A 257,591-nucleotide genomic window follows, 5' to 3' on the forward strand; every position below is an offset into this window, starting at 1 on the left:
CACCACCATCAACACCACCATCATCACCATCACCACCACCACCACCATCATCATCATCACCATCACCATCACCACCACCACCACCACCATCATCATCACCATCACCATCACCACCACCACCATCATCATCATCATCACCATCACCACCACCACCACCACCACCATCATCATCATCTTCTTCATCACCACCACCACCATCATCATCACCACCACCACTGCCATCATCATCATCACCATAACCACCACCACCACCACCACCACCACCATTATAACCACCACCACAACCATCATCATCATCATCATCACCATTACCATCACCACCACCACCACCACCATCATCATCACCATCACCACCATCATCATCATCTTCATCATCATCACCACCACCAATCATCATCACCAGGAAGTCTTCCTATATATCCTTTTCCATCTCTTTTTTAGCAGTTATTACACAGGCAAGGTTCTGGGAGGGAGGGGGTGATTCAAAGGATTGAGGGTGGTAAACTGTTGGGGTGTTTGCTTTGGGCATGTTGAGTTGGGTGGTAATGGTCTTGAGCTGGGCCAGGCCATTGCTGTGAGTGTCCAGGAGCTGGCCCTCCCCACAAATCGTACTTGGTCTAGAATAGCTGAAGCTGGGGTCAGGGAAGACATGTGGGGGAGACTCCCTTTAAGTTCTTTTGGAAACTCCAGCCTTCCTTCTTGTCCTGCCTGGCTTCTGAATAAATAGAAGGTCTGGCCTTTATTTTATGTAACCTGGAGAGTAAAATTAGAGTACCCTTTACCTGTGAGTACTGAGAGTGGGAAGGCTTGAGTTAACACCAAATTCTACCATTCCTAGTTACAGAACAGGGATTAGGTTCTTATCTTAAGATTAATTTATCAGAATGTCAGTTTCCTCATCTATAAGATGAGAATCATGACACCTACATTATTCGATGGTTGTGACAATCGGATGAGAGACTATGTATGAAGGCCCCGGTAGGCTGTAAAGCTGGGCAGGAAGGCACTAACTGAGATTCCACATGTCAGGCACTTGGCACGGTGCCTGGTGTGCAGATAGCACTCAACAAATGATGTGTGATAATGACGATGATGATGATAATTCTATCAATTCTCTTCATCCCTGTAAAGGGGTTACTGACACTCCCTTTCTTAGCTGCTTTGTTAGCAGTCTCGAAGCTATCTACATGCTCATTTTGTTTCTTCCTGGAGGAGGCAGTGAAAGAAAAGGGGCAAGAGGCCCAAAGCCTTCTGCAGGCAGACAGCTGACTCAGGGGGGCTTCCCCAAGGTCTCCTGGCCTCCTGGCTTCTCCTCCTGGAGCTCCTTCTTTGTGGCTTCCAGGGATATCTGACAGGGCTGGCTTCAGCCTAGAGCCTGGGCTAGTTTTGTTCTTTTTTCAAGTTTGGAGGCCAGGAGGGTGGGGGTCTCTCTGGCAGCTGAACTAAAAGCCCAAAACACCAGGGGAAACAAAAGGAGGTGGGGGGGAAAGGGAAGGAAAGCAAGCCGATAATTTCCTCGAAGGATAAACATCCGATTTTTTTCCCTCACCCAAAATAAACATGCTAGCCACAAGGAATTAAAAGCAGAAGAGAGGAGGATGTGTCTCGATTTGGGGCTGCTCTAGGAAGCTGACCTGCTATTTATGCTGGCCCTGGGCACCGACCGGAGCTGCCAATTACACTCTGGGCCCGGTCGGGTGGGTGCTGCGGGGAGAAGGGCCCAGAGAGAGGGAGGTTCACACACACTCAGAGAGTCCCTTCCAGGGCTGCCTTCCATGACGCTGCAAAGGGACACTTCCTTTTGCTTCTTCTTGTAGCTCTGCCGACAAGCCTGCCTGGTGGCGTAGAAGGGAGTAGGGAGTTCCTGCTGCCTGGGCTGGCGTCAAAGGCCCTTCTATAGCACAAGAGCTTGCTGTCCATCACCTGGGCAGGGAGCTGAATCTATCGGTATGGGGCAGTAGGGGGGTGGGTGCATCATCCAATCCCCTCCCATCACAAACTCCGTCTCCCACCTCCTGCTGTTCTTCAGATGCCTGTCACTAAAATCTTCCCACTAGTCAAGAGTGTGCTGGCCTGGGCTGAGGGGTTGGCACGCCTCTAGGAAGGCAATAACCCTGGGCCCAGGTGCAGCCTGCCCCTTTCATCTGGGGATCTCAGGCACTTTGCATGCATGAGTCACCCATCTTGCTGTATTCTAGCCAAGGAGGTGGGGAGTAATTAACTCTCGAGCAGAGGGGCTTGTTGAGGGAGTGGGGGTGGGGCTGAGGGGACTGGAGTTGAGGGCAGGGGAGTTTAGCCTATGAATGAGACCGTAGCAGAGAGGTGCCTCCAAGGGGGTTTTGGGTGGGAAAGCCAAGAGACCTTCAGAGAATGTCCAGGGGCAGTCAAGGCGCTGAAAATCCTTTCCTTGCAGACACCAAGGTGTTTCTTCACAGCTTTCTAAAAGCATAAATCAGATGATGCCCCTTCTCCCCTCCAGTCTACTTATCATTCCACGATTCCCCATCGTTTTCAGGGTATAGTCCAAAACGTGAACATGGCTGCAAGGCCTGGCTTGTTCTGGTCTTTGTCCATCTGTCCAGGTGGCCATGATTTTGGCCTTTCATTGCCCCCATCAGCCACGGGAGCTTGGAGGTGTCATTTCTCCTCTTTGTCCCCTGTCCCCACTCATCATTAACCCCTACCCCACTTCTCAGCCTTGAAGTTAAACATCATTTCCTCAGGAAGAAGAAGGCTTTTTTTTTTTTTTTTTTTGCGGTACGCGGGCCTCTCACTGTTGTGGCCTCTCCTGTGGCAGAGCACAGGCTCCGGACGCGCAGGCTCAGCGGCCATGGCTCACGGGCCCAGCCGCTCCGCGTCATGTGGGATCTTCCCGGACCTGGGCACGAAGCCGCGTCCCCTGCATCGGCAGGCGGACTCTCAACCACTGCGCCACCAGGGAAGCCCGGGCTTTTGTTTTTATTTTTTAAGTCAGCAGGCAGCTTTCTTTTATTTATTTTTATTTTTTATTTATTTATTTTTGGCTGCCTTGGGTCTTCGTTGTTGCGCCATGGGCTTTCTCTAGTTGTGGCGAGCGGGGGCCACTCCTTGTTGCAGTGTGCGGGCTTCTCATTGCTGTGGCTTCTCTTGTTGTGGAGCACGGGTTCTAGGCGCAGGGGCTTCAGTAGTTGTGGCTCCCGGGCTCTAGAGCACAGGCTCAGTAGTTGTGGTGCACGGGCTTAGTTGCTCTGCGGCGTGTGGGATCTTCCCAGACCAGGGCTCGAACACGTGTCCCTGTATTGGCAGGCAGATTCTTAACCCCTGCGCCACCAGGGAAGCCCAAGAAGAGGGCTTTTTGAGCCTTTACCACCCCCCACCCCCCATCACAAAGAGCGTCGCCTTTACACCTTATAACACTTGCCACATTTGCTGGAATTTGCTTGTGGTCATCTGATAAAGTTTGACCTCCCATAGTAGTCTGGAAGCTCCAAGAAGCAAGCCTCCTGTTGGGCCTGCCCTGGTCATACATGTAACCCCAGCACCTGGCAGGAGGTCAGGCACATACCAGGTGCTGACAATGTTTGTTAAATGAATGTCAGTGTTGGAAAGGACCATGGTGATAAACCACCCCCCACCCAGCCTCTTCTTCCTCCCTCAATTTCACAACTGAGGAAGCAGAATTTTAGAGAGGATAAGTGACTTGCTCAAGGTCACACGGTACCTCAGGGATCGTTCAGGGCTAGAGATTCCACCCCCCCCCCACCCGCCTGTCCATCCTTCCCACCCCACTTCTCCCCACCACCACTTGCATTTACAGGAATGCCCCAGGCCCCAGTGCTGGACATCAATTGATTTCCTCCTTTTGGTTTTAGAAGGAGGACAGGTTTGGAAACAGAACATCCAACCATTAAGCCCTGGATGATTTTTTTTTTTTTTTTTTTGGAAGAGAAAGTGTTCCATCCCCGGAGTGGGTTCCATACACAGACCATGGGTGGCGAGCACAGTGTACACACCTGCAACACGAAGCCTGAGGTCTGGTGGGCAGTTATCTCAGCTCAGGTTTGTTCTTGGGCTCACTGCTTCCTCCCGGAGCCTGGTGATTTAGCGTGTCCTGGTAATTTGGGGTCATGAACTGGATGCTGGCTTCAGGTTCGCCCAGGTGGAAGCGGCTCAGAAATCTGAAATCTGTCCATTTTCCAAGAAGCGGCTCAGAAATCTGTCCATTTTCCAAGAGGCTGGAAGGGCAAACAGACCACAGGGAAGTAGTGAGAGAGAACCGTGGACTTCAGAGCTGGAAGGGGCCTGAGAGGGAGGCCAGCTGTGGGGAGTGGAGAGAGCAGGAGGTGGCTGTGGCCATCGGTCTGAGGGCAGCAGATGCCTGGGGGAACCCTCTGGCTCCTGGCTGCAGGGGCAGCCTCTGGATGTTAGCAGCGTCTGGGAAGGACGCTTCCCAGAGGACAACGGGGATGGCCTTTGGTCGGTTTCTCCAGGCCTTTATTTGGCAGAACTCTGCCTTCTCACTCGTACGCAGAAAGGAAATGCCCAGACAGGTTGGCTGCCCACTTCCTCCACCCACCCCTCTTTTCCTGCAGGCTGTCCTGACTGAGGCCTGAATGCTTCTTTTCTTCATACCTGGTCAGCCCATGTGCCGGGGCTGAGCTCTGCAGAAGCATCTCTGCCGTTCTTCCAACCTCCTCCCCAGAAGCCCGGCCACCTCCCCCGGAGTCCCAGGAGACCTAGTGTGACAGGGTTCCTTCCCTGGCTCTGGCAGAGGTGAGAGGCAGCGCATATGGCCAGGCTTCTTCTCCCTGCCCTGAGGACCTGGATCCTGGAGGGGAGCGGGGTGTGGGCGAGACGTTCCTGGCCTGGACCCTGGGGAAGTCCAGTGGGTGCCCAGGCCAGAGGGGGCCTCCTCAGGGGGAGAGAATACAGGGGCATAGCGGGAGGTGCATCTTCTGGGACAAGTGTGAACAGGCCTAGCAGCAGGGCAAGGAGGGCGAGGCCCCAGGCACGGGGGAGAGGTTGAGGGAGGTGGTCAGAGGCATATTCCCATGCTCTTGTTTCCCAAACCCTGGGCCTCAGGCACCCTTGGTGGATGGTTGCCAGATAAAATACAGGTTGCCCAGTTCAACTTGAATTTCAGAGGAGCAACGAATACTCTGTTAGTGTAAGTATGTCCCCCATATTGCCTGGGCCATACTTATACTAGCAAATTGAATTGGGCAACATGTATTTATTTATTTATTTATTTATTTATTTATTTATTTATTTACCACCATCACTGCCCACCCCCTGGTTTTTTTCCCCTAAAATCTAGCAGCCTTCCCTGGCTGGAGGGAGTACTAGGGGTAGAGCCTGCCTGGAGCAGAGCTAGACAGGGGCTGATATAGCCTCAACTAATGGAGAACAGTAATCTCTAACACACGGAGAGCAGGAGGTAAGGGGCCGGCAGCCTAGATTCCTCCCTGAGCCGCCCCTTTACCCACCTGTGGTCCTTGGTCTGCACCCACCTCCATTCTTAGCAATGAAGAAGGCAAGTCCCCCCTACCTGCCACCCCCCCACACCCCCACTGTTTGCATTTCAGAGATGGTCTCAAGGAGAGGACAATTTTTAAACCAAAGAAACAAAACAATGATAATAATAATAATAATAGCAATAACACTGATATAGTGCTTCCTATGCCAGGCACAGTTCTAGGAACTCCACACATATTCACACAAGCCTCACGAGAGGAGACTATTTTTATTCCTAGTGCACAGATGGGATGGTGGTGCTGAGGGTGCCTGAGGCCCAGGGTTTTGGAAACACGACCAGGTCCTGGTGCAGAAGCTTCTCAGGGGCATGGATGGGGGAGAGGACCTCTATGGGTTCCCTCAGGTCTTATCTGGCTGTAATTGTGAATGTGATTGTGCATTAAAATTGGGCTTTTGAGGGCCTAGAAAATGGGTGCTTCAGGAGTTGTCTTGGGGGAAGGGCTGCATGGGATGGACTTCTGCTGGGCTGTAGGAGCCAATGCTGGGGATTTTCCACTAGGATGGGAGGGAGGGAGGGAGGGAGAAAAGAGGGAGCAGGTACTCTCCTGGCGGTGGCCTTTGCACTGAGGGCACCCAGGGGGCTGAAAAAGAATTGTAGTAACACGACCCTGGGAATGTGTGTGTGTGTGTGTGTATGTGTGTGCACACGTGTGTGCATGCTTTTATATGTGTGTGTGTGTGTGCCTGCATGCCAGAGAAAAGGTCATGGGTGAACTGGTGCATGGCAGGCACGGGGACAGGGGGGCCTTCCCCACGGAGCAGGGCAGGAAGGAACTGGGTGTCAGGGAGGGAATTGAAACTCATCACGAGATCAGAGCAAGTTGACAGAAAGAAATCCCCTGCACCCAGGGAGATCTTGCTCCCCTCTCCCAGCAGTCTGCTCTCTTGATTGAGCTAGGAGTGCCCTGGGGGCCTTGCAGCTCCTTTCGGGTCCCATTTCCAACAACGCTGGGGTTCTTGGGCTTCTTGGGCAGCTCCGCAAACCCGCCCCATCGCTCAGGAGAGGGGGCCCAAGTGCCGCCTGGCTGCTAGCCTCTGCGGCCTCCTCCCCTGGCTTGGCTGTGACTCCTTACACCTCCGTTTCCTGCCACAGAGGGCAAGAGGAACTGACCCTGTGCAAGTTCTAGAAGGAAGAGGGGTGAGTCAGGCCCTCAGGGCTGTGTGGGGAGAGATGAGGAGTTTGGAGGCTGTGGCTTCTGCGGTCACCGCTTTCTGTGGAAAGCCCCTTCCTGTATGGCACTGCTCTGTTCCCTGAGCTGCAGGGGGGCTGCTGCCATGCAGGAAGAGGGCGGCACTGCTGCCTGTGTTCGGGCCACTCCCCTTGTACCCTGGACCCACCCTGGATGGGCTCTTCCTGGGCTGAGGGCAGGGGTGGTGAGTACGCTTCAAAGGCTTCTGTGGCAGGAGGCCTCCGGCCACAGGGAGGAAGGAGGAGGGTGTCTCCTGAGCCAGTGGCTGGAACACAGAGACCTGGGCTTCTCAGGACGGGGTTGCCACATACGATGTGCAGGCGGGTCCCTGCACAACCCTAGGGGGTGCTGCTTCCATCCAGCTTTAAACCATACGCAGAGGCCGTTTGCTCACTTACTGGTCGGCACTGATGGGGAAGATGTTAGAGGTTAGAGATGTTCCAGACCTGGGCCCGGAGGTGGGGAGCAGGGAAAGTTAGGTCACCTCATCTAAAGCCGTGGGAAGGGGGTGTTCTGAGCCTGATCTCTACGAGACACTGGGAGGAGGTGAAAGACTCCTGTCATCAACAACTGGGAGAGGGCCTTCATAGAGACTCATCCTCTGAGTTTGAGTCCTGGGGACTGCAAAGCTGAAATGCTCGGGAATGGCCCTGGGGCAGCACCTGAAAGTTCATCTCTTCACCCCCAGCCTCCCAGATCTGTGGAGCTGGCTTACCACTGCTTGGGAGTGGCTCATCACATGGGCTGGACCACCCCCATCGGGCTTATCAGGGTTTAGAGGCATCCAAGAGACTGAGAAGGGGACGCTACACCCAGTCTAGCACCCCCCAGCCACCCCAGGATTCGGGAGAGCTGGGTAGACAGCACCTGGGCTAGAATTCAGAAGCTCTGAGCTGGAGGGAAATCTTGGACCCTGGGATCCAGGCCCCACAACACTGACAGCTGCTTCTGGGGTCTGCCAGGCGTGGGGGAGGGTGGCTTTATCCAGGCGCCACTCCTGCCCTCTACGAGTTTATAATATAGGACAATTAACAATGGACTAATAACAAGCTAGGCCTTTGCAGGGTGGCCTCAGCCAGCAGCACAGAGAGCAGCCCTGGCAGACAAGGTCCTATCCCAGCAGGGGTCCTGGAGTCTCTCCAGCAGGCCTGCTCTTTAGACCTCCAACAGCACAGGACAGCGTTCCCTTGTGTCCTTGCTCCCACCTGACCTGTCATCTGGTCCTCAGTGGGCCCTCTAGTGTCCCCCTCTGGCTGGGAGGGAGGCCCCCATTTGGGGGGCCCCCCTCAGCCTCTCCTGGGACTCACGGTGCCCGGCACCTGGCTTGGAGCTGCCCTGTCACCCCAGGCCGGGAGCTGCATCTAACTAACCAAGGCAGCCATGCTCTTGCCTGGCCTCTCCCTGCCCTCCCAAGTGCTTCCTGGCAGGGGACAGTGGCCCTGAAGAAGAGATAAAAATTGAACAGCAGCCTAATAAGCGTCCCACTGAGCGCCCGGCTCAGGTCTGTAATTTGTCTGGCTCTTCGCGGGGCCGGCTGCGGTGATGGGAGTACTGATGCCTTTCTGCCGAGATTAATGATGTCCTGGCGGTGGTGGGTGGGAGGCCCGAGCCTTTTATTTTTTGTGCCATTAAATGACATCCAGAGACTTCCACTCAGGAGCTGAAAAGCCCTCATTCCATCACATCCAGTTACTTCTGGAGAATATTTGCTGAGGGGCTGATCCTGCTGGCTTGAGAGGCTTGGGGCCGAGGGGACCACTTTGACTTTGGTGGGAGTGAGGGGGGTGATGCCAGGAGGATTTTCTGAGCTGGGGAGAGGTTACCCCCGGCTCCTCTGGAGAGGAGAACCCAGGAGAGCTGGAGAGCAGAAGTGCCATTCCTAACTATCCAGTAAGTGGATCCCCAGGCCTCCTCACTCCGCCCTGTGGCTGGGGGCAGGGGTGGGGAGGGGAGCGAGAAGAGTGGAGACTCAAAAACGGTCCATTTAGCCCCCAGTTATCAATTCCAGCATTTGGTGGTGGTGATGGCTGCCCGCAGTTGCGGGTGAAATTTGGGGATTATCTGTGGTTTCTCGATGATCTGTTCAATACAGCTTTGGGCAGTTGATGTTGGGCTCGACTGGGGCATGTTCTGGAAGAGGGCTGCCTGGGGCCTGTGGAGACGGCAGGCGGTTCCTAGCCACGGTGAGAGCTGCCCAGGATGGCCCCATCTGGGCCGCTGCCAGGCCCCCAGTCCTATCCGCTCTGCCAGGTGGGTGGGGCGCTTCGGAGGCAGAAGAGGGCTGCCTGACACAAGCCCACACGGTGACTCAGGGGCTGGGGCCCGGGGCTCCTGGGGCCTGGCCAGGTGAACCACCATGGGAGGTCATGGGGGGGCGGGAGAGGGGTTGTTTGGCAGTGGGCTGTGTGTGTTTGTGTCTGTGTGCGTTGTGTGTGTTTGGGTTGGGCTGGCCTCCAGGCAGGGCCCCCTTCCCTGCTGCCTGGCCTGCACTGTGTCTCCCCTCACTGCCACCAGGCCTGGTGGATTTCCTCCCAGCCTCGGGCCCTGCGCCTGATGCCTCCTACTGTTGACCCTGCTTGGAGCTCGGCTGCCTTCATGCCCTCGGCCCGTGCTTTCAAACATTTCCCCACGACGCCCCTTATCTCAGTCACCCACGGTGCCCCGCAGGCCTTTAGATGCCACAAGCAGGACTTCAACCCCACGGCGTGGCAAGTTGCCTGTCCCTCCTCTCGGACCCCTGTGGGTGGGTGGCTCGCCCAGAAGCTGTTCAGTTCAGCTGCCTGTGGTTCTGGGGAGCAGATTCTGGCTGCCTGGTCCAGAGCCCAGGGACCCTCCTCTGCCCATCCCCCATCCCATGCTGCAAGGAGCAGCCCCTCTGCAGGTCCCCGAGGCCAGCCTGGGGAGGCGAGACCGAGCCTGACGTGGCCTGTTAGCTCCCCTGGCTCTGTGGCACGATTCTCGGCTCACTCAGGGCCTTGGAGAGGCTTCTGGATTGAGCTGTGGCACGCAGGGGGATTCTCCTGGCTCACCCTTGAGGAGCGTGACGTGGGCTCGTGACACCCCTGGGCGAGGCGCTGAGGTGAGGCGTGGCACAGACCACAGCTCCCGGGACTTGTCGTCCCCATGCGGTGCTGGGCCACAGCCCTCCTCCAGCGGAGGGGCGTGTGGGTGCGTCGCCGAGGCCACCCAAGGCAGCGGGAAGGCTTTGCTGCCCCTCGGTCCCCACACCAGGGCCCAGAAATCTGGTGGTCGGGGTTGGGGGAGAGGGAACGTGGGTGAACGGCTGCAAAGAGCCTTGCCCCGGAAAGCAGAAGGAAGTGAACTTGCTATTAACTGCAGACCCTCGGTCAGCCAAGCCCCTCACTGTTCTGGGCTCCGCTCTCCTCCTTCACCCGGGGGAATGGCGGCCGCTATGCTGCCCACCCCACACGGTCGGGCAAGGGGCAGGTCCAGGAGGGGCAGGGCAGGCTGGCGGAGAGGCTGGGCGTGCGCGGCCCCACTGGCTCGGCGTTGGGACAGGGAGGGTGTGTACACCGAAATCGTCATTTGCGGGCACAGTGCTCACAGAAGCGGCTGCCTGTGCAGGTGTTAAAGGAACTTGACCGTGTGTTTGTGAACGTGGGGTGTGAGAATGTGCAGATCCGTGTGTGTGTTTGAATGGGCACACGTGGGTGTGTCCTCTATACAAACACACTCATTGATTCAAAGTCCACAGTGGGGGACTTCCCTGGTGGTCCAGTGGTAAAGAATCCGCCTTCTAGTGCAGGGGATGCGGGTTCGATCCCTGGTCAGGGAGCCCACGGGCCACAACTAGAGAGAAGCCCTCGCGCCGCAACGAAGAGCCTGTGTGCCGCGATGAGAGATTCCGCGTGCCACAACTAAGACTCGACACAGCCAAAAAAATAAAAGTAAATAAATGAATACTTAAAAACAACAGCAAAAAGAGACAGAGGTGAGCTCTTCCCTCAAGGAATCTGTCTAGTCTCATGGTGGAAGTGGGACCCAGGCAAGAGAAAAACGTAAAGAAATACAGAAGAGAGAAAAGCAGGTGAGTGACGGCGTACAACAGGGTGTTTTCTGCTGTTAAAGTCGTCCCTTGGCTTCATCCACACCGCACGTCTCTAGGCCTCTGGAGGCCTCCTGTCCTCTCGCTCTGGTCCATTGCTGCTGCAATCTCCAGCAGCTCTCCAGGGCACCCACCAAAGTCACACCTGTGCCGAGCTTCTGAGATCCTCCACAGCCTTCTCCCACTTGCTCCTTTCATAACCATCACAGGGGGCCTCCTTCTCATTTTTAAAAACAGTCTTTGCCTCTGTAGTTTCCCCAGCTCAGAGTTCCCTTTTCCCTTCACTCAAGAATTCAAATCTCTTCCTCCTCCAGGACCTGGCCTATGCCCGGCCTCCTCCAAGTAGCCTCGGGTTAATATGGATTTGTAGATCATCTAGATCCAACCCGTCATTTTCTAGATGAGGAAGCTGAGGCCCAGAGACATTAGCTGACTTGCTTAAAAGTCAAATCACTAGCTAGAGACTGGAAATCAACGTTTCCGCACCTTGCAGTAAAATACCTTTCACTCTTCCTGGCTGAAGAGGGTGTGTCATCCTGGAGGGAAAAGGATCCTGGGAAGGGACAGGACTGTCCCTAAGTCCACATGATCTCCAGTCGTCCGTACAGCCAGAAACACAGTTAAGTACTTAATTATATGCCGCTCTGCATCATTATTTGTTTCCGAAGGAGATTGTAAGCCCCTTGAAGGCAGGGAACTTTCCCTGTGCCCTGGATTGTGTTCTCTCCAAAGCCCTTAGTATGGGGCACATGGAAGGCGTCACGTGGTATGGCTGGAACCCCGGCCAGAGCTTTCATCGGCGAGAATAATTTTATCATCTCCATTTCTGGCAACAAACGAAACAGCATGGAAGCCAAAGGGACTCTGTCCAGGGGCAAGTCCGGTTCCTCAGTTTTCATGTAGATGGAAGGGGGGTGGCCATGGGAGTGCACGACAAACCATAGTTTGGGCGAAGATCCACAGGGACTAATAATGAGTTTCAGGCCTGATGGGTTTCCAGCTTCCCTGCCTGCTGCTGATATCACAGGAAAAGCACCCGTGGCTCGGGAGGACGAGCCATGGCAGGGGTGGAAAAGGTCTCTGGAGCACACACCCCTTTTCCTCCTCTGTCCCTTTCACTGCTCCTCCAGGCATCACCTAACGCTCCTTCCCCGTCCCCCCCGCCCCCTCGGAGAGCACTGGGTCCTGTGGAGGCGCCTTCAGGGGACTGTTGTGACCCTGACATTTAACGTGGTGCTCGGAGGTACTGCCCTAGTTTATGCGACTCCCACACGTGTGGGGAAGCATCGTGGGCTGAGGTGCTAGTTTCTAGCCGCCGGAGATCGCAGTGCTTGGACGGGTGGAAGAGGCTCCGTGATGAGAGGGGGACCCAGGGAATTGGAGAAATTGATCTTCGCCTGGGCAAGATACGTTTTTCTTTCCTTTCTCTCTTTGTATCCAGGCTTGAAAGGGTGTCTTTGGCAGAGGCATTTAAACAGATTTACAGATTGGCAAGGTGCTGGGGGCACCTGGGGAAAGGTTCACCAGTGGAAATGTTGCACCAACTCCGCTTCGAGGGCAGTCCACAGCCTCCTGTGACTGGTGGTCCCTGCTCAGCGCATCTGAAGGGCTCCACGCTCCCCTCCTCTCCTCTGGGGCCTGGGGCAGTAGGCTTGTAAAAGTACCTTCTCCGGCTTCCCAGTGGGTGGAGGTTGGTTAGGGTCCCTGGGTAAGAGGAAATGGCTGATGACACCCACCCACCCTCCTGTCAGCCTGGGGAGGTGCCCTGTGTGCTCCCCAGTTGGCATTTGTGCATTCCACATTCTCTTCCTTCCCTTGTCTGGGGGGAGGGAGGTGGGGTGGGTCATAGAGTGCACAGGGATTACTATATTTCCCACTTTCCTGGAGAGAAACCTAAGGCTCAGAGAGGGGGCATGGCCCACAGAGGGTCAGGTGAGTCACCGGTGGCATCAGCATTGCAGGAGCCAGGTGTCCCGGGCTCCCCAGCTCCCCAGCTCTGGTGGTAGGAGGACCAAGGCCAAGCAGCCTGGGTTAGCCATTGGGAAATTTTGGGAAATGGGTCCTCTGAAGAGTTCCAGGAGGGCTGTTCCGAGAAGCCAGTGGAGGCGGCATGGCCAGGGAAGTCTTCGCCCCACCACTGAGATGGCCCAGAGCAATTCACGACCAATGAAGACAGACCGGCAGGGTGGCATTCCACATGGCCCTCTTGCCCAGATCAGACTCAACTCTAGGGTACAATTACCTGCAGAAGTGGTGTGGGGTAGCTGCCTGCACATGCCATTTGAAACTACTGGGGGAGATGCTTCTCTCTTAGGCTCCAGTTACTCCCTTTGGGACTCTGCCTTATAGATCCACCCACCCCGCTAAAGCCACCATCTAGGACGATGGAACTTGCTTCTGGGAGGAGACCATATCTGGTGCCAACATCTCTTTGAAGACACTCATCCTGGTTTATTCTCAAGAAACACCACCCTTTGACTCCACCTCCAAGACTCATGGGTATGGTCAAGGTCCTGACTTCCCCATGAATGCATGAAGCATCCACTTCCACCCCAGAATTCATCCTGGCTTTGAAGGATGGGAAGGCCTTACCTCGAGTTTTGCTTTCTTTAGGAAGGAGAGAGATGGTCTTCCCTTCCTGAAGATAGACCAAGAACTGGTAGCGATGGAAGCCACTTTGTGCTGGTGGGGAAGGAGGCTGGTAGGCTGTGGGTAGAAAAACGAGAGAGGGTGGGCTCTACATCCCACAGTACCCAGGGGTTCCTGGCTATTCTGGGCAGGGGGAAAGAGAATCATTCTTGGTCCTTTTCATGGACCCCTCCTGGGGTCCCAGCTGGGGGCCCACCCACTGCAAACCATTAGGATTTATCTTTGGCAGGATCTCATCTTCAGCAGCTTCATTTAAGAAGCACATTATCTGGGGTGGCGAGAGGAGGAGGTGTGGACTGGTTGAAGGTCTGGGATGCTGGCTGGGCTCTTGGGCCTTTCTGGGCCAGTGGGTGTTGGCGTTGTCCTCTTTTTGCTTTAGTCTGTCCTGATGGATGTCCTGCCTCAAGAGAAACTCATCTTCCTCTACGAGTGTTTTTGGCAGGGGATTTTTATTTATTTTTTCAGCATTTCCTTATGAACTAAATCCCCAAAGAAGCCAATTTCTTGGCTGGATCCGGAGGATCTGGAAGTGGTTACGGGGGTGGGTGGGACTCGGTTCAAAGGTTTGATCATGGAAGCTGTAGGATCTGCGGGCTCGGGGCACCGGGAACCGACTCAGTCTCTTCCGGAGGAGAATACCTCTCTCCCTTCCTTTCGCTCTTTGTGCGGGAGGTACTCTTTTTCAGGGGAGAAGCGGGGTGGGGACATCTCTCATCCTTCCCCCAAGTCTATGCAGGGCCTTGGGGTTTTGCAGGCAGACTTTTGCGGGCCATTCCAGCTGGGCCTCCTTCCAAGAGTGTGGGCCTCTTCCTCCTCCCCTTTGCTCCCTTCATCACCCTTTCCAAGGAGCCAAGCATCTTCCTGGGGGTGGGTGGGGATGAAGTGTTTGCAAGGAGGATGCTGGGGGGAGGGAGTACTGGTACACTGTGGCCACCTCCCTCTCCTGATCGTGAGACAAGAGCCACTTGCTGCTCAAAGCTGTGGAAGCGTTCCTTGTGGTGCACTTCTGGTCACTGGGGCCTCTGGAGTGCCCACAGCCAGGGGAATTCCTGACTATTCATTTCTCCCTGGGTTTTTGCATTGCAGAGCAGATGTGTGTGTGTGTGCGTGTGTGTGTGTGCGTGCACGCCCGCAGAATGAGAACAGCACAGGGTGTGCCAGGAGCCATGTGAATTTGTGTGAATTGGGGTCTACGCTGGGGCGGGTGCAGGTGTTGGCGGAGCCGACGGGCATATGGGAGCTGAGGCTGTTTTGGAGGGTCTCTGTCAGCGTGTGTGTACATGTGGGTAAACTGATGCTTTTTTACAAATGCTGCCAACCAATGAGGGAACTCAGTGGTTCTATGCAGCTGAGAATTTATCCTCGGGGGAGATAGAGACGCAACCCCGTCTTACTAGGGCTTTCCTGAAGAGGTCTCCCTCCAAAAGTAGGGATGAGAGGTATGAGGAGAAAAGGAGGGGGTCACACTTGTTGAGCCACTTTTCAGGGCCAGGGCCTGGCTAAGTGCTTTCCCTGTGACATCTCCCTAATCTTCACCACAACTTGGTAAGGTGGGTGTCACGGCCATTTTCTGGACGAGGAAACTGAGACTCTGAGAGGTGAAGTCAGGCTGACGGTCAGTGGTGGAGCTGGGCTTTGAATCCAGGCCCATCCGGTGCCCGAGTCCGTGTTGCTTTACGGAACCATGATGCTCGGTCGGTTTTTCTTTCTTTCTTTTTTTTTTTTTTTAAATAAATTTTATTTATTTATTTATTTATTTTGGGCTGCATTGGGTCATTGCTGCTGCGCGTGGGCTTTCTCTAGTTGCGGCGAGGCGGGACTACTCTTCGTTGAGGTGCACGGGCTTCTCATTGCGATGGCTTCTCTTGTTGCGGAGCACAGGCTCTAGGCACATGGGCTTCAGTAGTTGTGGCTTGTGGGCTCAGTAGTTGTGGCTCACAGGCCCTAGAGCGCAGGCTCAGTAGTTGTGGCGCGCGGGCTTCATTGCCCCGCGACATGTGGGATCTTCCCGGACCAGGGCTCGAACCCGTGTCCCCTGCATTGGCAGGCGGATTCTTAACCACTGCGCCACCAGGGAAGCCCTCGGTTGGTTTTTCTTGCTCAACCCTTTGCCAGAGGCCAGCTCACCACCTGAACATCCCCTTCAAGTTGAGTGGAGGGCATGCCCTTGCTGGTGGGATCCCAGAGGGAGGGGGGGTGGGAAGCTGATGGTGAGAATGGGGAGGGGGAAGAGGAGGGCATCAGAGAAAAGGGGGCGTCCACGCAGCCCCCCGCAGCCACACGGTGGGACTGGGGCAGGGGAACCAGAGCTACCTGCTAATCCCATGAAGGGGCTGCGGTTCGAGTTCTGGGTTCTCTCCCAGCAGAGCCCTGCAGGTTACTGTGGGCTCTATCCCTTATTGGTTGTGTGACGTGGGGCAGGTGGTTCTGGGCCTCAGTTTCCTTCTCTTTAAAATGGAGATCTTGATGGCAGCGACCTTAAAAAGCAGTTGTGAAGATAAGATCAGAATGTCCAAGTGAAGTCTTAGATGAGCGCTTTGTACACTGTGAAGCGTCCACATACAGTCGGATTGCTGTGATTCTTGTGATCACCCTCGTTGCCCTGGCTGGGGGAAGGGGCGCTGGAGGGTCTCACTCACGTGATAACTCCTGGCCCCGAATCTTCCCTTTCTTCATGTCAGCGCCCTGAAAATAAGAGACAGGCACAGGCGAGGGTTACTCCCGGGGCAGCAAGGAGGCCATGCCGTCACACTTAGTCCAGGTGGGCTCTGCTGAGTTCTTTCTCTCGGAGGGAGTAGGATGGAAGAGGAGGAAGCTGTCTGGCTGTCCTGGGGGACGCTGCCAGAACGGGTCGTGGGGTCTGGAGTAGTGCCTTGGGGGTCTGGGGAGAGAGGACAGGTGCAAACATTGCTGAGGGTGGCCTGGTGGCGAGGGACGGACCCCTGATCTCTGGAAAGCCTGACAGGACCCTTCCAGAAGGGCTGCCCCACTCTCACCATCTGTGCCCCCAGGCTGGGCCCAGGACGCACCTCTGGGGCCTGCGGGGTCTGGTCAGATCTAGGGCGGGGGCTGACCAGCCTCACTGGTTGCCCGTCCTCTCGGGTTCTCTTTGGGGCCTTCAGAATACTCAGCCAACGGCTGCCTGCGCAGCCAGAAGGGCAAGGAAGGGCCGGAGGAGGCCAGACTGCCTGATTCTGAGGCAGCTACGCCCCCCAGCCTCGACCGGACTCAGCCCACCCCCCTGGGCCAGTGGGACAGCCTCAATTTCCCTCTTTCTCTCCCTCCCCCTTCCCTCCCTTCTCCCCTCCGCTCAGTGTCTGTGGGATCATGAGGTGATGGGGGGGGCAGGTGTTAATTACTGTTGGTGCAGGACCGGGAGAATGAAAGGCACTGGAGCTGGGGCCCTGGTTTTGCGCCACAGCTCAGAGCCCCGGGGCCACGCCAGGGAGTCCTGCGGCCCCTAGGTGTGGGGTTTTGTAGCCTTAATTTAAGATGGTGATTAGCGGGCTCTTGACCGACTGGGCCAGCACCCAACTGTGCCCTGGCCACCCTTCCACTGAGCCGTTCTGGTGCAGACCCTGCTCCTTCCCCTCGAGAGAGGTGCTCAGGGTGCAGATGGGGGGCGATGAGGATGGGGGAGCATGGGATTTCTTCTCAGTTCTCTCTGGAGATTCTCAGAGTCACCTGGCTGACCCAAACCCTGGTGTGGTTGACTTTGTACCAAATGCAAGCCCCTCCCCCCATTCCAGAGCCTCCCCCACCCAATCTCCCTTTTAGGCTGCAGCCTGCCCTCCGGCTCTTCTCACTTTGGGCCTTTTTTTGCCAGAACGTCCCTCTCCCCCAGGCTCCTCCGTGTCCATCTAGGTTACCTTGGGTCGGAAGGAGGGGCAGGAGACTGCAGAAGGATGGATGCCCCCCACTTTAAGCCCCGCTCCCTCTGTTTCCTTCACGTCCTGTGACATCCCTGCCCCTTCCCTCCCTCTGCGGAGGAGCCTGTCGGACGCAGCAGAGCGCGCTCTCCCTTCCCAGCACAGCCCCCTTCCCCTCAGTATCAGGCCGGTGGGTGTGGCCAGGGGGCACTGGGGTGCCAGGATGGGGCGGGGGGTGGGTACAGAGGCCCCTCCCCTGGATACCCTTCTCTCCCAGGAGAGGTGGGGAGGGCCCTAGGCCTCGCAGCCACTCTCCCCCAATAGGTCTCTGGCCACCCTAGCGAGACTGAGAGATGGGGGATGGGGGCTGAGGCCAGGGAAACCCAGCCCAGCCCAGCACGGCCTCCTCTGCGCTCCCAGCCTCCCCCTCATTCCTTTCCAAGTCCTGCCGGCCAGCAGTTTGTTTAAACAAAACAATAGCAACCTAAGCTGGCTGTTTCTTTTCAATTCCCCACAGGCTTGGGTCCCACCCAGAGTGATAAACAGGCCTCTCTCCTGGTGTGAGCTCAGCCCGGCGGGGGGGGGGGGGGGGGGCTGAGGGTGCGGATGGGCCCCCGGGGCCCCGTAAGGTCAGAGCAGTGTGGAAAGTCTGATGGGAGCCTTGGTCAGGGTGGGGAGGCTCTCCGTCCCTCCCTTTCACTCTGGGGAGTCTTTTCTCCCCGACTGGGGCCAGCTTGGCAAAGACACACGCAAACCCTTGGATTCGTCAGTAGAGCTGGCGGCCCTGCCTGCCCACCTTCCCCTGCCCGCTGCCCCTGAGCTCAGCTGAGGCAGCTGCCTCCGGGCCCCGACCAGAGGGCACTGATGGCCTTGAGAGCCTTTAGGGTCTCTCTGGAGCCTGTCCCATGGACAGGTGCTGGTCCTTGCTGGAAGGAAGAGCATGGAGGGAAGGCTCTGGGGAAGGACCAGGCCATAGAAGGGCCCCCTGAGTGTGGTCAGCACAGCTGGTACGTACTCGCGTTGGGCTGAATATTGGCGAAGCTCCTTCTGGGCCATAAATCTTCCCTCCTTGGTCTGTCCTTGGGGGCCTAAAATTTCTAGCACAGAATCAATACCTGGTGGGGGACTTAGGAAACTAAATCCAAAGAGTGAGAAAGTTGAGCCCCCAAAGTCAGACGACTTGTCCAGAGTGGGAGAATTCCAGAATGTTCCAGGAGGAGGGCGCCCCAGGCCCTTCGACCTTGGACCTGCAATGCTGACCTGTGCCTCTTCTAGGACATCATGACAATCCCATCCCTCCTCTAGGAGGCGTTTTGGGGAAGACCATTATTAGTGTACACAGATATTACCCAGAGGGCTGGGGCTGCTGTGAAAGTGGCCTACATTTCCCCTCATCCCATGTGAAAACGTGAGGTCTCCTAAAACATCTCCGTGGCTTGGAGTGTCACATGTAGCCTGAAGTCACCTTAGAAAACTGGAAACCTCTGGGGATGGGAGAGATTCAGGGGCATTTTGAAGGCAAGAGGGGGAAATCTCTCGTTCAGAGCACTTCCCAGGGAGACTGGGCTGCGGGAAGTGCCTGGAAGGCGGCGATGAGCCCAGCATTTGAGGACCAGACCCCATACCTGTCAAGTCTGAGCAGAGCAGAGCTTTAGCAGGAGAGCCTCAGGAGGGGAGGGGCTGCCTCGCCTCCACCCCCTCCCCAGCCCCCAGGTACAGCTCCTCTTGGGCCCCGGCACAGACAAAATTTCCTTTCCCTTACTATAGCTAAGACAGGTGGACATTTTCAAAAGGAACTTGACTAAATGCTGATTTAAAAAAGGAAATAATGACCGAAATGACAAACGGTATAAAAGTAGTTGGATTTCTAATCCTCAAGCCCACTGAGAAGCCCAGGATGGGTTTTTCAGGAATCAGGACAGAAGCACTGGAGGTGTTTGGTCAGTGTGCTTTGGGAGGATGTCCTGGGCCCTTCTAAGACACAGGGACTGGGTGGCCTTGGGAAGGCAACTCCTTTCCTTATCAGTATCCTCTGGAAACGGGGAGCCCGATACCCATCACCCTCTTAGCAAGGAGAGGCGAGGAAGGGGAAGAAAATTGCTCAGTCAGACCCTTAAATGCTCAGGATATAAGATAGTCTCTCTTGTTTCTTAGAAGTTGTTGCCAGATGTGTGCATGTGTGCGTACGTGTGTGCATCCATATGTGTACACGTGCATGTGTGTGTCCAGGGCTTCCTGGCATGGGAATTAGCACAAATTATTCTAATTGCGGAGAAGAATCTCAACTCTATGGACCCTTTGCAGGAACTTCCTGGTTTATAGAACATGAGATTTCTTTTCCAGCTCTCTCCCACCTCAAGAACCCATCGCTGACTTCCCTGGTGGTGCAGTGGTTAAGAATTTGCCTGCCAATTCAGGGGACACAGGTTTGAGCCCTGGTCCGGGAAGATCCCACGTTTCGCGGAGCAGCTAAGTCCGTGCACCACAGCTACTGAACCTGCGCTCCAGAGCCCGCGAGCCACAACTACTGAGTCCGTGTGCTCCAACTACCGAAGCCCATGCGCCTAGGGCCTGTGTTCTGCAGCAAGAGAGGCTACGGCAATGAGAAGCTCGTGCACCGCAAGGAAGAGTAGCCCCCGCTCACCGCAGCTAGAGAAAGCCTGCACGCAGCAACAAAGACGAACACAGCCAAAAATAAATAAACATAAAATAAATAAATTAATATATATTTTAAAAAGAACCCATTGCGTCTTGTTAAGCTAGTTTGGAACTGGCACATGAGATGCTTAAGAAAAGTTGAGGTTCAACAGAGAATCACAGCAACTCCATTCTTGGACCAGGGTGATGCAGACTGTCGCACCAGAGTTGTTCTGAGTGGCTTGTCTCAGAGCAAGTAAAGAGCACAGTGCTGGAAGCTGGGAGCTGCCCCCGCCATCCTCCATTTGTAATGAGCTTTTAGGGTTTATTCTCCAGGGCACTGTCCAACCAATGGATGTCACAGCAGCCCTTGCATGGGACGGGCAGAGATCAGTCTCCCCATTTGACTGGAGAGAAACCCAGAGAAGCTTCAGCTTCTCAAGGTCAGGGACTATATCCTCTCCATCTTTGTAGCCCTTAGGATGTTTTGCACATAGTAGGGGTAGTAGATGTTATCCATGCCCTGGCCCATCCCCTGGCTCGCCGGCTCCCCTTTCAATCTGCTTCTCCTGGTCCCAGGGCCAGCACTGGCCTCCCGAGCTCACTTCAACCTCTGTGCATTAGGGCTGGTGTGCTGGGGCGTTAATGTTCCCTGGCAACAGGGCTTCCCTGGTGGCGCAGTGGTTGAGAGTCCGCCTGCCAATGCAGGGGACACAGGTTCGAGCCCTGGTCTGGGAAGATCCCACATGCTGCGGAGCAACTAGGCCTGTGAGCCACAACTACTGAGCCTGCGCGTTTGGAGCCTGTGCTCCGCAACAAGAGAGGTCGCGATAGTGAGAGGCCCGTGCACCGCGATGAAGAGTGGTCCCTGCTTGCCACAACTAGAGAAAGCCCTCACACAGAAACGAAGACCCAACACAGCAAAAATAAATAAATAAAATTATTGTTCCCTGGCAACAGCTCTTAACCAATGGCTGATGGGAACTGGTGTGTTAAGTGCTCCAGGTACCCCCAGTGGAACTTGTTTGCTCATGAAGCTTGGGTGCCTTCCTTTTCCTGTCTTACCCACTGCCTTATTGGTGCTCTCTCGTGTCCCCTTCAAAATAAACTACTTGTACTGATATCCTTGTCTCAGGCTCTGCTTCTGGGGGACCCCAAGCTAAGACAGTAAGGGTCCAATAAACGTCTGTGGGTTGAATGGAGAGATGAGTGAAGGCTTTGTCCAAGGTGTCCTAGGTAGCTGACTCTTGGTCCTGGCCTCTTCTGATGAGACCTCACTGCTGCTGTCTGGACCTGGATTCTGCTGCTGTCCCGGGCCAGACCCTAGAGTTCCCTGACAGAATTGGTCCCTGATATATTAAGCCCTTGGAAAACCACAAACAGAGGAGCCAACTGGATGAAAGTCACCTCGATCTTTCATTTCTTGTCCCCTTGGGGACAGCCAGAGAGCTATGTTCTCTGAAAATGAAGGGTCCAGAGATGCCCTTTCCCCAGGCTGGGGAACCCCTTAGGTAAGGTTTGGATTGTGAGGTCTGGAGGGCGGGGAAGGGGCCTGGCTCAGCACTGGGCCTGGCTGGGCGGCTGGTCCAGTTTCCTTACTTCCCTTCAGTTACCTCCAGGCAACTGCCCGCCCACCTGGGCTTACGTGAAGGCCCCAGGAACTCGGGCTTGCCGACCCCTCGAGCAGAGGGTCAGCAGCACGTTTCCTTGAGCGCTAGGGAGATGATTTAATCTCTTTATCCACCTCTTTCCATCAGGGCAGGAGGATGTAATCACTTCTCCTGCCTGGCTTCAAACCTCAGTCAGAGTGGGAAGTTTTACTTTTTGATCTCTGGGTGGCTGGGGTGGGGGGGCATCGGGAGAGTCCTGAACTGGAAAGGTGAGACGCAGAAGGGTGTAGTGGAGACAAGGAAGAGAAGAGGGAGAAATGAGCAAAACAGCAAGCAAAACTTGGGGGAAAAATGGTAAAAAGGGAAAATAGGACAGAGTTCCAGGCTCTCTGACACTGGCACCAGACGAGAAAGCTCCCTGCTGTTTTACACAGCTGCCTGCAAGCTGCCAAGTGGCAAAGGATCTCGGAAAAGGCATAAGATTGGAAAGTGCTACCCAGCAATCTGTGGATTCTGCAATTCACAAGGGGTAAGTAAGTGGAAGGCACTGACAGCTCCTGGGCTCTGAGATCTCTAGGGGCTGCGGCTGCCGGGCCGCCTAACACCCACCTGTAGAGGACCCAGCCCCGGAGACTGTGCCTGCCCCAAGGGAAGGGCTGTGATCAATTAATCCTATGGCCTGCTTTTTTGCCCTGGGGCTGGGAAAACGGGGGCAGGGGGCGGCCACCAAGGCGGGTAGAGTGGAATCCATGGGAAGTGGTGAGAAGGAGGCACAGACATGAGCCCTTCTGGGATCCAAGTGCTTCCAGACTCCAGGGTGTAGGATGGCCAAATATTTTGTGCACCGGTTTCCCTCAAGAAGTGTCAACATCAAAGACCTGATAGTCTCCTCCTGGCACCTTCATGGGTGGTGGACTGCATGGCATTTTCTAAAGAGGGACTGTACCATCTTTAGAAAACGCCAATGGATGGCCAGCAGATTCTGGTATTTGGCACCAGTTGGCAACAGAACCCTTGGGTTTTGATTCCTAGTTTGGTTTCAGATCTGGAGTCAGTTACTTCCCTGGGTCTCCAGATGCCAAAATGAGTTGGGGTGAGGTGGGTGTTCCTGGTCTGCTTCTTGGCGTAAGTAGTTACCCAGATGGGAGGAGCTTCACCACTCTCCACAACACTGGGTGAAGAGGTAAGATTTCCCAAGGCCAGGGTCAAGGTTGCTTGTGGTCTAACAAGTACAGGTTGTCTAAGCCCTTTGTTCCAGGCCATATGGAGGTGCGAGTGGTTCCCAAATAAGCCACCGTGTCTTGCACCTGTGTGTATGTGACAGTATCTAGCATAGGGTTAGCCCCGAGGCATGATGGCTGGGGAGATGGGTAGATAAATGAATCAGTCAATGAGAACCCCTCTGAAATCGAAAATAAGAAATATGAATTAAGACACATTTTATGGTATTGAGGAACTCATGGTCTAGTGGGGCAGATACATCAATAAAGAAATAACTGTATTATAGGTCTAAATAATTGCAGTCTATAGGATATGTTGAAGGAGCAGAGAGGAAGGAAATTGTAATTGCTTGGGGGTAGTAATCAGGGAAAGCTACTGAAAGGAGGCTGTACTTGATCTGGGCTTTCAAGGGTATGTAAGAGTTTCCCAGTTTTCCAGTGGACAGGATAGGGAGGGGAGGGGCAGTTTATGTTGAGGAAACTGCATAAGCAATCTATAAATATGTCAACAAGGTGTGACAAGAACAGGTGGGTCTGGAAGAAGCTCAAGTTGAGGCTGGAAATGTAGGCTGGGGTTAGGCTTGAGTGGCAGGCAGTGCTTCTGATCTCTGAGAATTGCAGCCCTCAGCAAACCAAACTTTGGGCCCACAGACCCCAGGCAAAACTCCTTCTGTCTTCCAAATGCTCAGCAACTGCGTCCCAGGGGCATCATCAAAGGGGTTTGGTCAGCTGCCTCTCCGGTCAAGAACAAATCTGGGTGGGGTCAGGCTTTGGGACACTGCCCATATGTGGCAGGTCAGGGCTGGATGGAGCTGACCCCTGCGACCATGGCCTCACTCAGACCAGGTGCGCCTGGGACCCCCGAACCCCAATCCATCCCTTTTACAAACCGTAACTTTTTCAGTTTCAGATCATTAAAGGACAGCATGTTCATTGGAGAAAAAATTTAAAACACAGAAGAAAATAACTGGAAAGTAAAAGAATCTCCTGGATCTTTCTGCATAGAGATAGCTGCCCTGAGAACACCAGGGCTCCCTTCTTTGCATCTGGGTCCCAAAGCTTCTCGTCATGCAAGTGCCAGCTTTGAGCCCCTGGTGCCTTCTGGGGTCTGTGTTGGCCGGACTCTCATCTGCTTGGGGAAACGTGCCTTAGTTACTCTCGGTCTCTGAAGCTCAGAGACTGGGTTGGACCTCAGGAGATGGTGGACCCACCCCTCTTTGACCTTGGCCTGTCACAGGTCACACATTCTCAGGACATAGCATCTAGGTAGGGTTAGGAGGAGGGTGGGAAGGAAAAAAAGAATAAAGAACACAACGTATGGTCTTATTAAACCTGTCCCACTTAGAAATAGCCAAGAAATACTAAGATAGATTGAGAGCAAATATCATGAGGTGATAGCTAAATATAATTATTATGTATCAGTGTCAGCTTAGGCTAAAGACTGCCATTTCCAGACACACGCAACGAACGCCGAAGCTTTCAGGGCCAACAACAGGTTGCCGGAATGGCTCATTTATCTGGAATCATGCAGGGAATTGGGTATTTTTCATAAGAACATTTCCCCGATCTCTTGGATCTTATATTTTTAGCTCCCCAACTCCTTTCATCTTAACTATTTTGGATAGCGATCTTACTAAACCACTCGTTCTCATGTTCTTTAACACACACACGCACGCACATGCACGCGCACGCACGCACACGCACACACACGCGCACACACACACACACACACACGGATAATACCTTATGTAATTTTAAACACCATTGTGGCTGTCACAGTGAGTAGCCAGTTTTGCACCCTGCGACAGCACAAGACTGCAATGCTCAAAAACAAAGAGCCGGCCATTCAGCCTTCCGCCTGCTCAAACCTCCTCAGTGTCCAATAATTTAATATGGACGCCGTGGTCAGTACATAAAGAAAGGGGCACCACCTCTCGCGGGGCACCTACAACGTGGCAGGCATTCCGCCAGCATCTTTATGCAAGTTAGATCACTCCGGTCCCCGCCTGGCAGCCCATTTCCCGCTGAGGTGCCGTGACCCTCAGGAGACCCACCCCTGCCGCCAGCACCGCCATTGCGAGGAAGGAGACCCTCGGTCCTGCTGAGGGAGCCGAGCTTCGTGGTCTGGCTTCTGGCGCTGCAAGACCCAGGGAAATGTTGCCATCTGGTTAAAAGCAGCCCCACTGGATCAATGACTGAGCTGTTAACAGAGCCGTTCCAAAGGGCAACCTGGGCTTCAGTCCAATGTCATTACCAATTAGCTGCATGACTTTGAGAAAGACACTATTTCCCAGCGTCTCAGTTTCCATACCTGTAAAGTGGCTGTGATAATGATACCTGCCCTGGTTTCCTCACAGACTCGTGAAGATGAAATTAGGAAATGGGATAGTCTGAAGTCCCACGGTGCTATCTGAGGGTAAGGGTCATGGCGGTTCCCTTCCCCGGGCTCAGCGAGGAAGGAGAGGCGTGAGGCCACTGCTGCCCAGGCTAGGTGGGGACACTGCCCCCAGCCTCCGTCTGTCCGCCCTCAGAACCCATCCCGCGAACTGTGAAGGGCCCAGGAAGCCTCCTGGCAGGGTCAACCTCACGAGGCTAATGGCTGTGCCGTGGGCTGGGCAGTTACTCAGCTGTAAACGTGGGGCCCGTCCTGCTGGGCCTGAACTCACCCAGGGGGCGCAGAGCGCGTGGCACATAACGTTTATTAATATGCCTTGATGAGGGGCATTAGTATCTCCTAATGACACCGCCTGAGCCTGGCCTCCTTCCTTCTCTTGCTCCTCTCTCTCCCCCATCCCATGGAGACACACACCCACTCACAGACAGAGACGAGGGCCCGGGGGAGGGACAGGAGGCAGAGCTGTCCCAGGAGGCAGGGCTGGGATGGGAGTCGAGCCACAGGGGTCAGACAGAGGATCCAGGATGAGGGAGGAAGTAGGATGCTGTTGGCTCGGCTGTCAGATGGGAAACTGGCTAGAAAGGGCTTGGTGATGGGAGCAAGGGAGCAAAACAGTGGCAAGACCTTTCCAAAACTGGTGGAAGGGGCGGGAGCGGCGCGGGGTGGGGTGAGGCAGAAGCTGGAGCTGGGGAGGGGCTGAGCCCTGGATGGGAGCAGGAGGGAGAGAGACCAGAGGTCGGTGGGTCCCTCTAGGGCAGGGCAGGGCTGAGAAGGGGGGGAGGGGGGGGAGAGCCAGGGGAGGGGAAACGGTGAGTCACGCTCACTCAGGCTCACACGTGCTCACAGCCACACACATCCGCACACTCCCAGCAGCTCCCATGTATGCACACACGCTCACACACACAACGCGTGCACTCACGTGCACGCTCACAGATACATGATCACACACCCCTCAACTCACACGTGCCCTCACGTGCTCACATAGATACGTGTCCACAGCCACGCACACGCTCACGGACAGCCTCTACACGCTTGCACATGCTCACACAGTCACATACACACAACACACTTAGTCAGTGCACACTCACACACACCCCTCCACCTACACACATATGCACACATGCCCACACACACTCACACGCTCTTAGACATACACACTCACACATGTTCACATATACAAAGTCACACACACAGAGCCCTCCACCTCGCACACTGATGCAACGCACATATACACACAACACACTTACAGGCATGCTCACACACGTGCTCACATGTACACTCACAGCCACACACATGCTCAGACAACATGCACTCACATACACACACACATGCTCACGCTCTCACGCATATACACTTAACACGCGTCCACATACACTCACGTATGCATGCTTGCACAGGCACTCATACACACACGTGCTCACACGCACTCCCTCTCCCAGGCAGCCTTTCATTGGTGGGTATGTCAGGGGCGGGCGGAGCAGCCGGCTGCAGGGCACTGGGGAAGGGGGCGGAGCAAGGCTAAAGCTGGACCCTGGGATTAGGAGAAGCGGGTGTGGGAATCTCCAGGCAGAAGACCAGGACACAGAGATGACCGAGTAGGACTGAGGGCTGCGAGTGAGAACTGAGCTGTTCTCTGTCCACCCTCCGGAGTGTGAGCGCCAAAGGGGTGGAGAGGCAGGAAGGAAGGGGAGCCCTGGCAGGAGAGGAGGTCAGCTAGGAGTGGAGGCGCCTCTGTCCCTGGCCCCCGCCGCCCGCCCTCCTGCCTCTGCTGTGGTAGGACGCTGCAGGCTGACCTGCCCCCTCTCCCTAGGGCAGCAGAACAATTAGGAAACACTGCCCATTAATCCCCCAAACAAACAAGGCTTGAGAGACTGCAGCCCGGCCAGAGGGGAGGGAGCTGCAGGGCTTCCTCCTTAGGCCCACTCTTACCACCTTGCATCTCTCATCTCCAGCACCTAGTCTTTATGGCGCGGCTGCACCCCCAGAAGAGGCCAGGAGCAACTGGGGAGGACCAGTAAACTGGGAGGAGGTGATCTGCTGAGATCTTTGCTCCCCAACTCCAGCTGGACAGAGGGGGCCCAGCTGCCCCCTAGCCCCTCCCTGGCCTGGGGAGTAGTACCCCAGGGTTTGTGAGTGGTCAGGGAGTGCTGGCATCTGGAACAATCGCCGGGTGTACAAGTGAGAGCTACATGGGGGCTCCCCCAGGTTCACAGTGTAGGGACCACCTTCACCGACGGCCAAGGAGTCTTCTCAGGGTGCCTGGCTCAGCAGTCTCCTCTGGATCCTGGCCCTCCTGGTCCTTCCATCTCCTCTCTTTTTGCCTAAGACTCCTCCCACCCCTCCCGTACCATCCTGCCCTCTACTGCCCACCAGAATATGGCCAACTGTCTCTGGGCTACTCTGTCCTCCCCATGTACCATCTATGGGATGCTGGCTGTCCTAGAGAATCCAGGCCCTAGAGGCTGGCGGTTCCTCAGTCAGGCTCCTGGGCTCTGTTCTCTGCTTTCTCTCCCTCCTTTGCCCTATTTTTTTCTTCCATACTTGGCTCCAAGGCATAATCTGTACTTTGGGGCCTCTCCCTGCTTCCCCACCAAAAGGGCCCAGGCCTGGGGCTGCCTTGTGAAAAGGAATGAAGGAAGGGAGGAAAGAAGGAAGGAAGGAGTGAGGGACTTTCTGGAAGGAAGCTTGGGAATCAGGACTTTTGAGCAAGAAAAGATGCTGGCAGGTGTTGGAGGCTCCGTGAAACCCCGTGCTCCTTGGAAAGGGTGATAATAAGCGGAAACAATCTTAAGTCTCATTCAAATCACATCTTGCTCTTTACAGAGGGACTGACAGTGAACTTGGCCCCAGTCCTTGTGAATCAGAATCTTTCTTTTTTTTTTTTTATCGGTACGCGGGCCTCTCGCTGTTGTGGCCCCTCCCGTCGCGGAGCACAGGCTCCGGACGCGCAGGCTCAGCGGCCATGGCTCACGGGTCCAGCCGCTCCGCGGCACGTGGGATCCTCCCGGACCGGGGCACGAACCCACGTCCCCTGCATCGGCAGGCGGACTCTCAACCACTGTGCCACCAGGGAAGCCCAGAATCTTTCTTTTAACAAGAACTTGCGGTGATTCACATGCACCATAAAGTCTGAGAAGCACTGCGGCAGCATCCTGCTCTCAGTGCCCTGGGGTTTCTGGACTGGGCGGGGGACTCCTCATCAGAACTGTGGTGGCAGCAATGGCGGGAGCCACCTGAGCTCTGGTCCCTGACACTGTCCCATTTCAGGTCTCTCCCAGGCTCAGGAGCCCCCGTGGGACCACCCTTCCCTGGGCAGCACCTGGCTGACCTGTAGGTGCTGAGGTGGCCCCAGCTCTCAAGTCAGATTATTCAGACTGGTCGGGCTCCTGGGCGGTCGCAGGAGGTGGGGAGGGGTCGGGGCCCCGGCCGGGACCAGGAGACATGAGGCCTGGTGTGCACCCTTCTTCCCTGCACCCCTGCTTGGAGCCACGAAAAGCAGGCCCGGTCCATGAGTCTTGGTGGTGTCACTCACTTTTCTGAGCCTTTGAGTCTCTGGCCTTAGGCAAGGCAGCCCCTCCTGCTGGATGGAGGGGGACCCGTGTAACCACGTCTGGGTGCACTGTTCGCTGGATGCTCCAAGGGGTGTTGCATACACACCCACGGGTGCTTCCTTCCCCCCCATCATGCTCTCTACTCCCGACTCTATTTGAAGAGGGGGAATGTTTATTCCCCAGGTGTTGATTTATTTATTTATTATTATTTTTTGGCCGCTCCGTATGGCTTGTGGGGTCTTAGTTCCCCAAGCAGGGCTTGAACACCCCTGGACCTTGGCAGTGCACGGAGGGAGAGCATGGAGGAGTCCTGAGCACAGGAGCCCCGGGGTAGTCCCTCCCCAGGTGTTTAGAAATCTCTGGGGAAGGAGGAGGTAAGAGAGCCTTGCTCTTTCTTGCAGTCGGAGGACCGGAGGAGAGTGTGTGAGAGGCGCAGGTGGCAGGTCGGGGTCTGCTCTGGGGGGAGGGGGAGGGTCTGGTCCCAGCTGGAGGGCCGCAGTCCCGTGCCTCCCTCAGCTTTCTTTCTTCACAGATGCCCATGCAAACTTGCCATCTCCGACCAGCTGCCAGGCTGCCCTCATCTTCCTTGGCCACGCCATGGGTGGTGCGGTGGGCCTTCGTGCCCCTGCCTGCCTGTGTCAAGGCCAAGGGAACAGTGAACGTGGCCTGCTGGGGCCGGGCAGTTGTCAGCCAGGACCAGGGCTCACTCTCATTCTGTTGTATCACCTTTTACAGTGCCCGGCAGGCAGATGCCAATCTGGGGAGCTTGGCAATCACAGTGAAAAAGCAACAGAGACTGAGGTCGGTAAAATCCACTCCACCCTGACCTCACATCGGGTCCCATCCGTCTCTGGAATGCTTGGAAACTGACATAATCCCAGGGAGAGGAAAGGGGCATCTACGGCCCTCTCTGGCAAGGCCAAGTGAATTGGGTCACTATGCTGCACCTTCAGTGGGTGTCACCTGTTTAGGGCCACTCAGCTGAGCCCCAGAGGCCGATGGGGAGGTTTGTGCAGAGGACCCTGGCTGCCTCTGGAAGTGGCACCCACCCTCCTCCCCGACAGGTGGAGAGCTGGGCTCGGGGCAGTTGTGGTGCTTGGCTGTCGGCCCGATTGGGGTCATCATCGGTCTCAAAGTGTGTTGAAATGGGTCTTTGCACAACCTTGAGGAGGGCCCGGCAATTCCACGTGACAGTGCCCAGGGCTATGAGGAGATGGGAGGAAAGGGGACGAGATGACAGCAGAGAAAAAGCCCAAAGGGGGGTTAAGAGGCTTTCACAGCTGCTGACTCCTGAGGCTTCCGGGACTGGGGCTCAGCCTGCCTCCTTCCAGCCCTATCCCATGTGGCTGGACCTCAGAGGCCTTCCACCCTGGGAGTCTGGGGTTCTGGGATGCCAGGCCAATCCCTAGGCCATGCCACAGGGAGCCGAGACAAACTTCTCCCTGGAACTTTTCGCTGTGAGCAGTTAATCGCCCTGGCATCCGAGGCTGCAGTGCATGAGCAAGGGGCCTTTCATGAAAGCAAACGGCAGCTGATTAATCTGTCAGCTCCAGCCCCGCTCCTCTCTGTGGGGTCTGGCCACGCTCCATTCAGCCTCGATGGCCTGCAGCAGCGGGGTGGGCTCCAACCTATCACCACTGGCGCTTCCGGCCCTAATGGGGGAGAGGGTGAGCCCCCGCGCCTCCTCTGCCCTACTGAACCAGCCATCCTGTCCTGCGTGCGGGGCTGGCCCTGGAGGAGCAGGGTTGGCTGGATGCTGTCCCTGGGTGACGCCCTCAGGAAGGGGGCAGATAGCTGCTCAGTGGGATTTGTGTGAAGGGATAATATTTAGGAGGTAAGTGGGAGTGCGGTCTAGACAACGGGGATGGTTTTTCAGTTACTTGCAGACCTTGGCTTTGAGAAAGAGGTCAGGCCATCAGATCCTTCGTGCTGTGGGAGAAGGCAGAGAAGAATTGGGGCTAGGGGAAAGTCCCTCTTTCTACCCCAATTCACCCACCCTGGCTCCTGGCTAACGCCAACGTAGCCCACGCTGACTGAGTTCCTGCTAGGTGCCAAGTGCCGTGCCCGTGAGAGGGTGGCTTACAGGCTGGCGGGGACACGAGAGTAAAGAGGTAAATTACAGGTGAGATGAGTGCTAAGAGAGGATTTACAGAGGGCCTAGTCTGGGGCGGGGAGGGCTTCCTGGAAGAAGCACTAATCGGCTCTCCACCGGACGGTGGTGCTTGGCGGGGAAGGGGAAGCCCGTATTTCTTGACCCTAGCTGCCAGGCCAGGGCCCTTCCAGGGCCTCCTCATCCCCAAGAAGCCCCAGGCCCTTATCACCTACTCCTTGAGATGCTTGACCCTCCCCTTGGGCTGCTTGGCGGCTGGGGGAGGGAGGATTGAGGATGAAGGAGCAGGAAAGGCAGTGAGAGTCAGGCCGGGTGTGGAGGCAACTGACATTGTCCTGGGCAGGACCCTGTGCTGAAGGAGGCGGAACCAGAGATCCCTTTGGAGGAGAACCCCCTCCCCCCCCCCCGCCCCCAGGATCTACAGCAATAAAAAAGGGGCCCGAGTTCTCTTTCGCTGCAGCCTCTAATGACGGGGTTGTGGTATAATGAATATCTGTGTGCTCGTAAAACAGACTAATGACTGCCTGCATTTAATGGACCCCTTTTATCCTTACTCCTTTCCATACCAGAAGGGACCATCCTGGGGGCTGAGGTCTGGAGCCTCATGCTACTCACAGGCCCCCGCTGTTTGGGTTGAGGGCCCACTGGTTACTGAGCCTGAGGCCCCTCAAGGCTGCCTTTTCCCCCTCCCTCCCTTATCTGGTTGAAACCACCCGAGGAGTCTAGGGAGATGCTTGACGGTGACCAGCCTCAGGAAGTGGGCAGGGGATGGGGAGGGAGGAAGCGTATACACCCTGATTCTTATGGACAGTGTCAACACTTGTAATACGTGTCTGCAGAGAAAGGGCATCTAGCAGCCACTGACTGTACCACGCCCCCTTCCTCTGCCCCACACCGATACCAATAGGAGCTCACAAATCATCCCAGTGTCAACTCGTTCACTTGAGAAGAGCTAGACTCCAGGAGGGAGGGGCTTGCCCGCTGATTCACCAGCAACACCTGTGTTTTGCTTGGGAGGTCTCCCTGCTCCGGACTAGCCAAGCCTGACACTGTTTGGCTTCCTGGAGCTTGGTGAGATCACAGCCCTGGGTGTTGTGGCTGCAGGCTAGTGTGACCTGCCATGCAGGGAATTTTTTGTTTTTTTTCCACCCATACGCGGGCGTCTCACTGTTGCGGAGCACAGGCCCCGGACGCCGCAGGCTCAGCGGCCACGGCTCACGGGCCCGGCCGCTCCGCGGCACGTGGGATCCTCCCGGACCGGGGCACGAACCCGCGTCCCCTGCATCGGCAGGCGGACTCTCAACCACTGCGCCACCAGGGAAGCCCCAGGGAATATTTTAAAAGAGATACTTGCCCCTGTGTTCCCAGGATTAGCTCATTGAGAGACTCAAGTTGTTCTTTGAGTCCTGCCCCGACCCCATTTGATTGTAGAAAGCTGTCAGGGGAACATGAGTTCACTTGGGATAAAATGGGTAGTGGAAGTAAACAATCCAATACAGTTGTCATGGACAAGCTCCTGGTGGTGGCCAGGGGACCTTGGGTGGCTGGTAGCATCTGAGGCAGGTGGGATGTGCAGAACCAGAGTCCCCACACCCTGGAGGAGGGAGGACAGGCCAATTTTCTTTCCCTAGATTTCTGGGACTGCCTGACTGTGGTCTTTCGGTCAGAGACTGGAGAGGAGCCCCCGGCCATCATGACAAGGTCTGCCAGTGGCAAGAAACTCTGAGTCAGACTGCAGCCTCAGTGTTCCCATCTGGGCCCTGGCCCAGCCCTGCCTCCAGGCCATTTGCAGATAATTGGGGTCAGAGGAGGGCAGAGGATCCCAGGAATGTAGGTTCCTGGGCCCCTGACCAACCTCCCATTTTCGGTGCCCTCCCCTCGGAGACAGTCGCCCCCTGACAATGCAGGGCACAGAAAGCATCCCCCACCCCATACTTGGCCTCTCGGCAGGGGGCACAGTGGTAGGAAAGGCACCTTTAGAAAGGCTCAGAGAGCAAACAGGTGAGGTGAGTCACTTGGAGGTGCCGTGGTTATCAGGCAGTAAGAACCACTGTCCAGTACGCGTGTCGGCCGCTCTCCCCTCTTGAGGCCTATCGGGCACTTTCATGCCATGGTATCATTTAATTCTCCTTCCCAAGGACGCAGAGAGGACAAGGCTTAGCCTCCCCAATTTGCAGTTGGTGAACACAAGGTCCCAAGAGGTTAAGTGACTTGCTCGAGGGTATAGTCCCGATCGGCTGCAGATCTGGGAATGGAATCCAGGTGTCCTGGTCCATGATCTAAGCCTCCTGACTCATAATCCAAGGTTAGTTTGCCTGTATCTCATGACAAAGGGGGCTGTGTTCAGGAAAACAGTTCTAGAGGGAAGAGATGATTTCTTTCCCCTTTGCCGGAATTTCTTGGGTGACCCTGAATATGCTCAGATTGGGCTGAAGGGCCAGTCTAGATCTTTCCTAAATCTCTCCTGGGTCACGCCCAGGCCTGGGGGCAGGAAAGTTTTTGGACAGGAGCGGGCCACTTTTGCCGGTGTTCTCCTGACTTAGGGGACCCTGAGCGCCACTGTGAGGCCACTGAGAGGGGCCTGGGCTGTGATGAGTCAACAGTTCACTAGCCTTAGGTTCTGCAGAGGCGTCGGCAACCTGATGTGGAGGTGGGACCTGGAGGAATGAGGGGTGGCCAGGTGAACTGGGGAGGGCCTGGAGCCCTGTGGCTGGAGGATTTGCCAGGGCGATGCTGAGAGCTCTCCTGAGGCCCTTGGCTTGACTAATAAGAGTTGAGGTTCCCTGTGAGCTTGGCTCTGTAGTTTCTGCCTCAATGCCCTCCTCTGCTTCTCCTTATCTTTCCAGTCTAGTTCCCACTTCTTTTCCACTATGAAGCCTTCCTCAAGTGCTCTCTCCTAGTGCTTCCCCTCTGTAGTACAGAACCACCCCCCACCCCACCCCCCACCCCCGCCCCAGGCTAGACCCACAGCTGTTTGCTCTTCTGCATCTCCTCTGGCCCTGAGCTCTTCCAGAGCATCTTGTTTTGGTCCTCTGCTGCTCTGTCTCCTGCTCCTGTGGCAGAGGTACATACCTGGGCCTGGAGGGAAGGGACGGACACACACCCAGCGTGGGCCTGGTCCAGGCATTCCACACTCATCAGTGCACTTGATCATCCCAATGACCCTTCAAGGAAGGAAACTGAGGCTGGGGGAGAGCAGCCACTTGTTCAGGTCATTAGGTGGCAGAAGTGGGATTAAACCCAGATATTGCTGATTTCAGACGTGATTCTCTTCACCCAGTTCAATGCTGCCTCTCAAATGCTTGTTTAGAAGACTGTGGGAGAAAGTGACAAAATGGATTATATGTCTATGGGACTGAGTCAAGGTGCTGTCCCCTAGCTTGAAAAATGAACCCAACCTGTGGCAGAAGAAGCATTTATATTTCATTAGATTCAGTTCGCTTGTTTGCTTCCTTCTTTTTTCCCAGGAAACATTTTTGCTGCAGTGATCTGTGAAAGGGCCTCAGGGCCATCTCTGTTAGATGTGCCCCTCATCCCCTGCCAATGGAAGGAGCTGCGCCATATCTCTGTGAATCCAGGAGCCCAGGTGTGAAAGCCACCGTGGGGGATGGAGAGAGGCCTGGTCACAAGGGTTGATCCATTTGGGGACAGGTTGAGCTCTTCAGGTCTGGAAAACCACCAGATGCCGTATCTGTGGCCCCTGACCGTAGGGTCTGTGATTCTGTTCTCTGGCCTTTATGGAGCAGGGTGGGGGAGAGTGTCGGTCTCCCAGATTAGGAGTAGCTGGTCAGCTCTCGACTACAGGATTTCCCTTGCTTTCCTCCCCTTCTCTCTTATTGCAGCCTCTTCCTCCTCCGTTCTCTCTTCTCTCCAGTCTTTTCCTCTTCACCCCTCCCTTCTGCTCTCTTCTCCTCTTTCTCCTCCTCTACTTCCTACATGGACCTCAGCCTTCTATCAGGAAATCAATTTCTTCATATTGGCTCCCCTAGTCTACCTCCTCCTGATCAGCTATCCATCCAATACAACATCCTGTGATGATGGAAATGTTCTAGATCTGTGCTGTCTTATATAGTGGCTGCTAGCCACATGTGGCTATTGAACACTTCAGATGTGGCTCGTGCTGCTGAGGAACTGAATTTTTAAACATTAAAAAATTTTTTTGATTAATTTTTTTTTTTTTTTTTTTTTTTTTTTTTTGCGGTATGCGGGCCTCTCACTGCTGTGGCCTCTCCCGTTGCGGAGCACAGGCTCCGGACGCGCAGGCCCAGCGGCCATGGCTCACGGGCTTAGCTGCTCCGCGGCATGTGGGATCTTCCCGGACCAGGGCACGAACCCGTGTCTCCTGCATCGGCAGGCGGACTCTCAACCACTGCGCCACCAGGGAAGCCCCTTAATTTTAATTTTAATTGGCACATGCGGCCAGTAGCTACTGAGCTGGACATCAGAGCTCTAAATGATACGTAGTGCTGGACTCCCCTGGAGGTGCTCCTCCTTGTCCAGGTCCTGCCTCTCCCCCAAACCTCTGTGGGACCCAGCTTCCCTCCTGTGCTCAGCTTCCTGATCTGGGACCTGTGAGAGGCCACGGAGTTCTGGGCTTGGAGCTGGATGACCCTGGGCGTTGGAGCTGGGAGCCTCACTGGACTCTTCTGTCAAATAATGAAAATAATTTCTTGAGGAAGGTGCCCTAGCCTCAAGGTTTCCTTCCAACTCTTAGCTCAGTGCTTCTCTGGGCCGGAGCCTGCTATGATCAGATCTGGGCAAGTCAGTGTGAACGGCAGGGCAGGCTGTGTGTGTGTGTGTGAGAGTCACCTAGGCACGTATGTGTGCATGTATGCGCAAAGGTGTGTGTGTGTGGCGGAGGGTTGAGGAGCAGCAGTGAGAGCCTGGGGACCCTGCCTAACTGAACAGCCTGAGACTAGGAAAGGGGTTGAATGAAGGCTGCTTCGATGGGGAAGGTTGTGGTCTGACTCTACTTCTGCTGGGCATCTGCCCAACCCTTGGCCCGGACTGTTTCAATGATGCCCCAGACTTCCTCTTTTGCCATAAAAGTATCCCAGAAAGCCTTTCCGCAGAGGGCCCAGGGGTTTTCTCAGGGAATGTGTGAGTTTGTGAGCAGGACCCCCAGGCTGCGTGCGGTCTCCCACAGAGCCTGGCATCGGAGGGGATGTGTGTCCCAGCCTGGGGGGGTGGGGAGGGGAGGGGTTTCACCTGGACCCAGGGCCTGGCTTATGAAATGCTTAGACTCTTAGTCAATTCCAACAACTTGGATGGACGCACACACACACACACACACACACACACGTGCACACACTGCGTAGGGAGGTGTGGAAGGGAAATAAATTAGCCTTTGCTGCTTTGCCCTCCCTCCAAGCCTCTGCCACCGCAGATCTCCCCCACATTTGGAGATAAGGGGGGATCCCCCGAGAGAGGGTGTTCTTAGGCTTCTTGGGTGAGATTGAGGCTCCAAGCCTATGAGATAGGAGGGACCACTGAGAGGAGCCCTCTGGGGGCAGGGAGAGAAGCCCACCAGCCAGTAAGTGATGGAACATGGTCAGAGCGTGAAGAGAATGGGATGCCTTCTCTTCTGCCCCAGAAGGTGCCCAGGCCTCAGGGATCCTGGGTCACAGAACCCCCCTGGTGGAGAGTAGCATCAGGGCGCAACTGCATGCTAGACGCCTTGGGGGAGAGGGTACTGAAAGCTTGAGATCCTAATTTTCCAGCCTCCGGGTGCTTAGCGTCAAACCCTCAGCCTCCACCAGTGCCCCACCCCCTCTCCAACTGCACACAGATGGAGGGGGTGGCTGGGGGTGAGTGAAGATAGGGTGTGTGCGTGTGGATCAGAGGTAACTGGGCTTTTATCAGTCCCGAGTCGGGGAGGTGGGTGGGAACAGCATCAGGTAGTCCTGGAGTTCCCCACAAGCAAGGGCTTCCAGGGAAAAGAGCCCTTCCTGACTGGGAAGCCACGAGGCTCTGACTGCAGACCAGGCCTCTCTGTCTTGGCTGTACACGCAGGAGCCTTCAGAGCAAGTGAGCGACTTAGCAGCAGACCTGCCTGGAGGCAGGGAGTTGGACGAGACCACCCTTTGGGTCCCTTCGAGCTCTGGAATTCCACACAGGGGGCTCACCACACCCATGCCTCTTGGCTGTGTGGACCCACACTGGTCCACAGAGAGTCTGGGGCGGGGGGAGCCGCTGTTGGGAACTAGGGAGAGGACAGTCTGAGGTGTGGGTACAGAAAGGGGTGTCCCACAGAGCTCTGCTGGAGTCTCTGAATTTGCTCCAGTGCTTTCACTTCCCTGGAAGGAGAATGGGGATAGTTGAAAAGGTCTGAAAATTGCTTTTCGGTTACGCATGGTTTTGGCAGGAAAGCTGAGGGCTGTGTTCTTCCTTTATCACAGCTGGCAGCCCGGACTTCCCACAATGCAGTGAAAGGGGAGCCTGAGGTCTGGCTGGTTGGTACCTCCCTCACACGTCTCTTGGGTTTCTATGTAGCTCTTCTTGCTTTAGATCTGCGGGCAAGAGGTCCCTTCTCTGTCATGTCAGCCCTAGGAGCACAGATGCCTTCCCAGGTTCATGACCTCCACTGACCCTGCTTGAACTGAAAGCCACGCCTGCCCCAGCCCCTGCCTCTCCCCACCTCCTCCCTCCTTTGACAGGGGAGTCACCATCCAGGGCCTGGCCCCCAGACATAGCACATGGATCAACTCTCTGAGATGGTCGCCATTTGCCTGTCTGGCCATTGCCTTTCCTTCCCCTCGTTTGAGCAGATTCCCCGTGTAGGTGGGTCGCTGCCGACAGCTGTGGAAGCACAGATGAGCTGTGGATAATGAGATCTGAAGGGAGTTCAGAGACCCCTTAGCGAGGTCTACCCTCTACCTTTTACTGAGGAACCAATTCAGGGCCCCAGCATCCACAGGGCCACTTATAGGCAGCGTGGCTCTGGAACCCGGTTCTCCTGATTCCTGGTGTGAGATGCCTTATACCAAATTAAGTCCTTCATTTTCCCAGGGGCTTGGATGTGCGTGCAGATGGGATTTGGAAAAACTGACCCGGTCAGAATTTTCTCTTCTTCCAAGATCTAAGTGGATCATTCTGGGTACCTGGCTGGTGTTTAATAAATGCCTGTTGATTGACCCGTGTCTCCGGGTGAATCCTCTCTCCCCTTCTAGAGGAAGGAGGGGGCAGACCCTGTAGGAGCTTGATTTATCCCTTCCCTGCTCTCCTCTAGGTTTCCACTCCTGTCTGGCAGTTAGAAAAGAGGATGCCAGAGGACCCACACTCCCCCATCGCTAGGGGCACGATTTGCTGTCTCTTAGCTTCCTGCAACGCCAGGACCCGAGGCAAGGAGTCGGTCTAAGGAGGGCAGCCACCCTGACTGTTAGAGAAGTAAACAAGGTATAGGTATTGTACCGAGGGGAGAGGAGTTACCTCAAAAGTATCTCAGAAAAGAAGAAAGCCAAATTTTTATATGAGGTGCATGGACGGTGGGGGGGGGGGTTGAGGGGGGAGAGGGAGAAAAAAAAAAAAAGCCTGGGTAATTAAGTTAATAGGTTTCTTAAAGAATGTCCTTGTGAGTGATGTTCAACACATTCAAGTGTTGACAAGAAGGTATTTAACCTGACACCCACGCAGCGAGGCGGAAGCATGCCCTCGGCTCCGACACACCTTCTTTGTGTGAAACTTGTAGTAAAACTCAGTGCTGGGTTGTGAAATCTGTCCCAGGGAATCCGTGTTGCAGGGGGTCCAAGGTCAAGTCTCCTGCTTCTGGACAGAGTTGGGGTGGGTGAGGGTTGCTACCCTAAACCAAGGTGCCTAGATTAGGAGAGCAAAGGCTGGGGTCCTCAACTCAGAAGCCCACGGAAGCTGTTATTCTGGGGGTCTCGGAGGGCCCACAGGACTATTTTTGACTCTTGCAAGTGTCAAGAGTCTTGCAGGATGAAGCTCTGTCCCTTCCCTCCAAGATCCAGGTGCCTTGTGGACCTTGGGTCTGATACCCAGGAACATCTGTGCGGTCCTAGGGCTTCCCTAGCATGATGAACTAGTGGGATAATCTGGGTGAATTGGTGAATATGGATGTTCCTTTTCTCTTAAACCTGTAGTAGGGAGAGAGGCCCCAAATCACTGGGCTGGTGGAAAGAAGCCTTGCCTTGGAGGAGGAGGAGGGGGAAGGGGTGGCTGTGTGTGTGCGCGCGCGCGCGCGTGTGTGTGTATGCGTGTGTGTGTGTGTGTGTGCGTGTGTGTGTGTGTGTGTGTATTTAAAGAAAACTTTGGGTTGCTCTCGTTTGAAAGCGCAGGGGCATAAATTACCATTCCTAAAACAAAGGAGCTTCTCCTTTTGCCAAGCAGCCTGCCTCCAAGGCCCTGGACAAGGATGGGGCTCCCTGCCTGCTGAGGGCTTATCAGCCTGCCTTTCTGCCCAGCTGTCATCCAACCCTCTTGTCATCAGCCATCTCTCATCCACCTTCTCTTTCTGTTACATTAAGCTCAGACTTATCGGGTGATCAGAGTTTTCAGGCTGGGACCTGAATCTCAGGGTCTCCGCCATTGTTACGGTGGCCAGATTTGTAAAGTGGAAAAAATGGTGACATGAATGTCTTTGTGAAAGAAAATTGCTTTCTTAGACACCGAGCAAAACACTTTGAAAATAAAGTAACCTAACTCCACAGTTGTCTGGTCACCTTGAGGCCGCGTAAGTGAGCAATGTGCAAAACCTGAATCAATATCCATGGTTAATGGGTTTCCAGCCTGGCAGAAAGGCTAGCACTGCCCCTCACCTAAAGTCATATACAAAGGCTGTGTGTGTCTGTGGATGTGGTGGGAAGAGGGGGGCAAACTGGAATTTCCCCTCATTTAAAAATGGCGGTCAAGGAAGGCAATCCCTTCTCGCAACAAGAAAGCCTGGGTTAGCGCTTTGCTCTTGTTCTTGGCACCAGCCCTTGTTCTGGGGGCTCATTTCTGCTTGGAGAAACCGGTTCCCATCCAGGCAATCCCACTGTTCAGGAGATGTAGGATGCTGGGGTTTGTACACACTCCTAAGACATTTCCGTTTCTAGGAAAAGGGAACAATTTATCATCTTTCTCCCTAACTCCTAACGCATTAGGACACAGTATTTTAAAAAAAGGCTCTGGGTTGAGTAGGAGAGACCTGTTAATTTTACATCAAATTTCCCATTCCTCCAATACCCTCCCGTCCCCATTCTCCAACATGGAGACATATCACGGCGATGTCTCTCCTTTTTCTGATTGCCCAATTTGAGTTTCCTAAGAGCAAACTGAGAGGGTGAATCAGATTCCCTGCTTTCCTGTTTGACGCAGGCAGGTGGCCAGGGAGTAGCCCAGTAGAGCACACTCTTATTGAGCGCTTACCGTGTACAGAGCCAGGGCTGGGGGCTATGGGACTGTAGTTCCTGCCCTTAAAGAATTTTTCAGCTCACGGGAGGCGCAGAGCTGCCTGAATTATCCTTACTGTCCCAGAGAATGCACATGCCCTGCTCAGGGGCCAGGAGGGAACTGAGAGCGTCCCAGAAGCAGACAGGCTTCCAGAGAAGTCACTTCCTCGTGAGATTCCCCATTTCCTCCCACCTCCCAGCACTGAAACTGGGGGCACCGCGTGGACCTCGACAATGAGTCAACACGGCAAAGGCAGACTTTTAGCTGGGACCTCTTTTCACGTCAAACCTTTTTTGGAAAATAGTTTTTCCTTCCTTCGGAGACACCTGGCCAGAGCGAAGCAGACTCTTTAGTTGTGACCAAGTACTGAAATCAGATCAGTGCTATTGTAGTGTGTTTCATAAGGACAGACGCTGCTGGGAGAGCTAGAGAGCTGGGCAGCTCCCGTAGCTGCGCAGAGCCTGAGGTTGAACCCCGAGGCAGAGCCTTCCAGAGTGGTCACCTTGCCGCAGTCCTTCCCAGGCCACCATTCCTTGTGGAGGAGGGTGGTGGGTGGAAGCCAGGGCCCTGGGCTACTGGCTTTGGTGTGCTGGTGGGTGGGTGGGTGGGAGGGCTGAATACTGGCTTTTGGACCAGACTTCTCCACCCTTGCGTGGGAGGCGTGAGGGGCTAGAGCCGGGAGGCAGGAAGTGAGTGCAGATGGGCTGCCCAGGCAGCTGTGCGGGGGACAGAGCACATCTGTCCGGGTGAGTCTAGTAGGGCCCCTCCCCACAACCTCCATGCCAAGTCTACCCGTTCATCAATAGGGTGTGGGCTCAGTTTGGGTCCCAAATGGAGACAATGATGGGAAAAGAAAGTTTGAAGGCAGAAGCAGGGGCTAGGGGTTGCTGAGGGGGTATGTTCCCATGAGACAAAGAATGTCTGAACTCTGGGGAAGAGGAAGGGACAAAGGGCAAAGAGAAACCTAAAAGCAAACGGATCAGATTTCATCTGCCTAGGGTGGGCTTGTGGCTTCCAGGTGTCTCCTGAGTGCCCAGGGTCCAGCCTCTCGTCTGAGAAGCTGCCCAACTCCTCGCCTCTCCTGTGCTCCCCAAATGTCTTACATTGCAGCAATTAAAGTCTCCGAGGTAACTGCTCCTTCTTCTGTCTCACCTACTAGCCCGCGGGTGTACTAAGATCAGAGACCCTATCTTCTTCATCACTGAATCCTCACAGCGTAGACACTCTCTAGAAGTTTGCTAAGTGAGTGAGTGATTGCATGGCCTAAATCGACACAAGGTTTGCCATTTGATGCTTTAATTTTCTCTAATTGGCTGTAAATATAGCTGGGGAAGCTTTTCCCAAGTAGACACTCAAAGAGATCTTTGGGAGATAGAAACTGGATCCGAGTCTCATCAGGAATTTGCCTGCAGGCCTGAGGGTAGTTTACCTCTTTAAGCTCTTTTCTAGGGAGCTGAGCACGGGGGAAAGGCTCATTGTTCTAGAAACACACTGACTTGGCCTCACGGCCACTTGCATATATCCTCCTTGGGGCAGCTGCTTCCCCCTCTGTGCAGAGCTATTACCTGCCTGCTACAGAACCAGAGAGGCAGGAATTATGGATCACGTGGACCTCCACGAGTAGGGGAGGCTTATAGCTTCCCTGCATCCAGCCTCCATCACCCCTCTCTGCCCGGTTTTCACGGCGTAATAAAAGGAGATGGGAGGGGCTTCCCCGGTGGTCCAGTGGGTAAGACTCCACACTCCCAATGCAGGGGGCCTGGGTTGGATCCCTGGTCGGGGAACTCGATACCGCATGCATGCTGCAACTAAGAGTTCGCGTGCCGCAAGTATGAAGTCTGCACGCCGCAACTAAAAGATCCCGCCTGCCGCCACTAAGATCCGGCACAGCCAATAAATAAATAAATAAATAAATATTCAAAAAATAAATAAATGAGCTTTAAAAAAAAAGAGAGAGAGAAAGGAGATGGGAATTGGAGTTCCAGTTCTACTGTGTGGCCCCAGGTGAGTGATTTCTCCTCTCTGGGCCTCTGTGTTCTCATCTGAGCGATGAAGGCTGGACTAGGGAATCTCTGAGATCTCTACCAGTTCCTAATGTCACAAATCTGGTAGAATGATGAGCAGGGAATGTGGCCCTTGATATTATCCCTGTTCCCCAGAGCCTGGGCTGGGGACTTTCCCTTAACTTAGGCTTGGGAGGGGAAGGAAGGGCCCACAAAACTCCTGTTCCGCTCGTGGACGCCCGTGTTCACTCACTTGCTGCAAAGGTGACTCTTCCTGGATGAGTTAGTCAAGGGCTGCTTGAAGTCAGAAAGTCTGCGTGAATGACTCTTAAATGTTTCCCAAGCTTCCACTCCTGTTTTCTGTCACCTTGTGGGTGTAACAGAAGTGCCAATAGGGACAAAGGAAGGATGAAAGTCCCAAGGGCTTGGGTCCCAAATGGGACCCGTGGATTCTTCTCGATGTTATTTTTGACATTATGCACATCACCATCACTGTCACCCATTATTAAGACTGTTAAGCATTTATTGTTCTTCATTTAGCCAAGAGCAGTGGGTGAGTGAATCAGCAAGAAACGCCGGCCACAAGAAGCCTGCACCGCTTTGGGCATTTCTCAGGTCAAGGCTGGTTTCTCCAGCCCTTATGCAGGGATGAAATCTGACCCTCAGCAGGAAATGGGGCCCGTGGCTTTGAGTTCCTTTACATGAAAGTACTCTCCTTTCCGGAGGAAAGGTGTTATAATTCCAAGCTACTTTTGCGCTGTGTATCTGTTTCTTATTCACATTTGTAGCTCCTACAATGCCTTGAACAGGGCACGACCAAAGGTGCTTGCTAAATGCTTATTGAAAATAGTTAATTATAATGATGTCTTATAACAAATGAAGCAGGGGAAGTGGGCCTGGGAGTGCTCTGAAGTGCTTCTGAGCTGCCATGAGCTGAGAAACAGTTTAACTCCTCATCTGGGGCACCTTCCCTGTTAACGCTTAGAGCCTGGTACCCTCGGGTTGCAAGGCTAGCAAGGGATTGACTAGCAATGGATTGTTCGGGAGGCAGGGTGGCCAAGACTCAGACAGGAGGTGAACAGCTGGCGCCTCCTTCTGGCCCTGCCGGACTGGAGCGGGCCTGGGGAGGGCTGGTGCGGGAACCTCAGCCCCTCAGCTCCCAGAATGTCACCTCCCTCCCACCACCCCAGCCCCTTCACCCCGAGAGAGCCCAGCTCAGGAGAGCCAGTGGAGAGCAAGGGAGTCTGTTATGTAACTGATTTAACTCCTTGCCAAACTGGTGACTAATTCAGACCATCTCGGCCAGATTGGCTCGGCAGCTTTGGTGTGAGCTGCGGGAGGCCCGGCTGGTTCGTGGCTGGTTCTCACACCCTCTGCTGGAAGGATCTCTCAGCTCCCTTGCTGGCCTGGGCCACCACCAACCTCAACCACGGCTCCATCAGCACTCCTGCCTACCGGAGACCTTCTCCGTAGGCGTCCGATCCCCCAACATTGTGTCCCTCCCTGCCCTCCAAAAAGAGGCCAGGAAAACAGTTCATTTATGTCTGCCCCCAAGACAGTTCATTTATGCCTGGGGCTCATTGAGGCCCTTCATTTTGCACCTGGTGAGGGCGAAGGGTGCGGTGGCCTGCTGCCCTTGGCTGGCTGGCCGGCCGGCCGGAGGGTTTTGGCTGCTAAGGTTGGCACCGTTGGCTCCAGAACTCGGGGCCCCTCTCCACCACTGCTCAAGGGGAAAGGGCTCCAGGGAACATCTGGCCTCACCCAGTCCCGTGGCCTTGGACCCCTGGCTCTGCAGGTCACAGGCTGCCTGGGTGATGCCGGGAGATGCCCTGGCTCACTGCTTCGGTTCTCACTTTTCTTTTTTAAGAGGGGGTGCTTGGTAAGCCCAGCCCGTCCCTCCTGCAGAAGGCTGTCCTGAGGGGGAACGTGGAGGGAGGACATTTGTGCTTATTTGGAGAGAGTTCAGGGAAAAACACAAAGAGGTGTCCTGACAAGGCCCACGGTATTCTTAGACGTGAGTGCTGGTGATTCGTTTATTTAATCCTTAACCACACAGCCTTCTGTGGTTGGGATTATTCCCATTTTACAGGTGGGGAAACTGAGGCTGAAAGCAATTGGGTGGTTTGCCAAAGCTGGTAAGTGGCTGAGCTGGGCTTTGAACTCACTCCCCAGTGGCTTGGGAGCCTAAGCTGGTTCTGATACACTGCTTTCCCATGGCATTCCTGGGATGGGTTCCCGAGGCCGTTGAAAGACTTGTACATCTCAGCAGCTTCATGGCAACTGCCCAGCTAGACCCAGAAAATAATACTACCTTGTACTGCTGCTTCCTTCCGCCAAGCCCCACACAGACATGATCTCATTCACTTTCCCACAGTCCCATGTGGGCTAAGGAGGGGGTGGGGACTCCGTTTCCCAGGGAGGAGAGGGAGGCACAGAGAGGGACGCTGGCCCGTTCTAAGTCACAAAGCTGGCTGGCGGCAGAGCCAGCAGAAGTCAGGCATCCCTGCCCTTGAGGGCGGTTATTTAGCTTGATGAGTATGGGCTAGAATCACCCCCGAGATACAGCAAATTGGGGTGCTTTTCTTGAGGGCTGACTCAGTGGCTGAAACAACTCCAAGATAGCTGGGCTTGTGTTAAAAAAAGGAACTCTGAGATGCATATAAAGGCAATCTGTATGCCAAGAAAGAGGCGCTGGGACTCATGGTCACCACACTAGCTCCCCTCCTGGCCAGTCCCGGCACCATCTCTCTGCTTCGCTTCCCCAGATGCCCTGGGGCTCAGCCGCAGCCCTGGTGTGATGGAAGGAGCACGGGCTTTGAGGTCATGGAACCTGGAGAGGATATTCACTAGGGACCCATAAATCAGTCATTGCCCCTCTCAGCTTTTCCACTTTTCACTCAAAAAGTGAGGATATTAACTACATAAAATAGACATTGTGTGTGAAAAATTTCATCAGCTATAAAGCCTGCAGAGAGAGAGAAATTACTGGTGTTCCCTTCAGCCCGATCCCATCTCTGCTAAAGACCTTTTTAAAAATAGCTTTGAAGCTGCGGGTCACACAGCAGCATTGTCCTGGTCAAACGTCTGTCTTCCCTACTGTGGCTTTTCCACTTGGATCTCTGGTACCCAATGTCTGGTCCTGAATCAAATGTTCCCTGGGTGGCCCCATGGGCTCCAGGGCAGGGCTGGCAAACTTTTTGCAAAGGCCCACGTGGTAAATATTTGGGGCTTCCTGGGCCACAGGCGATTTTGGTCACATGTTCTTTGTTTCTTTCTTTCTTTTCTTATAACCCTTTAAACATGTAAGAAACATTCTTTGTTCACAGGTCTTACAAAAACAGGCCGAATTGGCCTGAGGGCTGTAGTTTGCTATGCCTGGCCTACTGTGAAACTGGGGGCCGGGGGAGTTTGGAAGTAGAAAAGGCCTAGACCCCCAGTTTTGCTGCTTGCCTGCCCGCGGGCCTTCGGATCACCCTTCAACCTCCCCGAGACTTCGTGAATTGTCTGCCTCATGGCTGCAATGGTCCCCACTTACTTCAGAGGGCTGCGATGAGGGCTCTCAACAGAAAGCGTCTACCCCGCAGCAGGTGCCTGAGAGATGCAGGGTGGTATCATTACTGCTCAACGAGTGAGGGACGGCCCACCCTGTCCTTGGTGTGATGGGGAGGACAGCACCCTCCCAGAGTCTGGGATATTCTACAAGGTGACCAACCAAGGCCCTGCTTGGAAGGCAGAGGCCCAGGGTTTCACGAGGAGAAACCTGGGGTTATGTCAAGGGGCTGGTTGTAGGGTTGGGACCTTGGTCCCACCACCAGCTTTGTCTTGGGCGGGAGGTGGCGTCTGGGAGTCTGTGGGGCTACAAGAGGCTCCACACAGACCCGGGGCCCAGGGGGACCCAGGGCTTTGCCGAGAGGACACCAGCGACTCCCTGGTCCTCTTGAGTCCTGGCTTGTTGTCAACTGAAAAACTAGAGAATGAAGCAGGTGTGAGAAAAGTGTGGATCAGAGCAAGCTCTTTTCATTGATAATAAGAGCCACCATGTACTAAGCACTTTTGCGTCCAGGTGCTGGGGGCTGTATGCCCATCCCCCCCGTCCCCCCAGCGAGCCCAGGGCAATGCTGGGGCGGGAAGTGGTGGGGGAAGTCTCACAGCTGCAGGGGCTGGAGCCGGGCGAGGTGAGGATGGTCCCGCTTTCTTTCTTTCTTAAAAATTATGTGGTAGTTATCTTTAGGTACAAAGTCTTTTCCAATCATGTCACTTAGAGATCATTTTATCCACTGCTCTTTTTGCTGCCAGTCTCTTGTCTCTCTCCTCAGCAATGGTAAGGTGGATACCCCTTCCACGAGGAAGAGAGATCCATGGTTTGTTGCCTTTGCCAGTAACGAAAATGTTGGAGAGCCGGGTGGCAAAGCTATTGCCGTTGGCATCTTTCACGTGAACTACATCAAAAGAACCAGGATGGGCTTCCCTGGTGGCGCAGTGGTTGGGAGTCCGCCTGCCGATGCAGGGGGCGCGGGTTCGTGCCCTGGTCCGGGAAGGTCCCACATGCCGCGGAGCGGCTGGGCCCCTGAGCCATGGCCACTGAGCCTGCGCGTCCGGAGCCTGTGCTCCGCAAAGGGAGAGGCCACAGCGGTGAGAGGCCCGCGTACGGCAAAAAAAAAAAAAAAAAAAAAAAAGAACCAGGATGTCTCTCCCGGTTAGTGATCACACCAATTCTTCCCAGGTTAGCACCTCCGGTCACTGTGCACAGGTTACCAGTGTCAAATTTGATGAAATCAGTAATCTTGCCAGTCTCCAAATCAGTTTGAATGGTCTCATTCACCTTGATGAGGGGATCATGGTAGTGGATGGTGAGAGCATCATGGGTCACCAGACGAGGGATTCCTTTTGTCCCCACAAAGATCTTTCTCACTTTGCACAGCTTATACTTGGCCTCCTCAGGTGTAATACGATGACCAGCAAAGTGACCCTTGGTGTCACAGATCAGACGAAAATTCTCTCCAGTCTTGTCAGTGCTGATGACATCCATAAAACCAGCAGGGTAGGTTATATCAGTGAGGACCTTGCCATCAATCTTAATGAAACGCTGCAGGCAGATCTTCTTTACTTCATCTCCTGTTAGGGCATAATTAAGTCTGTTCCTTGAGACATTCCCTCAGCTCGTGGGGGCCGGTAGATGGATGAGGAGCAGACACACCAGTCAGTTTATCCAGCATCCAATGCTTTGGAGCTGCTATGTGCTTCAGGTGCTTCTTGGGACCGCGAGCCATGGCTGCGCTAGGCACGAAAAGAGAGCGATTCTTCTTTTTGAGAAATACAGTGAAAAGGACTAGTTCCTCGGCTGCTGGAAAAACCCCATCATCGCCCAGCCGTGGAAGCTGGAGCACTCTCGTCTGTGTACTTGTGCCATCCCGTGACTGGTTCTGGAGGGTCACCTGTGACCAGCCTCCTGGGCTGGAACTCAGCAGTGTGACTCGGTGCACAGGGGGGCCATGTCTTCCTATCGCCAACACCCTGCTTATTTCTGTGCCCCTTTCCACCTATAATTCACTGTTCCTGTATCTAGAAAGCCATCCTGTTACTTCTTTACCTGGTAAACTTCTACGCAGTCCTTTAAAACATAGCTCAAATGTCACCTCCTCCAGGAAGCCTTCCAAGACTACCCAGGCACAGTTAGTATCTCCCTCTTCTGCCTTCAGGCACTTTGATTGTTATACTATTTGGGGGCGGGGGACGAACATTAATCGAGCACTTAGTACATCCTCCGCCTTATGCTAGGCACTTTACTGAATTATGCCATTTAACATTCAAAAACCCATGAAAGGGTCTTAGCCCCATTTTACAGATAAGGAAACCGAGGCTCAGAGCAGCTAAATAACCTGCCCAAGGTGAGGCTGGGATCTGAATCCAGGAAGTATGACCTCAGTGCCCTCCCTCCTAACCACTAAATGATATTGCCTCTCTGACACTAGTTATAATTACCCCAAACTGTGATAATAAGTTTATAGGTCTGTAAATGGCCCGTGAGCTGAGACCACGACTTACGCATCTTTGCTGCCCCAGAATGTAGCGCAGTGCAGTGCACACAGTAGGCGCTTAGTGGTTGTTCATGGAAAGAATGTTGAATACAGAACCTGTGGGGGTTGGGCCCACTAAAGGAAGGTGGGGTGCTGGGAGCGGGGAAAGGAAGACCAGTGGGGGACACAGCTGAGTGGGTGGGGCTTGCTTGACCCTGGCGGGGAGGAGGTTCCTGCTGCCAGCTGCCATGCGATTTTGGAATCACGAGCCTGGCAAGAACAACAGAATGATGTCCTGACACTGCTTAGTAAGCACCTTCAACATGCTAGGAAGTGCTTTGCACAAGGGCATTCTAAGTCCAGGATAAAGGACAGCTAGTTCAAATCCCTAGACAGCTCACAAAGGCAGTGCCTTTGCTGGATGCACTTTGGCAAAGGATCATCCTGAGGCTGGGAATGGACCCTGTACCTTCTGAACCTTGCCGGCCCTCTGAAAAGCCGGGCTGTTGAGGGAAGTTGCATGAATTCCCGTGTTGGGGAGTCCTGTTTTGTACCATGCAGCTCTGTTTATAGCGGACTGGCTGCCTGGAGGAGCAGAGCTTTCAGGTGAGCAAGGAGATGGGCATCAGGACACCTTCATCTCTTCCTGGCTCTCTCCACCCCCAGGAGGTGGGACTCAGCCGGGGCCCAAAGCCTGGAGCCTCCCAGAAAGCCAGGTGGGCCTGTGAGGTCATGCTTCCTGCCACACTTGCAGGTGGCCCTTTCCCGGGGTGCCAGCAGGTGTCAGGGGCAGGGGTGGTGTACGGGGGACCCCTTTAACATCCCCAGTCCCCTCTGGGGGCTGGAGGTGCCCCGTGAAGCCACTGGAAAGCTCTTTTCTTGCCCGGAAGAGGTCCAAAGCATGCGTGGTTGCTGACACGGGGGAGGGGGATGGGGGGAGGTGGGGAGAGCGAGAAGACCCCCCTGCAAGCCGCGTTCATACAAAATGCATTTCCCAACGTATCCCTCTGGCCTGTCGGAGCCCCTTCTGCTCGATGCTCTGTTTATACATGATAGACAACTAATTAACATCCAAACCTCCTGAAAGGTCTTTTCAGAGGTAATGTTCTGACAGATTATGTCAGCAAGGAGCACTGATTTGTCTAAGCATGGATCACATTGTTTCAGATTGAATGAGGTGAATATTAAACTGCTTTAAATGTACTCTTCATAAAGTACTAATTACACACTCCCAAGGGAGAACAGCCAAGGAATACTAAACAGTAGAGAAGTCAACAGAAGGTTCTTTTTATAGTATGTTGCTGGGCTCTGTGTTTTTCTGTCTCCTTCTTTCTCGCTCTCTCTCTTTTTTTTACAGTAAAATCACAGCACGCTAAAGAATACACATTTATAGCACAATGCTTCTCATCTAATTATACGGCAATCATTAGTTTTAAGCTGGATGCATTATATTTTCTTTGATATATTATGCCTGAGGCACAACTCTGCATTTATTGCTGCTACTGGCAGATTCCAGTCCCCCCAACCCCCTTTTCAAACCCCAATTCCTCTCTACCCCACGACCCTTTAACAAATTATTTAACCCTTACTGTTAGTTTGCTTATTGTCTCAAAGAATAATAATTGCAATTTAGATTGGCAAAAATGGGGGAAACGACATACCCTTGGTTAATTAATTAAGTAATTTGTTTTTAATTAATTAATTTATTTATTTAGGGCTGCGAGACGCTGCATGTGGGATCTTAGTTCCCCGACCAGGGATCGAACCCATGCCCCCAGCAGCGGAAGCACAGAGTTTTAACCACTGGACCACCAGGGAAGTCCCCCCTTTGTTACTTTAAAGTGGAAAAAATAGGAAAGGAAATCTTGTGTGTTTCTGGGAGCTGTGCAATTTTTTTATTAACCAGGTAATGTCCTGAATACACAGTCTCTGCTCCCTGACCCAGTGAAATTCCTTCATAACAAATCCTATAGGATCACACTGAACTCCCAGTGGCTGAGTTTCATTGTCCCTCAGGGAAAGAGATATTTATATGTATATAAATATACATCTCTAAAAGCAACAGAGGGGTGGAAAACCATGAGACAGGGAGCAGTCCAGCAAAAATGCAGGGTGGCCCTTCAAAATGCCTATCTGCAAATGTAGCCAGAATTCTGCTCCAACAGTTTTTCTGGATATTTCTGACATTGGGCCTTGCCCATTGTTGAGAAAAAGCAAGATTAATTTTGAGAGGTCCTGGGTGGTCAGGTTCTCAGTCCTGAAGTGAGAAAAAGGCCAAGTTCCATGGGGATGGATGGCCTGATATTGACCCGACTGGTTTCTTCTTAGTCAGTCCTCTAATCATTATGCCTCTAAAGATAAAAGTGACGGCAGGGTCTCAGCAAGGTAGAATCGCTTTTGTGTAAGGAGCAAAGTGGGATCTCCCCTGACACCAAATCAGAGAACTGTGGGATCCTGGACTTGAAGGGGTTAGAAATTTCCCATCTTTAACAGTGGAGGAACTTCAGAGAACAGAGCTGCCTGCAGTTCAAGCTGGAACCTGGGGTCCTGCCTCCCAAGCTACTACTCTTTCCACTTCAGATAGAGTAACTCCAAATAACTCTTCTCTCACAAAAATGACCCAGGGCAAAGGAATAAAATGACGGAGTGCTACAGACTGAACGTTTGTGTTCCCCTCAAATTCACATGTTGAAACCCTTATGGTATCAATGTGATGGTATTTGGAGGTGGGGCCTTTTGGGAAGTGATTAGGTCATGACGGTGGAGCCCTCCTGATGGGATTAGTGCCCTTATAAGAAGTGACCAGAGAGAGTTTGCTTCCTCTCTCTGCTCTCTTGGGGCCATGTGAGGATACAAGGTGGCTGTCCAGACATTGGAGCTGCCAGCACCTAGATCTTGGACTTCCCAGCCTCTAGAACTTGGAGAAATAAATGTTTGTTTTTTGAGCCACACAGCCTATGGCAGTTGTTATAACAATCCAAATGGACTGAGACACAGAATTCTCTTCTCTGAGAGCTGGAAGAAGTCTGGAAAGTCACCTAGTCCACCCTGCTGTTGCTGCTTGAATCCCCTTCGTGACATGGTCGTGACAACCATGACTTGTTCATTCTTGGCTCTGCCTCCTCTGGGGATGGAGGGTTGGCGACCTTCTCCCAGAGTGTCAGACCATCTCTGTGCAGCTCTCATGGTTAAGTAAGTGTTTAAGAGCAGTGCACGCTGGAGCGAGAGAGTCTGGGTTTAAATCCAGCACGGCCACGTCGCAGCTCTAGGACCTTGGATGGGGGACTTAACATTTCTTTGCCTCCATTTCCTCCTTCCTCTGTAAAATGGGAACAAGACGAGTGCCTGCTCTACAGGGTTTTGTGAGGATGGCAGGAGATGATACATGTCAAGCAGTGCCCAACCTACTAAACTAACCAAGCTTAGCTATTATTTTTGTTAAGAAGTTCATCTAGCTCCCTAGCATAACTGCCATGGTTGTAGCTCGGCCTGGGGCCCTACGGAACAAGATTAACTTTTCTCCTTGTGTGACTGTTTTCAACTATTTCATTCATTCAGTGCTCAGCTGTCACTGGATGACTCCTGCATGCCAGGTACTTAGTGCCAAGAGAAGAGAGAGATATGGAAAAGACTTGCTCCCTGATCTCATGTTTTTTTTTTTTTTTTTTTTTTTTTTTTACATTTGTTTTGGCTGCGTTGGGTCTTCATTGCTGCCCGCGGGCTTTCTCTAGTTGCGCGGAGCGGGGGCTACTCTTCATTGCGCCGCGCGAGCTTCTCATTGCGGTGGCTTCTCTTGTCGCGGAGCACAGATTCTAGGCTTGGGGGCTTCCGTAGTTGTGGCGCGCAGGCTCGGTAGTTGTGGTGCATGGGCTTCGTTGCTCCGCGGCATGTGGCATCTTCCCGGACCAGGGATTGAACCCGTGTCTCCTGCGTTGGCAGGTGGATTCTTAACCACTTAGCACCCAGGGAAGTCCGATCTCATGGATTTTAAACACCAGAAGAATTTACCATTTCTCTTCAGAGCTTCTCTTCCCCAGGGGACATGCTCTTTGGTTTCTTTTCTTGTTCCTCACTTAACTTTTTTCCAGTCCGTTTTCCTTATGTGAAATCATTGAAAGGAATACACCAGGGATGAAGGAAAAATGGTGGCAAATCTGAGCTTCAGTCCAGGGCACACCTTGTGTCCATCATCCAAACACAAGAGACTGGGATTCCATGGGTGGATGGGACCCAGCTATGCTCTGTTTCTTTTTTTTTTTAAAGCTCCTCATTCTTTTTTTTTTTTTTTTTTTTTTTTTTTTTTTGTGGTACGCGGGCCTTTCACTGTTGTGGCCTCTCCCGTTGCGGAGCGCAGGCTCCGGACGCGCAGGCTCAGCGGCCATGGCTCACGGGCCCAGCCGCTCCGCGGCATGTGGGATCTTCCCGGACCGGGGCATGAACCCGCGTCCCCTGCATCGGCAGGCGGATTCTCAACCACTGCGCCACCAGGGAAGCCCAAAGCTCCTCATTCTTAAATCCAATACGTGTGTGTACGTGTGGGCATGTGTGTGTGTATGTGTGCGTGCACGTGCAGCCCCCCCCAGATGCACGCCCACAGCCCCCGACCCTGGGTAAGCGGAGGAGGCTGCCTTCGTGTCTGTCCACTTTTAGGGACACGCTGTTTTCTCAGGGCTGACTCCCGCCTTCTCCTGGGACCCCTCCTCGAGCCCAGGGTATTCTCGGCTGAGGTATTCCCCGCTACATGAGGGTGCCAGCTGATGACACGTGAACCCTCCAGAAAGTTCGACATCATTGGTCAGTCCACCTGCCTACCCCGCACGCCCATCGCTCCCATCACTGATGCTGCCGAAGTTAGCACTATGGAAGATACGTGTGACGTTGTCGCTCGCCTGCTACAACCCGTCCCGCAAGACTCCCTGTCTACATCAGGACTCCATGCAAGTTCCCGGCCCGTGTGCACGCGAGCACTGGCGTGTCTAACCATCGCTCCGTGCCCGGCGCTGTGCTCGGGGCCTCGCAGCTGCCAGACCCGCAGCCAGGAGGGCTCCTTTCACAGCCCTTGCCCATCGTGGGCTTTGCACCTCGTCTTTTCTAAACCCTGAGGACACCACCATGTTTCATCCATTTTTATCCCACCGCCTAACACAGTGCTTGAGACCCAAGGGAGTGAATATATACTGGTGGAATTATGGCTGGTGCAGGTGCTATTTTTGAGGAAGCGCTCTTGCCTTATACCAACAGATACAGGCAGCCAGCTCCTGGGCCTAACCTGATGGACCCCTTCAATATACACTCTTCGTTTTGAAGCCCAGGCATCTCCCCTTTCCTAGAATTAGGCCTTCTTCACCCTCCCGCTGGGTCTCTGTGGCAGTGTACCTCATCTGGTGATGAGGATGTCCTCTTTAGGGTCAGGAAGACCTGGCCATACACCTCTGAGGGACCCAGAGGTAATAGGGGCAGATGCTGTGCGGAGGAGAAAAGCACCCAGAATATGCCAGGCATAGTGGTAGGTTCTAGCCTATAGAGTGACGCCCTGTAGAGATGTGATCTCTGCCTTTGTGGAGCTTGCAGCCTCGTGGCGATGCACTGGCTTTCTCATCTACAAATGGGGCCTCAGACTACCCACGCCACGGGGCTGCTGTATAGACTGAAACAGTGCATATAGGGTGCTCGGCAGGGAGTCAACACTCCGTGAAGTTTCCAAATGGGCCTTCTTCTGCACCCCAAGAGGGGCTTGAAGAAACTGGCCCTTCTGAGTCAGGAAGGCCTGTGCGCATCTCTGTAGGGATGTGACCTGGTGCCTGTGACACATCCCTTGGTGGTCACCAAGAATGGAGGAGGTGTCGGGGCCGATGGTGGCCAGACTGCCCCGATGGTGCACGTGCCGCTGGCTCTGGGGCGGCACCACTTGGGCGACTGTGAAATCCAATATGAAGGAACTCCCTGTTTCCTCTGGCACTTTGATTTATGGCCTGGGTGTCACCTTCCTCCTCTGCACAGCGTCTGGCCCTTCTCCTTTCTATGCCTTTCTCTCTCCTTGCTCACAAATACCTCGTACTTCCCACCTACCCAGTTGAGCTTTGGAGGAGACTAAACTGGCCTTGAATGATTGCTTCTGCAACCTAAGAGTTATGTGGCCTTAGGCTAGTTATTTAATCTCCTCGAGCCTCAGTTTTCTCATTTGTAAAATGGGGCTAAGAATACCATCCTCCCGACCTCATTGTGGGGATGGGGAGAGGAGGTGTGGGAAAGGTTCCCTCACAGCGCCAGGCGTGCCGCCAGCCCCCAGACGCGTGTCTTTCCAGTGCTACCATAAGTCACACTAAGGTAAGGTACTGTGGGTTTCATGGATTCCCTCTCCTCAGGAGTTCCTGCATTTTAAAAGAGGACACTGGCGCTGTCTGATACAGCACAATAAATTGATTGGGCGAAACTTCAGGAGAAGCAGTGGGGTAGGGGAAAGAGATATTTTGGGGGCAGGAAATGGCCTTCCTTTACTTCTGAAATCACACCACTTAGACTAGCAGCGCTCAGCCTAAGAGCTGTGATGCGCTGGCATGGTACCAGCAGTTGTGATATGTATCACAAACAAATATGTTGCTAATAATAAAGTGGCACAGTTTTCGAATAATCCCCCCCAAACACACTTTGGGGGGTTACCTTAGAGGGAATTCAAGGTTAGCTCCATGATATGGTCATACCCACTCTCATTCTTTTTTTTTTTTTTTTTTTTTTTTGTGGTACGCGGGCCTCTCACTGTTGTGGCCTCTCCCGTTGCGGAGCACAGGCTCCGGATGTGCAGGCTCAGCGGCCATGGCTCACGGGCCCAGCCGCTCCGCGGCACGTGGGAGCCTCCCGGACCGGGGCACGAACCCGTGTCCCCTTCATCGGCAGGCGGATTCTCAACCACTGTGCCACTAGGAAGCCCCCCCACTCTCATTCTTATGTGACTTCTCGAGTGGGGTAGAAAAGGGTGCACCTGGGATTGGGCACAACCTGGGCGTGCCTGCACATGGGTGTCCCTGGCCACGCGTGGCCTGGTAGAAACAACAGTTGCAGGTCAGGGACCTGGAGAAAACCCTTGAGACATTTAGAAGCACTAGGCATGCTGCACAGCGAGAGAAAAGAATGAGCCCCTGACTTCTTTTTTTAAAAAAATTTATATTTTTTAACATCTTTATTGGAGTATAATTGCTTTACAATGGTGTGTTAGTTTCTGCTTTATAACAAAGTGAATCAGCTATATGTTTACATATGTCCCCGTATCCCCTCCCTCTTGCGTCTCCCTCCCTCCCACCCTCCTTATCCCACCCCTCTAGGTGGTCACAAAGCACAGAGCTGATCTCCCTGTGCTATGCGGCTGCTTCCCACTAGCTATCTATTTTACATTTGGTAGTGTATATATGTCCATGCCACTCTCTCACTTCGTCCCAGCTTACCCTTCCCCCTCCCCGTGTCCTCAAGTTCATCTCTATGTCTGCGTCTTTATTCCTGTCCTGTCCCTAGGTTCTTCAGAACCTTTTTTTTTTTTTTTTTTTTTTTTTAGATTCCATATATATGTGGTAGCATACGGTATTTGTTTTTCTCTTTCTGACTTACTTCATTCTGTATGACAGGCTCTACGTCCATCCATCTCATGACAAATAACTCACTTTCGTTTCTTTTTATGAGCCCTGGACTTCTTCTGTGAAAACGTGTTGACTCCCAGGACAGAACACCGTGCCTGCAGCCAGGCACGCCCCCTCGACGTGGCTCTATTACGTGAAGGCCTCAGTAAGCCTCATGGACCGTGACAGCAGTCAGAACTCTGTCACCTTTTGGGTGGGGATACTGACTGGGAAGAGGGAGGCTTTGGGGGCACTGGAAATACTCCATGTCTTGATCTTGGTCGTGGTTACATGGTGAATGGACAGAACGTTTGTGTCCCCCTAAAATGTGTATGTTGAAACCCTACCCCCAGTATGATGGTATTAGGAGGTGGGGCCTTTGGGAGGTAATTAGGATTAGATGAGGTCAGGGGGGTGGGGCCTTCATGATGGGATTAGTGCCCCTTTGGGAGTCAGAGAGAGCTTGTTTCCCCTCCTCCTCCTTGCTCTCCAAGGAAGCATACTTTGAGAAGTCGGCCGTCTGCAACCCAGAAGAAGGCTCTCACCAGAACCTGCCATGCTCTACCCTGATCTCAGACTTCTGGCCTCCAGGACCGTGAGAAATGTTATAAGCCACCCAGTTTATGGTATTCTGTCATAACAGCCTGAACTGACTAAGACAATGGAAGTTTTACACTTAGTATCTGGGTATTTGATGGATATATTTGTAACTTAATAAAAAAATTTTTTTTGAAAAGCAGTTTGGAATCTCAGCCATGCACCTGTCAAGGTTTTCCCACAGTGCGCCTTGGAAGGACCTTTACAGTAGGAGCCCAGGGAGCGCTGGGGTCACATCAGGCCGTCTCAGGCAGACAGTGACTGGCTATGAGCTCTCCCTGGTGGCTCTACGCTCCTCCTGGCTGACAACTTTTCGGGGCTGATGTCTCAGCCTCATTAGTGCCCAGTGCGTGGAGAGGCGGGACCCTCACCAGATAATCTCATTTCTTCTGGCAAGACAGCTCCCAGCAGAGGCCATGGCATGTTGTGAAGTGCTCCTTGCCTAGGATATCCGGGGGGCTGTCGGGTGCCCCCCAGAGCAGCCTCAGTGAGAGGAGTCCGGCAGACACCCAGATACCCCCTGCAATCAGTGGCCCCAGGATGCTGAGGTGACTCTCCCAGCCACCCATGTGGAGCTCATTTTGTTTGCTTTGTGTGTTACTTTGCACCCACCCCTTCGGTTGCCAAGGAAACAGTGACGCAGCCTCCGGTGGGGCCTCAGGCTTAGTCAATGTGGAGTCTTTTAAGGCAATGGTGGTTCAGTGAGGCAGCCCTGGTGCCGGGAGGGCTGGTGCGGGTGCAGGGGGCAGGGCCGACTGGGGACGGGGAGAGGGGTGACCCCAACGGAAGAGGCGGCGGCTTTGTTGCTGGCCTGCTGGAAGGCACTAGTCAGGATGCAACGTGTCACTCGGAGCCTCAGGAGACCCACCCTTGGCCGAGTCACCAGAAGATACAAGGCAGATGGTTCTAGAGGCGAGAGGGAACAGCCTTTTCCTGTCCTGGGTGTTTGTGTGGCCTGGGACAGCTGGTCTCCGAGGCTCTGGCAGGTCCAAAGCCTCTGCAGACCAGTCAACCAGGAGCAGCAGAATGGGTTTGTGGACAATTGGGGGTGAGGGGGTTGGCTGGGAACTAAGATTCAGGGGGACCCTTCTCAATGTGAGAATGCCTCCTGTATCCTCCAGAGATGAGTTTCCCCGCTTTCCATCCCTGCACGGCCATCGCCAATGACACCGGGACCCTGGGACTTCCCTGCCAGCATGCTCTGTCTTCTGTAGCCTCTGCCGGCAGGGCCTTGGGCCTAACATCCTCCACTCCCCAGCCCTGCTCCCTGTCATGCATTAAGTTTGTCCTGGCCCCCCCAGGACCAAGCAGCCCAGTTCCAAGGCTGGGAAGGCCTGCTGGTTGTGGGCGGGTCTACCTCAGGGTCTTGTCTGGGTGCCTCTCTTTTAAAGTCCCTGCCGAGAAAGACAGGTCTGCCTGCAGCTCTGGACGGAGCATTGGTAAGGGTGTCCCGAGTTCTCCTCTTGACCCCGAGGCTGCCCTGCGGCCTGGTGAGCACAGCCCCTCTTAGGGCAGCTCTTCCTTTCCTGCTGTGGGAATGAATACCCTCCACTGTCTCACCTGAACGGGTCCCATTCCCACTCTCTAACCCCCCCACCTAACTTCCCTCTCCCTGTCATTTTGCCTATCACCCAGTCTCAAAACCTCTGAGTTATTTTTGATTCATCTTTCTCCTTTATCACTCTTATCTCATCACTTATCAAATTCTGTCAGTTCTTCCTTCAAAATGTCTCCAGCATATGTCCCTTCTTTTTTTAAAATTAAGTTTCATTGTTTTTCTTAGTATGAAAGAGAACTATGCTCAGTGTAGAAAACTTAGAAAATACTGATAACCAAAAAGAGGACAATTAAAATTACCCATAACCCTCCAGTCAAAGCTGTTGTTAATATTTTGATACATGCCCAGTTCGTCCTTTGTCCCTGCCTACGTACATACACCCTTTCCTTTCTTTCACGTCTCGCCATTCCTGCCACTATCACCTCGTCTCTCTGCCCACCTCGTGGTCCACCCTGCCACCTCTAGCACTTTCTCGAGCGCTGCCTCTGAAACATGTTGAACCTCGGGCAGCCACTGGCCCGCAGGAAACAGGTGTCCCTCTGGGTGGAAGCCCACAGCTTGACGAGCATATGGCAGGCGCCTCTGTGTGATGAGAAAGAAGGCTCCCCTTCCTCAGGGTGGAGGCAACTCCTGGCCTGGGTGAGTGGCTAGGGGGCAGGGTGCAGGCTGCATCGAAGTCCCCGCCTGTCCCCTCTGTGGGAGCAGCGAATGACTAGCCCTGGTCACACTTGCCCTTTGCCATGTGGTAGCCAATTCTACCTTACTGACCGGTGCCAGCACTTACTCTCCTGACCTGCTGGGCCAGTCTAGCCCCTGCTTCTCAAACACTGTGTGTTTGGCCCCTCCTGGGGTCTTTACCCAACCCACACCCTCTACCCCCTGCTCCCCTTCCCTACCTCATACTGCTGTCCTCAGAGGTCCGGCCCAGGGGTCACACTTCATGTGCCAGTAGGGCCTAGGCATGTCCCCTGTGTGCGTGGGATGGGGTCTATGAGAACAGGAGGTGGCCCGAGTGGACAGATCTTCACCCAGGTCGCTAAATGCAGTCTCCCAAGTTTTTAATGTCACCTACTAATTCACCACGTTCAGAAGCCTTGTCTAGGCTGAGCGGAGCTGCCCAGCCCTGCCATGGCCCATCTCGTCTCTGAAGATTTCCGTGCCTCCGTCTCACCTCTCCTTGATCAGCCCTGCTCCTCACGCAGCAGTGTGAGATCCCCTCTGGCAGCTTAGGTGATATGGTTTAGTGGAAACACACTTATCCATTCAGCAAGCATTTAGTGAGGGCCTAGGTAGATTGAGCAGTCAAAAGCCTGGGTTTGGGTTCTGATTCTGCCACTTTCTTGAGCAGATCACTTAAATTCATTTTCCTACCTGTAAAACGGGGATTCAGTAGTTCTCAACCCACTGACTTGTGAAAAGGCTTTGGAATCATATACATGATGGCATTGTGTTGATATAAACTGTGAAGCTCTGTCAAATGCCATTATTCTCCCACCTTCTGTCGTTCAGGGTGTGCTAGCTTCATGTTTTGAAATGGTGTGAGCAGGCTTGCTATGGTAGCGAGTATGCATCGGACATTTGATAAGTCCTTGTGGATTAGATAATAAAATGTACTCAAAGTGCCGTATCTTTCAATAGAGGATTTGTATAGATGACAACAAAACTATATGCAATGAAAGGATAATATATAATGTTGATAATGGTAATAGAGCACCTGCTAAGAGCTTTTAGCATCACTGTCTCCTTTAATCTTCAAGGAAGGTACTATTATCACCGCTGTTACACAGATGAGGAAACCGAGGCTTAGTGAGATTAATAGCGTCTCCTGAGTTGCACAGCTGGTGAAAGGTATGGACAGGAGAGGAAACAGGGAAATAAACTAACACAGTGAGGCCGCCCATGCCTTTGGAGGGTTAGAGATAATATTAATATACACAAAATCATCTAGAAGAGTCCCAGGCAAATGGTTTGCACTCAATAACTCATACCTATTATGACTGGGTTCTAGGCTCATTATAAACATTCTTTTATTTGATCGAATCCTTACAACAACCCTGTGAGATAGGGATTATTCTGTCCATTTTACAAATGGGGAAACCAACGTCCAGAGAGGTTTAGTGCCTCTACCCAGGACACACAGCTGGAGACATAGAGGCCTGCCTGGGTCTCAGGTCCCACTATGCCCTTACTCCTGTGGTCAGCTTGGGTGTGGGGCTCACCAACCTTTCCCCAGAAATGCTCTGCTTCTTGTAATGCTGCAGGTGGTACTTCTACGAGCCTATCAGCTGGAGGCTCCTTGTTAAGGCCTACAAGACAACCTCCACCAGAGCCCACCGAGCTCTTGGAGATACCTGTACAGTTGGGATGCTGAGGGCTGGGAGCTCAGAGCCAGCGTGTGTCCTCCTTTTAAACTTCAAGGGAACTAAGACTTACAGAACCTATCTTGGCCATCCCCCCCCCGCTTATTTTTTTTCCCAAAGAAAAATGAAAGAATCTGATAATTACTTCTATCTACCACCCAACTGTAATAATTACCAACCTATTTCTTCACAGTGTGACAGACACCAGCTCTGGAAAACACATAGAGATAAATTAGCACTAATTGGTTTTCCTCTGGCTGTTTGAATTAGTATTTAAAGCTCCGATTACAAAGCAGAATAATTACTATTAATGTCCTATTGCCGTACAAAAGGCAGTTCTCTTGAGAACCAGCCCAGGTGTATTATTACTCTCATTACAGCATATTTAACGTGGCTCGTTAAGGGGGAGAAACGGCGGACAGTTTCAATAGGGCGGACCGACCACTTCTTGCAGGGTGGAAAGCTTGAAGACAGAACAGTGAGGAAAGGAAGAGGAGGGAACAGGAAAAACTGGGCCTGGAAGACTGTGGGGATTCTTGGCAGGGGTTCTGGGGTCTCCTCCTGCTTCCCTGTCTCCCTGGGGACCTTCCTTGCTCCAGCTGACCCCACTGTGTCCACAGCCAGCCTCCTCTCCGCACCCAAGGCCCGTGAAGCCCTCGCAGGCCTTCCTGGCCCTGACGTGGAGGCCCGAGGAGCGAGTCTGCCAACTGAAGGATGCGTGGGATGTCCCGGATGTTGGCATCAGACTTGTCACCAGTGAGCGAGTGGAGGCCTCTGTCGTCCATGCACATCTCCTCCTCTCCAGTTCGGGGCGGGGGCTTTAGGACATGCCACGTGCTCCCTGGTCCCACTGTGGAGGATCTTGCGTTTGCCCCCCTCCATCCCCTGACCCCTTCCTGGCACCATTCTCATTCTTGTTCCTCTACCGGGATCTTTCTGACTAGAGGACTGTGGATGAATTAGGGAGGAGGTGACCTCAGTGAGGGCATCTTTTTTTAAAAAAATATATATATTTATTTATCTATTTTTGGAGGCATCAGGTCTTAGTTGCAGCACACGGGATCTTTAGTTGTGGCGTGTGGGCTCAGTAGCCCCACGGCATGTGGGAGCTTAGTTCCCAGACCAGGGATTGAACCTGTGTCCCCTGCATTGGAAGGTGGATTCTTAACCACTGGACCACCAGGGAAGTCCCAGTGAGGGAGTCTTCATGGGCTTCTGTACAAAGGAGGTAGAGAGTTCCAGCTCTCCCCTCACTGGCTAGATGGTTAAGTCCTCCAAAGTCCAAGAGCCTCAGTCTCTTCAACTGGAAAATGGGTACAACAACCTCCCTGGTCCTGGCTCCACAGAGCTGTGAGGATCGAATGGGGGTGGGCGTGAAGGTCCTTTGTAAATCACAGAGGACTCTACCTAAATAAAGGGGCTTCTTTAATTCACTCTGGAACCGTGTTGGCTTGTGAAAAAGACACTCAGGGTAGAACAGAGGTGCTTCTTGCTGGTCCTTTCTTTGGTCTCTTCTTCCTTTTCAGTAGCTTCCCTTCCTCCTCTTTGTCTCCTTCCCCACTTCCTCTTCCTTCCTTGAAGACTCCTAGATCTCATCTGTATCCCCATTCACGCTAGGATGTTAAGAACTCAATGAGTTACCCTTTCCTCGAGCAGCTGCATTTAAAAAGGGAGGGCTATGTTTAACCCAAAGAAATGAGTCACTAATGGTGAACTTTCAGGCAAACTGAGATGATATTTTGTGGGGGAGAAAGAGGATGTCACAGCGCTCCTCAGAGCCCCACAGGCAGCTGTCTGCTCACTGACACACAGGTTTGGTGGGGCCCTGTGCCAGGGGAGGAAGGAGGCCCCGCAGGGAATAGGTGCCAGGAGAAAAGGCACCAACGGAGAGGAGGCCATGCAAACCCGGCTGAGGCTGCTGACCCGGAATGTTCGGTGGCGGGTGGGGGGCAGTGTTCTGGAGGTGCTGGCAGTGAGCTTCTCTGGCCCATCTGTCTCCACAAGGATGTGGTTCCTGGACAGAGCTTGGGCTGGGCGTCCCTGAGGCCATTCAGAGGAGCGCAGCCTCCCCAGGTGGCCTCCGCCCTTACCTTTCTCTGTTGCCATCTGGGAAATAAAGCAAGCTGACTCTCACCCGTAAGGATTCCTTGGGGTCTTTCACCCCTTCTCTGTCCCCTGCCCTTCTGGACCCTCCTGTCTCTCCCCTTCTCCTCCCCCAGACCCCCTCTTCCTCGGTCCTGCCAGCCTCTGGGTGCCACGCTCCGCCCTGTCTGGGGAGAGAAGCCACAGAGAAAGAAGCAAAGCGGGGTCCTTGAAATGGAGAACCAGGTTTGGCCGGGTCTCTTCTAGGTAACGTTCTAGGGTTTTATGGCACTCCTTCCTTCTCTGCATCACCTGATCTCTGATACCTAAGCAGCCAGTGCCTCTCAGCACCATTCAGGGACTCCAGAGCCCCAAGACCTTTGGCCAGGGGGTTCCCAAGGTGGGCGATGAGAAGATGGCCAGGGCCCATCTGCCAGGGAGAAGCCTCTGGGTGGTCTCTTGCCGGGTGGGCCCAGCTGTAGCAGCCCAGGAAAGGAGCGTCACTGCCAATGAATCTTTCCTTTACAACCATGCTGGGAGGGACGTGCAAGGGCCCGTGGGTGGGTGTTCACGTATGGGGGGGGGATTTCTTTTTAAGAGACAAGGTGGGTGGAATGGGGGAAGCCAGCTGGCTGTGGGCTCTATTTCTACTGACAAGGCTTTACCCTGTAGGTGTGAGGAATTCCAATTAAATATGCAGCCTATTTGTCTGTGTGTGGGAGAGGGTTTGCTGGGAAGGAGGGGAACGGAGGCAGCAGCGTCTCTGCGGCATACCAGCAAACCAGAAATTAGCTCCGTTCATCACAGGCACACGGGGCTTCCCTCAGCCCTCCTGTGCACTCACAGGAGTCGCGGGAAGGAGACAGACAGAGGAAGCGAGAGAGAGGTTGGGGAGGCGGGATCTCCAGACTCGAAGGGCTTCCGGAATCTCTGAGTGGGCAGGAAGGAGTGCCTGACTCCTAGGCTCTTGCGGGGTGGGGGGTGGTTACCGTTCTGGAGGCGCTGGCAGTGAGCTTCTCTGGCCCATCTGTCCCCACTGGGGATGTCCGGGGTCATCTGGGCTCACCCCCCAAACAACAGGGGTTCGTATGTACATCTGGGGGGCATCTCCAACTGGGGAAGCAGGTGAGCCTGTGGCCAGGGCGGCCTAGGGCAGAGGCCATCACCTCTGCAGGGCCCAGGGACCACTTGGATTCTCCCCTTCTTCACCTCTACGGCAGAGTAGCTCTTGGAAAGCCTCACGGGCAGTGGTTTCTCTGAAGAACAGAATCCTGAAATAGTAAAGCTGGGGCTCACGTGTTGGGCTAAAGGATCACCCCAAGGAGTTTCAAGGCGGTGGGGGGAGTTACCTGGGCCTGCAGAAGCCATTGCAAAGCTTTTGCCATCCCTTCGTCCTTCCTTTCACTCATAGATGGAGGAAAACATGAGAGTTCTCTAAGGTACAATGAGCAATCCATGTTGAAGCTGATAGATACAGCCTTTCAAAAGCCACACAATGTGGCCTTCGGGGGCTTTTCATGGGTGCCCCACCCAAGATTCTTTGCATAGCAGCTGGGCTAGCTGCACGCCAGCCGCCTTGCCCTTGGCCTTCAAACCACTGGCCTTTCATCTAGGCGGCCTCTCCATCCTCCCGCACCGCTTTCTCCATCAGTCCAGTCTTCTCTGCATTTTTTCCTTGTCTTTTCTTGATGCGATTTCTCTCTCCATCTGCAAATGCTGATTCCTCCCTGACTCTGATCCCACCATCTACTTCCCAACTGGTTCAAACACCATCACTTGGCGACGAGCTTAGGAACAGGTTATGGAACCGGAGACGGAGAAGGGCTGGCAGGGCATTTTTCTGACCCAGGCACCCAAGGTGGTGGTTAAGTAACCCCAGCCAGCTGACTCTTCAGAGTACCCGAATGGGGCCTGCGGGTCGGGGAGGTGACCGGCACGTGGCGTCAGTAGCCAGGCCTACCTGAAGGACGGCTTGGGGGGCGTGGCTCAGGTCGGGTGGGTGGGGGAGACGGGTCCCAGGGGAGGGCAGGCGTGGGTGGAAAGACGGGGAAGGCGAGGGGGCTGCCAAGGAGGCAGCCGTGCAGACAAGCATTGTGGGCCAGAGGGAGAGGCTGGGAAAGCAGTTCAGCAGGGCAGGCATGCCTCCTTCCTGTTCTCCCAGGTTTGCTCCATCCCTTTTGCTTCCCCCCTGCTCCATTCCCCTTCCTCTCCCACTCTCCCCACTCCCCCCAGCCAGCTCTTCTCTCACTTTCAGAATGGCAGGGGGTGTCGCTGCTGCTCCGGGATGGGATGGAGAGGACAAGACCTGCCTCTCCAGCCCTGAAGATGCTCTTTCAGAGTTCCGTGTTCGACACCAAAACGAGGACAGCTTGGGTTTGCCCAGGAGGACGGTTGGGCTGCTGCAGCCCCTCGTGTCTCTCTCCCCTCTGCTTCACCCCTGCCTGCCACAGAGAGTGGAAGGGAGACGGAGTGGCTTCAGGAAAGGCCTAGAGGGGGAGGGCAGGCCAGGAGGTGAGGGGATCAGAGGAGGAGAAAAGGAGAGAATGTGGAGGGAGAGGTAGGTCTGCGTGGAGAATGTTAAAATGGTAAAATCAGGTTGCATGTAAGTTTGTGTTTTGTTTTGTCTTTTAAACACGATTTCCTTGAATTAGGTAGAAGGCAAAGAAGGTGAAGAGCAAAGTGTCAGGCAAACTTAGCCCAAAAGGCACTTTTGAGTGTCCGTGGGATAAATCAAACCTTTTGCCGCCGACAGAGACTTGGAAGCACTGGGGGCTCAGATAGGTGAGTGCCTCGCCCCGGCCCCACGGTCATCTGCTGGCAGAGCTGAGACGGGGGAGTGTGGTGTGGCTTGGGCAGTGGATGGCACCTCCGCCTGACCCTTTCCTCCGGACCTGGGACTGCAGATGACACTTCCAGAAAACATTTGGGTCTGCTCCCTGCAGGGCCCGCTGGGCTTGGTGGGGACACGGCATCGGGCTGTGTTGGGGGACAGACAAGCACGGCCAGAGGCTTGGCCGAGGTCGGCTGTCCTCGTGGACATCAGTCACACTGAGAGGACCGCGAGGCGGAGGGGCAGCCACGTCGTGCCTTCCCTGTGTTGAGTGCCCGTGACACATGGCATCACGTGTCACGTGGGCCCCGCACGGCACCCACGCTTGCCTGTAGGTACTCGTAGATAGAGAAAACGCCTAGTAGGAGGAAGCTCCTCTCTGTGCTCCCTGAGACTCGGGGGGGGGGGGGGGGGTTAAGCAGACCCTCTGGGCAGAAGTCTAGGCCTTGGGTCCAGAATAGTGCGCCTGACCAATCACTTAAGTGTTCCGCTGAGCCCAGCCTGTGAGGGGCCTGAGAGAAGGTGCGGGGCGTGGCCCTGTCCTCGGGGTAAGTCTCTACCTGGGGACACACGGAGCTCTAAGTTGCTGAGGGGAAACTCCCTCAGGACAGCTGTGGTCATGGCTTCGTGGAATGCGGGGAGGGGCGAGCCCAAAGGGACCGGGATTAAACTGGGGAGGAGGAGGGCATGGGTGAGATTCCTCTAGGCTGTGAGCACTGCCTGAGAAGGGGACACTTCAAACTCGGCCTGGGGTGTAAGAGGGGTGGAGAGGCCGTGGGCGTGCAGCCCCTGGACCCTCAGGGGCGAGGCGGGCCCTGAAGGAGACGGGCAGGGTCTCTGGGTGGCAGCTCGCCCCCTGGCTCCCAGGCTGCCTTGGTCCTGCCCTGAGGCTCCTGGCTTCTCTCCTCACCTCCCTGCATGGCACTCCTGTCACCCTCCCAGCCGAGGGCGGTGACTGCGGCACGCGCACGGAGAAATGTTGTGAATAGCAGAGCTGCTCTGAGCTCCAGACTTCCTTTTGGGGGGGGGGGGCGGGTTGGGGGGAGAATCCAACCGGGAGGCATTTTCCTGGCGCTGAGGGTAACCTTGTGGGAGGCGGAGGAAATCCAATTAGATGGGAAGGCTGGGGAGGCTGCGGGTGTGTGGGAGAAGGTTTCTTGGCGCTTTCTGGCTTCCCCAGGCCCTAAATGAGAAAATCACAGCCCGGATCCCTCACTGCAGCCCCCAGCTCCCTTTCCCAGGGCCAGCACGCTCTGATTCCCGCCAGCCCCCATCCCCGCCTAGCTCAGGGTGGGACAGCTCCCCCAGGGGGCAGACAGAGTCCCACCGTGGCAGCCCCCTCAGCCAGCGGCAGCCCCAGGGCAGACCCCTCCCTCTCTCTGGTTGTCCCCTGCGCACCCCCCCACCCCAGGCTGGTGCCCCTCTGGACCTGGGCTCTCCGGCTTGCTCTCAGCTCACCTGAGCTCTCCAGTGAGAGTCTATCTCACACAGCTCAGCACGGATAAGGCGACAAGTGACCTCACTCCCCCAGAGCAACAGCCTCCAGCGGCCCCGGCCAGACACATCAGTGAGCCCAGGCCAGGCCCTGTTGCCTCTGAGACCCCCTCTCAGGCTTCCTTAGAGGCAGGTATGGGGGCGCACGGGAGCACGGGTGTAGGAGGCCTCCTTGCAGCCTCCACCCAGGGCCCTGCACTCCTAGGAGCTGCTCTTCCGGGCGGCTTCTCCCTGCCTTCCTGCCGTCCCCGGTGATCCTGGGAGGGGAAAGAGGCCTCAGCTGATGGAGCTGGGCTGGGGCTGCCCTTTCTACTGAGATGAACAGGCCTGGGTGGAGACCCTTCCAGCAAGCCTCTTAGGAGAAGGTTCTGGAAGCCCTGTCCTGTCGGGGTTCTGGGCACCGAGACAGGTTCCCAGTCTTGTCTCCGTGCTCTGCTGAGGTCACGGGGAGGGTGCCTCTCGGGGGGGGGGGGACAGCGATGTCCTCATCGCATTGTCGGCCCTGCTCCAGGGTCGGGGCCTGTGCCTGGCTCTTCCTCCCCGTCATCTCGTGGCAGGCTGTCCTCGGAGGTTGTGAGGAACTGCAGCAGAGCATTCAGCCAGTCTGCCTGTGCGGGGGGCCCGGGCTGTGGGGACGTGCGGTGACTAATTCTCAAGACACCAATTATGAGCCTCTGGGGAGGAGGTGGTGGGAAGGGAGGTGGGGGAGGAGGGCAAGGCGGGGCCTGGTGTTTCCTGACCGAGTCAGCTCCTTGGCTGCCCGCACGCGATCCCAGGAAAGGAAACCTCTGGGGACCCAGACTCCCCACAGGAGAACTACACCCCTGCGAGGTCCACGGTACCCAGTATTCGGACTCACCCAATATTTTCTGAGGCCCTCCTCACATGTCCCAGGCACCCATTCACCCCACAACCCTGAGCTTGCTGGTGTTGGCCTCAACGTACAGATGGAGAATCTGGGGCGCAGAGAATAAGGGACTTATTTGCCAGAGGTCACCCGGCTAAGAGGGGATCCGGCTCCATGCAGCTACGTCTCCGACTGCAAGACCTGTGTGTTTTTCCTGGGTGTCTCAGGAGCTGCACAAAGAGCCCCGAGGGTCTTAGCAGATCACCTAGGGCACAGGCCACAAGTCCCCCCGTTATCTGAGGGGGACTGAAAGCCCAAGGGGGGATGGCTGGGGCTGCACTCTGGACCCTCGAGGCCCCTCCACGAGAGGAGGCAGACGCAGAGTCACCCCTGGGAACGTTCACTGGCCCGGCAAGTACCCATCGATTACTTCCACAGGCCCAGCACTTAGCACCGGGAAGGGCGAGGAAGGCCTGGTCTCTGAGAGGAGAGATTCAGCTGAAATTCGACAGCAAACGGAGGAGGTACTGAGGGTCCCAGAAGAAAACCTACATTGGCCTCGCTGTCCTAGAGTGCCCTTTAGGTACCCTTTAGTCAGCCCAGCTGCTCCAGAGGCCCGGCAAGTCTGTCCCCGTGACCCAGGGGACCCATTTAAGGGTCAATCCAAGAGAAGCACTGGGGACGGTGCTTAGGAAGGAATGAGGGGCTTCCCCAATCCCTCAGACTTCTGGGAAAACGTTCGGTTTCAGGCCTCGATCCCTAAATATAAGCCCCAAATATCTTCATATTTTGGGCTTATGAAATATAAGCATACAGAAGGGGATTAGCTGTTTTTATTTTCCAAGGAGGACACATGAGAGGAAACAGGGCTTAAACTACAGCCTGGGAATTTCGATTGGTCATGCAACCCTCCTGAGAGAGGGGACGGACGGCACAGAAGTCTATTGGGTGTAGTTAAAAGTGGGGTTGCTGCCCGGGTATCCTTCAGCAGGTGATGGATTCGTTTCCTTCTTCACTCAGGCCTGGTTACTTTCACTGGTGACAGAGGCTCTTGTTCCCCAGACCCTTTCCATAGGTTTTTGAGATCCACAATAGCTCATGCCTTGAAATCTATTTGTCCGGAGTAACTAGGTCTGCTTTACCCCCAAGGACGCACAGTCGGGAGAATGGGGGAGCCAGAGGCGCCTGCACTTCTGTCTAAACCATGGATGGGGATTTTGGGGGTGATAACATCTCATCAGTGCTTCTGCTGATCCTCTGGGCGAGGAGAGGATGCCCTCCAGGCAGCCGAAGGGAGGGTCCTGGGAACTGGGAGAAGACCCGGGGTGGGAGATGTGAGGCCCGAAGGCGCAGGCTCACCCCGCCACATGCCCACAGGCAGAGAAGGGGCCTGGATCAGCAGCCCCTTCATCAGCTGGAGGAAAGTGAACAGAGGCGCTGAAGGGGCCGCTGCACTGCTTGCATTCCCAGTGAGTCTCACGACCAGCTGCAGACTTTCCCTTCCAGAAAAGGACAGGAGGGTCTCTAGGGTTCCTGGCTGAGGGGAAAGGAAACTAACACATGTCGAGTGCCTGCCACGCGTCAGCCTTGTGCCTGGAACTGCACATGGGTTGTCTTAGTTCATTGCCCCAACAAGTTTTGGAGGGTAGATGTTAGCTCCGATGTACAGCCTAGGAAACCAGCTCCAAGAGGTTCGGTAACTTGCCCAAGTTCACAGTGAGTAACCAATGTGTCGGGGCTCAAATCTGGAACTCTTGTCTTCAGAGTGGAACAGCCCCTGATTCTGGGTAGGCAAATGACCCTTTGCCACCTGTTGGGCTGAGCCGGAGCAGAGGTCCCAGAATAGCTCCAAGCGGACAGACGGACCCACCCTTTCGGGTCAGGGAAGGCATCCCCTCCTCCGTGCCCCGCCCATCACATTCGGTTGCTCTTGGCAGTAAGAGTCCCATCTGAGGACCGGGCGGCTCCTCCTGGGTCCTGTGGAGGAGTAGGGAGTTCCGGGGAGAAGGGGCGGAGCCAGGAGCTGGTGGAAACTCCCCAAGGCAGCAGGAACCAGGCTGGGAGTGGGGAGGAGGGACACGGGGGTGGGTTCCAGGCTTTTCCCCGCACTTCCTCAGGGATCGCTTTACATAACCAGGGCTGCTTAGTCACCGCTTTTTACTTTTTTTTTGGAAACAATTTTCTCAGCATCACAGCTCCTATCTCCATCCCTTACTAGTCACCGGTGCTAGGGAAGTCCCTTTTCTTCCGTTCCCTAGGCAACCCGGCACATTTGCCTTTCAAATGATCCAAGGCCTGGGCGGGGGTAGGAGTTCCCTCCCCCTGTACCCAGGCCTCCCACACAGCCACTCCCCACCTCCATTGGCACTGTCATGTGGCCCAGCCACCCAGAGAAATCTGGGAGACCAAATGCCCTGACTGTCAGCCCCTGTTCTAGGCCCTCACATTTTCAGGCCTGGAGTTTGGCTCAGGCTCAGGGCCCCCAGCTCGTTTCTGGAGGTGCCATGTTGAACTTTAGGCATGGCTGGCTCTCCTCACTGCTCTCTTTGCGGGGGAAGGTGGCAGAGCTGGGCCCACCTCAGCGAGGCACAGGACACCCACGGCTGACATCACGCCCTAAGAACAGGGCCTGCGGGCCCGGGCACCCTGCCCACTCTCAATGTCTTGGGGCAGGGGAGGATTTGGCATGGCATGTCCTCCCTTCCATCCCCTCTGGCTCCCTCCAAACTGCCCATGTCAGCCTTGACTGGACGGAGCTGCCCAGTTGCTTGGGAAACAGACTTGGCGTGGGAGTCGTGGTGAGGTGGGGAGTCCTCGGGGTCGGAGCTGGAAACACTGGGCAGAGGTGCCCAGAGCGCCCTCCTACATCCCCTTTCAAAGTCCCGATGTCAGTCCTGATGGTACGAAGCCCTCCCTGACCGGTGAGTTCAATACCGCCACTGAAGGGCGATCATGTGCATTATAAAAACAGCATGGCACCAAATCACACAGCATGTAGGAACCTTTCACTCATTCACTCAACACCAATCTGGAGAGACTGCACTCCCTGCTAAGCATTGTGCAAACTCTCAGGTCCAAACTATCCATCAGAGAGTTTTAGAGCGCTTCAAATTGTCAGACGGGGTCCTCGGATCACATACAGAAAATCTTATCCCCACACACAGGAGTCCTAATTAGGAGCAAAGTCTCTTGGAACTTCTTTAAGCATGAGTTCTTAACCTAGGATTCACGAACAGCCTTCAAGGGGCGGTGGGTCTGTAAATGGCCTGAGATTGCAAAATTGTATACATTTGTGCCTGCCTGCCTGCATATTTCTCTAGAGAGAGACCCAGAACTTTCAACAGATTGGGGTTTATGATCTTCCAAGGGTTAAGGGCCCTTCCTGGTATCAGAGGCCGGCCCAGGTTTGCAAGCAGCTTGTCTTAGGGTGTCTGAGAGTGAAAGTCCCCTGCACAGCACGCCTCAGGATCAGCGTTGAATGACTGGGACCTAGTGATCAGCTTTCCAGGATCCTGGTGCTTGCCTCTGCCAGGGCCATGGGAAGCCCCCCTGGTGACCCCAGCCCTTCTGCTCAGACCCTAGGTTCAACCTCAGCCAGAGGCACTGAAGGGGCGTTTCCTGCATAGCCACACCTGGCCTCTCTGCTGAGCCAGGCTTGCCCCCAGGTCTGGGTCCAGGGATGTGGGCCGGGCTCCTGCTTCTCTGTGGAAGTAAGTGTTGGGCAAGCTGGGGCTTCTCAGGGCTCTGTCTCCCCTGTTCCGACCTCACTTTGATTCCCTTTCTATATTTAGATCTTTTCTCAGTCCTTTCTTGAGAATAAGCAAATGACGCCTAGCAGCTCTCTTTGTGCTTTTAATCCTCTTTCCCTGTAAGGAGAGATGGGCCTGGCCGTCCAATCAGGAGTGGCAGGAGTCTACAGAAGTGCCTCCTCGGGTCTCTACACCCTCTCCTTCTGCTCTTGGCCCCGCCTCAGCTTCCCCTCTAGGCCAAGGTGCCTGGAGCTGCCTTGGAGAGATGCACGAGGGGCCGGGCCCTCCGAGAGGGAGGCCTCGCTGCTCCTGCAGGCTCTCCCAGCTTTCGGTGGCTGGTGGTAGGGTGCCCAGGAGAGGCCAGAAGGCTCTGGATGGAATCAGATTCCTGGATTCAACCAGGGTCAGTGTGCTCCATGAGATCTCAGAGGAGAGATCAGTATGATTCAGGGGCGAGGGGCACTCACTTCACTGCCCATTGCCTGAGCACTTCATGTGCACCAGGAGTGGAGCAGGTGTAGGTCTTGGAGCCAGGCCTGCAGGGCAAGGCCCAGAGAGACTCTCACTGCTGAGTGACCTTGGGAAGGCTGCCTCTCTGGACCGCAGGAGGCCGAGGACACCTGACCTCTAGGCCGCTGTGAGGATGACAGAGATGGGTTATGTGACGGGCCTGCCTGGATCCTGGCATGCAGCAGGCACTGCAGCTTTGCTGGTTCTCTTCTGTCCCCATCACTGGTACCCTGCTACCAAAACTGAGTACCTAGTGATGTGTAAGAGGAGACGGATGCCATAGAGGGCTGCAGAACACGTGAAGGAAGGCTCCGCGGAAGAGGTGGGGACCAGGTAGGATGGCAACAAAAGTAAAGACAAACTACGTGCCTGGAGGGGAGAATGCGCTCAGGACTCCAAGGCAGAAAAAAGGACCAGGACAGGCGGGAAGAGGCAGGCTGTGGCTATCCTGTAGCTGTTTTTTTTTTTTTTTTTTTTTTTTTTGCAGTACGCGGGCCTCTCACTGTTGTGGCCTCTCCCGTTGTGGAGCACAGGCTCCGGACGCGCAGGCTCAGCGGCCATGGCTCACGGGCCCAGCCGCTCCGCGGCACGTGGGATCCTCCCGGACCGGGGTACGAACCCGTGTCCCCTGCATCGGCAGGTGAACTCTCAACCACTGCGCCACCAGGGAAGCCCCCCTGTAGCTGTTTTTAAAGAGTCGTCATCGATGCCTTGTTTTTAAGGAAACTGAGGCAGTGGGGTGGCTGGACGGGCCTCCTAGCCTTGAATTCTGGCCCTGCTGCAGCCACTGGACGTGACCCCGTAGCCGACCTTGCATCCCGGGAGACGTGCCAGGCTTGGGTGCTGCCAGCCGGGTGCCTGATTTAGCACACGCCTTGTTAAGAGAAGCTAATTAACAAACCTGCATTTAAATAAGCAGCCGCCCCGGGTGTTTGTAACCACCGCCTTATTGAATTGTGACAAGTTATTAGCCCTTGCATCTTAAATGAAACAGAAGCATCCAGGAAAAGCCCCTAAATCCAGTCTGTAGAGAGAAGATTCCTGCTGAGAAAATGACGGCAGCAAGAACAGATTCACTTGCTGCTTTGGGGAGAACTCCAGACCTCCTTTCCTTGGAGGTTACATAATCTTCTGTCAATAGCGATGACACTAGGAGGACGGCAGGGAGCGGGAGGGGAGGGCCATCAGAGGTGCTATGAGCCCCATCTGAGGCTCCGCCTCCTTTTTCCGGGGCTGGAGACACAGCCTAGGCCAGGGGGCCAAGGCAGGCCATGCAGCACCTGCCCGCGGCCACAAACAGGCCCTGCAGGTTTGAGCTGAGGCTGGGCCTGCTTCCTCAGGGCCCGGGTGTGCTCAGAACACTTTGTCACCCCGTTTGGCTCTGCTTTGTTGGGACAAAAGAAGAGCTTAGCATAGAGCCATGGGGACCCGGCCTCCCCATGGAGTCAGCTTTAATCAGGGAATGTCTCTCTGCATTTCCTTCCAACTATGGGGAGACAGGATCAAGGGCCAGATTCAGTGATGTCTTGACTACTCTCTTTCTTTGAGAAAAAAGCCATTGACCCTCACTCAGGTGCCCACAACCAAGGTTACCAGGCCTTAGGCAATGGAATTGGGAGCTGCCCTGTCCTCATGTTATTTTTCCTTGTCCTTCTGGGGCACCTGTAGGAACCTGACCCAGACCTTCCCTCAGCACCTCCTGCCCAGAGCCCAGGACAGCAGAACAGCCATATCAAGATGCTGAGCATCCTCCAGTGAGGCATTTCTGAGGAGGCCACATCTCCCGGATGGGGTAAGACTGTAAAGGCAAGGATGTGGTTGAGTGTCGAGGTGCAGTCTGGTTTGGGACCAGTCTGCCGTGTGATGCCTCACCGTGGATGTGGCTCCATGTGTCGGGGCAGGGGATTGGAGGAAAGCCCGGTTAGGGAGGCAGGGCCGGGCAGTGGTCCTGGCAGGGTAACCTGGGAAAGTCCTGTGTCCTCTCTGAGCCTCATTTAAAATGGGCACAGTAGTTACCATACAGGGTCCAGTGAGGGGCCCAGGATGAGGGTGTAGAGGACGCAGTGACAGGATGGATGAACGTGGAGCGGAGTGTCCTGGGCTCGCTGCTGCTCCAAGTTGACCTGGAGCTGAGCTTAAATTTCGGCTCTGCTCTTTCCCAGCTACATGACCCTGGACAAGGGAATTCACTCCTCCAAACCCCAGTCTCCTCGTGTGTCCATTAGCGGTGACGCTCCTCTCGCAGTGCTGAGCGAGGGTGGAATGAGACAACGGATGTGCAGAAAGCGCCCAGCGCAGAGCAGAAACGGAATACATCCTGGCTCTCCTTCCCTTTCTCCCTCCCACTCTCTTTGTCCATCGTTTTGTCTCCCAGCAAGAGAACCGCTAAATCGTCCATTCTGGAGGGTTCTGGATTAGAGATACCAAGCAAAGGGTGCTCTAGGACAGGGGTCCCCAACCTTCTTGGCACCAGGGGCTGGTTTCGTGGAAGACAAGTTTTCCACGGCTTGGTTGGGGACGGGGGATGGCTCAGGCGGCAATGCGAGCCGATGGGGGGCGGCAGATGAAGCCTCGCTCACTCCCCCCCCCCCCCCCGCTCACCTCCTGCTGTGCGGCCCGGCTCCTAACAGGCAGCGACCAGTACTGCTCCGTGGCCCGGTGGCCGGGGACCCCTGCTCTAGTACATTATAATATTGGGGGCGTGTTTTCCTTAGAATTAGGCTGGGACCTATGGGAAAAGGCTAGATATATTTCTGAACTTGAAAACCCATCTATTCGTGCCTTTTTAAAAGTTGCCACGGCAGGACTTCCTTGGTGATCCAGTGGTTAAGACTCTGTGCTTCCACTTCAGGGGGCGTGGGCTCTATCCCTGGTTGGGGAAGTTCCATATGCCACGTAGAGCGGCAAAAAAAAAAAAAAAAAAAAAAAAGTTGCCACGGCAGTTAGACGGTGCAGAGAGGGAACAATCTCTTTCTCTCCTGTCCCTCTAACAGTCAGATCTTCAACTGACTAATCAAAGGTTCATCAGAGTTCACACTCTTTGCATAGCTCCATGGCAGGCAGCCTGGGAAAGAGAACCAATGGAAAGAATGGAGAGCCAATGCCCTGGGAGTCGTGCGAAGGGAAGAAGGCTGGTCCCTCTAATCCCTCTAATTCAAGGTGGGTCCCTCCAGGAACACTTCCCAGATGCCTCTCTTGGCAGGGGTGCAGGACTTGCACAGGTAGGAAGAAGGGCAGTTATTCTAGAAGAATGCAATCCAGTGAGTGGACTTGAAGAGTTGGAGTCTGGTTTTCTAGATATGTCAGTTAAGTTAGCGTGCAACGTTTGTACTGCAAATGTGGTCAGAACGGCAAGAATTACACAGGGTCTTAAAATCGCAAATCGCTCTTGCCTGGTAGACGTTCTCCAGGTCTGGGAATTGGCAGAAGTGGACGAAGCGGGGGTCCCAGCATTTTGTTAGGTCACTTTTGTTTCAACAGGACTCATATCCTCTCCTTTCAGCCAGAAATTATGCTTTGTACAGATTCCCAGTTGGCCGGTGATGGCAAAGAGGCGTTAACTAGTAACACTAACATTTGCTCTTCTCTGCCCTTTCTATTCAATCAAGAAACACACACTGGAGGGCTTCCCTGGTGGTGCAGTGGTTAAGAATCCGCCTGCCCATGCAGGGGACACGGGTTCAATCCCTGGCCTGGGAAGATCTCACACGCCGCGGTGCAACTAAGCCCGTGCGCCACGACTTTGAGCCTGCGTGCCACAACTACTGAAGCCCGTGCACCTAGAGCCCGTGCTCCACAACAGGAGAAGCCACTGCAATGAGAAGCCCGCGGGCACTGCAACAAAGTGTAGCCCCTGCTCGCCACAACTAGAGAAGGCCCACGTGCAGCCACAAAGACCCAATTCAGCCACAAATAAAATAAATAAGTTAAAAAAAAGAAGAAGAAGAAAAGAAACACACACTGGAGATGAGGATCAAACATGGAGTCTACTCCCAAGCACTCGAGTCAGCAAAATAAACTACTGCTACTCTTGCTGCTGCTGCTACTTGTGCCCCTGTGCTAAGTTCCCGGACGGAGGACCATCTGGGCCACGGTGGTTTCCGGGAGGAGATGGCCTCAGTGCTGCTTAAAAGAAGCTTGGTGCAAGAAGGCCTTGTGCAGGGTGACGCTTTCAAGCTCAGCTTTAAAAGATGATCTAAGCAGATCATGGGGTTGAGCTGAGCGCTGGGAAGGGAAGACCCAAATGATCTGCTAGGGGGGAGCACAGAAAGGCTGCTACTGCTGGGGTGGGAGTCGGGGGTGGGGTGGGAGGACTGCTGAGAAATAAGGCTTGGAGGGGAGGCCGGGCAGGTCAAGGGGGGGCCCTACTGGCTATGCCAAGGTGTGTGGGTTTACCAGCCAACGGGTTAAGTAGGGGAGTGGTCCCACGCTTAGGAAGATTCTGGGGTGTCTGTGATGCTGTAGAGGAGGAGGGGGCGGGGCAGGGTGGCAGAGTAGGGCGGGGAAGATACTCAGTTTCATTCTGAATGCATTGAGAGCGGGCTTGCAGAGCATCCCGAGAGACACACAGGTAATGGGCACCCAGATCTGGACTCAGGAAGAGGTAACGGGGTGTGCTGGAAGCCGGGGGAATGGACGAGCTCCTCCTGGGAGAGCCTAACGGGAAAGGGAGGCTGGGAGAATCTGGGAGGGAAATCATGGTAGAGGCGCATTTCAAAATGGTAGGTGTCATCTACCGGTGACAGAGATGCCCCTGGGATGAGAACTGCCAAGTCTCCGTCAGATATGGCAGTGAGAGGGTCAAAGCTAGAACCATTTCAGCACAGGAAAGATGGGCGGGGGGCGGTGGTGAAGAGGGAGAGATGGCACGCGCAGCCTGCTCTGAGAAGCAGCATGGCTTGGGAAAGGCAGGTGAGAAGTGGGGTGGCCATAGCTGGAGCTGGGGGGCTCTGGGAGCCTCTGGCAGTGAGGACTGAGGTTAGCAGGGCTGGGTGGGGCACACACAGCATCCAGTGGTTCCCAGCTGGGTTCAAAGTCTCACACACACTTGCAGGGATGCTCGGGACACACACCTAGTCCCACAGCAGCCTGGACCTCAGCTTCCTCACCTGGGAGAGGAAGGGCCTGGATCATTGCAGTGCTAGGTCTTCTTTCAGCTCTCAAATTGGATTGTCCTTATGCTTGTTCATATGCTATGATGCTATATGGATTCCAAATTGACAGAAATTCTAAATTCTGGGTGGTGTTTTAGTAATATCTACCAAAAAGCCTTCGAACGTGTCAAACCTCTGACCTGAGAATTTCTTCTAACGAAGTCATGGCCGAGGTGAATAAAGAGAGTGGGTATTCACAACTTTGCTCATTGTAGTGTTTGTGAAAAAAAGATACAACCTAATGTCCAATAGTAAGGAATCGGCTGAGTAAATTATAGTACATCCATATGGTAAACTACTTCTGCACTAAAAATCATGGTTTAGAAGAATATGTGTTGACATGGGAAAATGTTAATGATATATTGCTAAGTAAAAAAGCAGGCTACGTTACAGAATGTACAGTATGATACATTCATTTAAAAAATTTTTGATTAGGACACAGACCAGATCTTTAATTAATGTCATTTTTTTCCTTCTCTTAGCAAGCAAGTGGAGTATTATCTAGGATAATGTAACTTAAAAAACTAAACAGAAAGACAGGGTTATACACCACGTGCGTTCACGTGAATTTTGAAGTCATTAGGATGGAAAGTAGGTTGTCACAGAGTCAAGGAAGTGGAGATATTCTGAAATGAGAGAATTTTAGAAGTGGAATTCACCTTCGAGGTGAATTCACCCTCGAGGGGCCCAACCCCCTCACTTTTCAGATGAAGAAGTTCAAGCTTAGCGGAAAGTCTAGGACAGTCACTAGTTGGGGATGGGGTTGGGGGACCAGGTCCAGAACAACCTCTGGTTGATGCCTGCATGTGGCCCTCAGAGATCCCCCCCCACTGAGATCTACGAGGTGACTGCCTTCCTATGTACTCTGGGGCGGGGGGGGGGGGGTCATGGAGTCCTCCATTCCCTGCACACCCTGGGGCCCGGATCGCTGAAGGCTGCTCGAGGGGTACAGGGCTGTCTGGGCTACTGCAGCAATTCATTGTCACCCAGCCGAACTGGGAGGAGACGGCTGCACTCGCCCTGTCGTTCACATTAATGCAGTAACACCGCACTGTCTTTCTAACACGGGCCAGAGGGGTCAGGCCTAGCTTCTTCTCTGGCCCTATGGCCCGCTTGCTGACCGCCACGGCCACTCTGTCATCCCTTGCCTGGGCCACTGCAATAGGCTCCCGACAAGTGTCCCTGCTCCTACCCCTTGCCCGAAGCAGCCAGAGGGATCCTGCTCAAACCCAAGTAAAACACGCTCTTCCTCTGCTCATCTACCCACTCACTGCCTCCTGGTACATGACATACACAGAGCAAGCCTGAGCCCATAACCAGGCCCTGCCTACCTGGCTCCCTCACCTCCCGGAACTCCTCTCCCATGCTTCCTCACTCTCTCCCACCCCCACCACCGCCTTCAGCCACACTGGCCTCTCAGCTCTTCCCTGGACACAGCAGGCATGTACCTGCCCCAGGCTCTTTGCACTGCCCGGTCCCTCTCCCTGGAGGGCTGTCCTCCCAGATTTCTGCGTGCCTTGCTCCATCACTTCCCCCAAGTCTTCATTCCAATCTCACCTACTCAATGACCCCCACCCCGAGCACAGATTTAACCCTGCAGTCTGTGTATCCCCCCCTTCACCCCACAATCCTGTTCTGCATGTCCCGCCCCTAGTATTTAACACCTTCTAATGCACCAACTCATTCATTTATTTATTAAGCTCATTGCTGCTCCTTTGTCTCCCTCCTCTAGAAAGTAAGTTCCGTGAGGAGAGGGATCTTAGTTTCATGCACTGATGCAACCGGAGTGCCTAGAATAGAGGGACTCAGAGTAACTGCTTAAAATATTTGTCGAATAGAAGCAAAAAAATGGATAAAAGTTAAGAACTTGGAAACATTCCACCTGTCAGGAAAGCATAAGAGGAAATTTTAAGAGAGCTCTCAGTGAGAGGTAGCTCGATGTTTAGGGTAAGCATTGCGGATGAAGCCTAAAGTAAAGTTTGCCTGCTCCACACCCCCATCTCTGCCTCTCAGCCCCGGAAGCACAGCCTTCATTCCACCTAGCTGGTGGATATCAGCTTTCTGCACATTTCTGTCAGCCTTCAATGTAGCCTTCAGTTGTGCAGGCTGTTAGGTGATTCATTCACTCATTCACTCATTCATTTATTCATCGCACACGCAGGCACAGAGCCAGATGCTCTTTTGCCCTGAAGGAGACTGCAGTCCGGAGGGGAGCGGGGACCCACAGACATGTGGAAGCTCCTCGTAATGGGCAGACACAGGAATCAGAGGAGGTGGACCAGGGCGCCTTCGTAAGTCAGGGGGCGCCTGAAAGGTGGCTTGAAGGTTAAGAGAGGAAAGAGGAAGAAAAGCATCCCAGAAAAGGCTCAGCAACGGGAAGAACACTGGGAATACAGCGTGGCTGTGGCTTATTGGAATGATGGGTTCACGTGGGGTGGAGGGGGAAGTAAAAGCTGGACTGGGGCCTGACCTTGAAGGGTCCTGTGGCTACCTTTTAAGGCTGAGTTTTCTAGCTCCGAATTTGTACATTTTACAGGCTTCTGGAGAAACGGAGAGTTGGCTCCCTTCTCAGCCAACAGACGGGGTTTAATTGCTGTTACTGTCAGTGTAGTTGCAAATATCATATAAAAAGGGCTTTTTGGCTAATTGTTTTTAGAATAAAAATTCAGGAACTATGTATAGATATTATGCATCCAGGGTACTTTAAAGATCAAACTGTTTACATTACCCTTAAATACAGTCCTTAGCAGGAGGCGCTGGGATCTGTGAGTGACTGGGACACGAAATGATCCCCCAGGGCTTAAGATGCTGGAACAATATGACAGCAGGGACTTTTTTACTGGGTTGGGGGGGGAGGGCAGTTGGGGAGGGTGCAGTCAGCGCCCTTTGATTGGCCAGAGGCCCAGAAGAATAGTCAGCTAAGCTGGGTAATTTCATAGGCACCATTAACCTAAACTATTGCCTTCAGGCAGACAGCCAGCCTCCCCAGCACACAGAGAAGGCTGAATTCCACGGGCTTCTGGGGTGGTGCTGGGGGTGGGCGAGGAAGGGGCTGCATTCCCATGGGCTCCCTGAGAACCTTAGGTAGTGGGGCTGAGAAGTAGGCCGGAAGCAGCCAGGTAGAGGCGAGCCTTGGCACTTCGCATCTGCAGCTTTCCCTCCTCAACCCAAATGGTACGGAGAGGATTTCTGAGCCACGCAAATAAAGCAAATTCATAACGAGTCATCGCCATCCTGTTTTCGTGCTCAAGCCTCTCTCAAATTTTAATTTGGGAGCTTTTAGAAAGGCAAATTTATCTGTGACACCATCCAACTTCTATTTTATTGGAAGCCTCATCTCAGAGGATGCAATTGACTCCTGAGAAAGCTGTGGGCTTCTCCTTTTGATATTTTCCCAAATTCTCTATGCATGTGTGTGCGCTCACGTGTGCACATTTGTTTTAGGGCTCTCTACTTATCTGATGTACAAACACATAATGCATATTCACAAGGCAGCTACGGAAGTATATATATATGCGTGTGTGTGTATTTATCACATATATGTGTAATACAGCACAGAGTCCTGTATGCCAATATTTAAGCTATCATATTTAATTTATTCAACAAACATTTCATTAGCACTTCCTACTCATTAAACACTGTCCTAGGCCCTGGGGGGTAAAGTGATAAACAAGTTAGATAAAGCCCCTGCCTCCGGGGGGCTAACATCCACTGGAGTCTTAATACAGGGTTTCCAGCAAATGTGCAGAAATCTGTATCGACAGCTGTCAAGTGAGCTGGTGGGATATATTAGTAGGCCAGTATCCTTTTAATGCAGGAGAGACAGTCCATTTGAGTGGAACAATAGCAAGTGAGGGTAGCACTGGGATTCCCTGCACAGGTGACTTCTCAGGGCTGCAGGGCCATGCCCCGCTAGAATACTTTTGGGTGGTTTTAAGGTGTGGGTAAAAGAGCCTGGGGAAGGGTGGGTGGGACCGGGTGGGTGGGACCTGCATATCCCATCTTTGTTTGTGGGTGTTTTTCAACATCTTCCTCCTCCCTGAAGCCTTCCCTGCTCACCGCAGGCATAACCAAAGTGTCCCTCTTATGACATCCTACTGTCTGTGCAATTCACCAACCCTTATTATGTTCTGCTTTATGTTGATAGCTATCATTTTTGTTCTAAGCTTAGTTTGCTCTTTCAAAGGACACGTGGGGAAATTCTACTCAGTGCCTGGCCCTGTGCTCTGGGGGACACACAAATGAAGGACCCTAGCTTCACCCGTGAGGACCTGCCAGCCTAGTAAGAGGACAGGAGAGCAAACCGTAATTATGAGGGCCAGGTGTATGACAGAGCTGTGCACAGGGCACCATGGGGGCGGGCAGTGGGGGGCTTGGCGGGGGAGCAAGAAGGTTCTCAGGCTCCGCATCAGAGATGATGCTTAAATGTTCCCCAAAGAAGCCACAGACTCCTTGGAATAGGGACCTGACCTAATTCTCTTTATATTCCCCCATAGCTGGGATGATCATATTCTCTTGCCCTGTGATTTAACTTTTTAAAAATAGCATTTAACGTCTGATTATTAAAAAAATTATAGAAAATCTAGAAAAAGAGCTAAGCTCAAAAAAGAATATAAGGATCACTCATAACTCTACTACCCAGACCTAACTAACTTCTATGAATATTTTGGTGTGCACCCTTTCCAATTTCTTTGGGAAATTTTGGATTGTGCTCTATGTAATTATTTTTAGTTTTCTTCTCCTTGTCATGTGACAATATGGCACAAGTATTTTATTGTATTTTATTGATGTCCTCACACATTGATCTTCGGTCATTTTAATGGTATACATAATATTCCACAGACCATAATTTATTTGCCCATCATTGCTTTTGGACAAATAGATTGTTTCTAACTTTTCACTATTATAAGCAACACTGTTATGTGGATAAATTGCTCCTCACATACATTATAACTTCCTTAGTATAAATTTCTAGAAGGAGATTGCTGGGTCTTAGGCTATGTACATCTTTTTTTTTTTTTTTTTTTAAATTTATTTATTTATGGCTGTGTTGGGTCTTCGTTTCTTTGCGATGGCTTTCTCTAGTTTCGGCGAGTGGGGGCCACTCTTCATCGCGGTGCGCGGGCCTCTCACTGTTGTGGCCTCTCCCGCTGCAGAGCACAGGCTCCGGACGCGCAGGCTCAGTAATTGCGGCTCATGGGCCCCGTTGCTCCGCGGCACGTGGGATCCTCCCAGATCAGGGCTCGAACCTGTGTCCCCTGCATCGGCAGGCAGATTCTCAACCACTGCGCCACCAGGGAAGCCCTGGCTATGTACATCTTAAAGGCTGTGTACATCTTAAAGGCGTGTGATAGTTGATACACACTGCCAAATAACCCTGCAATAGGGTTTTTTTTTTTAACAATTTACACTCCCATCAGCACTATGCGAGAGGACTCCGGTGTTATTATTAACTTTTTTTTTTTTTTAAAGAAACAAACCCCAAACATTGCCAAATAATGGCTGCAGTTGGCGTGGGTGAGGGAGTGACATCAACGCTTTCTTGTTTTCATTTGCATTTCTGACGACCAGTGTAGGTCTTCATTTTTCATGTTTATTCTGTGTTTCTTTTTAAAGAACTTCTTATTTCTGTCTTTTTGCCCACTTTTCTATTTATTACAAAATAAATTAATAACGTCTAACATTTATTGCGTGTATGTCGTTTATTGAGGGTGTGTCAGGCATTGCCCTGAGTACTTTCTATACTGCTTTTTTCCCTTTGTTCCTTCCAACAGCTCATGAGTAACATACAATTTCAGTATTATCTTACTGACTTTTAAGTGACTCATATGTTAAAGATAGTAATCTTTTGTTGTCTATATCACAATTTTTTCCAATGTGTTGATTGTGTTTCAATTTTGTCTGAGGAGGTTTTGAGCTATGGAGGTTTGAAGGTTTTATGTGGTCAACGTGATCAACTATTTCGCTTCTGCCTTTGCAAATATATGTTAAAAGGTCTTTTCCTATCTTGAGATCACAGAAATACTAACAAATGTATATATATTTTTGGTTCTTTTATGGTTTAATTATTAACATTTAAATATTTAATCCATTTAGAATTTATTTTGATTATAAGAAAGAGCTTCAATGTTATTTCCTGTCCCCCCACCCCCCACAGATGATTAGCCAATCATTCCCATAACATTTATGGAATAATCAATTCTTCCCCATTGGTTTTAAGATGATTCCTTTATCAGACACTGAGTATTTTAATCTTTTTCAGATCTTTCTCTTCTGTATCAATGATATATGTCTGTGTATATTCTCACCAGTACCATCCTTTTTAATAATTGTAGTTTTATAACATGTATTAATATCTAGAAGTAACCTTAAGTTCCAATAAAAATCATACTGTCGAATTCCTATAAAAATCCTTTTTTTAATCGACAAGGAGCACATGTGAAAATTAATTTGGGAAATACTGATTTATGAACTTCTGATATCTCTCCATATATAAAAGTCTTTCATCCTCCCTGTGAAAGTTCTTTTTTTATTGAAAATCTTCCCATTTATTGGACACTTTATTTATCAGTGAACTACTTCCCTGGTGGCGCAGTGGTTGGGAATCCGCCTGCCAATGCAGGGGACACGGGTTCGAGCCCTGGTCCGGGAAGATCCCACGTGCCGCGGAGCAACTAAGCGCGTGGGCCACAACTACTGAGCCCACGTGCCACAACTACTGAATCCCGCGTGCCTAGAGGCTGTGCTCCTCAACGGGAGAGGCCACCGCAATGAGAAGCTTGCGCACGACAACAAAGAGTAGGCCCCGCTCGCCACAACTGGAGAAAGCCCGCGTGCAGCAACGAAGACCCAACGCAGCCAAAAATAAACAAATAAATAAATAAACGAATGATCAATACACTAGGGAGGTGTAGTTTGTATGCTGAAGTGTGAGAATTTCTGAGCATTCCTATGGTTAAGAGGGCAATCAGGAGGGGATATGTAAAATTGGAAACGTATTGGCTAAATCCCAAAGGTGTGATCTCTGAGTCCAAGGTGGTCACTACAGAGCCTACACCATGTTGGACACTCAGTATTTCTGATGGGTTCACATTGGCATACTGTCAGATATTTAGAGTGGAGTACTGGCCAATCCAAAGTAAGGATTTAAAGCAGTGACTCAAGTTGGCTCTTTAACCTATAAACGCACCCAGTTTCCTTGGCAAATCTCAAACGTCATGTATATGTGTATACATGTGTAATTCATTTCTCCATTGAGTTTTGAGTTCCTTGAGGGCAGGAATTTAATCCTATTCTTTTAGAGCCTCCACAATGCTCAGCAGAGAGCTGAACTCAGAAAGCGTGTCCAGTAAATCATGGCTGAGTTGAATGGAATTCTCTAGCTATTATAACTATGGACAGTTTGGTCATGAGAAAGCAGCTGAGGAGGCTTCCTCTGGGCCGTGCTCTGCCCTGGCTCCGTGGAGAGGACATGCCAGGCATAAGAGCCCTATTCTTTGCCTACGTGCTGCCTAAGGAGAAATGGAGAGCGTCAGTACCCCAGATGGTTAGAGCTGAAAGGGGCCTAGGGAGCCATGCTGGCCAACTGTTCATTTTACCTGGGATGGCACCAGCGTCCAGGAAGATGAATGGTTCAGCTCAAAGTCAGTGAACCAGGTGACAGGAGTTCAGTGTGATTCAGAGGTGATGTAGCGGGCTTCAAGCAGAGTTTGGAAATCGAGGAGGCTTTGATTTGGGAGAGGAGAAGGGAGAGGATCCTTCTGGTAGAGGGATGGCAGGAGGAGAGGTTTGAGGCGAGAGGAAGTGACAGTCAGTGGAGGGTGCGTGTTTGTCGGAGGAGGCTGTTGGCAGACGGCTGCAGGGCCTATGTGGTCAGAGGACCCGAGGAAGAGAGCCTGGTTGCCGTCTGTCCGTGGGACGTCGCAGTGCAGAGCGACAGCCTGGCCAGGGCATGACAGCAAGAAGGGCGAGGTGGTCAGGCAAGTACCCCGGCCGGGAGAGTAGCTGGCAAGGGCCGATGCCAAGAAGAACGGCCACGCTCTGGGTAGAGGGCCAGATGTGCACTGGGGCAGGAAGAGGGCAAGCAGAGTCTTCCCAGGAGGCTGGGAAACCAGGGCATGTGCCCTGGGACAACTAGGAAACAAGACAGCCTGGAATCCAGTGCCAAATTGCACGGCACAAAATGCTAAGTGGGCGGCCAGGGAAGGGGAAGGGTCCTGGAGCCACAAGGAAGTCATGCTGAACAACTTGGATTTTTTTTTTTTTTTTTTTTTTGCAGTACGCGGGCCTCTCACTGTTGTGGCCTCTTCCGTTGCGGAGCACAGGCTCCGGACGCGCAGGCTCAGCGGCCATGGCTCACGGGCCCAGCTGCTCCGCGGCATGTGGGATCTTCCCGGACCGGGGCACGAACCCATGTCCCCTGCATTGGCAGGCGGACTCCCAACCACTGAGCCACCAGGGAAGCCCTGAACAACTTGGATTTTGAGCAGAACTTTTTAAAAAGAGCAGCTTGGGGAGAGAAGGGGGTTTCCAGGTATATTGATCATGTCTTTTATTTTCTGTATTTTTCTGATGCTTTGACATCCTGAGGGCTTACTAATCCTGGCGAGACCTGTCCCTCCTAGGGCTAGCTAATTCCTAGAGACAGTAAACCACTCACTTGCAAATACATCCTTCGTTTACAAATCAGTCAACCCCGAGGCTGTACCCCCAGCCAACTCTTCTGTCTAACTTTCACACACCAAGCCAATATTCCCTTGTCCTAATCACCCCAAGGTCAGGTACTAGAGACCACCCCCATAGCCCAGAGTCTGCCGATATTATTCAAACTCTCCAATCCTGGGCTTCCCTGGTGGCGCAGTGGTTGAGAGTCCGCCTGCCGATGCAGGGGACGCGGGTTCGTGCCCCGGTCCGGGAGGATCCCACGTGCCGCGGAGCGGCTGGACCCGTGAGCCGTGGCCGCTGAGCCTGCGCGTCCGGAGCCTGTGCTCCGCAACGGGAGGGGCCACAGCAGTGAGAGGCCCGCTTACCGCAAAAAAAAAAAAAAAACTCTCCAATCCTAAAATTGCTCAAACTTGCCTACCCTACCTCACCCATTCCTTCCTGCAGAAGCCACAGTAAAGGCCCTGGGCCACCCTTGTCTCTCACTCCTGCCTCGGACTGACACTGGTGCTTCCCCAAGTGACCCTGCGTGGCTAGACATGCCCCCTTCTCTTGGGCATTGAGAGTAATAAAGCTTGTTTGAATGGTATGGATCTCTCCGAGTCATGACTCCGTCACTTCTGTATCCTGATTACAACCAAAACACGAGGGAGGGGAACAGACATCATGTTTGGGCAGCTGGTGCAGAGAAAGAGCGTGGACATTGGAGGGAGACAGAGCTAGCTTCAGATCCCCCTCTTTTCCTCTGACTCTCTTCTTCTGCTCCATCTTCCCCAGACCTCACTTTCCATCACGGCCCAGTGACCTCCTGCTCTGTTTTCCTCTGAGTGGCCCAGCCAAATTCCAGTAATTTTTTTTCTTTTACTGCCACTTACAGTTCGGGCCTTGTCAGTCCCAGTAAGCAGCCCTTTCAGCCTCACCTTCAACTGCGGCATGACGCTTTCCCTGCTATTAAGGGATTTCAGGCGCCTCTAAAGCCAATGGGGAAGAAAATTGGGGAGGAAGGCATGGGTGGACTGGGAGAACTTTCCTGGAACTGCTAAAATTGCAGTCCTTGGCTGGGACCAGGTGAAGCTCACAAAATGAGCTTTGATTTTGAGACAGAGAGGATGTGAGAGCTGGGAGCCCAGCGTAAATGTTCCCTTTCTCCTTCCCCGGACTTGGTTAATCACCGGGGGGCTTAGGCACGTGCCAGGCGGTGGCTTTGCCCATTCAGCAAGCTTGGGACAGTGACAGGAAGGAGCGGTAGAATTAAACGTTGGGACTCCTCCATGTTGGTCCACACTCTGCACCAATGAGCTTAGATGACTGTGGGCCTCAGCTTCTTCATCTGTAAAACGGAGGAGCGGGGCCACGTACACCTGAGGGCCCTTGCAGCTCTGGAGACCTAGAAATCTATGAAGCAGGAAGCAGTCCCTCCTCCCGGCTGCCAGCCCTGTCCCAGCTTCAGGCACGTGTCGGGACCCTTTACTCCTCTGGGCACAGGAAAATAAAAGGTCCCCTCGTGCTGTGCCTTCCCAGGGCATGGTCCCTGGGCAGGCTGGCTCCATCCTGTGCCTTCAGGGTACACGTGGCGGGGCTTCACAGGACTGGTCCTCAGAGCCCCTGGAGTGGTGGTTCAGGTTGACTCCCCGGAACTGGAGCCAGACTAGGGTGGGCTGAGTGTCCTGCCCAACGTGGGGCTGCAGAGGGCAGCAGATGAGCTTCTTGGAGCCAATATGCACAACTCCCAGATCCTGTGGGAGAGTGCCAATTTCCTATTTACCTATCACGACTTGGGAACAGTCCAGAATTTGGCTGAGTCTGCCTCAAGGGGTGAATATACGCTCCGTTTTCTTAGACATTTCCTCCTGGCTACCTCAGTCCTACCTGGCCTTCAAAGACCCGCCTACTCCTCCTCAGCTGCCCCCTCCCTGCCCGCTCCCTTTGAGCAGCTGTAGCTCTTCTCTCTACCCAGTTCACTACTTCCTGGCGGTGTTCCTTAGTCTTCAAATCCTTCCCCTCCCCACAAATTATTGTAACCTCCCTGAGGGCAGGTTCTTTGTCCTAACATCACAGCAGGCAGGAGTGGACACCTATATGACGAGATGATGCTGCGAAAGGTTAACCTTGGCTTTGGAAAATGATTGTCAGGTCACGGCTGTGCTTGTGGGGAGATACCCCCTCCTTCACCCCAGAAAGGAGGCCCATCGCAGGGGGGAGGGCTGGGGCAGATGCTCCAAATCAACCCAGGTCCTCTCATCGGCCCTGTGAAGTGTGTGGTGCTTTTTGCTTTTTACAGATTGGGGTTCACGGAGGCAGGTTATTGGTTCAGAAATACAGAGCGGCCTTAAGGACCCAGGTCCACCCGGCGGCAGGATTCCTTCTCCCACCACTGCACCACACTGCCGCTTGCAGCAGAGGGCCCTGCTCGCTGGCGGTGGGCCCCCAGAGAGGCACCTGTTCCTGACGTGCAGTTGAGGCAGGCACTGGAAGCAGCCCTGGGAGAGAGAGTCAGGGGTGGGGGCGGGGCTCTGACCTCTGCTCCCTGGAGGCCAGTTCCCAAGGAGGCTGAGGTTTCTTTGGGGGAACGTGTGCATTTCTTAGGGAAAAGCTAGAACATGAGCTTGCTCCCTGGGGAACGGTTTTGCAAAAGCACACGCAGACATGTCCCCGCACGCATGCACACACGCACACGTGCACGCACGCGAGCGCACGCATCCACACCCAGAGCCGCAGAGGCACGGCTCCCCGGCCACGTCGGCCCTCCCCCCGCCAAACCCCGCTCTCCCTCCTACCCTATATGTGCAATCTTGTGAAAACTCCACCACTCTTAAGGTTAATAAGGCTCATTTGCTTAAGATAGCACCTGTTTCTATGGTGACTCCTGCCACCCAGAATCTGTTCATCAACTGAGACAAGAAAACAGTGACTTCCACCCTCTTTGAAAGGAAAAAGAGAATTCTTAGCCAAGGGCTTGACAGGCCAGTAGCCCAAGGAGCTCTGGGCGCTGTCTTGCACCCTATTTAAGTCCCTCCTGGCCGCCCCTCACCCACACCCAAGCAGAGCCCCAGATTCTGCCTGAAGACTCTGGACTGTGGTTTCCTCCTCTTCGTCTGTCTGGGAAGCAACAGAGCCCACTGTGGGGAGGAGGTTTGCTTTTTCCTGCCGCCTTGGCCTCTGATCTCTCCATACCGGTGCCACTGTGTCTTTCTGGGCTGAGGCAGGCAGGAGAGGCCTGGGAAGCGCCGGGCTATCCTCCCCTCCTGCTGTCCCGACTCGGGCCCGTGGCTCACTCTGGGGCCTGCATCCCTGCAGACGCCCTCAGCACGCCTCCTGCCACGGGCTGGCTGATGCTTCCCGACCAGAGCTGTTCAGGCCCCACCCTGCCCACCGGCCCACTCTGGTTCCCTAAGGTGTATGGCTGAAGTTTGCAACACCCACCTGACACGAGTCTCGACCCTTTGGTGTAAATCACTAGGGAAGTAGGTTCCGAGGAGGGTGTTGCTAAGGACAAAGCTCCTGCAAGTGATTATGGAGGTTCCTTAAAAAACTACAGATAGAACTACCACACGACCCAGCAATCCCACTCCTGGGCATATACCCTGAGAAACCCATAATTCAAAAAAGAGTCATGTACCAAAATGTTCATTGCAGCTCTGTTTACAACAGCCAGGATATGGAAGCAACCTAAGTGTCCATCAACAGATGAATGGATAAAGAAGATGTGGCACATATATACAATGGAATATTACTCAGCCATAAAAAGAAACGAAATTGAGTTATTTGTAGTGAGGTGGATGGACCTGGAGTCTGTCATACAGAGTGAAGTCAGTCAGAAGGAGAAAAACAAATACCGTATGCTAACACATATATATGGAATCTAAGAAAAAAAATGTCATGAAGAGACTAGGGGTAGGAGGGGAATAAAACACAGAACGACTAGAGCATGGCCTTGAGGATACGGGGAGGGGGAAGGGTAAGCTGTAACGAAGTGAGAGTGTGGCATGGACATATATACACTACCAAACGTAGGGTGGATAGCTAGTGGGAAGCAGCCGCATGGCACAGGGAGATCAGCTAGGTGGTCTGTGACCACCTAGAGGGGTGGGATGGAGAGGGTGGGAGGGAGGGAGAGGCAGGAGGGAAGAGATATGGGAACATATGTATATGTATAACTGATTCACTTTGTTGTAAAGCAGAAACTAACACACCATTGTAAAGCAGTTATACTCCAATAAAGATGTTAAAAAAAAAAATAAGATAAACGGGAGCAGCTTCCACGTCCTCCCTCTAACAGTCTCACTCTCTCCCATGCTCCAAATGCGTTGTTGACCCGGAGGGCAAGTACACAGGGAATTGCAAGGAACTTGGAGTTTGTTTTACGTGCCAGGAGGCCCAGGGGAGTGTTGCGCATGTGAATAACATTTTGGCACAAAGAAAGGTTGAGGACTGCTGATTAGAGGATCAAGAATCATAGACTCTCCCCAGTGTTCCTTATCACCCATCTAACTGTCTCATTCTGTAGGTGAGAGAATAGCGACCCACAGAAGGGCCGACCCCGGAGCAGCGTCTCCCAGCCAGCAAGTGGCCTAGCACACCAGTCTTCAGAGTCCTGGTCCCACACTCTCTCCAAAGGGTCGCCCGTTCTCCTGCTAAACAGACGGACTCCTCACAGCCTCCACAGCCCTCCACAGCCCCTGCCTCTCTGCTGCTCTCCTCTCTCCTCCCTGTGTGATGCTCTGCTCCAGGCAGGCTGGTGTCAGGCTCACGTGTAAAAGCCCAGCAGCTCAGAGCCGGAGGAAGTAGCTGAGAGACCATCGCACCCAAGTTCTTGCCCAGTGCCTGGCAGATGGCTTCTTTTTGAGCATCGCCTCCCTCCTCTCAGACCCAGGGATTTCAATCCCCCTGCTATATCCCAACGTCAGGCCTCCTCTCCGAGCATCTCTCCCAACTTCCAGACTCATTTCAATCTCCTGCTTGAAATCTCCACTGGGAGATCTAAGGAGCATCTCAGAATTAACAGGTCTAGGACAGAACCTGAGATTTCCACCCTCACACCCCAACTTGCCCACCCTCCAGTGTTCCCCATCTAAGTGAAGGCTCTGCCCTTCGCTCAGGCCCCAGACCTAAGAGCCGTCCTTGGACCACCCTTCACCCTCCACCTCGAATCCATCGGTGAGTCCTGTTGGCTCTTAGCGTCACGAAAGACCCGAAGCTGTCCTCTCTGGTCCACTGCTCTCGCCTTGGTGCAAGGCACCCTTATCCCTCCCGAAGGACAAAGGGCCTCTTGTGGTGACCCTGCTACCACCCTATGCAGCAGTCAGAGTGACCATCAAAAACACAAAGTCATTTTCATCCTCCTGTTTCAAATCCTCCAACAGCCCATGTGCCAAACTCCCTGCCCAGGCCTGGACACAGGTCTATTTATTTATTCATTTATTTTTAAAATTTTATTGAAGTATAGTTGATTTACAAAGTTGTGTTAATTTCTGCTGTACAGCAAAGTGACTCAGTTATACACACACACACAGACATATATATATATGTATATATGTATATATATATATATATATATATATATACATTCTTTTTCATATTCTTTTCCATTATGGTTTAGCACAGGATATTGCATATAGTTCCCTGTGCTCTACAGTAGGACCTTGCTGTTTATCCATCCTATGTATAATAGTTTGCTTCTTGCTCAGTGTATTATTAAAGGCTTTGAGGCTCTGGCTCTGCCTGCCACACCACAACCCGCGGTGCTCCTGCCGAGCTGCATGTGGTGTCTCAACCCTTCTGTGTGTCTCAGGCCGCTATGGACCATTACTTGCTCGGGCCCCTCTCCCTAAGGAGCCTTTCTGTAATCTGCAAACACTTAGTTGCTTTATAGCGGTTAAGATCTCTAGATGAATGACACCTTCGAGGCCCAGAAAGAGCTGAGATTTATGATCACAGAGTCACTTCGAGAAAAGGGAAGGGAAAATGTGGATTCCTGAATTTAGGTTGGTGAGTGTCATATCAATCCACATCAAAATTCCATAACAATTTAATAAGCAGATGGTCTGAGACAACAGGGGAAACACTGAACAGAGACTGCATAGGCTCACTGACAACAAGTCGCCCCCCAACGCTCAGATTTCTTTGTTCATGAATGCAGTGGTCCAGTGGACCAGGAGAAAGTGCTAGGTAAGCACAGTACAGCTTGACCGACCAAGGCTTTAGACCAAGTCAATCATGGTAGCCTTGTGGGCAAATATGGTTTCAATGACTATGGTGTTCGGTGAGTTTGTGGCTTAGTTAACAAACCATTCCTGAAGAGCGTTAACTCAAGTTACTCTCAACCTCAAGGGCAGTCCCTAGTGACATGCCATGGGATTCTCCCATAGGCTCCACCTTGTTCAGTATCTTTATAGATAGCATGCTCACTGAATTTGTAGGGCACCCAAAGTTTCAAGGAGCCTCTCATATGAAGGGTGACATAAAACAGTTAATTTTGGCAAGTTTGGGAGGATGGGCCTGCATTGAAAAAAATTAAACTTAATAGGGATTAATCTCAAGTTCTATAGTTAGGTTCCAAATCAATTGCACAAGCACAGAATGGGGAAGATTTGGCCTAGCAGGAGTTCATGAAGGGAAAAGATCAGAGGAGTTTTCATTAATTTTTAAGCTAATTTTAAGCTAATAATAGAATGTCAAACCATAATGCAAGAGTTAAGAAAGTTAATATAATCTTAGATCCATCATAGAAGCAGAGGCTTTTAGATCATTGAAGATTATAAATTCCCTTTTTCTGCATCAGTCAGACCACCCTCTGTTCATTCATTCATTCCTTCATTCCTTCAGCATGTGTTCAGCGCACCTTAGGCCATGGGTTTCATTCAAGCACTGCAGATCAAATGTTTATAAAGTCAAATCCTTCCAGAGAAGAGTGCCTTGTGTAGCGAGGGGAGCAGAGAAGTAAATCAATGACTACAGTACAGAGTAGTGAGGGTTGAGATGGAGTTAAGTCCCAAGAACCATGGGAGAAGAGAACGTGGGCAAGGGGGAAGGCTCCACAGAAGAGGTGACCCTCGAGCAGGGTAGAACCCACCAGGAGAAAGGAAAGGAAAGAAGGGAGGGAGGGAGGGATGGAAAGGAGGGAAAGGAAGGAGGGAGGGAGGGAGGAAGAAAGGAAGGAAGGAAAGAAGGAATGAAAGAAGGAAGGAAGGAAGGATGCATCTGGGATTGCTAACCATTGCTGTGGGGCCTTGTTTATTTATCTCTGTCCTGAGACACTGAGAAGTCACTGAAGGCTCCAACTAGGGGAGTAACATGATCATATTTCAGTTTTAGAAACATCACCCATGAAGGAAAGATACTTTTGTAGGGGATGAGGTTATAGGAGGGGGATCAGTTAGAAGGCTTTTGCAATAATTATCTAGGGAGAGGTGCTAAGGGCCTTAAATAGCTCAGCCATCTTGGCTTTTAATTCTATATTTACGATTCTTTTTTTCTACCCCATTCAAGTGTCTGAGCTTTTGGTTATTCTGCTCTCTTCCTGGAATGCAGTCTCTTCTATCCTTTGACTTTTCCAGGCCTGCTCATAATTCAAGCCCCAGCACAACTCCTATCTCCACTGTGAAGTCATCACAATATGATATCACCCCATCCAGCCATCTATTCACTTGCCCAGCCACTATCTATCCTCCATGCGTCTATCCATCCACCCAGCCTTTCCTTCATTCTTTTATCCATTCATTCCTTCATGCCCTCATTCATTGATTCATTCAACATTGACTGAGGGCCTTCTATGTTCTGGGCACTGTGCTCAGTGCTCAGGATATAAGAAAGAGTTCTGCCCTCTAGGGACTCATGGTCTAATAGGGAAAAGAGACTCATAAATAATAACAAACTCATATGACGAGGACGGTAACAGAGGTTTGACTGAGTGTGGTAGGAGCCCAGGGTGGGACTGACTAACTCAGTCTGGGGGCGTCAGAGCAAGTTTTTCAGTGGAGGTGACATTTGAGCTGCGCCTTGAAGGAGGAGTAGTTGCCTCACTGCAAAGGGGAGAGTGATCTGAACTCTCACAGCTATTTGAGTCTAAAGGGCCCAGTTGAGTTGATGCTAACTCTACTCTCTGTTTCCTATACATTAGCCCTGTCTTTCCAACTGGGGAGCAGGAAAAACACACTTTAAATCCACCTAACATTTATTCATCCAATTATCTATCATCTATCTATCTATCTATCATCATCTATCTATCATGTGTGTCTTACATTATTATTTTTTAATAGCCACAGTGCTGAGCACAGTGCAGGTTAAACAGTTGGGCTCAGCACTTCCTGGCTAAGTCCCCTGCCTGTGATGGCTTTTTTCCCTTAAGGTCTTTTAAGTGATAACCATATGGACAGTTCATTCTCCAGCCAGGCCCTTTTCTACCTCTTGGGAGTGACATAAGCTCTTTACTGCCAAAGGCTCAACTTCCTAAGTTTCCTGTGGAGGATTTACGGTGATAGTAGGTGGACGGAGTAGAGAACCAGCAAGTAGGTAGCGTAGCGCCTACTAAGTGCCAGGTGCTGGGTATTTTACACATTTTATCTCACTGTGTCCTCACAACATTCCTGTGAGTTTGATGCTAGTGTCCTCTTTTTTTTTTGACAAATGATATTTTTTGCATACATGCCTATGTGGCTTATAAAGTTCTTTTTTTTTTTTTTTTTTTGCTAGCGTCCTCTTTAACAGTTGAGGGAACAGACTCAGAGTGGTGAATAATTTGCTCACAGTTAAGTCGGAGAAGCTGCCTCCCAGGTCGATGCTCTAAGGCCCAGGGTCAGAGCTGTGCTACGGCTGAGGTGGGCACGGCAAACAACGGAGGTTAAGGGTAGGGGGCCAGGAACCTCAAACCGCACCGCTCACACCAGCACCGCTGCCTCTTAGCAGCCACACCTGGCCCTGACATAAGCTGTCACAGGGGTCAGGCCTGGGTAGCAGGGGGTGGAATCTACCTAAACTCCAGAGACATAATGCGGTGTTGTGATTATGTGTGCAGGCTCTGCGTTCAAATTCCAGTGAGTCACTCACCAGCTGTGGGGTCCTGGACAATCACTTAACCCCTGTAGGTGTTAATTTTCTTGTCTAGGTTACCTTCCTCTTTGGGCTTTTTTTTTTTTTTTTTTTTTTTGCGGTACGCGGGCCTCTCGCTGCTGTGGCCTCTCCCGTTGCGGAGCACAGGCTCCAGACGCGCAGGCTCAGCGGCCATGGCTCACGGGCCCAGCTGCTCCGCGGCATGTGGGATCTTCCCAGACCGGGGCACGAACCCGCGTCCCCTACATCGGCAGGCGGACTCTCAACCACTGCGCCACCAGGGAAGCCCCTCTTTGGGCTTTTGTGAGGATGAAATGAGAAATTCATGAAAGCACAGTGCCCAGCACGACATGCTAAGTGTGCAAATATTTTTTCTTCTTTTCTCTCTTCCTCTTCCCTTTCCTTTTTCTCCTTCCTTTTATTCTTCCTTCTTTAATCAGTATTGTTGTTAACATGTTATAAGGATATAAGTTCTAAGAGGGGTATCTCTACCCAGGAGGGGAAATATGGAGGGTGGAAACACTGTAGACACCAAGGGGGCAGGCACATCTTACAGGTCATCTGCTCTACCTCCTGTGTCGGGGGAGGGGGATTGGTGGGGGAACATACCTGGGTCACCCGTGACAAAATACCTTCAGTGCTAAGCACTCCCTCCAGTGCGGAGTACATGCTCAGTTCTTAGGCAGTTCCAAATCTTAGACAGTTCTTTCGTATATACAGAGTCCAAACTGACTTCCATGTAAATTTCACCCACTGGTTCTAATTCTCCCCAGTAGAGCACAGCAGGACTTCCCTGTTTTCCAATTCGATTTCTTCAGGTTTTAAAAGAAATCTTTAAAGGGTCCTGAAAGCCAGTTCTCATGGCTTCCCTTGGTGATTCCAACAGGCCAGCTACCCCTGCTCTCCTGCTGTGGTTTCTACAGAGCCTCACCCTTCTGGCTGTTTCACTCACGCTGCTTGCTGCCTTTCTTAAAATACCGTGGCCAGAACAAAAGACGGTACTCCAGGTGCGGTACAAGCCATGTGCACCCACAGGACCTTCCTGGGATCAAGGAAGAATCACCATGTCGAATATGCTGCCACTGGCGCCCTTTGTCTCTGCCTCAGCACATGTGCTCTGGGTGGGGGGCTGGGGCCCAGGGGACGGTGATGAGCCCTGGTTTCTCATGGCAGGGCAGGGGGTGGGCCTGGACGTCTGGTCTCAGCCTCAGCCGTTTTACAGCTTTGGGGCATCTATGGGTGTGTGTGCGCGAATGAGGGGTAGGAGTGTGTGTGTGTGTGTGTGTGTGTGACAGAGAGAAAGGGAGAGAGAGAGAGAGAGAAAGAGTTTTCTGCCTGATCCAGGAATGCTCCTGGATGGCAGAATTGGTTTCCATAACGACTTTCTGATATAAACATATTTGATAAAAATAAGTTAACTGCGGAGCTGTGGTGGAGCACAGATTCTCAGAGTGCAGAGAGAGAGAGAGAGAGAGAGTGAGAGAGGGAGAGAGAGGGCTCTTCAAAGAACAGCATTTCCCTTTTTTTTTCACCCCTCCAGGTCAGCCTCCCTATACATACTTTCCATAAATCACCTAAAAAGCTTTGTTTCCCGTATTCCTGTATATCCTGGCCCCCTTCCTGCCTGTGCCCATAATATTCATGTTCTCTCTCCCCCTTTCTCCTTAGTTACCTGAAGCACTACAGTATGTATGGGATAATATGATAAATTCATTTCCAGTTCACTGCATTATCCCTTGAATATTTTAATGACTCATTGAATGGAGTAAAAAAAGCTGTTTCAAATGAACAATTATGCTGCATTAGTCTAAGGGCTGATTATATTTAAACAGTGCTCACATGGATAACAGGACACAGCGACCTCGGCATCCGAGAGCTAATTTGGCTCTTATCTCCAAATAATTTTACACTGCAAATTACCATGAAAACCTAAAGGGCTTTAAAAACATTCATCAAAAGATAATATTCCACTTTGTAGCAACATTTTATTTAAATTATTTTGAATGGGAGCAAAGGCATCTCTGTGGCGGGACGATGACAGTCAGCTGGGGATAGTGAGAGATAAGGAAATGGTGAGGGGTGCTAGGCTGGGTTAAAAATAAAGGTGGGAAGCATTGGGGTCCTGACAGTGGGAGACACACCGTAGGCCTGACTGGCACTTGCAGCCCAGCCCTGTGTGCCGGCTGTGGTCTGGGGTGACTCCAGCGGACACTGATCTGGACCAGGGGGTCACAGGGCAATTCCCAGAGGCTGAATGATGGGGCAGACCCCCTTTCCCCCAACTACTTCCCCCACCAAAGTAAATCTGGGTCAGGTTGGTGCCTCCAGGCTAGGCCTGGATCCATCTAGACTCCAGAGGCAAAAGGATGAGCTGCTTTGGGGACTTCCCTGGTGGTCCAGTGGTTAAGACTCTTGTCTTGCAATGCAGGGGACTCCGGTTCTATCCCTGGTCGGGGAACTGAGGTCCTACATGCCACGGGGCAACTAAGCCCGCATACCGCAACTACTGAGCCCGCGCGTTTCACAATTAGGCACACCACCACTAGAGAGAAGACCGTGCGTCGTAACGAAAGAAAGATCCTGCTTGCCGCAACTAAGACCGACGCAGCCAAAAATAAATAAATAAATAAAAATTAAAATAATAATTAAAAAAAGGATGAGCTGCTTTTACCACATGGTTTGTGTGTTGGGGCGTTGCCTAGAGTTCTTACTTTGCAAAACATGAGTCCAACAGCCTAAGGAGAGTTGCTAAATCATAAGTGGCTGCTGTGGTCAGATCTCAGAGTTGGGGTGGTGGGAGAGAGAGTCACATTGACCGAGGCCCTACTCTTCTGTTCTGTGCCACGACCCTTAAACTCATCGAACATTGGGACATAGATATTATTATCATGCCCATTTTAAGGATGAAGAAACTGAGGCTCAGAGATTCCCAACTGGAAGTGGCAGAGCCCAGAGCCTCTCTCAGTTCATCTGGGTGGCCACGTACACATCTGGTTTAGAACCAGGGCCTCTGTATTGTCCCCATCATCAAACGCTCTTTAGGGCTCCTGGATCCAAACCGACATGCTCTTAGGGAGCATATGCCATGCCTTGCAGGTGTTTATTACTTAAAATGGACCCTCAATGGGGCAGGGCAAAGCGTGCATGGAAATGCGCACAAATAGCAGCAGCAAAACTGAAAATACAGGTCTAAAGAAAGAAATGAATTAATTAATCCTATTTCCTTGGTTTGACCTCTTCACCTGAACATGTGGTCCTGGTGAAGACTGTTTATTGATGCAAGAAGTAGAGAGAGCTGCCAGAGCCTGGCCATCACTTAGAGTCGGAGATAAGGGGATGATGGAGGCCAAGTGCAGTGCCCTTTTCTCACTTTGGAAAAAGCAGTGTGTCTTATCTTCAACTATGTATCTCCAAAGACAAGGAGAGATGAAATAAGAGAGAATCACTAACCAGGAAACGCAGAAGTGGAAACAGGTAGCAAGTAGAATGAGCATACACTACAAAACAAAGGTGCTTTGGAGACTTTGATAAGGAGAGAATCCTCTGGCAGACACACACTCTCCACTCTAATTGGACCACCCCCAAATTCCCAGAAGAGTGTGGTAAACAGAAGAGCACTGCCATCCCCTTCTCCCCACCCCATGTCCACGTCTAGTCCCCAGAACCAGTGGATATGGTATTTTGCACGGCAAAGGGGACTTTGCGATGTGATCAAATTAAGCATCTTCAGATGGGAGAGATTATCCTGGATAAGCCTGGTGGACCCAATGCAGTCACAAGGGTCTTTTTAAATGAAAGATGAAGGCCAGAGAGTCAGAAGCAGAAAAGCAGAGATAGGAGTGATGCAGTTGCTGGCCGGGGCCCGCAGACCAAGGCATGCAGGAGGCCTCTAGATGCTGGAAACGCAAGGAAAACATTCTCCTTTTGAGCCTCTGGAAGGAACACAGCTCTGCAACACCTGTGTGAGCCCTGTAAGACCTCTTTCGGACTTCTGACCTCTTGAACTGTAAGACAATAAGTTTGTGTTTTTTCGAGCTATTGAATTTGCTGTAATTTGTTACAGCAGGAAGAGGAAATTGATACAAAGAGGATAAATCTTTTGTCATTTTGCTGCTAATGCTCATCTTTAATGTCAACTTGGAATGTCTGGAAGGTGTGATGGGAAGTAGGGCCCCTCTCGGGGGCGCCTTCCATTCGAGGTCACATCCTGAGGTCCATGGGTCTAGGGTCTGGCTGCACAGCAGAAGCACCTGTGGATCTTTGAAAGACCATGGATGCCCAGCTCTTCCCCATACCTACTGAATTGCATTTGCCAGCAATGGGGGTCTAGTCTTGAGTACTTTATTCTTAGGCTCCGGAGGTGACAGTGACACTAGGAAATAGGGTCTCCGGTAGTTAGTTGCAGCTGCTGCCCAAACTGTCTCAGCCCACAAGACAGACCTTCCCAAATGGACAGAAAATCCACTGTGCTTGCCCCATTGCCAGCTCAGAACAGCCCAGGCCAACCTGCCGAAGCACTTCCCACCTAAACTCCCTACAGCCCACGGGGAGGAAGTCATGGTGAGCGATGCTGGTCACTATTGCCTCAGGGAGATCCAAGGATGATGTTTTCTCCATCTTGGGTGCCTGGCTCTGCATTACATGGTTAGATTTTGGGTTTTTTTTTCTTATTTTCTCTTACCTTTTTTTTTTTCTTTTTCTTTTTTTTTTTTTTTTTGCGGTACGCGGGCTTCTCACTGTTGCGGCCTCTCCCGTTGCGGAGCACAGGCTCTGGACGCGCAGGCTCAGCGGCCATGGCTCACGGGCCCAGCCGCTCCGCGGCATGTGGGATCTTCCCGGACTGGGGCACGAACCCGAGTCCCCAGCATCGGCAGGCGGACTCTCAACCACTGCGCCACCAGGGAAGCCCTTCTCTTTCCTTTTTAAGGAAAGAAATTAGAAAGAACAGAAGAAAAGAGAGAGTGTAGGTACCTAAAAATGTTACTTTGTAGGAGAAATCTGATGGTACTCTTTAAAAAAAAATTTATTGAAATATAGTTGATTTACAATGTAGTGTTAGTTTCAGGTGTACAGCAAAGTGACTCAGTTATACATATATATCTATATAAATGTATATATTCAGTTTTTACATTCTCTTCCACTATAGGTTATTGCAAGATATTCAGTATAGTTCCCTGTGCTATACAGTAGCTCCTTGTTGGTTATCTGTTTTATATGTAGTAGTGCATATATGTTAATCCCAAACTCCTAATTTATCCCCCACTGCCCCGTTTGGTAACCATACATTTGTTTTCTATGTCAAAAAAAAAAAAAGACTGTTTATTCTTCTTCTGTTTATTTATTTATTCTTCTTCTGTTTATTCTTGCTTTGGAGCATACAGAAAATCGGATTATATAATTATATATATATATATTTAAATTTTTATTGGATCTGCTGCTAGATAGATTAGGAGCGAGGATAAATTTGCCCCTTTATATAGTGCTTTTCTCTAGGGAGGCTTCTCCTTGTTGCATATGTAATTTCCCTTTTCCCGTGTCAATCCTGAAGAGCAAGGATTTGTGTCAGTTTTACAGACAAGAAGCCACAATTTCAGAGAGGTCAAGTAACTTGCCTAAGATGTCTCAGCAGTGGGACCAATAATTCCAACACAAGAGTCCTGACACGTGCTAATCACCCAGCTGGAAAGCAAGGGGCTATGATCCCAGCTCTGTTTATTGGGTTACCCATTTATCTTATTCACCGAACATACTAAGAGGTCCTTTAAAAAAACACCTCTCATTATGGAAAAATCCAATGCTATAGAAAAGTAGACAGAATAATGAGCCCTTAAGGTCCTTTTAATTCAGCCCAGAATTGCTTGCACTTACAGCTGCCAAAGGTTGAGGGCACTGAATGAAAGGGAAACATGAACTTGCCATTTCCTTTTCTTTCTTAAAACAAAAAAGATATTCAGGACAAATTTTAGAATCATTGACGGTTTCTAGGAAGATTTTCTTTTTTGGAAGAAAAAAGGTACTCTTGTCTCCTTAATTGTTCTTGGTGTTCTTTGTCACCAGTCATGATAGTCTTTGTGGAAAGTATTAATATACCATCTTCCTGCGTTCAATATTCCCATTAGCAATGAAAAACGTAATGAAAATATCTGCATGAAAAGCCCTGAGCACTAATTTCAGAGACAAATAGAAGATGAGCCACCAATAAGCATTTCTTCTGAAATGAATGATGCAAATTAATTGATATCTTAATTAGGCTTTAGCACGAAGATTATTAATTAGATTGAATTAGAACTGAAAGCATCTTAAAGGAAAAGCTGGGGATGTGGCACTGGGGGGAAGGAAAGATGTTATGTGTCAATGTTCTGTTCGAAATCGTTTTCGCTCAATGAGAGATTTTCAAAGAGCGGACCCAGAAAGACAGCACGCTTTATTTATCAGTCCCTGCCTGCCTGGTCTGGCCAGGTTTGGGGACTAAAGTCTAGTCTTCTCCCTGAGTGAATGAGAACCCATAGGTATAGGGAGTTCCGGCCCCAGCCAGCTCCTGGTGCCCTCATAACCCTACCCGCATGCTGCAGCCTCCTTCTTCTTCCCTCCTAGAGTAGAAGCCCTCAGAGGGCAGGGAGTCCCCCTATTTTGTTTGTGTTTGTAACCCCAGTGCTAGTGCAGGGTCTGACTTTGAGCAATCATGATAACATCACAGAAAACAGTTACATAGAACTTCCTATGTGTTCTGGGTCCTGTTCTAAACACTTTACTTAAGAAAACTCGTTTAAGCATCAATAACAACAGCGTGAGGCAAGGACTATTGGGATCCCACTTTCCAAGCAAGCACATTGAGACACAGGTTGAGCAACTCCCCTCCGCCCACCCCCACCCACCCCAAATCACAAAGCTAATACTGGAGGATTCAGATTCGAACGACAAGTCTGGGTCCAGATTCCTCACCCTGAAACACTATGCCATAACAAATAATGGTCAATCCACACTTGTTGAATAACATGAACAAGGGTGCCATGTATGCCTGGTCCCTCCTGATGGACTTCTCTCTAGTTCCTAGTTTTTATGTAAGGACTAGAGCTTTACCCTACTCTGTCCTAGACCTCACCAGTCTCTCACTGGAGGCTGCAAATGTTTCACATATTCCTAAGGACTGGTTTATATTCTGTCTCAGCCTGGACAGGCAGTCCACAAATTGTCCCTACTGAGGGGCTCCCATGGCCATGGGGCAGCCCACCATCCAATTAGGCCTGAGTCCCTAATAACATGGCCAGCCTAGGTTCCACCAAGTTTGCCTCTGTGGCCATTGTGAATCACAGGGCCACTGTCATTCTATGTCTGCAGTGACTTCATGGCATGCCTTACTGCCGAGGCCGCTTGCTGCTGAGGGTTATGATAATATGTAGGGTTTGCTTTTATGGGGGCGGGGGTCCAAGATATTTATCAAGTGTATTTTATTTACCAAGACAGCATTACCTGGGGAGGTTCCCTGGAAGCATCAACCCGTAAAAGGTAATCAGGAACAGAGCCCTGGGAGGACGGGGGTTCTGTTTCTGATTATGCTTACCATTTGACAGAAAGGGCACCACGACATGCCCCTTGCCACAGTGGAGTTGATGAGAGAGATGTGGTGTGAAGCCCAACCACATGGGATGGTGGTTTGGAGTTCAGCCGCCTGGATTGAAGACCCACCTCTACAACCCCCTAGCTGAGAGACTGCATCATTCCATCTCACCAGGCTTGGTTTCCCCATCTGTAAAATGGGGATAATGCCTGGTTCACGAAGTGGTTGCAAGGATTAAAAGGAAATTGTGCAGATTGCTTCACAGATGGGTGATATTAACAACAACCCAGGCATTCTGAATCTGCCGTCTTCCTTCCAGCTGCTAAACCCCTCCTGGATGCCTGTTGAAGGCGGATGCCCTGTCCTCTCCGGACTGACCCAAGTGGTGCCTAGGAATCTGCATTTTAACAAGCGCGCCAGCAGATACGAACGTGCTCTGATGTTGGGGACTGACAGCTATCGCCAACACACAGGAAGTGCTTCTGGGTCTGGTCAGAGCCCTCTCTTCCTTTGGCCGCGGTCCACAGCCTGAGACCTACACTGGCCTGGTTTTTCTACTGGCTGTGCAGCTGGCAGAATGCGGAGGCCGGCGGGCAGGCCGAGTGGACATAGCTGGGGAGAGCTGCTGCTTCCTGCTGGACCCTTACATCAGGGCAAGGGGGTGAAAATGCGGTGGAAAGCCAAGCTTCCTCCGGCCTGAGCGGGAAAGCTGAGGGCCGCACCCGGGCAGGTGGCCCTGGTAAGCTCTGTGGCTTAGCGGTCTCGCCGGCCAGCTGCCACCTGCCACCTGCTCTGCTTCTAAGCTGGGCTGCTGGGGCTAAACCCATGCTGGCACCACGAGGTCTGTGCGAGAGAACAGTCCTGTTCTGTACTGGGGGAGGGGAGCGGGCGGGGGAGACTTCAGGCTCGGAAGAGAGGAAGCCTCATGGCTCCACGGCCCCTTCTACTCTGAAATGATTCCATCCACATTCCATTTCATTCCAGCTTCTGAAATAGGGACTCAGAATTGCGCAGTAGAACCTTCTTACAGGCAGCCCTGTGCATGGGGGCAGACTGTAAATAGGATGACCGGAGCAGTATTCTCTTCTTGAGAGTTTCACCCCCTTGTGGCCACCTTGCGCCTGTGCTCTAATTTGGGGCAGGATCCAGTGTCTTTCCCTTTTGTGCTCTCAGCTCCCCTCCCTCCACTAAGTCAGGTCTCTCCCCCAGCTCTCCCCTTTCGCATGTTTATGGTGTTTCCAAGGCTCTCCATGAGGCCGAGAGGGGCGCTTGGCCAGGGAAGGGTGATGGAGCTATGACCCTACTTTCCCTATACAGCCCGGCTCGGCCTCTGTCCCAGAAGCTGCTGCCGCAGGTCTCCCTGGAAGGAGCCCCTTCTTAGGCCGTAGCCAGGGCTGTCCCTGAAAAACGGGCTGTTCCCCTGAGCCTCCTGTGAAGGGCCTGTGGTCATTGGGAGGGGTTTGGTTGCCAGGGTAACCCCACACACACACCACCACGTCCCCACTCCAGTGGTTGTGAGAGCCCAGCCTTGCCAGGAGAGTCAATAGCTAGTTCAGACCGGTACCCCTTCTTCTGCCCCATAGCTCTAGAAGGAAAAGCACAAAGTCCTTATCGTTGTGGTATATGCTGTGTTTTACAGAGTGCTCTTCGGACACTCTAACCGGATGATCACAACAACCACAGAGCAGAGGTAACACGGTTCCCCCATTACAGATAAAGACAAAACGCCAAGAGGGACTCCATGACACGATGGAGATCACTGAGGTGGGAACCAGCCCAGCCTGGATCCAAACTTAGTCTTTCTAGGTCTGGGTTCCCACTGTCTTACAGGGTTGGTGCCTTTGCACATGTGATGGCAAAGGCCATCGGCAGGCTTTCTAGGCACAAGATGCGTGGATGCCTGATACTAGTGTGGATTTTCCCAGAGTGCACTGCTACATGCTTGTGAACAAAAGATTCAACAGTCAAGTGAGATTGGAAAATAAATGCATGTTATATAATGCATACTAGGATATTAAAAGCTCTAAAAGGCCCTTCGGTGAGGAATGGGATTAATACATTTTCACCCAGAGTCTCCAAAACTTGCCTGGCAATGGAGCCTTTTTGTTTTTTCACCTAATGCCCATTAACAAGCCACCAGATTTGCGTCCCTCAGACCTACTCTAGAAAGGCTGAGCCAGGCTCCTTCGTCATTATGGTTGATGACAAAAGGACAAAAATGATGGGAGGCCACTTGTTTCTGTACAAAGAAAAAGAGATCGCCATCCCTCCTCCATGCCCCTCGGCCCATCAGCAGGAGATGCTGCAAGAGTCCCCTGCCACCTGGACTACACAGAATCACCTGGTGCCCCCAAAGTCCAGGTCCCTGGCAGTGGTGTGCTGGAGCCAATTGTTACATTTTCAGAAAATTTGTGATTCAGTCATTAAATCGTTAACTTGAAACTGGCCACGGTGGGAGTCTTTCTTTACACTACAGAAATCAGCAAACACCACAAATGGGGGCTTTCTCCCCGCTTATCCTGAGATAAGGATATCCTGATCCTGTGTATCACTGATCCTGGGTCATTTTCTGAAATCATTAGAAAACATGGGCGAGGCTGTGACAGCTGGGTGCTGGGGGGCGACCTGACACGGAAGTCCTTGCTCATCAGAGTCCCCAGCCCTCCTGAATGAAAGCTGAGAATTGTGCAGAATGATAATCCTCCAGCCTCAATCTCCAGTGAATCAGAAAGTACCTTCTGTCCTGCTTACCTGGATATCTGTCACCAGCCAATGTCTCCAGAATCGAGCTATGGGAGAAGACCTGCTGGGGGCATCTGGATCCACCATCACCAGGATGTAGGTTGCACCCTGTAACACATTCAACAGAAAGAAGTGTAGCATCGTGGCTAGAATTTGGAAAGGAAATCTACAAGGTACAGACATTCCTTTTACCTCAATTCCAGCCGAGAGTGGCTGACCAACACCTAAAGCTTCCTACTCAGTTCATCTCTGTTATCATGACATTCCTCTTGTGTCACAGGCTTATTCTCAGAGAAATGAAGTCTATTAAGTAGGCAGCTTAATAGCTTGGTTTTCCCTTTATAAAGAAGAATAAATCAAACAAGCATATTAACTCGGCACCTAGAAGTCCTTAACATCTTGCCAGGAGATGTGGAGGAAACAAAGAAACCTAAAACAGGGCTTCTACTCTCAGGAAGCTCACAGTGTAGTTGGAGCGACTTGTCCATTAACCCAGCAAATACAGGAGAGCTTACTCTGTGTCAGGAACTGTACCGATTGCAAGGAATGCTCAGATTCATTCATCTCTTCAATAAGCATTTACTGAACACCTATTATGTGCCAGAAACTTTTCTAGGTGCTGGGAATCCAACAGAGAACAAGCAGGTGTGACCCATACTTTCAGGAAGATTTTACTCTAGGTAAGAGACCCAGATTAAAAAGAAAGGAAAAAAAAAAAGAGCAGAAGTAAGAAGAACAACAATCCTGCAGCCTGTGGAACACAAACCACATTCACAGAAAGATAGACAAGATGGAAAGGCAGAGAGCTATGTACCAGATGAAGGAACACAATAAAACACCAGAAAAACAACTAAATGAAGTGGAGATAGGCAACCTTCCAGTAAAAGAATTCAGAATAATGATAGTGAAGATGATCCAGGACCTTGGAAAAAGAATGGAGGCAAAGATCGAAAAGATGCAAGAAATGTTTAACAAAGACCTAGAAGAATTAAAGAACAAACAAACAGAGATGAACAATACAATAACTGAAATGAAAAATACACTAGAAGGAATCAATAGCAGAATAAGTGAGGCAGAAGAATGGATAAGTGACCTGGAAGACAGAATGGTGGAATTCACTGCTGTGGAACAGAATAAAGAAAAAACAATGAAAAGAAATGAAGACAACCTAAGAGACGTCTGGGACAACATTAAACGCAACAACATTCGCTTTATAGGCGTCCCAGAAGGAGAAGAGAGAGAGAAAGGACCTGAGAAAATATTTGAAGAGATTATAGTCGAAAACTTCCCTAACATGGGAAAGGAAATAGCCACCCAAGTCCAGGAAGTGCAGAGTCCCAGGCAGGATAAACCCAAGGAGAAACACACCGAGACACATAGTAATCAAATTGGCAAAAATTAAAGACAAAGAAAAATTGTTGAAAGCAGCAAGGGGAAAACGACAAATAACATACAAGGCAACTCCCATAAGGTTAACAGCTGATTTCTCAGCAGAAACTCTACAAGCCAGAAGGGAGTTGCATGATATACTTAAAGTGATGAAAGGGAAGAAACTACAACCAAGATCACTCTACCCAGCAAGGATTTCATTCACATTTGATGGAGAAATCAAAAGCTGTACAGACAAGAGAATTCAGCACCACAAAACCAGCTCTACAACAAATGCTAAAGGAAATTCTTTAAGTGGGAAACACAACAGAAGAAAAGGACCTACAAAAACAAACCCAAAAGAATTAAGAAAATGGTCATAGGAACATACATATAGATAATTACCTTAAATGTGAATGGATTCAATGCTCCAACCAAAAGACACAGGCTTGCTGAATGGATACAAAAACAAGACCCATCTATATGCTCTCTACAAGAGAACCACTTCAGACCTAGGGACACATACAGACTGAAAGTGAGGGGATGGAAAAAGATATTCCATGCAAATGGAAATCAAAAGAAAGCTGGAGTAGCAATACTCATATCAGATAAAATAGACTTTAAAATAAAGGATGTTTTAAGAGACAAGGAAGGACACTACATAATGATCAAGGGATCAATCCAAGAAGAGATATAACAATTATAAATATATATGCACCCAACATAGGAGCACCTCAATACATAAGGCAACTGCTAACAACTCTAAAAGAGGAAATTGACAGTAACACAGTAATGGTGGGGGACTGTAACACCCCACTTACACCAATGGACAGATCATCCAAAATGAAAATAAAAGGGAAACAGAAGCTTTAAATGACACAATAGACCAGATAGATTTCATTGTTATTTATAGGACATTCCATCCAAAAACAGCAGATTACACTTTCTTCTCAAGTGCGCATGGAACATTCTCCAGGATATATCACATCTTGGGTCACAAATCAAGCCTCAGTAAATTTAAGAAAATTGAAATCATATCAAGCATCTTTTCTGACCAGAACACTATGAGATTAGAAATCAGTTACAGGGAAAAAAACGTAAAAAACGCAAACACATGGAGGCTAAACACTACATTACTAAATAACCAAGAGATCACTGAAGAAATCAAAGAGAAAATAAAAAAATACCTAGATACAAATGACAATGAAAACACGACAATCAAAAACCTATGGGATGCAGCAAAAGCAATTCTAAGAGGGAAGTTTATAGCTATACAAGCCTTCCTCAAGAAACAAGAAAAATCTCAAATAACCAGTCCAAACTTACACCTAAAGGAACTAGAGAAAGAAGAACAAACAAAACCCAAAGTTAGCAGACAGAAAGAAATCATAAAGACCAGAGCAGAAATAAATGAAATAGAAACAAAGAAAACAATAGCAAAGATCCATAAAACTAAAAGCTGGTTCTCTGAGAAGATTAACAAAATTGACAAAGCATTAGCCAGACTCATCAAGAAAAAGAGGAAGAGGACTCAAATCAATAAAATTAGAAACGAAAAAGGAGAAGTTACAACAGACACCACAGAAATACAAAGCATCCTAAGAGACTACTACAAGCAACTCTATGCTAACAAAATGGACAACCTAGGGGCTTCCTTGGTGGCACAGTGGTTGAGAGTCCACCTGCCAATGCAGGGGACACGGGTTCATGCCCCGGTCCAGGAGGATCACAAATGCCACGGAGTGGCTAGACCCGTGAGCCATGACTGCTGAGTCTGCACATCCAGAGCCTGTGCTCCACAACAGGAGAGGCCACAGCAGTGAGAGGCCCACGTACTGCAAAAAATAAATAAATAAATAAATAAATAAATAAATAAATAAATAAATAAATGGACACCTGGAAGAAATGGACAAATTCTTAGAAAGGTATAACCTTCCAAGACTGAACCAGAAAGAAACAAAAAATAGGAACAGACCAATCACAAGTAATGAAATTAAAACTGTGATTAATACTCTTCCAACAAACAAAAGTCCAGGACCAGATGGCTTCACAGGTGAAATCTATTAAACATTTAAAGAAGAACTAACACCCATCCTTCTCAAACTCTTCCAAAAAACTGCAGATGAAGGAACACTCCCAAACTCATTCTATGAGACCACCATCACCCTGATACCAAAACCAGACAAAGATATTACAAAAAAAGAAAATTACAGACCAATATCACTGATGAATATAGATGCAAAAATCCTCAACAAAATACTAGCAAACAGAATCCGACAGCACATTAAAAGGATCATACACCATGATCAAGTGGGATTTATCCTAGGGATGCAAGGATTCTTCAATATACGCAAATCAGTCAATGTGATACACGATATTAACAAATTGAAGAATAAAAAGCATATGATCATTTCAATAGATGCAGAAAAAGCTTTTGACAAAATTCAACACCCATTTATGATAAAAACTCTCCAGAAAATGGGCACAGAGGGAACCTAACTCAACATAATAAAGTCCATATATGACAAACTCACAGCAAACATCATTCTCAATGGTGAAAAACTGAAAGCATTTCATCTAAGATCAGGAAAAAGGCAAGGATGTCCACTCTGACCACTATTATTCAACATAGTTTTGGAAGTCCTAGCCACAGCAATCAGAGAAGAAAAAGAAATAAAAGGAATACAAACTGGAAAAGAAGAAGTAAAACTGTCACTGTGTGCAGATGACATGATACTATACATAGAGAATCCTGAAGATGCCACCAGAAAACTACTAGAGCTAATCTATGAATGTGGTAAAGTTGCAGGATACAAAATTAATACACAGAAAGCTCTTGCATTACTATACACTAATGATGAAAAATCTGAAAGAGAAATTAAGGAAACACTCTCATTTACCACTGCAACAAAAAGAATAAAATACTTAGGAATAAACCTACCTAGGGAGACAAAAGACCTGTATGCAGAAAACTGTAAGACACTGATGAAAGAAATTAAAGATGATACACACAGATGGAGAGATATACCATGTTCTTGGATTGGGAGAATCAATATTGTGAAAATGACTATACTACCCAAAGCAATCTACAGATTCAATGCAATTCCTATCAAATTACCAATGGCATTTTTTACGGAACTAGAACAAAAAAATCTTAAAATGTGTATGGAGACACAAAAGACCCTGAATAGACAAAGCAGTCTTGAGGGAAAAAAACGGAGCTGGAGGAATCAGACTCCCTGACTTCAGACTATACTACAAAGCTACAGTAATCAAGACAATATGGTACTGGCACAAAAACAGAAACATAGATCAATGCAACAAGATAGAAAGCCCAGAGATAAACCTACACACCTATGGTCAAATAATCTATGACAAAGGAGGCAAGGATATACAGTGGAGAAAAGACAGTCTCTTCAATAAGTGGTGCTGGGAAAACTGGACAGCTACAAGTAAAAGAATAAAATTAGAACACTCCCTAACACTGTACACAAAAATAAACTCAAAATGGATTCGAGACCTAAATGTAAGACCAGACACTATAAAACACTTAGAGGAAAACATAGGAAGAACACTCTTTGACATAAATCACAGCAAGATCGTTTTTGATCCACCTCCTAGAGTAATGGAAATAAAAACAAAATAAACAAATGGGACCTAATGAAACTTCAAAGCTTTTGTACAGCATAGGAAACCATAAACAAGATGAAAAGACAACCTTCAGAATGGGAGAAAATATTTGCAAATGAATCAATGGACAAAGGATTAATCTCCAAAATATGTAAACAGCTCATGCAGCTCAATATTAAAAAAGCGAACAACCCAATCCAAAAATGGGCAGAAGACCTAAATACACATTTCTCCAAAGAAGACATGCAGATGGCAAAGAAGCACATGAAAATCTGCTCAACATCACTAATTTATTAGAGAAATGCAAATCAAAACTACAATGAGGTATCACCTCACAACAGTTAGAAAGCACATCATCAGCAAATCTACAAACAACAAATGCTGGAGAGGGTGTGGAGAAAAAGGAAGCCTCTTGCACTGTTGGTGGGAATGTAAATCGATACAGCCACTAAGGTGAACAGTATGGAGGTTCCTTAAAAAACTAAAAATAGAATTACCATATGACCCAGCAATCCCACTACTGGGCATATACCCAGAGAAAACCATAATTCAAAACGACACATGCACCCCAATGTTCATTGCAGCACTATTTAAAATAACCAGGTCATGGAAGCAACCTAAATGCCCACTGACAGCTGAATGGATAAAGTAGATGTGGTACATATATACAATGGAATATTACTCAGCCATAAAAAGGAATGAAATTGGGTCATTTGTTGAGACGTGGATGGATCTAGAGACTGTCATACAGAGTGAAGTAAGTCAGAAAGAGAAAAACAAATATTGTATATTAACGCATGTATGTGGGACCTAGAAAAAAGGTACAGATGAATCGGTTTGCAGGGCAGAAATTGAGACACAGATGTAGAGACCAAACGTATGGACACCACTGGGGGAGAGCCGCGGGGGGTTGGGGATGGTGGTGTGATGAATTGGGAGATTGGGATTGACATGTATACACTGATGTGTATAAAATTGATGACTAGTAAGAACCTGCTGTATAAAAAAATAAATAAAATAAAATTCAAGAAACCCCCAACAACAACAAAATCCAAGGAAGTGCCAACTTGGGATTAGTTCTATGGTTAAAATAAAATAGGATGGGGTTGGAGGAAGTAAGCGTCCCAAGAAGGGGAAACAACTGCTACAAAGGCCTCCAGGTGGGAACGAGTGAAGGTTTGAGGAGCAGAAAGAATGCCATGTGGCTAGAGGCAAGCAAGGGGAGGGGACAGGGCAGGGTTGGAGAGGTGGGCGGGGACCCGGCCACAGAAGGCTTTGCAGACCTGGGTGAGGAGGGGCTTTTATTCTAAGTGCAATGCAGAACTACTGGAGGGGTTTTTTTGTTTGTTTATTTGCTTTTGTTTTTAAGCCAGGAGAGTGATATGCTCTAATTTACATTGTTAAAAAGTTGTCATGGTGGCTGGGTGGAGAGTGAACAGTTGGCAGGAGGCCAGAGAGGAGGCTATTGCAGTGATAAAGGGCAGGATGATGGCATTTTGGACTAGAATGATAGCAATGGAGATAGAAGCCAGTAGATGGATCGGGGAAGTATTTTTAGAGAGCATCAGTGGGATTTGCTGATGAACTGGCCTGTAAGGCAGGGAGGAGGGGGTAGGGAAAGAGAAATCGAGGATGACTCTTGATGTTTTGGCTAGAACAACTGGGTGAATGGTGCCACTTAATGTCATGGAGAAGACTTGGAAAGGGGAATGTTTGAAGGGGGATCTTGAGAGTTCTATCTTGGGCATGTTACATTTGAAACACCTCTTAAAGACAAGTAAGTATCAGAGTCAAGAGTTTAGAGGAGAGATCAGGACTGGATATATAATATTTGGAGTCACTGACTCCCAAGGACCAAAGATGGCCCCTAAAGAATAATGAGATGATTCATGGTGAGATTAGACATGGGGAAGAAAAGAGGTCTCGTGAGTGAACTCTAGAGCATGCTAAGGAGGAGAGGAGGAGAGGAGAGGTGGATCTAGCAAAGGAGACTGTAGCCAGGGAGGCAGGGGAGCCACCTGAAGCATAGGTATCATGAAAGCCGAGACAGAAAGTGTGTCCAGGTGGAGGAAGTGGCCAGCTGTGTCGAATGCTGCTGAAAGGTAGAGCAAGATGAGGACACAGATGTGACAATGTGATCTGACAACTTGGAGATCCCTTGTTTTCTTGGCAAGACCAGTGTCAGTGGAGTAGTAAGGACTGATGTTTGATTGGAATAGGTGGCGAGGAGATGGGATGAGCGGAACTGAAAATAGTTATTAAAGATGATAAAAGCGGAATTATAGTGTGAAGGACAGCTGAGACACACAGTGGCTGTTACTAGATGGGAAGGAAGAGTCAAGAGATTTATTTCTTTTTAACTTTTTAAAGAGATGGATGGCAGACAAGAATGTCTGCAAGCCGATGGAAGTGATCCAGTATGGAGGGAGGTATTAGATGTCAGAGAGAAGAAAGCAGTTCGTTGTAAGAGCCAAGACTCTGGGAAGGTGGGAGGAGACAGGATACAGAGCAAAAGTGGAGGGCCTGGCCTTCGGCAGGGGCGGAGGATACTGGTTCAGATGTGAGGGTGCTGGGAGGTGTGGTGAGGAATGAGGGAATTGGATTCCGATTACTTCTATTTTCTCAATGAGTTTGAGGCAAGGTCATCAGGCGAAGAGGGATTATAGGAAGTTTGGGGACAGACAAGTTGTGGAATAGTCATTTGGGGAGGTGAGAAACGGAGTATACCAGAGGTACGTAGTAAGGTGACCGGGTAATATTACATTCCACAGTTATGCGCTTTTTGACGGTTCAAGAGCAGACGGGGAATAAGTCGTCGTTGGGTTTAGCTTGAATATGGACAGACTGGCGAGTATGATGGAAGAGAAGGGAGTGAGAGTGTAAGAAGTGAGTAGATAAATAAGGAGGGTCCTGGGATTCCTCTTGCTCTGGAGAGAGAGAGAGACATAGACGTAACTGGAATACAGTATGTGAAGGGCATGAGTAGAGGAGCCTTTATCAGGCAATAAGGGAGCACGGAGGAAGGAGCCTTAAATCTCTCCACCTCAGGAGTCCAGGAAGGCTTCACCGAGTTGTCTTCTGAGCTTGATCTTGAAGGATGTGCTGGTAAGGGGTCAGGAAAAGGACTCTCTTGGCAAAGGGAAGGGTCTGGGCAAAGGCATGAGGGGTTGGGGAAGGGCAAGAAACTTGGTGTGCTGGGACAGAGGGCGTCTATAAAGGAATGGTGGGTGACGGAGCTGAAAGGTTACTGGGACCAGATAATAGAAAACCTCACATGTCCTAAGTTGTTGAGAATTTGTTTTGCAACAGGACTCACTGAAATTGTTTGAACAGACAACTGACATGATAAAATGCGTGCTTTGGGAAGGCACATGGTGAGGATGAGTAAAAGACTAAAAGCAGAGTAAAAAGAAAAAAAGAAGAAAATTGGGATACTCTGAAGAGAGATCATGAGGGCTTGAAAATTCAAGTAGTAATAAAGATAGAGAGCTTTGTACCACAGAATCAACAGCATGAGGTGACTGGATAGGGCAGGTGAGAGAGGGAGAGGGCTCCAGGAGGACTATGAGATTCTATCTCAGGCAATTTGGTGGATGATGGTACCATGACTATTATGAGTAGAAAGTCTGGGAAACAGTGAGTTTGGTGTTGAAACATGTAGGCAGAAATGTACCCTAAATGGAGCTATGAAGCCTGGAGCTCTCTCAAGACTTGGCATGTGGGTAGCAGGCATGGGGATGGATAAGATTGTTGGGGAGAACTTATGGAGTGAGAACAGAACAGCTAGGGTGGAACTCAGGAACTAAGAGGGTTGGGGGAGAGGAGAGACTGAGGGGAAGAGAGTTAGGAGGAGAACAAGGGAGCAGAGTGTCACGGACACCCAAGACAAACAAGGGTTCAAGGAAGGAGTGGGGATGGGCTCAGTATAACAGAGCCATCAAGGAAGAGGACCCCCAAAGCCGTACTGGCTGTGACAATTGGGGGAGAACTGGCAACTTTCCAGAGATGAGTAGTTCAGAGGTAAAACTACTGTTTGCTGAATGTTAAAATCCAAAACCACATATTAAACGCTATAGGAAATTAACTTAGAGAATTTGAAGATAAAGCCCAAGGAAATCTCCAAGAACTCAGAAGAGAAGGATAAAGAGATGAAAATATTAGGGGGAGGACTTCCCTGGTTGTCCAGTGGTTAGGACTCCACGCTCCAAACGCAGGGGATCACGGGTTCAACCCCTGGTCGGGGAAGATCCCACATGCCACATGGCAAGGCCCCCCAAAATAAATAATTTTTTTAAAAAAGAAAATATTAGGGGGAAAGTAGGATCATATCCTAAGGAGCCCGTGTGTGTGTGTGTGCGTGTGCACGCGTGTGTGTGATCCCAGTAGACTCCCAGAGACGAAAACTGTCTGATACAACCAAGAATTGGTTTTAGCCAAAGCAGCAAAAAAATAAAAACAAAGTGTAAATACTGTAAAAGAAGAAAAAAACCCATCTATGCTCTTTCTGTTTTTTAATTAATTGTTTTCCAAATGACATGATTGCCTACATGAGAAACCAAAAGAATTAGCTGGAAACAACTAGACTAATATTCAATAAAGTGAGTTGTTATGAAATGCACACAAAATCAGTACTTTCCTACGGACAAATAGTAGTCAGAAAATATACTTTTAAAATCCCATTTACCATTGTAATAAAAATATAAAATATCTAGGAATAAACTTGATGAAAAATCCAGGACTTACACCAAGAAACCAAAGCATTACTGATGTACATAAAAAGAAAACTTGAAGAGATGGAGAAAGACATATTATGCTTTTACACATCAAAGCCATCATTTGCAAATATGTCAGTAATCCTTTAGTTAATTAGTTGATTTAACACAATACCAATCAAAATCCTTAATAGATATTTTGGGAACTTCATGGAAGTTCTCCAAGAGATATCCACACTCCCATGTTCAGTGCAGCATTATTCACAATAGCCAGGCTGTGGAAACAAACCTAAATGTCCATCAAGGTATGAAGGGATAAAGACCGTGTAGTTTATACACACAATGGAATATTATTCAGCCATGAAAAAGAGAGAAATCCTGTCGTTTGTAACAACATGAATGAACCATGAGGACATTATGCTAAGTGAAATAAGCCAATCACAGGAGGACAAATACAGTGTGACTCAATTTATACGAGACATCTAAAATAGTCAAACTCACAGAAGCAGAGAGCAGAATGGTGGTTCCCAGGGGCAGAGGGAAGGGGGAAATGGGGAGTTTCTGTTAAACAGGGAAAAAGCATGAATCACAAAAGATGAATAAGTCCTAATGATCTGTACAACCTTGCGCCTGTAGTTAATGATATTGTATCGTACACTTTAAAATCTGTTCAGAGGGTAGATCTCATGTTCCTACCTCAAAAAAGTAAAATTTTAAATTAAAAAGAAGAAAGTCATCCTGCTTGAAGAAAGCAGGATGGAATCAGCGCCCTCGTCAAGCATTCTGCAAATCCCAGACCTTAACAATATGCTCTGCTGGCGAGGCGGTGGGGAAGCTTCATACATTGTTGTGGGAATGCAAAAATGGGGCCGATTTATCCTTTGACTCAGCAATCCCACTTCTGTAATTTCTTCCCCTAAAGATACCTGCATATTTATGAAATGACTTGTGTATAAGGTATTCATTTCAGCCATGTTTATGATAGCAAAAGTTGGAAATAACTCAAGTGTCCATCAGTTGGGGATTGGTTAATAAACATTGATACATACTCACAATGGAATACTTTATAGTTGTGAAAAACAATGAAGATCTCTCAGATCTGATCTGAAAAGCTCTCCAAGGTAAATGAGTGAAAAATGCAAGGTGTAGAACAGTATATCTAGCACCTTACTTTTACATATGAAAGAAAAAATAAGCTGTCTTCACATTGGTTTGTATTTGCATAAACAAACTCTGGAGAGATACTTTAAAAAAAAAAAAGATGTGGGTGGTGGTGGTGCTATGGGTGGATGGGACAGAGGTGGGAGGGAAATCTCTCCTACGTGCCTGTTCTTTCATTTTGATTTTTGAGCCATGTGAATACATTACCTGCTAAAAATAAACTGAAATTATAAAATCAAGTGAAATGTGTAGTAATCACATAGTATTATCTTAGTTAGTCTCTAGTCTCTCTCTAGCTGGCTGAGAGGTAAAGAAGGATGGCTTTGCCCTTTTTGGTAGGGAGAGCTCGTGGAATCCTCATTGCATTTTGGGGGGTCAGTTAGGTGCAGGGCAAGCAGTGGACCAGGACCCTGGGCTCTGCAGCGCAGGGCATGAGCGAGGTACGGGAAGCCACGTCCACAGATCACAGTACCTTGACATGATGATGGCAACACAGAAGGAGAATTAGATCTGGGCTTGTCCATGTGAAGTTTTTTAAACAGCCATACTGAAGTATAATTTCCATACCACGAACTTCACCCCTTTAAAGCATACATTTCAACAATTTGTAGTAAATTAACAGAGTTGCGCAGCCATCACTATAATCTAAATTTAGAACATTTTCATCACCCCCAAAACAATCCTTGTGCCATCTGCAATCACTTCCTGTTCCCTCCCCCAGCTTTGGCCAACCATTAGTCTACTTCCGGTCTCTATAATCTCCTTTTCCCCTTACCTGAACATTTCACATAAGTGGAATCATAGAATATGAGGTCTTTTGTGTCTGGCTTCTTTCACTCAGCATAACGTTTCTGAGGTTCAACCATGTCGCATGCATCAGCACTTCATCCTTTTTAACTACCAAATAGTACGCCATTGAATGGATATTGGTATGGCTTTTGTTTATTCACTTGATGGATCTTTGGGTTGTCTCTACTTTTTGGCTACTATGAATCATGCTGATATGAACATTTGCTACAGGTCTTTGTGTGGATATTTGTTTTCAATTCTCTTGGGAAAATACCTAGAGTGGAATCATTAGGACATACGGTAAATTTATGTTTAATATTTTTAAAAACTGCCAAACTGTTTTCCAAAATGGTTGCACCGTTTTGCAATCCCACCAGCAGTATATGAAGGTCCCAATTTCTCCATCTCCTCACCAACACTTGTTATCATCTGTCTGTCTGGTTGTAGCCATTCTAGCAGGTGCAAAGCGTGAAATGTAAATTAAAAACTCATTAAGTTTTAAATTTACATTTCCCTAATGACTAGTGATGTTGGGCATCTTTTCATGTCTTTATTGACCATTTGCATAACTTCTCTGGTGAAATGTCTGTATAAATCTTTTGCCCCTTTAAAATTTATCTTTTTATTATTCTAGAAGGAATTTTAATCGTTGTATCCCAACTGAGAGTTAGGGAAAATGTGAGCAGTGGGGAGAGTGGAAAGGAAGGAGAGAAGGTGATCAGAGCTGGATTTGCTTCATCCTTGAACCTCTGGCTTCTGCCCTCATCCATCTTCTGTACATGGGGCTGTCTTCTTACTGTATCTCACCATGACACTGATTACTCCAGTAGGGAAATGTCAGCCTCAGGAACAGCCACCAACCCAGGTGAGCAGAGAGCACCACTGACGCTAACTCCCCCAGACCCTTGGTCCACTGATCCACTGGCCTTCTTCAGAGAAATCGTTGAGCCCCGATCTCCCTGCCTCCCATCCAGATCTTCTCAGTCAAAGACCACCCCCGCCCCCCGCCATCTCCTCCACCACACCATCATGCCAAAATACTCTTCTCTCTTTTCCTCTGAGCCAGTTCTCTATTCCTCCTCCACCTCCAAACCCTTCTACTCTGCCCTCTGGAAAAGCCACTAAATAACAAGCCACATCCCTTCCATCCCCTCTCTCTCCATAAATTGCTCTGTCTACTTCCTTGTCTTTGCCCGGCTCTCCCCCGAAGAGCCCCTTCCCCTTAGCTCCCACGAGTGCTGATGTGTGTTCTCTCATGGCCCTTAAACCCCAAGAGGTGTCCTAGCTCCCTGCTGCCACATCCTCTTTGTGGCTCAAGACATTCAACCATACACCCTCCTTCTGTCCTGGTTGCTGTCACCTATGATCTCATGATCACTCCTGCTCGTTCATCGAAGACACTGGCACCTGATCACAGTCAGCTCTTCTTCCCTAGGTCCTGCTGTCACCCTGGTGACTCCGGCAAACACGTGGATCATCCATCCAGCACCGTGGCCTCCCGTGTACCTGCACCTTTGCATCTCAGGCAAGCTTCTCTTTCTTTATCTCAACTATCGACTCCCACAGTCACACCTTGAAACTTGTCATCCCCCCCAAACTGCTTCACCTCCCCATGTCACTATTTCTGGCCACAACCTCCTTTCTGTTCAGCTTGCTTCTTCAACTCTGTCTACCTCAACTAATCTTTGACCACAAGAGGACCTGCAGACCATTGGTAAATGTCCCTTTTCCCAGCCCATCAGCTCTCTCCTGTCTTTGTTTGTGCCCCAAATCGTCAAAATGTAAACTCCCTTGTCCCTCTATCATGTAAACATATTTCCTTCAAAAGATCCCAAAGCTGAGTAAACCCAACTTCCCTCTACTTCTGTGTATGACGTGAGCAGGTGAGCCCACCAGGAGAAAGTCATATCCCAGGGAAGATTGGCTCCATACATCTTTGGCCGCCAGCTTCATTATGGGCCCTCAATACTGCTCTGCACTTCTGGCATCAACTGGATCTGCCACCCTTGGTAATGGCTTTCCAAGATTTCAAACCTTTTCCAGTATCCTTAAACCTCCAACCTCCCTCCACTCCCCCTAACCCTCTCTCTTGGCAGGTAAATTTTTCAGCGATAACTTCACAGAGGAAACTGAAGCCATCGTTTGACAAGTTCTTCAAGGTCTGCCTCAAAGCCTGCAAACCCTAACTGCATCCACACCTAACCTCTCCTTCTCCCCACTGTTTGTCTCGTCTCCTGTAACAACCTCCTAACGGGCTTCTTCGTATCTGTTTTTACTCCCTGATCAATTTTCCACCCTGATCCAGAACATTTTTTCAAAACACAAGTGAGATTGTGTTATCCTGCTGCTTAAAATCCTTCCCTGGCTTTCCATGGGTCCTTACTGTGTCTTACAAGGCCTTGAATAATCTGGCCCTTTCCCACCTCACCTTGTCATCTGGTATACATGGCCCTTGCCCTCTACTCCACTCTCAGGGCCTTTCTGTTTCTAAGGTTTGCCCTGCTCCCTCCTACCCCACGGCCCTTGCATATGTTTCCCCACTCCCTCCCAACCCCCTTGAATCTGGTGAACTCTTATTCATACTTCAGAACTCAGTTCAGGATGACTTCTCCAGAGGAGTGTTCCCTCACCCCTGTTCTAGGTTAAGTTCCTTTCTTAAACATGCTCACATTTCCTTCCCTCAGATATGCATCTCAGTTTAGAGTCAATTATACATGTGTTGGCATAAGTTTTGATTAACGTCTGTGTCCCCCACAAGACTAAGACCTCCTTGAAAGCAGGGATTGTGTCTGTTTTGGCTCACCACTACACGCCCATAGATTACAGTGTCTGGCACAGAGAACACACTCGATAAATATATATATATTTTTTGGTATGTGGGCCTCTCCCGTTGCAGAGCACAGGCTCCGGACGCGCAGGCTCAGTGGCCATGGCTCACGGGCCCAGCCGCTCCGCGGCATGTGGGATCTTCCCGGACTGGGACACGAACCCGTGTCCCCTGCATCGGCAGGCGGACTCTCAACCACTGCGCCACCAGGGAAGCCCCTCGATAAATATTTTTGAATGAGTAAATAAAACAATTATTGCAACTGGCCCAGGTGGTTCAATTGTTCACGTGTTCATTCATTCATTCATTCCACAAGCATTGACTGAGCCCTTATCATATATGCAAAGAATCCAAGCACCTTTGGGGCTCTAAGCAGGAGCACTGCTGGCGCTGCAGAAGCAAACCTGAGGAGGTGATTAACTCTGCCGTGGGTGACTGAATAAAGCCTCACAGAGGATGCTGCCTCTGATCTGGGCCCTGATGAATGGAAGTTTGCCCAGGAGGGAAGGCCATGCCAGGCAAAGGAAACAGCATGTACAAAGCCATGGAGACACAAAAGGGAGCAGCAAGTTGTTCTGTGTCTGTACCTCAGAGTTCCCAAGGCCAAGGGACAGAGAACCGGAGGGGCAGTGGAGGAGGCCGGCGAGGTTGACGGCAAAGATGGGCAATGTTGTATATGTCAAGGAGGTTCATGAATGGGGGTGTAAGGATGACATGGTTAGAGACGGGTTATATAGAGAGAATTCCTCCGGTGGTGGGGTGAGGGGTGCATCTGCGTGGGCCCAGTGATGTCCAGTGAGGGCTGTTAGGCTGATTCATGTGCGGGTTGGGTCGGCATGGCACAAGAGTGGTCATTCTCAGAGGGAGGCCAGCATGCCACACCCTCTGTAATGCAGAGATGCCTGGGCAGAGGGTCCTTCCTGACGTGCAGGGGTGCTCTGGGGTCTCCGAGGCCCCCTCCCTCCACCTTGCTCTTTGAGCAGTCTGTGTGTGCCTGCCTTTCCCAGAGAGGAGGAGTGAAAAGTATTCTTTGGACAGAATATGATGGGACTTCAGTAGACAGTTCTGAGTCTTAGAAGTGCTGAGAAGATGTGGTCTGTATTAATCACACCTTTTATTTTCTGATGCTTTGACATCTGGGGTCTTGCTGTCTCTGGAGAGGCTACCAGTTCCCAGAGATAGCAAACACGTACCTGAGAGATGCTCTTCAAGGGCAAACCTACCAATCCAGAGCCTACGCCATCTCCTTTATTGGGCTGAACCACTATCCTCCTGGCCTCCTCACCTAGGGGTCAGGTTCCAGACAACCAGGGCCAGCTCCTGTGTTCCAGAGACCACCAGAACTATTCAAACTAGCCAACCCCAAGCCTGTCTACCCTGCTCCTTCGCCAGTGTTTTACTTTTTCCCACAAAAATCACAATAAGGATTCTCGCCCATGCTTTCTCCTCACTCCTGCTGCCTTCTGACAGACCCTGGTGCTTCCCCGTGTGGCCCTGTGTAGTGTTCTGTGATTCCTCTCTTTAGGGATCTGTGAGTATAAACGTCTTCCTTCATGATCATCATTTCCATCTGCGTGTCTTATCACATCCAATTAAAACAAATCCCAGGTACGTTTTAGAACAGGGCCCTTCACTCCTTCTGACTCAGATATCCATCAAGACCATTTGAAGACTACAGGAACCCGGGGAGTATCTAGCATTGCATTTCTCTCATGTTGTGATATGATTATGCCTGTCGCTTGTTGCCTACAGAACTCACTTGTCCCAGAATGAAGGACTGGGCTGACCTGATATGGTTAAGTTTCACGGTCAAGTTGAGTGGAGAGCCATCCTCTCCAAAGCAGTAGTTCTCACCCCTGCCTGAATACTAGAATCACCAAGGGAGCTTTTCAAAGCTACCGAGGCTGGACCTTTGACCTAAGGGGTCTGGAGAGGGGCCCCGGCTTTAGTGTCGACATGGAAGTTTCCCAGGTGACACAAATGTAGAGTCAGGGGTGAGAACGACAATCCAAAAATCTGGTTCCCCCAAGTCCTCGACTGAATCTGCCACTGACTAAAACCCAGGTTTCTTTCCTCCTGTTTAATGTACTCTCAGGGAAGATCATGTGCCCTCTACATAAAGAGGACAAGCTTCCCCCGATCTTGGCTGGGGTCCCTTGTGCCTGGGACCCTGAAGATTAAGGGGCTTGAGCACTGAATCGAGAAACTGAAGTCACAAATACAAGTCACCATCCTCTCCCACTATTCATTATGAGGTTGGTTGGAATACAAATTTAGCCTATAGTGGGTTGGTTGTGTTTGAACCTCCCCCACAAAGTTCTGTAGGGGAAATCTAGTTAAGAGCCTTCTTCCTGGGGGAGGTTGAGTGTAACAGCTGTTCCTCACCAGGACTGATAGTCTCACCAGGATGCAGTCCGGGTGTTGCCCCTTGAGCCTAAAGCCTTTCATCCCTGAGGACTGACTCACATTTCAGGTTGGCATCCAGAAGAACAGCCTTTCTCTCCATAGCTGTTGACAAAGACAGTTCCTGGGCTGGGTGGACAGAGGCATGTCAACCTGGGAGTTGGGGCTCATGCTTTGCTTTCACACATTTGGGAAGAGGTGTTGTGTAGTCACTGTGGATCAGCTATCCTTCTTCCTTGCTCTCCTCTACTTTAGAGGCTGGGGAGCTACAATACTGGATTTCCCAGCCTCTTGTGCACTAAGCAGAGGCCATGTTCTGGTCAAGAAGAGATAGGAGAAAGTCCCTGGGAAGGTATATCTTCCTGAAAAAAAGGTAAAGGCTTACTAAGAGAAAACCCTTGTTGCCTTTTGTCCCTTTCCCTGTTCCGCTTCATTCTGCCTGGAATGTAGATGTGATGTTGGATGTGTAGCAGCCATTCTGTGACCAAGAGGGGACAAGCATGAGGTTGAAGGCCTGTGTGCTCAAGATGGTGAAGCAGAGAGATGGAAAGAACTTGGGTCCTTGAGCTGCTGAATCTGCCTGCGATTGCCAGTCCCTAGACTTCTTATTGCCTGAAACAAATAATCCCTTTATGTTCCTAGGGTAGAGATTTTTCTTCCTTGCACCCAAACACATTCCTACCTGACACACACATCAGTTGTCTGTGCTGGTTTTGGCAAGTGAGTGTCAAAGGCTGATCTTCAGAAAGGCATCCTGATGTTGTGAAAAGATTACTCAAGTAAATGATAGAGAACTAGTATTCAAGCCCCTGCTGTTGCTTGTATAGGCTGTGTGTTTGGAGGTAAGTCATTTACTCTCACCAAGGTGCAGTTTACGGACCTGCAAAATGGCTGTAATATGTGTCTCATACAACAGGGTTACTCTAAAAATAAAATGAGTTAGAAGTGTGAAAGTATTTTTAAGACTGTGAAACGATGTCCATGGGTCACGTTTCGTTATGTGAGCAAATGCCCTCAGTGTTTGTTCCCAATGGTCCCTGGAGTAGCAGTTACCTTGACGTCCAGAACACATCCTCCAAACGGCCTGTCACCAGCTGACTGGAGGCAGAGAGTCTGGGCTCTCCGCATCTCTAAGTCTGGCCAGGGACACTAGTGCATGCGGAGACAGCACACTGCTTCCCTCTAACACTTGCTCTTCTTGTGTTCCCAGGGGGACTAAGTTCATCTGGGAGTGGGACAGATTACAGAACCCTGGAACACTGGAGGAAGCAGGGGCCGAGTTTCCCTAAGGAAACCTAGCCAGCAACCATCCAGTGTCTCCATGGCGTTCCCAGCGGTGGGTGTCCCTCACTCCCTGGGGAGGTGACTCATTCGAATATTAGAAAGGGCTACGTCTCATGGAGCCCAAAACTACCCTCAAAACTCACAGCTGTTCCTCTTCTTTCTTGCATAGAACAAGTCCTGTCCTTCTTGTACATGGCCCCCCTTCAGACATTTGAAGGCAATCACAGCCTCACAATGACCTTTTGTTCAGGCTAAAGAGCCCTGTCTCTTCAACTGGTTCAGCTACCTGGAGCTGCATCCCACACTCTGTCTATACAAAGATGGCCTTGTATGGTTCACAAAATAACAAGGGAGACAGACATGTAAACAACTACAGCACACTGTGACATGCTGGGATAGAGACTTACACAAAGGGCTATGGGAACATAGGACAGGGGCCAAACACTTCTGTGCAGAATGGGGGTGAGGAGGTCAGTCTTTACAGAGAAGGTGGTAGTCGATGAGAAGAAGAAAGGATGATTTACAATGGCCAAATGTGGAGGGTGCAGGTTGGAGGTTGCGGGTGATATGGGTCCAAGTCTGTTAAGGCCATAATTTGCTGTGGCCAGAGTCACATTACTGGGAACAAGGGGCCACTGCAGGGAACATCTGCTAAATAGAGATTATTATTCTGAGTCTACAGATGGAAAAATTGAAACTCAGAAGGATTAAGTGGATCTGTCTGAGGCAAAATGCTTTAGTGATGTGAATTCCACTCAGTTGCTGTGTGGCCTTGGGCAAGTTGCCTAAACTCTCTGGGCTTCAGGTTTATCATCTCTAAAAGAGAGATCGTAATAATCAGAGTTCTTTTCTCTTAGATTGTTATTCACATTGAGTGAAATGGCTCAGAGCAGCGCCTGGCACACGTTAAGCGATCAATAAATGCCAGCCATTGTAAGCGACTGAATGGCTTCCCTGGGACTTAAAACCATGTCCCTTGTCTCCCCAGTTACACCCTCTTCTCCCTGCACAGAGGGCAGGCATAGGTCTGGAGGAAGAGGGGCAGATTTGACGTTGACTCTTACTCACAAGAATATGGTATTGGTTTGCGTATTGCAGATTCCTCCACACCTAAGTCTCTGGACGCTTGTGTAATTTAAAACATACATACTACAAAGATGTACTTGCTGGCAACGCGTCCCGGCCTCTCTGAATCAAGTGCCTTCTGCCACTGTGCTGCCCAGTCCTCTGGGGATGGCGGTCCCTCCACAGCATCTGCCCGCTCAAGATGGCTGGGGGAAGGGAGGCTCTTGGGATTGTGGCTGCGTGCCGGGGGGGTGGGGGGGAACACGGGTGAGCAGAGTGCTGAATTCAAATCCTGCCGAATTCACTGTACTCTACCCGCTCCCCAAAGCCCCCACTCCGGTCCACTGCCACTTTTCTGTCTTCCTAAAGCTAAGGGACTTATTTAGATTTCAAAGCCTCACACGCAGCTAAGCAGGCAGCAGAGATCACTGCCTGTTGAGTGATGAATTGAGATATTATCCGTACTGCATGGGAGGGAGGGTGGGAGGGGGAGGAGGGAACTGAAGGAGGGAAAGGAAAAGGAGGGCTCGTAAGCAACATGGTGTGTGCAGCTGGCTTCTTTAATCGAATTAGTTGTCGGACGACTATCTCCACCTCCAAAGCTACATTCAAGTCCACCCTGCTCTCCAGTTCCTCCTCTGACTTACCTGTTTCAGTGAATGGCTCTGCCATTTTGTTAGCCACCAAATGAAACATATTGAATCATCTTTCGACTCTTCCCTCTCCGACCGTGCCCCATTCTTTTTGATTTCCAAGCTTGGGGTCTCGCTAGAACCCATGCTCGCTTTTCCTCCTAGTCTCTGACACCCTGGGGTGAGGTCTGAACTCGCTCTTGCCTCAACTATTTCAACAGTTTCTTAACTGGCCTTCTTCCCTCTCTGTCTCCCTTCCTACTCCTGTGCTGCTGGCTTGTATTAGAGAAATCCAGTGTGGACTTGGTAGACCAGTTCTCTGAAAAACAAATAAACAAACAAACAAATAGTCAAAGAAAAACAAGCCCTGACTTGCAGCACTTGCCCATTTCCACGGTAAATACTCACACTGTGGCCCATCCAAGCTGCCAACGTGAGGCCACAGAATGAGGGGTTGGAAAGAGGTGGACAGAGTTGGCTCTGGCCAGCACACAACTGTCTGAAGAACAGCTCCCCATGGACTTAGGACTTTAATATTGTACAAACTTCCCAAACTGGCAGAGCCTTTGATAGCTTGCTCTCAGTCAGCCTGCCCAGCTGATCCCACCATGGCCTGATAGAGGCATGCAAACTGGGCACGTTTCTGGTCTCCAGTGCGATTCTGCTCCCCTACTTTTGTGCCTTTATTTGTACTGGTCTCTCTGCCCATCGAAAAATCCTTCCCATTCTTCAAGACACACCTTAAATGCTACCCGTCTCCTCTATGAAGACTTCTCCTGAGCCAGTTAAGATTTCCTTACTATTTGAATCCTGATAGCGTATTTTGTTTGTACCTTTGCTGGAGTACTTATCACTGTCTGCTGTGTATCTGGTTTTACGTGGGCAGAAGTCACTTGGTCCCTCTTACTAGAATATGATTTTCTTGAAGGTAGGGACTATGATTTCTTTGTTGATCCTGAAGTGCCTGGCATATTTTCTTGCACACAGTAGGTGCTTAAGAAATATTTGTTGAAGTAAAGTGACCCATTTCCTCCGTCAGGATAAGACATTGGTTTATTTTCTGCATTCTAGAAGAGGGAAGAGATTTCTGGTTCCAGAGATGGACAAGCGCTTTGTACTGCTGGCCCCGACACCGCATTGCTTGCTCTGGAGCCCTTGCCTTTGTCTTTCTGGCCTCGGCCTGGGGGAACCAGGCCCCTCTCTTACCCACTGCCTCCCAGGAAGTCAAGATCAGCTCAGTCAGACTTAATGCTTCCTCCTAAGAGACCCAAGTAAAGTGCTGGTGAGTTTGGCTCCTGCGTAGTGCTGGAGAGTTCAGCGTTTGCCTGAAAGCTGGGCCTGAGCCTGGGCCTCGGCTGACCCAGGAAGCCTGGGCAGTTGAAGCAGAGCTGGGGCAGCTCTGCTTGGCCTGGTGCTGAGCTGGGGCTTGGCCTCCTCTGCTCTCGGCCTGGGCCGCCACCGTCGCCAAGGCCCCTGGTGTGAAGGAATTCGAGTTCTAACTTTAGGTGGCTACGTGGCTGATGGCTGTGTTTGTGAATATCTCATTCCTACTTTGGTGGCCCAGCTGGTGGGAACAGAACGGGTAGTCATGGGACTGTCATCGTGTGCTGTCCAGGTTAACATGTAGCATTTCTATTACTATTAACAGACTTCCTGCTCCTCACTCCATCTGTTCTCTGAAATAATTGCAGTTGTACAGACCATGCCTTCGCTACAGGCAAGCTCTGGGGAAGAGGATAGTGCTTTTATGAGAAAAAAAAAGTGTTAAAAAATAACAGCAAACATGAAAAGAGAGTGGGAATGGAACTAACAGCAGGTTTCCAATTTCTTGCGGATTCCGGCCCGCAAAGGTGGCGTTTTCACACTTGTTCGGGGTGACAGAGCCCAGCCAGATGGGGGTGAGTGGCTGGGCTGGTGGCTTAGCCTTTGGGACGTGCTGTTGGTCGCCAGGGATTTGGCCCCAGTTGAGGTGGTGGCCCCTTGGTCGGGCGACCCAACGAGGGGATGCTGAGAAGGGGTGAGGTCCCTAGGAACCTAGAGCCAGGGGCCTTTCGATGGTGCAGCGTGGCCTGCGCACGGGGGCTCGATGGTATCAAGGCCTGGAGGAAATGCTGGAGTGGAGAAGGGCTGGCCGGGAGGTGGAGGTTTTGAGCTACATGGCTTGTTCTGTCTGGGCCTCAGTTTCTTCACATACAAAACGGGAGGGGATCATCTCCATGACCTCCTTCCCTGAAGGGCTATTAGGAGAATGAACGGGCTACTGCAAAATGTCAAGAATTCTTCTGGTGGAGGGTTAAACTACAAAGGACAATTAAGACGTGGTGTGTGAGATAGAATAACTATTAAAAGCACAAACCAAATACTTGTGGATTTGAAGCACTCTGGATTGTAAGGTTGTGTGGGGGGTTTTCGTTTTTTCCCAGGGGTGCTAAGCAAGCATGTCTATGAGGAAAACGACCCAGAGGGTCTTTGTTCTGGTGCCTTCCTTCCCACTACCTAGCTCATCCACACGAGGGCCCAGCCCTGAGTGTCACATCTCATCCTGTGAAACTGAAAATGGTGCTCTGACCCCCTTACCCAACCACCGCCCCCCTTGGAATGGCCAAGGCACCGCTGAGATTTTTAAGAGTGAATTGAATGGAGAAAGAAGGACGTGAATTAAGGGAGTACAGCCATGAGATCGCTAAGTCTTCTTAAAATTCTAACAAGTGTTTTCATTTGAAAGGAACCCAGGGAATGTGACTGGTCAGCTGCAAATAAGACATTTGTTGAGGAAAAAAAAAAAAATTTTTTTTTTTTTTGTGGACTCTATACTCTAAACCCATAAAATGATTTTTAAAAAAAATTCTGGAAAGGCTCGAGTGGAGATTCAGAGGGGACCATCATGTGATGCTGATGATAGTATAAAATATTTTTCAGGTATTGAATCGATTTTACCCTTCTTTGCCACCTCAAATTACCCTCAGAAGTGATCAGGATGTTGTAGATCTACTTTAAAACTAGGTCCAGTGAAACACAGGGATTGGCAGGCCTTTAAGATTTTTCAAAATACACAGGTGTAGATGAAATGTGACCTGATAGGCTGGGTGGGGGAGGTTGCCCCAAAAGAAACTAGTTTTTTTTTAATACAAGAGAATATTAAGAAATTCGAAAGGGAAGAATTTTAAGCTATTTCTGCTTATTGACAAATTTTCAGTGTTATCTTGTAAAAATCCACATCTTCTCCTTTGGCCAAAGACTTGATTGGAAAGAATGTGAATCAGTTCCTTGAGAGACTAGCTGTGTTAAAAACTAGCTACACTATATTATTTTTTGGTGTGTTTGTTTCCACCATCATCTTATGAGCTCCTCCAGGCCAGGGACGGGCGGCTGGCTCTCACTGTCCTCTACATACATGAAATGTACAGTAATGAGCATGCAGAATGCATGAACAACATATATAACTAATGGTGCAAAGAGCTAAGGAGCTTACCACCAAGTAAACGCCTTCCATAAAAAGTAAACCCTGGATGTACAAATTGATGCAATCAGTAATAAAAGATTATCAAACAAATAATAGTTACCATTAACTGAAGCCCTATTATATGCCAACCATTCCAGATCCCTTGCCTCATTTAACTCCACAGCCAGCATACGAGGTCAGTTCTATTATTCCTGTTTAAAGATGAGAAAACGGAGGCATAGGGAAATTGAGTAACTTGCCCAAGAGCACATTATTAGTAAGTGGCTGCGTTGGGTCTTTGTTGCTGAGTGTGGGCTTTTCTCTAGTTGCGGCGAGCGGGGGCTACTCTTCCTTGTGGTGCGCGGGCTTCTCGTTGCGGTGGCTTCTCCTGTTGCGGAGCATGGGCTCTAGGCACGCGGGCTTCAGTAGCTGTGGCACTCAGGCTCAGTAGTTGTGGCTCGCGGGCTCTAGAGCCCAGGCTCAGTAGTTGTGGCCCACAGGCTTAGTTGCTCCACAGCACGTGGAATCTTCCCGGACCAGGGCTCGAACCCGTGTCCCCTGCATCGGCAGGCGGATTCTTAACCACTGGTCGCCACCAGGGAAGCCCAAGGTTACTTTCAAAATTGAAAAACCTTTGGTGCTCAATATTTTGTCATTGATAGGGAACAGCTTAGAGACAGCAACAAACAAAGTAACAAAAGGATCGCTTTCTCCGTTCACTTCTAAATTAAATTCTTTGGGGGCTCAATTCTAGGCCTTTTATTCTACATTCTACACCTTTATATGAATTGTATGGGAGAGGAAGTGTGCAATGAAACCTCCAGGCAATCAGATGATCAGGAAGTCCTTGGGCAGGTGGAAATGCCACCGGATGGGGACAAATCTAGGCTGACCCTGGGAGGCTGTGTGAGAGCAGAGATATGGGCAGATGAGTTCCCGGGCAAGTCCAGGCCAGGCCAGGGCCTGGGCAGAAAAAATCCTGGGTATTTCTGGGAGGAAAGCTCAGGAAAGGATATCATAGTTGCCACGGACTGTTCCCTAAAGGCCGCTGTGACCCAGAAGGACAGCAAAGGTCGGGTTTAACTAGAAGGAAACCTGTATGAATTAGTGTGTGCATTTGCGTAGAACCATCTTATGTCCACGTGGCGGCGCTGTCCTCAGTTTTGAGTGCTGCAGAAAGGGGCCACTAGGATGGTCCGATATAAGGAATGGGAGCCAGAGAGGCCAGCGGTGGGCAGGAGAAGATAAGAAATAGCAAAGTCCATCCATGCTTCTACAAATACAGAGTGAAGTAAGTCAAAAAGAGAAAAACAAATATCATATATTAACGCATATATGTGGAATCTAGAAAAATGGTACAGATGATATTATTTGCAAAGCAGAAATAGAGACACAGATGTAGAGAACAAATGTATGGACACCAAGTGGGGAAGGGGGGGTGGGAGGAACTGGGAGACTGGGACTGACATATATACACTATTGATACTATGTATAAGATAGATAGCTAATGAGAACCTACTGTATAGCTCAGGGAACTCAGTGCTCTGTGGTGACCTAAATGGGAAGGAAATCCAAAAAAGAGGGGCTATATGTATACGTATAGCTGATTCACTTTGCTCTACTGTGGAAACTAGCACAACATGGTAAAGCAACTATACTGTAATAAAAATTAATTAAAAAAAAAATGAGCAGGGCTTCCCTGGCGGCGCAGCGGTTGAGAGTCCGCCTGCCTATGCAGGGGACACGGGTTCGTGCCCCGGTCCGGGAAGATCCCACATGCCGCGGAGCGGCTGGGCCCGTGAGCCATGGCTGCTGCGCCTGCGCGTCCGGAGCCTGTGCTCCGCGACGGGAGAGGCCACAACGGTGAGAGGCCCGCGTACCGCAGAAAAATAAATAAATGAGCAAAGTGTTTCAAATGGCTAAGGCTACAAATGTCCAAACACACTCTTGGTCACCAAATCCCTGAAGGCAGACCTAGGGGGAACTCTTGAAACCTGAAATGGAAAGCAATTCTCTGTCAAGAGCGCTTGACAGAGAAAAGAAACTGCTAACTTACACACTGAGGGGTGAACCCATCTACTTCATTACCCAAGAGGTGACACAGGTTGAAAATACAAATTGCTCTTTAAAAGGTTTGGAGAAACCTGTGAGCTATCGATTCACAATGGCTTCTTGGGTAGATTGTGACTCACGGAGGAGATCCTTGAGTCCTGATGGCAGAGAGGAGAACTGGAGCATTCAAAGTCTCTGGGTGCGGTGGCCCGAGGTGGCGTGCACAGCTGGACAGAGTGTGGTTCGTTTCAACCCAGGGCGCCAATTCTGACGCTCTTTTGGGGCAGAAGAAGGGAAGAAATATTATGCTTATATTCCGAATAGACTGAATATGGTTTACAAAAAGTCATTCCTGGTTCCTACAATTATATGAGCCCTGCCTTTCAGGGGTCAACAGGGGGAGCCTTAAAAATCTGGGAGTTGAGTGTGCGGTGCTTTGGAAAGCGATTATGATAAAGTGGAAGGGGCGTGGCTCTGTCACCAGGCCGGGATCCCAGTAATCCCACAGAGCCAAAGGAAGCGTGTTCAGGACGCTTCTTACTGCTGTTAGGAGCAGGGCCAGCTCCCTGGGCCCGTGACCCATGCAGGACTGAGAAGGGCCGTGCATGGTTTAACACGCTGTTGTTGCCATCTTGAAATTCTCAGTAATTTTCAACTAGGGGTCCTGCGTTTCCGTTTTGCACTGGGCCCCGGAAACTATGTCGTTGGTCCTTGTTAGGAGCTACTGAGCAGGCCTAACGATGTGTGTGTGTGGGGGGATGATGTCAAAGGAAGGTCAAGGAAGAAGGCCAATCGAGGCAGCTGGATCCAAACGATACCAGGAAGTGGAACACGTGTAAAATGGACAGTTTCCTAGGCAACTAGTTGCTCCATCTAACTGTCACACACATGCTTTGCTAAAAGCATTTCTTAATGGCAGGGACTAAAACAGGAACGATCAGGCCCAGGGGAGCCTGGGGCATGTCTCATGTTGCTCAAAGACCTGCTGTATGGCCAATCCCTTAGCAGAATCATCTAGAAAAGCGGGGAAAAAAAGGCCTGGGGTCTGGTCTCAAGTAGGTGTTTTGGGATTGAATGAGAGCCTTCTCCTTTCCTCCCAGACATTTGTGTTTTTTGGAAACATTCTTAAGTAATGACTTACACTTATGACAAGGGCCTCTCCTGAGTTCTCTGGGAAGCTAGAAGAGCCTGGATTCTGAATCAAGGGTGGGGATGATACTATGGAAGAAAAAAGCAATCAGACACTCATAGGAGCCCTAGGCCAGGCTGTGCCTCTCCACGCCTCTCATCTCTCCTATTCCTACACTGAAGTGACATTTCTAACAATCGCTTCACTCCTGGGACCCTCGGCTTCTCCATCTTCAGAGCAAGTTGCCTCAGATCCTCCTTGGAAAGCACAGAGGGGCCGGTTCTTGGCAGAGTCCTTGCTGGAACGGTTGGGAAAGAAAAAAAAAATACTACAGGAATCATTAATTTTAGTGCTCACATTGTCCCAGAAATAATTACAGAAGAAAAACCAAGACGAGGTCCCAGAAATTCCCCATAGACACTTATGCAGCTATCAGCTGGCATTTTTCATCTGAGAGAAAAGAAGTTACTGTAAATTATGAGGCCGTGCCACAAGGAAATCCCCTGTCGCAAGGCTTTGCCTTGTTAGAAAATTTCAGATATCCCAATAAAGTTGTGCAGGCTTTCTTCTCCCTTTTCAGGGAACTGTATTCGGCTCCCTCTTTTCTGTTCGGTTTAGAAAATGAGCTCTGATCGGGGTAATCCTGGCTCTGGGTGTTCAGAGAGAGAGAAGTCCTTTCGAGCCGAGGGGTTTTGGAGGTGTGCTCCTAACCCCCTCGCAGGGCTTCTGCTATTGCCTTCAGCGGGAGGCCAGTGTATCTGAACCCTGGCCCTGATTCCTTCTCTGGTCTCAAGCTTTGGTCCTTAGTTGACCGGACCGCAGCGGACAAGTGACCTGGGGCAGGCAATCCATAAACCAGCCAGTGCGTGCTCTGGCGCAAGAAAAGCTGGGCTGAGCCAATCCCATTCTACCCTCTGCAGCACTGTGAAGCAGGGTGCGTTAGCAGGGGGCAGTAGAAGTCAGGGTCATGGCGAATCAAACTCACATGTGGCCGAGACTTAGGAGGGGTCAGAATGATGGGGGGGTGAGGTCGGCAGCACAGAGGGAGTTCTGTTCCCGGGACCACCTGGGGCCCACCAGCCCTCTACTCCTTGTCTGGTCCTCACGAATCCCGCACATGAGGCTTCTTTTACTTGAAGGGTAGAAGCAGGTGGAAGGGAGAGAGGCACAGATTTCAATGTGGCCCCAAAAGGAGGAATTTCTAGAGTCAGTGCAGAGCAGATGTGGAACGGGCTGCTTGGGAGTGGGTGTAGGGTGGGGGAGAAGGGTAAGCTCACCATCACATGGGGGGAAGCTGGAGGGCCTCCTCCCATGCTGCCATCCCACGAGTCTGTACGTATTAGAAGGCTGGTCTGTTCTGTATGCAACGGTGTGGCCTATGGGGGTAACGCTTTGCCATCCTTAAGGGTGAAGATCTGTCCTAAACATCATGGTTACTCCACCCACACTCATTTTGCCCTCCTGTCCCAGGAGGCACCTCTTACTGCTCCCACCACCCCCAACCCATCATGAAACATCATTCCTTTAGGGCTCTGTCTTCTGACCAGACTATGAGCTCCTCTGGGCAAGCGGCTCAGTTACCCTCAGGACCTGGCACCATGTCTGGCCAGGCATGGAATGAGTGCACGAATCCACCCAAGAATGAATGATGGTGGGACTTCCCTGGTGGCGCCGGGGTTAAGAATCCGCCTGCCGATGAGGGGGACACGGGTTCGAGCCCTGGTCCGGGAAGATCCCACATGCCTCGGAGCAGCTAAGCCCACGAGCCACAGCTACTGAAGCCCGCGCGCCTAGAGCCCTTGCTCCGCAGCAAGAGAAGCCACCGCGATGAGAAGCCCGCGCACTGCAGCGAAGAGTAGCCCCCCGCTCGCCGCAACTAGAGAAAGCCCGTGCGCAGCAACAAAGACCCAACGCAGCCAAATAAATAAATAAATAAATATATATATATTTTTTAAAAAGAATGAATGATGGTGTTGGCGCACAGCCTTCCTGCTCGGATCACAGAGGCTGGGACAGGCAGGAGCACGTGGAAAAAGGGGTCGACATGCCGGACGAACGCCCTTTGAATTGAGCTCAGTGCCCTTCTCCTAAGTGGACCCTGCCCTTGCGTGGGCGCTGGGGACCCCTTTCTCTTCTCCATGTCCTCAGAGTGTCACCCCCCCTGCACGCACATGCAGATCAAGGTGTCTGGCTCCCTCCCATGGTGACCAGCTCCTCAGAGGCACGGGAGGAGGCAGCAGGCATGGAGGCAGACTGGTTTGGGGGAGGAGAAGCTGGTAACTTTAGTCAAGCCAACATGGGCATCCTCGCCACCCCATCCTGGGAAGTCCTGTCCAGGTCCACCTTCTCCACCAGCTGCCGAGCCAGCGGTAACTGAAGCCCGCACTGGGATTCTCACAGCTTGCTTTCCAAGAGACAAGGCTAGAGGGGCGGGGAGCCTTGGTCTACCCCCACCGAAGCCAGATAAGAGGCGTGGCTCTGGTTCCAGAGCGTGCCAACTCTGCTTCCTCGGGAGAGGGGACCACGCTGGGCCTGGGGGCGCCCGTCCCCTGCCTGCATCTACCACAACCCCGAGGGGCCAACACCGGTCAGCTGCAGCAAGGGGACGTGATGCACAGGACGTGGACATGTAGTGCCAGCTCAGCCCTTGCCTCGGGCTCGGGCCAAGCACAGACTGCGCATGCGGGAGACGACAGAAAGTAGCAGAGGCAAAACGAAGCGGGCAATCTCGTCACCTGGGCCTCAAGACACAAGTAACATGGCTTCTATCCCTGTGAGTGATGTTCACCTCCGTCCGCCAGCCCCCAGGTCACGTATTTTCTCTACCTCGGTACCTTGATTGTAGGGAAGGTGGGCTGGGCCCATCCCTCTGGGGCGGAGAGAAAGGAAGGGGGAGGCTGGGAAGCGTGTTCCGAGGCCCGCAGAATGGAAGCGATGCTCAGAGCCGGAAGCCAGAGCTTGCAGTTTCTACGCCGTCAGACCCTGGCACACAATTCTTGAAGGGGTCTCTTTTGCTTTGGAGATTTCTGTCTTTAAAGCATATCCTTGGGAAAAAGTCCCCCACCCCACCCCATCTCTCTGGTCCCTTTAAATCCTCGTTGTCTTATGGTTTCCTGAGGTCTGTCTGCAGGGGCAGCCAGAGCGTGGCTGTGTGGTGGGAGGGAGACGAGACCTCGGTTTTTCCTTCTGGTTTGGTCGCTAACTAGCTGGATAATTCTGGGTCCCTTCGTCAGTGAAAGGAATGGTTGGATGAGCTGGTAGGCTAGGTCCTCTGCTTCCCTCAGGCCTGACTCATTTTTTAAATGGAAGTAGAGTTGATTTACAATGTTGTGCTACTTTCAGGTGTACAGCAAAGTGACTCAGTTATATATAGATGTAGATGTAGATATATTCTTTTTCATAGTCTTTTCCATTATGGTTTATTACAGAATATTGAACATAGTTCCCTATGCTATACAGTAGGACCTTGTTGTTTATCTATTTTATATATAGTAGTTTGTATCTGCTAATCCCAAACTCCTAATTTATCTCCCGTTTCCCCTTTGGTAACCATAAATTTGTTTTCTGTGTCTGTGAGTCTTTCTGTTTTGTAAATAAGTTCATTTGTATCATATTATAGATTCCACATATAAGTGATATCATATGGTATTTGCCTTTCTCTTTCTGACTTATTTCACTTAATATGATAGTCCCTAGGTCCATCCATGTTGCTGCAAATGGCATTATTTCATTCTTTTTTATGGCTGAGTAGTATTCCATTATATATATATATATATATGTCTGTATATATATGTATACCACCTGTTCTTTCTCCATTCATCTGTCAATGGACATTTAGGTTGCTTCCATGTCTTGGCTATTGTAAACAGTGCTACAATGAACATTGGGGTACATGTATCTTTTCAAATTAGACTTTTCTCTGGATATATGCCCAGGATTGCTGGGCATATGGTAGCTCTATTTTTAGTTTTTTAAGGAACCTCCATACTGTTTTCCATAGTGGCTGCACCAGTTTACATTCCCACCAACAGTGTAGGAGGGTTCCTTTTCCTCACACCCTCTCCAGCATTTATGATTTGTACAGTTTTAAATAATGGTTATTTTGACTGGTGTGAAGGGGTACCTCCTTGTGGTTTTGATTTGCATTTCTCTAATAATTAGAGATGTTGAGTATTTTTTCACGCGCCTCTGAGCCACCTGTATGTCTGCTTTGGAGAAATGTCTACTTAGGTCTTCTGCCCATTTTTTATTGAGTTTTTTGTGGTTGTTGTCATTGAGTTGTATGAGCTGGTTGTATATTTTGGAAATTAAGCCCTTGTCGGTTGCATTGTTTGCAAATATTTTCTCCCAGTCCGTAAGTTGTCTTTTTTGTTTTGTTTATGGTTTCCTTTGCTGTGCAAAAGCTTATAAGTTTGATTAGGTCCCATTTGTTTATTTTTGCCTTTATTTCTAAAGTCTCGGGCGAGACTTGTAAGTAAATGCAAGAGCAGAGGCACCGGCCCCACTGGCCCCACGGTGCCCCCAGCCCCGTCCCATTCCCTGTGGCAATGGCCACCACCCGTATTACCACTGTGCCTTTCCATAGGGCGATAGCCTGAAACAACGTCAGGGAACACTGGCTTGAGTGCAGGAAACCAGATGAAGGCCTGCATTCCATATGGAGGAAAACTCACGGCCTGGAGCACCACCCCCAGACCCCTGAAATGTGCCAGGAGAGAGGCCTGAGGCTGAGGTGACCGAGGGGACCTGAGCCTGCCACTCTGGGAGGGGGTAACTGCTAAACTCTGCGAGCCAAACACCTCAAAAGAGCTAAAATGACTTTAAATGCCTAAACATTTTAAAACAAGCCTTACAACAGAAGGCTTTTAATTTTTTTTTTTCTTTGCCCTAGTGCTAAAGCTCTTTCTCTCTCTCTCTCTCTCTCTCTGCCGTTTTTTTCTTTTGGGGGGAATTCAAAAGCCGTTTTATGCCTCATTACCTGCACACCGTGAGTGATGTCTGTCGGTCCATGTGCTGTAAATACCTTAAATCATGCTTCATTAAGAATATCTATGGTGCTATTAAAGAGCTATAATAGACAATGAGTTAACAGATGATTAAAGATGAATTTCATTTGTGTCAGTCACCAGCCAGAGAGAGATGAGGGGCTGGAAGTTCTCAACTCATTATCCTGGAGTGCAGCTCTCCCGGCGCCTCCCCCCCCTCCGCCCCCCGCCTGGATTTGTGAGGAGGGGGAAGGTGCAGGAGGGCTGTCTGCTAGCCTGGAGTGGATTCGGGTCCCATGTTGGTGTAGTGGGCTGGACCAGGGGAGGGTAAGCAGGTGGGACCAGCCAGAGGGGGAGGGAGAGGGAATCCTGTGGGGAAGCGTGTGCGCGCGTGTGTGCGCGCGCGTGTGTTTGCACATGCACTCACTCCCGTGCTCGGATGTCAGGAGCTGTGCTCGCTGTCTGACAGCGCTGTCAGCTCTGCCTGGCTGTTTCCATGCAAAGAGTCAAATTCCACTTGGGGCCGGGAGAACAGATCAATCTCGAACGCCTGGTAGCCAGAGAAAAATAGACAAGTGGAAAGGAGGAGATGGGGTCCCAAAGGTGGAGACAGTGGAGTTTGAGTAGCAGCAACGGCAGGTGGGGAGGGAAGAGAAATTTCCTTTCGTCAGCTGTGTCCTTAGGGAAGAAAAAAATGAGTGTCACCAAGAGAGAAGAGGTTTGGCAAAAAGCTGGGACGGCCGAGGAAGTTGAATCATTTCCCTTTAAAGACAAAAGTGCCCTGCCTCATCTCTGGTCTCTTTGCAGAAGCTTTAGCCACGATGGTTGGGTAAGATCATGATCAGAAATGAGGAGGAGTACAGGGCAGGCCTAATAGATGGCTTCAACATGCTCCATGGACCCTACATTTTTGCTTTAGAAGAGGGTTGGAATTATTCTCCCATTTTACAAGCGGAGAAGCTGAGGCACTGAGTAAACAAAGATTATGGCTATTGATTAGTTGAGGTATTTTGTGCCTCCTACCCGCAGACATGTTTTGGGCCTGGTGGAGACCAAAGGCCTTGAAGACCTGGTCCTACCCCTGAAGGCGCTTCACAGGGTGGATCTGAAGGTGGGAATCCCAACGCATGGGCGGGGGAAAGAAAGCCGACCAACCTGAGGTCACTTAAAGGGCAGTGAGATGGGGGTGCAAGGTGTGCAGCTCGGAGTGTGGCTGGGCTAAGGCTCACGTACCGGCCCTTCCCGGCATCTTCTGACCCAGACGGTGTTTCCACGCCCTCTGCCAAGTCACACTGGCTCCGCCGGAGACACTGATGTGTGGCATTACGCTATTCACATCCCCGGTGCTGCTGTCACGCTCTCTGACATCCCTCATGTCACCTGCCATGCTGTCTTGAATGTGCTACTTGGCCTGGGGTGTTATTACAACCCTTCACTCTTCACATCTACTTTTTATGGAAAAAAAAAAAGTTTTTTAAAAAAAGATGTCAAAATCCAGTGCTTCTGATTTCTTTCACATGAAGCCAACCCCGGACATCCACGTGTCTGTGGCTTTACTGTGTCTTCTGTTGTTGTGGAATGTGCCCAGCCTGCGGGCGGGGCTGGGAGAGAGGACCTGGGTGTACTCTGAGAAGGAGGGGGCACGGATGCCGACGGACTGGGTCTGACCTGGTGCTTTGCTGCTCACCAAGTCCCTCCACGCATACTGACTCACTGGATTCCCCAGAAACCCTTGCGAGATGAGGTATTATTATTATCCCCCTTGGAAGACAGAGAGATCAGTGGCTCAGGAGGGATAAGCAGTGAGCACCAGGACATGGGCCAGTGAGTGATGAAGCTGGGGTCACGGCTCTTCTTTCTCCAAAGCCTCCCCTGGTTTAGAGTCAGGGTGGATGGGAGCTACAGAAAATGATGGCAGCTGTAGAGGGCTGGAGGGATGGGGCTAGAGCCTATTGGCTAGTGTTTCAGACTAGACTAACAAGACGAGGGGACTGGCCAGCAGTGGGAAGGGACTGGAGCAAGAACTGGGAAAGGAGCAAAGCCAGGGCTCCTCCCTGGCGCGAGCCAGGCTGCTGGGAGAACTGTGAAGCGCGAGAAGAAAGTTGTGTTCAAACAGCCAGGAAGATAAGCAATGATGAGACAGCAGCTATGATCTGGCCCGGGGCTTGGGGCTGCCTTTTCCACAAAGTGATTCAAAGCTGTGCCACCTAGGAGGGGTTCTCCTTGGTGTAAAAAGGAGCACGTCTTCATAGAAAGTGTGTGTGTGTGTGTGTGTGTCTGTGTGTGAGATGTTAGAAAGAGCATGGGCTATGGGCCTAGGTCTGAAGGTAGCGTCTGCCACTTGTATAACAGAGGCACTAACGCGCTCCTCCCAATGTGGTTTGAAGATGACGTGAACACATGTACGGAGCGGTGCCTAGCTCATAGGCAGGAAGGTTGCTGCGTGCATTCAGTGCTTACTAAGAGCCACTGCCTCCAGGACCCTTGGGGAGGGGTAGGAGGAAGGGGCCTCTGCTGGGCTCCCGGATCCTCTCATTGCAATGGGATCCAAGTTTAGAAAGGAGTTGGAATAGACTGGGGTTCAGATTCCACCGGCTTCATGCCATGTCCCACTTCCAGGAAAAGAAACGGGCTTGTTGGAAAAAGAAAACAGACTCAGAAGGCATCTTGGGCATCCAACAGTTCTTGGGAAACAGCATTTGGGCAAACACCGTTGAATCAGCAACACTTGGATCTGGTTTCCATCAGAAGCTTCACAAGCTGAAGAGCGAGAGGCTGGGGACCTGGGAAGGCAGCCTCCAGGGGACAATGCCAAGAGAATCATGCCCTGGGTGATAGTCTCTACTTCCTCCTTCCCATCCACGTCTGGTCTGCAAGGTGCCTCTTGTAAGTCCTAACATGCAGGACTCCACGGAGATCGCTGGGCTGCCTGAGGAAGGGGATGCAGAAGACCCTGGGCTAGAAGCCCGAATACCCGGCTTGAGTTCCAGCTGCACCAGTTACTGGGTCCCGCAATGCCCTTTATTCATGGCTTTGCGTTCTAGTTTCTTCTGAATTAATTTTTGAAACTGAACACACTCCTGGTCAAGGAAGTTCTTTGGGACCTTCAGTGAAATGTACTAAGATAGATGCCTTGGGATTTTGGAACTAGACTCTGAGGCCAGAGATCATCTGGTATAACTTTATTGTTGTACAGAGGAGGAAACTGAGGCTCAGGAAGGTTAAGTGACTTGCCCAAGGCCACACAGCTAGAACACTCCAGTGCTCTTCCACGGTGCCACCCACTGCACATCAGAGTTAGTTCTGAAGCTGACAGTCTGCAGCTATGGGAATCCCATCACCCATAGCTGCCAGAAAAAGGGGACACGACACAGCTCTCCAGGAAGCACAGGCGAGGACTGGGGGGAAGGGGGAACATGCATCGGCCCTGATAATTGAATCTTGGTGCAGAGAGACAGCCCTGTGAGCAGCAATTGAGTTAAGCAGAAAATGCCATTTCCGTATTGTTAGAAGGCTTCTCGGTCCAAGGCCCTGACCATTTACTCCAAGCACCTGGTGGTCTCGCACCTCTGACCCCAGCTCCCAGCTGAGCCACGGGCCAGCTGGGATCAGCCACGTGGGGCAGGGAAAGAAATTCATTTTCAATCCCCAGGGACCACGGTTGGTAGCTCAGCAGCCAAGGATTACACAGACCTGGAGAGAATAGAGCACCAGCCCTCACTGAACTCCCAGACCTTCTGGTGGGGATGAGGCGAGCGAGAGGAGGGGGTGGAGGCTGAAACAGCCTTTATCAGTAACCCCATCACTGAGACGTAATGGACATCTTTTGCTGGAGATTTTGTCTCTTGCTGATTTCTCTTCTGAATACTTAATTTCAAACTCCTGCCCTCCACCTCCAAAGCATCAACCCTTAGAAAGTAGGGGAGCTGAGTTTCTTTCTCCTTTTTCCCTCTACCTGTTGTTCTGAGGCAAGAAACTGCTTTTGTGAAATGGCCTTGCTCTGACTACACGAACGCATCTGCGGGGTCCCCTCCTTCACACCTTCAAAGACCTTCAAAAGAGCACAAACCTCCTGATTTCTTTTCTGAATCTATGTATAAAGGAGCAAACCTTGGGACTTCCCTGGTGGCGCAATGGTTAAGAATCCGCCTGCCAGTGCAGGGGACACGGGTTCAAGCCCTGGTCCGGGAAGATCCCACGTGCTGCGGAGCAACGAAACCCGTGCGCCACAACTACTGAGCCTGCGCTCTAGAGCCCGCGAGCCACAACTACTGAGCCCGTGTGCCTAGAGCCCGTGCTCCGCAACAGGAGAGGCCACCGCAATGAGAAGCCCGCACACCGCAACGAAGAGTAGCCCCCGCTCCCCGCAACTAGAGAAAGCCTGTGCACAGCAACGAAGACCCAACACGGCCATAAATAAATAAATTTATTAAAGAAAAAAAAGGAGCAAATCTTGGTCCACTTTCCCTCTGAGCCCACCTTTTCTAGTAGTTGGTAAATGAACAGCAGTTAGAAACACATCAACCACAACAGCCAACCAGAAAGAGCCTAGAAAAATCTGTTTCCCAACACAGACTTGGTTCCAGCAAAATCTTTTGTGAGTGTGAAGAAAATCTGAATTATGGTTCCTGGCCATGCAAAGTCCTCACTAAAAGGAAAAAAAAGAAAGAAAATGCTACATCTGTTTCCATTTCACTTGCTCACATGTTTCCTTACATGGATGAGACATTGGTCTAAACTTACCAGATCCTAAATGATTAACAATGAAAGGAAGGAAGGAAGGAAGGAAGGAGGAAAGAAAGAAAGACTCAAAGATGATGGTGACGTTTTTGAAAAGTGCAGAAGGCTAAGACGTGCTGCGTTCCTGGGCAGTCCAGGCGCTATGTGAAAAGCAGAGTGAGGCCTCAAAAAAGGAATAGGGCCTCATTAGCGAGGTGAGATGCCCACCTCAGGCCCCAGCAATTACCATCCCCAGAAGCCTGCAGGCTGCAAGGTGCTTTCATTACTGGGGGAGTAACGGGTCACTCACCTTGAGCCCCCATCTTGCGCTAAAGCATCTTCCGCGCTAAGGACTCCAGCTTCATTTAAATCTGTAATTGCTGTGATTTCAGTATGTATGGACTATGGCGACTTCATGACTAAGAATTATATTAGTCAATAAGTTGGCTACTTATAGGCGGCATTCGTCAGCCCTCATTTTAGTTCTGTCCCACACTGGCCTGAACCAGTGTAACATTTCTTTTTTGCACCTGTGGGGATCAAGTGAAATTTCCCTTCAAGACCACCTGTTATAGGGATAATTAGTTTCTGTGGGTCACAGAGGTGGGATGAAATTGGGGGATGCAAACAGGGAGGGTTATTCCTGTTTCCACACGAAGGGAGGCCAATGCTGGGCACAGGAGAGAGTTTACTGCAAATTCCTGACTTTTATTAAGTTTTTAACTTTTCAAACTCCCTAACATCTATTAGTTCACGGTCCCTGAAGTAGGTAGGCAAGTACCCTTCTCTGCAGAGAGAGGGTCGCCCACCACTAGCCCTGGGTACGTTCATGTCTACAACTTGCCTCATAGCAGATTTCTTCCACCGGAGGAAACCCAGTATAGTGAACCATTGTTATGTCTCTTTGGGGATTGGGAGTCCAGATCCTGCACTTGGTTTCTTCTGTTGCCTCCTAGAGGCCCAGCACTCCTTCTCTGGGCTAAATGGATGATGGCTTGAATCCCTAGGGGACTCTTATCTGGATGATTTTTGTCAGGGCAGAGGGAAAGAAACACTTCCTCCAGACTTTAGGAGGGATTGGGAGAGACGAATAGATCACAGGAGAAGCACCTCGGTTGGGACAATTACACCAACCGCTGACTGTATTTCATAAACTGGCCATGGGTCCTAGTTTGCAAGAAACCACAGAACCTGCAACACCAGAGTCAACAGATGACTGGACAATGAAAAATATTCAAATAAGAGAAGAAAATTATCCATCTGGCATAATTAGTGCATGCAATGCCGTACATAGACGGTAGTATCAGAGCCTCGCTAGGAAAAATCCCAGTGCATGATTCCAGGTGCCAGAGAATTAAACATGGTCCATTAGGGAGCCTACTGAATGACAAAGTGGCTGGGAGATTAACAGTAGCCTGTAGGTAAGGGAACAGTATTCAATCTCACTGCTGACTCCATCCATGAGGCTCCGATTCCACAGGAGATGGATCTTGACCTGCAACTTTCTTTGGATTTCCCCACATCTCCCTGGACAGTTCTCTTCACTGAGGGCTCACCAACACCCGTTCATGACCTGCCAGCCTCTGGGGCCCCATTAGGGCCTGGCACCCACTCCTCCTACATGAGCAGCATACACAGCAGCGTTGTAGGGGAAACTATAATAAAAATAAGTGGTATTGCTGTAGGGACCCGTCTCAGGAACATTCCTGGTGGAAATCAATGTAACTGTGCCTTGGGGACACCCAGGGACCAAAATAACCCCAAAAGTGTCAGGAAAAGGCAGACGAAAAATCAGGCCCTGGGGCAATCAGGAAGCATAAGGGTTAATGTCTTTTTGCCTGGGTCTTCACGTAGGGAATTTGAATTCCTGATCAAGCGATTTGTCAGGATTGTTGTACATTTACTGTAATTACAGAACATCAAATGTGCATTGACGTAATTACCATAAATATGTGTAAAGACATTATAACGTGTAATTTTGTCATATAATTATTTAATAAAGCATGTAGAAGAAAAATTACTCTGCACATGCTCAGTGCACATCTTTTTCTACTGAAGGTTGTATTTGCTCTACTGCCCCATCCCCCTCTTCAAAATTACAGAGACAGTTTTTCCCATTTAGGATTAACCAGTAGAAGAGTGAAGTTAGAAAGTGTGTCCGCAAGCTTGTGTGAGCGAGCGTGTGCGTGTGTGTGTGTGCTTACACACACACACACACACACACATGGAAGAAAGGCATTTTCAAACCCCAGCAGAGGTGTCACAACCCAGGTGTGAACAGCACACACATAGCCTTGTGGTCAGTGTTTCCGTAGCTGATAGTGGAGCATCGCCATACTCACAGTGAAGGGTCAACCCCTCCATTCTCTCTCCCACTTGTCCGGGGTGACCTCTGACCCTCCGCAGGGTGGACGTGTCAGGGCACAGGCCGCCTGGTTTGGTGGCACTGAAAGCTCCTGGGAGAGGGACGTTTGGAGAGATGTTGACATTATTCTGAACACAGGGACCTTTTCTAAAGATTTGGACAGAAGTGAAATCCACAGGTGAGATAACTAGGGATGTTCAAACAGATTCTGGACTTGTCAGATTGTCTCCGGGAGACTAGAACAGCCGTAAGGTCCCTTCCCAGCCCTCGGAGACTCTATCAGATAGATGTGAGGTCTGTGTTCAGATTCACATTTTCCATAGTCCCCCCTTTTACCCTGTGAGTCTCCTGTGAGTCTTGGAGAAAATGCATCCCTGAAGGCCAGGATTCCAGAGATAAAATAGATTGAAGTATTATGTTCCAAGAATTCAGAGTTAAATTAATGAGAAAGAATGCTCTAATGAGTGGGAAGGCTTCCCAATAATAACATGAAAATAGAAATCATAGTGGAAAAAGAGTGATGGATTAGACTATGCAAAAATGTACAATCCCTCTTCATCAAAAGAGAAAACAAAGAAAACACCATATAGTAAAAAGCAAACAAAAGACCAAGGAAATATTTGCAACTTGTATGACAAAGGGGATGATATCCTTAATGTATTAAAAAGCTCTGACCAACCAATAAGAAAAGAATCTCAATAGAAAAATGGGCAACAGTGGACAGAAAAATCACAAAATAAATACAAATGACCAAAAAGCACATCAAAAAAATCCAACTTACTTCACGATCAAAGAGGGAGATACTGTTTTTCACCTTCCAGTCTGGTAATTATTTTAACAAATTATAATACCCAGTGTTGTTAAAATGTTGAAGGTACGGGAGTTGAAATTGGTTAACTTTCTTGGTGCCAATTTGGCAACGAATATCAAAAACCTTGAAAGAATACGTACCCTTTAACCTATCAACTACTCCTCTAGGATTTTATCCTAAGGAATTAAAAATATAGTAAAAGGATTTCCCTAGTGGCTCAGTGGTTGAGAATCTGCCTGCCAATTCAGGGGACATGGGTTCAAGCCCTGGTCCTGGAAGATCCCACATGCTGCAGAGCAACAAAGCCCATGCGCCACAACTACTGAGCCTGCACTCGAGAGCCCACGAGCCACAACTACTGAGCCCACGTGCCACAACCACTGAAGCCTGTGTGCCTAGAGCCCATGCTCCGCAATAAGAGAAGCCACCTCAATGAGAAGCCTGTGCACCGCAACAAAGAGTAGCCCCCGCTGGCCACAACTAGAGAAAGCCCGCGTGCAGCAACGAAGACCCAACACAGCCATAAATTCATTAATTAATTAAAAAATTATACACAGTAAAAAATTTACGTCTGAGTTTTCCTGATGCCAAATTATTTATGGTAGTGAAAGAAAAAAATTCCCACAAAACAGCCCAATGTCCAAAAAGAAGAATTGGTGAAATGAAGTCTGGTAAAGTCACAATCCCATGGAATGTCATTCAGCCATTAAAAATGATAGGTGAGTGTTTGATGACATGTAAAGATGCACTCTTATGTGGAAAAAATTAAAATTATAAACCAGTATATAAAGTAACATACAATTTATAGATATAAAAATGTGGAGGAATTTATACCAAGATATTATTACTAATCATCTTTTAGTGCCAGAGTAAGAGCATTTCCCTCCCTTTTTCTTTCTTCCTTCCTTCCTCCCTCCCTCCCTCCATTCCTTTCTTTCTTTCTTAAAAATGTGGCTAGTCCAAAATTTTATAGTATATATTTGGGCTACTTATAAAGCACCCTAAGTGGTGTATGTGTATGGACATGCATGCACGCGCGCACACACACACACACACACTCTCTCTCTCTCTCCCACATTTTGGCTTAATGCCCTGATGCTCTCATAAGACTTTCAATTTATAGATGAAACCTCCATACCACATGGGGCTCCCACTGTATACCAAAGCTATACCCTTCTCTTTGCCTCTTGCCTCTCACTCATCCCAGAAACACTCATGGCCAGAGCCAAGTTCTTGAAGGACCACCAAGGGTGAAAGGCTGATGCTCAGTATTTTCTGGCCTCCATGCAACGAGCAAGATTCATAGCAAGTAAATAGCAGAAGCTGAGTTAGAAGCCAAGATGGTGGGCCAGGGGCTGGTCTGGGTGGTAGGGCCCTTGAACCCGGGACTGATGGGATGGATCTTTCATCCAAACTCCAGGTTGGGGAGCTTCTAGAGTTGATTCTAGTGGGATTCAGAGTCTAGAATCAAAGAGGGAGGAGGAAGTGGGTTACTAAACTGAGAAGCCAGTAACTGACCTCAAATACTGAATATTCCTAATGAGCTTCTTTCTCAGTGTCTCATTTCGTACATGTTTAAGACAGTGTGTTGAGTCAGGGAGCAGTGAGCCATGGAGATGGACACGACATGATGGAGAGGGTGCAGGAGGAGAGCTATCCATGAGAATTTCCTGAAATAGGGGTTGTCCATGGCCTGGTGCAGGGTCCATGTTTGATGGACCAAGGACAGGGAAAGCTCTTGGTTGTTATCTTAAGCATCTTCTCCACTAGCGTGGGGCCCATGTGGTAGAATTCTCTGAGGTGACCAGGGTGGCCTATGACATTCTTTGCTCTTGCCGCTATTATAACTAAGGAGGATTCCTCTCTGGGTCCCAGTGAGAAGCTGAAGCTTCAGGTGAACCGACGGACACAGCCGGTCAAAGCGGGATGGTGTGGGTAAGGAAATGGTGAAAGGAATCATCTAGATTCCTGCATTTCTTCTTACCAAGTTCCTTTCTCAGCTGGTGGGCAGCAAAATAGCCAGGGCGTCCAAGGAGTTGAACTGTTTTTAGCACCGTGGCCCAAGAAGGGAATTAGCCTATCTTTCAATGAATGACCACTCAGGTTAAGGCTTATTGTCAACCTCAGAACAAGAATTTTCTTCTGTTTCCATTTGGTAAATACAGGGATAAGAGGCATGCACAATACTCCCTCACTGGCAAAGGTTTAGTCCCAGCATTCTTGGAGAATGCACAGTATTATGTGTTCATCCTGTCATTCAGATTTCAAAGTACGTCATCCATTCATCTTCCGGATATCCTTAGAAAGCAGGAAAGGGATTATTACATTCATTTTTGAGATGAAGAAACTGAGACTTAGAGATGATAACAAGCTTAAAAATCTTATGTTAAATAAGAAACAGAGCTACATTGAGAGGTCTGTCTTAAGGCATCTGGGTCACAGCTCCATCTAGAAGTCAGCATTGCCCAGTGTGTCCTTGACCCAAACACACACATTACGACAAACTGAACTCCAAAATGTCCTAGACCAACTCATTTCTACTTCCAACAAGGAAGCCTTTTGTCTTAGACCTAAAAGAGCCCAGCCTATAACGCAAAGTAAGGCAGCACCTCCAGGTAACCCGATCACGTGGCCATCCCACTCCCCCCGTGGAGCCTGCACCTCAGAAGGAAGTCAGGGGTGGGAAATCCGAGTGGCTTCTGATGCAGAGCTAGTGATCTGTCAAGAGTGGTGCTTGCAGCTTATGCATATTCAATTGGAAAGAAGTCAGGCGAATCAGACTGGGATCTCGTTGAGTTTCCATCAGGGCGGCTGGAACTTAAACACTCCCACGAGGAGCAGTTCAAACCAGTCAGCAGAAGAACTGCCCAGAGGCGCCGGTGCCATGGGCCCCCTCTGGCCCAGGTGAGGTGGGCCTCGGGGTCTGCTTAGCAGAAGAGGTGGGGTTGGTGGTGGTAGAACTGGGATAACGGCTTGGTACACTGGCCCAGAGTATCCAGGATGATCCTATAGTAGTCAAGGTTGAAGAGAATATTACAAGACTCACCTCGGGGGCACATGAAAGCAAAGTCAAAATTTTAACCTCCATACCCCTTGACATGGCATTTGAGGCACATTTGGCCTCCAGCTGACCTCAGCTCCTGCTACGTCCCAATCGTACTCCCTTGAACACGTCCTGCACTCTCTGCCTCTCCCATTCCTAACACCTTTGTTCTTACAGGTGTCTTCCTGACTTCCCTTTTTAATCAGTCATGCTAGAACACTCATAATATACAATTTGCCATCTTAACCATTCTTAAGTGGACAGTTCGGCAGTGATAAGTACCTTCACACTGACAAGCAACCCATCCCCAAAACTTGTCTCGCAAAAATGAAACTCTTTTCCCATGAAACGATTCCCCATTCCCCTCTGCCGCTGACAGCCACCATTCTATTTTCTGTCTCTATGAATCTGACTACTCCAGGTACCTTATATAAGTGGAATCCTACAGTGTTTGTCTTTTGCTGACTGGTACGATGTTCTCAAGTTTCATCCATGTTGTAGCATGGGTCCGAATGTCTTTCCTTTGAAAGGCTGAATAATATTCCATGGTACGTATATACTACATTTTGTTTATCCATTCCCATCTCTTTTGCCCTCTCAAAGTCTGACTCTGTCTTCAAAGCTTAAAACCCAAGGTACCTGCTTCATGAAGCTTTTCTCAAGACTCTCGGTTATAGCCAGTCATTCACAAAGATCTTCTGAGCATCGTTTATGTAGCAGGCACTGTGCAAGACAGGGACGCAAAGATGAGTACCCACAGTCTCCCACTCGTTCTCCCTTCAAGCTCAGCTCCTGGCACGTTGCTCAGGAATGACTCCGTGACAGCACTGACTGTCCATGTTCCTGACACGCCAAGCTGCCTCGAGGTCTTCTTTTTTTTTTTCTTTTTTTTTTTTTTTTTTTTTTTTTTTTTTTTTTTGTGGTACGCGGGCCTCTCACTGTTGTGGCCTTTCCCGTTGCAGAGCACAGGCTCCGGACGCGCAGGCTCAGCAGCCATGGATCACGGGCCCAGCCGCTCCGCTGCATGTGGGATCTTCCTGGACCGGGGCACGAATCTGTGTCCCCTGCATCGGCAGGCGGATTCTCAACCACTGCGCCACCAGGGAAGTCCCCAGGCAAATTCTTCACACTGCACTATGCTGATATGAACATCTTGCTTTGGCAAGATTTGATGAGGTATCACCTCACACCGGTCAGAATGGCCATCATCAAAAAGTCTACAAATAATAAATGCTGGAGAGGGTGTGGAGAAAAAGGAATCCTCCTACACTGTTGGTGGGAATGTAAAATGGTGCAGCCGCTATGGAGAACAGTATAGAGGTCCCTTGAAAAACTAAAAATAGAGCTACCATATGATCCAGCAATCCCACTCCTGGGCATATATCCAGAGAAAACTATAATTAGAAAAGATACACGCACCCCAGTGTTCATTGCAGCACTGTTTATAATAGCCAAGACATGGAAGCAACCTAAATGTCCATTGATTGACTGATGAATGGATAAATAAAGATGTGGTACATAAATACAATGGAATAGTACTCATCCATGAAAAAGAATGAAATAATGCCATTTGCAGCAACATGGATGGACCTAGAGACTATCATACTAAGTGAAGTAAGCCAGACAAAGACAAATATCATATGATATCACTATATGTGGAATCTAAAAAAAATGATACAAATGAACTTATTTATAGAACAGAAATGGACCAACAGACAGAGAAAACAAGCTTATGGTTACCAAAGGGGAAAAGTGGGGAGGAGAGATAAATCAGCAGTATGGACACTACTATGTATAAAACAGATAACCAACAAGGACCTACTGTATAGCACAGGGAATTATACTCAGTATTTTGTAATAACCTATAAGGGAAAAGAATCTGAAAAAAAGATATATGTATACCATGTATAACTGAAACACTTTGCTGTACACCTGAAACTAACACAACATTGTAAATCAACTATACTTCAATTAAAAAAAAGAGAGATTTGATGTAGATTATGGTTAGCAGAATCCACTGGAGAATCTCTTAAAACATTAAAGGGGGTGCTCTCTCATGTCACGGACCTATTTTCTGTTTTGGCTGGTCCGGAGTCTTGCATTCTGAATTTCCTTAAATCCAAGGGATGTCAACTTGATTATAAAGAGATATCAAGAACTAAGAACTTCTCTTGACAGAAAGGTGTGGGGTGGACGTGGTGGGCAGGGGAAATAAAAAGAAATGGAGAGAAATTTGTTTCAGTTGCAATTTATAATAACCTGGACCCCATCTTTCACGTTAGTAATAAGATGTTAGGAGCAATGTGCTAGGTTTGACCAGCATGCTGGCTGGTTTGGGGGGAGGGAGGAGCAGTGAGAGTGATCCTCCGCCCATTTCCCTACCAATTCTGCATCCTGAATTAATCTCTCCTGCTTGTTTAGCTAAGCAGCAAGTGAGGGGTGCAGAGAACTGATGCCTCTGGAACTGGAGGGACGGACGGAAGGGCTGCAATTGTGATGAGGGGCATGATGAGTGGTGGTAGGGGAGCTTTGTGGCAGGAACCAAACAGAGTGGCCTTAAAGGGAGGCGTGGGGGGAGGGAAGGGATGGTTATGGTTCAGAGGACAAGTAGACAGATTTGACTAAAACAGAAGGTTTAAGTGGGAGATACAATTGGCAAGCTGGGTTTTCTCTTGTAACCTGTGGACCACCATGGAAAACTTCGAAAAGGAGGGCAAGGCAGAGTTTTAGGAAGGTGAATATGACAGCGATATATTAACCAGACTAGAAGGAGGAGAAATGGCAAGGCCACTAGGGGACTGTGGTGGTCAGTTTTACGTGTCAACTTGGCAAGGCTACAGAATTCAGTTATTCACTCAAATATTGGTGTTGCTGTGAAGGTATTCTGTAGTTGTGATTAATGTCCATAATCAGTTGACTTTATTTTATTTATTTATTTATTTATTTATTTGTGCAGGGCCTGCATTCCTCTAATCTGGTCTCAGGTAATCTCTTTATTTATTTATTTATTTTCTTATTAGTCATCCATTTTATACACATCAGTGTATACATGTCAATCCCAATCTCCCAATTCATCACACCACCACCCCCATCTCCTGCCACTTTCCCCCTTGGTGTCCATACGTTTGTCCTCTACTTCTGTGTCTCAATTTCTGCTCTGCAAACCGGTTTATCTGTACCATTTTCTAGGTTCCACATATATGCGTTAATATACGATATTTGTTTTTCTCTTTCTGATTTACTTCACTCTGTATAATAATCTCTAGATGCATCCATGACTCTACAAAAGACCCAATTTCGTCTTTTTATGGCTGAGTAATATTCCATTGTATATATGTACCACATCTTCTTTATCCATTCAGCTGTCAAAGGGCATTTAGGTTGCTTCCATGACCTGGCTATTGTAAATAGTGCTGCAATGAACATTGCGGTGCATGTGTCTTTTTGAATTATGGTTTTCTCTGGGTATATGCCCAGTAGTTGGATTGCTGGGTCATATGGTAATACTATTTTTAGCTCCTTAAGGAACCTCCATACTGTTCTCCATAGTGGCTGTATCAATTTACATTCCCACCAACAGTGCAAGAGGGTTCCCTTTTCTCCACGCCTTCTCCAGCATTTGTTGTTTGCAGATTTGCTGATGATGCCCAATCTAACTGGTGTGAGGTGACACTTCATTGTAGTTTTGATTTGCATTTCTCTAATAATTTGTGATGTTGAGCAGCGTTTCATGTGCCTCTTGGCCATCTGTATGTCTTCTTTGGAGAAATGTGTATTTAGGTCTTCTGCCCATTTTTGGATTCGGTTGTTTGCTTTTTTAATATTGAGCTGCATGAGCTGTTTATATATTTTGGAGATTAATCCTTTGTCCGATGATTCATTTGCAAATATTCTCTCCCATTCTGAGGGTTGTCTTTTTGTCTTGTTTATGGTTTCCCTTGCTGTGCAAAAGCTTTGAAGTTTCATTAGGTCCCATTTGTTTATTTTTGTTTTTATTTCCATTACTCTAGGAGGTGGATCAAAAACGATCTTGCTGTGATTTATGTCAAAGAGTGTTCTTCCTATGTTTTCCTCTAAGAGTTTTATAGTGTCTGGTCTTACATTTAGGTCTCTAATCCATTTTGAGTTTATTTTTGTGTACAGTGTTAGGGAGTATTCTAATTTCATTCTTTTACATGTAGCTGTCCAGTTTTCCCAGCACCACTTATTGAAGAGACTGTCTTTTCTCCACTGTATATCCTTGCCTCCTTTGTCATAGATTAGTTGACTGTAGGTGTGTGGGTTTATCTCTGGGCTTTCTATCCTGTTCTATTCATCTATATTTCTGTTTTTGTGCCAGTACCATATTGTCTTGATTACTGTAGCTTTGTAGTATAGTCTGAAGTCAGGGAGTCTGATTCCTCCAGCTCCGTTTTTTTCCCTCAAGACTGCTTTGGCTATTCGGGGTATTTTGTGTCTCCATACACACACATTTTAAGATTTTCACCATTGAGAATGATGTTTGCTGTGGGTTTGTTGTATATGCACTTTATTATGTTGAGGTAGGTTCCCTCTGTGCCCACTTTCTGGAGAGTTTTTATCATAAATCGGTGTTGAATTTTGTCAGAAGCTTTTTCTGCATCTATTGAGGTGATCATATGGTTTTTATTCTTCAGTTTGTTAATATGGTGTATCACATTGATTGATTTGCATATATTGAAGAATCCTTGCATCACTGGGATAAATCCCACTTGACCATAGTGTATGATCCTTTTAATGTGCTGTCGGATTCTGTTTGCTAGTATTTTGTTGAGGATTTTTGCATCTATATTCATTGGTGATATTGGTCTGTAATTTTCTTTTTTTGTAGTATCTTTGTCTGGTTTTGGTATCAGGATGATGGTGGCCTCGTAGAATGAGTTTGGGAGTGTTCCTTCATCTGCAATTTTTTGGAACAGTTTGAGAAGGACAGGTGTTAGCTCTTCTCTAAATGTTTGGTAGAAGTGACCTGTGAAGCCATCTGGTCCTGGACTTTTGTTTGTTGGAAGATTATTAATCACAGTTTCAATTTCATTAGTTGTGATTGGTCTGTTCCTATTTTCTATTTCTTCCTGGGTTCAGCCTTGGAAGTTTATACCTTTCTAAGAATTTGTCCATGTCTTCCAGGTGTCCATTTATTTATTTATTTATTTATTTAGCGGTACGTGGGCCTCTCACTGCTGTGGCCTCTCCCGTTGTGGAGCACAGGCTCTGGATGCGCAGGCTCAGCGGCCATGGCTCATGGATCTAGCCGCTCCGTGGCATGTGGGATCCTCCCGGACTGGGGCATGAACCCGTGTCCCCTGCACTGGCAGGTGGACTCTCAACCACTGTGCCACCAAGGAAGCCCCTAGGTTATCCATTTTATTAGCATAGAGTTGCTTGTAGTAGTCTCTTAGGATGCTTTGTATTTCTGTGGTGTCTGTTGTAACTTCTCCTTTTTTTTTTTCTAATTTTATTGATTTGAGTCCTCTTCCTCTTTTTCTTGATGAGTCTGGCTAATGGTTTGTCAATTTTGTTAATCTTCTCAGAGAACCAGCTTTTAGTTTTATTGATCTTTGCTATTGTTTTCTTTGTTTCTATTTCATTTATTTCTGCTCTGGTCTTTATGATTTCTTTCTGTCTGCTAACTTTGGGTTTTGTTTATTTTTCTTTCTTTAGTTCCTTTAGGTGTAACATTAGACTATTTATTTGAGATTTTTCTTGTTTCTTGAGGAAGGCTTGTGTAGCTATAAACTTCCCTCTTAGAACTGCTTTTGCTGCATCCCATAGGTTTTGGATCGTCTTGTTTTCATTGTCATTTGTTTCTAAGTATTTTTTTATTTCCTCTTTGATTTCTTCAGTGATCTCTTGGTTATTTAGTAACGTAGTGTTTAGCCTCCATGTGTTTGTGTTTTTTATGTTTTTTTCCCTGTAATTGATTTCTAATCTCATAGTGTTGTGGTCAGAAAAGATGCTTGATATGATTTCAATTTTCTTAAATTTACTGAGGCTTGATTTGTGACCCAAGATGTGATATATCCTGGAGAATGTTCCATGCGCACTTGAGAAGAAAGTGTAATCTGCTGTTTTTGGATGGAATGTCCTATAAATGACAATGAAATCTATCTGGTCTATTGTGTCATTTAAAGCTTCTGTTTCCTTATTGATTTTCTGTCTGGATGATCTGTCCATTGGTGTAAGTGAGGTGTTTAAGTCCCCCGCTATTATTGTGTTACTGTCGATTTCCTCTTTTAGAGTTGTTAGCAGTTCTCTTATGTGTTGAGGTGCTCCTATGTTGGGTGCATATATATTTATAATTGTTATATCTTCTTCTTGGATTGATCCCTTGATCATTATGTAGTGTCCTTCCTTGTCTCTTGTAACATTCTTTATTTTAAAGTCTATTTTATCTGATAGGAGTATAGCTATTCCAGCTTTCTTTTGATTTGCATTTGCATGGAATATCTTTTTCCATCCCCTCACTTTCAGTCTGTACGTGTCCCTAGGTCTGAAGTGGGTCTCTTGTAGAAAGCATATAGATGGGTCTTGTTTTTGTATCCATTCAAAAAATGTTTTGTGTTTTGGTTGGAACATTTAATCCATTCACGTTTAAGGTAGTTATCGATATGTACGTTCCTATTACCATTTTCTTAATTTGGGGAAGTTTGTTTTTGTAGGTTCTTTTCCTCTTTTATGTTTCCCAGTTAGAGAAGTTTCTTTATCATTTGTTGTAGAGCTGGTTTGGTGGTGCTGAATTCTCTCAGCTTTTGCTTCTCTGTAAAGCTTTTGATTTCTCCATTGAATGTGAATGAGATCCTTGCTGGGTAGAGTAATCTTGGTTGTAGGTTCTTCCCTTTCATCACTTTAAGTATATCATGCCACTACCTCCTGGCTTGTAGAGTTTCTGCTGAGAAATCAGCTGTTAACCTTATGGGAGTTGCCTTGTATGTTATTTGTCGTTTTCCCCTTGCTGCTTTCAATAATTTTTCTTTGTCTTTAATTTTTTCCAGTTTGATTACTATGTGTCTCAGAGTGTTTCTCCTTGGGTTTATCCTGTATGGGACTCTCTGTGCTTTCTGGACTTGGGTGGCTATTTCCTTTACCATGTTAAGGAAGTTTTTGACTATAATCTCTTCAAGTATTTTCTTGGATCGTTTCTCTCTTTCTTCTCCTTCTGGGACCACTATAATGGGAATGTTGTTGCGTTTAATGTTGTCCCAGACGTCTCTTAGGCTGTCTTCATTTCTTTTCATTGTTTTTTCTTTATTCTGTTCTGCAGCAGTGAATTCCACCATTCTTTCTTCCAGGTCACTTATCCATTCTTCTGCCTCACTTATTCTGCTATTGATTCCTTCTAGTGTATTTTTCATTTCAGTTATTGTATTGCTCATCTCTGTTTGTTTTTTCTTTAATTCTTCTAGGTCTTTGCTAAACATTTCTTGCATCTTCTTAATCTTTGCCTCCATTCTTTTTCTGAGGTCCTGGATCATCTTCACTATCATTATTCTGAATACTTTTTCTGTAAGGTTGCCTATCTCCACTTTATTTAGTTGTTTTTCTGGGGTTCTATCGTGTTCCTTCATCTGGTACATAGCCTTCTGCCTTTCCATCTTGTCTATCTTTCTGTGAATGTCGTTTTTGTTCCATAGGCTGCAGGATTGTAGTTCTTCTTGCTTCTGCTCTGTTGACTTTAAGTAAAGGAAGTTTTCAGAGATAACCCGAGTGGGCCTGATTCCATCAGTTAAATTTTCCCAGAAGAAGAAATTCCACCTGTGAACTTCAGCCTCAATTCCACCTGTGAACTTCAGCCTCAATTCCTGCCCAAGTTCCCTGCCTGCCCTTCCTGACGGTCTACGCCACGCATGGGACTTGCCTAGCCGTCTCCACAATCGCGTAAGACAATTCCTTCCAATTAACCCCCTGCTATATATTTTCTACTGGTTCTTTTTCTCTAGTTGAATCCTGACTGATACAGGGATAGACCACTAGTGTGGTTTTGGACTAGACAAGAGAAGGCTTGATGAGAGACAGAGATGAGTGAGGGAAGAGAAAAGACCAAAAGGACTCAGATGGCCTGAAGGTGCGGCAAGAGAAGAGCCCAGGGAAGCCGGCAGTGATGGTCAGGAAGAACTGGGAGCAGGAGGCCGGGGTTCTCACCGTCCATCTGCCACTGATTACACAAGTAACTCCATCTTGCTGCATCTCTGAAAAATGTGAGCTTGAATTAGTACTTCCAAGACCTCTTCTGGCTCCATATTCTATGATTCTATATCTCAGTCAGTCTTTACAAGAGTATCTCATCTTCAATCAAAAATGGATCTTTTCTTCTAAATGAAGTCTATTTTCTTGCCCCCAGAAGAGTGATTCTGGAATCACAGTGTCAGTAGTTAAGTATCCAGGGACTTAAAATAAAGGAAGGGATGGAGGGAAGACTTCATGGGATCCCCAAACAGCAGCATGGGTTGAGCAGCTGGTAAAAGGAGCTGGAAGTACAGCCATACCAAATAGAGGACAGAGGACTCTGGCAATATTAATAACAATTAATATTTACTGAGGGCTTACCATGTACCAGACACTGTTCTAAGTGCTTAAGCAGGCGTCAACTCTTTCAGACTTCACAATATCTCTAACATATACACAACCTACAGATGAGAAAACTGAGGTTTCAAACGGTTGAGTCACTTAACTTCTCTAAGGGCACACAGCTAGTAGGAGCAGAGGGGATGGAATTTGAGCCTAGACCAGGGCCCATGCTCTTAACTAGGTTGCTGACCTTTATTGCCACAACAGACCAGAGGAAGCTATTTGCTGTGAAAGGCAGTGGTAGGAATCTCCAGCACAACACAGGCAACATGGAGAATTAAATGAGCAAAGGCTTGTTGCCTTGAATTCCTGCCACCACAATGTACAAAACTGCTGATGTGGGTGAGTCCCTCCGTGTCTCCCTCCTGTCTGTGTATCCCCAGGGCCAACACGCACTCCCATATTCTGCACAGCCTGCTCCAACAGGAATGCATTTCAGGTGCTCCATGATTTTTTTGGTTGGAAAGCAGGGCCCTGAAACTGGTAAGGAGACTTCCTACAGCTTCTGAAGCTGCATTCATAGCCGTTGGCAGTGTTTTCTGATTCATGGTGAAAGCCCTAGAGGAAAGGCTGGCTTTCTGTGGAAGTGAGCACAGGGCTTTAATTCTAATAAACAGTGGTTAGGGTCCTTCGTGCATATTTCCCACCTGCAGTTGAAGAATTTCCCACCCCTTTTGTTTACCCGTATCTGATCAAAGCACCATTCATTGAACCAGCATTGAAGTGGAGACTGTCTGCAGTGCTGCTAGTTGCCATGGCAGAGATAGAGGGTAGGTCCTGCCCTCCAGGGGTTCCAGGCATCCAGCTCAAAAGAGAAGGGTGCCACCTGGGTGGTGATACCTCGTTGAATTCCCAGGGAGATGTGTGCCCTGCCAGCCTAACAGTGGGCCAGAGGGGGAGAGAGAAAGAAAAGAAAAGAAATAAAGAAAGAAAGAGAGAGAGAAAGAAGAGAGAGAGAGAGATGAAGGAAGAAAGGAAGGAAGGAAGGAAGAAAGAAAGAAAGATTGTGTCACTCTGGATTTCCAGTTAGGTAATTGTCAAACATGTCTCAAATGCACCCTATCTTCTCCATGGCACCTGGTCCAGGTCTTCATCACCTCTAATTGGTCTCCCGGCTTCCACTCTTATCCCGTCAAGCTCACCCTCTTCCCAGCCACCAGAATGCTCTATTTAAGACTCAAATCTGGGGCTTCCCTGGTGGTGCAGTGGTTAACAATCCACCTGCCAATGCAGGGGACGCAGGTTCGATTCGTGGTCCGGGAAGATCCCACATGCCGTGCAGCAACTAAGCCCGTGTGCCACAACTACTGAGCCTGCACTCTAGAGCCCGCGAGCCACAACTACTGAAGCCCATGCGCTCTAAGGCCCGCGTGCTGCAACTACCAAGCCCGTGTGCTGCAACTACTGAAGCCCGCGTGCCTAGAGCCCGTGCTCTGCAGCAAGAGAAGCCACCTCGATAGAAGCCCGCGCACTGCAGTGAAGAGTAGTCCCTGCTCGCCACAACTAGAGAAAGCCAGTGCAGCAACAAAGACCCAAACGCAGCCAAACAAAACAAAACAAAACAAACAAACGAACAAACAAAAAACCCCTCCAATCTGACCGGGTCCTTTCCCTTCTTGCACCAAGATCCTCCCCAGCCTAACACATGGAACATTTCCACCACCAGCAACTCTGAACAGTTTCTTTCTCCACCCTGTGTTTTGTTCCCAGAATGCCCCCTGCCTTTTTGCTCCATCAACTCCAATTCTCAATTATAGACTAAGCTCAGGTGGTCATCTCCTCCAGGAAGCCTTACTTGATTATGAAATAAGCCACTAACTGCCCTAACCCCCTTCCTCCCGCGCGGCCACGCTGAGTGAGACTTCTGAGCTCCTACAACGCTCTCTGCAGAAACAGCTCCCTGGGGCCACCTATTTGTACTCTAATGATTGGCTTCTACTCTCCCCTCTCCCCCGAACCTCAGCTCACTGACGACAAGGACTGTGTGACCCCTGAACTTAATCCAGGACCTGGCACTGAGTGTGAAGTAAAAGGAGAAGGGACCGGCCAAGGCAGAACCACCAACAGGCCGTAGGAAACTTGGGGTTCTGACCCCAACTTGATCACACCTCCATACCCTAACTCCGTGCCTCAGTTTCCCCACTAGGAAAGCATGGGGTGGTGAAGAGGGAGGAAGAGGAATCTAAGTTACTCTGGAGGCAGCAGCTTCCATTCATTAGCATTTGTAAAGGGCTCTGAGAGCTGCAGATGGAAAGCTGCTCTGGCAGGCAGCTTGTTAGAACTAAAAATAGACTTGTGTAGCCCCTTCCCGACAGAAGCTCAGGAAAGGCTGGAAGGGGTGAGAACACAGGTAGCCAGAGGTGGAAGAAGCTGACCCAGTCCTAGAGGGCGGTCAGCGCTACAGTAAACTACCGCGGGAGACACCGTGGCCACCGCCGAGCGCCGGCTCAGCCTGACCCCCAGCAGCGCCGCCTGCGTGGGAAGGTCAGGGGCAGGTGGCCGGTCGTGCCCGGAGGCAGGGGGCCACAGTCTGTGACCTTTTCACAGTCTGAGGACGGGATTGCAGTCCCCCAGATGAGCTGCCTTTGCAGCAACCGGAGGGGTCGGGGTGACGGGGCGGGCAGGGTGTCAGGGCTTGCCCCGGGCGGGTGGGCGGGCAGGCAGGTATCCCAGCCGAGGAGGGGGAGGGGAGGTGGGGAGGTGGGGGAGGAGGAGGAGGACGCGGGCGGGGGCCGCGGCGTCTGGGGCCGCATCACGGATGGGGGTGTAGAGGGGGTGGGGTGGGGTAGAGAGCGGGGCTGGGGGCTGGACGTGAAAGAATCGCCGGGGAGGGGAGAGAGGGGCCCACGATCTCCTGTGACTCAGGTCTGACTCAATGCCATTTCTGAAACAGCCTAGGGGGCGGGGGGAAGGTGTCTTTTCAAAATGACGAAACAACTCCTTGCTCAGGGCAGCCCTGGAAGAGCTGCGGGTGGATGGGAATCACCCCGGGTCTCCCTCCAGCAAGTCTCCCGGCTGCCCACCCACGGGCGCGGCGGCGGCGGCGGCGGCGGCGGCGGCGGGACCCTCGCGTCGCTGTCCGATTTCCACTCGCGCTGCCCTGGCGCCTGCAGGGGTGCGGGGCGGGCGGAGTGGGGGGAGGGCGACGGTACCCCCACCGCGAGGCGGAGCGCGCCGCCACCCCCCGGTCGCGCCGAGAAGGAGCCCCGGGGAAGAGCTAAAAAAAGGGCAGGCGCTGCGGCGGGTGGCGGCGCCGAGCCCGCCGGGGAAGGAATTCCCTCCGCCCGGCGTGCACGCGGCCCCCCGCCCCCGCCCCATCCTGCTCAGAAAAGAATCGGATTCTGCCGGAGAGTAGGAGGCAAAGGAAGACTCAGTTCTAGCCACCACCACCCTCCCCTCCCCGCCCGGATCCCGGAGAAGGCGGGGATAAGATCCCCGCCCCCCCAACCGGATCTGGAGGTCGGAAGGATGGGTCCTGGGGGAAGGAGGGGGCGGCTAGTAACTGGGGCCCGGAGCGAGGGTGGCGGCACCCAGAGGGGCCTGGCGGGTTAGGACCCGGGCCGGGATTCGGGGCACCCTGCACAGTGGCTAGCGCAGCCCTGGCTCTCCTGGCTCCGGTGCCCCAACACCCACTCCTCCGACTCAGAGCCAGTACCCCGAGATGCGCCCGGGGTCCCGAGTGCTGACCGACCCCGGGAGGCGAGAAGCCCTGAGCCGCAGCGCGTACAGTCTGGCCTCCCGCTCGCTCGTTTCTTTCCCGCGAACTGAGGACATCGGTCCATGCCCAGTGCCCATTCAGAGCGGGAGATAGGAGCTCGCAACTTCACTTGCAAAGTTCTGCAGTTTGCAGAGCAGGTCCACCAAGTTGTCCTGCGTGTCTCACAATCACTCTGGCGTCTCCATTTGACAAATGATGAAGCAGGAGCCTCAGAAAACAGTGTATTGTCCAGCTTTAGCTAAGAGAGGTAAGGCCGAGCATTTGCAAGGCCGAACTCGCAAATGCTTGCGTCTCTATTTCAGGAACTTTCATCTGACTCCTAGTTCTAGGCCTTCGTCTTTGGGGTCTTTCATGCATTTAACATTCTGGGCATGCTTATTATGTGCGAGCAAGTTGCTGGGGACAGAAAGACCAACGAGAGTCACTCTCTGACCTCAAGGAACTCACAGTTGAGTGAAAAAGCGAGAAAACAAAATTATAGATTAAAATTCAGTGTAAACCACACTGTTCTAAACACGGAAACAGAGTCAGTAACTTGTTCAGGTCTCAGGACTGTAGCTGTGCAGCCAGGATTTGAACCCAGACATTCTGACTCCAGATCCCACCCACACATAACCACTATACTAAACTGCCCCCCCCCTTTTTTTTTTTGCTGAACTATATACCCTTAAGTGAGGGGAAAAAAGCAGATCACAAAACAGAATGTACAGGATGCTCCCAATTAGAATATATATATAAACACTTAAAAAAAAAAAACACCAGAAGAATATATGTCAAAATGATGGGTGATTTTTGTTTTCTTCATTTTTTTTTATAAGCTCCATATTTTCTGCACTGCATATGAATTTTATAAGAAAAAAAGGTAATAAACGGTATTAAAGTACAGCTTGAATGCAAAACTTCCAAAAGATGGTGATGCTTGCATTTGCCCAGTGGGAAGCCCAGGAAGGGCACCCCAGGGGAGAGGACCACGGACCCAGAGGTTCAAAGGCATGGCAGGAGGACAAGCTGGCTGAAGAAACTGCAAGGAAGTCTGTGTGATAGGAGTGAAGAGGGGCCAGAGTGTGGGAGGAGAGGCCTCAATTGAATTTCTTGTCAAATCCCTCAAATAAAGAATTCCAGGGCTTCCCTGGTGGCGCAGTGGTTGAGAGTCCGCCTGCCGATGCAGGAGACACGGGTTCGTGCCCTGGTCCGGGAGGATCCCACATGCCGCGGAACAACTAAGCCCGTGAGCCATGGCCGCTGGGCCTGCGCGTCCGGAGCCTGTGCTCCGCAACGGGAGAGGCCACAGCAGTGAGAGGCCCGCATACCGCAAAAAAAAAAAAAAAAAAAAAAAAAAAAAAGAATTCCAAACCCTTAATATTATCCTAAAACCTTCCCTGAGGGGTGAATTCCCTTGGGGATCTAAGAGAGCGGTCCAGGAGTGGGCTGAGATTCCTGCAGGTTATTACTGTGTTCTATATATTGTGTTCTAGATCTCTTTCTGTCTTGGGAGGTGAGAAGGCTGGGTGTAGGACGTTAGACTCGGGTCAACATATCAGGGTCAGAAGGTGCCAGAGAGCTCGGCGGAAGTCATTGAGATTGGGTTGTTTTTCATTAATCTGGCCCTCTCTTGTAACTCAGTTTTTTTTTTTTTTTTTTTTTTTTTTTTTTTTGGTATGCGGGCCTCTCACTGTTGTGGCCTCTCCCGTTGCGGGGCACAGGCTCCGGATGCGCAGGCCCAGCGGCCATGGCTCACGGGCCCAGCCGCTCCGCGGCATGTGGGATCTTCCCGGACCGGGGCACAAACCCGTATCCCCTGCATTGGCAGGCGGATTCTCAACCACTGCGCCACCAGGGAAGCCCTGTAACTCAGTTTTACTCTCACTCAGATCCAAGCCCGCAAAGACATCCCATCAGTAACCTCCCCGCTCGCTCCATGCTGCCCATTCCTCTGAGGTCCCTGGGCACACCAGTTCTCATATCAGCCTCAGCTTATTAAAGCACTAGATTTTCAGGTGGTGGATGGCAGGTCTTGTCCTCCACATCCAGCCCAGGCTGCCCAAAGTGCCCTGGTTCCCCCTTTCCCTGCTGGAGAACCTGGGACAAAGGCCAGTTCACTGCTTTTCCCCCTCCTGGCCCCAGCCCTCTCAGACACGTTCTGACCCCCTGGCCCTCCAAGCAAGAGCTGCAGCGTTCAGTATACAGGATGCAGAGATGCAGCTCCTCTGCAGATTCCGAGTTCCAGGCTGGAAATAGAGGGGCCTTTGCTCACGTCATTGCATGAAATTCACCATCTGCCACTTGAGCAGGAGAGACTCGGGGATGTTTAATGTGAAAACACAGCTCTTGCTTGGGCGATTGGCTATTTCAGGGTGAGGACCACAGCTGGCCTGTTAACCCTGGGACCTGGGTTACTGATATTAGGGATTTGGCCTCATATTGATCTCATGTGGGGTTGAACCCCTAGTCACAGTTCTCTTCCCTTTAAACAGCTAGCTCTGTGCACACACGGGCCACAGACAGCAGGACCCAGCCCAGCCTGGCCTGATCCAGGGTTGATCTGGCTGGGGGCAGAGCCAAGGGAGCAGGAGGGCTGAAGTGACTGCCCCTGCAGCTGCTGGGCCCCCTCTCAGCCTTCCTTCTCTGCCTTTATCTGCCTTGTACGTGAATGGGAAGGCAAATGGGCTAGGAGGAGCCCTTGTGATAATCTTCCAAAAAATCTGACATGTCGATGTTACTGCTACTGGGCAAGGTAAAACACCACCCTGGTTTCCACTTCTTGCCGACTTCCTAGAAGTGAGCAGTCAAGAGGTTTGGGGGCTGTCTTTCATCTGGTTTGTCTTCAGTGTAATTTGGGGTAGCTTGGATTTTGTTCACCTGCCTTCAAGCCGCAAGGGAGGCTGGCAGGAGCTGCCTTCTTGTGGGGGTGTGTGTGCCTGTTTTATGCGTTGCCCTCCCACACTTCCTCCGAGTGCCCACTGATTCCTGAACAAAGGTAGGGGTGGCGGAACTGGGTTTTATTCTTCTTTCTGTTACAGCTCTCAGCCCAGAGTCTTATACACAAACTCTTCTGAACTCCAAACCCATCTATCCAACAGCCTACCAGATGTCTCCACCAGGATGTCTAATAGCACAAACTCAGCACGTCCGAAACAGAATTCCTGATTTATGTCCCCACGCCCCACCTCCTGGAAATTTGCTCTTCCCCGTCTCAGTTAATGACGTCCTTCCAATGGCTCAGGTCAAAAATCTTGGTGTCGTCTGTGATTCTCCTTCCTCTCACCCACACATCAAATCCATGAGAAACTTCTCTTCTGATTGCTCCTCGACTCCACTTCAGCCACATCCTTGGAATTCCGCAGACACATCAGGCGCACTCCTGCCTCATGGCCTTTGTACTGGCTGGCCCCTCTGCCTGATCTCTCTACCCTCTTGCATCTTCTTTGCTTAAATGTCCCTTTCTCAGTGGAGCCCACCCTGCCACCCTATTTAGATGGCAAACCTCCCCCATGCCAGCACCTCCAATCTCCCTTGTTCTTTTTTTTCACATTGCACTTACTTCTAGAAAGCTATATGATATGCTTATGTACGTACCACAGCTGGTCTGGCTGCTTGGCCGCTCTTACAGGGAGATAAGCTGTGGGTCTGCAGGACACACAGGAAGAGGGAACAAAATTGAATGGGGTCAAACAAATGAGAAGACAAGTCACAGACTGAGAGAAAATCTTTGCAAAAGTCATAGTTGGTAAAGGACTGGCATCCAAAATATACAAAGAACTCTTAAAACTCAACCATAAGAAAAAAAAAAACCAACCTAATTCAAAAATGGGCAACAGACCTGAACAGACGCCTCACCAAATAAGATATACACATGGCAAATAAGCATATGAAAATAGGCAACATCATATCCTTATGGATTTGAAAATTAAAACAACAATGAGATGCTACCACATACCTATTAGAATGGGCACAGTCTAGAAAACTGGCATCATCAAATGCTGGAGAGGATATGGAGCAACAGGAACTCTCATTCATTGCTGGTAGGAATGCAAAATGGTACAGCCACTCTGGAAGACAGTTTGGCAGTTTCTTATAAAATTAAACATACCCTTACTGTAAAATCCAACAGTCGTGCTCCTTGGTATTTACTCAAATGAGTTGAAACCTTATGTCCACACAAAAACCTGCACACAGATATCTATAGCAGCCGTATTTATAACTGTCCAAACTTGGAAACAACCAAAACATCCTTCAGTAGGTGAATGGATAAATTGCGATACATCCAGATAATGGGATATTATTCAGTGCTGAAAAGAAATGAGCTCTCAAACCATGAAAAGACATGAATAGTAATCATGGATAAAGACAAATGCATATTACTAAGTGAAATAAGCCAATCTGAAAAGGCTACAGACTGTATGATTCCAATGGGACATTCTGGAAAAGGCAAAACTATGGAGATAGCTAAAATAATGAGTGGTTTCCAGGGGCTAGAGGGAGGGAGAGATGAGTGGAACACAGGGGGTTTTTAGGGCAGTGAAACTCTTCTGTATGACGCTGTAATGATGGATATATGTCATTATCCATTTGTCCAAACCCATAGAATGTACAACACCAAGGGTGAACCCTAATGTGAACTGTGGGCTTTTTGGGTGATAACCACATCTCCATGTAGGTTCACTGACTATAATACATGTAACATTCTTGTCCAGGATGTTGATAGGGGGGAGGCAATGCATGTGTGGAGATGGGATATATGGGAACTTTCTCCACTTTCCACTCAATTTTGCCTGAACCTCAAATTACTCTGAAAAATGAAGTCTACTAAAAAATAAAAATAAAAAAAGTTGAGTGGGCCACAGGTCTTTGCAAGCAGTAGATTTGCAGGCTTCTTCTCGCCTTTCCAAAGAATCCCGTGGCCTCTGCCAGAGAAGGGGTTTGTTCTGGAACAACCCTCACTCATCTCAAAAATCTCAGCATCAAGAATGGCCTTAGGTGTGGGTGTTGGGGGGACATCCAGGAGGAGGATCTACAGATGCCCTGGACTTGTCCGCTTCCTGCTCAACTAGGCAACGAGGGCAGGGACATAAAAGAGACTTCCTATTGCTACCCATATCCCCAGCCCCAAAGTCCTGGGGGAAGCAGGGCCCTTTAATCCACTGAAATGCTCATGGAGAAGCAAGGACAGCTGGGGTAGGTGACCCCAGAAATAGGAGCAGAAGTCCTGCCTCTGTCGAGAAGCCAAGGTCAAACAAGCCACTGTTTTTCTCTCCTCTCTTGCCCCGTCCTGTATTTAGCTGATCACATCTCTTAGTCCAGCACTTCTGTCCTAAGAGCAATTCACATCCAGGCTTGGGCCAACATTTTGTCACCCCTTCCTGCTGTAAAAAGAAAGAAACAAACAAAAATGTTATTTTCACTCCTGCTTCTCACGGGTACTAAAGGACCAAAAAAGCTTCTCTGGAATAGTAATAGTCACCAGAGATTTAGCACTGAGAAATTTAAAGTATTATCTCAATTAGTTCTTATAGCATTCTTATGATACAGGTACTATTACGTATGAAATCAAGCTACTTGCCCAAGGTAACATAGCTAGAAAATGGTGGAGTCGGGATTTGAACCTGGGTCTTTCGAACTCGAAAGCTACCATCTACTGCCAGCAGGGTTAAGCAATGCGTGCATCGCACAGAGGCCCCCAGGTAAGAGGGCGTGACTGGGGGTACAATTCAGCCCCTGCTCCCTTTGCCAAACCATGCCTCCTGGCCTAGGGATGATCAGACCCAAAGACAGGACTCCTTTCTGCAATTTGGACAAAGGTACTGAGTATGCTGGCTGCAGCCCATATACTTGCACAGAGCAGGTGAAGGCTGCTACCTGGGACATGGCAGGGTACCACGTGTGAGTTTTCTGATAGGATGGGGGAAGGGAAAGAAGTCAAAAACCTTTTTTTTATAAGGTACCTCAGAAAACAAAGGGGCCAAAACATATTATTTCCATGACTATGAAGGAAGAAGTTGCCTCCAAAGGCCATCAGTCTCCCTGACCTTTTCTACTCAATGGCTACTTTGAGTTCCTGGCCAGGACTGGTTCCAAATCCTGATTCCTGACTTCCAAGTTCTTTTTTGCTAGATCAGGAAAGACTAGACACAGAAAGGGGAGAATTCCTATAGGCAAAGTTAAATTACAGCCACAACTGAGCAAGGTTCCACCAAAATCATCTTTCCCTGGGCAGGTATGAAGAGAAAGGAGGGCCAGGAAAATCTTCAGAAGCTGGTACAGTTACCAGAGAGGCTGTTCCTCGATTTTTGTTTTGTTTTTTGGGTTTTTTTTTTTGCGGTACGCAGGCCTCTCACTGTTGTGGCCTCTCCCGTCGCGGAACACAGGCTCCAGACGCGCAGGCTCAGCGGCCATAGCTCACGGGCCCAGCCGCTCCGCGGCACGTGGGATCCTCCCGGACCGGGGCACGAACCCGCGACCCCTGCATCGGCAGGCGGACTCTCAACCACTGCGCCACCAGGGAAGCCCTGTGCCTTGATTGTTCAAAGCTTTTCTTTCTCTTCAGTGTCAGCCATGGAGGAAAGGATGAGAGGAAAAGAAGTCTTAGGGGACAACGTTACATTTGTCCATTCCAGTTAAGTTTACCAGTATAGCATTTGAAGTCACTTGCGGATTAAATATATTACACTCAGTGCAACATCATCGTTGCCCCCATTGCCCCCTTCCAAATTTTATTCTTGAGGAAGTAGTACTGTTCTTAATACACTGATATTTATTTTAATTCTCAGGGATGAGGTCACGTGCAGCCTGAGCGTTGCATGCAGAATGCAGAGGGGCAGTCCCAGATGTTGACCTTCGGGGTATTAGGGGAGACTCAGGGGTTGGCCTAATGTGTGAGCTTCAGGATTTGTCAGGTTGGGGCCCTTCCCGGCTCCTCTCTGGGGTCCCCACGACTGCCTGGTTACCACGTTTTTCTCTCCCTGGGGATGCTCAGCTTGCCGAGGTGAAAAGCCAAACCCAGGTGAAAATGGAGGTGAAAAGCCAAACCCAGCCCAGAATTCCAGGTCTCAGGCCCCCTAACTCGCTGGAATTGGAGCCCATCCTATGGTTGTGACTGTGGGGGAAGCATAAAGGCCATCAGAACACAGATCTCAGAAAGACGGACCCTGTGCATCTCAGGGGCTGAAGGAATTTCAATTAAAAGAAAATAAGACGGGAACGGGGGAAAGGGAAAGAAGTCAAAAACCCTTGTATAAGTCCCTGGGAAAATGAAGAGGCAAAAAAAAAAAATTATTATTTCAATTACTATGAAAATGTGTTTTATTAGAAGATGGGGGGATTCATCACTGACACTCAAAAGCCCAAAGAGCGATATCCAACACTATAATACCTCCGTCTCCATGCAGGGAGAATGAGTTATGAAATCGGAAGATGAATGTTTTGCAGTTAACTGTATCTGTTCAAAAAGAAATAGTTATAAACTTGCCCTGGATCCCTGACCCCTCCCTGTGAAAGCTACCTCTTGCTAGCCCCCAACCCTCTGCATCTTCAAGGATCTCGACCCCTCCCCATTTCACATTGCTGTGGCATAGGAAAATGCAGGAGGAAGAACGAAAAAAAAAAAAATCAGCAAATTAAATGTAAGCCAGAGTTTTTTTTTCTTAGTATTAAAAAAAAAGTTGCATATAGTTCAATTGTCGCAAAGTGCGACGATGTAAATGCGGTGCATTCTTATGTATAACAGCTTTTCCTTCCGCTCCCATGGCAGCCTCAATAACGCTGCGCTTCTGTTCTGCATGAATAAATATGTATAAAATGTAACGCTGCAAAGAAATAAAATCTGATAACTGAAAGATACCATTTCTCAGGTTCTGGGAGCAACACGAGGCACCAGCTTTTCTGATTCTTTGGTGTTTATGCGAGGAGCCATTGAAATGGTAATGTGGAATTTATTATTTTTTTTTTCCCAGGGGCAAGTAATTTTCAGCTGTTCATCGGGGCTTTAGGAAATGAAGGTTTTGGTGGTCTTCCTCCTCATTTGGTGCTCTAGGTGGGGGTCTATGGCTGCTACCCTGCTTCCCCATTCAGGCTATATACCCACAACCTTGAAATCTCTTCCCTTCCTCGCCTTGTGAGTCAACCTTGTCAGTGGGATAATGAATTTATCCCTCGGAGCCAGCTGTGCGCAGCCTTTGCACCAGGGAGACTCACGTGCAAAGTGATTCTCAAGCTCTCTCAAGCCCTGAGAGGGGGCACTGGCTACTATGCATAATTCCCTGCCCACGAAGGCTAACTCCATCCCTTTCTCTCCCGCGTCAGGAAACCATATAGGACATTATTTTACTAAAAATCTCAAATAGGAGATGACTGGCTTTTGTTTTGTTTGTTTAATTGTTTGCAAACTTCTGCACTTTCTTGCCCGTAACACGGTTCTTGGAACCCCAGCGACTTGCTCCTCTGCTGTCTGAGGGGCTGGGTCCAGCCCTCAAGGGCCTCACAGGTCCGGCCCCCACCCCTTCCTTTCCTGCTCCTCTCCATTCACATTGTCCTGAGACTGGCTAAGTCTCATGCTATGATTCAAAACACCTCTCAGGCTTTCCAGATCTTCTTGTCATTGCATTTACTCTTCTCTCCACCTGGAACACTTCTTCTGACCTTTCTAGACTTGGTCTTCTCAGCTTTCAAGAGTCAGCTCACATGTGCAGCCACTTCTTTTATTATCACGCAGCTCCTATGCATCCCATACATACTATAGTAATGTGTCTGCTGACTCTTTCTGCCAAGTTCCTCCAGGACAGAGATGGCGTCTTAGGACTCTCTGCATCACCGGTAGGTGCATCGTGTCCACGGCGAAGTTCAGCCAGGGTTTGTGGAAGGATGGAATGAATGCATTACCCAGAAGAGACGATATCCAGCTCCTTCTTCGGCTTCTCGGGATTTGTCTCTTTAGACCCCATTCCAGGAAAGGATTTGCGTGAGATTGCTTGGAAGCGCTTGAAAACCCAGAAACTCAGGAAGGAGGTCGCTATCCAGTGAGGAAGTTTTCCGTGCAGTGGTGACGCATCCATCTCGACCTCAGCTCACAGCCCAGGGGCACGCCACAGACCTGCTTCACTGAGGAGTTTATGTTTACAGTGCCCGGGGTTGTGTAAATAAGCAGTACTTGAAGTATGTAAATTAGAAGTTAATGAATGAGCTAGGAATTGTTTCCTCAGCTATTTAAACAAAGCTACTTCTCAGGTGGGACATCAGCTTCCCCAGGGCAAAGCCAATACATTTTCTTGCTGTGACGTGAAAGGTAGGAAAAAAAGACTCCGAGAGAGTTTCGATGATCCTCTTTTCAGCCACTGTGTGACCTTGGGCCAGTTACTTAACCTCTCTTATCTTTAAAATGGGGATAATATCAATAAGAGTATCTCCTTTACACAGTCCTTGTGAGGATCTAAATGTAAATTTGGTAGCATGTGTCTGGAACAGAGAAGCCCTTCATAAACGTGAAGCTTTTCCATGGTGGTTTGGTTTTCCAGGACTTTTTTCCACTTTTACACGGATCAAATGAACATCATGTTTCAGACTTTTTTCTCCCCAAACTGGGTTCTCCTATTAGAAAACAGCCGAGAAGTGACAAGGCTTTGTGATACCTCTGTGCTGGGTGGGAATCCTTAAACGGAGCCCCTCAGCCTCAGGGATAAGGTTTCTGAGCCATTTCAACTGTTTTGGTGGCTCAAAAACCCTTTTTTCACTCCCTTCCTATCCGTGGACATATGGATCAGGTCAGGGACGACTTGGGAAGAAAGGGACTATTGGTGAATAATGAGCATATCATTGAAGAGCTGCTTTTCCTGACTGGGAATTAAACCCCAAGGGACAATGCAGAGCTCATCTGGGCCTGCTGGGCGGGTTGGTGGTCCTGGGGACTGTCGTATGTCTTCAAGAGTCAGGTTTCTTTGCCCTTACTTAAGTAACCCAACCCACCCCAGGTACTGTGCTCCTGTGAGCAGCCAGCCAGAGCCAGGAGGCACTTACCAGAGGAGAGGGGCACAGGCTCCAGACACCAAGCTGGGAAGCCCAAGGTCCCAACAGGCTTCAGACAGACACACAGCGGGCGGCAGCAGGGAGGCCCCCAGTCCAGTGGTTCAAGTCCAGGAAGCCCACCCACCCCCGCTTCCAGTCCTGTTATGAAATTGTCGGGGCCGACCAAAGCACACACGGGCAGCTGGGGGCTTTCCTCAAATTGACAACAGCTTCTTGTAACTCTGCAGAACACGAGCTGCTTGCATAAACACTGCCTCAGAGACACCTGCTGTGGGGACTGCATGGGGTAGGGGAGAGGCGTTTCCCCACCCCACTACAGAGGGCACATTTATCCATCCATCCGCCCATCCGTGGTGCACGTGCACAGGCTCTGTCCCCAGCTCGGTAGTAACTGGGAGGCAGGGAAGAACACAGTACAGTCAAAGGGCCTCAGTGCCCCCATCTCTTCCCACACTCCCCTCCAAACGAGACTTGGCTGGGGAAAGACCTCTTGGGGTCTCCAGGGCTGCTGCACTACTGTGGGCTGGGCGTTTGCCAGCGAATCCATCGCAGGCCTAGGAGGCTGACCGCACAGCAACTCCTAGGGAGGGTGAGGTAGAGATGGGGTGAGGATGGCGAGGAAGGAAGGGGCTAAGTCCCTGGCATGGAAGGTTGGAGAATACAGTAGTAAGAGGGGATTTGGGGGCCTCTACTTCAAACCTATACTTCAAATCCATATGCAAACTGCAGATGTTCAGGGAGGGGGCTCTGAGAGGTGGCAAAACTGGGTGGTACTGCAGAAGCCTCCCGTCTCTGGGTGGAGCTTTTGCACTTCTCTGCTTGTCAGTTTACCACGCGCCAAATTAGTGAGCTCGCTGCTGCTGCCTCCGGCGGAGGCTCTGAGTCATCTGGTTGCTCAGTTCTGATCACAAAGTACACGGGAGAGCTGGTGGTGCTCCTGGAGTCGGAGCCAGCCGGGAAAAGGGGCTCCTGCCTTCCGCTTCTGGGACATGTACAGGGGCTCCTCGCTCCTGGTCAGCCCTGAGCAGAGCGCAAGAACGAACAGGGCTGCGTCCCTGGCTTCATCAGAGGAGGCTCGGCGCTCATGGAACAGAGTAGCAAACCGAACACCCAGGCCATGCTGGACGCTGAGGGAAGAATATCCCTCCCTGCCAAAGGTTTCTCCTTCTTCAACTGTAGTCGTCACAGTCAAGCCACCAAGGGCCGATCCCAGAGGCTATAAGGGAGCATTTGGAATGGTGCTGATCTGATTTCTTACCAGAGAACCATGGGTGAGAGCAAGAGCTACAAATTATGGTTCTTGTTGCTGAATGTGGCTCTGGGCCCATCCACTGTATCTCCTCTGTGTACTTGATTTCTTGGGAAGAAGGAGAGTTCAGGCCCTGCCCCAGGGGAAGAAGGAGAGTTCAGGCCCTGCCCCAGGGGAAATGCTTTACTACAGCTAAGGCTCCATGGAGGTCTCACTACAGCTGATGGTGCCTCAGGGCAGGCGGGCCACACAACGAGAGTGCGAATCTCTGGAAAGGCACACAACATATTTTCTTGTGATGTGTCTGCTTCTGGGCCATCCAGACCGCCAGACTGTGAGCCCCCCAGAGGCAGGGTGGACCTCAGGCATCCTTGTGCTTCCAAGGCTGGCACTGGGCCTGGCACACACATGGCACTCAATAAGTGTGTCACAGACATGTGAATCAGTAGCAGAGATGAGATTAAAACTCAGTGTGGAGAGATGATTGTAATAAGGAAGAGCTGATCTGACTCCCTACTGGATCTGTTTCTTTCACTGTAACCTTTGGATTCTTTTGCTTTTGCTACAAGAATGTTGCCAATAGCCTGAAATATGCAGGATCGTCCATTCTCAAGGCTCTGACCTTTAAAGGTATAACACTTCTCCATTCATGTAAAGATACAACGTTGCAGAACAGAGAAAAACATTTGTTTTGTTGGAGGTTTGCAGGAACATTGTGACCTGACCTACCCACAGAGCTGCAATAACAAAGGATTCTGGCACCAAGAAGTTTGCACCAACCAACTACACCCCCCCACACTCTTCTAGTATAAAAGAAGCCTCAGTTCTAACAAGGATAAGATGGTTCCTTGGGACACTACTCCACCATCTTCTTGGTCTGCTGGCTTTCCAAATAAAGACCCTGTTCCTTTGCCCCAAAAACTCGTCTCTTGATTGATTGGCCTGCCATGCAGCTAGCGGTAGGAGCTGGGACTCGGTAACGTGATCAGCTCTCAAGGGGAATGTCAACTCCAGGAAGCATCAAGAGAGGTGGAAAGAACCTTGAGATAATTGAGGTCCTACTCTTCAGTTGATAGAAGAGAAACCTGAGTCCGGAGAGGTTAAGCCCCATACACAATCCCACACAGCTAATTCGGGGCTCCAGGACTGCCCCCCAAGTGTCCTCATGCCGCCCCATGCTGGTGGGGGAGGACAGGGAGTGCGCCGGGGGGTGGTGTGATTCCAGGCCTTGGGGTACACACACCCTTGAAAACAAAACTGCATGATTCAACCCACATCTGCAGCAGTAGTGCAATTATCGCTGAGATCTAAGCAGTGATCCATGGGAGTTTTAATTACCAAAATCTCCTCATCCTCCCCCAGAGAAGAAAAAAAATATTTTCTGGGATGTTTACTTCATCGTAAGATTTGGTGAAATTCTACCTCACTCAGATGGGCATGATGCATTTGCATAAAAGTGGGTGCTAAACATCATTTTTATTGTTGTTGTTCCCGCAGCTGAAAATATTGTTCTGACTTCTGCATGCGCTTCAGCTGGGCTGCTAATCGGAAGAGCTGCACCCACACTTGGGCCTGAGAAGGGGGCTGAGGGGGAGGGTACGGCTAGGCCGGCAGCTGGGCTGTGCTCCTCTTGTCTGGTGTCCATTGCTGGCTCCCTGAGTCCCGAGGGAGGCTGACCTGGTCACTGAGGGCAGCGGTCACCCTCTGCCCTCTGACGCTGGCCTTGTACCTTCTCTGGTGTCTGGAGCTTTCCAACCTGCAGGCCTTGACAAAGGGGGGGCCGGAGCCTGTCAGGCTGGTACCCTCTACGGCTACTGTATTTCCCCGTTCACTTCCTCTTGTCTGCCCCCGTCCCTCCACCAGGCTGAGAGCTCCCTGAGTCAGGGGTCTGGCCTGTCTCATTCACCGTCATGCATCCTCAGTGCCTAGGGCCATGCCAGGCATCTAAAAGACACAAAATAGTTGGTGAAAGAAAAAGTGAAACCCCTTAAGTTCCAAACAGAGTTCTCCCCATGGGCAATGCCTTTCCTTGGGGGCTCTTTCTCCCTCTTAGGGGTTCTCCCTCCTGGAATGAATATCTATGGCTTCTTGGGATACACTGCATTTAATCCTTTTTGGACCAACCTGCCCACGGCAGAGGAAGCAGCAGAGTGCAGTGATTAGGAATGAGGCTTTGGGCTTGAGACCTGCCTCTTCACTTACTGCTTGTGTGACAGCCAGCAAGTGACTTAACCTCTCTAAGCCTCAGTCTCCCCAGCCGAACGATGGTGCTGAGTGGGGCTGCTCCATCCTAGGGCTGTTGTAAGAATGAAATAAGGTAGTGAATGTAAAAGCCTGGCCACCCCGAAGGGGCTGAATTCCTGTTACTCTTATGACCATCATCACCATCACTTGGGAGGGTGTCAGCTCCACAGGATGGATGAAGGAGGAGGGCTGGGGGGCGTGGGGGGCTTCTCTGTCTTTGCGCACGTCACCGGTTTTACGTGAGAATTAGAGACCCCCCACCCATCTCCTTAGCTTTTCTGCTGCCTCTCCCCATCCTTTCCCCCAAGTTTTCAGAGACACAAAGCATTTAGAACTGGGATCGGTCCTAGTTCCCTTTAGGGAAGGAAACTGAAACCCAGAAATGTGAAGCAGGCTGGCCATGGCCACGCAGCCCGTTACTGGTGGAATTGAGACGTGTAGGATTTCTGAATCACGCGCTAAGACAGCCCCAGTCTCGTGGCTGGCCCACACCCAGGCAGCACCCCCCCGCCCCCCGCCGCCGCCGAGTGAGGAGAGACGGGGAGGAGCTTGGCAAGGGCTCCATTGGTCAAAGGGTGGTGGGAGTCTTCCCTTCCTGACCCCACAAATCCTGGATTGGGGTGGTGGTGGGTAACATACCGACACAACATGCTTTTTGTCACGTGCAGATGGTGATGTCACCATGCCCCGTTTTCATTAGGGGTCTGGGGCAAGGGATGGGGGAGGCCCCATGCTGGAAGGAAAGAGAAGGCAGCTGATGGTGTGTGGCTATGAACGTGTGTTCATCCATCATGTCTTTTTATGCTGTATTCTGATGCTTTGATGTCTTGGGGTCTCACTGATCCCAGGGGTGGGGTGTGGATACGGCCCCTCCCAGGGCTAGTTAGTTCTTATAAGCAGAGCATGCCTTTCATATGCTAAGCAGACCATCCAGAGTCTTTATATCCCCAGTCGTTCATCAGGTTCTCACTCTACGGGCCACCATCCCCCTGCCTAATCACCCCAGGGTCAGGCACCAGTCAACCGGGGACAGCCCTTATACCCCAGAGCCTATGAAGAAGTTATTCAAACTAGCCAATCCTAAGCCTACTTACCCCGCTTCACCCATTTCCTACCCATGGAAACTACAATAAAGGCCTTTGCCTATAGTTCCCCTGACTCCCTCACTCCCTGACAGACCCTGGTGCTTCCCCATGTGGTCCCCCTGCACGGTCTGCCTCCAGTTTCTAGGGACCTGTCAGTATAAAAACTTCTTCCTTTATGGCAGTCACTTCTGTGTCTGTGTGTCTTAACACACCTGCTTCAAACAAACCCTGGGCATCCGTCAAAGAGTCGGGGCATTTGCACAAAGCAGGTATTATGACACTTATATAGAAGTTTAGAGATTCAGGACCTGGAAGGATCCTTAGCATCCCCTTAATGACATCCTTGATCCAAACCCTTTCCTTTTTTTTTTTTTTTTTTTTGTGATACGCGGGCCTCTCACTGTTGTGGCCTCTCCCGTTGCGGAGCACAGGCTCTGGACGCACAGGCTCAGCGGCCATGGCTCACGGGCCCAGCCGCTCCGCGGCATGTGGGATCCTCCCAGACCGCGGCACGAACCCGTGTCCCCTGCATTGGCAGGCGGACTCTCAACCACTGCGCCACCAGGGAAGCCCCAAACCCTTTCTGATGTGGGAACAGCCCCCCAAGAGCCAGCAAGGCATCCCTTCACTCTCTCACGTTGAGACTAATCTAAACAGTGTTTGTCACCGTCACCGCTGTCAGCTCCATGGAACACCCCCTCAACACATCCAGATTACACCCGATACTGGCTGCTCAAAAGCTGACAACAGCGACCTCACCGTGCCCCAAGGGCTACGACCAGATCTCCGACTCCCACCCCTGTATTCCTCTCCAGGGAATATGGTATCTGCACACTTAAAAAAAAAAAGTTGAGCTGAAGATGGCACAAAATTAGTTCCTTCGACAGACAAATTTGCTCCTGAAACACTCCGCCAACCTGCTAATGAGTTGTCTTGAACCTTGCGCGGTGTTACCTCTAATTTTGCAGCCTGCTGGGATTTGAGTTCTGTGGACAGCCTCACATTTGGTTTGGAATGATAGGCTGAATTGCTGCTCACTCCTATTATCGTGCTGTCAATCTTGTATTAGCACATTATAGTATGGTACACTGAATGCATCTGTTCTGTATATCACGGGGCCTCATTGTCATTTGTTGAATCATTTTTGTCTTATATGATTGTTAAGCTATTGTTTTGTGTCGGGCGGCTTAAACTTTGGTTACTGTATACTGTTTACGGGGAATATAAAAAGAGGGGGAAAACTCCGTCATCAGCTGATTTCACCAGTTCTCAGCTCGGGTGTTCACAAGCGTTTATGTTGAAGTGCAAAGGCTCCCTGACACCTATAGACACACATCCTTGAAGGGAAGGGGACTGAGTAGACCAATCTTGGCTCAGGGGCTGAAGACTGAGCAAGTTTGGAGGCTATTGAACAGGCTGCAGAAAATGTCCCTCTGTTTCCCCATCATGGGCGGCTCCTCTTGCTCCCACACTGCGGAGAGGGGTCACGCACAGACCTCAAACCCAAAGGCCTCTTTAGGCGGAATACGAAATGCACCTGGTCCTACCACCTAGTTATAAAGGCGGAAGAGCTGCTAGCTGAGATTCACTGCCCAAATCTCTGAGATAGGCTCTCCTAATTAACAAGACAAGGAAGACTAGGACGTTGCTAAAGCTACCTGGCAGGACTGGGAGCCGCTGTCACCAACAGGGATGATGGCATTTCCTCCTCCGAGGAGCCTATTATAGTGTCAGGATGTGTGTTCTCAGATCCCAGCGGGATGGGGGAGCGCACTGGCTAATAGGTGGAATCAAGTGCAAACTATGACTCAGGATCCAGGAGGGAGGTTAATCAAGGAGGGGCCAATTGATGAGATTCACTCAGTTCCCAACTGTTGAGGACCCCCCGGAGGTGGGGAAGGGAGAAGGCGGGGTGTTCATTCCGAGGATCAACATCCGTCCCCTTGACTTGGACGTTCCCCTTCCTCTTTTCTCCTCTGGGCATGCTTCTCACTCATCCCCAGCTCTCACATGACCAGTTCAATTCCATACCGTCATCATATTCTCCCAAGGTCCTCTCCTTAATTTTGCTGAGTCCTCCGGTGAGAACTTCTGCCTCTGTGTCTTGCCTCCTCCTATTCCCCTTTTCTCTCTGCTCATGCAAGTCTTACTCAGGCTCACCTCTTCCAGAAAGCCTGCAGTGCTATCTTCGTCCTGAGTCACAGGGGCATTTATTTACTGTTAGATAATTACCAGGTTACATCTACGCAGAGTTCACTGCACGCTCCCGGAGGAGGTGTACACTTCTTGGAAGTGAGAACGGAATATGACATCTCTGCACATGGTGGTGCATTGGGCAATGCGAGCAGAGATGGAGGTGACAGTGAAAACGGATACCACCTAGTCCTAGAAAATGTGCACCATCCTCGCTTGATGCTGGTCAATAAGATAGCCCTATTTATCGAGAGCCTATAAATGCTGAGTGCTTTATACAAATCGTTGAATCGGCCCAGCAATCCTGTGAGGCGATTTCTCTTATTTCTCTTTTTTATAGATTAGGAAACTGAGGCTCAGTGAGTTTGGATGACTTGTTCAGGGTCACACAGACAGCACAAGGCCGAACCAGAATTCGAACTGAGGTCTTGCTGACTCCAGCCCCCTCCCTATTCATCTGAGACCAAACACAAAAACCAGGCTGGCGTTGGTCTCTTCCACGAGATGAGTGCCAAGCTCAGCGATGCCAGCTGCCAGGCCCTGTTCGTCCACCTCCCCAGCCCCAGGTCAGGACACAACTGTGATCCCTCTCTATTCTTCCAGGATGCCGGCACTTCCCTTTTTGCTCAAGCAAAGAAGCTGAACTCTCTAGCCTTAGGGTTAAAAAAAAAAAACACAACCCTGAAGACACCCAGCTGAGAAGGACATAGAAGGACAGTCCAGAGGCATTAATTACCTCTACTTTCTGGCTTCTGTAGTGTTGCCGTTATTGAAGCTGCTCAGGCAAAGGTCGCCAGTGATTTTCTGAATGAAGTCAGGACTCACACATCCAAATGAATACTCCTCAGTGGTGTTCCCCCAGGACCGTCCTGGGGACGCCAGGCCTGTGTCCCAGGCACACTGCCAGGCTGCTAGAGTGTGGGAACACCTGCGTTTGGGAATTGCCTTTTGTGCCAGCTTATGGGTCCCTCCCAGAATCTGCTTTACTATTTCCTAGTCACATACTAGGTGAAGAGCTGGTTTATCCATCCACCCCTTCTGAGGCTTCAGGCTCACCTCTCTTGCGTGATCTTTAAGCATAATTAACATGGAATTGTAGATTAAGGAGGGAAGTTACATTTATTTGCGCTCCATTCACTCACTCACTCATCAACCATTTCTTCAGCGGTAAGACCCTTAGTAGACAGATCCTATCTCTGCTGCAAATCAACCCTCTGTTCAGTGCTGCACTGTCTACTGCTGCACTTTACAGATAGACGTGATCAGAAGCAGCCACCCACAGAGGGCTTCAACACGGCACCCGACGGCCTGGATGTGAGGAATCGTCAACGGTTTCCTAGTCAGTGATCTGGCTACGTTTCTCCCTGCTCTGTCTGCAAGTTGCCACGTTTCTGGAACAGGCAAAAGACAACTCCTAAGTCCAGGCTGCTTATCAGGAGACCACTTAACGCAGCCCACAGCTATGTGAAGCTGGCTCTCAATTTCATGGCCTCTGATCATCCTTGGTAGCTGGGGGACCTTGAGGCTTTCTTAAATTTCCTGAGCCTAGACGAACGATCTCATCTTTAAAATGCAGCTGGAAGCCACGCCCACTTCATGGAGTCGTAAGGGTTAAACGGAATCATGTACAAAGCATTCAGCACTTGTGAAGTCTGGGGTCTCAGGTCAAGGCCAAGACGCAGGGGGTGGGGAGAGGTCGGCAACCTGTAAAATATCTCTGGAGGGTGCACACACACACAAAGATGGGTGACAGTGGTTGTCTCAGAGGTGGGGAGCTGAGTGGGAGAATCACTTTTTACAGTGACCCGTATACACCTGCTGACTCAAAGCATTTAATAATAATGACGATGACAACGATAAAAAGGGAGTTAGTGCTCTAAGTTGAATTGCTTTCTACTTCTTTACATTTAATTGTCTTTCGCACGCAATACATCTTCAACTGACACTTCTTTAAAAATGAGCTATGGGGCTTCCCTGGTGGCGCAGTGGTTGAGAGTCCGCCTGCCGATGCAGGGGACACGGGTTCGTGTCCCGGTCCGGGAAGATCCCACGTGCCGCGGAGCTGCTGGGCCCGTGAGCCGTGGCCGCTGAGCCTGCGCGTCCGGAGCCTGTGCTCCGCAACGGGAGAGGCCACAACAGTGAGAGGCCCGCGTACCCCACCCCCACCCCACACACACAATGAGCTATGGAAGAACCATCAGCCTCAGGCCCCTGGCTCCAAGGCTGGGACCTGTCACTTAGATGGTCGCCCGCCCGGGTCTGCCCATCTCCACCCAGCCCACCTGGTGCCCTTCTGAGCAGGGCTATGCCGGCTTGAGCAGGGCCATTGGCACAGCTGCAGGCACGTTCTCTGAGTCTTCATATTTGCAACCACAGTCTCACATCGCTGTGGCATCAATCTTCCTAAGCCATTATTTCTGGGCTAGTCCTGCACCCGGGAACCTACAACGTCATTTCGCTGGACCCATCTACTCTCAGCTCTCTCTTGGGAGTCAGGGGCCGCCCCGCACTCAGGCTAATGTCTCACTTCTCTCAGGCACACAGCCAGGCCTACTCTTCTCCCTTCAGGAAAGTGCTGGGCTCCGCTTTGCTGACGTACATTCCTTCACCTGGATCATCCTGCTGCAGGGAGCTCTCTCATCTCTCCCCTCCCCTGGCTGAGCGAGGCCAACCCTGACCATCCCTCAGGGCTGAGCTGAAGTCCTCACTCCTCCAGGAAGCGTCCCTGACTTCTGCCTGCCCGTGCTGTTCTTCCTCAAACTCCCAGGAGCTCGGTCACTGTTCAGTTCAACCACTGATAAGTGCCTCCCGTCGTTTATTGGAAAGTACAGGCGTATCTCATTTTACTGTGCTTTGCTTTATTGCACTTTGCAGATAATGGCGCTTATTACAAACTGAAGGTTTGTGGCAACCCTGCATCGAACAAGTCTGTTGGTGCCATAGTCCAACAGCATTTGCTTACTTTGTGTCTCTATCACATTTCGATAATTCTTGAAATATTTCAAACCTTCTGCCGGCAAAAAGATTACAATATCACTCCACGGTGGTTAGCATTTTTTAGCAATAAAGTGTTTTAAAATTAAGGTATGTACATAGTTGTTTTTAGACATAATGCTATTGCACACTTAATAGACTACAGTAAACGTAACTTATGTGCGCTGGGAAGCCAAAAAGTTTGAGTGACTCGCTTGATTGCTATATTTGCTATATTGTGGTGGTCTGGAACCAAACCCAATAACTCCGAGGTCTGCCTGTAGCTTTGTTTTGTCTCCCCAACTGGATCGCAGTCTCTTGGATAACCCAGCTCATGCATTAGCCTTCTTCCACATCCCCATAGCACCCGCTTACTGCCACACACATCTTCCACCCTTAAAAATGACTTGATTCGGGAATTCCCTGGTGGTCCAGCGGTTAGGGCTCCGCACTTCCACCGCAGGGGGCGCGGGTTCGATCCCTGGTCGGGGAACTAAGATCTCGCATGCCGCACTGTGCGGCCAAAAAAAGAAAAAAGAAAAAGACTTGATTTGACTTGGAGTCAGAAGATCTGGGTTTGAGCTCTCTGAGCCTGAGTTTGCACAGCTAGAACATGGAAGTAATATTCCTACCACACAGAATGACTGAAATCAGGGCTTGGGAGAGAGACGTGCCTTGCTCAGAGGGCGGAAGGAGAGAAAGGAGAGTCCATGGGAGTGAGAAACAGCAGGAAGGGGAGGCCAGGCCATCTGAACCCACAGGAGACCCCTCAAAAACTAGAACAACAGGGCTTCCCTGGTGGCACAGTGGTTGAGAGTCCGCCTGCCGATGCAGGGCACACGGGTTCGTGCCCCGGTCCGGGAAGATCCCACATGCCGCGGAGTGGCTGGGCCCGTGAGCCATGGCCGCTGAGCCTGCGCGTCCGGAGCCTGTGCTCCGCGACGGGAGAGGCCACAACGGTGAGAGGCCCGCATACCGCAAAAAAACAAAAACAAAAAACTAGAACAACAGAAGGGGGCTGAGGATAGGAGGGTGGGCTTTGGGGACACACCCCAGCCTCCACTGAGAGAAGACGCTGCTCCTTTCTCCTTCCTGCTCTGAGGCCCTGGAGAGCTTGGAGTTTAGGGAGATGATAAGTGGGGAGAAAATTAAAGGCGAGAGAAGTCTAAGGAAGTCATCAAAGCACAGCCAGGCAAACAGAACCGTGGAAAAAAAAAGGTAATGCCGTAAATTACAGCTTAAAAGCCTCGTTTTGGGCAAATTGCTTTTTAACAAGCAGACAAGCTCTATCAATAGCATCTACCGTATGTTTTTATAAAGTGCAGAAATATGTTTTTACAAGGCCAGTAAATAAAGTTCCTATCGATTTGAGCTCAAGTGTAATCTGTTTTTCTGTCTGCCACCAACACTGGTAATAAAGCAGAATCATGTAATACGGTATTTCAGCTAATGTGACTATACATCACTGCAGGGGCGCCCTGCTCTGCAGCGATCTATCATTTTCTATTGGTATTGCTTAGCTGCAGAATTTATAAACTGGCTCCAAATTGATGCAATGTTCAATTTTCTTTTCCAATTTATTTTTGGTTGAGCCAAGCAATATTGAGGTCTCTGAGCAAGCAGCTGAACACTACCAGATGTTACCTGGAAGACTTCACACTCCTGGCGAGGAGTGGGGAGGTGTGAGCCCGCACTCACCACCCTCAACAGGCAGCGAGACAGAAGGCCCTGGAAGAAGACGGCAACGGAGAAGAGGTAGCCTCCTGGCCTGGGAACCCAGCAATGACTGTGCTCTAGAACATCCAGGGGCTAAAGGGTGAAAGGCCAGAGAACATCCAGCAGAGAAGCTGTAGCGACGAGCGCTGGGAATTTTGTCTGCGGATTTCGCTAACATGTAGATGCTGATTTGGTAGGTCCGGATGAGGCCCGAGACTGTGCATTTCTAACAAGCTGCCAGGGTATGCTGATGCTGCTAGTTCATGGGTCACACTTGGGCTAGCAATTCTCTGGACCTCAAGCATCTTCGAGGCCTAGAGTTACAAATCTTGGAGCTGGAAAAGACCCCAGGAAGTAATCTGGTCCATTCCCCAATCCTCACATGGGAAAGGCATCATTAGCTCTATCTTTCCAACTCTGTGCTCCCCTCCTCTGTGCTTTGGAACACAGTGGGCACGCCTTTGCGGTTCTACTCGCCACCTCACGGTGCATCGTCCCCTGGACGCTGAGTGCCTACACACCACTCATGTTTGGAGACTGCCTGGCAGGTGACAGGAAGCAGTGCAGTGTGGCGGGCTGCGTGGACTTTGGAATGAGATAACGTGGGTTTGAATTCTGGTTCCACAACTTCCTGACAAGCATGCTTCATCTTCGGCAGATTACTTTTCCTCCTTGAGCCTCAGCTTCCTCACTGGTGTCTCAGGAATAAAGTTCCTCCTGAAATTCTACCCATCTTATTAAATGGGATGACATCTATAAAGAGCTCGACACAGCCAGAGGTTCAAGAAAGGCCAGTTCCCTTCTGTATTTCTTCAGTATGCACTTGCCTAAATGAATGAATGAATGAGTACTTATGAGGCAACCGAGACAAACAAAGTGTCAGTGGCTCATATTAGATCCTGCAGTAGAGAGCAAGCCAGGGCAGAAGGCTGGGTTGAGAGGGTAGGAGCCTGGTTCCTCCTGCTTTCCCTGATAACCTCACCTGATTTCTCCCACATCCTCACCTGCCAATGAAACCCAAGTGGCATATGCATGCACTACTCAGATGGTCTCTTGGTCTGGCATGAGTCATTTGCTGCCCAGAGAGAACAGCTCTTTGGGGAACGAGGTGTCTGGGTGTGGGGACGGCAACGCGGTTAAGGCATGGTATTACCTCTAGCATAGCATGGGGCGTTATGTAGGTAGACTTCAGGGTTATGGAGGCAAATATTAAGAGTCATTTAGAGAGCAGTCCCTGGGAGGCAACTAAGGCCCTTAATAAAGCCTAGATCGGTGAGACGGCCTCACACAGCTGAGCAGGGGCAAGCGTGGGATTATAACTGTGTCTTTCCACCACCTTTCCACCACACGTCACAGCCTCTTTCGTATCTTCAGAAACCAAGAAAGTAGAAAGTAGAGGCACTGAGAATCACACGTAATTAGCTCAAAATATGAGCAAAGGAAATTCAGTAGTCAGCCTATTGAGCGCTGAAGTAGTTAGCAATCATTTCCCAAGTAATGTATCTTCTGAATTATTTCTAAATGCCATGTATTGGTGATATATTTTAAACACTGTGGTGAAACACACCTAACATAAAAATTGCCATCTTAGCTACTTTTAAGTCTACAGTTCAGTAGTGTTGCACCGTTGGTTGTCATGCAACCCATCTCCAGAACGCTTTTCATTGTGCAAAACTGAAATTCCATGTCCATGAAACAACTCCCTGTTCTCCCGTCACCCAGCCCCTGGCAACCACCATTCTGCTTTCTGTCTCTATGAATTTCACGACTCTAGGGACCTCAAACAAGTGGAATCCTACAGTATATGTCATCGTGTGACTGGCTCACGTCCCTTAGCGTGATGCCCTCAAAGTTCCTCCATGCTGTCTCATGTATCAGATTTTCCTTCCCTTTTAAGGCTGAATAATATTCCATTTTATGGATAATACCACATTTTGTTTATCTATTCAGCTGTCAATGGACACTCGGGTCATTTCTACCTTTCGGCTGTTTTGAATTTTACTGCTCACATGGGTGTACAAATATCTCTTCAATATCCTGCTTTCAATTCTTTTGGATATTTAACCCAAAGTAGAATTGCTGGATCATACAGCAATTTTATTTTTAAGTTTTTGAGGAACCACCATACTGTTTTCTATAGTAGCTGCATCATTTTACATTCCCACCAACAGTGCACAAGGGTTCAATTTCTTCACATCCTTGCCAACATTTGTTCTTTCCTTTTCTTTTCCTTTAGAAAAATAGTAGCCATCCTAACAGGTATGTGTTAGCATCTCATTGTGGTTTTCATTTGCATTTACCTAATGATTAGTGATGTTGAACACCTTTCCACGTGCTTGTTTGGCCATTTGTGCATCTTCGGAAAAATGTCTATTCAAGTCATTTTTGTCATTTTAAAAAATTGGACTGTTTTTGGCATTGTTGAGTTGTAGGAGTTCTTTAAATGTTCTGGATATTAATCCCTCATCAGATATATGATTTACAAATATTTTCTCATTCTGTAGTTGCCTTTTTACTCGGTTGATTATATCCTTTGACAATTTAAAAATTTTGATATAGTCAAATTTATCTATTTTTTCTTTTGTTGCCTGTGCTGTTGGTGTCATATCCAAGAAATCACTGCCTAACTCCTGCTTTCCCCTGTTTTTATTCTAAGATTTTTGTAGTTTTGGCTCTTATTTTTAGGTTTTGATCCATTTTGAATTAATTTTTGTATATGGTATAAGGTAAGGGTCCTAGGTTATGTTTTTTTTTTTTTTTTTTTTTTTTTTGCGGTATGCGGGCCTCTCACTGTTGTGGCCTCTCCCGTTGCAGAGCACAGGCTCCGGACGCGCAGGCCTAGCGGCCATGGCTCACGGGCTTAGTTGCTCCGCGGCATGTGGGATCTTCCCGGACCAGGGCACGAACCCGTGTCTCCTGCATCGGCAGGCGGATTCCCAACCACTGCGCCACCAGGGAAGCCCCCTAGGTTATGTTTTAATGCAGATGTTTTTCATATTATTTTTACTATCGCTGGGACCATAGCAACGAAATAGCAATCTCAAGTTCCAAAGTTTAGGAGGTCACATTTTGCCAAAGAGTGGCAGGAACATTAACAAGAATAAAATAAGTACATGGAAACAGGCCTACATTTTCTGGATTAAATTTCTTAAGTTTTCTATGTTTTTTTTCCCCTCCATTTCAGGCAGGTGTTTTGATTGATTTTTATCATGATTCACAAATGTATTAATTTGGACAAGCTACTTACCTCTCTGAGCCTCAGTTTCCTGATAAGTAAACTAGAGATAATAATATCTCAGCCTCCTCCTAGGATTGTGAGTAAATGAAATTAAGGTATAGAGTAGGTACTTATGAAATGTTAGTTTCCTTCTGTCTCTTCAGCCCCTGAGCTTTGCTCCATGCCTTCATCTTGAATATTCCACCCTTTCTTCTTCTATATGATGGTACCAAGTAAACATCAAGTGGCTTAAAGGCTCATCTCTCCCAAGAAGGCTTCCTTGACCCAGGCTACTCACTCTAGTCTTCCCTTCCTTTGTATGTCCTTTTCATATAAAGGTGACCCTTTTGTTTCCCCTGACTACGGTAAACAAAACACAGGGCAGGAAGCCTGCGTTCTGCTTCTACAACTGGTCTTGACAGGCAGTGGGTGATCAAATTAGAGACTGTATGTTGGCAGGTAGCGTGGTTCGGTGGGTTAAGCGAGGGCTGAGGGACCCAGAAGGTTTCAGGCTAAGTGACGGTTCAATCACCAGTTTAATTGAGAATGAGAACAAACTCAAATTTCTTGGGCTTCCATTGTCATAGCTTGAAAATGGGCATGATGATATAGCTTTGTGACATTAATAAAAAGATAACTTCAAAAACCACTGGGACAGTTTGCTTTGCAAAAGGCTATAAAAAAAAAAGAAAAAGAAATAAAGAATTTATTCTTGGAGGAGAAATCCCCACACCTCAGGGGATTCTTAACTATTTAAAATCATAGAACCCTAAAGAGAATTTTAAAAACGTATGGAATCCAAAAAACACTTTGCGGAAGTAAATTTGCAAATAATTTAGGGGGTTTGTGGCTTCCCCAAAGCCTATCCAGGGTCTCCAGACTATTGATGAGCCCCAGGATAAGGGCTCTGCTCTGTACAATGGAGCATACCGACAATAAAATACCTGAGGTGTGTGCCTCCTGCCCTCAAGATTTGCTTTTCTTCTTTTGCAGTCTCTTTCAGTCAAGCCTGGTGCTTATATCAGGTCGCTGACTCCCAATGTCACTGCTCGGAGATGAGATAAGAAATTATCAACAGAAGTGTCACCTTAACTCCTTTGGCTGATGGATGTGGCTGTACGTGGTGGTCCTTGCTTGCGCTGCCACCAGCTGAAGACCTAGGGACCACCCCATGGGAGAGGCACATGGCCCACTGCCGTCCTGCATCTCTGCAACGTCTCTTCACAGTCAGCAAGGGTCCCACTCTCTCTAGACTGGAGATTTTCTCATCATCACAGTGAGGATGTACCAGATTATAAACTTCACTCAAGGAGACTATTAAAGGACACAAGGTGGAAAAAGAATCCAGCCTTGTCCTGATGAATCATAGTTCTGTGCATTTCCGTTTACCTTCCCACATTCATCCCCTTCCTGAATCAGGCTCTTCTTTACTACACAGTGATTGGCACTTGGCACCCTCTGCAACCTCCTGCAAGTGGACCATCCTGAACTGCAGAGGCTGAAAGTTAAAAACTACATTTCCCAGACTCCCTTGCATCCAGCTGGGGTTCTGGATGCAAGTTCGATTCCACCAATGAGATGCACCCACACAACAAGGTGAGGCAGAGGCCATCTCCTACTTCCTGGGCTGATGCAGTTGTGAAGACTTTTGGGTTTCTCCGCAGCAAAATTCCAGTCTTGGATGGCAGCTTCATGAGGGGAGAGATGCAGCAACAGAGACCTCTACACTCACTGTTCTCAAGTCCAGTCGCTGACTTCACAGGAGCTAAACGTCTCTTCGGAGCTGGAGACTGTCCCCTGACCCCTGGATGCAGTGGCTGTGGTGTTTTGAAGTCAGCAGTTCCAGAGACAGCATCCTGATTCCCCAGCTTCCTCACTGGGGCAGAAAAAGCAGCTCCCCTGGTAGGCCATCTCTGTGGTTTTATTCCTGGGGGAGTCATTCTTGGAGGTTGAAACTAGAGCCCACTCCTCAGCCCATCTAACAATTTTGTAAGCACCCAATTTCCTATAGTAAGTACTTCCCTGCTTAAAATAGCTAGAGTGTGGTTTCAGTTTTCCACAACTCAGCACTGACTGATGTAGTGTTTTGGAGCTAGAAGAGGTTGCAGGCAGTAGACCCTCATATATGGGGTTGGTCATCTGTCTGGTCCAGTCTGAAGACAGGTAAAAGTCTTCTGCTTCCAGCAAAGATGGCGTAACAGGGACCAGGTTTACCCTACCGCCTGAGACAACTAAGAAACGGAACAAAATATGTGCAACAGTGGTTTTCGGACTTTGAACAGCAGGCAGTGAAGGACAGTGATCAGTGAGAGAGGGAAAACAAATGAGGAGAATATTACGATTACCTCAGCTTACCGCCTGAACAGAGTTTCCAGGCTGCAGTGCAGGGAAGGGGAACCCAGGTGGAGTCTGACAGTCATTCTGCATTGAAGAGTTAGGGCTGGGGGTCCAAAGAGGTCAAGGTGCCCAGAATTCATAGGACAGAGAGAGAGAGAGAGAGAGAGAGCTGTGCAGAGACTTCTGGAAGTTGCAGAGAGTCCTCCTTGAGTCTTCAGTGGAGTACTGATCAGAACTTGCATGTGAGGAAACTATGTAAGTCCAGGGAAAGAACTCCCAAAAGAACAGAGGGGAACATCTTCAGGGCTCACACAGGGCTAAGCACAGTTTGTATTCCCACCAGCCAGATTTTTAAAAAAGAAAAAAAAAAAAAAAAAAAAAGAAGCCTTACAATTCATGGGGTAGTAGAATACTCAGCAGTAGAGCAAAATTAACCCTAGAAAAAGGCTGCTCTGGTCTCCCACTAACAAAGCTTAAAAGCAAGCCTCAAAAGGATCAGTCTATTTTCAGTGAACCCAGCTACACCCCAGAACAACACTCAAGAATAATTACAAGAATATAAAAAATATTTCATACCCAACAAAGTAAAAATTCACAATGTCTAGCACCTAAAAAAAAAAAATTACCAGGCATGCAAAGAAGCAAAACAAGGACAAAAATCAATCAATAGAAGCAGACCCAGATATGACACAGATAGAAGTAGTAGACATTAAAAATTATTATAACTATATTCCATACGTTCAAGAAGGTAGGGATGCTTAAATATCCCAAGAGACATGGAGCATGTTTTTTAAAACTCCAAATTGATTTGGAAGGGCTAAAAATAATATACAATGTCTGAGATGAAAAATATACTCGATGGAATTAACAGAAGCTTAGCCACACTGAATAACATACTAGTAAGCTTAAAGACATAGCAATAGAAACTATCCAAAATGAAAAACAGAGAAAAAAAAAAGAATGGGGGAAAAATCCAGAATGGCACATCAGTTAGCTATGGGGCATCTTCAAGTAGCTAAATATAGATGTAATTGGAGTCCCTGAAAGCAGGAGGGAGGCAGAAAAAAATATTAGGAGAAATAATTGTTGAAAATTTTCTAAATTTGATGCCAACTATAAACCCACAGATCCAAGAAGCTCAGTAAAAGAAACTCCAAGCAAAAGCAACATGACATAAGTGACACCAAAGTACATGATATCAAATTGCTTAAAATCAGAGATGAATATGGGGGAACAGATTACCAATATAAAACGTGACACTGGTAGCCCATGATATTTACAGTAGTGAAAGATTCTTAATTGTCATTAAATTCTTGACACAAGGCACAAACAGGAAGGAGAGCAGGGAACGCTTATGACTAACCTGAAAGAAACTCTGAGGAAAAAAAAAAAACAAACCCAGAATGCTACATCAGTGAGATGTGGGTTATCTTCAAGTAGCCTGCAGCTTCAGGGCCAGCAAAGTAGGAATCAGAAATGGAAACTGACCCTGCAGGTTGCCAAATCACAGCCTAAGTTCAGTTCAGGTCTCTTATGGGAGAGAGCACTGACTGGGAAAGATTGGGACCTTCTGAAGGGGGATGAATGATTCACATGGCTGGACCTCAGACCCCACTGCACCTCCCCTTCCAGCAGAAGCTACCCCTTCGCTCCGTCTGATAAGGCTGATCTTGCCTTGCAACAGAACACCTGTTCTTGATGCTCACATTGACAATCCTCATTGCTCGCAACCTATCCTAGAGTCAGATTTCAGCATGTCCCGTGCAGAGGTACAAAGTCTGATCCTGAAACAGCAGACTTCTGCACAAAAATCATTGTCATTTGTTTTCTTATATTTAATTGCCAGAAATCTGAGAAATCTATGTGGGAAAGATACTAGACCAGAGAGAAAAGAAGATAATCTTAGACTGGGCCAGATTGATCAATATGGATTCTAGATCCAAAGTTAGCTCGATCATCTGGGGGTGGTTCTGTTTGCTCAGTGGGTTATATGATGACATCCGAACCCAGTGGTATCCTACACTAAATGAGATTGAGGTGACAGGAATTCCTTGACATAATATAAAGGAAAGAATCTAAATACGTAGACAACTACAGAAACGTTGACATAGGTTAACACATTTACCCCCCTCGTGTACTCCTTAACTCTGTCCCCTGAGAACATCTTTCCTTCATGAGTATTTAGAAATACTTTGGTGAGGGGAATATCAGCATTATTTTTTTCTCTGGCTGTCTTCAGAATTTTGAGGATTTCTCTTTATCTTTGGTTTTTAGCAGTTTGATCATGATACATCTAGGTGTTTGGTATTTTGTTTGTTTGTTTAATCGTGAGTACAGTTGCGTGAGCTTCTTGAATCTACGGTTTGTTGCCTTTCATTACTGAAAATATGTATTGGCCATTCTCTCTTCAAATGCTTCTTCTGCCCTGTTCTGTCCCTTTCTTCTTCTGGGACTCCAACTACATGTACATTAGAGCATTTTCTATTGTCCCACAATTCTTGGATGCTCTGCTCTGTCTCTTCTTTTCTCTCTGTATGTGTGTTTAGATAATTTCTATTCTATTTCAAGTTCACTGATTCTTTCATCTGCTATGTCCAATTTGCTGATAAGATCATCCTAAGGTCCATTTCAGTAACCTGTCTAGTTTTCCTTGATGGAGGTTCTGCCTTTTTGCGAGATTGCCTCCTAGGGGATGAGACCTAGCCCCGAGCCCAGCCTAGTGGCATGGACCCTGCTTCCCATGGGCAGATTGCTTCATGCCATCCTGCTTGCCTGAGCTCCAAATTACTGCCTACCCTGTGCTTCCTCGGTCCTGGGGCAGGGCTGATGTGTGATGTGAGACAGCTCCCTGGAAGTTGCTAGTGACGTAGTTGGGGAGAAGAGACATGATTCCAAAACACCACATCCTGATGTGGAGTGAGATAAATGCTCTTAGGATGTAGAGTAATGTGGGAGCCCAGAGGAGGAAGACATACTAATCTGGGAGAGGAGACAGGGAGCTGAGTCATAACCTGAGCGTGGTATAATGAAGGTCTGAGCTAGAGCAATGCATGGGTCAGGGCTAACATCCATTAGTAACCAGGAATTTGGTCCTTGTTTTTGGAGTTTTGCCTCTCCTTACCTGTGAATTCTCACTCCAATGGCTTATTTACCTGATGGTTGCGATGTTCAGTGGGGATATTACTGGGGTTCAAGTACCCTCCATCCAAGTTGAGTCTCTTCTGATCTCCCTTCATCATCCAAATGATCAGTTTCCTTCCACCCCTCTCTCCATGGGTTTCTTGGGGCTGAATCAGATGCATTTCTACATTAACTTCCCTGACATTTAGTCCAGTAAGATTTTTCTAGTTCTAGATATCTAGAAAACCACATCACCTATTTCATTTCTCATTTTGCCCACCTGTCCTTGGTTTCTCTCTTCTTGTTCAAGCTGAGGGTCAGCAATTATTAAGATTCTCCCAATCTAATTTGCTCTTTGGTAAAACCAGAATTACACTGAACTTAGGAAGTGACAATTTATGACAGGACAGAATTTCAGAGGTGTCACAAGCCTCAATCCATCTCACCGCCTGATACATGAGGCCTAAAACCCCACCATTAGTGTCTCTTTTCTTTAGCTCAGTAGTTCTCAACTTATATTGATGCATAGCATATGATGGTTCTCTGTTTCTCTCTCTCCATATACACATGATAGATCAACAGATAGATAGATAGATAATCTTTATACACGGACAGATATAAACAAATATATAGCTAAATCAAGTATCAAGCATACTAAATATACTAAAAAATACATATATTATAAAGGCTTAATGTAGACATTGATAGGGGAGGGAAAAGATTTAAGAAAGACTATAAAAAGTGTGGGGAAAAAATTAATATTGAGTAAAGTCATTATTTTTCCGCTAATTGAGAAAATACAGCCCTCCCCGCCCTTCTCCTTTTCTTTCTCTTTCTTCTTTAAATTTAAGACCGGTTCAGCCTTTTAGCATGCAAAATCCCTTGAGGCAGATAACATTTTAAGCTGCTATCACTCACCACACTGTGATGTGATGTGTTTGAGAAGAACAGACATAGATGGGGGTGGATTGGAGAAGAAAGAGGCTCCTGACATGTCTAAGGGGAAAAAAAGATGAGGGGAAGGACACGACTCGTGGAGGACTGAGGTTCCAAAGACAAACTATGTCATAATTTTCACCAGGCTTATCTCTGCCGTTTAACTTCCGAGAATTAGCTCTCTGGTTTTAGCATGCATAGAAACATCACAAGGCATTTTGTTTTTCTACGTCAAACCTTACAACAACCCTGTGAGATGGGTATTACTCATCCCATTTTATAATTGAGAAAACTGTGGTTTGGAGACATAAGTTTCAACTCCTTTTCTATCTCAGCCTGGACCTCTCTTTTGAACATCAAACTCTTCTGTACAAAAACTCACTCAACATCTCTCCCCAGATGTCTGATAACACCTCAAACTCAGCATGTTCAGATCAGATGGCCCGGGTTCTTGCACCCCTCCCCTAAACCTGCTCTTCCCTTAGTCTTTCCAATTTGCTATGGACTGAATGTTTGTGGCCACCCCAAATCCATATGTTGAAGCCCTGATTCCCAATGTGATGGTATTTGGAAGTGGGGCCTTTGGGAGGTGATTACGTTTAGATGAGGTCGTGAGGGTGGGCCCCTCACAATGGGATTTGTACCGTTATGAGAAGAGACTCCAGAGAACTTGCTCTCTCTTCTCTCCTTCTTCTCCATGTGAGGATACAGAGAAAAAGCAGCTATCTACAGACAAGAGAGGTCTCACCAGAGACTGAACTGGCTAGCACCTTGATCTTGGACTTCCCAACCTGCACAACTGTGGGAATATATTTCTGTTGTTCAGGTCACCCAGTCTATGGTATTTCTCCATGGCAGCCTGAGCTGACTAAGACACCATCTCAGAAAACGGTTAAGTATCCTCCCAGTCATCAAACAGCCCAATCTAATATGAAGAACCTCAACCAAAGTGCTCTAACCTATGGTTTAGGGTAAGTTTTGAAAGACAACCATTGATGTTCTTACCCGAGAGAATCAGGTGTTTCCCTCTTGCTCTGCCTTCCCAGGAGGAAGCAAGAGTGGGACCCTGGGATGTCTGTTAGGTCCTCTTTGCCTTTTTTCTTTCTCCTCTGGAGTTACTAAGTCTTTCTCAAGGGTCTGGGGTAGATGAGACACTGTTTGTAAGAGAAAATTTGTGATTGAAATACAGCAGCCAGGATGGAGGGCAGGGCAGGCTGGAGAGCCCTGCTGGTAATAAAGGGGTGAATTTTGAGGGGCTGAGCCCTGAGGAGGCTCCCTTACCCTCCAGAGTGGAGGAGCTGGGGAAGGCAGAGAGGGACAGGCCTCAGCATGGAAGCTAGATGAGGCAGGGAAACTGAATCCAAGCCTCACTTTGCTAGTTCCTCCAGTGGATGTTTCCGCTGGAGGGAATGTGGCTTGGAATTACAGTCCACTGTCCTAGACAATCAGTGAAGTGTGGTGGTTAATACACAGCCTCTGGGGCCAGATGACCCGTGGGCTTGAAGGCCAGCTCTGAAGCTCAGCACCTGGGGCCAGCTACACACCTGTTTCCTCATCTGGAAGATGGGGATGATAATAGCACCCACCTCACAGCATTGCTGGGAAGATTGAAGGATGACGGTCCTTGAAGAACTTAGGACCGCACCTGACCTGTTAGCTCTTATCACGCCCTGCTCTCTGGAAGGAAAAGCTTCCCTCAGCAAGCTGGATGCACACCTACAGAGCCAAGGGCTGCTGGGCATTTGGCCATCGGTCCCCCTCCCTTACATGTCCCCAGCCCAACCCGTCCCCTTTGGGCAAGAGCCAGCCCCTTCCTGGGGAGTCTGGGCCCTGGGATGACAGAGCAGTGCTCACTCAGCTCGTGTCCCCGTCTGAGGGGCCTGAAGTGCTCACAGGAGGTGGCTGGGCCTTCGAAACCATTAATTCTGAAAAGCCCAGTCACGAGGAAGACTTGCCTTTACAGGTGGTTAAAAAAAAAAAAAAAAAAAATGCTTGTTAGCTTTCTCCTCTGGAAGGTTTTCTGGGTGTGCCCTGCGGTGTATGGCCTGATGCTGAGCCCCCCTGATTCTGGATTCCATGGAGCGTCAGTCCTCTTGGAAAAGCTGCTCTGACTCCTGGTTGTGTTTCCCCTGGGGTCGGGGGAAGGGATAGAGGGAGGGGTGGGGATGTCAGGCATCTCACCTACCCAGTGTCATTAGAAAGGGATTAAAAGGTAGCAGAAAAATGGCAGAACTCACGTGTGTACCGCTTTTACTCTTTTCAAAGAGCTTTCACGGGCATCATGTCTTTTGAAGCACCTGGGGCCTGGGACAGCAGCTAAACCATCTTGGACCCCGAGAGACAGCAGGGAAGGCCAGGAAGGTTTTATTAGCCAACGTGGCACACGAGGAAGTCAAGAACGTGGAGGGGGAACCTGTGACAACAGGAGGGGTGAGGCGCAGAGAAAGCAGAAGGTCAGGAGAACGGGCTTCTGGTGGGGGCTCCATCCCCCCCTGCCCGTGTGACCTTGGGCAAAATCCTTAACTTCTCTCGGCTTCAGCTTTCTCATCTGCAAATTGGGGATCATGGTACAGGCTGTGCCAGACCCAGGGGACGGTTATGACAAGGATGAGGAACACAAAATGTATGATAGGCTCTTTAAATGTGAGAGACAATAAAAACGACTCCTCGGGAGGTCACCTCTCCCACGACCCCAAGTGTCCAGAACACGGCGGAACATCAGAAAGTGAAGGCTGAGCGCCTACTGTGGGAAAGCTCTCTGCGCTCAGATTGCTTCCTTTGGACCATTTTCCTCTTCAATCCTCTCAAAGTAGATATTATCACCCGCTTTCACAGATGAGGCAAGTAAGGCTAAGAAGTTGAGAAACTAGTGAAGGTAGCTGGATACAGATCTGGAATCTGAACTCACATCTGTCTTTCTAGACCTCGAGCTCATGCTCTGACCTCCCCGTGTGGCTTTCCTGAACACTGCCCCCCCCCCCACCCCGGCTCCGAAAAATACACACAGAGGCATCTCATATACGTCATGGGGCTTGTAGGCGAAAACTCAAGGCACTTGACTCACGTTCTCACTTTGAGCCTGTTTATTCTTGGTTTAGAAATAATTCTGACCTCTTTGGTTATCAGCTTCCCCACCCTGCTGCAGATCAGAAGGGACATAAGGATACCAATCGTCTTTGACAGGAGCAAGAAATAACAGATGACAGGAGGAAAATAAATTTTAAAAGTAATTTTAGCAGTGTTGGGTGGTTTTGTGTAGAAACAACCTTACAAATTTCTTTGATCCCTACAGCTATGGCTTGTGAGTGATCTAAAAAAAAAAAAAAGTCTGCCTTCCTTATGAAAATAAAATAAAACCTATATTCCTAAGGCAGGACTGGCTCCAGAAAAAAGAAACTCCATGTTGGATAGGGCAGCTGGACCACAAGCATCTCAGACTCCTGCTCCTCAAGATTCTTGTTCTTTCTGAGCCCCTGTTCTGGCCACGTTCCACCTCTACAGTGAGGGCAGAGCGCAGACACGGAACTGAAGCTTTTGTGCTCAGTACCACTGTGAAAAGAGCAATGCACCACAGATTCACTGAAGGCTTAGGGACAGCAGAAGGGAAGCTGATGAAGACATGAGACATGAAACCAGGTGACTGGTGCAAAATAGCCATTTGCTTGTCAATTACACAATCGGTAACTATCCGTCAGGCACCTGCCAGGTGCCAGCATAGTCCTAGGTTCAGGGCCTTCGGCTGTGAAGTTAACTGACTCTCTCTGCCCTCTTGGTGTTGCCTGTGCCCTTGGAGGGAGTGTGTCATGTTAATCAGCAGCTTGCCACCCCTGGAGGGGGATGAGTCCTCTCTTGGTCCTGCCTAATTTCATATAAAGTCATCTGCAATACCACCCATCCACTCTCTACACTGTCAAACACAACTGTACCATAACAGGAAACACATATTTGGTCTTTGTCCTTGGTTCCTGGCGCCGAGCTCCTAAGACCCTTGGAATCTCCAGAGTGATTAAGAACGTCTTTTGTGTGTTAATGACGTGACTGGTTGCGGGCAGGGATGGGTGGGGGGTGGGGGAAGATGCTAGATAACTTCTGGATGGGGACAGGTCCCAGAAAGACCAAGGCATGATTAGAGGGTTAGAACTTTCAGCCCCGCCCCCAGACCTCCAAGGAGGGGAGAGAAGGTGGAGATTGAGTCAGTCACCAATGTCCAACGACTTAATCAATCATGCCTTTGTAATGAAACCTCCATGAAAACCCTAAGTGATGGGATTTGGAGAACTTCTGAGTTGGTGAGCACTTTGGGGTGCTGGGAGGGTGCTACTCCGGAGGGGGCCATGGATGCACCTTGTAACCCCTGCCCCCATACCTTGCTCTATGCATCTCTTCCATTGGGCTGTTCCTTGCGTTGTATCCTTTGTAATAAATTAGTAATAGTAGGAAAACTGTTTTCCTGAGTTCTGTGAGCTCTTCTAGCAAATTATTGAACCTGAAAGGGAATGTGTAGTGGGGACCGTAATTCTTTAGCCGAGTCGGAGAGAAGTGTGGGTACCCTTGGCACCAATGCTTGTGATGAACGTCTGAAGTAGGGGGCGGTCTTGTGGGACTGAGCCCTTAACCTGTGGAGTCTGATACTAAGTCTGGGTAGTTCAGTGAGAACTGAGTTGAACTGTAGGGCTCCATGTTGGAGAGACGGAGAGCTAGCTGTCGGTGTGGATAAAACCCCACATTTGGTGTCAGAAGCACAGTGGGAGAAAACACTGGGGGGGACCTGAGGCAGCCTCCAGGGTTCTGATTCCCTGTCCTAGAGGACTTATCATCAGGGCTACCTCCCCCGCAGGGCCAGGCTGGACCTGCCCACAGGGGGGTGGCCTTAGCCGTTAGAAGCCCCGGACGCCCTGCTACAACATGACTCAGCAACTCCTGCTGCCACACTGAAGAAGCGCCCTTAGGTAGCAAGGGCACCGGCTGTGACAGATGTTTACGAGGATGACATGGAATCGTTTAACAGAGGTTTAACTATGTTCGTTAGATTGTTTGAGAAGGCAGGGTTGTATGTAATCTATTTTAGAGAGACTGTCATACAAAACAATTAAAATAAGAAGTTGGAGTATGTCAAGGGGCAAGGTTCAATTATCCAGAAGGTGAGCTTAGAAAGAACAGCTCACTCTCAAGCATGGTATCATTGCAGTGCCATTTTTTTTTTCAAATGACTCCAAGCCCCACGTCATTTCCTTAGTAAACCACCCCAAGTTCCCCGGGTCCCCTGGCACGAGGCGCAGTGTTCCCGCGGGGACAAGCCCCACCTGATGCCTTCGGACCCTCTCCCCAGGCTGCAGCCTCTCCCTACACAGCCTGGGTGCCTGGACACCCAATTGTGACCACCGCTGTCACAGCCCCAGTCTCTGTCCCAACTCCTTTCCCTGTACAGGAGAGACAAAGAACCGTGTTGACTTCCCTAGGGTAAGGAACAGCTCTGTCTGCCTGGGGTTCCAATATTTCACAAATGTTCGCAGAGCCCTGTGGGTTTTGCTCCATAAATGGGCAAGAGAGCTTGACCAAAGGCAGACCCCAGGACCCCTGCTGGAGGAAAACTGTATACGACACGAAGTTTTTTCCAGCTGAACAAGAAGTTCCAAACTCAGGGACCCTGGATCCCACTGGGTTCACACAGGCTGTGGGTGGAGTGGAGGAGGGCATTGAACCCTGGACCTCTCTCATCACGCTGCACGGACCTCATAAATAGGGAGAATCAGGTGACAAGCCTGAAGGAGCGTCAGGTGAGACAGACCCAGGATGGCAGTGATATCTCAGGCACAAACGCCTGGGACTTGGATTTCATCTCACGCTGATGGTGCCTTACATTCTCATATCTTAAGTGGGAAGAATCACCCCAGGAACTCCGAACTGTGAAGAGCAGAGTCCATTTGCCTGCTATCTGAGAGGCAGCCATGATTTTGTGATTAAACACACGAATTTGGGAACCAGACAGCTGGGCTTCAAATCCAAGCTTCATCACTCACCAGCTGTGTGACCTTGGGCAAGTTGCTTAACCCATCTGTGCCTCAGTTTACTCATCTGTGAGACTGGGATAATAATGCTTGTGAAAAGGAAATGGGTTAGTATTTCTAAAGCGCTTAGAACAGTGCCTGGCATGTGTCACTGTGCTAAATAAGACAAAATAATCCGGCCAAGGCAGGGAATTGAAAAGATGAGGCATATCCAATACATGTCTTGGAGGCTCAGATGCATGGATTCTGTCTCGCAGCTGACTCCTTGCCCCAAAGGCAGCAACTCCTGAGTGGGGCTGTACGGGAGGGAGTGCACGAAGGGTTAAACCCCCAAGTGAACAGAAAAACAAGTTCCATCTGGTCCCTGGGACAAAGCGACAGCCTGCAAAGCCCCCAGCCCGGGCTCCTGCTCAAAGGACACATTGCTTTTTAAAATTCCAACTTGTGGCTGCCTCGATCTATAAATCAACCAGTTCTCCACACCCTAGAGCTCGGAGCAGGATTCACAAATGGCAGCGAGACATTCGTGTTCCGAGAATAGGCATTCGAAAGTGCCTTTGCACTCGGGGTACCCAGCCCCCCGGCAGCTTCCTGAAAGGCCCTGGGGCTAGTGCTTCATTCTCGGCTCCCCTTGAGAGCAGGGATTGCTCTCCAGGGGGGGGAAAGAGAAGGCGGGCAAGACGGCACAAGGTCAAGGCTCAAACTGGAGCTGGGATTTCGCTGAGATGCCTCACTTCAGCGAACTGTCTCTGGGACTCGGCTGTATCAGCTGTTTGCCCTAGCTCCGCATATGCCACTGCTGGGACCCCATCCTTAAGTGCCAGGCTGGGAGTGGTGAAAGGCTGATTCATGAGAACCATCAGTGCTCCACAAGGCACTGGGGGAACCCTTTCAGAGAAGCAGTGGGCTTCTTCCTGGTTCCCTGGCTGATTTGTGCATGGGGCATCCCCCACGGGACGCAAGATCCCTCCATACGTGGAAGGGGAAAAGGAGCCAGAATGAACCCCTGGGTCCTCCTGTGGGCCTTTGCCTGAGGCAGGGCCCCTCGGGTTTACCACCCCCCTGGACGCATGCCCAAGCCTGCCCTGATAACGCTGAATCCAGCCCTAGCACTAACCCTGCAGATCAGGGAAGTAATTCACAAAAAGTTGGGCAATTCAAAGTTACAGTTTCCACAGCAACCAGCACTCAGACCATTTGGGTAGCTGAAGCCTTTTCCTCTTAGCATTCACTTTTTTCCTCTCCCCAAATAGCATTTTTTTTCTCTTATTATTACAGTAATACACATTCACTGGAGAACATATGGAAATTACAGACAAGTGTAAAGGAGAAAATAAAAATTACCCTTAATCCCACCACTCGGAGCAATCCAATGTTAACATTTTGATGTATTCTTCATTCGTCTAGTTTTTTTTTTTTTTTTTTTTGCATGCATGCATAAAAAGATATAATTTTTGAAAATTGGGACTACAGTGAAATTACTGTTTTATCATTTGGTTTCTCTCACTTAAAAACATATTGTAAGACTTTCCAATAGCCTTAAATATTCCCCGAGAACATGATTTTTAATAGCTACATGGTATTTTTTCACATGGATAGAACATATTCTATTTAACCAATCTATTGTTGAGTTCTTTAGATGATTTTCCTTTTTTCTTTCACTATTTTCAATAACACTACAATGAAAATCCTTTTACATCAATTTGTGTGTATGTCTCATTAATCAGATTAGAATAAATTCATAGAACTAAAATTATTGTTCAAACGCAATGAATATGTGAATAATTCTAATAAGGATTATCAAATCCCCTCCAGAAAGGTTGAGACAATTTGTACTTCAACCTGTAATGTAAAAAAAAAAAAATCCAAAGTTCAAATTTGGTAGGTTTTAAATAAAGTCTATACCATTTTTTAAAATTACATATCTTTGAATTCTAAATGGAATTAAGCTTTCCCCTCACATTTTTAATGAACTTTCTTCTGTCTATAATCACCCATTAACATCCTTTGCCTCCTTTTTCTATGCGGTATTCATCTTCTTCTTATTGATTTATAAGAGCTCTTATGCATAAAGATAATAATCCTTTGCCATATTTATGGCACATATGTTCTCTCAGTTTGTCGTTGGATTTTTATTTTGTTTATGGCATTTTTTAAAGTGCAGAAGTTTCAAATATTGTTGTAACTCACATCCATCCTTCTTTTCCTTTATGACTTTATCTTTTGATTTTTACGCCCAGGCAGACCTTCTCTAACCTGCAATCTGATAAATATTTATCTGTATGTTGCTTCTCTAGCCATTTTATGGCTCTGTGGTTTTGATTTCACACTGACTGCTCTAAAACGCCTGGATTTCTTATACAGGTGCGGTTCTGCATTTTCTTGTCTAATGGTCCTGAGGCTGGAGTCTGCAGGGCCAGGTTAGAGACGGTTGCCAGGGAGATGCAAGAATTGACCTGCTGCTCCTGCCTTTCAGGAGATCTCAGACTTGCAGGCACCTTTCCATGGAGTCCCGCTTTTTGCTAGTGAATGGAAGAAATGAACAGGGAGGAGGAAATAGCTGTTCCACGATTCCACACTGAAAAAGGTACACCTCACGTGGCTTTGTTTCCCATCTCAGATGGGAAGGTGGAGGATGGGGAGCGCCAGATGCATGGAGAGCTGGCGAGCAGCTTCATTCTTAGCACGTTAGAAATCAAGGGATTAGATTCCAAACCTGAAATTAACCATCACTTTACTTGCAAGAACTAAAGGCAGTCTGGGTGGCATTGCATTTCACCAAATACCAGGTTTGCATGAAGAAGAGGTACAGGGGGCGGGGGTGGGGGAAAGGGAACCTGGGACTTCAGCTCCCCAGAGATGTGGACCTTCACTTCAGTCCAATCACCCAAAGGGCCCCAAGAGTCAGTGAGTACCAGGCAGGATGCTGTGACCCCCAGCAGAGGGTGATTAACTTCGGACGCCATCTGGGAAGATGCTGCCGCAGACTGCCCCCGCTCTGTCCAGCCTCAGGAGATTAACTGCCTTCCTTCCATTGTCCCTATTTCAATTCCGCGCCCCAAACTTTTTGCCAAGCCTGTTTGCCCAGTTACTAAAGTCATCTCTGCATGTGCTGACAAGGCAAGGGATTTATTCATTCATTCCACAGGTTTACTAGGGTCTATTCTCTGCACACCGCTGTGTCTGGCCATGGTGGTCTATTCCTTTCCAACGAGGGATAAAATATTTCCCTTCCATCTCCTGCTCTCTGTTATCTCTCCTTAAACCCCTAAAAAAAACCTCACAACCCTCTGCCTTGTATCCCATGTCTTCTAGCTGCTGCCCTGCCTCAGCTTTCACGTTGCAGGATGCACTAGTCACCTGGGCGTTGGAGAAGATTATTATAACTACCACCACCGCCATCACCATCATCATTTACTGAATGCTTCCTGTGTTGGCACCGACAGGTTTTACACACATGTTCTCTCATAATCATCATTCAATAATCTTCATTCAACAAGTATTTATTAAGTGTCTACTACGCGGTAGAGACTGTTCTAGTGCTTGGGATACATCAGCAAATAAACCAAAGATTCTTGCCCTCATGGAGCTTATATCCCAGCTGTGGGGTGGAAGCAGGAATAGGCAAAACAAACACATACATGTAATAACTAAAGAAACTGTGTGTAGCTTAGGAGGTGATCAATATGATGGAAAGAAGTAGAGAGGGATAAGGAGGCTCAGGGGTGCCAGGGCCGGGGTTGGGAAGGCCTCCTTGAGAAGATGACATTTAAGCAGAGTCGAAAGGAGGTGAGGATGTGCACCATGACTGTGTGAGGGGGAGGACAGACTCCGGCAGAGGGAATCTCCGTGCAGAGGCCCTCAAGCATAGCTGCTGTGGTCAAGAAGCAGACGGGAGGGGCTTCCCTGGTGGCACAGTGGTTAAGAATCCGCCTGCCAAGGCAGGGGACATGGGTTCGAGTCCTAGTCTGGGAAGATCCCACATGCCGCGGAGCAACTAAGCCCGCAAGCCGCAACTACTGAGCCCGTGTGCCACAACTACTGAAGCCCGCGTGCCGAGAGCCCGTGCTCCGCAACAAGAGAAGCCTGTGCGCAGCAACGGAGAGTAGTCCCCGCTCGCTGCAACTAGAGAGAGCCTGCATGCAGCAATGAAGACCCAACGCAGCCAAAAATAAATAAATAAAATAAATAAATTCATTTTTTAAAAAAAAAGCAGGGCTTCCCTGGTGGCGCAGTGGTTGAGAATCTGCCTGCCAATGCAGGGGACGTGGGTTCGAGCCCTGGTCTGGGAGGATCCCACATGCCGCGGAGCGACTAGGCCCGTGAGCCACAACTACTGAGCCTGCGCGTCTGCAGCCCGTGCTCCGCAACAAGAGAGGCCACGATAGTGAGAGGCCCGCACACCACGATGAAGAGTGGCCCCCGCTCGCCACAACTAGAGAAAGCCCTCGCACAGAAACGAAGACCCAACACAGCCAAAAATAAATGCATTAATTAATAAACTCCTACCCCCAACATCTAAAAAAAAAAAGAAAAAGCAGATGGGATGCCAGGAGGCCTGGAACCAGTGAGCAAAGCAAAAATGACAGGATCGAGGTCAGAGGGGTGAGAATGGGCCAGGTCATACGGGGTCTTGTAAGCCACTGGGAGCTCTTTGGCTCTCACTCTTGTGACTTAAGGAGAAATGGAAGGATTTTGAGCAGAGGAGTGAAATGATCTGAACTGGAGATGTAAAGGCTCGCTCTGGCTGCTCTGTTGAGGATACGCTGGGCATTTGGGGCAGGTGTGGTGGGTTGGAGATCAGTTACGAGGCTGTTGCAATAATCCAGGTAGAAGGAGGTGGCTCTGGCCAGGTGTTAACAGTGGAGGAGAGAAGTGGTCAGCGACTGGATAGTTTCTGAAAGCGAATACATAGCGTTCCCTGGCGGGTTGCATGTATGGTGGGAGAGAAGCAGCAGTTACTGATGATGCCAGGATGTCTGGCCCACACAGCTGGGGGGCTGGGGCAGCTCTTTGCCGAGACGGGGAAGGCGGCAGATGGTGCGGGTTTGGGAGAGGGTAGAGACTGGGCACTGGGGTTGGACGCATTTCCTGTGAGTGTCCATCAGTCACCCCGGCGGCCATGTGAGTAGGGCAGCATACAGATGACATTTACAGTCATGACACTGGGTGAGACCACAGAGGGGGAAAGTGTAGATAAAGATGACAAGAAGACCAAACCCTGAGGCCTGGGGTATCCTGCATGGAGAGGCTGGCGGGACCAAGAAGTGAAGAACTAGAAACAGAGAAGGCAGATCTGGAGTGTGTGGGTCCCAGAAATCACGAGGAGGAGGAGACCAGCCAGACCAAATGCTGCTGATGGGCCAAGAAAGTTTAGGATTGGGACTTCCCTTGTGGCACAGTGGTGAAGAATCTGCCTGCCAATGTAGGGGACACGGGTTCCAGTCCTGGTCCGGGAAGATCCCACATGCAGTGGAGCAACTAAGCCCGTGCGCCACAAACTTCCGAGCCTGAGCTCTAGAGCCCGCGAGCCACAACTACTGAGCCCGCGTGCCACAACTACTGAAGCCTGTGTGCCTAGAGCCCGTGTTCTGCCACAAGAGAAGCCACCGCAATGAGAAGCCCGCGCACCGCAACGAAGAGTAGCCCCCGCTCGCCGCAACTAGAGAAAGCCCGTGCGCAGCAACGAAGACCCAACGCAGCCAAAAATAAATAAATAAATTCATTTTTTAGAAAAAGGGAAGTTCAGGATTGATGACTGATCACTCATCTTACCAGAAATGGATCTTATACCCATTTTAAGATGAGGAAAAGGAATCTCCGAGAGAAGAAGTAACTTGCTCAAGGTCACGGCGTTATGAGCAATCAACTAGGATGTAAGACAAGGTCTGTGCAAAGCCAGAGCCCTGCATGCTTCTCATACCAACCCTCGGGCTCCGGCTCCGAGCGTCTGTGAACCAAGGTGTCAGCTCCCACACCCAGCAGCTCCCCGTCCCGCCAGACTCCTCCTACTCTGCAGGTCAAGTCTGCAGGCAAGCAAAACGGGATGAACAGAGGGCCACCAACACAATTTAAGACAACTTTTTACTACCAGGTGGGATGTGAGGGACATTCTCTGTGTGCAGGTCTGCCTCTGCCCTCCTCCTTGCCTTCTAACCAGCTGTTTCACCCACCTCAGTAGGGGCCTGGCCCCTGAAGGCATTTCAAGTTCATGGCCCCTGGTGTAAGGAATTCCAGTCCAGGCATATTTGTATTTGAATAGAAGGGCATTTCCACAGCCAGCTGGCAAAGGAGAGGTGAGCAAGGGGTGCAGAGGCGTGCACACTCAACCCAAGTCAGGGACCCTCTGTTTCTCCGTTACCAGGCAGGTCTGCACCGTCCCACAGACCTGGCCATTGCCCGCCTGTGCCCCAGACCCTGGCCACCCAGCCCGCTCACCCCAACGGGGCAGGATGACGGTTGCCTATCTCCCCCTGGTGTCGGCTCTTGCAATTGCAGCTCCAGGAGGTAGCGGAGGCCATCGCCTTCCAACTAGCTGGGCCTGGAGAGCCACGCCCACCAGCCGGGCCTGGCCCTGCTCCCTCCTGGCCCTCTGGGCGTCGCCTGCCTCTAAGGGGGCGTCAAGGATCTCTGCATTCCCGACGTGGCCGGCAGAACTCAGGCCTGGGAATTAGAACGTCCGATGGATTCTCCTGACTTTACCTTGGATTGGTGGTACAGACCTGCAGGTGGGGAGGAAACGGGCCCTGATTTGTTCACACTTCTGCTCGCTCCCCCCAATCTGTTCCTTTGCTAAGTCACTGGACATTGCTGGGTCTCCATCAGCCCATGAGGGCTGAGGAACAGGAGGAACTGCACAACCCACTTCTTCCCTGTGTTGGTTTAGGAACTGGCTTCTTCCTGGACCTGGAGCCTCGTGGCAGTCGGGAAACAGCTCAGGCCATTTGGGGTGCACTGCAGGTTGCCCTCTACCGCTTAGGTGGCGGTGCTGTGGTGTGGTCCAGGCACGAGCTCTGGGAGCCACGCAGACCTGGGCTAAAATCCTGACTCTGCTGCCCATGGGCTATGGAATCTTCCTGTGCCTCAGTTTCCTGACCTGTAATATGAAGGTAACTATCCCCACTATGCTGGTAGTTGTAAGGTTTTAGTACGATAATGTCCATAAAGCACTTAGCAAAGAGTCTGGCTGCGTGGAAGACGGTCAGTAAACGTCACCACGGATGATATACTCGGGTCCATCGGGATGGAGGGGACACGGGAAAGAGCACGGTCTAGGGGCCAGAGCATCGGAGCTCTGGTCTCATCACTTAACATCTCTGTGTGTTAGAGCAAACCCATGTCCACAAGGCTGTGATGATACTCAGATGAGGCCTCGGGCTCCCCATCGTGGGCAGAGACCCCTGCCTGGCCCACCTCTCAGGACTGATCAGAGACAAGGACCATCAGGACAGGGAAGGGGCTTTGAAAACGGTAACACATTCTTGTTACTGAGAGACGGCCCTGCCCCCAGCACCCTGCACTTGGCTCCACGTCGGAGCACGAATCTCATGCCAGGGAGTTGCCTATTTTCTTGCCTGTCTCTCAAACATACAGAGGTCTCTGCCCTCAGGGAGTTTACCTTGTAGCTGGAGAGACAGACAAGAAAACGAGCGGTGAGAACGCTGAAACTGACACCACGGGCAGGCGTAGGTGGGTCCTGTCCACTCCTAAGTGTCCTAAGTGAAGAAAAGCAGAATTCCCAGGAGGGAAGTTAAGCCACAGGACAACTGGCCACTGGCTTGGGGAAAGATAGACAGCGTTACCAAACCTTGCACGGTGAAGAAAGTGCTAGAACTGGAGCCCCGGGTGGTAGCTTAGGCTATTAATCCAAAAAGCCTACATACTGTGTGATTCCAACTATATGACATTCTGGAATAGGCAGACAATAAAAAGGTCAGTGGTTACCAGGGGTTAGAGAGGGGGTGGCATGAAAAGACAAAGCACAGGGGATTTTTAGGGCCGTGAAAACACTCTGTATGATGCTGTAATGGTGGATACTTGTTATTATACATTTGTCCAACCCATAGAATGTCCAATACCAAGAACGAACCCTAATGTAAACTATGGACATTGGGTGATTATGATGTATCAGTGTAGGTTCATCAGCTGTAACAAAGGTACCACTCTGATGGGGGATGTTGATAGTAGGCGAGGCTTTCTGGGGGAAGTCTCTGTACTTTCCACTCACTTTTGCTGTGAACCTAAAACTGCTCTAAAAAATAAAGTATTAAAAATGAAATAGACATATAATTTCTCTTGAGCTGTTGCTTCTGCATCTGTAAAGCAGAGACAGCCATGCTCACTCTCCCGGTCCCGTGTGGTCATAGTTAGGGGCCAGATGGGCTCTAAAAAAGAACTGCGGGGCTTCCCTGGTGGTGCAGTGGTTGAGAATCCGCCTGCCAGTGCAGGGGACACGGGTTCGAGCCCTGGTCTGGGAAGATCCCACGTGCCGCAGAGCAACTAAGCCCGTGAGCCACAACTACTGAGCCTGCGCGTCTGGAGCCTGTGCTCCGCAACAAGAGAGGCCCACGCACCGCGATGAAGAGTGGCCCCTGCTCGCCGCAACTAGAGAAAGCCCTCCCACAGAAACAAAGACCCAACACAGCCATAAATAAATAAATAAATTTATAAAAAAAAAAAAAAAAAAAAAGAACTATGTGCTGGCGGGGCGTCAGGAGTTCCCTGGTGATGGAGAGAGACGCTCAAAGTCCAGAAGGCATGACAACTGCCCTGCCGGTCCCCAGCCCCTACCCCAGCTCTTGCCCCCAGGAGGGCTCAGACTGCAGTGGGTACCTTGTCCCAGCAGCTGCTCCGCCAGCAGAGGCCCTCCCCACCTCCTCCTCTCCCCCCTCACCCCCAAGTCCGCAAGTGTTAACAAACAATAAAGGACATTATTACTCATTTAAAATTCCTCACAGGCTTTCCCTGAACTCCAGCCAAAGGAGGCGAGAAGTCGCTGCAGCGTTCAAAGTTCAAGTGTTTGTCTCTCTAAACGGCTCCGACCAAGGCCGGGCAGCTACTTGAAATTCAAGAAGCCTCTGCTCACGTTCCCAGCAGACCTCACGTTCCCGGACAGACCCCGATCATACGGCGACCCCCGCTCCACCCCTCCAAAACACACACCGGCCGAATGACCTTTTTTCTTTAAACCAGGATGCAAACCTACTGGACTTGCCTTTCAGGCCCCATCTGCCCCCTCGGTGGAACAGTGCACAAAGTTGTTTCAAAGAAACATGATTTGATCTGAAAAACATCTGGAACCCATTTCCCCGGCACTTGACTGGAAGCTCTCAGCCGACATCACTGAACAATCGCTGAACAAACGCCCTTTTTGCCTGTGCTTTGAGGAACATCCCTGCGGACTGGGAACAGGCGGCTTTATTGAAAGGTCTGACCAGAGGTTCTGTAAACCCTGGAGCGGAGGGTATAACGGCAAGAAAGGTGGCGGGGGATACAGAGGACTGGAACTGAACATCAAGGCCAGGAAGCTCCCTAACGAAGGCACCCGGGAGCAAAACATTAGCCAAACACGAGCGCTTCTCCCGTCATCCTCTTGACAATGACAGCGGCTCGCTTTCTCACCATTACGAGATGCCCTTTGTGGGCAGGGTGGGGTTTGTTTCTGTGTGTGTCCCTGGCTCCTGTGACAGTGTCCGGCAGAGGGACAGCATTTGCTCCAGGGAATGGATACATGCATGACACCCCAAGTCTGGACATCAGGGCCAATTCTCCAGGAGTTGGGGTAAATTTGAGAGGCAACATTTCGAAGGTGAAAGAGCGACAAAACCTGAAGGCAGGAAACCTGCCATCGAGGGCTGGTTCCTCCACTCCCCAGCTCTGGTGAGCGTGACCTTGACCTTGGGCAGCGTCCCCCATCCTGTAGCTGTGGGGATAATCCCTACTTTGCCTAGCTCCCGACGCTGCTAGGAGGATTGTGTGAAATCCTGCATGGGAAGTTTCTCTACGGCCTCAAAATCTGACTGCAAAGGCTAGAGGTGGGGATAAGTGTCGCTCCTCTTTCACCTGGTCCTGTTGTGGCTGGAGGTGCCCCCATCACAGATGATGGAGCGGCCTGGGCTGGGCTGGGACACAGCTGGGTGGTTTTAGCAGCCTTTGACCGAGGAGGAAGATTAAAATGACATGTGAGCAGGCTCTCTTCCACGCATGCGTCCTTGCCTGGGTGCGGGATGCTCTCCTCACCTGCCTTCGCAGGCCTGGCTCCACCTGTCAGCCCCCCTCTCTGGTACCACCACACTGGCTCCTGCCAGAGCCTCCAGAAGCCCAAACCCTTCTTCTGTGTCTTTTACCCTTCAGACTACAAAGCAGTCTCTTATCATATGACAACCTATACCTTTTATTATGCTCCTGTCAACTGCCGGGCACTGGGTTACAGTTACACCTCATTAATTCTTCCCTAAGGCCTCACTAGTGCATTGGTGAACTCCTGCCAGTAAACTCCTTACCCTGTCCTGACTTTACCTTTTTCCCAGGCTCACCGTCCTGAAATTCCTCTCCCCCTCTCTCGAGAGCAGTGCCAGGGAATTTGGCAAATCCGACGGCTCTTCCCCAGCCCGGCCCTGCAGCAGCCTCTCCCTTGCCTCTCTGACCTGACCTCTGTGGGCTGGCCGATTCTGGCCGCTCCGTATCTTCTCCCCAAGGAGCCTGGCTACTTTGAAGAACCCCCCCCCACACCCCCCCCACCCCTGGATGCCAAAGCTAGGCCTCCAGCCCTGCCTTTTCTTCCCGGCATCAGATGTTGATCCGTGTACGGGGTGCACGTAGGGGCCTCAGATTCAGTGGTGCAAAGCTGCTGCCGCTGCCCGTGGTCCCCTGTAGATCCAGGCCTTCTCCTGTGTCGCTTGCTTGGAGACAGCACCAGTATTAGGGAGAGGGCCCAATCACACCCTTTGTCCCGATTATTAACAGCGCCTCCCCGTTCACTCTCAGAAACGTCTTGTTTCAGCGGATGAATTACACGCACAGCTTAACCCTTAGCCACCCACCTGCCTGTCACAGAAACCCAAGGGTCACATCCCAACTCTCTCCTTCCCTGCAATTCCCGTTCCTCCAGTCACCAAGCTCCATGGATTCGACCTCCACATCCTCAAGCTCAGGACCCGGTCCATGCCATCACCCTTCTGTTTCACCAGGTGCTCTCCCTGACTCCAGCCTCACCTTTCTCCATCCTCCCACCTGCACCTCAGCGACCTACCCAAGTGACCTTCCTGAATTGCTAATCCGCTCACGTCCACCAGCCTAAAAATCGAACGGTGACACCCCCTCCCCAGTCTGGCTTCACAATAAAATTCAGACTCCACACCAGGGCCCATGAAGCAGCATCTGTGGACCCTCAGAGCATGGTCCTGCCCTCTCTGGAGCCTCATCCCGCACCTGGCCAACGCTGCCCCCCTGTCTATCCCCTGCCTAGTCACCAGCACAGGTCAGCTTGGGGTCACCCCCTCCTGGAGGCCGCTCCTGGCCCTCACGGTACCTTCGGTTCCCGTCCTGAAGCACTGGCACCGCGTCCCTGCTGTTCCGTCCACCTGTCTGTCTCCCCACCTTAGACTTGGGAGCTCTGGGACGGTGCGCTTTATCTTTGAATCTCCAGCACTAAGACGGTGCCTGTGTGTTCCATCAGGATTTGTTAGTGAATCGTTTCATGTCCCCAGCACCAAACTGTGTGCCGGCGGCTGTCCCAGGAGCAAATGCACTTCGCTGCCCCCCACGTGTGCACGCCCCCTCTTGGCACCTTTTCCCGAACGAGCCAGGTGGGCCTGCCTCACCCATCAGGGGCTGCTCTGACCAGAACTAACCCTGTGTCCTGCCTCTGCCAACTACTTCATGACGGCAGCAGCTCCCATTTTTCTGCTCTGTGTGTAAAAAGAAGGATGGGAGGTGGGCCGGGGAGCTCCGAGGTCTCTTTCATTGAGGAGCGTCTGTGACTCTACCACACGTGGACGTCTCCAGATTTCCAGGGCACTACAAGATTTGTGCCGAAACTTGTGTCTCTACCTTGGGCCGACAAGGGCAGGGAGGCGGTCCCCAAAAGGCAGCCACACAGATGCTGTGGGCCCAGAGTGACGCGGGGACGTGCCTGCCCAGCCCGGGAGGAGGACACTCAGGGTCACCAGCTTTCTGGGGAGGAGAACAGGGCTGAGCTGAGTCTGACTGGACAGCCGAGGGACCTCAGGAAGGACAGCTGTGGTCTGCGTTCCTTCCTTCTAATGCAATGCACGTTCCCCACGTAAGAGCAATTTCTTCCCTTCAAAAGCATTCCAGGGGGTTAAATTCAAGGTGAAGAATAAGCCCCAGTCAAGAAGCTTCTTGGGGGCCTTTCAGTCTTCACTGGCTTGAAAAGGGATGCGTTTTGAGATGTTTGCCTTTTAATGTTGGTCACGGCACCAGGGGAGAGAAGCTTCTTCTTACCTCAGCACCTCTCTCAGCCCTCAGCAGCTGTCGGCACCAGGACCATCCACATTTTCCTGCACGACTTTGCCTTCTCTGGAGCCCACCTGACTTCCTCTTCTCTCCCTGCTTCCTCCTACCCACCCCAGTCCCCATCCACCCTGGCGGAGGAGAGACTAGTGCTGACCTGGGGTTCTGCAGAGGCGCCAGGACACCCGGCAGCTCAAAGTACAAACCGCTGGGCTCACACACCTCAGAGCTCCAGCTCCAGAAGGTGTCCGTCCACCTGCCATTCATGCACTCCTTCATTCGGCCACCTGGCCACCCAGTCAGCCAACACGGGGTCTGCGATGCTGGTAGGGACTGTGGTTGGTTCAAAGAAATATAACACATGGTCTTGCTTTCCTAGAGATTATAAACCGGTTGACGCTATGGGAGATATGAATAAGCAGCCACAATACAAGGCAGAGGCAAGTAAACACTGGGTTTGGAGGGTAGGGGAAAAACGCTTGGAGAAAGAAGAGACCCGACCAAGATGGGGGTTGGACCCAGGGGGAGGCAGTCAGGGAAGGCTTCTTGGAGGAGGAAGCATCTTGGTAGGGGCAGGGTGTCCCAGAGTACAGGGTCCAAGTCTGGGGAAGTGGCCTGAGCAATGGTGTACAGGCAGGAGGACCCCTGCTGGGCACAGGAGGACCCTTGTTGTCCCTTGACCTCTGAGCCCCTCCTTCCAGGGCTTCGGGGCTTTCTCGGTGGGGGCGCTCCCTGAGCAAGTCCACTGGCAGCTGCCGCTTTGGTGGCATTGCTTTAATCCCCTATAAAGCAAGGCACTGTCCCCACATAGCCAGTCACCAACCTCTTGCTTTTTCCATCAGGCCCTGGCCCAGAGGAAATGTCTTCATTTTTCTTCTCTGTTACTAAGGACTCAGGCTCCCCTGCCCCTACTTTTAAAATTTTATTAATTTATTTATGGCTGTGTTGGGTCTTCGTTTCTGTGCGAGGGCTTTCTCTAGTTGTGGCAAGCGGGGACCACTCTTCATCGTGGTGCGCGGGCCTCTCACTATCGCGGCCTCTCTTGTTGCCGAGCACAGGCTCCAGACGCACAGGCTCAGTAATTGTGGCTCACGGGCCCAGTTGCTCCGCGGTATGTAGGATCCTCCCAGACCAGGGCTCGAACCCGTGACCCCTGCATTGGCAGGCAGATTCTCAACCACTGCACCACCAGGGAAGCCTCCACCCCCACGTTTGAGGGACCCTGCACCTTCTCTTGTTTTTCCTACCCAACATCCTTTCCCCCTTCTGATAACCTGCACCTTGATTCTCCTTTGGGGGAACCATCCTCTTCTGCTCTCAGCCCTTGTAGGTTAAGTGGGGCTGCCCAGCATCACTGTTTGGGTCAGGGATGGTCACGTAATCCAAACAGGACGAGTCTTGGGACTTTTAATGGTTGGATGGGGTCAATCTATTGCCAGTGGGTAAATAAACTAGTAAAATATAACTCTGAAGATGATGAGGTCATCTTTGGCACCACAAGGAAAGAGTCTACTTACATAAAATACGAGCACAGAAAAAAGTAGAGAAAAGGGACAGATAAATTCCTGGTGACGTTGTTTGAGCACCTGGATCCAGCCATGCCTGAAGTATTCCCTGGAGTTTTCAGTTTGTGAACCAGTAATACCTTCCCTCTTTTTTGGCACAAGCCAGTTTGAGTTGATTTCTGTCACTTGCTACTAACAGTCTTGACTAAAGAAATACTTAACTTGATGACCACATTAAATGAAATTACACATGAATAGTCTCCAACATAAAGTAAGTACCACATGATAAATGGAAGCTTTTGATACTCTAGCTGAACCTGCCTTCTCAAAGGGCAAATTTCCATAAACTTTAGTTCTATAGCAGTAGAACACTACTTTTTCTTTCTTTTTTTCCACCACTCTGACCAAGCCGTCCTTTGTGAAATCTCTGCCCTCCTTGGATTTCTTAACCTCAGCTCTGCATCCTTCATAAATCTCCAGGTCCCCTGCCCCACCTCTGAGCTGAGACAGGATAGGAGATTTCAGGATCTGGAGGGGGTGATATCTTCTCTGCGTTTTGTGTCCGTACCCTAGGACAATCAGTACCAACTAGACTGGATCAAATGCAAAAGCTTCCCAAACTGGCTTTAAACTTGTCTCTCCTAAGGGCACCAGGTACTCAGGAAAGTCTACACTGCCATCTAGTGGACATCTCTAGCAATACCACATGGGATGGAGCTCTTGGCTTAGACTTCCTCTTGGGACAGTCACTGGACTGTGAAAGTATCTGGTCCAAACCCTTCACTCCTTAAGAACAAGTGAATTAAGGGTGAAGGCGAGAGTCTTGTCCCATGGGACAGCATTATACTCTTCCCTAGAGGATTAGGCTCCTGCCCTGCTCCTGTCCTGATATACAATCACCGAGGCTTACGTTTCCTCTGCTTGCCCTGCCTGTCCGGGGGTGTGACCCAGCCCAAGGGTTTCCAGTGGGGAGGGCTGACATGTGCGTGTGTGCACGTGCATGTGCACGCGTGTGCGTGTGTGCCAGGCTTGGGAGGACTGAGGGAGAGGACATCCAGAAGGTCTCTTCATGACTTGCTTAGCCTCCCAGAGGAAAGGATGCCTGTCATGGTTACAAACACAATAGCCTGTCAAAGCTTCATGTTCTCAGCCTCATAAATTGAGACATATCACCACTTATTTGTTCCCTGATAGTAAAAGGCACTTAAAGAGAGAAAAATCTCGGGAATTCCCTGGCAGTCCAGAGGTTAGGACTCAGCACTCTCAATGCTGGCTCCCCGGGTTTGATCCCTGGTTGGAGAACCAAGATCCCGCAAGCCCTGAGGTGCTGCCAGAGAAAAAAAAAAAAGAAAGAAAGAAAAATCTGCACCTCTGCTTACTAGTAGTCTCTGCCGCTCCCCACCCTAGAACCTGTTATCTTGTTATACCTGTGTTGACGGCCCCCAGGCTGGACCGACAGAAGGGAGGAGCCCTCTGTGGACTCTCCCCGCCACGATGAACAGAGGGGACCAGAAGGCTGGCCTTAGTGTGCATGTGGTCACATCCGGTCCATGACCCTTCTGTCTCCACGCATTCGTGGCCCGAGTCCTGGACACATCACAGTCCTTGTGCCTAGGTTGACACTGGCACCTCTGACTAAAACACGCAGACAAAGCAAGGGTCACCCTCCAGCCCTGACACTTTGGGGGTTCAGCCTAGAGTTAAGGAAGAAAGAAACATGCACCAGGACGCTGGAGCAGCTTCCCCAGCAGCTACAGACCCATTTCCCACTCCCCAGCGCCCCTTCCCCAGGTTTACCACATCCCCAAGCCAAGGGAAGCTTCCAGAACAAGATGGTACCGATCATGTCCCAGCAAAAGGAATAGTTATTTACAATCCTTAAAATGTTTCTATTTTTTATTTCCTACAACTCGGGGAAAACTTCTGAGCGAGTGTCATATTGCGATGCCCAAGAGTCAAGGGCACTGACCCCTGCTTGTTTAGCCTATGTGAGAGGCGCTGCCCGTTACGAACCAGGTCCCGCCCCATCCAGATCGCTCTGAAAGCCCAGCCACTCTGCACCTTGAGAAACAACTTCCCACAAGCCCCGCTCTCCTCCTTTTCTCTGCTGACTCTGAAGCACGCCCTGGCTGGTCACCACGTTGACTGAGGGGCCAGACCCAGGGGCCCAGGAGAGGGAGAGGCCCCGGCGGAGCGGCCCCTGAGCCCCACCCCAGCTTCCACCCACAGCCCTCCTACCCACCCCAACCTCCTCCAAGGCGGCGGGGCTGCTCTAAAGAAGGCACGTGCTTATGGCAACGGCCATGTGGTACCACCAAAGCCAACCCAGCTGGCTCTGCACGTGGCTGGCTTCACATCACCCAGATGAGCAAATCCAGAGGGAACCCGAGACCCATGACCCTCCCATCCAGCCAGGCTGGCTCACCCACATCCAAGGCCCCAGGGAACTTGACGATCGGCTCGGTCCAGTAGGTGATCTTCTGTCTGTAGTTGTTGCATTCCAGAACAACCATGCGGCCGAGGTTCCCCAACTCTGGGTAGAAAACCTTAAGGCCCCTATGGAGAGAAGGAGGTGGTTGGCCCATGTCAGGATCTTAGGGGAGCCCGGGGTGCGTAAGGCTTCAGTCTGACCTGTGTAGCCTAAGAGTTACTTGACCACTTGTGCCTCAGCTTCTCTACCTGTAAAATGGGGACACTAAGAATACCTATTTGTAGGGTCGGTAAGAGGAGTAAAATGGTGATTGGTGTTTACAGCAGAGCCTGGCAGGTCATCAGGGGTCAGAAAGTATTCATTACTGTCAGTGTTTACTTCTCAAAAAATACATACATCCAGGGGCAAACCTGGTCAGTGTCTTTTTTTTTTTTTTTTTGCGGTAAGCGGGCCTCTCACTGTTGTGGCCTCTCCCGTTGCGGAGCACAGGCTCCGGACGCGCAGGCTCAGCGGCCATGGCTCACGGGCCCAGCCGCTCCGCGGCATGTGGGATCTTCCCGGACCGGGGCACGAACCCGCGTCCCCCGCATCGGCAGGCGGACTCTCAACCACTGCGCCACCAGGGAAGCCCCTGGTCAGTGTCTTTAAACTAAGACTGGGCATATAAGAACAATATATTCACATTGCTTTTCTGTAATGTTCTTATTACATAAAGAAAGGTTTAGCAAGTAAGCACAGGCTTCTTCACGGGCACAGACTGCTCTGCCCCTAAATAATACGACCCTCTCCATACCTGCAAATCCCACCAGTAATTAAATAACCCACTTCTTTAGGTGATGCATTGCCCCTACCCTAGGCTCTCAATCTGCTGTTCATTGTGCTTTCAAAATGCAAATATCTCTCAGGGGGTAAAACATCTAGTCACTAAGTCCGCGGTGTGCATCCATTTATCTACTTTCTCCCTGAGAAGCCCTGAACTGCACAAGTGCCCTGAGAACTGGGCTTGCCATGCAGGCTGACCCCACACCTTGACCAGGGTTAGACTATAGGGCTCACTTGTATTTGAAACTCAGAGATGGAAGCCAGGCTTTCAAATAGATACAGGAAAAACGTCTCTGTGTCAACTTTTTTTTTCCTATTCTACTGTCACTTTTTATCACCAAGGCCTGGGGTCATTTGGTTAAGATGATTCACTCAGCCTTTCCAAAAGCCCAGCATGGTAGACCAGCTCCACAGTGGCCAGTGGTCACCCGGAGCTGGCCACATAGGGGACCCCTGAGAATGTCACTGGGGGAGTAGATCTGGAGGGGCGCTCCCGAGGTCAGGACCCGGGAGAAGTACAGGGACCACTTCCCGCTGGAGAGTCCCGCATTCCCCCTCCCACAACCCCACCCCTTCCAGTGGATCCTGAGGTCCCACCTTGAGCAGAGGTAGCCTGAGTCTGCAGAGCTGGCGGACACAGGATGCTTCCTCAGACCAGCACCCCCAAGGCCAGGACTCAGGCCCCTTGAAGCAGGACTAGTCACTGGAGCCAGTTTAACTCCTTGCAAGTTTACAATAGTGCCTTTCCAGTGGCATAGTTTTAATAGCTTTTTAAAGAAGTTTTAGAGGATGGGTTTCCATTTCTCATCACGACAGCATTTTAAGGACTTTTTGGTTTGTTTCTGCCACAACTCCCTGCCACTGCAGCAATCGAGATCCGAGGCTGAGAGAGGGGACCCTCAACTGGCAGAGAGATGGAGATTCAGCCCACAGCCCGGAACTGGGAGAGGCAAGGGGTGGGGAGGAGGGAAACTGAGGACCAGAGGGGCCTTCCCCAGGGAACAAAAGTGCCTCCTCTTTTTATCCCAGTAGAACTACTGCAAACGTTAAAACAGTTAAGCAAAATCACCAAGTTGACGTTTGGTGAGTGGGCCTAAAGCCCCAGAGAGTGCCTTGATAGGGCACATGCCAGGGGACCAGGAGTGAGGTCTGTCCCCCCAGGCCCCCGTCATACCCACGGAGCGCTGCCTGCCCAGGGATGGAAGCCCGCATGTTGCCTGCAAGTCACATCCTTCGGATGAGACTGCAGCCCCAGCCAACAGCTGGACTGCAGCCTCCTGAGAGCCTGGGCCAGAGGTGCCCAGCTGGGCCATGTGCAGAGAAACCGAGGCGATAAACGTGTGCTGCTGCTAGGTTTGGGGTACCGTGCTGTAGGTAATAGAGAAGGGCCTTGTCCGCACTTCCCTGTGACTGGATGGTCACAGAAGTCCCTTCAGCATTGTAAGAACCAGATCAGGTATGAAAAAGTCTCCGAATCCCAGCTGCCCCAAAGCGAGGGACACCAAAAGGCCCATGGAGGGAAGGCAGCCTTCACAGAGGCGCCTGGGGGTTCGGGGGACACCCCAACCTCTGCTGTGTGGTTCTCAGTGTGGGTCTGTCTCCAACTGACTCTTCTCGAAGGCGGGGGCCCAGAACAAAGCCCCTAAGGAGGAGCTGAAGGATGGCAGGTGGATGCCCAGAGCAGCGGGTGAAGGCGGGGGGCATGACATCTGTGTCCAAACATCTGAAGGACCCTCCAGAGGAACAGAGACTAGACTTGTTCGCTGCAGTGCCTGAGGCCAAACTAGGAAGAATGGGGTGAAGTGAAACAAAGGCAGCCCCCGCCTTGACATAAAGATGTTCCCTCTGAAGGGGGAAGCTTTTCAGTGCAGAAGAGAGGGCTTTGGGAGGCAGGTCCTGGTCCCTGGGAGAGTCCACTGAGGCCACCAGTGCAGAGGCAGCAGGGAGAGAGGTGTTGAGTAGATTGACCCATTGGGTCTGGGTTGGACGACTATGGTTCTTTCACTTCTGAGACCGAGCCTAGGGTTCTGACTCTCAGAGTTTTGGTCAGTCTAGTCTGGCTTTCTCAGGAGTGGGTAAGGTATTATTCTGGAAGAACTTTTTTTTTTTTTTTTTTTTTTGCGGTACGCGGGCCTCTCACTGTTGTGGCCTCTCCCGTTGCAGAGCACAGGCTCTGGACGCGCAGGCCCAGCGGCCATGGCTCACGGGCCCAGCCGCTCCGCGGCACGTGGGATCCTCCCGGACCGGGGCACGAACCCGCGTTCCCTGCATCGGCAGGCGGACTCTCAACCACTGCGCCACCAGGGAAGCCCTGGAAGAACTTTTCTCTTAACAATGTTTCCCCACTGCTTGTCAGAGCACAAAAAAATTCCTCCCTTATAGATTAATATCTTCAGGTATTGAGTCCTAACTTCAAGAATTCCCTATTAGGCTCTAACAATACCCGTGAGAGGAGGCGCTTTTCTGGGGGGAGTCTCTTGGTGAAGTCAGAAGCTTGAGCTGATCAGGGTTCTTGGGGACGGGGCTCCGGCATACTGATCTCTCCCCTGGGGGCTGATATGGCCTTGATGTGTCCTCCTCAATCAGTGATGATCTTTTACAAACAAAAGCTTCCCTTGTGCAATGATGATTTACAATCAAAAGCCATTGTCCTAGCATGCAGACTTAGTGCTGTAAGTCCACGTTTCTCAAACTGGGGATCTGCTGGTGTCTTCTAAGAAGTCCTGAGAATGACTCCTGCAACGGACTGAAAAATCGTTTTGTTGAAATGCCAGCCCCCAGTGAGATGGAATTAGGAAGTGGGGCCATTGGGAGGTGCTTAGGTCTTGAGGGTGGAACCCTCATGAATGGGATTTTAGCATCCTTATAAAAGAGTCCCCAGAGAGCTCTCTCACCCCCTCCACTCTGCGGGAAACAGCAAGAAGCTGGCCGTCTATGAGTCAGGAAGCAGGTTCTCACCAGACACAGAATCTGCTGGTACCTTGATCTTGGACTTCTCAACCTCCACAATGCTGGGAAATAATTTTTTGTACTTTATAAGCCACCCAGTCTGTGGCATTGTGTTCTAGCAGCCCAGATAGACTAAGAGAGCTCCCCTTTACTTGAGATGCTCCGGGCCCTGGAGGAAGATCAGCAGCTGAAGGTGGGTGTAGTCACATGAGGGGGGGCTGAGTCCTAGCTCTGCCACTTGTCAGGTGTGTGAGCGCTGTGGGCAAGTTATTTAATCTCTGGGGATTCCTCATCTGCAAAATGGGGATGATAATACCTACTTGGTGGGTTATGTTAACAATGAAACAAGTCAAAGATTCAAAATCGCCAGCATGTGATTTTATCACATGGTGATAAAATAAAAATAAAATAAAATAAAACCTGGCATGTGCCAGGTGCCCCAGAGCTCCCGCATGTGCCGCAGTACACAGGCCACCAGGGTGCCGGTGTGTGGATGTCTGCAGGGCCGAGCCTGGGGCAGCTGGGGTGCAAGCTGGTCTCCTCCAGTGACCGTACACATGTGACCATGTTCTACGTGTTCCACGGTGAAACATACAGAGGCGCTCTGTATGGGGCTGTGATCGTAGCCCGGCCTGGCCTTGCCCTGGGCCTGCTGTCTTCCCCAGCTTGCGGGGCTTGACTCGCCTGCCAGAGGGAAAGGCTTGTCCACCCCTGGGAAGGTCCCACTCCGCAGAGCGCCCGGAGCACTGGTGCCCACATGGCAGCGGCAGCCGTTCCCCGCTGCCCCACACAACACTGCACCCAGGACTGTTTCACCAGAGTTAAGAAAATGTATTGATAGGCACAAAATCAGTGTCTATTTTTTTTTGGGGGGGGGGAATTCAACTATCTAACTTTTTAAGGGAAAACATTTTTCTTTCGAAAAGTCATGTCTGTAAGAATGCAAACGTACTCAAGGAGACAGAGTAAGAAGTGAGAGTCCTTGACCCACTCTCCCTTCGGATGGCCTCAGTGGGATGCCAGTGTCCTCGGCCACCAGGCTGGCAGAGGGTGTTGGCAGCCCTCAGCATGGCCCATGACTCCAGGACAATGAAGACTGGCTTTTCTGACCCTCAGTGGGTGAGGAGAGAGCTGACCTCCGACGCAGAGGGGGAGAAGCTTGCACCGTTGGAAGGGACACAGCCAGCCTCCCACGCCCAGCCTCTTCTTTGAACCGCGTCCAGTGGCCACACGCCCGCCTGTCCTGACACTCCCGGGGCCTTGTTAGAGAAAAGCAAACCACCACCTCTCCCAGGGAGGGTCCCATCACACACCGTCTGTCAAATGCCACTTTTCTTTAACATGCCACTTTGTTGGGGGGAAGGAGCCTTCAAGGCTGTAGGGAGGGATGGTCTCTCTTGGGCTCCCAGCAGGGAGGGTGAGGCCAGCCCCACAGGGCCCCTCAGGTTTGGAGGTCCCAGGGGGAGCCGGCCAGATCCATGCGCCCTCCCGATCCTGGAAGAACCGCCCTCTGGACGGAAGGCGCGGGCCTGTCTCAGAGTCCTTTCCTGGGTGTTGTCCTCCAGCCGGGTGGCCCCAGAGCTGAAGCATGCTCTGTCTGTCCACAGAGGCCGCCTTGTGAGGCAGCGGCCCTCGCTTCCCGGAGCCCTCCTTCCTCTGCCCTCTGGGGTAGGGGGGCCGCCCAGCCTTACTTGCAGAGGACAGCGTCGTTGTGAGGCAGGGCCTCGTACACGCACGGGCCATTGTTCCCCTCGTCTCCGGTGGCCGCCGTCGTGAGGCCCAGGGGCAGGGCTGCCGCAGCCAGCCTCCTATGGTCCCGCTCTTGGGCACCTGGAATGCAAGCAGCCCGTAGGGCTGCTGGCCCTCTGCAGGGGGCGCCCTTCCCACCCTGCAGCCCCCAACCCCGGGGACCCACCTGGTGGGACAGAGCCTGTGCTCAGCAGGCAGGAAAGGTGGGTGCGGCCTGGGCTCTGGCTGCTAATCTGCCACCGGACACAGGTACCTTGGGAGGCCCTGGGCCTCCTCCCAGCTGGACTCAACTGACAGTCGTGGCCGAGGCCCCTCCTCCATCAGAGCAGGGCTGTGCTGTCACCCTGTCCTGCTGCCAGGGCGCAGAGCAGGCTGCAGAGCAGGAGGGTTTATACAAGCCTCTTGAGAGGCCCTCCTCATCCCTGGGAGGCTGGTGACCCCCGGCTTCGGGTTCCGGGGGTGCTGATGAGGGCCCCGACTTGCTGGGTTTTCTAGGAGTAGGAGCGAAGCTGGGCTGTGCCCCTTGCACAGCTCTGCTTCTCCTGCCCACAGCTCCTCTGCCACCTGTCTTGACAACCTCAGGGCTGTCGGATGGTGGCCGTGGTTGGACGCGGTGACCCTGGGTAGGAAGGGCTGCTGCACGAGGGGTAGGGCCGTCGGGCCCCGGGCCAGCTCCGGAGGGCCAGCTCCTGAGGGCCAGCTGAGGACAGAAGGGCGCGTCCCGCTACACCTTGCCGTGGTGCTGAACTCAGCACTCTCCCAAAATAATAGTCCCTGGAGAAGAAGGCCAGCAGGGCTGCTCGGGAAGGGGGCCGCGTGCACAGCGCTGTGCTGGGAGGAGGGGGTGCCTCGGGGCTGAGCTGCACCCTGAACCACTTGGCTGGGACCGTACAGTGGCCTGCATTCCCTAGGGAACAGGCCAGCAGGAGGCAGGAGCTCTGACTGGATCCAGGGCGGGCGGGGGTGGGCGCGATGGGGGGAGATCAAAGACAGTTCTCCCACCTTGGGGGGATGTGTGTGTGGGGGGACCGAGGACTCCTGGGATCTGCTCTGAGCTCCTCCACAGGGCTGGAGGGCCCCACGCCTCTCTAGAACACACCATATTCCCCCTTCAAAAACAAGTGATGGGCTTCCCTGGTGGCGCAGTGGTTGAGAGTCCGCCTGCCGGTGCAGGAGACGCGGGTTCGTGCCCTGGTCCGGGAGGATCCCACGTGCCGCGGAGCGGCTGGGCCCGTGGGCCATGGCCGCTGAGCCTGTGCGTCCGGAGCCTGTGCTCCGCAACGGGAGAGGCCACGGCAGTGAGAGGCCCGCATACCGCAAAAAAAAAAAAAAAAAAAAAAAAAAAAAACAAGTGATCTCGTCACCCTTGTGCTTGGCTAAGGAAGATGAGGTGGTAGCTCTGCAGTCTATGCAGCTAGATCTTTAGAGAAACCGTTTTCAGCTGAGTTTGCTTTCCGTTTGAATTCCTGCTTCCAGGATCCCAACTTCCCGCAAAAAGCCCTTCCTTGAGGTTACAAATGAAACACATTTCTCAATAATGAGACTCCCTGAAGTATGACTAGGGCTCCCCCATAGATCCTTCCCAAGATCTCCCCTACTGGAGAGTGTCTCCTAGCAGCCTCCCCACAAGATGGTTGTGAAAATAAAATGAAATGAATTACATAAGGCACTTAGTAAGGTGCCTGACACATAGAGAATGCTCAGTAATTAATGGATAGTGTAAATATTCTTCCACAGATCCATCCATCCCTTCATTCATTCCCACACAATCCATCTCACCAGTAGGTAGGAGCACCTCCTATGTGCTCAGCCCTGTGCTGGTCTCTGGGCATAGGCTGGCCATGGTCCCTGTCCTCATGGAGCTCACAGGACAGCCGGAGCCAGAGGATGATGGTGCCAGAATGGTCATCCAAGGCCAAGAGACTCCTGTCTTCAAAGTGGCAGCCATTAGAGATGCCAGAACTTTCGTGGGTGCCAACAGCTCTTAGCCCCAGTGACGAATGGCTGTTGGGAGGTGGGGGCCAGCCCATGGTGCAGGCTTGTTCCTGTGGAGCCCATTCATGTCAGCAATGCTTCCCTACTCAGTGAGTACCAGGCTTTTAGTACTGAATCCTCATGATGATGATTTTCTGAGGTAGGTACTATTATGATCCCATTTTACAGAGGGGGAGACTGAGGCACAGAGAGGTTAGCTGACCTGGGTCACATGGGTAGTAAGTGGCTGACCTGGGATTTGAACCCTCGCTGGCTGACTCCATGCTCCTTAACCATTTTGCTCTACTGCCCCCTCTTGTGGCTCCGCTGTGCCTCCACTTACTCCCCCTCTATGCCCTTTGTTCTTGGAATAAAGTCCCGAATCCTCCAGGTGTCCCACAATGCCCTGCAAGATCTGGCTCTTCCTGCCTCTCTAGCCACGTCTCTCTACTCTCTGCCTGTCCTCAAACTATTTCCTGCCCCAGGGCCTTCCTGTGCTCTGCCCTGACTTCCCAGTCCCTCCTGGGGGTTCCCGAAGTGTCATTTCTTCAGAGAAACTTGCTCTGACACCGAGAGTCTGTGAGATTCCCGTTATGCAGAATCAGAGCAATTTACTCCTTTTCTTATTGTTCTTATATGTTTGTAAAATAGTTTTGTAGTTATTTACTTAGTGATTTGCCTATAGTCTCCCCATCCCCCAGCCTACAAGCTTCTCTGAGGCAGTACCTAGTCTGTGTCTAGCTTTCCCTGGTGGGCCTAGATGGTAAATAAATTCCTGTTTGAATGCCTGACAAACTTGCCACTTCTGTTTCTGATCATCCTTATTTCACTTAATCGCTCCTAACTCTCTATAAATACCAGAAGGAAGCTAACCACTCAGGTTGGCCTTGGGCCATGGATCCCTTTTGCTTATTTATCTAACTTTCTTTGGCTTGTTTTTGTACGGAGAGATCTGACAGAATGCAGCGGTTCTTGGTGTTTTTGAATCTGATCCTTTCCTTGGGGAGTTACATGATTTGGCTTTGAACTGAGTCCAAGATTGGAGAGCCACATTCAAGCCTGCGGAGCACAGCTCCCCATTTCCATCACCAGCCTGTTTTGCTCAATTGCTTCACTCTAGAGGCACCATCTCCAGACCCCTCGGTGCCCACCCCTGAAGCTGCCTTCTCTTCCTTCAGGCACCTGGGCTGAGACCACCTCCCAACACCATCAATAAGGCCAAATCGGTTGGCTTCCTGAGATGTCCTGGTCCCTCCAGACCCCCATATCTACTAGACCAGTGCTCCTGGAACACTTTACCCCCCTCCCCTCCCTCCAGGCCTCCTGTGCCTGACACCCGCCTATCACTGCCCAAGTGTCACCTCCTTTCTCTACCCAGACACAGACTCTCATGCTTTCCCTCTCTCCTCAGCCTTTCCATTGATGCCTTCTGGAATCGCTGTACTGCAGTGACCAAACTCCCCCTCATTCTTTTCTTTCATTCCTCATTAAAAAAAATTGAAATATAATCCACATACCATAAAATTCACTCCTTTAACGTGTACAATTCAGTGGGTTTTAGTATAAAAATTACTAAAGGATGTGCAGCCATCATCACTAATTCCAGAACATTTTCATCACCCCAAAGGAGCGCAAATAACTCATTAGCAGTTGCTGCCCATTCCTTCCTCCCCCAGAACCTGAGAACCACTAAATCTTTCTATCTTTGTAGACGTGCTTATTCTGGACATTTCATATAGATGGAATTATACTGTATGTGTTCTTCTGTACTGGCTTCTTTCACTTAGTGTAGTGTTTCTAAGGTCCATCATGTTGTATCATGTATCAGTGCTTCATTCCTTTTTATGGCTGAATAATCTTCCACTGTATGGATATACCACATTTTATTTATCCACTCAGTTGATAGACATTTGGATTGTTTCCAATTTTTGGCTATTACTAGTAATGCCTTTAAAAATATTTGTGTACATTTTGCTTTGTTTTGCTTGTGAACCTATATTTTCAATTCTCTTGGGTTATGCCTAGGAGTAGAATTGTTGGGTCATATGCTAATTCCATGTTTAATAGTTTGAGGAACTGCCAGTCTGTTTTCCAAAGTGGCAGTTACATTTTACATTCCTACCAGCAGTGAGGGTTCTAATTTCTCCACATCCTCAGTAGTGCTTATTGTTTCTTTTAAAATTATAGCCAGCCTAGTGAGCATGAAGTGGTATTTTATGTCATTTTGATTTGCATTTTAATAATGATTAATGATGTGGAACATCTTTTCATGAACTTTTGGCTATTTGTATATCTTCTTTAGAGAAATGTCCATTCAAATCCTTTGCCCATTTAAAAAATGGGTTGTCTTTTTATTGTATAATATGGGTTCTTTATATATTCTGGATGTTAGACACTGATAAAAGTGTTTTGATATTTATAGCAAACACCTTTTAACCACCCCTGAGTTTATGTTAATGAGGTGACTTTTGGAAAGCACCTAAGCTGGTTGCCAGGGGAATCAACCACGTGATTAGAGGGTTGGAACTTTCAGTTCCTCCCACCCCCTCACCTCCATGGAGGAGAGAGGAGCTGGAGATTGAATCAATCACCAGTGGCCAATAATTTAATCGATCATATCTATATTATGAAACTTCCATAAAACCCCAAAAGGATGGGATTCAGAGAGCTTCTGGGTTGGTAAACTTGCGGAGATTTGGGGAAAGTGGCACACTCAGAGAGCATGGAAACTCCACACCCCTTCCTGCATACCTCACACTACACATCTCTTGTATCTGAGGCTGTTCCTGAGTTATATCCTTTTGTGATAAACTTGTAATCTAGTAAGTAAACTGTTTCTCTGAGTTTTGTGAGCCACTCTAGCAAATTAATTAAACCCAAGGAAGGGGTCATTGGAACCTCTAACCTGTAGCCTGTAGGTCAGAAGCCCAGGTGACAACCTGGATTTTGATTGGCACCAGAAGTTGGGGTGAAGTCTTGTAGAACTGAGCCTTTAACCTGTGAGAGCTGATGCTACCTTCAGGTAAATAGTGTCAGAATTGAGTTGAACTGTAGGATATCCAGATGGTGTCAGAGAATTGCTTGGTGTGGGGGAAAATCTCACCCATTAGAACTGGTGTCAGAACTGTGGACCCTCATTGGATATTTGATTTGTAAATATTTTCTCCCATTCTGTGGGTTGTCTTTTTATTTTCTTGATAATGTACTCTGACACACAAAATTTTTTAATTTTGATGAAGCCCAATTTATCTATTTTTTCTTTTGCTCTCTATGCTTTTGGGGTCATATGCAACAAATCGTTGCCAAAGCCAGTGTCATGAAACTTTCCTCCTATGTTTTCTTCTAAGAGTTTTACAGTCTTGGCTCTTACATTTACATCATTGATCCATTGACTTAATCTTTCATCTGGTGTTAGGTAAAGTTACAATTTCATTCTTTTGCATGTAGCTATCCAGTTGTTTCAACACCGTTTGCTGAAAGGACTTTGCTGTCCCCACTGAAACCCCTTTACCTCCACCTCCTGCCATAACCAGAGCCTCCCTGTCCCCTTGAGAAGCTGCTTCTCAGGTTTGGGAGGTTAGGTCAATGAGCACCCCCACTCCCCTTTGGTGCTTCTAGACCATGATCTCTCAGCCTTCTTGTCAAAATCTAAACTTCATGGCGCTTATTCCTTCTGAAATAGTTCTAATCAGTGTCATCTGCCTTCCTACCACTCCTTGCTCACTGAAGACATTGCTACTTGGCATGGGGACTTTGTTTCCTGCTCCAAGCCTTGCAGTCGACCCTGGGTGACATCTACATCTATGGATCACCTCTTCCAACACCTCCCCCCTGCCCTCCAGACTCTCTTCCCATGGCGACTTCTTAGACACTGTCATCACTGAAACCATTCCATGCCGAATATCTTAAATTCAAGCAGCCATTCTGATGACCTCTTCTCCTTCCTAGTCACTCATTTTGTTACTCCCACTGCATCTAGTCTTCCATCTCATCCCGAACTTCAATCTTTTAACCACTCTCCTTTCTCCTTATCTATGCTGGTGCCTGGGTCCTGGGAACTTTCATTTCTACTATTCACTTGACAACATCTATATTGCTGTCTCCTTATCCTCATGTTGTGGCTGTTGAGTGTAACTCCAATTTTGGACCAGCCCAAGGGTCTACCTACTCCACTCTGCACCCTTGCTGCTCCCCACTCCCACTTATCTTCTTGGTACCTTACACCTTCTACAGAGCCTGGTGGAGGGGGATGAGGAAAAACACTGTGCTAAGTGAAAGAAGCCAGTCACAAAAGACTACATATTGTATGATTCCATTTATATGAAATATCCAGAGTAGGAAAATATATAGGGAGAGAAAGTCGATTAGCTTAAATCTGGGGGTGGGTGGGTAGGTTAATGGGGAAGATGGGGGTGATAGCTAAAGAATATCAAGTGTCTTTTGGAGGTGATGAAAGTGTTCTAAAATGGACTGTGGTGATGGTTGCACATATCTGTAAATATACTAACAACTGTTGAATTGTACACTTTAAAAACCATTAAATTATACACACTTAAATTATACATACATACATACAATTTGGTGAATTGTGTAGTATGTGAAACATGTCTCAATAAAGCTGTTTAAAAAACAATCCAAGGGGGTCTTCCCTGGGGGTCCAGTGGTAAAGAATCCACCTTACAAGGCAGGGGACGTGGGTTCGATCCCTGGTCAGGGAATGAAGATCCCACATGCCGTGGGGCAACTAAGCCCATGTGCCAAAAATACTGAGCTCACGTGCCTCAGTGAGAAAGCCCACGTGTCACAAACTACAGAGCCCATGTGCTCTCACCCTGTGTGCCACAACTACAGAGCCCACATGCCCTGGAGCCTGTGCACCACAACTAGAGAAGAAAACCTGCACGCTGTAACTAGAGAGAAGCCTGCATGCCACAAAGAAAGATCCTGCATGCCTCAATGAAGATCTTGTGTACCACAACTAAGACCCAACGCAACCAAAAATAAAATAATAAATAAATAAATAAATAAATCTTTAAAAAGAAAAATTCAGGGACTTTCCTGGTGGTCCAGTGGATAAGACTCCATGCTTGCAATGCAGGGGGCCTGGGTTTGATCTCTGGTGGGGGAACTAGATCCCGCATGCATGCTGCAACTAAGAAGTCTGCAGGCCACAATGAAGAAGTCTGCGTGCTGCAACTAAAGATTCTGCATGCCTCAACGAAGATTCTGCATCCCACAAATAAGACCTGGAGCAGCCAAAATAAACAAACAAATAAACAAACAAATAAATAAAAACAATCCAGGTAACATAAACAAAATGATGGACTAGGAAGCTCCATAAAAGCTTCAACATACACACACACACAAATGCACACAAACACAACACACACACCCTAAAATCAACAAACCAACCAAGTGAACAAAACTCCCAAACTGGCTGAGCTAACTTTATGAGAGACTCTGGAAAACACTCAAGGATTGAGAGCAACCAAGCAAACGCTCAGTTAAGAAAAAGCTACCTTCATGACACAAACGTATGGAAAGATATACCATGTTCTTGGATTGGAAGAATCAATATTGTCTAAATGACTATACTACCCAAGGCAATCTACAGATTCAATGCAATTCCTACCAAATTACCAATGGCATTTTTCACAGAACTGGAATAAAAAACTTTAAAATTTGTATGGAAACACCAAAGACTATGACTAGCCAAAGCAATCTTGAGAAAGAAAAATGGAGCTGGAGGAATCAGGCTCCCTGACCTCAGACTATACTACAAAGCTACAGTCATCAAAACAGTATGGTGCTGGCACAAAAACAGAAATATAGATCAGTGGAACAGGATAGAAAGCCCAGAAATAAACCCATGCACCTATGGTCAATTAATTTACAACAAAGGAGGCAAGAATATATAATGGAGAAAAGACAGTCTCTTCAATAAGTGGTGCTGGGAAAACTGGACAGGTATATGTAAAAGAATGAAATTAGAATTCTCTAACACCATACACAAAAATAAACTCAAAATGGATTAAAGACCTAAAAGTAAAACCAGATTCTATAAAAGTCCTAGAGGAAAACATAGGCAGAACACTCTGACATAAATCACAGCAATATCTTTTTGGATCTGTCTCCTAGAGTAATGGAAATAAAAACAAAAATTAAAAAATGGGACTTAATTAAACTTAAAAGCGTTTGCACAGCAAAGGAAACCATAAACAAAGCAAAAAGACAACTTACAGAAAGAGAGAAAATATTTGCAAATGATGTGACCAACAGGGGATTAATCTCCAAAATATACAAACAGCTCATAGAGTTCAATATCAAAAAAACCAAACAACCCAATCAAAAAATGGGAAGAAGATCTAAACAGACATTTCTCCAATGAAGACATACAGTTGGACACAAAGCACATGAAAAGGTGCTCAACATTGCTAATTATTAGAGAAATGCAAATCAAAACTACAATGAGGTATTACCTCACACCTGTCAGAATGGCCATCATCAAAATATCTACAAATAAGAAATGCTAGGGAGGGTGTGGAGAAAAAGGAACCCTCCTACACTCTTGGTGGGAATGTAAATTGGTACAGCCACTATGGAGAATAGTATGGAGGTTCCTTAAAAAACTAAAAATAGAGCTACCATATGATCCTGCAATCCCACTCCTGGGTGTATATCTGGAGAAAAACATAATTTGAAAATACACATGCACCCCAAAGTTCATTGCAGCACTATTAACAATTGCCAAGATGTGGAAGCAACCTAAGTATCCATCAACAGATGAATGGATAAACAAGATGTGGTATATATACACAATGGAATATTACTCAGCCATAAAAAAGAATGAAATAATGCCGTTTACAGCAACATGGATGGACCTAGATTAACATACTAGTGAAGAAGTAATCCAGATAAAGACAAATATCATATGATATCACCTATATGTGGAATCTAAAAAATGATACAAATGAATTTATTTATAGAACAGAAATAGACTCACAGACATAGAAAACAAACTTATGGTTAACAAAGGGGATGGGGGGGGATAAATTAGGAGTTTGGGGAAAAAAAAGAAAGAAAAGAAAAAGCTACCTTCAAAGTAGTAGAAAATTTCATGACATGTTCACTTGCCTTTGCCCCACCCACTCCTTGGCATAGTTCAGCCTTCCTTTGGAGGAGACTGCAACCCAGTTACCAGTTTTCTCCCTCAAATCAGAGGGAGCAGAGCAGACCTTATTGCAATATTCTAACCTATCAAGGAATTGCCTGAAGGACTAGTTTCTGTTTTGCCTAACTCAGATCTCAGAGGGGATAAGGAGTAGGCATTGTTCACGAAAGCTGCAGGGAAACTACGGATCTACAGACACCTGGGGCAAGAGATTATGGGTGAATAAACATAAAAGACAATCTAAGACCCCAAGCAGAAGCTAGGATGAGACTCTTGGGGAAATTAAGACATTCAAAAACAGCTGTATATGTGTGGGAATTGAAAAGCCACATGCAGGTCCAGGCAAGACACATGCTCAGAAAAGACCTGAGAAGACTTTAAGTTTTCACCTTGGGCTGATCCCCAGACCTAGAGCATACCCAGCTAATCAGTGAGGACTTCTCTGGCACATAGGCACTCTTAAAGGACTGGGAGAGGTGCTTGTTTTATTTAAATGCCCAGTTTTCAACAACAACAGCAAAAGAAATCACAAGGTACAGGAAAACAAAGCCCATTCAAAGGAATAAAGTAGGTTGACACAAACTGTCCCTGAGGAAGGTCATACATCAGACTTATTAGACAAAGAGTTTAAAATAACTGTCTTAAATATACTCAAAGAGCTAAAAGAAAATATGGACAAAGAATTACAGAAAATCAGGACAATGATATATGAACAAAATCAAAATATCAGCAAAAATATAGAAAATTATAAAATGGAACAAAACAAATTCTGGAGCTGAAAAATAACAGAAATGATCAATTTACTAGAGGTGTTCAGTAGCATATTTGAGCAGGGAGAAAAAAATCAGTGAATTTGAAAACAGGAAAATTGAAATTATTGAGTCTGAGTAGCAGGAAGAAAAAAGAATGAAGAAATGTGAACAGAGCATAAGAACTGTGAGACATTATCAAACAGACCAATATATGCATGAGGAGAGTCCCAGGAGAAAGAGAGAGAAGGGCCAGAGAGATTATTTGAAGAAATAATGGCCCCAAACTTCCTAAATTCAATGAAGTCCATGAATCCACAAATACAAGAAGCTCAAGAAACTTCAAGCAGGATAAACTAAGAGAGACCCACATCAAGACGCATAACAAAACTGTTGAAAGACAAAAATAGGATTTTGAAAGCAGCAAGAGAGAAGGGACTTGTCATACACAAGGGATCCTCAATAAGATTATCAACTGATTTCTTAGCAGAATCCTTGGAGGCCAGAAGGCATTGGGATGATATATTTAAGATATTTAAAGAAAAAACTGTCAACGGAGAATTCTATATCCAGCAAAACTGTCCTTCAAAATGAGAGAGAAATTAAGACATTCTTAGATAAACAAAAACTGAGGAAATCCATTACCACTAGAGTTTCCCTGCAAGAAGTGGTTAACAAGAGTCCTTCAGGTTGAAAAGGAAGGACAATAGACAGTAGACGAAGATATAAAGATCTCAAGCAGGGATAAATACATGGGCAAACATAAAAGCCAGTATTATTATAATTTTTGTTTGTAATTCCACTTTTTAAAAGTATAGGATTTAAAAGACAAACACACAAAAGTAATTATAAATATATGTTAATGAACAGACATATAAAGATGTAATTAGTGACATCAATAACACAAAGTGGGAGGTATAGTTACCCGGGAGTAGAGTTTTTGTATGTGATTGAAGTTAATTTGGTATTAATTCAAATTAGATTGTTATAACTTTAGGACATTATACATAATTCCCATAGTAACCACAAAATATATCTATAGGATATACATGAAAGGAAATGAGAAGGAAATTAAAACATGTCACTACAAACTCTTCCAAAAATTTTAGGTGGAGGGAACACTTCCTAAGTCATTCTATGAGGCCAACATTATCCTGATACCAAAACCAAAGACACTTTAAGAAAGGGGAACTATGGACCAATATTCTTTATGAACACTGATGTAAAAATCCTAGCAAATTGCATTCAGAAGCATATTAAAAGCATTATAGAACATAAACAATTGAGATTTATTTCTGGAATGCAAGAATGGTTCAACATACAAACATCAATCAATGTACTATCACAATCAATCAATGTAATTCTGTTAATATCACATTAACAGAATAAAGGGAAAAGCCACATGATTATCTCAATTGATGCAGAAAAAGGATTTGGTAAAATTCAACACCTTTTCTTGATAAAAACACTCAACAAACTAGGAAGAGAAGGAAACATCCTCATTCAATATGATAAAGGTCATATATGAAATACCCATAGCTAACATCATACTCAATGGTGAAAGACTGAAAAGTTGTCCCTGAAGATCGGGAAAAAGACAAATATATTGGGCTTCCCTGGTGGCGCAGTGGTTAAGAATCTGCCTGCCAATGCAGGGGACATAGGTTTGAGCCCTGGTCCAGGAAGATCCCACATGCTGCGGAGCAACTAAGCCCATGTGCCACAACTACTGAGCCTGTGCTCTAGAGCCTGTGAGCCACAACTACTGAGCCCGTGTGCCACAACTACTGAAGCCCACACACCTAGAGCCTGTGCTCCGCAACAAGAGAAGCCACTGCAATGAGAAGCCCACACCACACACTGCAACGAAGAGTAGCCCCTGCTTGCCACAACTAGAGAAAGTCCACACGCAGCAACAAAGACCCAATGCAGCCAAAAAAGAAAGATATAAATATTAAACAAACAAACAAACAAAACAAATGTATTACCTTGTAGCAAAATATCACAGACGAGATCACTTAAAAAATAGAAATTTATTTTATTACAGTTCTGGGTGTTGGAAGTTTAAGATCAAGGCATCAGCAAAGGTGGTTTCTCCTGAGGCCTCTCTTCTTGGCTTGCAAATAGTGTTTCTCACTGTGTCTTCATAAGGTTTTATTCTCAGTGTGTGTGCAACCCCTGTGTTGCTTTGTGTGTTCAAATTTCCTCTTCTTACAGGATGTTGGTCATATTGGATTAGGGCCTATCCTAATGGTCTAATTTTATCTTAATCACTTCTTTAAAGGCTCTATCTCAAAATATAGTAACATTCTGAGGTACTGAATGTGGTTAGGGCTTCAGTATAAGAATTTTGGGAGAACACATTCCAGCCCATGACGATAAAGATGTCACTTTTACCACTACTATTCAACGTACTCTTGGAAGATCTAGCCAGACAATTAAATGAAAAAAAAAGAAATAAAAGGAAAATTGAAAAGGAAGAAGTAAAATTATCTCTATTGTCAGATGACATAATTTTATATGTAGAAAACTCTAATGATTCAGAGTGAATTCAGCAAAGTTGCAGGATATGAGCTCAACACAGAAAAATCAGTTGCATTTCTATACATTAAAAATGAACAATCAAAACAGAAATTAGGAAAAAAATTACATTTAGAATACCATCAGAAAGATGAAATTTTTCTTTGTCTTTAATTTTTATCAATTTGATTACTATGTATCTCAGCGTGTTTCTCCTTGGGTTTATCCTGCCTGGGACTCTGCGCTTCCTGGACTTGGGTGGCTATTTCCTTTCCCATGTTAGGGAAGTTTTCGACTATAATCTCTCTTCAAATATTTTCTCGGGTCCTTTCTCTCTTTCTTCTCCTTCTGGGATCCCTATAATGTGAATGTTTTTGCATTTAATGTAGTCCCAGATGTCTGTTAGGCTGTCTTCATTTCTTTTCATTGTTTTTTCTTTATTCTGTTCCATGGCAGTGAATTCCACCCTTCTGTCTTCCAGGTCACTTATCTGTTCTTCTGCCTCAGTTATTCTGCTATTGATTCCTTCTAGTGTATTTTTCATTTCAGTCATTGTATTGTTCATCTCTGGGTTTTTTTTGTTGTTGTTCTTTTTTTTTTTTTGCAGTACTCAGGCCCTCTCACTGTTGTGGCCTTTCCGGTTGCAGAGCACAGGCTCCGGACACACAGGCTCAGCTGCCATGGGTCACTGGCCCAGCCACTCCGCAGCATGTGGGATCTTCCCGGACCAGGGCACGAACCCGCGTCCCCTGCATCGGCAGGTGGACTCTCAACAACTGTGCCACCAGGGAAGCCCCACTTCTAGGTCTTTTTTAAACATTTCTTGCATCTTCTCGATCTTTGCCTCCATTCTTTTTCCAAGGTCCTGATCATCTTCATTATCATTGTTCTGCATTCTTTTTCTCAAAGGTTGCCTATCTCCACTTCATTTAGTTGTTTTTCTGGGGTTTTATCTTGTTCCTTCATCTGGTACAAAGCCCTTTGCCTTTTCATTTTGTCTGTCTTTCTATGAATGTGGTTTTCCTTCCACAGGCTGCAGAATTGTAGTTCATCTTTCTTCTCAGAAATTTCTCTTTTAATATTTCTTTTTTTTTTTTTTTTTTTTTTTTTTTTTTTTTTTTTGTGGTATGCGGGCCTCTCACTGTTGTGGCCTCTCCCGTTGCGGAGCACAGGCTCCGGACGCGCAGGCTCAGCGGCCATGGCTCACGGGCCCAGCCGCTCCGCAGCATGTGGGATCTTCCCGGACCGGGGCACGAACCCGTATCCCCTGCATCGGCAGGCGGATTCTCAACCACTGCGCTACCAGGGAAGCCCTAATATTTCATTTTTAATCCACCTGAAATTTGTTCTGGGTAAATTATGGTGTCAAATCCAGTTTTATTTTTACATATGGAAATTCAGTTATCCTGACAGAACTTATTGGATAGTCTGCTCTTTCTCCATTGACTTCAAATGTCACTTCTGTCATGTAAGGGAGTTTGAATAAGCAAATAATATTATTGAATGTCTGCCATGGAAAACTGCTTAGAGCACACTCTTGTAGGTTTTCTGAGATTCTGTCCCTTTCGTGACTTGAGCTATTTTTAAACTCCATAAACTGTAGATAATGATGTAGATAACTAAAACAATGCTGAATAATTCTTGTCTATAAACATGTAAGTAAATTCTGTGTGATGGAGGTTCATTTGATTTCCCTTGCCCATTGCATGTTCATTTCAATACTCCTGATCAATCAATGTGTCTATTCTTTGGCTTGCCCTTGAACTGGTTATAAGGCTTTAACAATTCCCTCATTAATAATGCATTAAATAAAATTTTTAACATATGTTTGTATCTGTGTGGGAGTGACGATTTTCCCTTTTTTGAAAATTATCCTTTAGCAGACATATATGTAGGACATCTAGTTTTAAGAAAACCCAAAGAGAAACGATTGTTAGGTAGCAATTATCCAACAACACATTAAAAGGATCATATACCATCAACAAGTGGGATTTATCCCAGGGATGCAAGGATTCTTAAATATACACAAATCAATCAATGTGACACACCATATTAACAAACTGAAGAATAAAAACTATATGATCATCTCAATAGGTGCAGAAAAAGCTTTTAACAAAATTCAACACCCATTTATGGTAAAAACTCTCCAGAAACTGGATATAGAGAGAACCTACCTTAACATAATAAAGGCCATATACGACAAACCCACAGCAAACATCATTCTTAATGGTGAAAAACTGAAAACATTTCCTCTAAGATCAGGAACAAGACAAGGATGTCCACTCTTGCCAGTATTATTCAACATAGTTTTGGAAGTCCCAGCCATGGCAATCATAGAAGAAAAAGAAATAAAAGGAATCCAAATTGGAAAAGAAGAAGTAAAACTGTCACTGTTTGCAGATGATATGATACTGTACATAGAATATCCTAAAGATGCCACCAGAAAACTACTAGAGCTAATAAATGAATTTGGTAAAGCTACAGGATACAAAATCAATGCACAGAAATGTCTTGCATTCCTATACACTAACAACAAAAGATCAGAAAGAAATTAAGGAAACAATACCATTTACCATTGGACCAAAAAGAATAAAGTACTTAGGAATAAGTCTACCTAAGGAGGTAAAAGACCTGTCTTCAGAAAACTATAAAACACTGATTAAAGAAATCAAATATGACACAAACAGATGGAGAGATATACCATGTTCTCAGACTGGAAGAATCAATACTGTGAAAATGAGTATACTACCCAAAGCAATCTACAGATTCAATGCAATCCCTATCAAATTACCAGTGGCATTTTTTACAGAACTAGAACAAAAAAATCTTAAAATTTGTATGGAGACCCAAAACAACCCAAATAGCCAAAGCAGTCTTGAGGGAAAAAAATGGAGCTGGAAGAATCAGACTCCCTGACTTCACACTATACTACAAAGCTACAGTAATCAAGACAATATGGTACTGGCACAAAAACAGAAATATAGATCAATGGAACAGGATAGAAAGCCCAGAGATAAACCCACGCACCTATGTTCAACTAATCTATGACAAAGGAGGCAAGGATATACAATGGAGAAAAGACATTCTCTTCATTAAGTGGTGCTGAGGGCTTCCCTGGTGGCACAGTGGTTGAGAGTCTGCCTGTTGATGCAGGGGACATGGGTTCGTGCCCCACTCTGGGAAGATCCCACATGCCGCAGAGTGGCTGGGCCCGTGAGCCATGGCCGCTGAGCCTGTGCGTCTGGAGCCTGTGCTCCACAATGGAAGAGGCCACAACAGTGAGAGACCCGTGTACCACACACACACAAAAAAAAGAGGTGCTGGGAAACTGGACAGCTACATATAAAAGAATGAAATTAGAATGCTCCCTAACACTATACACAAAAATAAACTTAAAATGGATTAGAGACCTAAATGTAAGACTGAACACTATTAATCTCTTAGAAGAAAACATAGGAAGAACACTCTTTGACATAAATCAGAGAAAGATCTTTTTTGATCCACCTCCTAGAGTAATAGAAATAAAAACAAAAATAAACAAATGGGACCTAATGAAAGTTGGAAGTTTTTGCAAAGCAAAGGAAACTACAAACAAGACGAAAAGACAACCTCAGAATGGGAGAAAATATTTGTAAATGAGTCAACGGACAAAGGATTAATCTCCAAAATATATAAACAGCTCATGCAGCTCAATAATTAAAAAAAACAAACAACCCAATCAAAAAATGGGCAGAAGACCTAAATAGACACTTCTCCAAAGAAGACATACAAATGGCTAAGAGGCACATGAAAAGCTGCTCAACATCACTAATTATTAGAGAAATGCAAATCAAAACTACAATGAGGTATCACCTCACAACAGTTAGAAAGCACATCATCAGCAAATCTACAAACAACAAATGCTGGAGAGGGTGTGGAGAAAAGGGAACCCTCTTGCACTGTTGGTGGGAATGTAAATTGATAAAGCCACCATGGAGAACATTATGGATGTTTATTTAAAAACTAAAAATAGAATTAGAATATGACCCAGCAATCCCACTACTGGGCACATACCCAGAGAAAACCATAATTCAAAAAGACACATGCACCCTAATAGTCATTGCAGCACTATTTACAATAGCCAGGTCATTGAAGCAACCTAAATGCCCATCGATAGACAAATGTATAAAGAAGATGTAGTACATGTATACAATGGAGTATTACACAACCAGAAAAAGGAATGAAATTGGGTCATTTGCAGAGACATGGTTGCATCTGGAGACTGTCATACAGAGTGGAGTAAGTCAGAAAGAGAAAAACAAGTACTGTATATTAAAGCATATATGTGCAACCTAGAAAAATAGTACAGATGAACCGGTGGATAAAGAAGACAAATAGATAAAGAAGCTGTGGTACACATATACAATGGAATATTACTCAGCCATAAAAAGGAACGAAACCGGGTCATTTGTAGAGATGTGGATGGATATAGAGACTATCATACAGAGTGAAGTAATTCAGAAAGAGAAAAACAAATATCATATATTAACGCATATATGTGGAACCTAGAAAAATGGTACAGATGAACTGGTTTGCAGGGCAGAAATAGAGACACAGATGCAGAGAACAAACATATGGATACCAGGGGGGAATGTGGCAGTGGAGTGGTGGTGGTGGTGGTGTGATGAACTGGGAGAATGGGATTGACATACATACACTAATATGTATAAAAGAGATAACTAATAAGAACCTGCTGTATAAAAAAATAAATTAAATAAAATAGAAATTTTCAAACCTTCAGAAAAAAACACAGGAGAGCATCTTTATGACTTAAGGTAGGGAAGGAAATAAACAGAAAAGACACAAACTATATGAAAAAGACCAATAGATTGGACTATATTTAAAGCAAAAAAAATCTCTTTTTATCAAGAGACCTTGGATATAAAATATTTTATTGCATACAGGCAAAATAGTCTCCACATCCAGAATTCATAAGGAACTCCTGCAAATCAAATCAGAGAAAGACCAATAACCCAGCAGTGAGGAGGGGGAACATATAGGAAGAAATTAGGAGTACAGATTTCTTGGGAGTTGTACTCCAGTGGTCCCTCCAAGGTCTTTGAGATGAGCACTAGCTCCTCAGACCATCGAAAGGAGCCCATAGCGACAGAACAGCCTGGAGATTCACTCAAAACCAACTGTATTTCCCTCTGGCTCCATGCCCACATTCCTCAGGACACCAGGCTGACCCACCTACGTGAGCAATTGCAGTTTCTCTGAACCTTCTTATAGTGGAGGCCAATTCTGCTTCCATTATGGAAACCAGGATCCCATTCAGGTGATACATTCATTCAACAAATCTTTGCATGCCCTCTGTGCCAGGTACTGAGGATATAGAGGGAAGTCACCTTCCAGAGCTTCCCTCGCTGGGGCTGGTGAGGAGTCACACCTTAAGCCCTAATGCGGGTGCACTGACAAATGGAGAAAAACACAAGGAAGGGCCCTGGGATCCACCGGTGCTCACCTTTGGGCAACCCCTCAACCAGCCCCTGAGAGTCTGTGGAGTGTTTTTAAGTTGATTTTATACTTACAGAGAAGTTACAAAACTAGTACAGAGAATATACTGTGAATATTCTAACCCACACCCAGCTTCACCTAATGTTAACTAACATCTTGCATGGCTGTGGAACACTTATCAAAACTAGGAATTAGCCTTTAGTACTATGCTATTAGTTAAATGTTGGAATTTATCTGGATTTCATGAGTTTTTACAGGAATGCCCTTTCCCGGTTCTAGGATCCCAAGATGTAGTTATTTGTCATGTCTCCTTCGTTAGCACCCGTCTAAGTTACAGTTCCTTAGTTGTTATAGACGCTATTTGTCTCCCTCCAAAATTCATATATTGAAACCTAATCCCTAAAGTATTTGCAGGTGGGGCCTTTGGGAGGTGATTAGGTCATGAGGGTGGAGCCCTCATGAATGGGATTAATGCTTTCATAAAGGAGGCATCAGAGAGCTCCCTCACCACCTCTACCACGTGAGGACACCGCAAGAAGACATGATTATGAACTAGGAAGTGACCCTCATCAGACACCCAATCTGCTGACAACTTGATCTTGGACTTCCCAGACTCCAGAACTGTGAGGAAAAAAGGTCTGTTGTTTGTAAGCCACCCAGTCTGGTATTCTGTGATAGCAGCCTGGACAGACTAAGACACTAGGTCTTTTCTTGTCTTTCATGATTTTGACATTTTTTGAAGCCTACTGGTCAGATACTTTGGACAGTGCTTTCTCACGATTAGATTGAGGTCACAGATAATTGGGGAGGATGCTGCAGAGGTCACCCTCCCTTCTCAGTTCATCAGATGGTGGGGGGGAGGGTACGATGTCAATTTATAACTGCTGATATCGACCTTGATCATTTGGTCAAGGTGGTCTCTGCCAGGATTCTCTACTGTAGACTCACAATTTTTCTCTTTGTAATTACTAAATATTTGTGAGGAAATACTTAGAGATTATGCAAATATCCTGTTTCTAATTAAGTTTTGCTTGGGTTGTTTTTTCAACTCACACTTGCATTGACTTCATAAGTTTTATTACTTTTGACAGTCAGCATGAGCCCTGCTGGGCTGCTCAGCTGAGAAAGTACACTCAGTGTTCTTTCCTTTTGTCCACTGCACACAGGCACAAAGAAGATATGCTGTCCCCACCTGGGGTGCTGTGTGGGTATCTGCCCCCCACCAAAGGATGAAATATCCCTGAGGATACTCCAAAGGCCTAGAAAAAAAGGCAGCTGGAAACATAATTTATAAAATATGATAAAAACCTGGAAACAACTTTAAATATGAAGACAGTCTGAAGAAGTTAGTCTTCTGCGTCTTGGATAAGCAAAGGCTAGGAGGAGGAGGGTATGATAGGGTAAATGTGAACTTGTTTGTTTCCTTAAAATGCTAGTAAACTGAGGCACAGGGTGGAGTAAGGAGAGCTTGCAACTTGAAGGAGCTCATTTGAAAAGTCAAAGCAAGGAAGCTGGACTCTATACCTCGGAATCTGTCACTTAAGAGGCAACAGGTTTGAAATACACAAGTGCTCTGAGGCTATGGATACCTTTCTGAATGGACTCCAGTCAGGGAGGCTAACATCCCACAAACCTGGTGGCCACACTGTACAGCAGCTAGTGGGGCATGGTAAACACACGTGTGGCTTGGATGGCCCCGGAGTCCAAGCCAGAGCAGTAGTGCTCAGTTTTCCATAGGAAGAAAACTGGCATCTTACCAGGCTCCCAGGCTTGGGAATCCACTGTTCACCCCTCTTGAACCCCGTAGGGGAGATATCAGGGGCACCAGCACATGCTTCCTTGGTCTCCACCCCGTTTGTATCCTGCTATAACAAAATCTCCCTCCACCCTGAACTCCAGGTACAGCCTCATAGAACCACATCTTAGGGCCATTTTCAATTTTTCTAGAGCAGAATTAAATTAAGGATTTTCCTAGCAAGAGAATAATTCAGTCCCAGGATGATATTCAGTCCAGAATTCTGGTTCTTGTTATTAACTACTGGCTGATCCTGAACTTTTAGGTACTAGCTTGCAAGGACCACCAGGAGCTAGTGACCCATCCCAAGTCTGCTTTGACCTCTGTGGTTGCCTAGCACCTGGAAAGCGATGTCAGGTCCTGGTCCCGTGCCTTTTGGCCTGTTTGTGACCATGGAAACTATGAACTCAGTGGTCTTTTTTTGTTCTACCTCATAGGGTTTTGTGAGATGTCATTAAGGTGATTCTTATAAAGTGCTAAAAGGTGGGGTGGGGGGAAAGGGGTACATAGGAGGGATTCCCTAAGTTCCCCATGTGTCTTTCGAAGTTGTCTTTTAGAGTTCAACCTTAAGTCTATTTCTTCTGTCTTCCCAACAATTCTGTATGCTATGTGTCACACTGACATCATTTCTTTTCTGCTTACCCCAGTTAGAAGGATTTTATTTTCTGCAGCTGAGCCCTGACAGATGCAGGTCAAAGAGAAATGACCAGTAATGTAAGGAAAGGGGTATAATCATAGATACAAAGGTATTTTTCAAATTATAGGTAACACATATAACACATATGCCAATCAATTTGAAAACATTGATAAAACAGAGCTTTTTAGAATATATAAGGTATTCAAATTTCCAAAAATAAAAAATAAACACAAAGAGACAAATAACAATAGAAAAATTGAAAATGTTATCAAAGAATTACTTCTGCTTATGTACTAGATCCAGGTGCTTTCATGAGAAAATGATTTCTAAAATCGCAGGGGATTTTATTTAACACTGATACATTTTTTTCTTTAAAAGTAACTCCTGGTTTCTTGTACTGGCCCAGGAGCTCATCATTCATCTTTAACTTGCTGCTTTATGGATAGAGCAGGGAGGGTAGAACAAGAACGCAGTTGCTCAGCTTTGAATTTCAAAACTGGTTTTACCTTATTGGATAGACAGAGCCTAAATGCCAAGTACACTTGATTTTCAAGAACCAGATTTTTGAGAAAGAAGTTACTTTTATTTTGTATTCAAGAAAACTTAACTTTACGAATCAACGACCATAGATGAAACCACGGAGGACAAAGACTATATGATCACAAAAGGGCAGTTTTCTTACCCCAAGATGAATTAGAGCAACCAGCTGGCAGGAAGGACAGAAATTTGGACATGATATTGAGAGACCTCAAACAGAGTCTCTGAAGAGTGCTCAGCACCCTGGCTGTCTCCTGGTTGAAACTGAGGGACAGGGTAAGAGAAACTGCAGATAGTTTAAAAGGAGTCCCAGAGCAGAGAGGTCCATAGGCTGGCTTTCCATGGCCCAGAAAGTCTTGGAGGACATGAAATATGGGTGGTAAAACCAAATTGTTGAGTGGGTCCTTTGGGTGAATGGCAGCCTCACTGTCTCCCTACATCCTGGGCAGTTCGGGGTAAGCAGTCAAGCCCTAAGGACCCATAGCAGTAGTGAGTAAGCAGGTCGACAAACCTAGAGAGTCCCATCATCAGGACAAAGATAAACAGTGTTCATGGGCCCGTTGCCAACCCGACGTTAAAACTGGGCTGGGCACATCTGTAGCAGATGTCTGGATATGGCAACAGGTACCAAAGACAGAGCTGGGCCTAGGACCAAATAACTCATCTGATGCCAGAAAGATGAGTATGCCTCGTGCAATTCAGATCACCATATAAAAGTTGCTAAAATTTGTAAGAGTAAGTTTTCTCTCATCAGCAGAAATGGCTTGTCTTCAACTAAGTATCTGTTATGGAGAAATGAAGACAGTTACATATCTGTGTCTCTGAACCTGTGTAAAATTTATTCCTGTTATAAAAACTTAATGGGTGCAGATTTTTTCCCAAGCTATAAAAATGTTCACCATTAGAGAAATATAGAGAAAGTTTCCCAATACATTTTACAAAGATAGCACAAGTGTGATAGCAAAACCTAACAAGGTCCCAAAGAGAGTAATTACCAAATTTTCTTTTTTTTTAAATATAAATTTATTTATTTCATTTATTTATTTTTGGCTGCATTGGGTCTTTGTCGGTGCGCACAGGCCCTCTCCAGTTGCAGCAAGTGGGGACTACTCTTCGTTGCAGTGCATGGGTTTCTCATTGCGGTGGCCTCTCTTGCTGCAGAGCATGGGCTCTAGGCACACTGCCGCAGTAGTTGTGGCGCACGGGCTTAGCTGCTCTGCGGCATGTGGGATCTTCCCGGACTAGGGATCAAACCCGTGTCCCCTGCATGGGCAGGAAGATTCCTAACCACTGTGCCACAAGGGAAGCCCCCACACTTTCTTATAAATAGAAAAGAAAAGCCCTAAATATCCTAACAAGTTAAATCCAGCAACATGACAGAAGAATAGTTGACCACGACCAAGCTGGCTTTATCTCAAGTATGTAGGGATGATTGAATATTAATAAATCGATTAATGTAATTATCCCTTTAAAATGACCATATCAATTCCAAAAGAACATGTGATAATTTCCAATGTCCATTCTTAGTATTAAAATCATATCTTAATGGAAAAATATCCCAGTGTTGCTAAGATTTCAACACTACCCAAAGCAATCTACAATTTCAATGAAATCTATATCAAAATCCCAATGATGTTTTTTTTGCAAAAATAGAAAAATCTATCCTAAAATTCATATAGACTATTAAGGGACCCTGAACAGCCAAAACAATGTTGAAAAAGAAGAACAATGTGGAAGATTCACACATCCTGATTTTAAAAGTTACTCCAAATCTTCAGTAATCAAACAAATATGGTACTACTATAAGGACAGATATACAGACCAATGAATAGAACAGAAAGCCCAGAACTAAGCCCTTGCAGGTATGGTCAAATGACTTTCCACAGGGGTTCTAAGACCATTGAATGGGGTAAGGAGAGTTTTTTCAAAAATGGTGCTGGGAAAACTGGATATCCACATTCAAAAGAATGAAGCTGGGCTCTTACCTAACACCATATACAAAAATTAACTAAAAATGAATCAAAGACTTAAATGTAAGCTCTAAAGCTACAAAACACTTAGGAGAAAACATGGGGCAATACTTCATGACATTGGATTTGGCAATGATTTCTTAGATATGACATCAAAGACACAGGAAAATAAAGAAAAAATAGACAAATTGAACTTACTGGAAATTTAAAAAAATGTTTGTGCATCAAAGGACACTATAAACAGAATAAAAAGACAACTCACAGAATGGGAGAAAATATTTTCAAATCACAAATCTGATAAAGGATTAACACCCAGAAAGTAAAAAGAACTCCTAAAACTCAACAACAACAACAACAACAAACCTGATTCAAAAATGAGTAAAGGTCTTGAGTAGACATTTCTCCAGAGAAGATGCATAAATGGCCAATAAACACATGAAAAGATACCCAACATCACTATTCATCAGAGAATTGCAAATCAAAACTAGAATGAGATACCACTTCACACCATTTAGGACAGCTACTATCGAAAAACAGAAAATAAGAGGTGTTGGTGAGGATGTGGAGAAATTGGAATCCTAGTGGACTGCTGATGGGAATATAAAATGGTGCAGCCCCTATGGAAAACAGTATGGGGTTCCTCAAAAACTTAAAAATAGAATTAGCATTTGGTCCAACAACTCCACTTCTGGGTATATGCCCAAAAGAATTGAAAGCAAGATCTTAGAAAGATATTTGTATACACATGTTCATAGCAGCTTTATTCACAATAGGCAAAAGGTGGAAGCAACCCAAATGTCCATCAACAGGTGAATGGATGGACAACATACTATATAGATATATATTCTATCATATGGTAGAATATTATTCAGCCTTAAAAAGAAAGGGAATTCTGACACATGTTACACCTAGTATGAATTTTGAAGATGTTATGCTTAGTGAGATAAACCAATCACTAATGGACAAATGCTGTATGATTCCATTCATATGTGGTACATGGAAAAAATAGTCAAATTCATTGAGACACATGTTAGAATAATGGTTGCCAGGGGCTGAGGGGAGGGGAGAATGGGGAGTAGAGTTTCAGTTTTGAAAGATGAAAAATGTTTTGGAGATGAATGATGGTGGTGGTTGCACAACAGTGTGAAGGTACCTAATGCCACATAACTGTACATTGAAAAATGGCTAAAATGGCAAAATTTATGATATATATATATTTACTACAATTTAAATAAATTAAAAAAATTTAAAACAACAAAAAACCACGTCTAAGTCAACATAGAATAGGAAGCTCTTTCTAGACAAATTAAATAAGATCTATATTAACTCATAGACTTCTGTGGAGAAAATGATAAAAAATATTAAAGAAGTCTTGATTTACAATAAAATTAAAAATCAAAAAGAAGTTACAACTGGCACTGCAGAAATGCAAAGGATCATTAAAAGACTACTACAAGCAACTATATGCCAATAAAATGGACTACCTGGAAGAAATGGACAAATTCTTAGAAAAGTACAACCTTCCAAGACTGAACCAGGAAGAAACAGAAAATATGAACAGACCAATCACAAGTAATGAAATCGAAACTGTGATAAAAAAAAAATCTTCCAACAAACAAAAGTCCAGGACCAGATGGCTTCACAAGCGAATTCTATCAAACATTTAGAGAAGAGCTAACACCTATCCTTCTCAAATTCTTCCAAAAAATTGCAGACAGAGGAACACTCCCAAGCCACCTACGAGGCCACCATCACCCTCATAGCCAAACCGGACAAAGATATCATAAAAAAAGAAAATTACAGGCCAATATCACTGATGAACATAGGCGCAAAAATCGTCAACTAAATACTAGCAAACCGAATCCAATAACACATTAAAAGGATTATACACCATGACCAAGTGGGATTTATCCCAGGGATGCAGGGATTCTTCAATATACACAAATCAAACAATGTGATATACCATATTAACAAATGGAAGAATAAAAACTGCATGATTATCTCAATAGATGAAGAAAAAGATTTTGACAAAATTCAACACCCATTTATGGTAAAAACTCTCCAGAAAGTGGGCATAGAAGGAACCTACCTCAACATAATAAAGGCCATATACGACAAACCCACAGCAAACACCATTCTTAATGGTGAAAAATTGAAAGCGTTTCCTCCAGGACCAGGAATAAGACAAGGATGTCCACTCTCGCCACTATTATTAAACATAGTTTTGGAAGTCCTAGCCATGGCAACCAGAGAAGAAAAAGAAATAAAAGGAATCCAAATTGGAAAAGAAGAAGTAAAACTGTCACTGTTTGCAGAGGACATGATACTATACATAGAAAATCCTAAAGATGCCACCAGCAAACTACTAGAACTAATTAATGAATTTGGTAAAGTTGCAGGATATGAAATTAATGCACGGAAATCTCTTGCATTCCTATATGCTAAAAACAAAAGATCAGAAAGTAAGGAAACAATCCCATTCAGCATTGCAACAAAAAGAATAAAATACCTAGGAATAAACCTACCTAAGGAGGAAAAAGACCTGTACTCAGAAAATTATAAGATACTGATGAAAGAAATCAAAGATGGCACAAGCAGATGGAGAGATATACCATGTTCTCAGATTGGAAGAATCAATATTGTGAAAATGACTATACTACCCAAAGCAATCTACAGATTCAGTGCAACCCCTATCAAATTATTGATGGTATTTTTCACAGAAGTAGAACAAAAATTTTTTACCATTTGCATGGAAACACAAAAGACTCTGAACAGCCAAAGCAATATTGAGAAAGAAAAACAGAGCTGGAGGAATCAGGCTCCCTGACTTCAGACTATACTACAAAGTTACAGTAATCAAGACAATATGGTACTGGCATAAAACCAGAAATATAGATCAATGGAATAGGATAGAAAGACCAGAGATAAACTCACATGCCTATGGTCACCTAATCTATGACAAAGAGGCAAGGATATACAATGGAGAAAAGACAGTCCTTCAATAAATGGTGCTGGGAAAACTGGACAGCTACAAGTAAAAGAATAAAATTAGAACAGTCCCTAACACCATACACAAAAATAAACTGAAACTGGATTAAAGACCTAAATGTAAGGCCAGACACTATAAAACTCTTAGAGGAAAACATAGGCAAATCACTCTTTGACATAAATTGCAGCAAGATCTTTTTTGATCCACCTCCTAGAGTAATGAAAATAAAAACAAAGATAAACAAATGGGACTTAATGAAACTTAAAAGATTTTGCACTGCAAAGGAAACCATAAACAAGACGAAAGACAACCCTCAGAATGGGAGAAAATATTTTCAAACTAAACAACTGACAACGGATTAATCTCCAAAATATACAAACAGCTCTTGCAGCTGAATATAAAACAACAAACAATGCAATAAAAAAATAGGTGGAATGGGCTTCCCTGGTGGCGCAGTGGTTGAGAGTCCGCCTGCCGATGCAGGGGACACGGGTTCGTGCCCCAGTCCAGGAAGATCCCACATGCCGCGGAGCGGCTGGATCCGTGAGCCATGGCCGCTGAGCCTGCGTATCCGGAGCCTGTGCTCCGCAACGGGAGAGGCCACAACAGTGAGAGGCCCGCGTACGGCAAAAAAAAAAAAAAACAGGTGGAAGACCTAAATGGACATTTCTCCAAAGAAGACATACAGATGGCCAACAAACACATGAAAAGATGCTCAACATAACTAATTATTAGAGAAATATAAATCAAAACTACAATGAGGTATCACCTCACACCAGTCAGAATGGCTATTATCAAAAAATCTACAAACAATAAATGCTGGAGAGGGTGTGGAGAAAAGGGAACACTCTTGCGTTGTTGGTGGGAATTAAATTGCTACAGCCACTATGGAGAACAGTATGGAGGTTCCTTAAAAAATTTAAAATAGAACTACCATATGACCCAGCAATCTCACTCCTGGACATATACCCAGAGAAAACTATAATTCAAAAAGATACATGCACCCCAATATTCATTTCAGCACTATTTACAATAGCCAGTGCGTGGAAGCAATCTAAATGTCCATCAACAGAGGATGAATAAAGAAGATGTGGTACATATGTACAATGGAATATTAGCCATAAAAAGGAACAAAACTGTGTCATATGCAGAGATGTGGATGGACCTAGAGACTGTCCTACAGAGTGAAATAAGTCAGAAAGAGAAAAACAAATATCATATATTAACACATATATTATATGTGAAATCTAGAAAAAAGGTACAGATGATCTTATTTGCAAAGCAGAAATCTAGACACAGACATAGAAAAGAAACGTATGGATACCAAGAGGGAAAGGGGGGTGGGGGTGGGATGATTAGGGAGATTAGGATTGACATATATACACTACTGATACTATGTATAAAATAGATAACTAATAAGAACCTACTGTATAGCACAGGAAACTCTACTCAGTGATCTGTGGTGACCTAAATGGGAAGGAAATCCAAAAAAGAGGGGATATATGTATACATATAAAAAATATATAAGCAGTCGATTAAAAAAAATTGAATCAAAGGAGATATACCTGTATATCTAGTTGGAACAGTTTAATATTTTTAAAAATCAATTATCTTTAAATGAATTTATACATATAAAGTAATTCAGATAAAATTGTTTCATTTTTAGTGCAAGTTTTTAAAAAGTCTAAACTTCATTTGGAAGAATCAATGTATCAGAATAGGCCAGGAAGTTTTCTGAAAGAGAAATTTAATGGGATGTGGAGTGGAGAAGAGAGTGTCCTATTTAATTTTTCCATAAAGCTACAGTAATTAAAACATTATGGGGGCTTCCCTGGTGGCGCAGTGGTTGAGAATCCGCCTGCCGATGCAGGAGACACGGGTTCGTGCCCTGGTCTGGGAAGATCCCACATGCAAAAAAAACATTATGGTTTTGTCACAAGAATAAACAGCTCAGTGAAACTGAATTGAAAGTCTAGGAACAAATCCAAGTGTGAGTGAAGATTTAATGTATGATAAAATTGGGATTTAAATGGGGGAAGTACAGTGGCTAGGACAATTGACTATTCAGAAAAAAAATTTCTAGAATTAGTTAAACATGAAATACAAAGCTATAAAAGAATGAGAAAATAATATAAAATATTTATATAATGTTGAGGAGGGAAAGGCCTTGCTAAGATTAAAAGCAGACAAAAATAAAAAACAAAAAATGGATGTTTCTTAAGAGATAAAAATCTGAAATTTGGGAATGTACATACACAGCATAAAATTATTAAATGCCAACAAACAAGATAAAAGTCAAGCAACAAACTAGGAAATAATATTTGTAACAGATGACAAAAGACTAATATTCTTAATATATAAAGAACCATTATAAGTCAATATAAAAGTATCATTCCACTGAAAAATGAGTAAAGATCATGAACAGTTCACAAAAGAAGAAATAAATATATGACTAAAACAATGTTCCATCTCATTAGCAATTGAAGAATGGAAATTGAAACCAGGTACATTCGTATACATAATGCATGTCAAAGCTTTAAAAATGTTTATGCCGTTTAAACCAGAAATTCTACTAGGAATTTACCTTAAATGCCCACGTCTTTGCAGTGTTATTTATAACAGTAATAGCCTGGAAACCATGTAAGTCTAACAAGGAGGAATTAGGTTTTTTTAAATGATAGTATTTTATACAGGGGAAACAACCACTAAAATGTAGGAAATACACTGTTCAAAATAACGTAAAAATACTAAGTGCCATCTAAAGATGTACACAATTATAGCAGTCAGCGTTCCTGGAGGAGCTTGATGGTACACTCAAATTGGGATAAATTGATCAGGAATCAATAAAAGGGCTGCTTACACAGATGAGGGCAGGGTGTAGGGAGAAACATTACGGGTGGTGCAATAAACTGGGACTAGTCACAGCAAAATATTTCTAGACTTCCAGGCATTCAGGGAAGGCAGGGTAGAGGCTAGGGTGAGATAAGTGAGACCCCTAGAATGAAAAACTTAAGGACACATTCACCTTCAGGGTTGTGCAAGTGACAGTGAGTGCCTTTTTATATTTTTGCATACTAGGCACCTCCTTCATCCCATCCTAGGGTTGACCCTGGGGGAGGAAGCTATTAAAGGAAACTGGAGGGGAATCCTGCAGAGAAGGCTGCCTGGAGAGAGCAGTGATCTTTAATAGGGTACCAGAGGCAGCCCAAGGTGACCCCTCAGAAAGGCTTCCTGAGATAAATACCCTGTTCTTACTCTCCTCCCATCCTCTTATCTCCTGCAAGGCCTCCTCCCACCAGACCTATCTGGAAGCCAGAGGGCAAGGCTACTCCACAGTCTGTCCCAGCCGCTGGGACAGACAGCAGGGCAGAGAAAGAAAGAGTGGGTTCAAGGGGCACAGAGACATCCATAGAACAACACAGCTAAGAGAAAGAAGCAAGTTCCAAAGCAGTATCTATCAATAATATCTGATACCTATTTTTACATGAATATTATACAGTAGTATACCTTGGGTGTAATATCACATTATGGTTGATTTCTAAACAGTTTTTGCTTTTATGTATTTGTTAAATTTAATAGAATGTATGTCACTTAAAAAAAGAAAAGAATTCCAAAAATTACATATAAGTTATGGTCTTAAGACGAAGTTAAAAGCTTGGATGGGGAAAAAAAAGTTAAACTATTTACAGGGGTTGCTTTTGGGTTATGAAAGTGTATGTTTACAGAGTTAAAAAGTGGTTATTTCTAGGGGCAAGTGTCGTTTTTTTAAAAATTAAATTAAATTTAATTAATTAATTTATTTTGGCTGTGTTGGGTCTTTGTTGCTGTGTGAGGGCTTTCTCTAGTTGTGGCGAGCAGGGGCTACTCTTCGTGGCTGTGTGTAGCCTTCTCACTGTGGTGGCTTCTCTTGTTGCAGAGCACAGGCTCTAGGCATGTGGGCTGAAATAGTCGTGGCACTTGGGCTCAGTAGTTGTGGCTCATGGGCTCTAGAGCACAGGCTCGGTAGTTGTGGCGCATAGGCTTAGTTGCTCCGCAGCATGTGGGATCTTCCCGGACCAGGGCTCGAACCCATGTCCCCTGAACTGGCAGGCGGATTCTTAACCACTGTGCCACCAGGGAAGCCCAAGTATTGTAGTTTTGTTTTTGTGTTTGCATCTCAATTTTTCTTTCCTTCAAAATGTTATAAAGTGAACATATGTTTTGCTGTGATAAATCCAGAAGATATTCAGTAAGTAGGTTGGGAGAGAGGAGAATAGATAGGTATATGATGGAGAGAAGAGAGAGAATAGATAATAAGAATCTCCCTAAATGGTCACATTGTCCTTCATGGGGGTTTACATTCTCAGCCCAACTATGTATATCTGAAGATTTTATTCAAATGTGTAAAATCACATTATGACGCCACAAGATCCTTTTATCTAAAATTCCCTTTAAAGAAGAAACACAATTCTTACCTAACAGACCTCATAAGCTGCAGTAATAGTCACAAAACTGAAAGTGAGCAGGACCCCGTGGGGCCCTCCCAGGTTCAAATCCTTTCCATGTTACCTGTTTCTTTTTTTTTTTTTTTTTTAACATTTTTTTTTCAGCTTCCCTGTTTCTTGTTTGCAGGAAATAGGCTTCATTCACCTCTGAGACCTTCCCTAAGTGCCAAAGGGCAGATTCAAGAAGTTGCTAATCAGGGAAGTGAAGGAATGCAGAAACAAAAGGACAGGAATAAAGAGGCAGATGTAGAGAACAGACTTGAGGACACAGGGAGGGGGAACGGTAAGCTGGGACAAAGTGAGAGAGTGGCATTGACGTATATACACTACCAAATGTAAAATAGATAGTGGGAAGCAGCCGCATAGCAGGGAGATCAGCTCAGTGCTGTGTGACCACCTAGAGGGGTGGGATAGGGAGGGTGGGAGGGAGGGTGACACAAGAGGGAGGAGATATGGGGATATATGTATATGTATAGCTGATTCACTTTGTTATGAAGCAGAAACTAACACACCACTGTAAAGCAATTATACTCCAATAAAGATGTTTAAAACAAACAAACAAAAAAGAGAAGCAGTCAAGGAACAATAGTGCAGAGATAAAGCAGGGTCCTGGTTCCTCCTCAAGGAATATACGTAACAGTACCATTAAGTCTTTTGCAGGAACTAAGACCCCCACCCGGGTAGAGGATGGTAACTTCAGGCTGAGCCCAAGATTCCTGAACACTGCCCTATTACCTCATCTCGAACCAATCAGAGAAAGTCTGCATAAAGTAGAAGATAATGAAGACTTTTATCCCCTCCCCAAATGATTCTCCCTTTAAAATCTTTCATGGTTGAGCAGAATCTTAGGAGTTGTTTGTTTTGGCTGTGCTTGCAGGATCTTAGCTCCCCCACCAGGGATCTAACCCATGCCCCCTGCAGTAGAAGCATGGAGTCCTAATGGCTGGACCGCCAGGGAATTCCCAGGAGTTGGTTTTTGGACACAAGTCCACCTTCTCCCCAGGTTACCACCTCCTGAATAAAACAACCTCTCCTTTCCAACCAACACTTGTCTCTCGAGTATTGGCTTTCGAGCAGTGAGCAGGCGAACCTGAGCTCAGTAACAAGACAAGACAGACAAAAGTATGGCTTAAATAAGTAAACTACAGACATGCAGGAGGAGTTGGGAAAGTCAGTCCTCTGCAGGGCATCACAACTGACTTCTAAGGGTTTTGTTCCAGCCTCCAAGACATACTGCCCTCTCTGCTTCCCTATGGAGGCCATGTGCTGACCTCCTAATCACAATTCTTCATTCCCCAAGGACTCTGAAACCCAGCTCACTGTCTTCTCTACTCAGGTCTTAACATCCTCTGAGTCAGTTCAGCATCCCAAGTCTGAGTGATCCAACATGATGGCTTCTTAGTTCCTTACTACCTCACCTGCTAAGAGCTTTGCATCCATTTTGTCTTTGCCACCCTCTCCCCAGGGCACACTGCTCCACTTCTGCTATCTGAAATCTCACATGCCTTTTCAGCCCCATCCTTCCAGCTCTCTCATCCATTGACTTCCTCCTGAAACTGTGCAACTCACATTGGGACTTGAACCCAAGGTCTTTTAACTGAGGTCACACACCTGGTCTCAGGACTTAATGAAGCTCAGGTTCTTGATGTCTTGTCACAGAAAGAATTCAGTGAGAGACAGCGTGATAAGTAAGACGTGGATTTATTTAGAAACACACTCCACAGACAGAGTGTGGGCCATCTCAGAGGTGAGAAAGGCACCAGGGTTTCAGGTTGTCAGTTTTTATAAGGGAGGACAATTTCATAGGCTAATGAGTAGGAGGAATATTCCAGCTACTTCGGTGAAGGGGGGTTTTTTCCAAAAATTGGACCATTGCCCACTTTTTGACCTTTAGGGTCAGCCTTGGAACCATCATGGAGCCTGTGGGTGTGTCATTTAGCAGGCTGATGTGTTACGATGAGCTATACTGAGGCTCAAGATCTACTGGAAGTCGGATTGTCTGACTTGTCCGCCATCTTGTACTTATTTGGTTCTGATCAGTTTATGTTGCCTCCCTGAGCTATGTCATTGTTTTAAAGGTTGTGCCCTGCCCCCTTCCCTCCTATTTCACTCCCACTAAAACTGTTTCTCAACCTCATGAAACTCATCAGTCCCATAGACTGATTTTACAGGAAAACTAGCAAACAAAACCCCAAAAAACAAAAACAGAAGCTATGAGACAAGGACTACCTGAATTCCTCTACTTTCCTCCCAACATAATGGGAAAGGTGTCCCTTCCTACGTCAAAGACTTATCCCTCTTACTATATTTTAATCCTCCCCCTCTCCTCCTCACTCAGCCGGTCAGTTGTTCCTTTACTGTATCTTTAATCCCTCTCCTTCAACTTGATTCTTCTTACCAGCACCTAAGTATACTTATGTCTCTTCCATCTTTTTTTAAAAATAAATTTATATATTTTTATTTATTTATTTTTGGTTGCCTTGGGTCTTCACTGCTGCACGCGGGCTCTCTAGTTGCGGCAAGTGGGGGTTACTCTTCATTGTGGTCCGTGGGCTTCTCATTGCGGTGGCCTCTCCTGTTGCAGAGCACAGGCTCTAGGCACGCAGGTTTCAGTAGTTGCAGCACACGGGCTCAGTAGTTGCATGCGGGCTCTAGAGTGCAGGCTCAGTAGTTGTGGTGCACGGGCTTAGTTGCTCCGCGGCATGTGGGATCTTCCCGGACCAGGGATCTAAACCATGTTCCCTGCATTGGCAGGTAGATTCTCAACCATTGTACCACCAGGGAAACCCCTCTTCCATCTTTAAAAAGTCCCTCTGTAGTGGATGCTGTGATGCATAATCCAGATGCCCCTTTCTGCACTGAGACATTCATTCTTCCAGCTGCCAGGAGCGTTGGCTGCTGACAGCTTGCAGCTCAAGCCCCCTCTGGGAATTGCCACAGGGAGCTGCCTTGCCCAAGGTGACACCCATTCTCCAGGGCAGGCCACACCCTATGGCTGGTTGGTGCTGGGGCATTTTAAGGGTACTTGGGATTTGTTTTCAGCAGGTATAGTAAGACATGCAGGCATGGAGATGACTGTCATGAAGGAAGAGGTTTATACTCATAGATCCCTAGAAACAGGAGGCATAGCACACCATGCAGGGTCACATGGGGAAGCACCAGAGTTGGTCAGGAGGCAGAGGGAGAGATGGGAAAATAGGGGAACATGTGAGAACCTTTATTATGGTTTCCATGAGGAAGGCAAGGTAAGACAGTGTAAGCGGGTTTAGGATTGGTCAGTTTGGATAGTTTCATGGGCTCTAGAGTATATGGATGGCTCTGGTGTTTGATCCTGAGATGATTAGGGCAGGTGGATAGTGGCCCAGGTGTAAGATCTTGATAAAGGAGATGGTTGGGGGGGGGGTATGGACTCTGGATTGGCTGATTTGCATAGGAAAGTCATGCTCACAGAGGAGTCCTTTTTTATCTGTAGAATTAGCTAGTCCTGGGAGGGGCAGTCTCTCCAGAATCAGCAAGGCTCCAGATGTCAAAACAACAGAAAATACAGAAAATAAAATGGCATGATTAATACGTGGGGTAAATTGCCAAGCCCCCTTAACTTGATTCTGGGACATCTAGGAAGGGCAATTTTAGCTCCGCAGCTCCCAGAGGGCTCTGCCAATACCTGGATCGATGCATCACAGTTCAACTCTCTCTCTGCTCCCTCACTCAGCCCCCACCCTCGGGAGTACTCCCCAAGAAACTTCCTGCCCGCAAACCTCCATCTCATCATCTGTTTTCCAGGGAACTGACTTAAGACACTCTCTAAGCCCCACTAACCCTCATCCATTGCTCTCCTTTCCTTCACAGCCAAACTACCTGAAAGAGCAACCTCTCTTCATTGACTCCACTTGCACAAATCAACTTGCACAGCTTTTGCTCTGCTGTTCTCAAACTTCAGCATGACTCAGAATCATGTGGAGGGCTTGTTAAACCACAGATCGCGGACCTCCAGCTCTGAGTTCCTGATTTTGTAGATCTGAAGCAAGATCCAACAATCCCCTTTCCTAATTTGCTCCCACGTTAGAGAACCCCTGCTTTCACGGTCCCCTATTCTGTCAGGACGAAGTCCAAGCTTCCTCTCAGGGCCCTTCACAGTGTGGCCTCTGTTTCCCCATCAGCCTTGTCTCCCCTTGTGTGTTTCTGGGGTTTTTGGTTTTGCTTTTCTTTTGGCCTCTCTGCGCAGCTTGCAGGATCTTAGCTCCCTGATGAAGGATCGAACCTGAGCCCCCTGCAGTGGAAGTGCAGAATCTTAACCACTGGACCACCAGGGAAGTCCCCTTTCATGCGTTTCTGAATTTGCCTTCCTGTGACTGCAGTAGTTGTGGTTTCTCATGGAGATAGGCTCTCCTCTTGACTCTGGGCCTTTGCACATATTTTATTTGCACCTTGACACTCCTCACGTCTTTCCCCTGCCTGGGTAGCCCCTTTTCAATTTCTTGTTGATAGGGACAGAGTAAAGGGACAAAGTAGGTAATTAAATAGTTAATCCCACTAGGGAATTGTAAGTAAAGAAAAAGTATGGGAGACCCCAGTAAGTTAATTATCACTCAAGAAAGCAGGTTCGCTTAACCACAAAACTAAGCAGGCTTGCTTAGCAACAAAACTCATGCAGCAGAAGCGTGAGATATGCCCCCAAACAATAAAACAATGGTGGCATGAGACTCACATCCTGCCCAGTGAGCTCAGTAAGTTAATGACCCCTAGGACATGCTCTCTGCACGCATTAAAAAACAATAATTTATGGAAAGGTGACATTTCAAAGTGAAAGGCCCTCATTGTACTGAAACCCAAAATAATTTTTCCATAGTGCCATGACAGCTGTGGCTTGACCATGTAGGGACAAGAAAACTCCCCTGCCCAATCTGGAGGAGGAGCTGGTGATGGAAGCGTGACGTCTACTCGAGAATGAGGAGGAAGGTGGTCTTTTCCCCCTCCCCACTTTTCCTTTGATTATAAAACTCTAGCCCACTAAGTGCAGCGCCCTCTCACCTGCCCACTTGTAAGCCTCACGAGCATCCTATTTTAATACATCACTTTTTTTTTTGAACTAAAGGTACAATTTGTTGAATTTGTTGTTTTTATAAGTTCTCTTTTTGCAGCTTAGCACAGTACGTGAACCTAATACCATATAACATGTGGCCCAATTTGGTTATTTTGTTTTTTTTTAACAAACGTCTTTATTGGAGTACAATTGCTTTACAATGGTGTGTTCGTTTCTGCTGTATAACAAAGTGAATCAGCTATACGTATACATACATCCCCATATCTCCTCCCTCTTGCGTCTTCCTCCCGTTAATAAATCACTTCTTATCTATCACTTTGCCTCTCTCTGAATTCTTTCCTTGCTGAGCCATAAAGGACCGGAGCGCCTTGGAGCCCCCCCGAGACGCCCCCTAGCGGTTCCCCTGTGTCTTATCAAGTCACTTCTTCAGGAAGTCTTGACCCTCTCCCTGCCTGCTATCACAGGCAGCCCTCACTAAGCCATCACAGAGTGAATGGGGAAACGAACAATGGGGGAGACAATTAGGGAGCTCTCTAATCATAGAGACCCCTCCTCCTGGCTGAGGCCAAATGGCAAAAGGAGAGGTCCTGATGGGGTGAGCTGGGCCCACTGGCAGCTCCTGGAGACAAAGGGGAAGAGGCTGTGTCTGCAGGACGAGGGGCACTTCCTCTGGCTCCAAGCCTATGACAGCACGTGCCCCCTCGGGCTAGTACTCTTGTCCTGCTCTCCTCAGCCCCTGCAGCCCCTCGCCTCTCTCTGTCCCTCCCAAACCTCTCCGCTTGGGCCAGACGAGACCCACATCTTGCACCAGCTCTCCCAGGGGAGTCACCTCCCCACTCCTGGTGGGAGTCTTGTGATCGCTTTGGTATGCGTGACAAGCTCCCTGGAGTGATGCTTTGAGGGGTGACCTTGCTGTCCCCTGTCGGGTTTGCTGATGTACAGCTGGGCTGCTTTCTGGGCCTGAGGGCGTGGGAGGGAGGGGGAGGCAGGGGCAGGGGCAGACTGCTTTTGCTCCATAGATATTTGGCCCCAGTTTTCAAGCCCAGGTTACATAAGACCTGCGGAGAACTACGCTCTCCTGTCACCCACACCTTTCCCTTTCTGTGGAGCATTTCACAAGTGCAGCTGCTTCTCAGAGAAGGTCTATTTTGGGAGCTGTTTCCATTTGACCTATATTAAGCACAGTCACAAGGCTGAGGCAAGTCGCGGGGTGCAGGGTGGCCTGCTTGCTCTTTGTGCTTTTTCAGTGTCACGGGTGAGGGAAGCAGACAAGCTGATGCCCATAGTTTGGGAGCTGAGACTCGAGTGGCTCATGGGCCTCTCCAGGGCAGCAAAAGCTACAGAAAGCTCTAGACTCAGACAGCCTACCTGTAACTAGTGCAGGCCCAAGCCGCCATCCCACTTCACGATTCAGATTTGCCTCCCCCTGAGACCCTGCTGACAGAGAATACCTGAGTCACTGCAGCACTGGTCAGGGAGGAATTTAGGTTCCCTGCAGGCCTAGAATCTACCAGGCCAGGCCAGGATGAGTCCCGGCCTGGGCCTGTGAAACGCAGTTAGTAGAGTTTTCACGGGCCACCAAGTGCCTCCATGGGGAATTCTCTTTCCTGAGTTAATGATTAAATCACATCACCAGCAGGGGGAGAGAAAGGGTTGCTGGGAGCCACTGGCCCAGGTACTGAGCACAAACAGGTATTACTCGGAGGGCCCGTGGACAAAATGCCAACAGAAGTGATTCACCCACTAAGTACCCCATTTGCCCCTTTTCAATGGGGGTATTTCTTGGATCACCGTTTTCTCCCTTGAGCCCCTTCTCATTGTCTCCCTGGGAGTAGAGGTCTGATTCCAGGGTCTGAAACTGGGCCCCAAGTTGCTTACCCCCAAACCTACAGCTCTGTGCTTCCTGCCTCCTGGGAGTCAAGCCAATATCTCCAAACGATTGTCCCACTGAGACGTCACAATCAAAAATCTCAAAGCAAGGGCTTCCCTGGTGGCACAGTGGTTGAGAGTCCGCCTGCAGATGCAGGGGACGCGGGTTCGTGCCCCGGTCAGGGAAGATCCCACATGCCGCGGAGCGGCTGGGCCCGTGAGTCACGGCCGCTGGGCCTGCGTATCCGGAGCCTGTGCTCCACAACGGGAGAGGCCACAACAGTGAGAGGCCCGTGTACCACCAAAAAAAAAAAAAAAAAAATCTCAAAGCAAAACCTGACGCCTCCCCCACATCCAAATCAGCCCCGCCCCTGGGATGCTGCCGGGTCCGCCTTGCCACGTGCCGCACGCTGTTTCTACCTTAGAAGGACAGAAAGGACACTGACCTGACGGGGACACGTCCAGCCAGCTGGGAGATGCTGGTGTTGCATCCCTTCAGAACTGCTGGAACGGAGTCCTGGCTTCATAGTGTGAAGCAGACAGCAGGATCTCTGCTCCAACCCCTTGTAATCGAGTTGGTGGAGGGCTCCCCTCAAGACACTGGGTTTGGCCTTCACACCTGACTCAGAGCTGGCTGGAAGCACCCCGGGGGAGTGGGAGGGGGCTCCCCTGGGAGAGTTGACGTGCTTGTTAGTGAGGAGCGGGAGGGAGGGAGAGAGTTGGGTGCGAAGAGTAGAAGTGAGGGCAGATTTTTAAAACTTGAGTTTGGCCTTGAGGAGTGGCTTTGAGGGCTGGTCGGAAGAGAGGATGGGTAGTGCATTCTAGGCAGGGACACGGCCCTGAGAAGGGGCAGAGCAGGGCCAAGCAAAGAACGGCCATCACGCTGCTCTTGAGGATATGGTGAAGAGTGGGTTAGGAGAGAAAGATGGAACCAGCTTAAGGAGATCCTTCCAGTTTGGTGTCCCCTTTCCTTCCCTTGTTTCCTGTCCTTCCCACTCCCTGCAGTGTAACAAGTCGTGGCTACCCATCACCCTGGGGGGACGCCTGGCATGGGGGGGTATGGAAGCTGTAAACCACTTTCTGCAGGATGAGATCGAGACAGTGCAGACCGGGCTGCAGACAACCTAGCGGGTCACAGGCAGCCAGCAAGAGGTGAAAGGCCATCTCTGCCCTGGGGGGCAGGAATGCTCTGGAGGTGGGAACACTGGGACCAAAGGATCAAAGGAAAGGACGGTGGAAGCAGAGCCAAATCGAAGCAACTGGAGGGACTTGGGAAGAATAATCTGCTTTGACCATCAAGGAATAAAGAAAAGTCCATGTCATTGTCTGCTCAGGGAAATACCAAAAAGGAAAACAATTTTTTTAAAAAGGGAGAAATTCCAAAAGAGGGAATACTGTCATTTTCAGTTGGTAAATGTCAAAAGCATTGTTTCTGTTGATACAGCATGATGAGCAGAACACATTTTGCGGGGGGAAGGGAATAACAATATACGTATCAAGATGCAAGTCCCCACTGTTTGACTCAGTATCCCCCCTTTCTACTAATTTAGAAATGTTCCGATGAAAAAAAGGCTCCTTGTCCACTGACCATATGCTACA

At 49.0% G+C, this 257,591-nt stretch overlaps 1 protein-coding gene, 1 long non-coding RNA gene and 1 pseudogene across 2 annotated transcripts; 1 reads left to right on the forward strand and 2 right to left on the reverse strand.

Annotated features, from left to right (window-relative positions):
- Nucleotides 1-4,024: 4,024 nt before the first annotated feature.
- Nucleotides 4,025-219,661, reverse strand: PEBP4 (phosphatidylethanolamine binding protein 4). The gene is made up of 9 exons (XM_059070951.1): nucleotides 219,650-219,661; nucleotides 218,924-218,990; nucleotides 218,700-218,838; nucleotides 213,236-213,362; nucleotides 105,027-105,125; nucleotides 16,059-16,104; nucleotides 13,363-13,476; nucleotides 4,199-4,214; nucleotides 4,025-4,160 (listed from the first exon to the last, which is right to left on the reverse strand). The coding sequence occupies exons 1-9, from the start codon at nucleotides 219,659-219,661 to the stop codon at nucleotides 4,025-4,027; spliced, it is 756 nt and encodes a 251-aa protein (XP_058926934.1).
- Nucleotides 46,463-47,474, reverse strand: LOC131761370 (small ribosomal subunit protein eS4, X isoform-like; annotated as a pseudogene).
- Nucleotides 71,633-75,659, forward strand: LOC136794676 (uncharacterized). Its single transcript, XR_010841751.1, has 3 exons — nucleotides 71,633-72,188; nucleotides 73,524-73,647; nucleotides 75,464-75,659. It is a non-coding gene; the product is annotated as an uncharacterized lncRNA (long non-coding RNA).
- Nucleotides 219,662-257,591: the final 37,930 nt, after the last annotated feature.

Source organism: Kogia breviceps, chromosome 8, assembly GCF_026419965.1.
Source record: "Kogia breviceps isolate mKogBre1 chromosome 8, mKogBre1 haplotype 1, whole genome shotgun sequence".
NCBI classification, from domain to species: Eukaryota; Metazoa; Chordata; class Mammalia; order Artiodactyla; family Physeteridae; genus Kogia; species Kogia breviceps.

Excerpts from the sequence above, each read along its gene's own strand:
- PEBP4 (XM_059070951.1), bottom strand. Across the intron at positions 213,363-218,699 it reads AACGACGCTGTCCTCTGCAA|GGGCCTTAAGGTTTTCTACC; the intron begins GTAAGGCTGGGC and ends TTCTCTCCATAG. Across the intron at positions 105,126-213,235 it reads AGTTCCCTGGGGCCTTGGAT|GGTGCAACCTACATCCTGGT; the intron begins GTGGGTGAGCCA and ends AATGTGTTACAG.